Source organism: Manis javanica, chromosome 12, assembly GCF_040802235.1.
Source record: "Manis javanica isolate MJ-LG chromosome 12, MJ_LKY, whole genome shotgun sequence".
Taxonomy (NCBI): domain Eukaryota; kingdom Metazoa; phylum Chordata; class Mammalia; order Pholidota; family Manidae; genus Manis; species Manis javanica.
This window is the reverse complement of record NC_133167.1, coordinates 2780969-3006153: the sequence shown is the minus strand read 5'-3', so window position 1 is coordinate 3006153 and position 225185 is coordinate 2780969. Positions and strand designations below refer to the sequence as shown.

The 225185-nt window shown below is 46.7% G+C and overlaps 3 protein-coding genes and 2 long non-coding RNA genes across 60 annotated transcripts; 4 read left to right on the top strand and 1 right to left on the bottom strand.

Annotated features, from left to right (window-relative positions):
* Nucleotides 1–2720: 2720 nt before the first annotated feature.
* Nucleotides 2721–17112, bottom strand: RAB17 (RAB17, member RAS oncogene family). 2 transcript variants are annotated; one of them, XM_017661857.3, is made up of 6 exons: nucleotides 16988–17112; nucleotides 11640–11799; nucleotides 7307–7458; nucleotides 6199–6324; nucleotides 3581–3674; nucleotides 2721–3354 (listed from the first exon to the last, which is right to left on the bottom strand). In XM_017661857.3, exons 2-6 carry the CDS (start codon nucleotides 11794–11796, stop codon nucleotides 3242–3244), a joined length of 642 nt encoding a protein of 213 aa, XP_017517346.3. In that variant the 5' UTR covers nucleotides 11797–11799; nucleotides 16988–17112; the 3' UTR covers nucleotides 2721–3241. The 2 variants fall into 2 exon arrangements, with proteins under 2 accessions (XP_017517346.3, XP_017517345.3); XM_017661856.3 differs by lacking the exon at nucleotides 16988–17112 and adding an exon at nucleotides 15014–15257.
* A 96-nt stretch (nucleotides 17113–17208) lies between these two features.
* Nucleotides 17209–18159, top strand: LOC118970832 (uncharacterized). Its single transcript, XR_005058982.2, has 2 exons — nucleotides 17209–17597; nucleotides 17872–18159. It is a non-coding gene; the product is annotated as an uncharacterized lncRNA (long non-coding RNA).
* A 907-nt stretch (nucleotides 18160–19066) lies between these two features.
* On the top strand, nucleotides 19067–22821 carry LOC108398083 (uncharacterized). Of its 2 annotated transcripts, XR_001853325.3 has the most exons (3): nucleotides 19113–19630; nucleotides 20937–21245; nucleotides 22433–22821. It is a non-coding gene; the product is annotated as an uncharacterized lncRNA (long non-coding RNA). The 2 variants fall into 2 exon arrangements; XR_012123419.1 differs by lacking the exons at nucleotides 20937–21245; nucleotides 22433–22821 and adding an exon at nucleotides 19749–20094 and having other exon boundaries at nucleotides 19067–19630.
* An 8940-nt stretch (nucleotides 22822–31761) lies between these two features.
* LRRFIP1 (LRR binding FLII interacting protein 1) lies at nucleotides 31762–162851 on the top strand. Of its 50 annotated transcripts, none has more exons than XM_037009698.2 (25): nucleotides 31762–31932; nucleotides 98561–98647; nucleotides 104204–104221; nucleotides 107452–107499; nucleotides 109074–109118; nucleotides 109679–109729; nucleotides 112360–112392; nucleotides 116243–116302; nucleotides 118676–118738; nucleotides 121248–121325; nucleotides 124147–124212; nucleotides 130085–130162; nucleotides 136823–136858; nucleotides 137246–137371; nucleotides 138876–138947; nucleotides 140622–140792; nucleotides 142872–142964; nucleotides 143785–143877; nucleotides 145035–145127; nucleotides 146472–146613; nucleotides 156149–156198; nucleotides 157754–157871; nucleotides 158511–158590; nucleotides 160694–160798; nucleotides 162349–162851. In XM_037009698.2, the coding sequence occupies exons 1-25, from the start codon at nucleotides 31843–31845 to the stop codon at nucleotides 162457–162459; spliced, it is 2007 nt and encodes a 668-aa protein (XP_036865593.2). In that variant the 5' UTR covers nucleotides 31762–31842; the 3' UTR covers nucleotides 162460–162851. The 50 variants fall into 50 exon arrangements, with proteins under 50 accessions (XP_036865593.2, XP_036865551.2, XP_073074002.1 ...); XM_037009703.2 differs by lacking the exon at nucleotides 31762–31932 and adding an exon at nucleotides 84033–84275; XM_037009704.2 differs by lacking the exons at nucleotides 31762–31932; nucleotides 112360–112392 and adding an exon at nucleotides 84033–84275.
* A 26288-nt stretch (nucleotides 162852–189139) lies between these two features.
* Nucleotides 189140–221100, top strand: RBM44 (RNA binding motif protein 44). Of its 5 annotated transcripts, XR_012123412.1 has the most exons (16): nucleotides 189140–189228; nucleotides 191397–192994; nucleotides 193271–193326; nucleotides 194456–194632; nucleotides 195101–195284; nucleotides 195379–195401; nucleotides 195536–195620; nucleotides 197266–197380; nucleotides 198101–198229; nucleotides 200210–200289; nucleotides 200393–200466; nucleotides 202894–203179; nucleotides 208127–208272; nucleotides 208406–208548; nucleotides 217971–218070; nucleotides 220163–221100. XR_012123412.1 is itself a non-coding variant. In XM_073217897.1 (15 exons), the coding sequence occupies exons 1-14, from the start codon at nucleotides 189156–189158 to the stop codon at nucleotides 208527–208529; spliced, it is 2931 nt and encodes a 976-aa protein (XP_073073998.1). In that variant the 5' UTR covers nucleotides 189140–189155; the 3' UTR covers nucleotides 208530–208548; nucleotides 217971–221100. The 5 variants fall into 5 exon arrangements, 4 of the variants coding, with proteins under 4 accessions (XP_073073998.1, XP_073073995.1, XP_073073996.1 ...); XM_073217897.1 differs by having other exon boundaries at nucleotides 203113–203179; nucleotides 217971–221100; XM_073217894.1 differs by having other exon boundaries at nucleotides 217971–221099.
* The last annotated feature ends 4085 nt before the right edge of the window (nucleotides 221101–225185 follow it).

The window sequence follows — 225185 nt, the reverse complement described above, 5'->3', positions numbered from 1 at the left end:
AGGCCTGCGCCTGCTTGCAGGGTCTCCTGAGCCCTCCCTGGCAGCAGGACTCCATCTATCTGTCCACACTCAGAGGACCCAGTGGCCTGGCCCCAGGACAGACCTGCAGGACTCCAAACCCAAGCCTTCTCTGCTGCAGCTGCAGGGAGGCAGGGACCCCCGGCTGTCCACCAGCCAGCAGAGGACGCAGGGCTGGCCCAGGCCACCCACCTGGGGCTGTGCCAGGGGCTGCCTGCCTCCCCAGACACAGGGAGGCCACAGGGAGGGCAGAGCTGGTTTCCTCCTGGGGGGAGACCGTCACGTCGGCACCTCCCCAGGAGAGAGCTGCAGGCCAGAAAAGTGGTTTGGCAGTTTCCTCAGAAAGCTAGACATAGACTTACCATGTGGCCCATGGCCCCCTGGCTGCCCACCCAGGAGGACTGAGGACAGGTGTTCCAACAAATATTACTGCAGGAATGTTTAAGCAGCACAATTCACAGTAGTCAAAAAGGTGGAAACAACGTAAATACCTACCAACAGATGAAGGGATCAGCAAAAGCAGTTTATGCATCAATGGGCTGTTCAGCCGTAAAAGGCATGAAGGTCTGCCCGTTGCCGTAATAGGGGTGAACTTGAAAACATGCTGAAGGAAGAAACCAGACACAAAAGTCTACATATTGAAGGATTCCATTTTATGAAATGTCCAGAAGAGGGAGACCCACAGAGACAGAGAGGTCAGTGGTTGGGGGATTGGGGGGGGACCCAGGTCCAAACTCCGGCTAAGAACGCAGGACGGGGGCTCACGGGCCGCCTCCCCCTGGGCCAGCAGTGCCGTCTAGGAGCTTGCTGCCTGCCCACCACCCTGCTCCATGCCCACTGCCCCTGCTATCCCGAGGCAGGTTTGGGGATGGGACTGAGATGAGGTGGGTGGGTGCTGGCACAGAGAGAGCCTTCCACACACAGCCTTTTCCTTAGATCTCTGGGGAAAGAAGTTTTTCTCTTGTTGGACACACATTTTTGAGTGCCTGGCATGTGTCAGACACTGTACCAGGCACCGAGCAACCCACAAAAGGACAGACACAACCTCTGCCCTCAGGGCAGTTGTCCACCTTGCCTGAATATTAGTCCACCTGGGAGGGCTCAGCTCTCCCAGGGCCCAAAGCACCTGTGGACAATTTACTCAGAGCCCCTGGTGGGCGGGGTGTGGCGTGCTGCTTAAGGAAGCTCCCAGGTGATTCCACTGCAGTGTTGCGCCCCACCTGCCAGTGGGGGAGGAACCCGGGTTCCGGGAGACCCACACGTCATCCATCCTGGGGGCCATGAAAGATGCCTGGTGGAACTGAGTTCGAGTGTACGTTTTAATAAATTCTAGCACGACACTAGCTGACCAGACAGGAGGGAAATGGGCATAGATGTACCGCATCCTACAAATACCATCCTTATTTCCCCTCATCAATCAACGCGTCCGAAATGCCCGAGAGCCTCTGTTTAGCAGAGCTAATATTCAGGACCTGCGACCGGAGCCGCCGTTTGCCTTACATGAGGCTGGAGCGCCATCTAGTGTCCGTGGGCAACCTCGGCCTCCCACCACCTCCATGGCAGGTCCCACCGGGTGGGGTGCAGGGCTCACCCCTGCTGCAGCCCTGGGGGAACAAAGAGCACGAAGACAGAGCCGGCTCGCCAGGGACTCACACTTCAGGCATTTCATCTATGAGGGAAGAACCACAGAAAAACCTGCAGCTTTACTCCAGATAGAAGCGGCACCGCACACAGCTAGGTTGTCAGGTTTTCCCAATGAAATTGTCTAAGAAAACAGTGTGAGTGAAAACCAAGGTGGTGGTTTTCTCAGAAACTATTGTTTCCTTTAGGTTTTCTCGACAATCATGGCATAACAAGCCTTGTGATACCTGCTTTTGTGCAGAAAGACCACAGGAGACATTTTTTTTAGAATAAGCATCAGGAAAGTCTGGATACGAGGGACACCTGGGCTGTCTCCAGCTCCCCCGGCAGAACCGATCGCCAGGCACCCAGCTCCCTGCGATTATGATGAGCCTGAGGCCCAGGCCTGATGGACAAGGGAGGGACCAGTGGGCAGACGCGGACGGGGCCGCGCCTTCTGCAGGAGCCAGGCAGAGGCGACCTCGCTGAGACTACGCCCGGCCTCCACGCCCTGGTCACCCCTGCAGGGGCTCCTCACCGCCTGAACCCCACCTGAGGCAGGGCTGGGGGGCCGGGGTGAGTTCCCATGCAGGGTGGATGAGACCAGGGAGTGAGCCTGCGGGGGCGGACTGAGGGAGCCTCCGGAAATGCGAGTCACGCTCACGGGAGTGCGGGGTCACCAGGGCCAGGCCTCCACATTTGTCCTTCTGCAGATCCTCCCAGATCGAACGAACGAAGCTGCACTTTGTAATTATAAGGATACCCATGCCTTATTATGCAAATCTCCAGACCTGCTTCTCACAGTCGCAGAGGCCAGGGCGGAAATCAGCACCACCCCCACACCCATAGCCACCTGTGACTCACCTTGCCACTGGGGCTTACTTCCCAGAATGGCCGTCTGGGCCTCTATGAGTGTAGGCAGCGGTAACCAGGCGAACACATGACCTGCCACCACCAGAGAGATGCCTGTGCCCGCTTTCGTCCCAGCCTGCCTCGTGGGTCCACCTTACTTACTCACCGTGAGCCCTCCTAGAAAATGTGCCATAACAAACGCCCGCCTTGCAAACTCACCAGAGACCAGATCATAGACAGTGGTTTAATTTGGGGAGAAAAATGCATAAACAGTACAATTTACACCAAAGTTAAAAGTCTGAGTCCTGGGCTGGTGCCCCGCCCACCCCAGCTGCCCTCTGGGCAGTGCCTCCGTCTGTGCCTGCTCCCTCCTCTCCCACCCAGAACCCGGGGAGCCCAGCACGCAGGTGCACCCCGCCGCCCAGGAGGAAGGTTTGTTCCTATCCGTGTCTTCCTCCGGCCCGTTTCACTTCTCTGCACCTGGTGGGGAGACAGCTGAGGGACAGCACCCCAGGCGCCCGGGCATCAGCTGGTGTCTGCGGAGGCGAGGCTGACACCGTCTGGGGGCCATTCCACACGGGCTGCTCTCCTGTAAATCCCGGCAGGCTTTGGGGGATGCTTATCCTAGGACACACCAGATTCCGGAAGCGCCAGGAGCCAGCGTCAATGATGAGTCAGAGTCAGTACCACCAGCAGCGCGGAGTGACAGGGGCACCCTCAGGGCCAGTGGGGCCCTCCTGGAGGGCACTCTCTAGCGGGCGCAGCACCTGGCCTGCTGGGCCGGCCCCTCCTTCAGAGCCAGCCGCTCATCTCCCTTCGGCGCCGGGCCGCCCTGTGCCTCCTCTCTCCGCAGCAGCTCCCGGGCTGTGAGGGACAGGAGCAGGTCATCTGGGGAGGGTCGACCCCGGCCTGGCCCAGCCCTGCTCTCTCAGCATGGGCTCTATCAGCAGAGCCCTAAAGCCCAGACGCCAGGGCTCCTGCCCACTGCCCAGTCCCTAGGGACATCCTGGTGGGCCCCAGGATGGGGCGAGAGGACCCCGTGAGGCAGAGCCGGGATGAGACCCCCACCCCTGGCTGGGCCCCCACTCACCCACAGTGCTGAAGACCTCGGTCACCTGGTGGTTCAGCCTGGCGGAGGCCTCCATGAACAGCAAGCGCTTGCTCTCTGCAAACTCCTTCCCTTCCTGAGGGAAAATCCCATTAGTCATAGAAAGGGGAGCTCCCCAAGAACACTTAGTAGCCACCTGATGCTGAGACCCAAGACAGACAGACCCAGGCAACAGCTGCAGCCAGCGGAGAGCTGCTTCGGGGTGCTCCTGGCTGAGGGACATGCTGCGTGCCCAGCAGGGCCGTCCCACTATCACTGTTCTGCAGCTGCCCCAGTACCCTCACCCTAAATGCAGTGGGAGGCGGGTGCTGCTGCAACCAGAGCAGCTGGGGGGCTGCACATCTGCCCCCAGGAGGGTCCCCCTTACCCAGATGTGAGAAGGAAAAATCTGCAGCAGCCCCCCCACTGGTTCCTGAGTGGAAAGGGAGCCTGGCCGAAGGACCCACTCTCTCAGATGGACAGCCAACTTTCGAAGGGCCTGAGCAGCACAGCTGACCGGCATAGCTGACCAGCAGGACCAGTCACAGGGTGGCAGCTTTGGGTGGGAGGGGAGGGCTGAGCTGCTCTGCAGGGGGGAGACCCATTGGAAACAGGGGAGGGCAGGGCCAAGAGGACCCTGAGGCTGGAGGGAGGCTGGGGCCTCAGGAAGAAAATACAGTGGAGGCAGTGGCCAGGTGATTCACACACAGAAGCTTCTAGAAGCGCCTAATTTTCTTAAGTTGTTTGCTGGGCTGGGCTACACTACCCGGGGTGCACTCCTCCAAACATGCAGAGAAAGTCTGCCTGGTCCACATGGCCTTTCCTGGCTCAGTTGTTGCCGGAATCAAGGAGCTGGTCACTGGTCTGGGTTGGGGTGATGGGGTGAGATTAAAACAGCCACAGAGGCAGACATGAGTGGGGTGGACAATTATGCAACACTGGGTATCGGAGTCAGGGAACCTTAAGACGCAGTTACCTGCAAGTCCCCAGGGGAGTTGCTGGCAGCCTGTCCTACATGAGATATGGACGTTATTACTTGTACTTTAAAGGACAGGTGACATGGCATAGCTGGAAGTCTTGGTGACTTCAGGTAGTGTATATTGACCACATGAACGAAACCCATATGTCCCACTAGCTGGTGGGCTCCAGGTAGGGTCACTTTAATGGTTTGTCCTCAGGTCCAGGGAGCATCTAGTCCTAAATGGCAGGCCCCCAGAACTCCCCCTGCCAGTTTGTCCTTGAGGGCACCCAGGATGGAGTCCACGGTCGTCTCACCCCAGTAGAAGGAGCATATCCAGTGCATTGAACTTGGCTTGTAAATTCATTCTCTCATACCAGGAATCAGGCTCCTTGGGGAAATGACTGACTCCAGAGCTGGGGTAGAGAAAGGCTGAGATGAGCCTGCAACAACGTGGTGAGCCACAGAGTAAGGAAATGAGAGGGCCCGGCGGGGGACGAGGGGGAGCACCAGAGCCAGCCTGGAGGAGCTCCCCCAGTGGCCAGATCTGGGAGCAGATTTTCCTGAACCAGGAAAAGGGGGAAACCGGTAAGATCTGAACAAGCTCTGTAAAGTAGCTAACAGTCCTGTATGAATGTTCATTTCTGGACTTGATCACCGTCCCGCGCTTGCATAACACGTTACCATTTGCCAGAGACGGAGGAAGCGTGTATGGGAACTCTATGTACTATTTTTGCAACATATTTTATACTTCTGAAATCATTTTAAAATGAAAAGCCAAAAAATGAATTTAAAAAATGCACTGCTTGTGAGTCAGCCTCCCTGCCTTCCCCTGGGCACCTGGCAGCTCACAGTGCCGGAAGCCCGTGTCTGTGGCACTTTGCTCTCCAGACCACTGAGGCCCAGCTGTGCATTGTGGGAGTTCAGAATGAAGAAGAGGCCAGGGGGTGACCTGGGGCCTGGGGGACTTGGCCCCGGAAGGGGGTGCTGGGAAAGCTGACAGAGGCTGATGCTGCCCCAGGCCCCTCACACCCCAGCGCCTGGACTGCCTGCCTTCTGGTGGGCTCTCCACCTACGCACACCTATACACACGTCTACACACACCTGTACATACACACCACCTACACACACACACACACACACACCCCACTAGCACCACGCTTCCCACTGGGTTCTCATAGCACGTCGCCCAATCACAGCAGCATTATTCTGCCATTGGTCATTTTATAGAAATACGACTTTTTTATTTTCTATCCTTGGTCAGTTTCTAGCAGAGATTTGGGTTTATTTGTTTGTCCCTTCTTTCATAATTTTTTTAACACAAAGGAAAAGATCTGAAAACCCACATTACTCATAGCACGATGGTGGGTGGGGAGGGTTGGGGTTCCCCCTGACCCACGTAACCTGGCCAGGGGCCCCACATGGCCCCAGGCTGGACTCTGCCAGCTCTCGGGGCGGCTGATTTGAGTGGGACTCACAGCACTCCCACACCTGGGGACTGACCACCTCTAGGTCTGACCTTTCCAGGAAAGACCAGAAATCTTTGCCCAAAAAGGAATTTTAAGTGGGAATCATGTGTGAATGTTTAAGAATATGCATGCAAGTGTGGTGTGTGACACATGCATGTGTTGGGGGCCACGGAATGGCCCTGTCTCAGGCCCACCTGGAAGGTGACCTGCCGCTCCTCGTCGAGGTCCGTCTTGTTGCCCACAAGCATCACCACGGCATCTCCGGGGGGGATCTCCCTCTCCAGGTCCCTCAGCCACTGCTGAGCCTTGCAGAAGGAATCCTAAAAAGGGGAAAAATTGAAGTGGTCTTCATCAGCTGTCTGGGGAAGGAAAAGCAGGTGCGGACGGCCACATTGCGTATTGTGGCACAGGCCCCAACTACCACGTGACAGACCCTGCAGCTGTGCCGCCCCCAGAGGGGGGTCTTCTCCAGCTCCCGTGGTCTGGGCCGCACGGTCACTCCATCCCCACCCTGCCGGACCCAGGAGGCTAGAGGCTGTCGGGGGTTCCCAGTCAGACCTGGGGTTCCCGAGGTCCCCCAGCCCTGGTGCCCTCAAGGACCACACTGGGCAGGAGAGTTTGCGGGAGTGGCTATCCCCCAACCTCTGTTCCCAACTGCAGCACCCAAAGTCCAGGTAATAGGGGCTCCCACCCTGGGCCCCCAGGAGCCCTCTCCGCTCGCCTCCTGAATTCCTCCACACACAGCTCTCTAATACATGCTTCCCTTCCTGCTCGCATGCCCACCGCCACCTCCCCGCCCACCCCACCCCGACAGGGCTAATCCCTGCTTCTGCCTCCGCATCTCAGCTACAATCCTCCTGCAGGAAGCCCCCCGGCACGCTGGGCGGGGTTTGGTGCCTCCCTCCCAGCTCCCACTCTTCCCTTCTGCTCTCAGGATCTGCTCACTTGCACTAGGGTCTGCCCAGTGGTACTCTGTGTAGGGCATGTGTAGCCAGAGGCTGTACCCTATTTCTGTAACAGCCCCCTCCCCAACTCAGTGGGCACTCAAGGAATCTGTGCAGGGTACCCTGAGAGGACCACAGAGGGGCACAAACCCAACTCTGCAGAAGGAGGAAGGGTTGTCAGGGAGGGCTTCCTGGAGGAGGTGACCAACTTTCACTGACTGTGTTCTCTGTCTGCTACATGAAGCACCAGCACAGGCCAGTGACATAGTGCCCTCAGAAGGGAGTGTCCCTGTGCCCCAAGAACAGAAAGCAGATGCCTTGTGAAGGATGGTGGGGACCCCCCCAGGCTGAGCCTCACCCTTCTGGTGATGTCATACACTAGAAGTGCAGCATTGGCCCCCCTGAAGTAGAGGTGGCAGACGCTGTGGTACTTCTCTTGGCCAGCCGTGTCCCAGATCTCAAACTTCAGAGACACGGCACCCAGGTTCACCAGCTTTGTGAAGAATGCACCTGGAACGGAAGCCCAGAGGGAACCTCACTGACCATGACAGGCAGTCACAGGGAGGCCAGGGCTCTGGGTGGGCCAGCCCCAGCCCTGGCTCTGCTCTGCACACCGGTCAGGGACAGACAGCCATGCGCTTCCCATCGCATAGTCAGGAGGCCGAGCAAGGCCGTCTCCTGGATGATGGTGGTTTCCGTGGAAAGCAAAGCGTTTCCGTACTTTGCTGCAGACCCTTCGTGGATCCCACAGAGGCTGTGGGAAGACAAACTCCCAGGGCCCTAACTCAAAATCCTCTGGACTGCATGTGACACGGGGTCCGACACGTCCCTGTGGGCTTCCAGAGATGCAGCTGGGAGCCCCGAGGACCCTCCGCATCCTGCCGCAGGGGCCACTCAGCAGCCAGGCCACCGTGCCAGGGGCCGCTCGCCACCATGCCAGCTCCTCTCTGAATCCTTCCTGGCCGCCTCCTCACCTCTCGCTGCCAACCTCCCTCTCACCATCCCCTCTTCTTGGGACCCTTCCTCTGCCCTCCCACACGTCACAGGGGTCTCTGAGCACCAGCCTCTGGGGCCTCTTCCTGAGGGCGTCCATGACAGCTCTCTGTGCTCCCCACACACCCAGCAGCACAGGTGGCCTTCCGTGTTCTTGTCTGCTGCCCCAGGGGACAATGAGCACCTGGAGGCAGGGACTTTCATTCAGTAATGTCCCTGCCTAACAATTACCCACAATGAAAGACCTACCCCACACGCTTTCATCTGACATACTGAGCAATCCCCCTCCCACTGGAAGATTTGTTTCCCCGTAGCTTTACTTTCCAAAGTGATGTGATTTTGAAGTCGTTATTTAGTAGCACCCAGATGTTCTGCCCCATGGTGTCTGACCTACGTCATACAGACCCAGACCAGGGACGGCGGGGGTCGGGGGTGGCCTCCAGTCAAAGCCGCTGCCCTGCCCAGACCCTAGGCTGGGTATGGAGCCTGCTGGGAAATTCTGGCAAACATAGCCATATGTCTGAAATTAACGCTCGCTTTCCCTGCAAGGCCAGTGTTAGTGCCCTGGGGCTGCCCTAATAAAGGGCCACAAACTGAGGGGAGGGAGGGGCCTAAATCAAGGCGTCTGGAGGCTGGAGGTCCCAAATCAAGGTGTCCCCACAGCTGGTTCCTTCCAGAAGCTCTGGGAGAACCTGTTCTGAGCCTCCCTCCCAACTCCTGGTGGCTGCCGTCACCCACCGGTGCTCCTGGGCTTGGAGATACATCACCTGTCTCTGCCTCCATCTTCACACAGCCTCCCCCTGTGTCTCTGGGTCCCCTCCTGTCTTTATTAGGGACACGGACTGCTGCCTTCAGGGCCCACCCACAGTCCGGAATGACCTCATCTCAATACCCTTACTTAATCACGCCTGCAAAGACCCATTTTCCAAATAAGGCCACATTCACAGGCACTAGGATGTGGACATATCATTTGGGGACACAGTCCAACCCCTCTGAACTAGGGGTGAGTCTGGGCTGGGATTTCACTGCAGGCTGGGTGAGGGCAGGACTATCCCTCACCAGAATCTAGTCTGAGTAGCTCCTGAACGAAGTCACCAACCCCATTCCTCTGCGTGCCACTCCTGCATTCTCCTGCGTGTTGGTGAACCTGAAGCCAGGTCAACGTCTTGGGTGTTATGGACTGGATGTGTGCTTCCAACGTTCACGTGCTCAAGCCCTGCCCCTTGGTGTGATGGCTTTAGGAGCTGGGGCCTTTGGGAGGGAATAGGGTTGGATGAGGTCAGGAGGGTGGGGCCCCAGATGGAATTAGTGTCGTTATAAGAAGAGACAGAAAGCTTGAGCTCCCTCTCTCCTTCCATGCGAGCACAAAGATGAGGTCATGTGAGCACAAAGAATGACAGCCACCCACAGGTAAGGAAGAGGCCTCAGGGTGAAAGGTGCCTGGCTGGCACCTCAGTCTCAGACTTCTAGCTTCCTGATCTGTGAGAATAGACCTCTGTTGTCTGTTGTCTGTTGTCCAAGTCCCGTCCATGGTGACTTGTGATGGCACCGGAGCGACTGGGACACTAGGCCAAATGCAGCTGCAGTCGATCTCGACAGCAGGACTGATAGCTCCCAGCATACGGTCAGGGCTGAGCAGGGAGAAGCCACCTAACGCAGCAGGTGCCCCATTAGGACTGAGGCCCTGAGGGTGAAGGCCATGTGCAGGCCTGGCACAGAGGTCCATCAGCTGAACCAACCTCACCAACCTGCTCAAACCTTCCAAACTTCAGTTCCTCTTCTTTATCAGAAGCCAAAAGTGCCTCTCCCAGGGCAGCCGCCAAGCCCGTGAGAAGAGACGGGCGGTACAGGGTCGGACTCGGCGCCCCTTCCTCGGCCGCCCTCTCCACTCTCCCGGACTCGCTGGCTAGGCACACAGGCCCTGTGCCCACACCCTTTGTCTGTTCTCCATCTTGTCGGATCGTACTTCTGAATTTCATTTTGATTGTGTCCTAGAAGTCGCCGCTGCCAGGTAGTACATGGGCGTAAACAGGTTTGCCCCTGCCCTTAGCGATCTCTGCTGACATTTTCCTTTTCCACTTTGAAAATGAGAGCCAGAGGCTGAGTTTAAATCAAGGTAAAATCCCAACAAATTTCCCGAGAGTGCAGGGTTTGCAGTCCAGGCAATGAGGAGGCCCCGTGTGGATGCTTGCAGATCGCAGAACCTTGTCTTCCCCAGGGAGGCACGGGGCCCCCAGGGAGGTCCTGGGCTGGTGTCAGAAGCAGCCGCCCACCCAGCCCTGTGGGCTCCCCGGCTCCAGCCTGGCAAAGAGCCTGCATTTATTGTCTGCCTCGTTCCGATACCCACTGGCCACTTTCTCTGCATCTTCACAGCTCAAGTCAAAAGTGATTAAAAAACAAAATTCCAAGAAATCCAGGCTAACTTTGTGATTTTGCCAATGATATTGGCAATGAGGGTTTTTTTAGGGGGGAGAGAGGGGAACAAGGACGAGGACATTTTCACGTTTTAGAGTAACATTGGCATTTTTATTGGGCCTCAGACTGACTAAACCGGGGCACCTGGCCGCTGTTTCACTTCGTGGCCCCATCAAGGGGCTAGACTTGCCCACAGAGCAGGCCTCCCTCTCCCTCGGGTCCCCCGCAGACCTGAGCGCTGTGCCCTGGTGACGGGACCCTTCCCGCCCCTGCTCCTCCGCTCCGCCCTCACTAGGGGCGCCGGAAGTGAGGGACTTCCACTCGGTGAAGTGCAGCCCCCGACTGAGCCGGGAACGGACTGGGCGCTGCCCTCCAGCTGGCATTTTCCTGCCCCCAGCTAAAAAGTGTCTCTACTAAATGTTAACGTAATGAAAGTGATTTTGCATTTCTACCTTTTAGTCTTAATAAACAGCTGATTCTGCTCATTTAAGCCTTCTGGGGAGCATGTGTCTTTGTAAGCTACATGCTGAGGACCGGGTGAAGGTACATGAAGTGGGTTACTTCCCAGAGGCCACTGAGGCTTCAGCAAATTTAATTTAGCAGGAAAGCAGGATTGTAGCAAAGTTGAACCATGTTTGGTGCCTTTCTCTCCCCACACGAGGCCCCAGAGGTCCAGGATTCACCAGGGCTTCCATGAGCAAGCACACACACAGGCACCGGCTGCCACCCCCACCTCCACCCCACGGAAAGACATCACTAAGTGCAGCACAGAGAAATGAGCTGAAATTCCCCCTACTGCGGCCATTGGGATTCCAGGGTGAGGGGTCTGTGGGAGCTCTCGATGGTCCGGCCCACCCCACCCAACCCCAACCCCTAGCCACAGCGGTCACTCCTGAGAGCTGCCCACCTCCCCTGCTGGGCCCTCCCTGGTGCCACACCAGCAGTCAAGGCTTTTCTGGTCTCTGCCCAGCAGCCAGTCCCCAAAACGCTGCACTCCTTTGGGATTCCCACTCTGGCTCGGCTTGGGGGACACAATCGTCTGTCACAATTACAGCTCCTGAATCCCTGCAGACCCGCTGAGCTGAAATCTCACCTGTTCTGGATTCCACGGGTGCCTGACCAAGATCCCTCATCCCCTCCCTGCACCTGCTGCGCACAGCCCAAGGCTCCTAGAGAGTGTGGGAAATTCCCTGTCCCCATGTCCCCATGTGCCCCTGCAGGGCCCATCAGCCCTGGCCTGTCCACTAGGAGACCAACAGAGGTCACTCTGTCCCATCACTTACATCCCACAGTAGGCAGGATATTCCTGAAGTCATTCTTCACGAACCGAAGAGCCAAGCTAGACTTGCCCACAGAGCCGCTTCCCAGGAGGACCAGCTTGAACACACGGGGCTGGCCGGGGATGGCACCAGAGCAGGGGGCCCCAACTGCCTGCGCCATGCCCTGCAAAGAGACACAGTGTTTGAAGGAGGTTAACGTCTGACACCAAAGAACCTCCGTGAGTTCACCCCTGGGCTTCCCTGGTCAGACGCAGACAGCAATGCACAGAACAGAGCTCCAGGTCCGAGGCTGCCTGGGTTCATGCCCCTGTTCCACTGACGCAGGATGTGGGTGACTCGGGTGGGAGCAGCGTCTCAGCTGAGAACTGGTTGGGGGCACACTGTAGATCGAAACAGCTGCCCAGCCCTGCCAGCTCCTACTAGGGTGCCCTACCACAGACCCAACCCAGAGAGGGTCCTAGGAGCAGCCGTTCCCTCCAGAAACCCACCCATGGTGCAGGAATTCAAATAAGTTTGAAAAAGACAGATGCACCCCTATGTTTATCGCTGCACTATTTACAATAGCCAAGAAATGGAAGCAACCTAAGTGTCCATCGGTAGATGAATGGATAAAGAAGATGTGGTACATATATACAATGGAGTATTATTCAGCCATAAGAAGAAAACAAATCCTACTATTTGTAACAACATGGATGGAGCTAGAGGGTATTATGCTCAGTGAAATAAGCCAGGTGGAGAAAGACAAGTATCAAATGATTTCACTCATATGTGGAGTATAAGAACAGAGAAAAAACTGAAGGAACAAAACAGCAGCAGAATCACAGAACCCGAGAATGGACTAACAGTTACCAAAGGGAAAGGGACTGGGAAGGATGGGTGGGAAGGGAGGGATAAGGGCGGGGAAGAAGAAAGAGGGCATTACGATTAACATGTATAGTGTGTGGGGGGCACAGGGAGGGCTGTGCAACACAGAGAAGACAAGTAGTGATTCTATAGCGTCTCACTACACTGATGGACAGTGACTGTGAATGGGTATGTGGGGGGGACTTGGTGAAAGGGGGAGCCTAGTAAACATAATGTACTTCATGTAATTGTAGATTAATGATACCAAAATAAAAAAAATTTTTAAAAAAGAATTCAAATCAATTTCTTCCACAGATTCCTGACCCATTGGTAGAAAAATCAAACTCAAATCCAAAGTAAAATAAACAACTAGGAAAGCATCTGAAAAGTCAGCTGTTTCTCCAGAAATAAAATATGTGGTCTGGAGATTCAATTCCACAGGTCAAATGGCAAATCAAACCCAAAATTCTGAATGGAGGCACCAGGAAACATGACAAAAAGATGTGCCCATGTTCGGGTCCTACCAGAGGTCACCCACGAACTCCACAGTCACAGAAACTGGGGGTTTTGCCTCCCCTAAAGCTGCTGGATCTGCTCGCTGCCGTCTCTCCAAGCTGATGGTAAACTTCTGTCCTTCACAGTGTCGCCCGTGGCCCCCGGATCATGTGTCCGGCTCCCATCAATAACAGTTAATAAAATGGAAGCCTCTGCGATCACAGGGCCTACAGCTCGCGGTCCCTCTTCTTGAATGGAATAACCCCGTACGCCGTAGAATCATGTTGTGTTGACTCATCTCTTGCTGGGCTGTGACCTCCCCTGAGAGCAGGGGCTACGTGCATGGATCACACAGCAGGTGCTCAGTAAGTACCTCCTCGGCGCCCACAGGAATAGCTCCTCAGGAAGCCCCAGCTGGACAGTCATGCTGCGTCCACACACAGTTTCCAAGCTTTTCATGCCAGCCCAAGAGATTACTTGTTTCTTGCTGGAAGTACTTAAGGATCCTGCTTAGAAGCAGATATCCCACGGATTTTGTACCATGATTTCATTTAGAAAGTTCAAACACCTCACAACAATGCATTTGAAAATTGAAATATGAATAAAACTCTTGTTAAGTCAAAAAAAATCTTTAGCCCCAAAGCATGTCTGAATTAACCAAAATAGGGGGAATATGAATGAATATAGCATTACTGTGACACCATATACCAGCATCTTATTCTTCTGGCAATAATACCAAAGAGAAATAATGTCCGCTTAAAAATATTATTTTACCATCAGTATAAACGCATAATTGTCAATGTGAAAAAAATTATATTATCCATAATTCTACACGTTAATACAACCAGGAATGGTATTTTGCCTACTTTCTTCTAGTTTTTCCTGTAAATGTTAAAAACAAACCAAAGCCCATCACTTTAACTTAAAATTTTATGTATCCTACCTTTATATAAAAACAACATATACCAAAGGCAGTTTTCCACATTGCTGTATTTATTATATATGTATTCAACCTATACAGTCAACAGATATATGTTGAATGGCCATTTAACAGTCAGACAACTATTCCAATTTGCTGAACCATTTCCCTACTCCTGGATTTTTTTCTTGGTTTTAATTTCTTTCTCTGTAATAAATAAGACTGCAGTAAGCTTTCTCATGTATAATTTAGTGTAATAGCATGTTGTAAGCTTCCCATAATCAGAGGCTGGAGCCCTCTGTTTAGAGAGAAAATTGAAAATGTGACTCCTGACCTGGCCTCTCAAATTCAATCAAGATGGGGCTATTGAAGTTTTACTAAATACACAAATTTTCCCAAGAATGCAATATTCATGACCGGGCTTAATAGAGACCCCTCTCTACCCTCTTGATTCAGGGCTTTTCATTTCCCACAAGCTCCTGTCCCTTCCACTAAGACAAAAAAATGATTGCAATCCAAACGAGTGCTTTGTTGGGGGCATGGGAGTGGGCATCCCAGGGAAGGGTCTCGTCACTTAGCACAAAGAACCCCAAGATCACTGGGTAGTTGTTCATCCCCATGCCAATCTGTATTAAGTGAGCATCTGGACCCATTTGAAATGGATTCCTTAAAGGCTTCTGTTCATTATCCGGTTTACATTCAAGGCCTTTAACTAGCGTTTTCCCAAAGGCCACTATTTAAGCAGGAATCTCCTTCCGGAGAAACGGACCTGGCAAGTAATCAGGGATCCCAGCCAAGGCGCTCTGGCGCCCAGTAGGACAAACTCCTCACCCTCACTTTGCCCTTTTGATTATGCGCACACAGACACACGCGTAGACACACACAGAGACGCTCACACACAGACACAAACACATGGATACACACAGACACACTTAGACAAACACACGCATACACACACAGACACGAACACACACAGATACACACAAACACACACAGACACTCAGAAACAAACACAGACTCTGAGATATAAACATGTGCACAAGAACAAACACACCCCGATGAAGGCGCACACTCGCACAGACATTCTGCTCAGGGCACAGAGGTTTAAGCAATGACTCACCTGTTCCGCAGGCAGTCTGACCACCTGCCACCCGGGTCCTGCAGGGCCCCTCCTCAGTCCCCTTCCTCCCTCCTGGCCTGAGGCAAGGTCTGCCTCCCTGCGCAGGTGGGGGCCCTACAGGGACTGGCGGAGGCCCTGCTCACGCAGAAGCAGCAGCCCCCGGCCAAGGCAGTGCCCAGCCCCCAGACTCCTGCTTCCTGGGAGGCTCCTGGGCAAGGTCCACCGCAGGCATGCAGTCACCTGGGGCAGGGGCAGGGCGGGAGGCTGGCCCACAGAGCAGCAGTGCCGCAGCACCTGAGCGCCAGCGGAAGTCACACGGTCCTTCCCCAGGGTTGCCCGCCTGCCGAGGTTCTCAGCTTTGTTATGGGTCGCATTTCAATGTCTCCCTCGGCTCCTTCCTCATTTCTGAATGGATATTTGTTGCACTTGAAACCAGCAGCCCAGGAGAGAAGGAAGCCATAACAGTTGGGGGCCAGTTCTCCCAGGGCCCTCTGCCTGGAGCCAGAGGCCAGCAGGAGCGGCTAGTCCTGGTCAGATGTCTGGAGCCCAGCAGGATGCCACCGGAGGCTGCATCCCCCAGTGCCCTCCTCCAGCTTTGTCACCCTCCATCCCAGCAGTGCCTGCACGGGAGCGGGGGTCCGGGAGCGCGACAGAGGGAAGGCACTCCCATCCCCCCTGTCGCTGGGAGATATCTCCCTGGTCCCCCCGCACCCTGTGGGGTGCTGGGGTCTTATGCTAGATGGCGTTCTGCGTAGGTTCCCTCAGGGACTCCCACACCCTTCAGTCCCAGGTTCTCTCTGCTTCACCCCCACCTCCCCTGGGGCAGGTGGATCCTTCCTCCGTGCCACCATCTCCTCTGGGGTGTGGCTGCCTCCCTGGATGGTGCCAGGGTCACTCCGTCACTGTGCAGACCCAGAACCCCTCTCCCATCTTGAATGGCGTCCCCATCCCCCACCCGCCCCAGGCCGGGGACCGCAGGTCTGAGTGACAGTGCGTGCTGCTCTGCCTGTGACCCCGAGGGTGGAGGGTCCAAGCATGAAACAGATGAACATGCTTTTCTCTTTTAACATGGGTGGGCTTCTCGTTATTAAGAAGCATCAACCTTTCTGCAGGTTGCGCAGCAGAAGGGCACAAAACGGGAGGGAGTTGTAAATACCATTTTATGGCAGGAAAGCAAAGAGACAAAGTAGTTAATAACCAGTCTTACATCCAAAATGGGAGTTTTCACCTGCGCAGTCAGAAAATAGGTTTGAAAGCCAGGTCCTGTCCACAGGAAAGATTTCTGGGGTCCATTAAGCTCCCATAGATTACGTTAAGGAGGGACCTAAATGGAGGGCAGAGGAAGGGACTGGGCGAAGAATGGGGACTCGGGGTCACATGCTCACAGCCACACATATGCCTTTCCCACCAGGTCTCAAGGGTGAGGAGGCTTGCAAAGACTGAGGAGATCTCCGAGGAGCCCGGGAGCCCCGAGGCCAGCACCTCCACATATGCCCGAGGGGAAGGTGGAAACCCCTAGAAAAGCCCTCATCCCGTCCCAAACGTCCCATACGTCCCCTACCCCACTGCCCCGAGGCCACTGGCCACACTCCTGGGTCACCAGCATCCACCTCGGAGAGGAGCAGACGCAGGAAAAAGGCGTCCAAGAGGCCAGGCGTTCCCCCGCCTCCTCACATCACTGCGGGAGAGCAAGCCACTGGATCGCGCTGAAGGTGAGCATCTCCGCCTCAGCTTTCCGGTAGAGGAGGGCTCGCGGAGAGGTTCTCGTTTATTAACACGAAATAAAACTCCACTAAGAATCCTGTGACTTGTGGCCCCAGAGAGCTCAGGGATGGACAGAGGAAAGAGCCCAAGAGTCATGGTGCTCAACACCACACCTCCGTCAGCCCCCGAGTGGGCAGAGCCTCTGGGCCTGTGCACTGATCAGCAGGCGTGTAACAAGCTGCCACAGACAGGCTCACAACACACACTCACTATTTCACAGTTTCTGTGGGTCAGGGGTCTGGGCACAGCTCACGGGGTCCTCCGCTCAGGGTCTCACAAGGCTGCTGTCAAGGCGCTGTCCTTCCCGGAGCCCGAGGTCCTCTCCGAGCTTGCCGTGGCTGTGGGCAGAGTTAGCTCCTTACTGCTGTGGGACTGAGGCTCCATTTCCCTGCTGGCGGCCAGATCTGCGCGCAGCTCCTAGAGGCCACCTGCTGTTCCTGTCACATGGCCCCTGACAGCCCTCTCACACGGGGCAGGTTGCTTTGTCAAGGCCAGCAGGAGAGTCTCTGATTCTAGACCCTCTTTCAAATGGCTCGCCTGATTAGGTCAGGCCCCCAGGCACAATGTCCCTTTGCATTAACTCAAAGTCAGCTGATGAGGGAGGGACCTTTGCTACATCTGCAAACCCCCTTCACCTTTGCCATCACACAGCCTCATCTCGGGAGTGACGTCTGTCAGATCTACATCCCTGGGCACACGCAAGGGGAGGGGATTATATCCGGTGCAGACACTAGGAGCCGAGAGTCTTGGGAACCACCTAGAATCCTGCTTACACCAATGTCTGAACCAAAGTGCACACACGGAAGCCACGCCCACCCAGGTGACGTAAAGCAAAAGCTGCCCCTCAGCACACTGCTGCTGGATGGCAGGGAACCCAGCTGACCCCAGACAACAGGACCTCTTCCCACCTTGCAAGGCCCAGAGGCACTGTGAAGGTCTAGAAGCCAGACAGCAGGGAGGGCCTGGGGGGGCTCCCACTTCTCTGGTCCGTAGGGTTACCTGCACAGCCCATAACCTGTAACAGGCAGGATCCTCCCGCTGGGGCCTCAGCAAGTCACTCCCCTTCTTGACACCTGTGTCTCCTCACCTCCAAGGTGAGGGCCTGGACCAGATGGCCCCAGACCCCCCTTTCACCTCTGGCCTCTACATTAAGACCTCACCACAAAGCTCCACTGTGAGAGAGCCCCGGGCACTCACGTTCCAGTTGGAGGCGTGTTCCCACGGGGACATGTGGAGTCAGGCCGAGGCTCCCACCAATGCTCTGCAGGAGGATGGAGCCTTAGAGCACGCCGCCCTGCTGCACAGACCCACAGGAGCCTGGGACTGTGCATACCGGGCTCATCATTGCCGGAAATCAGTGGAAATAAAATGTAAGCGATTTACTTACATGACCTCAATATTGTCTTTATAGGGTGCACCAACTTTTAACTTTCTTCCTTGGCACTTCATCAACTTTTCTGAATTGGCATTAACAGGGGCAATGTCCCTCATGCCCCTTAATTGGGCCCATATACAAGCAAGCACACTCACATGCACATATTTCCCTTAATGCAAAATTATAGAATTTTGGAGCCAGAAGGGATCCTGGGGCTAATCTGGTCCAAGCCCCAGCCAGCGTCTGAGGAATCTCTGTAACCCCCCTGCCAAATGATTCAGTCTCTGCTCAAACACCTTCAGTGCTGGGGAATTTCCAGCCTGAGGCAACCAGGCAGGGGGTTCCTTTCCACCCAGATCAGCCTTTCATACCTTTCCACCCATTTGCCCCCCTGGGTCACTTGGCTAATTCCTGACCAGCTGCTGCATACACATTTCTGAGGTTTCTGCCAGCTGCCCGCCAGATCCTCAGCCCCTTGCTCCTGGTGAGGAGACCCTGGGCATGGCTCAGACTGTCCACGCGGCTCCCTTCAGTAGACGTGCCCTGCGACCCTCCTGTGGGAACTTCCAGAGGGCAGGAGGCCCCCCTTCCCCCTGGGGCTTCCCTGCCCCAACTCGTAGTATCACACCAAGCTGGTAGTTTGATAGGTATCTGAGGTACAGATCTTCCGGGATATTCTTATCTCCTCAGGCCTTGGAGATAAGCAGGAACGGTCACCTGCCTCACCTGGACAGCTTCACCCTTTCTTATCTCAATGGAACATTCCATCAGGGACTTCTGAACACCAGGTTACATTCCTCAGCTCAGCAATCAGGTTGGGGTTTGGCTGCCTACCAGGCTGGGCAGAGCAGAGGGCAGTCAAGACAAGTCCTGCCCAGAGGTGCCCAGCGGACTCCCAGTGACAGGCGGCCGCCCAGGGTTCCTACCCACTCCCACAGGGGCAGAGGGCGCAGGCCACAGGCAGGGCTCACCTGGCAGCACAGGAGGGGAGGGGCTGGGGCAGGCTCCTCCCAGGAGGGGGTAGGGGATGTGCCTGGCAGCCCGGGGAGGAGGGGCCTTCTGAGCCCCGGAAGCAGCGCTGTACAGAAAATCGCAAGCGGGAGGGGTGTGAGCTGCGGGTCTGAGTGAGATGGGAAACCAGACAGCTTTTGAGCAGAGGACGTTGTTGTCTGACTGGCATTCGCAGAGTCGCCTCACTGCAGCTTTGAGGGGAACAAGGCGGGTGCTGACAGGCTCATCAGAAGGCCCTGCGTCGCCCGGGCCACAGACGCCCCGGGTGTAGACCAAGGAGTAGTGCTGAGGAGTGGTCCGGGTCAGGATGCGCTCTGAGGGTGGGGCCAGGAGAACTCCCTGAGGGATGCAATGTGGGGTGTGAGAGGAGTGGAGATGCAGATGACCTGGGGTTTCGGCCTGAGCACAAGACAGATGGAGTGGCCATCAGCCGAGATTGGGAAGGCCCCAGCTGGAGTCTGGGCACGGTAAGCTGGGAAGCCCACGGGGCACTGAAGGGGAAATGTGCGGGGGGCTGTCTGGGGCAGGACGGGGTTTGCTAGATACCTGAGGTTCGGGTGTTCCAGGATGTTCTCATCTCCCCAGGGCAGCCAGGCCTGAACTGAGTGGAGAGCTGTCACCCCCGGAGTCTGCTCCGCATCTCCTGTCAGCGGCTCTGCGTCTCTGTGCTCAGAGCAGCCCATAGTTCTGGCCCTGACGAGGGACTAGCCCTGCACGGCTGTTGGCCGCATGAACGGAAGGGCAGCTGGCCAGTGTCTTGTTGAGCAGACCCTGTGTGTGCTGCCCCCTGATGTGGCTCGGTGATTCTAGACCCGTGTGGGGTGTTCCCAGAACACGGGTTCTATGCCCCGATGGGTTTGGAATGACCCCTCCTTGCCACCCCACTTGGAGAGTCACTGCACATTTGCAAATAAAAGACCTCAGGAAGTCCTACAGTGGTACAATCTGTTCAACTTTATTTAAACCAGCATTTCCCAAATTTACTGGAGCCTAATTGCATTTTTCGTGGGATGCTTGTCATTGTGCCCTGGAAATAGGGGGTCAGAACATGCACATGGGGGACCCCTGACCTGGTACCAGTCCCTCTCCTGGGGGCACTCTCTGACAGTGTGTCCTGCCCTGGGGCTCTTTGTGCCGCTTAGGAGCCAGTGCTGAGAAAGTCCTCCCTCCCACTGCACTAGGGACCCAGCACCAGGCCTGCTCCTGCGCCCTCCTAACCCTGAGGGTCCTTCTGCCATGCCAGTGCCCCTGACTTGCACTCTGCACACTTTATCGATGCCCCACTTAAATTTACTGCCAGAACTACACCAGACTCCCGGGAGCTGGCTGACCAAGAAAGGACGAATGGAGCTCACCTATCATTTCTCTTGCACCATAGATTTCAAAACTCCTTCATTAAGAAATTGCCAAAACCCTTCCCCAGACTGTGCCAGAGATCTCCAGGGCCCCCACATAGAAATACCTTCAGGGAGCTTACTGGGTATGGAGGCGGTCAAAGAAAATATCACAAAGTTAGATAATAATAGAAACATTGAATTATTCACACCAGCACTACAATAAATGTTGCATTAACAGTACCTGGACAAGCCCCTGGGAGTACAAAGGATAATTAGAATCATTAAAAGTGCTCGGCACCTGCCACCCTGGCCCCCGCAATGGCCCTGAAATGCCGTGGCCACATCGAAAGACGTGCCCATCCAGAAGTCAGGTAAGTGAAGGCAGGTATTCGATCTGCTTCCATTGACCTGTCTTCCTCCCGGGTTTGCTGTGAAGGATTCTTCTCCCTAACGTCTGCGGCCTGAGGAGACGGTACGTTCCCCAGAACACAGCAGGGCTCAGGACACACCTTCCCAGGAGGCTGAGCCAGGGGAAAGCCCCACAATGGAAGATTCTGGGCACCAGGACTACGGAAGCCCTAATAGCCACAGAGCTGCAATGGACGAGAGTGAGAAGTGGTCTTCCCAGTGTGCTGGGAAAGCTTCCGCTTCACCTCCAACAGCGCCAGAGGAGAGCCGCGCGCCTGTTCCCAGAGGACGTCCAGTGAATTCTCACTGAGCTGGTGAAGGAAGGAATGAATGGTGGGTAAGTGAAAAAAAAGTCAGGCTTCGCACCTGAAGCATGGCCTAGAGGAGGATTAAAGGGCCTTTGAACGATGGGTGGATGGTGCACTGCACGATCTGAGTGTGCTTCATTTTGGTGGTTTTCCCCACAATCCATTCATCGACCACCCAGGAAGACAAAAGCAAGATCTTGCCCAAGACTGGGAGGCAGAAGTTACTGATACACATGCACACAGCGTGCTCACGCCCACACAAGCATGCACACAGCACACCCAAGGATGGGGGCCTGGACCATCTCTTCCTTGCTGTCCTCTCAGCTGGGCACTGGCACGTCTCTCTCCCCTTATCTGGGCCGTCCCTCCTTCCTGGGATCAGCCGTGGCCCATCCTCAGCCCAGTCCCTGCCCATGCCCCCCAAGGCCGGAGGCCCTGCTCCTGGGAACTCTTGTCTCTGTACCATGGGCAGCCAGTGGCTTTGGTCAAGAACCAAGGTCTGGTGCCGAGCAAGGATCCCAAGGCCCCTCCTCAGAGTGACAGGACTGGAGTCCTGGGAAGGACACAGAGATGGTTGCAGGGGGGAAAAAAACATGTTCCCTCGACCCTTCTGAGTTCTTGGCTGAGACCCCTGTAATGAAAGACAGACGCAAGAGGAAAACGACAGTTCATTACACGCACGTGTGCCTACTGTATCGGGGGGTGCCCAGGACAAATGGAGAACTCCGCAGGTGGCCTAAGCCACCAGCTTAAACACCATCTTGGCTAAAGCCAAGAGGCAGAAAGGTGTGGGGGGTCCATCCCGGGAGGGGAGCCCCCAAGGCCCAGGCTGCCGGGCAGCCTCCAGCAGGGCCGCTCCCACGTGGGGCTTCTTCGATTTGGACTCGTCTAGTGCTGGGGCGGGGAGGGAGCCATCCAGCGCAGGGAGATTTCCCTTGTACCTCTTACAAAGGCAAGCTTCTCCTGTTTGCTGAGCTTTTCCTGTGTCTGCTGTTCCTCAGTCAGCTAGAGGAAGCCTCGTGGCACATCTTGCCGCCCTTCATGGTTTAATATCTGCGCCCTTCAGGCAGCGAAATCACGGCCGAGGGGCCCATGCAGAAGCAGTGCTGTGCGTGCCGTACAGCCCCCCCACCTTGGCTCGGCTCTGCCACAGCTGCTTCCCGTGGGAGTAAGTCGTATCCACCAATAAAGAAAGTGTCCTTCCTGATTTTCCCAGAGAAATGCTCTATTGGGACTGAGGAGGAACGTACTCAACTCACGACTGCTTTGCAGCCTTGGGACCCACTGGAGACGAGAACCAGCTCCTGGCACCTCCGTCTCCTGCCTGCACTCACTGCATGCAGCAGGCGCTCTCCTGTGCACTGACTGACAGGGTGCCACACTCTGCCAGGTACTCTACGGGGTTGTTATTTCATTTGACCATCCCAGGGATCCTGTCTTGAGCTGTGATTACATTTTTCTGTGAATAAGAAAAACACTTTATAGGAAGAAAACCATACAGTCTTTGTTCAGCTTGAGGCAAAGCCGAATTTTATAAACTGCTTGTAGCAAATTTATAAACTGTTCTTTGTCTGGGGATGTGGAAATAAAGAATTCAACTTGAGCACAGGATGCAAATGCGTAAGGGGCAAACTATTTTCCTATTATGTTCCTAAGATAGACTGGACGCTGGCACGGAGTGCTGCATCTTGGCCCAGAACCCTCGCACACTGTTAAAACTAAAAGTAAAGCCAGGCAAAGCATAGGGCCCTCTAGAATGTTTTCAATTGTTCGGTGCTATCATAACTCGGATACATTTCCAGCGATTTTCTCACAAAAGAACCCTCAGAGCATTATTCAGCATAACAAAATCTTGGTGAAATGTTTGTGCTATTTAAAATTGGCAAATTGAGGACACACAGTACTTTTTAAAGCCACTGCTAAAGATATGGCAAGCATCATCCTATAATAATGACAAATATCTGAAACATCGGAGCTAAATTTCTGCTTCGGAAGATTAGGATTAAGGAATTGATACGGTCGGTGTTTGCTCAGCGGTACAGCGACCCCTCCAGGGGAAAACTGTGTCAGTTAACGGCCCACATCGCAGTGGGGAAGCGCCCCGACTTCCCACTCAAAACCCCTCCCCAGCTGTAGGGGTACATGCAAACTGTTCAGGCTGCACAGGGACCAGTCCACAGCTAAGATCACTGGGCCATACCAAGAGGAAGACAGCAGTGAATCCAAACAGCCCCCAGTACCCCGGCTGTGCCCTCTAGGTTATAGATGTATAGGAAAAGTTATAGGGAGAAGGACCAGGGGACACAGGATTAACTGCGGGGATTGGGGAGGGAGTGAGCTCCATAACTCCTCCCCCACTGGCAAGATGAGCAGACCTGGGCTGTGGGCAAATCACCTCCTTATCCTGGTGTCCTGAGGTTACCTGTGGTCCTTCACAGGAAGACAACTGGGGCTTCTAAGACTGCACAGTAAATGGTAGGGGGACAGAGATGCAGCTGCTCCAGCTCCTAACTCACCCGGCAAGTGGGTATCAAATGTGCTGAACACCAACTATCCCTTCATGGCACCTATTTATCCAGCGTCTCCACATCCCAGAGGAAGTGACGTGTATAAGGGAAGTGCTAGGTGGTCCTTTAAATCCCAATCCTTTGAAAGTCACTACATTAGAACCACAAGTTTAACTGGATGCCTAAAGGGCAGATGCTTTCTTCTGCTTGTATTTTCATTGGCTTGGTTAGTTTCCCATCACCATTTTAAAAAATACTCCTTTTCCTTATTGAAGCATAATTTGCAGGAAAGATGCACACATCTTAAGTGTGCATGCACTTGTAGGTGCATGCAGGTATGCAGCGTGCACACATTCTATGAGCTGACAAATATGTATGTGCACATAACGTAGGTGACCCACTGGTCCCAGCCTTCTTGGGACTATCCCTGTTGTAACTGAAAGTCTGACGCCTCGGAAAGCCCCTTGTTCCCAGGTCAGCCTGGATGGCGGGTGACCCTACATAGCAACCACCTCACTAAAGATACAAAGCATCGCCATCACCCAAAACAGGCACCACATCCACCCTCCAAAGACATGCATTATGACTTCTATCACCAGCTTATTGTCACCTGTTCTAGAATTTTATATGTATGTTTTAGTGTTAGCTTCTTTCACGCAATGTAACTTTTGGAAGACTCATCCGTGTTGCTGCCTATCGCAGGGGTTTGTGAGCCCCTGTTACTGAGTGGTACTGCATCTCGTGATGGACATTGGGCTGTTTTCAGCTTTGGGCTATTATGAACATTCCTGCACATGTCTTTCTGGGGGCCTGTTCTTGCTTGCCTTGGGTAAATACCAAGGAGTTGACTGACTGGACCTAGGACAGGTTATATTTCAAGGAACCTCCCAAAGAGCATGCCCAAGTGGCTGCCCAATCCCGCCCTCCCACCAGCACTGCGCAAGAGGTCCAGTTGCTCAACACCCTCACCCACATGTGGTCTTGTCGGTCTTTCTGGTTGCACACCCCCGAGTGGGTGTGAAGTGGTATCTTACTGTGATTTTACTTTGTCTACCCCTGCCGATCAGGGGGCTGAGCACCCTTCCCTGTACTCTCGGGCCACCTGCGTGCTGTCTTACACAAGGTTCCTGTTCGTCTTCGAGTCTCTCGGCCGCTACCTAAACAATGTGTTTGTCTTCTTAGTCATCTGTCAGAGTCTTTTTATATTCTGGAGAGAAGAGATTCAGCACATCTACGTCTCATGGATATTTTCTCTCAGTCTGTGGCTTTGTTTTCATTTTCATAATGGAGATTTTACATAAGCAGAAATGCTTTATTCTTAATTTTGATGAAGTCCCATTTATCAGTTTTATATTTGGTGATTAGTGCTGTTTGTATACTAAGAAATCTTTGTCTACCCAAGGCCTCAAAGACATCCTTCTATATTTTCTTCTAGAAATTTTATAATTTTTGCTTTTAAGATCAGGTCTAAAATTTATGATTAAGTACTGTGTATGTTGTTAGGTAAAGGTCAAACTTTATTTTGTCTATGGAGATCCAGTTGTTCTGGCTACACTTATTAAAATAAAATACTTTCCTTTTTCCATTGAATTATCTTGGTGCCCTTGTCAACAATTAGTTGCCACTGTGGTAGCCTGAATCCCCAGAATCTGGATTTTGTCTGTCTGTCTTTTAATTGTTTTTTTTCTGTCTGTCTCTCAGTTTGGGTAATTTAATTGACTGCTCCTCCAGTTCACTGATCTTTTCTTCGGCATCACCCCAATCTATTCTTAGTCTTACCCAATGGATTTTTAATTGCAGATATTGTATTTTTCAGTTCTACAATTTCTGTTTGGTTCATTTTTAGAGTTCCCAAATTTTGCCTGAAATTCCCTGTCTCTTTACCTATTATATCTAGCTTTCTCATAGTTATTTTATACTACTCATCTACCTTCAACATCTAGGTCATCTGTGAATCTTTTCTGATTTTTTTTTCCTCCTATGAGTTTCATTTTGTTGATTCTTCTGATGTCTAGTAATCTTTATTGTATCCTGGACATAGAAGCCAATACACTCTATAGACTCTGGGTTCTAGCAGCATCTTTTGAGGTGTGCTGACTTTGGTTCTGGCAGGGAGTTAAGTTACCATGATCCTGCATGTATCACCTTGACCTTGACTTTGTTGAGACTTGGTTCTAGGTTTTGTTCCTATGTGTCTGTTTTGATTTTTCTGTCATAGCCCTTAGTCCTCAAGTGTGGTCTTCCTATTTAGGCCTGGTCCTTCCGGGGTTTCAGTGAAAGGCTCAAGGGGTCTGCAGCCCTCTAACTTGCTAGGACGCGAGTTCCTAACTCGATCTCCCCAACACTAGGCAGCTGCTGAAATCTGTGCTCGACTCTTTCAGCCTCCCGGCTCTTGACTTCTTCTGGCCTTCTTGGAGTCTCGCCCCACACGTGCACAGGACGCAGCCGTGGGTCCGGGATAAGCCGGTGTGCTCCCCCTCTTCTGGAATTTCCTTACTAACTTCCTAGCTACACTTGCAACCCAGGTGCTAACATCCCACTCCTTGGTCCAAGAAGTTGAGTTCTATTCCCAGTGCACATCGAAGGCTGGAGAATGTCCTCTGGGGAAGCGGATGCCGCCTATTTTACCTCCCTTGCTGGGGTATCCACCCCAGTCTCTCCCTCTTTTGGTTACTCTCCAGGGCCTGCAAATGGCTGTTGTTCATATTTAGTTTGTGATTTATAATTGTTACTGACAGGAAGGTTGGTTTGATATAAGCTTCATCTCTACTGGGACCCAAAAGTCCTCTGAATTAAAACCAACTGAATTAATAGGTAATAAATCCCATGCTAGGAGAAAATCTATTTCATTGCTACTCAGTAAGTATGTGTAGCATTCCTCTTCCACAAGTAAAAGGAAAATTGGCCTTCACATCCTATTTTATAAAGCACTTTATGAAAGGACTCTTTTATTCAATGAAGCCACAAACATTCCCTAAGCACCCATGGGGCCACAACGCTGAACAAGGCTTTGTGAACAAGGGGTGAAGGACAACCCTGGCCCCAGGCCTTGGGAGCGCTGGCTGAGGGGACCGCCAAGAGGGGCTGGCTGAGCTGCTGACACCGGGTGCAGCTTTTCTACCTAGAGACACACGTGGCATGTGATTGTCCCAGTGTCACATCCTCCTACCAAGGCACCTCGTTTGTGTCAGATTCCTGCCACTAGCTAGCACTCAGTGAAGGATGAAATTACTACTGTAATTACAGCAAACAATTTCACAAACTTCAGCCTTTTAACTGTCACTAGTCACAAATTACCATTTCACACCTACCGGGACTCTGCAGAAGGACGGCAAAGCCACTAGGGAGCACTTCTGAAGTTCGGGGTGTGCCTCGTAGCAACAGTGTATTTTAGAAGATGATTCTGGCTCTGGGAGGTAGAAAGGCTTGGACAGGGATGGTAGCATGGGGGTCAAATGGGCCACGGATGGACTTCAAAGAAACCCCTTTTAAGTTATACTCGAATGTCCTGTTCAAATGCCACCCCCCTTTTTTTAGAAAGAGGAATACAGCTTTCATCAGATCCTTAAGATTTCACAATCTCCCCTAAATTTAAGAATTACTGGCCTAGAACCCAGACCTTTTTTTTACCATGGATTCAATCACTACACATTTTTAAATAACCCCCAAATATTTACATATTTATTTATGCATAAATTATGTTCATAGTCTATCATTAGTTAATATATGTATCAAGGCACAATATCCATGGAAAAGATGGGAAATATAAATTCATATTTCAAATTGTTTTTGGCAATTACTAACTGTTCTCATTGTATCTAATAATCTTATATTAAGACCAATGAAGAGCTTTTATTTGGAGTTTTCCTGTTTTTTGGGGATTTGGGGGAAATTGTCTTTTCAAGAATCTTTTAAATCCTTTGAAGCCATTTGTCTACTCTTTGAGGTTTGGTGGAAGCTAGGTTATGTGATCCACAAATCCATTTAACCTTGTTCATGCAAATACATCAAAATATTGTGAAATGATCTGATCAGAGAAAACACTTCTACTGGCCCCTGGGACTACCTTGTATATCATGGTGACATGATATGTAGCCACTTAAAGTGAGGTCATATATCAAATATTAATGTTTCATGTGTAATTAAGTTTAAAATGCATATTAATAGAAGTTCTAGGATATCCTTCCTGTACCCCCTTGGATTGGTTCATATACCCTATGCTGGAGACCCCACGTCCAGAAGATGAGCAGTGCCAGTGATCCCCAGGGTGGTAAGGTGAGCAGGTACAGGCTGTTGTCATGGAAACAAGGATGCAAAAGGGGACCAGAAACGATCAGATAGAGATGAAGGAAAAGATAAATTTGGGCTTAGGGGAGCAGGAGGAGACCGAAATAATTCCAGAGTTTTAACTCCAGCAAGCATGAAAAAGTACTTTGGAGATCGGGGGGTTCAGGTCCAGACCACAGCAGGAAAGTGAGTATCACAGTAGAGTCAAATGAATTTTTTGGTTTCCCAGTGCCTATGAAAGTTGTGTTTACACTATGCTCTAGTTTGTTAAAGTGTGCAACACTATTACGTCAAAACAAACAACGTACATACTCTATTGCTAAAAAATGCTGACTATCACCGAGCTTTCAGTGAGTCATAATCACTGATCACAAATTACCGTAACACACGTCATGATGAAAAAGTTCAAAATACTGTGAGAATCACCGAAATGTGACACTGAGACACAAAGTGAACAAATGCTGTTGGAAGAAATGGTACCAACAGGCTTGCTTGACGCAGGACTGCCACAGCCTTCCATTTAAAAAAAAAATGCACTTCCTGCCGAGCTCAGCAATGCCTGTGCTGGGAAATGGTGGTGTCCGGGGAGCAGGAGGGCACTCAGGATGGCACGACTGGGCAGCAGTGGGGAGGAAGCCCAGTTCCTGTCTGAGTACGATTAGGACACCAGCCACGGCCAGCAGGCCACTGGGGACAAACCACTAGCCTCCCAGCGCAGGCAGGGCAGAAGCCAGCCCTCATTCTGGGCATGATGTGGGCTCCGTGTTCTGTCCACTGTCTTTCAAGCCACTCCTGTGAGGGGCGGCAGCCCTCCCAGCCTTTCTCCTGCTGTGATCCAAGGGCACTCCTGCCACCCTATGCCAGCTGGAAGGGCGAGGCAGTGGTATAAGCACAGACCCACCCGAAGGCTTTCTCCCTGGACCGAGGGAGTCACCCTCACGGCCCGCATGACCACCCTTCAGAGGGCCCATCAGAGGAGCTCTGAGTGGCCCTGCACACCGGATGCGTTCAGAGAGGCCCATGAACTGCTTTCCCGGCCAGCGCACCCTGGCCTAACAAGACCCAAAGGGAGCCCCGTGCTATAGAGGGCGATTCCACGTGGCTTCCACTGTGTGGCGCCCCTCACCATGGCTGCCTGGCTACCCCACTTCCTCGTGGACGCTTCCTGAAGGTGGCACCCTTGTCTTTGTGAAGGGCCTGGGTACCTGGCTGGGAGATGACCTCCTGATGCTCTAACCCTGGACATCAGTCCTGAGGAAGCTTCTCTGTCTCCTGCTCTGAAGTAGCCCCTGTGGGTGGTGTGATCGCCGGGGAGGGGACAGGAGTCACGGGAGGGGGCCGAGCAGTGTCAGCGGCACAATCCCAGGGACCAGTCTTCTCGGGGAAAATAGGCTCAAGACAACCACACGGGAGAGGATGAGGCCGGTGGGCAAAAAGCTGCAGCTTCTCAGAGAGCCCGTGGCTCGGCCAGATGGATGGGGTCTCAGAGGCCTCTACCTCCCTCCCAGTGTCTCCCCAAGAACAGGGCAGACTGCAAAGCTGCCTGATGTGTCTGCCCACGTCCCCCGATGCCCTGGCGGGGGCTGCTGCCACCACTCATTCCAGACCCAGGCCTTTAGGTTCAGGAGCTGGGGGACCCCTTATTGACTGCCTGCGTCAGCCCTGTAGTGCCCTTTTCCACAGACTGCCCTCTCCTTGGCAAAGCAGGCATTGGTACCCCATTTAAGTGCAAGAACTGATTCTAAAGTGAGAAGCAGCCAGTTTGAGAGCACATACTTGGACGGTGGCCTGGGAGGTCATGATGTCACAGGGACCTCCTGAGGGCCAGCAGCACAGATCCTGATCATTCCTGAAAGGGGGCTCTTTCCCAGGGGCGGGGGGATGACTGGGGAGAGATGGCAGTCGGAATTCACCTGTGTCAGAACACTATTCAGAAACCCCTCCGGCCAGTCCGTGAGGTAGTGAGCGCCCTGTCTCTGGACAAAACCCAACTGGGACAGTGAGGAGGAGGACTGAGAACCAGACCTAGTTCCCCAAGTTCAGCCATATGCTGTCAGCACGACTGAAGCCTTCAGTCCCCGGCGAGGGTGGGTGACAGAGCAAAGCAACGTGGGTTCCCCCTCTCCACCCGTCGGCCAGTCATCACAAAGGGTTTAAGCTCTGAACAGTGGCTCCAAGTGGATGAGAAGCAGTGAGGAGAGTAGGGCAGCCCTGGGGGCTGGGGGGATGCCTCCCAGGAGGGCGCCGCTGGAGCTTGAGGTGGCTTTGGGCGGGAGTTCAGGTATCTCAAGTGCGTCCTGAGAGGCAGCGGCCGAGTCTGTGTGCTTCACGGTTGTGCGCCAGCTGCCAGAAGGGCACCGGCCAGGTAGCAGGTGCAGGTGAATGAAGGAGTGAAGTGATGGGCACCGGCTGAGCAAAGACAGTCATCACAATGCATCGGGCGCTGGGGACGCTGCGAGGCGGAGAGAGGAGCAAGAGAGGGTCTCCTCCAACCAGGACTGCGTCACCGGGGGAGTACAGCATCCGGGGGTGCAGTACGGAGTAGGAGGGGCAGCAGACAGATCTCTCCAGGCCTGCACTGCGTCCGGCATCCTCAAGCTCTGGGAAGACAGTAAGGAACAAGGTCCCAGCCCAACACCCGCTGTCCCTGTCCTCCCCACCCCCTGCCATTTAAATCCGCTCAGGTGTCCTGGGCAGGCCCCTGGGTGTGGCCCCCAGTCCTCCCTCCCCGCCCCACCTTTTCTCTGCCAATAACCCTCCCCGCCACTGCAGCGCCTCGCCTTCCCTCCTCCATCCACCTCCCAGTTTGCTTCCCGAGAACCTAAACTAACCTGGCCACGTTGCTTGGCTAGAAACATCAACTATATTTCTAGAGGGAAGATGATCACAGGTGACTTGGGCACGGCCCCCTCCCTCCCACTCTTCCCCTGGCACCTTAAGGTGCACCCAGGCCCCAAATATCCCTGGAGCTTTTGGACCCCGAGCTCTGCCCAGTTACTCTCTTCTTCCCTAACTGAATACTGACAGCAGCAGTTACTCACTGTCATCCCTGGACAAAAGGCAATGGCTTTGCAAACCTTATCTGACCCTGTACTGCACAGAACAGTACAGAAGGTAAAACTCAGGTAAATTCATTCCTCATGCAACCACTTTTTATGAAGGGCAGCTAATGGCAGGCCTTTTGCTAGAAGCTGGCGACACAGAAGCGAAATGACAAGTCACAGAGGACGTGCATGTGAAGAAAGAAACACCCACCCACACAATGCTTCTGCCTGGTGCTGTGAGGCTCAGGAGGACGGCCAAGGTCACGCAGCCTGACGGCGGTGAGCGCGAGCTGACCGGCCCCTCTGTGACTCCTGGGCCCCAATTCACACGGGGCTCAGGTCTGAACCACGTCCCTGCACCCACCCCTGCGTGTAAAAGCCCTGTGCAACCCAATCCCCGCGGCCTTCGGGCGGCCCCCACGGAGGTCGCCGCTCAAAGGCCCCCCGCCGCCCAGGATGCGCCTGTGCCCGATTCACCAGCAGGGCCCCCCCTCCAGCGCCCCGGGCCTCTCGGCCCCAGCCTCCGGGCGCCTCTGAACCTTCCGTCCCTGGCACCCTAGCCCGTCACTCCCGTGCCCACACGCCAAGTCCCCGGCCATCCTGACAGCCAACCTGCCACCACTCCCACCCCGGCGCCGCCCGCGGGACCCGGCGCCCCTCGCCCCGCGCCCCCGCCCGCGCCGTGACGCCATGACGCCGGCGAAGGGCGGGGCGAGGGGCCGCGCGGCCCGAGGGGGGCGCGAGCGCGGAGCGGCCCCGCGGCAGCAGCGGGTGGCGCGCCGTTGGACATGGGCACCCAGGGCTCGGGGCGCAGGCGGCTCCCCAACCGGGAGCGGCTGAACGCGGAGGACGACGCGCTGAACCAGATCGCGCGCGAGGTGAGCGGCGGCGGCGGGGGGCGCGGGAGGCTGTTAGGGGGGCTGTCAGCCCGTCCGTCGGTCTGTCCGCTCCCGTCCGCGCGCGCGGGGGCGCGGGAACCCGCGGGGGTCTGGCGGGCCGGGCGACTGGCCTCGGGCGGCGACCCCGGCCGCACAGACCCCCGCGCCCCGCGGCCTCGGCGCTGCACCCGGGCCGGGAATGGGCTGCGGCGCCGCGCCAGGGGTCGGCCAGCCACGGGGAGCGCCCCGCTGTGCGGTGCCGCAGCGTGGGGGTGCCGGAGCCCGGCCCCGGAGACCCACGGACAGCCCCCGCAGGCCACGCGTTCCTGGCGGTGTGGCCCTGCTCATGGGGCGATCGTTTGTCGTCGGTTGTCACACAAGGGGCAGGTTGGGCACGGACTTGGGGTCCTGGTAGGTGCCTGAAACCGGGTGTCATCCAAGTTTCCTGGTCAGAATGTATGTGAAGGGTGTTGATGAACTTTGCGTGGCAAATGAAAGGGGTGCAGCGTGCATATCCGAACAGGGGTCTTTCTCCCCCACAAGGATTCAACTCGAAGGTCAAACAAATCGGTGACCTCTGGAACGAGGCATGGCAGATTGGGAGCAGTAGCCAGCCTCTTTGGGGAGGGGGGCCCATGGGCCCAGTGTGCACAAAGAGAACTTGATTTTTCACCATGCACCTTCTGGATTGTGTATGTGCGGGCGCCAACTCATAAGGAATGTATGTGCCGGTGAGTGCAACCCTCCTGCCCTCCTCCAGGTGTTTGGGTTTGAAGGGAGGGCGTGGTGGAGGTAGTCTGCATAAGGGTACTCCGGTACTCGCCTGTGAGAAAGCTTCCAGCCTCCAGGCACTGGCTGTGCTGTCTGGTTGCATCCATCAGTTATTTATTGAACTCTACTCTCTAAGCAGTTCTTAAGTGGTTTTACTTGTAAACACCTGATTTTGCTTTTATGGACATATGGCTGTCAATTAGCTTTCATTGAATATTGAATGAATAAAGACTTTGGGGTTTAAGGTGAAGAGCTTTCCATGCCAACTCCTATTCATCCTTTAAAGCCCACTGTAAATAGGTGTCCTCTGTGAGACCTCCTACATCACCCTCGACAGAAGTCTCCCTGCCTCCACTCAGCTCCTCCAGCTCTTGCTGTCTACTTCTGGTGTGGCGATCATGTTGCCTCAGCATTATTTGTTCATCTGTCTGTCCCCCTGTAGAAGGTGACAGGCAGGCAGTGTCTTACTTTGGTAACCCCATAGCTCAAAAGAGCCAGACTCATAGTAGGTGCTCCCAAGGGTCTGTTGCATTTAGTAAACAGAAGAAGAACAAGGCATTTAAAGCCCATTTGGCTAAATATAGACATTTGCTAGATGCAGTAACTTGAACGTAATCCCACCCTGTGAAGACTGTCATCTGTGAATGCATTTGACCATAAGCCCAAGCAGGTGTCCTCCAGGCCAAAGGGTCTGATGGTCTGTGGGCCTTGTCTTCCTGTGGGTGGTTACAGACAAAGGAATGAAAGCTTCCAAAGTCTACCTTGTGTCTGTTGGTTTTTATAGAAATAGAGTGAAAGGAGAGGCTGGGGACGCTCCCTGTGCTGACAGCCTTGAGGTCCTGAGTAACTGGAGTTGTTAACAGAAATTAACAAAATTGTCTTAGGTTCAGTACTTTCTTATTTGCCCATCGGCTCAGCAGATACGTGTCATGCTCTCCAGACCTCCATCCTGGGGGGACGGATTCAGAGACGGACTTCAGAGGATCTGCCCTTGAGGAGCAGGGTCCAAGGGGTCTGATCTACAGATCAATAACAATAACAGAACGAAGGAAAAGATCTGATTTCAAAGGGCCATGGACTTATGTCCTGAAGGTTTGGAAATCAAAGAGTTACAATTTATTGATGGGACTAGGAATGGCCATCAGAGGCAGCTTCCTGGAGGGAGCGGCATTTTGAGTTATTCTTGAAGTGATGAAACCCTGACCTGCACTGGCCTCCCCAGGGACCCACACAGGCTGGAGCACAGATTCCTGGCCTGCCTCACCAGTGCCCCTGGCCGCTCCTCTGCAGCTGGCCCTCCTGGGCTGTCTGCTGAGGGTGGCCTCGTCCCCAGGCTGACTTGCTTCTGGCCAAGTGGCTGCTGTGTTCCCAGGCCATCTCTCGTGGGCCCCACCAGTCTCTCTCCTTAGAACTAGAAGCATCTTCCATGACAGTGCATCTCCCCAGCCAGGCCCTGTGGCCAGAACAGTAGACTCAGTGGCCCACACCAGTCCGCATGGCAAGGGAGGGTGTGGGGCCTGCCCTGGAACCAGTCAGGCCCATCCTGGAAATGAGGAGGGGGGGCATAGGCCTCTGAAGCCCTTGGAGAGGTGTGGGGGCCTGAATTAAAACTGGGGAGCATTTGAGAAGGTGGCAGAGGTGCTATGTGTGGGGACAGATGTCCAAGAGTGTGCTCTGGAGAACAAGTGGAGCGTCCTGGGGGAGACATGGGAGGCCTAGCCTGCCAGGGCCTGGGGCAGGGTGAGGGAAGGACCTCCTGGGCAGGAGCCGGTGGCTACCTGCACGAATTGAAGGGACACATTCATATTCCTGCAGTTGCATTATATTTGCCTCAAGGCCCATTTACAGTAAATGGAGCTGTGACCGCACATCAAGAGGATGTGTCAGCACAGCGAGCATGCTTCTTACTGGCTCATCTGGGGTGGAATTCAGGCAGGATGTCAGGAGAAAGGTCCAGCAAGCACTCTGCAAAGCTCCTCACCACTGGCAGCATGAGCAGCGTTTCCACATCTTGGGGAGAAGCGTTTGGACACAGATCTATTTTTCTCTCCTACTGGGTTTAACATCCTGCTGGTAAGTTTTGGTGGCATCCCAACTCTTCATTCAGCGCTCTGCCACTGAGTAAAATGATATTGCTGTCACTGGGCCCAAAGCAATTCGAAGTGTCCCCCTTGCATGGAAAATGCCTTTCTTGAAAGGGAACACCTATTCCCCCCAAAAAGGAGTAATATATAAGTGCATTAGAAATGAATCTGTGGGTCCCTTAACCATCACAGTGAGCTTATCCCTCCGTGGCCACATGGGGGTCCCTCCCTCCCTGGCTAGGCAGTTCTCTTCCAATGGCGTCCCCATAGCCTCCTCTCCCAGAGTGCCCCATCATGCCACCGTCCTCTGGGCACACAGTGACACCCACCCAGACCCCCTTATTAGCAGTGCTGACTTCCTGGCCTGTGAGCCCTGGCTGTTCGGGATGGGTTCACAGCCACCAAGGGTACGATTTCTCCCACCCTTGGGGCAGCCTGCAGCTATTGACAGACGGATATGAGAACACGAAAAGTCCCCTCCCCTTGCCTCAGGGTGGAGCCAGCTGGGGCATCCGCAGGTTGGGACTGATGGCAGACTACGGCTGAGGCTGCCTCCTCCTCCACCCCTACTGCTCCCCTCACTCCTTTTCTGCTGACAATGCTCCCGCAATAGACCACGTCCAAACCCTTGCCTCAGGCTCTGCTCCTAGGGACACCAATTTAGGGCAACCCCATGCCTCATTCTGGGAAGTCCTATAAATATAGAACATTCTAATTCTAAGTCCCCCTTTAATTTTCTGTCTCCCCACCCCGTCCTGCTCAAATAGCCTTCATCCATCAGCCTATCTCCTTTGCTTCTCAAGCCTCAAGCCCATTGAAGGCCAAGTTGGGGGTTGGGTGCACAAGGTTTTTCAGATCGGCCTGGAAATCTGGTTCAGTCTGGAACTCCCACTCCACCTTCCTCCAGCTCTGGTGGGACCGGGTGGTGCAGGAGTGAGCCTGGTGGGCATGATACACACTTCTGCTCTCTCGGCCGAGGCCCCAGCCTGCAGGAGAGATGACACAGGGACCAACATTACCTGAACTTGGCCTTGTCCCTGCAGCCTGTTCACTTCATGTGGACTGTCATCCTCACCCGCTCTTCCTAGACAAAATTGCTTTTCTGAGGGGCCAGTGGGCAAAAACCTATTGGACACTTACTAGCTGTGTCCTCCAGTGTTGGCGGTGGTTTGGGACCAAGGACACTGTCACACCGCCTCCTTCCAGGAAGTGCAGGAGGTGAGGGGTGCTGACCGCCCCGCACGGTACCGGCTGTTCAGCAGGAAGACCTGTCCTGCCCCGAGTTCCAACACCACCGCCAGGGAGTACGCCCAGGCCCTGCCCTAGCTGGCCTGCCTAGACACACACACACACACGCCTTGGTGTGTGTGACAGGCACTAGGAATGTTCCAGGCAGGTTTTTATCAAAGTCTGGCCTATCAGAGGAATTGCAAACACCACGCCTGTGACCTTGGGCTGTTTCTGTGATTCCCGAGAAGATGGTTCGGCTGGAGGTGGAATCAGGAGCTCAGCTGTGGACAATCACTCTGGTCATGGATGGCTTGTGGGCCCCACCCCACAGCTGTTTCTATCAGAGAGCCAGCTGTCTCCATTTCCCATCTCTGGGCAAATCTGTCACAATTCACTGGTGGTGTGGTTAGGATGTCATTTGTATGTGGATGACATGAAGAGGTTGGACAGTGGGATGGAAATCGGGGAAACCTGGATTCTAGCTGAGCCTGTCACCCATGAGCCTTGGCAGGGTACAGCCCTGGAACGGGGAGGGATTGGAACTGAGGTTGCTTTTAGGGCCTACAATGTGCCAGGTGCTCCACTCTGTAGTGATACCGAGCCCCATGAGAGGAGGTTGGAGTGTCTGTCTGACACGGAGAAGCAGGCTCACAGCTAGGTGACTTCTGTAAGGTCACTGGGTAACCAAGACGTGCTGGTTCATCCTTCAGGCTAATTCCTGCATCGGTTTCTTGGCGCCGTCCAAGGCCCTGTTCCAGGCAGTGTCCTGCAGTCAGGGCGACGTGTCCCTGTCTCTGGGACCGCCCGGCCTCTGAGCCATCGGGCACACACTGTGGGGAGAGCACCGTGTTCTTCTCGGCCTTGCTCTCTCTCTTCTCTTGTCATCCTCTCATTTTTTAAGAGTTGATTTTTATCTAGAGTAATATTTGTTTTTTCCCCTGTCCCATATTCTCAGGCCACTGTCCACACAGTAGCTGGGTGATCCTTCTGAAATAGGTTAGACCACGTCACGCCTCTGATTCAGACTCTCCCATGGCTTCTCAGGCCTCTCAGTAAAAATGAAGTTCTCGGGGGCCTTACAAGACCCTAAAGAATCTGGTGATGATCTTCCATGTTTATAAATAATCCACATCTGCACTAACTGGTGATTTTACTGAATTTTAGACATCATCTGCAGTTTGGAGGATGAGATCTTGCTCAAGCCTTCTCCCCAGTTTCCTCTCATCTTTACTCCATAGCTATTGTCATTTCAGGTTAAATAAATAATCACTGGCAGAACAATAGACTGGAGAATATGATGGGGGCTGGCATCAGATTTCCTGGGTTCAAATCCTGATTCTGCCACTTTCTCCATGACCAAGTGCAAGTTACTTAGCCACCTTGTTCCTCAGTTTCCCCAAATGGTGGATGATAAAAATTTAAGAGTACATATCTGACAGGGTGCTTATGAGGCATTTCATGAAAAGTCCTCAGAGCAGCAACTGGAAATGCTCAGTAAACGCTAGTGGTGGCAGCAACATCACACCGTAGCGTCAACTGCAGAGCCAGGTGGTGTACTCTAATACTTCTTTCCTCCACAGGTTTCTGCATTTTCTGGAGTTATTTCTATGTTTTCCAAATCTATCATATCTAATTCTTCAAAAACTTTTCGGCAGAACCCCCCATGCTATTTTCTATTAATCTATTCATCAGGTAATCTATCTATTCCATTTTATTCCCTCCTGGAAATCTACCTTCTGAAGACCTCAGCCCTCTAGACCCAGTCTGCTCTGGGTGGTCTGGGGACTGGCTGCACCTGTCATTCCCTTTGTTGCCATCCTAAGAATACCTTTTGCCACTTTTCTGTTGTTGTTATTATTGCTGGATCCCATTTGCTGTCTTCTCTCTTGGACTACTCTCTCATTTGGCTGGAACACATCCTTCAGTAGCTTTCTGAGAGAGAATGCCTGTTCTAAGTGCATATCTGAAATCGTCTTTATCCCACCCTCATGCTTGATTGATAGTTTGGCTGAGTATAGAGTTGTAGGTTAAAAAATACTTTTCCAAAGAATGGCAAAGATTTCTATGTATTTTTTTAAACAATTACCAGCATGTATTGTTAACTGAGAAAAAGTAATGTGCAGAAAGTGAAAATAGCATGCTCTGAGAATGGCTGTAATTTGCCTGGATTTGCCTAAGAAAGCGCTGGCAGACACACAATAAAAGGAGGGTGGGATGTAAGTGGAAGCAGATTTTTTAACTGCAACTTTTTATACTCTTTTGATATTTGAACAATGTGACTGTATTTATTACCTATTCAATAACATATACTAAAAATATCAAAAAAGCAACATTGGAAACTATTCTCTACCACAATTTTTATTTTATTTTAGCTTTCAGGATTGCTTTGAGAATTTTGCTGCCTTGTATATTTTCAGTTTCTTGTATGATATCTGCCTTTACTCTCTAGAAGCTTTTAGGATTTTCCCTTCACCCTCAGTGTTTTGAATTTTTTTTTTCCATTAGTGAGTGTTTATTAGGTTACTTCAATCTGGAAACATGTACCCTAGAATTCTGAGAACTTTTCTGGATTTTTTTTCCCTTCCCCCCTTTTCTCAGTCCCTTTTACAGGAACTCCTGGTGTTGGAGTAACTTCCTTTTCATTCTCATGTTCTTACTTTTTGTCTTTTGGTGATACTTTTGGGGAGATAACTCAATTTCATCTTCCACTCCGTCTACTAAACTTATCCATCGCATATTTAATTTCTAAGAGGCTTTTTTGTTTGATTTTTGGTGGTGGTCTTTGTTCCTTTCCTACAGCATTCTTTCTTGATTCATTCATACAGTGCCTTCTCGTGTCATTCTGAGGATATTCATTTTGAGTTTTTTGTTTTTTCGGAACTTGTCTTTTGTTCCCTGTGTTACAGTCTGTTTCCTTTTGTGCTTTGCCTGTTTCGGCCTCTGTCTTTCACCTTGAAGGCTCTCCCAAATGTGTGGTGATCCCTGGCTATGCATCAGATACAAAACACAGTGAGAACAATTTGAGCAAAGGGCAGGAGGGGTGATGCCACGGGATGTGGGCAGGACACCACCAGGGGTGCAGAGGGGTGTCTGAAGTGTCGGCACCAGGCAGTAAGTACTTCCTCAGGGCACAGGCACACAGCCTGGGTCTGAGCCCAGGTCCCCCCTGCTGAAGGCCAGTGCCCTTGTCCACGTCAGTGTTGGAAGGAAATGTTTCTTAATGCTAACAAGCCAGACTTCTCAGATTTGGTGCCTGCAGGTAGTTTTCCTTTCTGTCTGGATTAAGAGAGGAGTAGGGATTAAGAAGAAAGTTGAAAATTAATCTAAGACTTATGCCAGGGAAGAATATTTCATTGCTAATGTGCCTACAGCCTAAACAAGTTAAGTGGCCATTACAGTACTCTTACTGAGAGCAGAATAAAATATCAAATTAGGTGAGCAAACAAAGGGTTACAACAAATAAAATTGGGGCATCAGGGATAACTCATTTATTTGTTTGGAAGATTCTCTAAAATCTGAGATATAAAACACCTGGGGAGTTTAGGTAGGCAGAATGTGATATGGTCTTGGCCATGGGTGAACTCTCGGACCAGCAAGTATGTAAGACCCAGACCGTTCACTGCCTCCACTGGTGGATTATATTGCAGTGTTTCCACACGCTTCCTGGCTCAGGGGAGTGAATGAAGAATCGCACGGTGGTCATGAAAATATTCAAACATAAAGAAACCAGGAGATCTAAAGTTGTTCATTATGCTTTTAATGTCCATCACATAAGGTTGCCCACTTTTTCTGCCCTTAAACTTGATTTATTTTTATTTTTCACCTTCTTTTATGACTACCCTTAGGCACAAGGAAAGATGTGGAATTTTCTGGGTTGACACTGAAGGAGTTGGGATTTCCATGTTGACATGACTCCACCCTGATGCCCTAACATACTGCTTTAAATTACCCCAGATACATTTTCAAACCATCCAGCGTAGTGGTGGCTAGTAAGGCTTTCTGAGATGGGGGAACTGCTCTATCCCTGCTGTGTTCCGTGGCAGCCACCAGCCCTGGGCAGCTGTTGAGCCTGAAATATGGCCAGTGCAACTGAGGAATAGCACTTTTAAATTGTATTTAATGTTAATTCATTTACATTTAAATAGCCATCGATGGCTAGTAGCCACAATATTGGACAACATATCTTTGTAGCAATGATGTATTCTTTGTGGAAATATGTCATCCTAGAGGTGTGCTCTATAATATGGGATGGTTATGGAGTCCCAGGGGGCTGTGTCTCAAGATCAGGCACAGAGAGGAGTGACACAGCAGTGCAGGTGGACAGGCTGACCTACTGCAGCCAGAGCTGCACCCGCATGGGGAGCGAGTGCATTGCTGCAAGGAACATGGCCAGCCTTTCTGAGTTGTGTGACTATAGCAAGTTAATGTACCTTGGTCTCCTGTCCTTTCCGAGTCATGTGACCATAGCAAGTTAACATACCCGGGTCTCCTGTCCTTTGTGAAGGAGGCGCGGTTGCGGTGGTGAGTGGGGCCCTGGACATGCAGACCAGCTGCCTGGTCCCTGGTGCGTGCCAGTTCAGCAGTGGCTTCTGCCTTTGGTGGCTGTGTTCGTCTCCAGAAAGAGACAGTGGCCCTGCTGGACTGCCTGGATGTGCCCAGGAATCCTGCGTCAGGGGCAAGCACGGACTCTCCCTCGTGAGGTGAAGGCTGAGGTGGGACGGGGGCACGTGTGTAGGAAGGACGTGAGGGGAACAGAGGACAGACCATCTCCTGTGCATGTGGGGCCGGCCGGCCCTGGGGGCTGGTCGGACGCTCTCAGTAAAAGCTCTCAGGGCTGCTGTGTCTTTATGCCCAGGACCCCATGGTATCTCATAGCTTAGAGTGCGGGTGCAGTTGAGCATGAGATCAAAAGGACCCTCCGTTTTCTAGTATTTTTGCTTCTTGGTCTTGAATTTAAGAATCAGCTGTAATCAGTCATCAGATTCTTCGAGCTGCTTCACCGTCAGGCAGCCGGGCCTTGGTGCTGGGCCGTCGGTTAACTCATGGAGATAATGGGCCCCTTCACCCAGGTCTTGTCCTGCGCCAGTTATCGTGGGGCTTAGCTGACCTCTCAGAGGCTCCTGGATCACCTGCCTATTTTTAGCCTGAGCCTGGAGCCAGCTCTGCAGTGAAACGACACATGCACTGTGATGAGGTGGTGGCCGCACGGTCTTCCAACTCCGTGTTGGTTTCTCAAGCTTTTCCTCCTCTTTTTCTTTTGTGTCAGAGTTTCTCAGCCTCAGAACTATTAACTCTCAGGCCAGAGAATTCACTGATGTGGGGGGTGTCCTGTACATTGGAACACATGCTGGCTTCTACCCACCAGTGACAACCAAAAATGTCCCCAGACACTGACAGGTGCCCCCAGGGCCCAGGGCCAACCACCGTTTCCCGTTTTCCACCACGATGCCTGCTCACACCTTGAGCTCTGAACCACTCGCCTCAGCCACAGAAACCTCGGCTCTTGTCAGGGGACGTGGCTGTTCTGCAGGAGAGTGAAGGCCCCGCTGCCCAAATCGTGTCCTCCTTGGACTTTCCCCCCCCCCCAGGCCTCCTGGGAATTAGGAGGAGGGGCCGGGGACCTGGAAGCTTGGCTGGGCAGCTGTGGAGCAGCTATGCAGGCTCAGGACAGTGGGGCGTCAGCGGCCAACATGATGACCCTCTCATGTGTTCCAGAAGGCGCTCGAGTGGACGGCGTGGGCAGGGGGGTGGGGAGAGGCTGAAAAGGGGGTGACAGAAGGGACTCTGAGATGCAGGGACAGCAGAGAGTTCTCACTGCCTCTGTGGAAGATAGGTTGGCCTGAAAGTCACTAGTAAGAGTAGGTGTTTTGAGTGACATCCTACGGGGTTGAGTGGCCCCTTTCTGTGGTCAGAGACACCCTTTCCCTGCTGATCTGGGGTGTGCCTGAGGAAGCTGGCTCAGCAGGGCCGTGATGTGGGGCGTCGGTCGGCCTGTGCTCGCTGCAGCTGAGCCTTGTCTGTCTCTTCGGGTCAAGGCCCCAGCCCGGAGAGCTCAGGGCAGGCCAGGTACGACACGGTGGCCAGTGGCATTGACATGGCCAGTGCTGGGACAAAAGTTAAAAGCCTGCTCTGCCCATAGGCCAAGCGGCCACAGGGTTAGCATCTGAGCCAGCGACAGTCGAGTCCCCACACTGCCCTGTGGCTCTGCCTGGTGTCTGCCAGCTTCATGCTGGGTTGCTGGCCAGAGACTGAGGGGAGAATGTGGGGGTCGCTGTCTGGACATGCAGCTAGGCACTTCCACCTGCGACCCCACTGTCTCTGGTTAACCCTAAGGGTGGCATTTCCATAGGTACCCAGAAGGGAACCTATGGGAGAAGGGAAGCAGCCTGGAAGCATCAGGTCAGTAAATGGCCAGGCCTGGAATGATGCCTCTGTCCAACTTGAACACCCCCAGGTGGGCAGGGAGCCCACAGTGCCACACTGTGGCAGGAGCCAGGAGGCCTCTGTGGCCGGGCATGGCCTCCACACACCTGCCTGCATCACTTGCTCACCCGAACCCCCAGGTGTGCTCAGCAGGAGGGACAGGGAAGACCCGCCGCTCAGCCTCACTAGTCGGGTGGTGCTGGCAGTGTGCCTGTACTCCAGACCCTCCTAAGGAGGGCCCCCAGATAAGAAGGGGGCTGGGTGTCAGACAACCAAAAGACCAGTGACAGCACATTGCCACAGGATTAGTCATCCCCACATCTTCTAGAAGGCATTCACAGCCTTTTGCCATTCACAGCTGAAATTCTTAAACTAGATCACTAGACCACGGGCCTCTGCAGGGCCCCCCCTGCACACCTGGGTCTTCACCCACAGACCACATGTGTACAGGGACCACCTGCCTGCTGCCCACATTAAAAGACATCCAGACGGAGACAGAGGCCTGGCTCTTGCCCTCAGCTCCAGGCTCTAGTCCAGGCTCCACCTCAGGCTCCAGACTCCAGCTCCAGGATCTAGATTCCAAGGACTAGGCTCTAGGCTCCAGCTTCATCTCCAGCTCCAGCTCCAGGCTCTAGACTCTACTCTAGGCTTCAATGCCAGCATCAGGCTCTAGGCTCTACCCAAGTCCCCTGCTAGAGCTCCAGGCTCCAGGCTCTAGGTCCTACTTCAGGCTCCAGCTGTAGCTTCAGGTTCCAGGTTCCCCACTCTAGGCTCTAGATCCAGTTCCAGCTCCCCCTGTAGGCTGTCTGACTGGATCAGGGTGCCCAGGAGCAAGTCCCACTCAGCTCTGGCCTCCGTAATTATAAGGAGGGACAATGCCCACCACCTGTGGCACACAGTTCATGTGAGGCCCAAATGAGGAAACATTTGACATAACGCACACAAACACTAAAGGCTTTGCAATATAAGGTGTAACATGGTGGTCGTATTATTGTCAGAAAAGTTCACAATAAACTCTTAACACCTAGATGTTTCAGGCAGGTTTGTAGTTGTTTCTGAACCTGGAGCAGAAACAGCCCATCACCTGGACCTCATTGGCCCCTAGAGCTGTGCATTCTTATTTTCTCAGAACAGTCTGGGTCTCTTTTAATGGAGATGCTGCTTTCTTCTAAAATTAGAGGAAGCTGGTGCAAGCCTAGCGTGTCTGTCAGGGAAGATGGAAGGCAGAGGCGTGAAGAGAAGTGCACAAGCCGCGGCCAAGAAGCTGTGCACAGGCGGCCCTTCTCTGGGCTTCCAGACCCTGGTCTTTTCAGGCCCACGGGGAAGTGATGGAGAAATAAACTGGAGTCACTGCCACCGTGACAGCCACAGACCCCCACCAGCCCCACGTGTCAGGGAGGGGCCCGGAGGGGGCTAGCCCGGGGGCTTTGGCAACCTTCTCCAGTCATCACTGACATCCCTTTATGCCTCAGACCCTCCAGTCTGCCTCCAGGTACAGTCTGCACAGCCTAGAAAGGGAGTGAGTGTTGGGAGACCCCGTCCCACGTAGGAGAGCAGCTTCTGTTCTCTGCACGCTGTCCCTTGCGACAGGGTGTTACTGAATCAAGCCTTTTCTCAAGGGCAAAGGATGGCCCTGGGCTCCTCAGCCTTTATTTGGACTTGGAGTAAATGGTATCTGTTTGGCTCTGTGCCTTCCCTTTCGTTTTGGGGGCTGTTAACTGTCCAGGAAACCTGCACAGACCGCTGGTGCCTCAGGGGAAGAGTCAGCTCAGCCCATCACCTAGATGGTTCTGGCCGCTCGGATGGGGAGCTCACAATGGCTTCTCTGAAACAGGAGCTGTGGAGTTGCTCCACCAACTTTGAGAAAGCAAAGCACATCCATTGGAATTTAGGGCACTTGATTTCACCCCGGCTCAGTGGTTCCCAGATTGCGGCCTCCAGGCACAGTACCCATGACTCTCGGAACTTGTGGAGATGCTGCTCATTGGGCCCCATGCATCCCACCGAGTCGGGACCTGGGCTGGACTGGCCCTCTGCAGGGCATCTGATACTCAGCAAAGTTTGGGAAGTGCTGCCTCACTTATGGGGATGCTGAGGTGAAGAGCAGGATATGCACTAACACCCCCGATTAGGGTAGTGCAGCTCTTTCCTACCCGCGTGCCTGCGGGGACAGGGGCTGGCTTCAGTAACAAATATGAACGCTACAGAAACCTTCAGCCCAGGCGGGGCACTCCGCCTCCCCGCCCACCGTCCCTGGGGCCCGCCCTCTGGTGCACAGCAGATGCCGGCCGCCGTGCTAATGTGAGTGACTGAGCGAGCCTCAGATGGATGAACGCATGGGTGGATTCCCAGTGACATTTGAAAGTTCAGATTCTTTTGATGCCAGAACAAGATTTCAAAGATGATCAATGGTCACTTGAGTGTGAATGAAGACCTACTGGAAACCTGCAGCAAACAGAATCTCATTGGGCAGGACGTTCTTTCTCCAGAAGGGGCGTTTTGACTCCAGCCTCACCATGGCCAGCATAACTAGCCACCTTGTCCACCTTCCTGCGACTGGATGTAGAAGGAGAGATAAAGCAGGGAACTTTTGATCGTTTTCCCTTTCACCCTTACAGTTGTTGCCCCATTCCAACCTCTCGTGTTTCTCCACCGACCTTTTTCGTAATGCATGCCCTTGGGAAAAGTCTCGGAATGATCCTAGTGGGGGGACCTTAGTTTCATTGGATGGCACGTGGCGGTCAGGTTGCTCCACACATTGCCAATACAATGAAGCCACCTTCCCTACAAAGGCATTTACTGTGTCCAGGAAAGTCCTCCCAGGGCTGATGGCCCTTTATCAGGGGCTGAAGCGCCTTGGACCATGTTTGTAGAACATTCTCCTGTGTGGCTTCCCTTTTGGGGTGCTTGGGCTGGAGGAAGTTAGGTGTATAAATATGACCTGCCAGGTGCAGTAAATGTCTGTCTTAGTGTGACTCTGGCCTCCCGTGGGTGCTGAGGCTCACTCCCCCAGGGGGCACCTGCAGCAGTCGAGACATTGGAGGAGAATGATATTGGTGTCATGTGTGAGAGGCAGCTGCAGGGCTGCAGATGGAAACAACGTGGAAATGTCCGAGCTGTGCCTCGTAGAGCTGGGACGCTCAGCTGAACGGGTCTTTAAGAGAAAACAGAACCTGTTCCAAGCAATGTTTTTTGTTAGATTACTACAGGCTTTATACAGATTTCCCAGTTTTTCAGTGACTCTTTGCCTTTCCAGGGTCCCACACTGCGTATGTCGCCATGTCGCCTTTGCCTCTCGTCTGTCATGGTTTCTGGGTCCTTCCCTTTCATTCCTGACTGGGCTCCCTTGAAGAGTAGCAACGAGGGCCTGTCTGGGACTGAGCTTATGGGTTTGCGGGAAGGATTCCGTGGAGGTGAAGTGCCCTTTTGCCCACATCACATCGGGGGCACGTGATGCCAGGACTTGTCACCGACAGTGTGACCCTGAGCCCTGGGCTCCATGGGGTCTGCTGGCTCCTCCGCTGTCAAGTCACTGTTTTTCCCTTTCCCCACTCTGTTCCCTGGAAGCAAGTCACCAAGTCCAGGCCACACTTGGGGGAGGGAACGTCAGCCTCATATCCTAGAGGAAGGAGTATCAAAGAATGCGCGATTCTACGCGAAAACCTTCACAATAATTAGTAGATTTGGAGAGAGATACTTTGTGGCTGGGCAGGAACCCTCTGCCACCCTGACGTTCATCAGTAGGTAAGTAATTCCTTTTTAAGTGTGAACAGCAAAAGCAGGTTATTGGGTATAACCAGCGGTCTTGAGAGCAGGGAGTGGGAAGCCCTCAAACGTGCTGTGGTGCCTGGCGGGCCTCCGCCTGGCCCAGCCCCAGGGCCTCTGCTGTTTCTCCTGCTGTCGCCACGCTGGCCGGGTCCCCCGGTCACCTTTAGTGTCCTGCTCAGTGCCGTGCGAATGGATGCACGGAATCTGCCGGCCCCATGCCTGGGCCCCTTCTCCCCTTTGCCCCAGAGCCACTCAAAGGGACGAGCTCTAAGCAGCATCCCATGCTCCGGTCTCCTCGGCGCCAGAGCGGCCGTGCGCCCTTCCTGCTGGGAAAGAGATACGCTCGGGAAAGTAATGCTATTAACTTCCTTTTATTTTTGAGAGAATGGGCCAGGCTAAATGTGGATCATTGTATGACTGGAGGTCTTATGTGCATAGTGACTCTCTTCATCTTAACTCATTGTCACTTTTTGTAATCTAGTCATTTACTGCCTCGGTTTGAGACGAGATCTCAATTTTTCAAGACACGAGTTTGGCTTGAATATGCTTTTTGATATACGGCATCGGCAAAGAAATCTAACAGCCAAAGCCAAACCAGGCAGTAAAGCCTGAATAACTGCTCTTCAGTGGACATATATTTTGTTTATTGTGTTTCCTGCTTTCTACTGTTAAAATGTGTAAAGAGGGAAAAAGTCTAAGGAAAGAAGGGAAAATATAATATCTTTTAGAAAAAATATCTTAAGTAATAGCTGCAGAATGTGAGGAAGACCAAAGAAAATTCAGACCAGGCTACTAAAGATGAAAAGTCCAGGTTGCAGAGAATTATGAATCTTTCTCTAGAAAATGTCAACTCTAAGTGTGCACAAGGGACCATCTGGCAGATTCCGGGGAGCCATCGGAGTCAGATAAGCTTTGGCCTCGCTCTTCCCTCCTCTGATCCAGTCACTTTTTTTCCTTCCTTAGCTTGTTCAGTCGCGGAGGGCACCCACAGTGGCAGTCAGCATTCGCTGAGCGCTGTGCGCCCTCTGATTCACTCACTGAATCTTCAGTGCTGCTGAGGTGGTGTGGGGACTGAATGTGTCCCAGCAGACGTGTATGTAGAAGCCCAAACCCCAGGGTGGCTGCCTTTGGAAATGGGGCCTCTAAGGAAGCAATTAGGTTTGAATGAGCTCATGAAGGTGGGGCCCTCATCCAATAGGATTAGTGTCCTAATCAGAAGCGACAGGAGGGAGCTCTGTCCCTGCGGGCATGCAGCAAGGTGGTGGCGTCCACGGGCCACGAGGAGAGTAGTTGCTATAACCCGCACGTGGTCCTGCGTCTCTGGGCTCCTAAACTTGTGCGGGCCACCCAGGCTGTCGTTTTACTATGGCTGCCAGAGCAGACGAAGACAGAAATGAAGAGGTGGCTTCCCTTACTGGTCTGTTGTTTTTCCCTTTTCTCCTAATAATCTGGCTTTATATGTTTAGTGAAATGCTCACAACAGCTCCTGGTGGTTCACTTTACTGTAAATCTACCCTCTGTCATGAGCATCAGGCTCCTTTTTCTGTTTGGCTTTTTTCACTTTGAATTCTCCTTCAGTGTTAGGACTGGTGTTAGTATTTGAAACCCTTGTCTCAACAGGATAGGTGGGGTTATGATGTAGTAACAAACACCCCAAATCTTGGAGGCCTCAAATGGCGAGCGTTTCTCTCTTGCCCACCCCAGATGCCCATCCTAGGTCGGCGTGGCCTCGGCTCCTCCCGGCCTCACAGGGACAGCCCCACTACCTTCTCAAGGACTTGCACTGTCACCTCACAGTGGGCAGAGGCCACGGTGACATGTTCACTGGCTCTGAACACCTCCACTCCAAAGTGGCATGTCATTTCTGGGCACAGACAGCAGGAAGGGTGCAGGCTGACTCCCTGAGGATGTGGAGGCCTTTGTAAGAAGTAGAAAAGGAAGGAAGAGCAGCCCCCAGGTGCAGGGCTGGGGCAAAAGGAGGTGCCCCTTCCCTGGATGGTGCCACCCCACAGCTGTGTGGCTGGGTGGTGAGCAGTTCTGGACTTGCCTTCACCCCCTCAGCCAGCCTGTGGCTGCGGGGGCTCCCAGATCCTGCCCTGGGCTATGCCTTAACTGCGCTGGGGTGAGCTTTGCCTTCTTTAAGCCATCATGGGTATTTCCATGGGAAGCTGGGGCTGCTGGTGAGGCTGCATTTCAGACTGTTAAAGTAGGAGCCACATCTGAATCTGGGGGAAAACTTACCCCTTCCTTTGATGCCCTGGGACACCAAGGGCTGTTCCTGACCAGCAGCATCTGCCCAGACCCTGAGCAGCCCCTGGGGACACTGTCCTTCTGCTTTGTTTTGCTCTCTGTTTGGGCTTTAATATCACGCCGAGGTTGCCCCCCTGTGGAACTTCTGTTCGAATGGCCCAGGACCTCTCACCCGGCTGTGGTGCCCCGTGCCATGCTTGTGTTTTAAGAATGCAGGGGGCTAGAAACAGCTACACTGCCCACCACGTCTTCCCAGCAAGCGCCTTTCTGACACCCCAGTGCCCCTCCTGTCCCTTTCTGTAGGGATTGTCTTTGTCTGAAATTACATGGCAACACATCAGAGTCGTTTTTCAAGTGTCCACCGTGTTCTCATAGATGCCGTCAGGTCAGCAATCTGATTTTAATTTCACTCGGACATTTGTTTTGTGAACTTGGCAAGTCACGGAGACTCCACTTTTCTTTGCCTCTCTCGTCTTCCTGTGAGCAGCGACTGAGACCCCTTTCCCTAGAAACCAGCTGTGCCCGGGTGTCCCGCCAGCCCAGCAGCCTGGACCCGGAGGGATGAGACCCTGCCAGGTGGCTCAGAGTGGGCCCCCGTGAAGCAGGGAGTGGTGTCGGGACCACAGCAAGGAAGGAAAAAACACTGAAATCAAGCAGTCTATTGCCCTTACCTCATTTTCTCAAATCCCTGAAAGATGTCTTTTCAGGATTTTGTCCCTTTTGCCCTCCTGGGGTGATGCTGCAGCGAGATGCGTCAGCTCCACCGTCCTGGCTTCCCCAGGTCTTCCCAGAGGCCCGGAACGGGTTCCTGAGGGGGGCCGTGGCCCGCAGCTGCTCTCAGGCTCCGCATGCGGCTGCCGGGCCGCCAGCTTCTGCAGGGGCAGGAGGAAGACTGGGCCGGGGCCCGGGCACCCAAGGCCCACTGTGGGCCTCCTGCCCGGCTCGGAGCAGGAGCCCCCGTGAAGTGGGCCCTACATAAGTAGCTGTGCCCTGCTGAGAACACGATGATGTCAGACGCAATCACAAGTCAACCAGAGGGCACTCTCAGTGTCTTTGGAGATTTCATTTTCTAAAAAGAAGATGTTTTTCAGGCCACTGTCAGTAGCTGACTGTGAAGGATCTTGACTTTTTTCTTCTTTTTTTTCCATTTTATTCCTCTGGTTGTCGCCTCCTCTCTGCCTCCCGTGGTTCAGAACAGCCCCGGAGACCAGCATCACCCTGGCTTCCAGAGTCCTGGATTGTGTTTGCATTCAATTGCCTGTTCATTTCTTTATTCATTCCTTCTCTGATTCAACAAATAAATGTTTGACTAGCGCCTACAGGTACTGATATGCTGGGGCCAGAGAAGGATAAGAGGTGGTCCTTGTCTCAGCAACTTTTCAAATGCAGGCAGACCTGCTTCATGGCCCTCGCCGTGCTTCGCAAGTAGTGTGTTTTTTACACATTGAAGACTGATGATGTCAGAGGAGGAAGTCGCTGCAGATGTGGTGGAAACAGCAGGAGAACGACAATCAGAAGCGGAGCCTGATGAAGGGGCTGAACTGCTGCATCTCCAGATCAGACTAACAGCTGAGGATCTGCTCCATATGTGAGCGAAGGAAGTGGGTGGGTTCTTGACAAGGAATCTCTTCCTGAGGAAGATGCCATGAAGATTGTTGAAATGACAACAGGATTGCGAGTATAACATGAACTTAGTTGATAAAGCAGCAGCAGGGTTGAAAGGATTAACTCTGGTTTTGAAAGAAATTCTGTGGGTAAAATCCTGTCAAACAGCATCAAATGCTATAAAGAAATCACTTCTGAAAGGAAGAGTCAATTGCTGCAGCCAGCTTCATTGTTTGTCTTATTTTTTTCAATGTCGGCGAGGATGTGGAGAAAGGGGAGCCCTCCTCCGCTGCTGGTGGGAATGTAAATTAGTTCAACCATTGTGACAAGCAATATAGAGGTTCCTAAAAAAACTAAAAATAGAAATACCATTTGACCCAGTAATTCCACTTCTAGGAATTTAGCCAAAGAAAACAAGATCCCAGATTCAAAAAAGACAGATGCACCCCTCTGTTTATCGCAGCACTATTTACAATAGCCAAGATATGGAAGCCACCTAAGTGTCCATCAGTAGATGAATGGATAGAGAAAGGTGGTACATATACACAATGGAATATTATTCAGCAATGGGAAGAAGACAAATCCTACTATTTGCAACATGGATGGAGCTGGAGGGTATTATGCTCAGGGAAATAAGCCAGGCGGAGAAAGACAAGTACCAAATGATTTTAGTCATTTGTGGAGTACAACAACCAAGCAAAACTGAAGGAAATAAACAGCAGCAGACTCCAGACTCCAAGAAGGGACTAGCGGTTACCAAAAGGAAGGGGGTGGGGAGGGTAGGTGGGGAGGGAGGGGGAAGGGGAGTAAGGGGCATTATGATTAGGACACATAATGTAGGGGGGTCACTGGCAAGGCAGTATAGTACAGAGAAAACAAGTAGTGACTCTATAGCGTCTTATTATGCTGATGGACAGTGACTGCAATGGGGTGTGTATGGGGGACTTGATAATATGGGTAAATGTAGTAACCACAATGTTGCTCATGTGAAATCTTCATAAAATTGTATATCAGTGATACCTTAATAAAAATTAATTAATTAATCAATTACAGCTTGCTGGAAGCTCAGGGGATGGTGAGCACTTTTCAGCAATAAAGTATTTTTGAATTAAGGTGTGCACACCTAGCCGTAATGCTGCTGCACGCATAACAGACTACAGTACCGTGTACACATCACTTTTCTATGCCCTGGGAAACCGAAAACTTCACCTGACTCACTGCAGCATTTACTTTATGGTGGAAGGCCGGAACTGAGCCTGCGCATCTCCGAGGTCCGCCTGTATCCACCTGTCCACTGGGCAGAGCTTTACTGATCATGGCTTCTGTGCCTCAGTCACAGCAGTGCGCGAGGCAGTCTCCACCCCCTGTGACTGTAATGATAACCTTTTGAATGGGCAGCTCTCTAACATGTAAGGTATATAAAGAGTTGCAAAGAAAAGCAGGGGGAAACATGGAAGGAGGCCAGAGGGGGTTGCTGTTATAATGGGGTGTCAGAGGACTGCTCCCTGATGAGGTGACATTCCAGGCAGAGAGAACAGCGGGTGCAAAGGATGCAGGTTGAGAGCAGGCCTAAGCGGGGAGGCTGCATAGCTGAGCGGAGTGAGTCCAAGGAAAGAGACAGCGGGGGGCTGCGTCCTCTGCAGCCGTCTAGACACCGTAAGGCCCGAGCGGCAGCTCCTAGTGAGACAGGTGCCTGTTGGATGGCTCCAGGGAAAGACTGGCCTGGTCTGGCCTGTGCTTTAAGAGGATTCTTTATGGTGCCACGTGCAGGAACACCGTGGATGACTGTGCGGGGTGTGCACTGCCGAACTCCAAGCCCACCGTTCGGTCTGGCTCCTGTATGAATGGCCATCACCTGGCCGTTCAGAACAAGACTGGCCCTGAATGAGAAGCAGAGCAGGGAGCCAGGCTGGATGCAGGAGCATGACCGTGGGGAGAGGCGGCGGTCACTGGGCCAGACGGAGCGTGGGGCGCTGAGAGGTGGTCAGGGTCCGTGTGCCTCCTGCCAGCAGAGCCCACAGGGCTAGTTGATGGAGTGGATGTGGGATAGGAGTGACAAAGAGACACCAAGATGCCCCCAGGGCTTTTGCCCTGAGCTGCTGGAAGAGTGGACCTTGAGGCTTGACAGAAGCTGGTTGAGAGGTAAGTAAATGTTGCTTTTAGAGGGAAAACTTTGCCGTCTCTCTTGGCAAATCTGTCCCGCCCCCGACACACTCCTCTGAAATGCTCATGGGGTTGCACTGGGGTGTGGAATTTTGATTAGAGAACTTCAGGGGCTATTTCATAGTCCCTAGGGTGTTAATTGCCATAAGGTTCGTTGCTCTTTTAAGTTGTAAGTTTTTAAAAATAAATTTTAACAACAAATAATTTAACAATAAATGTAAACAATTCCAAAAATACTTCCAAATTAGGGAGATGAGTACAATGAACACTCAAACATCCATTGCCCAGATTTAACAAGATTTTGCCATATCTGCTTCATCTAGCACTTTCCTTTTTCTTTGCGCTTAGTAAACCAATTCCAGACACGGTGTCTCTTCACTCTTACACACTTCAGTACACATGACTTAATATCAGGAACATTTTCTTTTATAACCACAATGCTTTCACGATGAGCAAAACTGACATTAATTCATTGTATCATCTAATACCCAAAATGTAATGACATTTCCTAATCATAATGTTACAGTTGGTTTCTTCAAATCCAGATCTACACAAAGGCCACACGTCACGGCTGGGTACTGTGCCTCCTCCGTGTCTTGTAATCTATGAAAGCGCCCCCTTCCCGGCCATGTTGTGGAACCCAGGTCACTCCACCACCAGGCTGTCCTACAGTCGGCCTCCTTCCGGTGTCCTTTTACTTATTCCTCTCTTCCCTGTATCTCCTGTCAATAAATGTTGGTCCTAGAACAGCACTGCCCAAGAGAAATGCAATGTGAGCCACCAATGTAGTTTTATTTTACCCACATTAAAAATAAAGTCAAAAGAAATAGGTGAAATTAATTTTAATAATATGTTTGATATAACCCAATATATTCCAAACAGTAGCATTTCAACATGTGATCAATGTAAAAATTATTAGTGATATTTTTACATTCTTTTTGCCACACTAAGCCTTGAAATCACTTTATTTTGCACTGTCAGCACGTCTCCGTTTGGAAGCTCACCTGCTCAATAGCCATAGGTGGCTGGTGTGATTGGGCAGTGCAACCCCAGGGCTTCTCCAAAGGCTGTGTGCTTCCCTTTCATGTCACGTCAAGACGTCCTCAGTGGTGGTGCTACCTTTAGTGTTCAGTGGGTGCAGGTGGTGAAAACCGATCCTTCCATGGGAAACTTGTCCACCCAAAAAGCAATGAGGCTTCCACTTTCTGAGATGGGAAGACTGGGAAAATCAGGGAGTCAGGAGCTGAGTTTCCACATGTAACTTCTGAAACTCCTGTTTGACATCCACGGGGACACATAAACAGGCAGTTGGATATGAGTCTGGAATTCAAGAATGAAATCTCAGCTGGGGATAAAAATTCTGGAGCCACCAACGTATTAATGGTGCAAGATTAGCTGAGATCAGCAAGGGGAAAAAAGACCAGTGTTGAGAGGTCGTTAAGGTGAAGAACCCGCAGGGTGGCTGCTGTCCCAGACGCCAAGTGAGGAGCGCGTTTAGAGAGGGCGAGGATTGCCTGTGTCAGGTAACACCCATGGGTCAGGGAAGGTGAGGGCTGAGAAGTGCCTGCTGGGTTCGGAGGTGACTTTGATGACAGCTGGTTCAGTGAGGAGTGGGTATTCAATGGCGTCCGTGGAGGTGGGTGCCTGACCAGAGAGAGCTCAAGGGGGAAGGGGATTCCTCAAAAATATAAACATGATCCAGCAATTCCACTTCTGGGCACACACCCAAAATAACTGAAATCAGGATCTAGAAAAGATACCTGTACACCTGTGTTTTTACAAGCTTTATTCACAACAACCGAGAGGTGGAAACAACCCAAGTATCCATCAAGAGAAGAACGGGTAAACACGATGTGGCCTGTCCATACCATGGGGTATTGCTCAGCCTCTAAAAAAGGAAATCCTGTCACATGCTTCAACATGGATGAGCCTTGAGGACATTAAGCTAACAAGCCAGTCACAAAAGGGTAAATACTGTATGATTCCACTTGTACAAGGTCCCTAGAGTGGTCAGTCATAGAGACAGAAAGTGGATGGAGTGGATGGTGGGGGCTGCTGGGAAGGGAGTCAGCGTTGAGTGGGTGCAGAGTGTCAGTCTGGGAGATGAAAAGGTTCTGGAGGTGACGGTGGTAACGTTTGGACCACAGCACGAATATGCTAATGCCACAGAACCATACATTTTTAAATGGTTAAATTTCATCTTATATATATTTTACCATAAAAGAAAAGGCAGGGGGCTGGGGGTGGGAAGCTGATGCAGGGCTGGAGGACAGGGGCAAGGCGGGCAGCAGGTGTGAGCCACGTGGGAGGTGGGGATGAGGACGTGGGCACCAGGATGAAAACAGAGCAAACGGAGTCACCTGGCAAAGGAGCATAGCCGTGCAGAAGGTCGAGGGCAATGCACACAGGTGGTGTGGGAGAGGAAGTGGTCGCTCGATGGCTCGGCTGCTTCTCCGTGACCACCTTGGAGGCAGCAAAAAACCCAGGAAGCTCTTGGTACAGTGTAACTTTGAGGCTGGAAATGCTTCCAGGGAGGCTTCTACACAACAGACCATACCAAACACATTGTATGAAGCAGATGCCTTTGGAGTGATGGAAATTTCTAAAATTAGATTGTGGTGACAGTCTCACTGCTCTGTAAAGGTACTAAACCCTTGAATTGTGCCCTTAATGCAGATGAATTTTATGGTGCAGATAATATACCTCACATAATAACTTAAAATACACACACAGATGATTGTGCTCGTCTTGGATCCCTGCTTGTTCTTACACAGAGGCACCGGCCCGTCACCCCATCTCACTGCGGGGTCACCGGGAGTCACCGTACCTCCCCCTCTCTGAGCCATCTGTCCAGTCCCTTCCCAGTTTTGGAACTGGAAAGCCTTCTAATCTAGACGTGGTGACCTCATCCGAGGCAACGCCCTGAGTGCCCAGCAGCAAGCCAGCTCCTGAGATTCAGACTCCCCGCAGCCAGGGGCCATCGGACGACTCCAGCAGGTGGCAGTGTGCTCGGCTGGCTGGCCCTTGGAATGGGCAGCCCTTGGGGAGATTTGGAGGGGGGGCGCCGGCTGCTCCACGCCCCACCTGTCACTTGGGGTGGCTTGCTGCCCCCATTTCCACCCAGCCAGCCAGCAGCCACTGGCTCAGCAGAGAGGAACTCAGCAATGCGGGCCTGCTGGCTGGGAGCTTAAACCTGCCTGAGACACTGTCTGAAAATAGTCCTGAGCCCAGCTTGTTTCCGAGCCCATCGTCACCTCATCGCCTTCCATCCTATCACTTAGCCCATGGATGCAGGGAAGGCTCGCCGGCCCATGGTGTTTATTAGAGAGGAGGATTTCGGGCCTCTTGGTGGCTGGGTGGAGAGCAGCTGTTACCACCAGGGTTCTGACTCTATAAAAGGTACATATTCAAAAAGCATGACTGAGGCTCCGTTCCGGACCACACAGGGACAGCTGCTCCGTGCTCGCCAAGGTGGAGGGCATGAAATCAAACAGCCAAGCACCTAGAGCTGGAAGCGCTCATCTCTACACCGACTCCTTTACTGGGAAAATGAGCTGCAGAGTGCCCTCTGACTTGCCCGACGTCATAAACGCTGTGGTATCAGGACACTCACAATTTTCCTACGAAATTGAATTCATGGTGGCAACATAGATGACACCAAAATCTCACTTTATTGGGTGCCGAATGGCATTCCCGTCGATCTGTAAGTTAGCTACAAATCTGCCACCTTTGCAACAGGTGAGAAAGCAGGTGGGGCGGGTTGACTAACTCCGCGAACTCACCAGAGGCCGATCTGCTTGCCTGGGTTGTAAGTCGATCAACAGAGCTCATCTTCTTAACTCTGAAGTGTGATTTAACCCAACCCTGTTCTGGGAAGTCACCATAGAAAATAGCACAATACGTCAGGGTTGACTGAAATCCAGTCATATCAACAAAAGAAAAAATAACCAAAGATATTCTTATATCTTTTGATATCTCCAAATAGCCATACCCTCAATTGAAATAATAAAAGACAAAACAAGAAAAAGAGTACGTTTTGTCTCATGAGATTGCTATTATTGAAAAAGACTGTAATTTCGTAAATGGGGTAGACTCCCTTTCTGCCCTCTTCTTACTTTCCAAAAGGGAAGTTATGGGCTCCCGGTCCGGGATGTATTCGTGCAGTAGGCTGTCAGTGTTGTGACTGAGGTTTTTCCTGTCTCATTCCCTTTTGTTTTGCCCTTAATTCTCTGGACCTGCAATTCGTGTTTAGGGATTGGAAGAATGGGGAAGTGGGAAGGTCTACCTGGTAAGAATGACATATGTAGCCTTTAAAAAAAATTTTGATTTGGGGGGGGCATGTTATATTACGTATGGAAAAACGAAAAGGAAACAAAAATTGCTTAAGCAGATCAGTGCCACCTCTGTGGTCCCCTGTCGGTCATTTGGGATGCAGACTTCTTTGGTGCGCACTCAAGGCTTACAGTGAGAAAAATTAATGAAGGGATAGCAGCTATTATATTGGCAAGGATGAGGCATGGATGTAAGATAATTGGATAAATTTACTCATGTTACATTAATAACCCCTTTTTTCGGCCAAGTTGAGATACATGATTTATGACCCCTACTGAAATACCTTATGGGGTCAGTAAATTCAACTAATATTTATTAAGCAACTATCTATGCAAGATTTGGCTGGATTTTGAAAGCATTTGCTCTTGACTGTGGGCCTCGGACCTGTCAAGGCCACAGGCCCAATACTCCTGTACACACACCAAGCATTGTCTAAGACAGACTCGCAGCCAGTTTCTGACGGAATGTCCATCTGACGCATGTATGGTTGCTTATTTGTAAACTATACATGTACCACCACAATAAAAATTAATTCATATCACAGTACAACTAAAAATTGAAACTAAAAAAGAAGACATATAATTAGAAGAGCATGCATTTCCCTTTATAAAAATAGGCCTATATAATAAGAATAAATATGCCTTGACTCTGTACATACTTTTACTTTTTAAGCATTTATAGATGCTGTTGTGATTAATAGGACAGGCAAAGGAGATTCAATATATGCAAAGTTGAAGTCTCCAAAGAAGAAAACCAAAATAAATGGAACAGAATGGATATTTCAAAATATAAATAAAACATTCCAGAAAGAAAAGAAGATTTGCATCTACACTGTGTCCCAGAAAGCATAGTCATAGTACCATTAATACTGAGCCATAGTCTAACAAAGTCTCTAGACAGACATAATAAAGATTTCCTTGGGAAGCTAGGCAAAAAGATCAAGTCCCATATAAGGGGAAAAATACCCACGCAGGCCTCAGACTTCTCTATGGCAACGCTGAAAGGAAAGGTAATTGGAGCGAAGCCTGCAAGGTCAGGGAAAGGACCAAGAGTGGCAAATCCCAAACTTAAAGGAGAAGGAAACTTGTATTTATTATATCTGCATAGGACTTCTCTGAAAGGATATGTAAGGAAATACAATTCCATTTCTGAAAAATGCAGGAATTCAGGAATATCACTCCCATAAGCCCTTCCAGAATAAACTATTGAAGACAATGTTTTCCATTTTTTATTGCCTGGTGGCATCACTTGGAGATCATTGTAAATTCCTATGCCCAGGCCACAGCCGACGCCAATTAAATCATGAGCTCTGGTGTTGTTTTTAAATACCCCAAGTTTGAGAATCAGTGCAACCCATATATAAGTTAAAAACTACACAAAAGGTCTCAGTGAGCATTGCTCCTACTGAACTGTAGGACTGAGATTGACACAGGCATAGAAGTGCTCTAACCAAGAGGACCAGCTGGAAAACTCTTCCAACAAGGCAGAATCCATTAAGGTGGCTGGGCATGAAGTAGTGCAGAGAAATCAGTAGCCTCCATACAGTCATGCAATAACCAGTTAAAAGATATAATAGAAGAAAAGGCTCCACTTTTAATAGCTGCCAAATATGTAAAATACCAAGGAATAAGGTTAACTTGAGAATGGTTGATGTGAAGGATTCTTTAAACACTGCTTAAAGGTGCCAGAGTTCTCAACAGTGGGAAAGGCATACCATATTCTTGGATAGGGTGACATGACATGAAAATATGAAGCTTCCCCATGTTCATCTACATAATGAAAGTCCCAATAGAAATAGCAATAGGTTTTCTTTTGGTACAAGATCACCTGATCCCAAAATTTATATGGAAAAGTCAACAAGTAATAACCAGAAAATTGCAAAGAAATTTAAATTAATATGGGGGATTAGCCTTAAATGGCTAAACACTTTATAAATCCATGAGAAATCTGTATGATACCAGAAAAACTCATGTAGAAGCAAGTCAGTGGAACAAAATAGAAAATGCAGCAATAGATCCAAATAAATAATCAATAAAGTTTTATATACGGCAAAAGGCACATTTCAAGCCAGTGGGAAAAGACAATTTATTCAATGATGGTTTGGAGCAAACCATATGGAATTAAAGTCAGGTAATGCTTCATAACTCACATTGAAAGCATTATAAGAAAATTCAGAATTTAAATATTAAAAGAATGAAACCAGATTTAAAAGAAGAAATAATAAGAATTTTTTAAAAGTTACCGGAGAGCTTTCAAAGTAAGATAAGAAAGCAGAAGTTACAGAAGAAAAGATGCTTAAATTTGTCTTAGGTAACATGGATGTGTTCATTATGAAGGAAGCCAACATCAAAAATGTCAAAAGACAGTCAATCAGCAGAAACATTTTGCAGCTTGTTTCACTAAGGCCAGTCTTCCAGGCACGGAAAGAACTCCTAAGAATCATTACGAAGACCAACAAGGCAAGAGAAAGCCGGGCCCTGCCCACCGCTCCGCCCTCTGGAAGCAGGGCCCCAGCCCCTGCTGCGGCCGCGCACTGCCCGGGCGCCGGGGGCAGGGGCTCCTGGACGTGGGCGCGCGCGCTGAGCCCGCGGAGCGCCGGTGCGCCGAGGGGCAGCTCTTGCATGTGGTTCCCGGGACGCCCGGCCTGGCAGCGGAGTAAACTAGCTCCTTCCCCAGATGGCTGCGGAGCCGCGTTTGCACCCAGCGCAGAGGCCGGGGAGCCGCCGGCAGGCCTGATGGCATAGCATCCACGTGGTCCCCAAAGAGTCGTCGGGGCGGAGTGGCTGGGGGGCACCACTTGTCAATGAAACTGGCCAGGACGTTGGGGTGGGGAGAGGAGCGGAGCCAGATGAATGGATTCAGGCCGCACAACCCCTCAAACCACAGCCAACCCCTGGGTTGGGCCCCCAGGCGCACGCAGACACCCACCCGGTTCTGCGCCCTCGTCGATTCAGGCCTTAGGCTCTCACGCCTGTGGCACGGCAGTGGACGGCCACCTGCGGGGACGTTTGCACAGGCGCTGTGTGGGAGGCTGGGTACCAGTGTCAGTGCCCCCCAGGGTGGGAGCCCCCCGCATGACTGCACCGCCTGAGAGCATTTGCAAGAGTGGGAGCCGGGCCCTCTCTCCCGCTGCCGCCTCTTTGGGAAATGCCTCGCCTCAAGGGCAGGCAGGCCCTGTGCCCCCCAGCCTGCCGAGCGCCCTCCCGCGGCTCCCTGGGCCGGGCCTGGACGCAGGCCCCACTGCAGCTCCCCTGGGGCTGGGAACCAAAGGCAAAGTGTCTCTGGGGCCCGCTGCGCGCCTTGGGGCTCCAGACAGGCGCCCCTGGAGTGGTGGCGCTGTTCCCAGGCCTTCCATGACTCTCCGGTATGAGGGAGGGTTGGCCGCCCCGAGTTCTGGGAACACAGTGGGCCAGCTAAGCCCTGAGGTTGGGCCACCCCTCCAGCCTGCCCAGGAACCACAAGTTCCCTGACACTCGGGGAAGAAACGCGTTTTTCCCCAAAGCCCCTGCAGCTAGCCATGCTGCCCTCCCAGCATCCCCCCCCCCTCCTTCCAGGTCACAGTTCAACCTGGGACTTGGTTCTCACTTGCTCTCCCCACCCTCCCAACCCCCCACCTCCGCAGCTCGCTCTTGCCCCATCCCTGCCCAGGGCAGGTAGCTCTGTGGGCATCTCTGTGTCCCTGTTGAACCTCTTGGGCAGAAGCGCAAGAGTGGTGGGGATGCTTCAGCCTCGTCAGGTCGGAGGAATTCCCCGACGCAGCTCGCCCGGCAGGGAGACGCACAAGTCGGGGCACTTCCCGGGAGCGGGTCTGTCCCAGGTGCATTGCAGCGGCGCCAGGCGTTCGGTGTGCTCTGCCCTGGGACAGCCCCGGAAAAAAACATGGCAATGATTTTCTGAATCCATCAGCGGCAGTTATGTGGCCAGAATGCATGGCGGAGGCTCTCCCCACCCAGGGACCTGTAAGTCCCCAGAAGAGGAGTCACCAAGATTGTTTGGGGCAAAGCGTAACCTCTGGTTGAGGACAGCGTGCCTGGGTGGCCTATGACAGCATGTGTGTGTTGGCTTCCTGAGGCTGCTGCCATCACAAGCTGCTGGAGTGGGTGGCTTAAAATGATAAAAACTCATTCTCTCACAGTTCTGGAGGCCAGAAGTTTGACATCAGGGTGTCGGCAGGGTTAATTCCTCTGGAGGCTCTGCGGAAGAGTCAGTGCCTGGCCGTTCTCCCAGCGTCCGGTGGTTGCCCGGAACCCTTGGCATGCCTGGGCTTGCGGACGCAAACCTCGTCTCTGCCTCTGCCCCCACGCAGTGTTCTCCCTGTGTGTCTGGGTCTCTGTGTCCAAAGTTCTGTCTTATAAGGACACCAGTCATTGGATGAGGGCCCACCCGGATCCAGTGTGACCTCATCTGAGCTTGATTGCATCTGCAAACAGCCCATTTCCAAACAAGGGCATATTAATAGGTTCTGGGTGGGCAGGAATTTTGGGGGGACAGTATTCAACCTGGTAGTGTTCCTAAGGATCACATGTATGATTTTGCTCTTCCCAGGTAGAATGTGTGGTGTGTGTCACGTGCTCTTAAACCCTCAGACAAGATAAGGAAAGCTATTTTTTCATGTCCAACCACAGAATGTATTTTTTTTCCTTTCTCTTGGAACTTGAAGAAGTATAACTTATAACAATATGTCATAAACTGACCTGAAATACTTGTTTGTTCTGCAGCAAAATCCATTAATAATACCTTATAACTAGGACAGTTTTATGCTCCCATTCTTGATCTGGCTATTTATAGTGAAACCTATTTTCTCTGAACTAAGATGCATTGGTTAGCATTAGCAACTAGAACTGGTTTACCTAAAATGACTAGAATTTTTGGTTTTAGAAATGATTGAGAAAGATTGTGGCCATTCTGCGGGGCAAGGAGGGGAGGTTTTCAGCCTGACTTCCAGGCCTGATGATGCCTGGGGAGGACGGTGCGATGTCTTGGTACCGTTTATGGAAACTGGGGAGCTAGTGGGTCAGTGGGCTGGTGTGGGGCACAGGGAGGAGCTAAGCTGGGGAGCCAAGAGGCAGAAAGCATCTCCCCGCCGAGGGAGGGAACGTGGCCGTGTCACGGCTGCAGAAGGATCCAAAGGGGCACACACAGGATGTCCCTGAACCTTGCAGTAGGGGGGTCCCTGGTGGCCTCAGCCTGAGAGAGGTCGTGGAGGTGGCAAGCTGCAGCAGGTTGGGATGAAACTGCAGCAGGTTGGGAATGAAAATGGAGGCACCCAAGATCAGGGGTCAGGTTTGTGGCTGAGGGACCCGTGGCTTTCCTGGCTTCCCTTTACCCTGGTTCCACTCACACCTCTGCCTGCTGAGTGGCTGCCCGAGGCCTTGGCTGATTGCTGCTTTTCAGTTCCTGATTCTGCTACTGGGTTCCAGGTCCTTCCCTGAGCATTGACACTGCCTGGTTTTTAGACCTGTTTGCTGCCTGGGGAGAGGGTCTCCTGCATCTCCTGTTGGGTGCCCAGGCCTGCCCATACAGGAGGAACCACTGCAAGGTGGAAGGCTGTTCTAGGGGCTGAAAACCTTGTGAAAGTCATGACTGGAGTTTCCTGAGGACTTGCTACATGCCAGGCCTTTCACCTTCATCTTCCCAACAGTGCTCCGAGATAGGTGTGGCCAGGGACAAAAGCAAGCAGAGACCAGAGGCCCCTGGCTGGCAAGTGGTGAGGCCATGCCAGAGGCCAGGGTCGGGATGCTCTTCTGCCATCTCACGGAAGCTGCAAGGAGGCAGGGCTTGATTCTGTATTAAAAGGAATTTTCCAGAAAGTAATGGTGCTCCAAAGCTGAATGGGTCTCTCGAAGTGGGGTTTTACTGCGTTTGCTGAACTTTTCTGTTTGAATTTCTTAATTTTGAGCAAGTAACATCTTATAAAATAATCATTCTAAATATACTTTTTCTGCCAATAGCCACATAATATTCCGTCTATATTTGCCACAAGTTATTGATTAAGCCCCTCTTTCCTCTGCTATAAATAATTTGGAGAGGAGTAGCCACATGGAATCATCTATTGTAAGCCTCTGATTGTCGCTGAAGGTGAAATTGCTAGGTCCGAAGGATGGGAGCCCTTGTGAGGACTTCGGAGCCTACTGATTTTCATGCCTCCTTAATTTAGTTTTCTGTCACACGGCAGAATTTCATGACAGCCAAGAATTTCCATTCATAGAACTGAGTGCAGGGTTTTTCTCTGGAAGCTGATAAAGGCCTGCAGCTTATCATCCACCCATCCCACGGTGCTGACTCAAAGATTTTTAAGCTCCTCACATATCTTAAAGAATACCCAGATTTTAATGATTCACAAAATATTTAAATAAGCTTCTTACTATTAAATAAGGCAGAGTTTCTTATTGTAGAAAAAACTATATTTTTTGAAGTTAACGAAACTAGTCAAAGGAGTCATATGAATGTTAAGGTAAAATTCAATAGCAATTTTGTTGAATAAATAGAAATACCAATTTTCTTATTTTCAGGAGTGAATTGTTCTGATGTTTTTTGTTTTTTGTTTTTTGTTGGTATCGTTAATGTACAGTTACTTGAACAACATTATGGTCACTAGACTCCCCCTAATATCAAGTCCCCCCCACATACCCATTACAGTTACTGTCCATCACTGTCCATCAAGACACTGTAGAATCATTACCTGTCTTCTCTGTATATACTGCCTTTCCCATGTTCCCCCACCCCCCGCTACATTATGTGTGCTAATGCTAATCGTGATGCCCCGTTTTCCCCCTTATCCCTCCCTTCCCACCCATCCTCCCCAGTCCCTTTCCCTTTGGTAACTGTTAGTCCATTCTTGGGTTCTGAGAGTCTGCTGCCGTTTTGTTCCTTCAGTTTTTCTTTATTGTTATGCTCCACATATGAGGGAAATCATTTGGCACTTGTCTTTCTCCACCTGGCTTATTTCACAGAGCATAATACCCTCCAGCTCCATCCATGTTGTTGCAAATGGTAGGATTTGTTTTCTTCTTATGGCTGAATAATATTCCTGACTTTTTTTTTTTAATTTAAGAGCCTGTGATTTTGAGGAAAACATGTATAAATGAAGTACTCTGTAATCTACAAGACTTTTCTCACTGGTTCCGATTACAGGCCAGGGTTGCCTCTACTCTTCACATAGAATGAGCTTGTTCACAGAGGTAGCGATAAACCAAGATGCCGTAACTTAACACCTTAGTTGTTATCAGAACAATATTTAAAGTCAGGGTTTTATTCTGAGTAATTTCATGCCATGAAACTGCCCAAAGGTACTATAAAAGTAAAACAAATATATGCTCTTTATAAACCACACGAACCTTAAGAGTGGTCGCTTTGTAAAAGTGCCAGTGTGAGTCTGTGAAGGGGGCTGGGGCACATTCTCAGCATGACTGAGCTGCCTGAGTAGCAGACAGAAGCCCCTGCAGTCTGTGGGGGTGATGCCTCCGCCCTGCAGCAAGAGGGGACACATGGTCTTCGCTGTCAGCAAGGACCTCAAACTGCAGTCCACACCAGGGTCCTTTGGGGCTGGGTCTTCCTTGCAGGCTGGATACACAGGACTGCCTCTGACAGTCTTTGGATGGTAAGTGCTAAGCGTTCCGTGACAACGCATGCCCTGCTCTCCAGTGAACCCTTCCTTACCCAGAGTGTCTTTGGTCTGAAGCACCATGGAGCTTGCAGCCTTCCTGCAAAGGCGCCCAGGGACCCTGGTGCACCACCAACTAGCCACACAACTTGGGCGCATTATTTCACCTTTTGCGCCTCAAGGTCCCTACTTGCAAGATGGCTCTGATTCTTGGGCTTGATATAAGAATTAAACAAGAGACTCCAGGTACAGTGCTGGGCGCAGAGCCTGGCACCTGGCAAGCTCTGGAATTGGGCTCCTTTCCCTGGATTGGGCACATGGGCTGTCTGTAATGGACTGTGGACCAATCTGTAAGGCAGTGCAAGCGCGCATGGCCGTTATTACTGGTTTTAGATGTAAGATTATGAGGCAGTCCCTACTAACAGGCAGTTTATGTCTTGCCTCCCTTCTTGGGCACTAGGAATTTCCTCTCCTCCTGGAGGGAGGGGAGGCCCTGAGAGCAGGCTGGGAGGGTCTTCCCCAGGGCAGATGTCTCCCTAATGTCATTAACTGCAGCACCTTCTCTTGTGTTTGGACAGCAGTATCTGCAGCGTGGCCTCCACGGTACCCATCTAGGGACTGACATGAATGGCCCAACCAGGTGCCAAGCAGAAGCCATGCCCCCACCAACTTCTTGGCCCCATTGGCTGGGGCCACTCGGTCTGCCCCACTGCCTATCTGCCATCCACTCCGCCCGAGGGGCCTCTCCCCTCTGTCACACCTGCAGATGTGCCAGCACCATCCCACCCACACCCACACACTCCATGTCCTCCCCAGGCCTGCTTTTGAGCTCTGTCTGACTGATGGCCCCAGCACTGAGCATCCTTGTCCCCTGCCAGCCCACAGTCCCCAGCCTCTGAGCCAGAGCACCCCACACCCGCCCTCTGGGACTCGCCATTGGGTCTTACCTGAGGCCTGCTCACCTCGTGTGGTTGCCTCGATAGCCTCCTGGTCTGTCTGCTTCCGAGACTGACCCCACCTCCAACCTGCCTTCATCCTGGTGTCCCAGTGATCCTTAGAAATGCAAACCTCATGCCACAATTCCCCTCTTTGCCTCTTTGCCATCCTTAGTGACTCTCAGCAGCTTCCAGGACAAACTAAAATTCTTATGATGCCTGAAGGCCTCTTAGCCACCTCCCGAACCTCATCTCTGGTCTCCCAGCAGCATACTGAGCTGCTGAACAGTGTCTCCCATCACTTTCCATCCTTCCAGATTCAGTTGCCCCTTCCTCCAGGAAGCCCTCCCTGACTTCCCTGGGCTGGGGTAGAATCATTTTATCCTCACAGCATTTATGTGGTGTTTTGTCCTAAAACAAGTTTTTTTGTTGTTGTTGAATAAATGGAGAAATTACCAACAAAGATTACTGATGATAAAAGGAAATGTTTATTATATTAGTTGTAGTACATGTTTATTGTAGAAAATAACAAGGAAAAGTCAGACAGTGATAGAAAATAAAAATTAGGCCCCATGCTGTGACCAAGCTTGAGAACTGTTAACATTTTATTTTCCTCTATTCTTTGATCTGTGGACAATTTTGAACTGGTCTCAATTATGTTTGGAAATACCACATTTATTTTACGGAAAGACATAAGTACCACCCTGTACTGAAAAACTCTGAGAAATGTTTTAATGGCCACAGAATATGACATGGAGGACGCAGCATCGTGTCTTCATTTTCCCGCTGTTGGGCATTTCTTCAGGGTTCGTGTCTCCTTGCTGTTGTGAGTAACACAGCAGTAACATCTCTACAAGCCAAATGATTTATTGTACTTTCCTTAAATTAGAATATTAGAAGCTGCAAATATAGATTTTAAAAGTATAAACATGTGCTAGATCCTGATACTTATTTCCAACTTGCTTTCCTGAAAGGTTGTATCAGTTTACACTTGCACCTGTGTTTCTGAAGGCGTCTTTGCACCACAGGATTAAGTGCTGTGATTATTTTTAGTCTCTGTAAATTTGATAGCTTAAAACTGGTGGCACTTTGATTCTTAGTGTTTTGTAGTTTCTTTTTAGGATGGTCAAAATCTGACTTGGAGTGTTAGGTTTGTGTGTGTGTTTTGTTTTGTCAATTTGTAGAATACCTATGAACCCTTTTCGTAGCTTTGCAAATATTTTTTTCTTGGTGGAAGTTAGGAGTTGCACATTTTCCTCATTGCCTGAAAGAAATATGCTTAACCAGGTGCTTGAAAACCTAAAATAGATTGTCCACCAAGCTTCACCTTAGATGTTGAAGCAGTCCTGGGATGTCTCACAGATGAATGAGAGCTAAGAAGTGAAGTTAAGTAGGATCAAAATGATGGCTCTCCCTGGGTAAAAGCTTCAGCACTCTCTTTAGAAATAGCACAATCTTGTGGAACACAGACTGGCTGTTCTTTCACATTGTTCCCTAGGAAACAGTTGCTGGTGAGCAGAAGCTACCAGGTCCCCTTAATTTCTACCCACACGTGAGCTGTGTTCACTTGACACAAAGCATCACACATCACTACCTAGAGAGTCGGCCTGAGTCAACTTCTGGCAGGAGACCAGGAGACTGGACAGTATTAGACACCAACTCATTTAACGAAAACCTGCAGGAAGGAGGTGGTTTTCCTCTGTTCTTAGACAATGGACAAATGGTAGTAGACAGCTGTAAAGCTAAAAGGGAAAAAGTAATGCATGCTATAAAGATTGGGTTTTTCACAGAGACTAAGAAGTCTAAAATGTCCCATGTAATGCTGTTTGCTGACGCTGTGACACAGCTGGCAGGGCGGAGAGCGTCATCACTGACATGGAGATCTCTCTGTTCTAGGAAGGCTGCGCCCTGACGCCTCAGTGTGTCTGCTTGGCAGTGCGGCCCGGGCCGGCCTCTTGTCAAGACAAGAATAATGACATCTCCTGCTGGGAGCAGCGGCCAGGCCAGATCATGTTTGGAGGCCCCTTCTGGCTGTAGTTTTAAGAAAGAGGGAAAAGCATTTGTGTGATGGAGGCAGGGATTGCGGAAGGAAGCGCCAAGACTTCTGAGTGAGAGTCCCGCACAGCTGGGCTCTGGGAATGGCTGCACAGGTTTGAACCTGTCAACTTAAATACCTTACTCAATCCCATGCTGTTTCCACAGTGGTGCCCCAAAAATAACAGTACTGACATTTCTGGGGTGTGGAGGCTTAAAGGAGAGAACCCATACAAAGTGCCAGCGCGGCGTGGGCACACAGCCCCTGGGTGACCATCTGAGAGCAGATTCTGCGTACCACGTACGACTGGCTTCGCTGCCCACTGCTGGCAGGACCCTGGCAGGTGGCTTACTCTGCCCTGGGGTCCTCGGCCTAAACTGTGTGATTTTCTCTTGATAGGCCTGATGTGAGAAAGAAACACAGAGCCTGTCAAGCGTTTAGATGCCTCTGGCACTGTACCAGCTCTCATTTTTCTCACCAGCCTCACATAAAAATGTCTTCCTGGAGCATCGGGCAGAGGGGGTGGGCACAGCACCGGAACGGAGAGGTGCTGACAGCTGCAGGGGGCAGCCCCAGGGCCTCCTCACCTTGGAGGGACCATCCCCCCCCCCCTCTTGTTTTGTCTTCAGAGAGCATAGGCAGGGCCGCGTCTGTAGCATAGCAAAGGGCGGAGGGAATCTGCAAGGGGAACCCCTCCCGTCCACGTGGTGGTTATTACTGTGGTACCGGTAGCCCCTTTGCAAGTGATGAGCAGTGAATTCATGTTGGCTCTAGACCCACGCAGCACCCTACACTACACACGTATCCCACCAGTGGCAGGGGGAGCTTAGGAGCTGCCACCGAGGGGCAAGTCTGAGAGCCAGAGGCTTCTCAAGTCAGTTAGGGCACTGAAACACTTAATCTCAACCTATGAAAACAAACCCAGGCACAGCCCAAGAGCTAGTTCACGTGTCAGAGACCCAGGACAGCCCAGAATAGGTTCTCACTGGCTTACAGGACTGCTGGACCCTTAAGTCGGACACTTTCCAATGAGAGGTTAACCATTACACCGACAAAATTTGCATTGAGTCTTTTATATTGTAGCAATGACTAAAGAGGAATGCTGTGGGAAGAGGCAGGACGCAGAGGGTATGGGGCTTGGATAAGGCACCAGGGCTTCTCCTGGCTCCTGCCCCACAAGCCTGCGGGCCCCTCTGGACAAGCTGGATAGGGGTTGGGGCTCACCACCAGCCCATTAGTCTGGTCAGGGCGACCAGCTTTATATGTGGGCAGCCCTGGGCGCGTGTGTGTGCACATGGCTGTTTTTTGTCCTTTGAAATCTGTTAGACCATCTCTCCAAGTTACATATCAATGATACAACTGACCCATCTGGCAAAATATCCCTTAATGCTTTTTCTGTTCACCAGGTTGAGTTTCTTTTCCTCATTTTGATTTCTGCATCTTTCACTAAAGGATACAAGTGAAATTGTGTTGATTCCTCACAGTTTCTAGAATCCTGGGGAAGCGCACAGCAAGCCATCTTGGTCTCAGGACCTGCAGTCACTGGCAGACCCTCTTTGTAGAGGGTCAGCAACCTCAGTTTCTTGTTTCATTAGCAACTTTTTAATACAGTAGACAATATAGAACTTCTTAAAATAGAGATGGAAAGTGTGGTTCCTGGGCAAGAGTTGGACTTTTGTGTCTGATGAGGATTTAATATTTGAAAAGGGGGAAAAAATTGAGTATAAACAACATATAACAATTCTTAGGTATCCTTTAAAATTATATCACTTGTTCAAAATGGAAAGCAGAGAATTTTCTGCACCCCTGTAACATAAATTTTATCTTGCCCTTAAAAAAACATTGACCTAAGTTTAATTCTTCTTTAAATTGGGTTTATTATTCTGGCTATTCTAAGAGAATAACTATTTTATTCTATACTGAACTAAGATCTTACAAATATCTAACAATGGATGATCTAATTTTAAAATACTATTTCCCTTAGCTTGAAGCTCTAAACAAAACCTCTCAATGTGGTTCATCTTTTATTTTCAAATATTGCTATAGATCCGCCACAAAGTACTTTTAGTGTCTTTAAAAAATGAAGTTGCAGTTTTTCAATTCAGAGCATGATACAATTCTTCTACAGTGGAAGTATTCTAGCTTTTAGATTAAGGGTAGGCTTGCAGTGCCTGTGTATTCACTCTGTGAAACATAAAAGAGAGATCTTACATCTACATTGAATAAAACCGGCACATACTAGGTTTCTAAATTCTTCAGCTGAGAGTTAGGCCCACACTGATTACACTGTTTTAGAGGGAAGAAAAGAAATGGGGATTCACTCTGAAAGGTTTAAAGTCACCACCAGGGGGCGTAACAGCCGGCTGTTGCTGGTCTGTGCGCTGAGGGGACAGTGGTAGCCTGTGTGGCAGGATGCCAGGGCCGCATCTAGAAGCACCTGGCAGACATCAGGGAGGAGTGTGGACTTTACCCTGTTCTCAAAGGGAGTCGTGCAAAGGCCTCCCAAGGAGGGCTCACCTCCTTCCCAACACCCCTGTGCTCACGGCTCATTTCTGCAGAGGGCAGAACTGTGTTCTCTGTCTGCGTCCCCCACGCCTGGCACGGTGTGGGGACATTTCCATGTAACATGATGACACATATCACAATTGTAAGTAATTACTTGTGCAGTAGTCAACATCAGCCTTCCCTCTAGAAGGTAGAATTGCCCCTTGTTCACTGTTACATCCACAGTGCCTTGGAATCCAGCACAGGGTGGGCATTCCACCCATTTGTAGTGAATGAATGACCCTGGCAGCAGGGTGGAGTGGGGCTCTGTGGGAGAATTCTCCTCATTCTGAGGACACACGCTGAGGCCTGAGTGATAGAAGGCAGCCCCAAGGGAGTGCCTGGAAGTGACGTTAGGACAGGAAGCTGACTTGATGAGCTGCGGTGGGGAGAGGAGAGAACACGGCCTTCGAGAAGAGTGCCAGCAGCAGCTTGTGTGGTGTGGACTGATACCACTTCCGTGGGCACACCCGGCAAGGGTCGTCTCATTCGGTCCTTATAACAGCTTTACAGGATTGTCACTGTTACTGTTACTGTCTGTCCTCTACAAATGAGGGACTACAGAAAGCCTCCTTGGAAGGCGTGGGCTCGTAGTGCTCCCCCAGGGGAAGTGCCAGGGAAAGCCTCCAGGCGACAGGAGTATCCGTTTTTGGACATGTCGAGTTTGAGATAACTTTGGGACACCCGGGTATAGCTATCCAGCTGGCAAGTGGGCCGAGGTCTGGAGAAGTCAGGATTAGAAGTATAGTCCTGGTGCTCAGGGACATCTGGGTCATAGCCAAAGACACGGGGCCAGTAGAGCCCAGGGAGCAAAAAGCATTAGGGGAAAGAGCTCTGCAGATCAGCCAGGAATCCTGAAATGATCCCTGAAAGAAGAGAGGGGATGCGAACTCAGCAGTCCCGGCAGGTTTATTGCTGAACCTGAGAGGCCCCCTCTGTCGTGGCCAGCAGAACAAAGGAAAGAGAGGGTCTCTAACAGGTCAAGAGGCCTCCCTGAGATGGTGGGTGGGCTTATTCAAAAGACAGTACTCAGGTCCGATTCTGTCAATCCCCACCAAGCGTGCAGGGTGAGGATGTCAGGGCAGTGCGCTCTCTGTCTTTATTTTCTGTGGCTTTCTGAAATAGGTATAAATGTGATCCATAAAGCACAAAATTACTATTTACTGTTTGCAGGAGTGGTTGGTGATATCAGTTAAATGAGAGAGCTGCACAAAGGCATGAATTTGCATTATTATTATTTTCTCTTTCAAAGCATAGAAAAAAAACCCCTGGTATCAATGATCATGTGATTTTTTTAAAGCAAAAATTAAAGGAGACAAAGAATTGGGTTTTACATCTCAAAAGACCCAGAAGGATTCTTAACCTTGAGTCCATGAAGACCCCAGGGCCCTGTGGTTGGATTTTGAGAGATCTCTGAAACTGGAGAGGCAAAAAAGAACAGCATTACCTCCAACATGAATCTAGACGAAAACATCAGTAATGTTGAGGGATGTGTGACCCGGTCATCAGTAGAAACCCAGATGTTTTATGTTGCTTCACATGGCAGGGACAGCTGGGGAAAACGCACGTCACCATGTAACGTGGCAGATATGAAGTCCTGCCATTGGATGCACTAAGCAAGGGGCCCACGCACATGCCAGGTCCCAGACCCTTCTTACACAGCTGGGTGCTGGGCTGGAGCGCAGCAGGCCTCGCCTCACCTGGGCTCGCCGACAGGACCTAGAGGGAGCCCGTGAGTTCAGAGGAAAGGGAAAGAAGCTGCCCCTCCCTGCCTGCTTCCTGTTTTCTGTGAGTGTCACCCAGCAACGCTCTGCACCCTGGCAGCCGCTCTCACTTCCGTTTCTAGTGTTTTCACACTCGCAGAAACCGCCTCCACGGGGCCCTGGCAGACTCTGAAGCACTCTGCTCGGAGGGCTGGGTCCCCCCTCCAGCCTTTGGGGTGCAATCGCCCAGCTGCACTGCTCCCAGAAGAGCACCTCTGTGTCTGCTGAGGCCCCTCTGCCTTCTCAGTCACCCAACACCTGCTCCATGGGGCCCCTGTGTTAAATTAACTGTTAGCGTGACTGGTGTCATTCCTCTTGTCCTGACAGGACTCAGTGATAGACTATATCACGATCTTAAAATATATTTGATAATGTGTTTCAGCATAATCCATTTCCTTTGTAATGCTATATGGACTTTGTTTCAAGCATTTAAGAATACTATTGTGAGGACGGCCGTGGGCTCCAGCAGCCTGCCGGGGCCTCCACTGCACAGACGTGGGAAGGGTTGCAAGTGGCAGCCGGCCTGATGAGCTGCCATCTCCTTGGGTAGGTTTAAAAGCCTCTAGGAACATAAAACATAAGGGCTTTTTTTTTCCCCATTCCTTCCTTTTTTTCAAATAAATTTACTAAGGAAAATGAACTTCGTGTGATTTTTTTCACCCCTTTAAAAGTAGTACATGCTCTCAAAAAAAACATCGGAAACTAGAAGGGAACAAAAGGTTAACCTTATCCTCATTACACAGAAGGCAACTATGGCTATTGTGATGATTTCCTTGGAGTCTTTGCTGTTGTTTATGTGTCGTGGATACTGCCGGGGAGGGAGGTGTGTACCCGGAGCTGCGGGCACTCACTCTGTCATAAGCATTTGCCCTCTATTACATACTTGTCATTAAATGCCACCTTACAGCTGGACAGGAGGCCGTAAGGCCCACATGCCAAGGCTGACGTGGCCATTTTCTTATGATGCAAAACTTTGAACAGATTATTTTTGTATCGCGGTAGAATTTATATAACATAAAATGTATCGTGTAGGTGTACAGTTGAGTGGCATTAAGCACATTCACATCCTTGCATCCTTGCACGACAATCAACTACCACGCAGCACCAGAACCCCGTTCATCTTCCATTTAACCACGACTTCCAGCCCTCCTTCCCCCAGCCTGTCTCTATGAATCTGATTAACTTAAATTTGTACCATTGTGTGTTGTTTCTCCAATAAGAGACCGTGGTAGAAAGGCTTAAATGTATATACTTAAAAGAACAGTATTTGCTTACCTTCCTTTCCTCCTTTTAAAAAAAAACAAAATTAAATTAGCAACTGTCAACACAGAACGCCACCTTGCCAGTCCCAGTTGTTCCTGTTTCGCTGACAATATTTGAAAATCCATGTAGGGTCATGATGACTGAAATCTTTACATGTCTGTGAATTTCTAATGTGGAAGGCTCATGGTGAGGAGATGGTTCTAAAACACAGATGTGCGCTGGAGGGATTCTCTGGAGATTTCTTCCCACCCAGACTTCCTGGTCTTTTGTTTGGCCAATATCATGTGGACACGGTTGGACATCACACCTTCTAACTTCTGTTTTCTGGGGAACACTGCATGCTGACTTTCCTCTTCCTCCTTTTTTTTGAAATTACAGAAACAGTAAATTTGATTTTTAAAAATTGCTCCGTTTTTTAGAATTATGGTAGAACACACATAAAATTTACCATTTTCAGCATTTTTCAGCATATAGTCCAGCTGCATCAAGCACACACACACACTGTCGCGCGCCATCCCCACCGGCACCTCTTCTTCCCGAACTGCAGCTCTGTCCTGAGCATTCACCAAGTCCCCATCGCTCACTCCCAGCCCCTCTCGACCCCCTCCCTATTTTCCATTTCTGTGACCTGGACAATTCTAGGGACCTCATGTAAGTGGAATCACACGGTACGTGTCCTTCTGTGTCTGGCTGATTTCACTTAGCATAACATCCTCAAGGTGCATCCGTGCTGGAGCACATGTCAGAATGTCCTTCCCTTTTTAAGGCCCCATAATGATCCATTGTATGGATGGACCGCATTGTGTTTATCCATTAATGGACACTGGTTTGCTCCCACCTATAAAAGAATAAATGGGTTTATATATTTAATATGAATTGTGGGAAATTTCAATGTGGATCAATATAATTATAAAATGGGTCCTAAGGGCCCTTTTTATCATTCTGTTACCTAGTATTATTAAGCCTACATGAACCCTTTACCACAGGCCCTTTGGAAATGCTTCCCTGTGGCCACCAGGAGACAGCCGCCGAGTGGGCCCACCCTGCCAAGCCCTGTCTGCTTCTCCCCTATTTTTCCTGTCCTTCACTGCATACACCCCTTTGCCTTCTTCTTGAGATAAAGATGCCAAAAGATATAGTCCTATTATACTGTTTTCCAAATGTAGGACATAGATCTTAAGTCATCACAGGATATTAAAGCTGAAAGCTTGGAACATTTGTCTTTTCAATACTCTCAGCTGTCTCAGCCCAGGAGCTGATTTCTCCTTTTCAAAAGCCTGCACTGCAGGAGAGTTTACACGAAAAGAGAAGTTCATGAGCTTCTACTGCCTAATGCCATTCTCTGGAGACATAGTCATGCCTCCTTATCTGGCCCATGAAGTTCAAGTCCAGCCATCTAGATCAAAACTCTTCACTAGGAAGTGCCCGGGTGCCTGAAAGAAAGTAACTGTCACAAAGTTCGGGCCTGTTGCTCTAGAAAAGGGATATGGCCGCTCCTCCCAGAGCCTCATGAGCTAGAATTTCAGTGAATACTTCAGTTTTGTGGGTTTAACAAGCTTCTGTATCCCCCTGCATCAGGCTGTAGGATGCGGGCGGTGCTCTGAGCCACAGAGACAGAGGGCTCAGGGAGAGGCCACGCTGGGGCCGGGTGGGAAGGCACGTGGGGTGGGGGGTGGTTGGTGTGGGGCCAAAGAACTCCCAAATCCCTTTGTAAATGGGGACTGGATACATTGCATTCAGATCCAATGTTTAAATACTAATTACAAGTAAGAACTCAATCAATCCTTATAAACTATGAACTAGGTACCACTATTACTCCTATTTTACAAAAGAGAAAACTGAGGCATAGAGAGAGGTCGCATAACTTGCCCAAGGCCGCCAGCAAGTTTTAGGCAGAGGGAAGCCCTCTTCACGTGGCCCTGGAATCTGGGCTCGAGCTGGGTGTCACTCTCTGGGTGTCACTCTCCCCGCAGAAAATACTCTAACGCCAACAATACTGACGTTTCGCTGACTTCAGTGCTGTTCCTTTTCCAGGGTGCTTTGCCTGTTTATCTTTTATTGGTCAAAATCAGATTCTAGTCTGAGGCAGGAGTGTCTCGTTCTGAGACTTGTCATTCATGTCCTTTCAGGTTCCTTATCAAGTGACAGACAAGATCCCCTGTTTACTTTATAGGCAATTTAATGCTATTTAAAGACTAACAAGCCTGCGGTTCTGTCCTATTGCAGTGCAACACTAAGTTACAAAGCTGCTCTGTCCTTGCTATTTCCTCAATTGTGGAGTATCCAGTTTAAACAGAGACCAGTAGCCCAGGGCTGCTGCAGCACTGTAATGACAGGAGTGCTGACATTCAGACAGGAAAAAGAAATCGGCAATTTAACTACTGAAAAGGAGCAGATAAAATGTGTATGTCTAATCCAAAAAAATCAGGCTGAAATTGAGAGTCGGTGGTGATTTAAACAAAGATCCATAACATTCCCATATCCTGCAATAATAACTTTTAAAAAAATGCCAAAAAATTCAGAGACCATTCAGATTTAGGAATAAGACTCTACAGGGCCTACAGGAAGAAACTAACAGTATACTCAAGGGCACATCCGATTAAAACTGGAGAGACCTTGTTTCTGGGTGACAAGACTCAAGATTAAAAAGCTGTTAATCTCTCCCCAAATAACTTACAATGTAATTCAAATAAAATCCCCGCCCAGGGGACAAGGTTGGTTTAAAGTGTAACAAGTGGACTCTAGAGTTAATTTGGGTGAATAAATAGTGAGGCCAGCCAAGAAATTTTGGGGAAAGAACAGTGAGGGTGATTTTCAACTTTTGTAGCTTACAGTTTCTTCATACAAAATCCTACCTCCCTGTTATACTTTCAGTGGGTCCTTTGCTGCTTCCTAAATAAAGTTCAAGTTCCTTAATGTATTAATTTTTTAAAAAGAGTGTTCTAACAACATCTAAGGGTATTCTGGAAAGCAATATAATTCCCACGATTCCATCACTTAAATAGAGCAGCTCTTTTGTTTATTCGGCTTCCTTCCAGTCTTTGTGTGTATGTATACATTTTTACATAGTCGCATTCATAATATGTTTGTCCAAGGACCTAGAACACTGAAAGGTTGGCTCTGGGAATAGTAATACAGCAGTGTCAAAATTCTGAAGTGGGGTAGCTGCCTGAAAGAGTGCTCCAAAAATGCTGGTTAAAGCTTTAAACCTAGTCCAAGTTAGTTGAGACTACTTACAGCCTCTCTACACCTGTATGTAAATGGGAATTCCAGGGTCCCTTATCTTGCGGGAAAGATAACCCGGGTACTGCAGAATAACAGACAGAATGTGCTGCCAGTTCTCAGGGATGGTACCTCTTCACACCAGACTGGGGTCCCACTGTTCACTGCCGCCCTGTCTGCCAGCCGCGTCGCTCCCATTTTACACAGGAAGCTGGGAGAGGTCACGGGAGTTGACCGGAACAACAAACTAATAAAAGCATTACAGGGATTCCAGCCAGATTTTCTCCCAGACCTCTGCTTTGGAGTTTGAGGGCCTTCTGCACAAATCCCACATCCTGTGGAGAGCAGAGGGTTGCCTGCGCCCACCCCAGCCTCACTCTTCAGCACACGCCCCTTTTCGGTCAGGCCTTCCCAGAGGGGCTTCCACCATCACACCCTCGGCCTTGGTGTGAGGGCGCCATCTCAAATGTCAGCTTCAAACTTTCCTCCTTGCAGCCCCCCCTCCTGTTCCCTAATGTCTGGGGCTGACTTTCCTGCTCCTCCTGACTACAGTGATGAGCCCTGCTTTTGAGTTCTTGCCTGGTGAAACAGGAGGGCCACAGATTTTAAATGGTATTTGGAAAGAGTTCTATCTGGACCATTATTTCCGTGCATCCTGAGCTAAGGATCTGTCGGGGCATGCCGTACCTGCGTAAGTTGACAAGGCAACGTGCTTCTGCCGTGTGGGTGCCTTGATGAAGGCACCAGCACCCCCAGATCAGGGGTTCTGATCTAACTAGGCACCATTTTGCCTCCCAGGAGACACTTGGCAACGTCCAGAGACATGAGCTACCGACGTCCAGTACAGAGAGGCCAGAGCTGATCCTCCGAGGATGCACAGGACAGCCCGCAACAGAATTGTTGGACCCAAAATGTCAATAGTGCTGAGGTTAAGAAACCCTGCTGTGTATTATAGGAGCGTTCCATAAAATCTGATTCAACATTTAATACAGACGCCCCCGTGGAAGTGGGGATAAAAGGTGGGGGCTTCGGTATAACCAGAGTGGCTAACATCAAACCCCTGGTCAAAAGAAACATTTCTAAAGTCTCCAGTGGGCTTAGAAGACCACGCCTTTCCATTATTCAAGGTGGGTCGAAGCTGCCGGGTGAGGCGTTGCGTGTAAATGCACCTTTAATTGACCTCCTTGCTGGTAGTCAGAGATGACGTGGTCAGGAGTGGCTATCTGATCTCCAGTTATTCCAGAATTTCCACTCCTGTGCCAAACATGTCTCTCCAGCCGCTGTTCTTTGCTCTTCCTTAAACTTCCCTTGAAGTTCATCTAAAATCTTCACTTTTGAAAGGTGAGGCTTTTATGTTCTATGTTGAAGTCTTCTGTAAAGATATCCAGTTCATACAAATTGATGATAAAGGAGCTGCCACGATCTGGGACTTTTCTGGACGCTAATAGTGGGTGGTTTTTCCTTGCACTCTATTTCAGGGGCCAGGGTGCAGAGGGGAAAACCCTTACATCGGGGCGTGAGCATGCGCTCTTAGTGGGATGCTGAGGGTGCTAGAGTCTTTATTTTCCTTTAGGAAAATTCCTTTTCTCAGAAGGGTTATTTTAGGGGTGCTGTTTTAGAAATTCCTGTATCCTTAGGTAGGAAGCTTTCTCACTTTTCCTGATGTTTTTTGCTGTCCTTATGTTGTCTCCAAGTCAAGCTGCTTAGTAGGAGTGACTGATTTTTAAACTTTTGAATTTATCATAGGTGCCCTTAAATTTCCTTGTTTGCTGTGGGTACTGTTTAAATCCAGATTGCAGAGTCCTGTGGCCCCCACACTTCCTGTCTGTGAATGACATTGTCAGCCACATCTGTAACCTGATTAATTTCTGTTTTTTTCAGCTACTAGGGTAAAGACTTATTTCATGGCTCTATTAGGAACATTCTATCTTTTCTGGACTATTCAATTCATATGCCAAAGCCAAATAAATGGATGAGTATCTAGAAAAAAAATATTGCTTTAATTTTTTATATCATCATTTTCTATTCCTAATTATGCATTTAAGCATACATATTGGTTTCTTTCTTCTCAGTGGGGTGTGCTGTCCACCAGTGAATATAAATATTGAGAGTAAAGCTTATTTTGTCATTATTCTGAGCAAAGGCATTTTGAATTAACTATTCTGAGAGCACATATAGATGGTTTTTCTTTGCATTCGGGCTGACTTAGGGGGATTTTCAGAATTATTTCTATATGACTGAGAAATGCATAATGAATTTTAGTTGTTCTGTTTTCAATATTTTTAGAAAATAATCAGTCGATATTTGCAGTGTGTTGTGTGATGAAAAACAGAGCTGGTTCTCTTAGGAGACACTTTATTGAAGGCATGCGTGGCCATCTCCTTGGAGGGCATATGGGAGAGGTTTGTGTGATCTCTCAGATCTCCGGTCTGGCCTTAGGGTCCCCAGTTCTGAGGGATGGAGTGGATAAATGGCTACTTGTTGTCGGGATTGCTATGGCCTATTCTTGGACACTCTTGGCAATGAGCTTAATTACAGAATAAAAGAGATTAGAAGTTGTCTTGAGTGCGGATCAGAGCTCACCCTGGGCTCAGGGGAAGAGCCCCTGCAGGTGCTGAGCGTCGCCACAAGGCCGCCGGAGGCTTTGCGACAGGCCCTCCCGTCTCTTTTCCTCCTGCCCTGCATCCTCCCTCAGCATCGTGGTCCGGCCCCTGCACCAAGTCTGGACTTCCTGTCATCTGCCCTCCCCTGGCCGCTCTGATGCTCTCGTCCGCATTCAGCCTAGCATCATGCAGATCCTGCACGTCCACCCCTCACCCTGCCCCCCTCTCAGGCCTCTTTCCCACCCCCACCTCACTTTTTCTCACTGTCCTCGGACTCCAGCCTTCCAGCCTCCACCCCTCCTTAAAATCAGAGGAACACATGAGAAAATCTTGATCCTCCCCTTGATCCTGCCTTCCTCGCAGATTGCAGAACACCATTTCTCATACATGCCCAAATCATTGTAAATGTTCACTGCAGAATTTCTGCAATAGTGTGCAATAGCCAATGTTTTTCTAGGTGAAAATTAAAGGCTTTCTCAAAGCCCTGTTCCCTTCACTCCATCTGCCTGGTTTAACACTGACATTCACACCAGACTTCTGGGAATTTCTGTGAATGGCTGCTTCCAGGAGACATCTCTGTTTTTTCCGCTTCTCATCCCCCGTTGTCTTGGCTCATCCCCGACAGGCCTTTTATTCATTACATGTGGGAGTCCCAAGATTCCTTCCTCTGCCTCTTCCCTTACATGAAGGCTGCTTTTTCCTCATCCCCTTGGACCACTTGGTACTTCTCATGCTGAACAGCTGCTGGGCATCCCACCAAGGCTTTCCGCCACCACTGCAAATCCAGCCTAAACTCAGACTCATCACCTTCCTTAGAAAATCCAAAGGGATTTTTAAAAAATCTATTATATGAAAAAGAAGTGTCGTGATCGCTGGGTTCTTCATTATGCAAAAAAAAAAAAGTCCTAAAGATATGCCATTTTTAAAAGAGTGTCTATTCCCAATTGCTATGAAAATATAAAATACTTAAGATCAGTGACAGACAATGATAACTCATGAAAGTCCTCATTTTATTAGGAAAGTCACCGACCCATCCATCATTCCTGATGAGAACCTCTTCCCATTCCGAAGTGCCCCTCATAGTCGGGGATGGGCGGAAAGTGAGTCCCAAGTCATGGGCAGCTGGGAGGGTGAAGGGCGCGGTGTCTGACCAGCCGGGGGGCGGGTGAGCCCGCGCAGAGCGCCTTGTCTGCTGGCAGCCAGATCCCTGCTGCTCCCCAGCCACTCTCTCCACCACATGCTCGGTGAGGATCCTGGCCTGTGAGCCAAGTTCACTGTGGGCCTGAGCTGGCGCAGCTGACTGGGTGCAGCTTCTACTGCAGGATCTGTCTCCCCCATGGGAGGCCCCTGCTAATGCCCAGCTCAAACTGGGGGAGCCAGCTGCGGCATCGACCTGGGTGTGTGCACTGTGTTGCCAGCGCCCCTGGAGTGGGAGAGGTTTGCTGTCTAGGCGAGTCCCAAGGAGACAGCTAGGGCCATTCACCTAGCCAGTCCTTTGACTGCCTGTTCCCAGTGAGGACCCCCACCAGGTTGGGAAGGTTGGGGAGGAGGACCCTGTGTCAGGCTGTGTGCTGGATGCTAAGGGCTCCAACTTTCAGTGGGCATTCGGGTTAAACACCTGCCTTCACCCTTCCCACATAAGGCAAGCTCTTCACCCTTTGTGGGCCTCAGGGAGTGGATTACGTGCTTTGTAAGCTGAATGGTGCTGTGCATCTGGGTAGTCATTTCATGAACCACCTAATAACAAGAAGTGCTTCTGTGATATTTGTCGAAAGTTTCCGTATAATATAACACCATAAATGTAAGCTCACTGAGAAGTATTTCAAGATGTTATTTTGCTGTAATCAATAAGGGTGGTGATTCATGTTCATGCAAAACGGCTGTTAATAGCTATGATTTAGAAAAATGGTTTCATGTCAGTCATCTGAACTGGGAAGGCCATTCCCCCTCCCCCATCTGCCCTGGCTCGGTCTCCAGGGCTCCAGCCCTCAGAACCAAACGGCGGTGGGAGGCGAGGCTAGCAAACCTAAAAACAGACCGACACCACAGAGACAAGCAAACCGAGTTTGGGTGTGGCCAGACTGGTTAAATGTTCTGGCATTTGCTGGTTAGCTATGATTCTGATGTTCCCAGAACAAAACCAGACCATTCTATTTGTCTTCTGTTCTTTCGTCAGGAGTCCCTTAGGAAATGAAGGTCCTGCATACAACCTGGTCATACATTGGAGAACTGCTTTTTAGGTTTTTGATATTTACCCTCTTTGGGGAAGGCCCAGAAGATCACAAGCATGGTGGCTTTTAGATGCTTGGTTCAGCATTTCCAGAAAACCTTAAGTGCCCTCTCAGTGCAGAGTCCCTGGGCTTCAATAGGGACTGCATACTTGCACGTCATTAACTGCCTGGCAGCTTGAAGGGGTGGGGAATTCAGAGCCAGCCCATTAGAAGTGGATCCTGATCAAAAGAGGGGCAAGACTGAACCTGGGTCATTAGCTTCACAGATCTTTATATAGAGACCCTGGCCCCGTGCTGGCCCAGTCCAGATGAATGGCCACCTCTTCCCGAGCATCCCTGGCTCTCCCTCCTGGCTGCTCAGACCATTTGAAGGCACCCTGGGTTTCTTCTGCTCCCAAGCATTCAAACCTGGAGCTTCCTGTCTCATTTATCCTCACCTGATCCTCCTCGGTGGTTTTAGCTGTCTTCTTCAGGGTAAAGGGTTTGTTACTGTGCCCAGCTGCCGCCCGAGCTCTGGATACTGGGGAGAAGACTGTTTCCCCTACTCCAGAATGTGACCTCCCACAGCCACACCCATCTTGGACTTCTTCGCGGACTTTCCAAAAGCCAATACGTAGGTTTGCATCACTCATTAATTAGCCTCCAGTGGCCTTGCTATGAATGTTAGAAAAAGGAGGAGCTGGGAAGGGAGCTTCAGTGAGGGGCCCTTTTCATTAGAGACCTACTTACATCAGAATTAAAGGAAGACAACTAGACTCTTTACTTTATTCTTGGGCCCTGGGATCTAAATCATAACACCAAGAAGCATGAATTCAGCACTCCACCTACAGCATAGATGTGGGCACTTGCCCCGCAGCCGAGAATGGTTCTGAGATTGGCAGTCTCACAGGACCAGCTGGGCTGAAACACACACCAGAAGGCAGCAGACTCCATCTAGATGGATGTTAGAAGAGCAGTTTTCTCTGATGTGCTCCTGTTTAGTGGAACAAGAATGTGCGTTTACTGTTATCATGTTATTGCTGGTATTGTTGGTTCATTCCTGAGACTAAAGGCAGTCAGCTAGCTGCTTCTCCATGACAATGTCCTGCCACCCAGGGCTTCTGTGGCCAGCTCCACCCACTGCCTCTCTGGGTATTCCCACCTCTTGGCCATTTTAGCCCATTGTTGCCCAGCTTCCTTCCTGCTGTGGCGAGGACAGGAAGGCCCCAGTGCCTTGGGTGGGGCCTCTCTGTGGGCAGAGGGGAGAGAGGGGGCTGAGAGGCCGCAAGGCAGGCTGGTGTTTCCATCAGGCTGGCAGGCAACCTCACTGCTTCACATGAGACTCAAGACACAGGGACCGAGGGACTTGCTCATGGTCCCATAGTAAGTGGTAGAACCAGGAATTGAACCAGATGGTTTAATTCGAGCCCACTTACTCTACCCTCTCCTGTGTGGTTTTTAAGAAGCAGATAACGGCATCCCCAGCAAGCAGGCTGGGGAAAATGCAGCTGTCTCCAGGAACTGCTCTGTGACAGACAGAGCAAGCGAGCCCGACTCCTTCGTCTGCTCTGGGAGATGTGGTCACAGGGCCTGGGGAGGCCTGTAGCTCTAGAATGTGAAGGGAACATTCAAACCGAAGTCTCGAAGAAAGCTATTTTATTAATTGGCTATCATTCCCATCTGTAAAGTTGTTGCTACTACCAAAATTTTAATTGCTTTCCATGATAATGCTAAGTCCCAGAATTGTTTTATGTAGTTTATTTTCTCCAACTCTTAACTTTACAGAATCAAGAATTTTAATACACTAACATGCAATAAGTGTTATAGCAAGAAAAGAGGTATAGCAAGAAAAAGGAAGGCATTTCAATCTCTTTATAAGTTATTTTTGCCAACCTAACGATAACTATCCATCAAAACCTGGACTGTGCACACCCATCAGAGTTGAAACCTGCTTAATGTCTACCACTGCGACCTCTGTTAGCCTACCCTCTTCCTGGGTCAGGCCCTCCTGCCCCTCAGAACCTCCTGCCCGCCTGTCCGCCTACCCTCCCGGGCAACCCTTTCATCCCGAGACCCCTCCCCCAAAGCGCGATGCGCAGGGGCCCTCTGGCCACAGTGGGAACGTGAGTGCACACAGGTCACGCGCCAACATGTTACGGAGAATTAAGTCCGGGTGGCACAGAGTTGGAATTTAGGGGACTGTAACATTTAAATGTGAATTTGTGGTCTCTCAATACTTTATGTTAACGTCTTGCGGAGAATTAGGCCGAGCGATTCTGTTCAAAGTTCCCGTTTTGGGGCGGGAAGGTGGTCCGATAAGAGCCTTCGAAAACGTGTCCCCAGGGCACGGGCAGGAGGAGGGGGCGCAGGAAGGCCCCAGGCGCCGCAGGCTTTGGGCCTGGCCAGGGCAGGTTAACATTCCGGTGAAAATGCGCGTCGCTTCCGCCCCGTGCTTCTGCCCCAGCCCGGCGAGGTCACGAACCGTTCCGCGCTCGGTGGAGGGCCTTAAACACCGAGCCACGCGCGTTCAGCGACCGGGAGAGGCGCGCGCCGGGAAGTGGGCTCCCTGTCCCCGAGCGGCCGCAGCCTCGCCCCGGGCCCGCGCCCCGCCAGCCCGTTTTCTGCCGCGCCTGCCGGCAGAGCGGAAAACGGCGCGGAGCGCGGCGCGCGCCGAAGCCGCGCCCCCTCCCGGGGTGGCGCGTTAACGGGGTGCCCCGGACGCAGGTGCTACTGTCCGCAGAAGCCCAATCTGGCCTCGGTCGGGGCACGTCGCCGCGCAGACTGCTGGGTTCGGCGAGTAGCCGGCCCCGCCCGCGCAGGCCGCGCCCCAGGCACCCGACCCGGCGAACCGTTCTCCCGCTGCCCCTCCAGGGCAGACCCCGGGCCCGCCTGGGCCCTTCCGCGAGCCCTTTCCTCCCAGAGGCTCCCCACGCCCCTCCCCTCGTCTGGGGGCGGGAGGCCGGGCAGGGCCGGCTGGGGTCTTTTCCCCCCGCCTTTCCGGTCCGGGCCGGAGGGGTGGCTGGTGATTGATACTCCCGCCCCTGGGGCGCGCGCGGGGGCGGGGTGGGCGGGGCTGAGCGGGGAGCCCGGGGACCGGGACCCTCGGGGGCAGCGCGCACGGAGAACGGGGGAGTCGTGGGTGGGGGGTCGCGGGAATGCGGGAGCGCCGAGGGCGGAGTTAGGGGAACCGGGGGCGGGGCGGGCACTAGGGGGCGGAGCCCGGCCTGTCTTCCCCGGGCTCCCCGCTCCCTGCGGGGCGGCCGCGGCCACCTGCGCCCCGCCCCTGCGGCCGCGCCCAGGCCCGGGAACCGCGGAGGCGCGCCTCCGCCTTGGGAAGGGCGAGTTCCCGTCTCGACCCGCGGGCAGGTCCCGGGATGCGGCTGCGCTGAGGGCCCTCCGCCCGCCCATCGACGAGCCCGGCCTCCCTGAGTGCCTTTCCCGGCGGTGAGAAGGTGGGCTTGTAGCCGGCCAAGATGACCAACCCTGCGGCCACGCAGAACAAGGAAATAGACTGTCTGAGCCCAGAAGCTCAGAGACTGGTAAGAGGAAAGCACGTTTTCGAAACTCGGGTCTGACTGCGAATGTACGGCCCTTGGTGTTCTAAGGCCAAGGGCAGTGGGCACCTTCTGCCGCAATCCTCTGGGGTATGGGTGGGCACCGCCTGGCCCAAGGACCCCCTAAATGGACGTCCCCACCCGAGATTGTGCCGTGGGAGCTGGTCCTGCCCCCCAGCTCCGTGTGCGTGGTTCCCCGGGGCTCTGGACAGCGCATTTTCCTGGACGACGCCCCTCAGGGCCGAGAGAAACATGCTCGCTTCCTCCCGCCGGTAGTGTCGGCCCTGGGCTCTGCTCCGCCTCGGGACGCGGCTGTGAATCCAGCCGAGGTCTGAGACCCGCGCGTAGCCTAGAGTTATTCGGAGCTGCTGATCGGGTATTGTACAAAACACAGCGCCTGGGAGCTGGTGCCCAGAGCTGGTGCCCCCAGTGGCTGGGGTGGTTTGGAGCGCTTGTCGGGCCCTAGACCTTAGGGCCAGTGAAGTTGAGCTCGATTTCTCCGGCTCCCCAAGGACCCCAGTCCCCAAATCCGACTTGGCTGGGCTCCCGGAATCGCCGAGTCTGGACAGGACCGTCCATGGGTGGGATCTCGCAGTGTTCCAACTCAACACCCAGTATTGGGGCCATGGATATGATGGTCGTTCGGTCTTAAAATTCGGCTGAGCGTGACGTGGGGAAGGTCTGTAATTCCCCGTTTTTCATGCAGCTTGTGGATGACCGTGAATAGGATTACTTAAAGATGAAAGGGTGCACTTTGGAAAAGAAACGTGTTTTCAAGTTAGTACTTGCAGAGAGAGACCGTAGATTTCCACTTTACCCGCCTTTCTGGGTTAAAGTGTGAGCCCCCAAACAACTACTCCTTCACCTAGTAGGAATCAGTTATCCACTGTTTTGTGGATAATTCAAGATGATTCAGACCGCCCTGACCCTGGGAGCTTACTGGGAAGTGAGAGCGGTATAGAAGCAGGTTCTGACTAATGCATACTTGGAAGTCACTTTCCTTGCTGAGGACTGTCAGGTGGTCTTTCATGCCTGTTTCAGCGTGCTGCTTCCGTGACCTCACTTAAAGTTTTGGGCGTGGGCCAGACCTTTGGAGCTGGTTTCTGTCTCTTACCCTGATTGGTTTCCAGAGGGGCGCCCACAGAGAGATCCTTGAATTGGCATCAGGGGAGGACCTGTGGAGGAAGGAGGGATGGGAAAGCTGTTGGGAGAGGCTGTGTTCCCAGGGAGCTGCCCGGGCAGCCACAGATGGCAAGAGCAGGGTGCTGCTGACCCTGGCAACAGCCTTCGAGCTCAGAGGGTGAAGTGCTGGGCGGGGAGGCCCGGAAGGAGGGAACGGGCGAAGGAGTGTGTGAGGAAGAGGCACACAGGCCATCAGAGGAAGGCTTAGAAATACCACCTGGAGGCCCAGCACTGGCCACAAGGTCCCTTAACCCTTAACTCAGCTGTGGATGGATCTGGTTGAGATGCCTGCTTCCCAGAAATGCACCGGCACAGGCTCACCGTCCCCTTCCCCCCAGCCCCGGATCCAGAACGCTCTGGAAACCAAAAGTGGTTTGTTTATTTTTGTTGTTAAGTCCACGACAGAATCCATTTGGCAATGAGACCCGTCCTGGCTGATGGGAGGCTGTTCTCAGTCTTAACCCTCTTGATGTGGATATTCAGACATTTCTTTGTGGCCCTCTGGGTGCCTGATTAAGGGCTGACCCCTGGCTTGATGCTAAGGGTAGGCCGTGTGCATCACCTTCCGAAATCCAAAAATGCTGAATTCCGAAACACATTTGGTCCCAGGGGTTTCCAGTAAGGAGTGAATCTTTCAGTGCTTTTCTAAGTAAATAGTAACAAGAAATTTTTTTAAGTTGGACATGGGGCACAGAAGTAAAACACAGCTCTTGTTTTATGAGGCTAATGGTTTGGTTGAAAGGAAACATGCTGAGTTGCTAGTCAATGGGGGGGCACGGCTGGAAGTGGTTGCGCCTTAGACGGGAGTCACACAAGCCACCTGGGAGGTACAGGGTTCCAGCTGGAGACTAGTGGGCATTTCAGACTGGTGCATGCCAGTGTGTGTTCTGCATTAAGTGGCCCTGTGTCCTGGAAACGGGGGTCTCCAGTCTCCGAAAAGAGGTCTGGGGGCCACATCCATGTGAGAGAGGAGCTGGGGTTGGCAGGAGGCGGATCTGTTGAGCTCTGCTGCGCCCAGCAGAGAAAACAGCCGGCTCTGAGCAGCAGTCCAGGCTCCTTGCACAACTTCCAGCAGGCCCTAGAGCTGCAGGGAAGGGCAGTGTAGAAACCATGCCCTTCTGTAACTTGTGTAACTTCCCCATGTTTGTGATGAGTTGTGTCACCTCTGGTCTCTCTCCACAAACAGATTATCACTAAGCCCTCCCAAACCGCCACTCCTGTCCCAAGGAGAGGCCGTCAGGGTAGGACGTGGCACAGTCTCCCACGTCCCACATCACTGGTACCTGTGCCAAGGTGTCCAAGTCTTGGTGAACGTGGGGGGTGAAGTCAGTGCTAATAAGGTGGTGGGCCCTGCCGAAGCTCAGTCTGAGATTTTGAGTTCTGGGATCATATGGCTTGTTTTAGTTAAATTGTTTCAACAAGCAGTTAAGATAAAAAAATTGTAAGTTAGGTTGTTTCTCATAGGATTAAGAGTGTCCCACTGGAGTAAAGATGGAGACTAAATTTCCCTTTTTCTTTAAGACTTTAGTTTCTGTTGGGCCTGAACTACTGTCACATAGCGGGAGACTCCTTAGCAAAAATGTTTCTAAAAACCTGTAGCCTAAACTGCCACTTACACTGAGCACAGGAAATCAAGTTATAGATGTCAAACAGTTTTCAGGCCACGTTGATTAGAGTATTACCTGATCAGAGGGAGGCCCTTATCTAGTTTCTGCAGACTTGGAAGGCTAAGGTTGGCATAATGTGTCTGCTCCTCAAAAAGCAATGTTCAGGAGAAATTTCTTATCCCTGAAAAATCAGGCTACATGACTCAGCAAAGGAATTGTTTATGACTAGTTACTCATATGCCAGAGTTTCCAAAATATCTGTTCGTGTTTAGAAGTATTAATCTTGGAGCCTCAGAGGCCGTAAAGTTTGAATTACTAACCAGTTATCAAAATAAGCCTGTTACACCCCACTGTATGTTAGACATGAGGTAGGGAGAAGAACAATTTTTATTACGTTACTGCTTTTACTCTGGGCCACCCAAATTTTGTTTTTTGTTTTTTGTTTTTAATACACTTTCATGGAATGGATTTATTAGAACTTTCATTATTGAAACTTCCTAGATAAAATTCAGTAAGTTAGCTTCTTTCTTCCAAGTTAAAGTATTATTTTGACTACATCCATAATTTAATAATTCAGAATTGTCATGCATTTGATTGCAGAACACTAACTACTGAAATCCCCTTCTTCCAGCCAATTCCAAACCAAACCAAAAAAAAACAGAAACTCAAAAACACAAATGTGTGTCTGAGAGTCACTCATTTCATTCTCTTGGGGGGCAAGGCCAGAGTTTCAAGTGGTTTTCTCCTTCATACTGTAACTTGACAACTTTAAAGCCATCATATGGTTTTGCCTTGAATCTAATGTACAGCTACTTAGTAGTAAAGAAGTAATTTAAATGACTGTGATGAAGATTTACTTTTAATCTTAACCAACGTGTTCCGTGTATATGTTTGTCTAATAGAGCTTATCTAAGCAGCATCGGTTCTGATCGTCACATCCGTTTTTCTGTGACACTGGGGGTGCAGTCTTTCTGGGGCAGAGAAATAAGAAGTGGGCCTTTGGTGTGGACTGGCATCGGTTCCTCCCTCCTGACCACCCCCTTGTGCTTGTTCTCCTGGTGGGGGCCTCAGCACACTTGTCTCCAGGTGTGCCCTAAAATCCGGAGCTGGATTCCCACAGCTGGGCCGGAGGCCATTAGGAGACCCATGAAAGCAGGGACAGAAGGTAGTGTCGCCCTGTTCAGCGTCTTCCAAAGGTCTTTCGTAGCCTTAAGCTCCGAGGTATTACGGTTATCTCCTCCGCTTACAGAGAAAGAGGAAACTGAAGCCCGGAAAGGTCAGGGGACTTTCCCAAGTCACACAGCTCACGGACACTGGGGCCCTGTGACTCACAGCTGGTGTGACCGCTGTCACCACTGAGTACAGTGCTTCAGGCAGGGTCTGGCCCGCAGTAAGCGTGCAGTGGGCTTCACAGTCCTGGGGTCTGAAGGATTTCTGTACTTTTAACCCTAGGACGAAGTTTTAGCTGCTGGATGCCTATTGAGAAAGACTCCTCCTTTCTATTTTATCATGTTATCAAACAATCCCTTTCTATTTCTGGCAATTTCCAGACAAAAGAACAGTCAGTGAACTATTTTTCTAAATAAGGAAAAGAATAGTAGAAATGAAAGAGCTGAAGACATTTGCTTTTCTGTTTTTCCCGAACTGCTCCGTGTGCCGGCAGTCAGCACACCCCAGGAACTGCTGGTCACAAGCGCTTTCCCTGTGTGTGGTGAGTTCCTCCCCCAAGGCATCCAGACGGGCTCCCTGGGGACAGGAGCCCGTGGTGTCTGTGTCTTTCCCGGCTGGTTCCAGGAGTAGCTCTCGAATATGGGAAAGTTGCCCATGGTGTGTAGGCCCTGGTGCTGCCGGAGCGTCCAGCTGTATTCTGGGAAGGAACAATTTCAGTGTTCGGTGACACCTTAATGGTGTGGGCTTTGCAGGGAAGACCCAGAGTGGGGCAGGTAAGGGGAAGGGAGGGGAGCCCAGGTGCGTTGGCCGGAGGGACCCCGTCCTGCAGAGCCCGCTGCTCTCACCTGTCAGTGACACACATGGCTACCTGTGGCTATCACGCTCCTGTTTGCAGTACCAGCATCCGGAGGCTGCCAAAGGGAATGTGAACATTCACTGACCTCAGAGGAAAATTTTTAAGTGATGAACAGCAATAGGAATAACGTGTTTGCATGGAGGATTCTGCGCAGCGTCCTTACCCATCAGCATCGGCGTAGGTAGTTGCTAAGATGGTTTGTGAAGTTTGAATAGGTAAATGTTGTTAGTCATTCTCTCGATAAACTAATATGCGTAATTTGTTCCTGATTAATAAGTTTGATATTTTGGTATATGAGGTACTTTTAAGAAGTATATTTATTCTTCTGAAAAACAAAGGAGAGTTCCAGTAGCAAAACCGGGAAAGAACTCTGTGGACAGTCTCAGTGTGCAAATATTTTACTTCCAGAGTAGAGACAGGATTTCAGAGGCCAAGGAAGCTCCTAGAGATGAGGTAGCCTGGCTTCGACGGCCCCTCCGATGAGGGCTGCGGTCAGAAGTGATGCAGTCTGTCACCGCCGAAACAGCTGGTAAGTGGTGGGGCCCACACTGGCAGCTGGGTCCGCAGGCCCCTCTGGACTCTCTCCACCTGGGAAAACTCAGAGCCCTGCTGAGAACGTGGCAGCTGTGGCCTCAAGGGAGTCGGTGCCCATTGCTTCTTGGGCTTTTGTGCCTGTTTCCCCAAAAGCTGAGGAGGGCGTGCCCGCTCCTCGGGGCCCGTGGACCCAGCCTTGCAAGGTGGAGCCTTCTCTGAAGGCTACTGTTTTATCACAGAGCTCCATGATAATTTCAGTCTACCCCATGACAAATTGCAGTTGAATTTCATGGAAACTTGGTGTTTTAAATAACCAGTTAAACTTTAATCTTTAACACTGTGTCCTTCAAACCTTCAATTAACATTGATTAAGTGTAGCATGTTTCTTCTGTGGCCTAAATGCCGGCCCCCAGACCTGTGCCTTTAACCTGTGGCCCAGCTGTTTCAACAGGTGTCCTTGGAGTAGAGAGGGTCAGCCCATGTGCCACTCCGCAGTTTTAAAACTGTGGTTCCCAGACCTGTGAGACCCCATACCCCTTTTTTACAACAAGCTTTTGCATCCTCATTACAAACCTGAAGTGAAATTCATAGGTGTAAAATCTACCAGCACACATAATTTCAAGACAGTATAATGTTTTAATTGTAGCATTAAAAATAAATGAAGGTAAATTGCAATAATAGAATATGAGTCTCAGTACAGAAATACTCAAGCCCAGGTGTTCCAGAAGGCAAACCTACAGTCAGACACATGCAAACCCAACACACAGCATCAGAGGTACAGATGCAGCCTGACACAGACATGTCGTACTGAGACCGAGACACCACACACAGTGTTGCTGTCAGTGATCTGACCTTCAGGAATGGTCTCTAACTCTTGGGGAAATTCTGAACAAAACCAACTATAATCTTCTTCAGTTTCCATGCTCATTGCATTCCTGGAATATTCAATGTGCATTAAAACTGCAAAACATATTTGGTGCTTATATATATAAAGTTTGGAATCAGTTTATAGATCTGAATTATAAAGTGATTTTCCTATCTGCCTGACTAGTCAGTGGGAAAGTTCTTCGTTATACAGGCCTGTCTGAATGTAGGATGGTTGGCATGCCATGATCCTACCCCCAGATGCCAGTAGTGCCCCCCTTCTATCACTGTGACATCTTAACACCCCCACAAAATGCCCTCTGAAGAGGTAGCACTGTCCCCCCATTGACCACTGTCATCCCAGAGAGCCTTCCCCTCCATGGTGACCATAATTAGGTGTGACCGGTTAGAGTAGGCCCCCTTCTTGGGGAGCTCACTGTAATTGCTTGTACAAGGGTTTTGGAAAGACGAGCATTTCTTTTGAGACTGGAGTTAAAATGCGCATGGCAGCCGAGGACCTAGGGCAGTGGGAGCAGGTGCAGAAGCCTGGTGTGCTCCCTCTTGTGCTGTGCAGACGGGACCCCCCCATTCCACTTCCACTTGGCTGCTTTGAATAGCAAACTATTTTTAGAACTGCATCTGAGCGATTGGTGTTTACCTGGAAAACACAGGTTGGTGGCTGTAGCTACTTCCTGTAGCAAAGGTGGCTCAGGAATGGGATGCTGTGTCACAGCCTCGTGGTCGCCCTGCACAGCCACTGTCTGCTCCAGACCAGAAACGTGCAATCAGATGGATGCAATCACACGGCACTTCCCACGGGCCCGTGTGCATCCACCAGCAAATCCAAGATGCCAAGCCTGTCCCTTCAGAAGCCTGTACCTTCATCACTCCGGGGTAGAGTCACATGGGGACACAGTCCCTCTGCTTGTTCCTAAATAAACTGGTTCTTTGTCATGACCTCAGGTCTCAGCTGCCTAGTATTCTTCTGACATTGACATGCATGAACTTTACATACATCCTTCAACTTTCCCCAAGAGGTTATAAACTATAGTTATATCATGTGGCCTGAAAAAAATGTAGTTTTTCAAAAACTGCTTGATTCTAAAACCTGGAGGCCAAAATTAATGCATATAATCAATATTAAAACATCCTCCTATGTGTGGAATCCTGTACAGCTGACAGATCTCTTGTCTCTCTGAACAGCCCCACATGGCATCATTTCCCCTTTACATCTCAGGAACAGACCAGGGAGGCGGCAGTCCCACGTCTCCACATCCCAGACCTCCCTCCACTGACCCAGGCCGTGTTCTCAATGTGGGTGACATTTCCCCCAAACAGCCGATCTAGAATGTGAGCACCCACCACCAGGGAGCCTTACGGTTACTCAGGTGCTAGTCGGCAATGCGCAGCAAGTGTCCCCCGGGGTCTGTGTTGTAGATGTGGGAGCCGGCTTCCCGGGCCTTTGCAGAGCCCAGAGCTCTCTGAGCCGAGGTGGAAGAAAGGATGAAAGTGCATCTCAGTCCCTCTTCCAAGAATGGCCCTGGAGATGAGCCTCATAAACTCCTTCTGGCTTCTGTGTAGGATTCTGGAACCCCTAGGGGGTAACTACAGCGTTTAAGAGCAGAGTAAGAACCTTTTCTAACTGCAGAATGAAAGGTCTTGGGATGTAGGATTCCACACGATGCTTGTATCCCAGGAGAGCTTCGAATCTCTGGGCATGTACAGAGCGAGCCCATCCCTGAAGTTCCGTGAGGCTCAGGCAGGTGACCGAACCCGCCCCCTGCAGCGCTCTCTCCTCTCCAGGCGGCAGGACTTCTGCTCCACCAACCTTCTGTTCTTTCAAGAGCACCGAGTGGGGACTTCCAAGTAGTTAAATGGGTGAGGGCCGCCCGAAGGATACAAATGCCAGTAGAGGCATAAGCGGCAGAACTGCCACCCTCTAGCGGTGGGAGCACAGTGTTGGTCTTGGGGGGCCCCTCATTTCCTTCCTTTAGGCCCCCAGATGTCACTGGAATCAGGGTTGAGGGTAGGCGGGGTGGTGTGTGGCTGCCCGCAGAACCTCCGGCACAGGCCCGAGGCCCGGTAAGGGTGGAAGCCACTGGGGTGGCTCTGGGCAGAGCTTGTGGGGAGGACTTTCCACTCCGGGGCCTCCCCAAGGCCTTTCTCCTCGTGTTTCTAGCTCTGCTTGGCCTCAGTCCCCAGGCAAGCGGGATTGTCTCTGAGCTCCCACGTTATCTTTAGAAGACTGCTTCATTGCAGCTGGGAATTCCTGCCGCTCCCAGGAGGACGCCTGCCTGTCTGGTCACAGTGGGCCAGGGGCGTCTGACCATTCACCCCGCTGCCTCCTGGGACCTGCCTCTGCCTGGTGGAGTCACATCTGCTCCAAGTCCGGACTAGAGGCAATCAAGTCTGAAGCAACTCCCGCATGCCTGGGACCTCACCTCACTCTCCAGCCTGGCCCAGGTCTGCGCTGCTCCGAGGGCATTTCAAGGAGTTAGGTGCCTCCCCAGCCTGCCTTTGCCCCCATCCTCTGTAGCCTGGACCCTGGGGGCCTGTAGACCGGCACCCAGCTGGGCGGAGACTGACTGTTTTAACCGCTTGTTAGGAGGCCCTGGAGGCAGACCTGTGCTGCTTTGTGTATTTCTAACTTGTAGTACCAGGCAGGGCCTCTGCATCAGAATACTGTAGTGTTTGTCTCTGGTGAGATAATGCAAACGTGGAACTTCAGAGTCAAGGGTTTTTTGAATTATTGTGAGGCAACCCTGGTGCTAAATAGTCTTCCCTTCCCAACCAGCTCCACGCCCGGGGTGCCGGCTCAGAAAGCCCAGTGCCTGCTAAGCTGTGTCTATGGGACTCCAGGCCCCGAGGAGGGCGGGCTGGGTCCCCAGGAGGGGAGCTGGCACTCACAGTCCAGACCAGGGAGCCCCGGATCTCATCACCAGAGGCCTGGCAGGATCAGCTCCCGGGCTTGCTCCAGCCTCACACCGCGGGGGAACAGAGGGCAGAGGGCTGGAGAGGGGCGATCCCGTAGCAGGTGTAAGCGGCAGAACTGCCACCCTCTAGCAATGGGAGCACAGTGTTGGTCTTGGGGGCCCCTCATTTCCTTCCCCTCACCCCCACTCCTTCTCTCTGCCTCCCTCCTGCTTCTTGCCTTTAAAAACTTCTGCTGTTTATTATGAAAAATGTCAAACATACCCAAAGGTAGATGTGAGGACAGAGAACAGAGGTCCCCACACCAGAGCCAGCGCGAGCACGAGGTTCTGCCTCGGGCCTGTGTTGGGGCCTCAGTTCTGCAGCCTGCTTGGAGCTCACAGGGTCCCAGGCAGTGCTGTGCGCCCAGGAGCACACCCGAGAGCCCGCGGCCCACCGTGGCCCAGCCCCAGCTGTCAGCTCAAACTGCCCCTCCAGGTTATTTTAAGGCCAGTCTGAGGGAGAGCATATCATTCCATCCTTAAACATTTTAGTGCACATCTGAACAGAAATGGTAGGGAAGGAGGAGGTGGGCGCAGCGCTCCGCCTTCCCCAGAGCCCCTCGGGGGGCGCTCGTCCCCACCTTTGCTTGTTGGCCCCTTGTGGGAAAGGTGGAGGACAGCCATGGACCCTGAGGGCCCTGCCGACGTGCCCCTTGAGTGGGAGCCGCTGCTGGAGGCACCCAGTGCCCTGAGGTCGCACAGAAACAAGCTTGTCCCAAGTCAATCAGTGGAGCACCCAGGGGACTCTAATAGGAGCCAAAGAATGATGTAAATCTGACAGCTCGTTAGGAAATGTACACAGCCGTGTGTTCCAAATTTTTTGTTCTTTAAGCCCTGTGCAGTTAATACTTTGTATCCCAAATTCCATAAATCCATGTACTTTTCTCCATCCCTTCCATCCTACCAGCTTCTTCTGACCGTCATCCCCCTTGAGGTTGGGGGCTTGGGGAGAATAATGTGGAGGCACACCCCAGCCTGACGCCTCCCGGACTCGCAGGTGTGCAGGTGTCAGTGAGAACACAGGGTGCTCAGGTGTGGGTGAGCGTCCTGCGTTCCACTGGCATCTGGGAGGTGGCCTGGTGGGGCGGTTCTTCAAGGTTTTCTGGCTTATAGGACCACCTGGGCCCCTGACGCTCCCTCCAGCACCCTCTGGCATCCCACACTGCTTCAGCCTTCCCGTTCATGGGCTCCCTGGCTCAGAAGCAGCCTCTGCTCACTTCTGAATCTCACAGTGCCCTCCCACCCCTGTTCCTGCGTCTCCCGTTTAAGCCAGAGCAGTATTTCTAAAACGAAAGTCACACCGTGCTCTGTTCCCTGTTAAACTCTTCGGTGGTTCTGCATTCCTTCAAGATAAGGCTTCAGAATCAGGGGGTGAGAGCAGGGGCCCGCACCCCAGGCCCTGCGGACTTCTCTGCCTTGTCGTGCCCGCCAGCACTGGCTCTCTCCTCTGTGCTTTTCAGGGTTTGGCTTAGGGCTTGCGTCCTTCAGAAAGCCTTTGCCACCTCCCAGGACTGGATTAAGTTCTCCTCCAAAGCAGCCCCGGCACGTTCTGACATCCGTGTAGCATTGTCACTTGTACGTGGTGATCGGTTGCTTTCTCTGCCTGCATCCTCTGCGATGGGACTCAAACTGCAGTTTGCATGCTCTCCTCCAGCTGTGTCATGCCGTGGCCCCGGGCAGGTGATGGCCCTTAAACTGCACAGAAAGTGAAAGTAAACAGTGGAAACAGTCACACGGCTGTGACCTCAAGCATATGAGTTTATGTTTCACAGAAGTGGCGGGTGGTGATGGGTTTGTCCTGCAGCACCGAGCATGGGCCTGGGGCACATGAGCCCCAGAACTCAGCTTCGACCATCTGTGGCTGGAGGGCAGGGCTGGCCTCCCAGCACTGGGTGGATGGGAGTGAATTCCTGCCTGCATATCGGTGTGTTGGGCCATAGCTATTTCATATTCCTTGTTCATTTAATGACGTAACATATCAGATACTTTCTCTGGTGCCTTTGCAGCAATCATCTGAGTGGTCACTGCCTCTCGTGCTGTGTGTTGGGCTGTGTACTGTTCTTCGCAGTGTCAGTGTTCTAGCACGAATCGTGTTGTCAAAATTGAGGTTTTCCTTTTAGGCATCTCAGGCTAGTGTCAGAGTTGTTCTGCTGGTAATTTATGTGCTCATCAGGTTGGCTGTACAGAGGCTTTGTACCAACTTAAATATTGGTCCATACATCCTATGGGTTTGTTAGCCAGATCACCCCGGAAGCAGGCACAATTGCTGCCACTTCCTGTGTCTGAGGTGTTTGCTCTCCATGCATGAGTCACATGAGAATCCTGAGACATACATGCTTCACAAGGTGGTGTTTTCAAGGATTGGAAATTATACCGACTCACAAATTTTATCTTTTATAAATTCTAATCATAGTGGAGATTGGCCACAGTCTTGGAGGTTGGCTGGCTTGTGTCCTCATAAGGAATTTATTCTGTAAAGTGGTTCCTTCATCACCCCAAACCCAGGTCCCCCATAGTGAGGGTTGTTAGTTTTTAGTTCGTTGGCACCATTATTCCATGGACAGAACAGATGTGGAGCTGGACGTGAGGGCCAGAGGGGAGGGTGGGTCCTGATGGAGCCCTTCACTGGGCGGAGGGAGGCCCCACAGGTAGCTGAGGTCTGGGGGGACAATATTTTGGAGGCCTGCCTGTGTGGTGGGGAGGCCACCCTGGGCAGCAGGGACTACATGCTCACGTAGGTGGTCTGTTCAAGGGTAGTTGCCCCAGGTCCAGCCAGAGCTACACCAAAGTAGGTGAGGGGCTGGACAGGCAGGCTGGGGAGTGGGTATGCAGGTGCTCAGAACCCCGTACAGGTCACAGAGATACTCTCGTGGAAAGAGCGGGGTCCCCTTGGACTTGTCTTGGTTACCTGTTACTGCGTAACAAACCTAGTCGCTCACAGCAGCACATTCCCTTGTCTCGGCGTCTGTGGGTCGGGGCTCTGGGCCCAGCTTACAGGGCCCTCTGCTCTCTCAAGGCTGCAGTCAAGCGGTCCGCCTGACTGCGTCCTTCCTGCAGCCTGAGGTCCTCTCTGAGCCCACGTGGCTGGCGGCAGAACTCAGTTTCTTGCTCTTGTGGGGCTGAGGTCCCGTTTTCTGGCTGGCTGTCAGCTGGGTCGCGCTCATCTCTTACAGGCCACCTGCAGTTCCCTGTTGTGTGGCCCCTCACAGCCCTCTCAGTGCGGCAGCTTGCTCTGTCAGTGCCTGCAGGGGGGTCTCTGACTTCCACAGCCTCTTGTAAATGGTTCACCTGATGAAGTCAGGCCCACCTGGAATGATCGGTATTTTGATTGACTCGAAGTTAACTTATGAGGGGCCTGAATTATTTGTGCATTTCTCTTTGCCAGATAATATAACCCTGTCACGGGAGTGACATCTGTCATACAGTTCTGCCCACACTCAAGGGAAGAGGATTATGTAGACATGTATGTGGGGGGTGGGGACCTTGGGACCCTGTGGGGCTCTGCCTGCCCGCTCCTCTGCCCCGTCCCGTCTGGCAGCCCCCACTGCCCCGACCCCCTTCCTCTCCTCACATTCTCATTGCTCTCCCCGCTTCCTCCCAGTGCCAGGACCCTGTTCCTCCCTCCCACCAGATGGGCTTCAGCTGCGTGGTCTGCGCAGGCTTAGACCCCGAGCCCCTGCCTCCCCCAGGAAGGGCCGGGGAGGCCAGCTGCCCTCCGGTGAGCAGGGACCTCCTGACAGCCCGTCAGGACTGACCTCAGCATGGCGAGATGTCCGTCCGAGGGACCTTCCCTTTCCCTTCCCTCCAGCCTGTGGGATCTTTTATAGAGTTGAGGGGCCCTTTGCACAATGTCACATGGTTTAGAAAATTGAAAATGGCATCAAGGTATCAAAGCTCTGATGCAGTTGTGATATTTGACACCCCTTGATTTGAAGGACACAGGCTGGGCTGCTGAAGGAACCACGTGAACGAACCAAGTTATGTATGGAGTGAATTCCTTACAAGGACACAAGCCAGCCCAGCTCTGACAGATCAGCTATGGTCAGTTTTTGACTTAGAAAGAAGATACTTTTGTAATTCAGTATGGCTCCGGGGGAGAGACCGGAGCCGAGGCGCTGGGCCACCTGGCTACTCCCTGGCCACCTGGCCGCACTGGAAGCACACGGGCCGGCTCTGACGGCCGCATTTTAAGGTCATCTAGGGAATAGTGGGGCACCTGAAAACTGTCTCCAGAATTCCTGGTGGAAGAACTGTAGGTGTATTCCCAAGGAAATTAATTCCGGTGCACAGGGGCCAGTTTCCTCACCGGACTGTGGGGTCATCTGAGATAGTCGTAGACACAGCATTTTAAATGCTTTCACATAGCACACAGCTCAACAGCTATAGGTTGGTGGTTAAATGGATGCAGATTTTTTTTTTTATGTGACGCTTCTAACAGCTTGAACTGCTCCACTCTGGTCTCAGTTGTCTTGAGAAAAATGGGCTTCCAGGCACTGCAGGTGTTGAGGGGGAAGCACAGCCCAGGGAATGGGAGGTGACCAGACAGGAGTTCCAGAAAGTGGCACCAGAATCCCAGCCCCATGCCCTTGGATGGGTCTGGGCGCCTGTCCAGGCCTCTGCTTCCTGCTCTGTAAAGGGCGGGGTTGAGCCACTGACCCGTGGTCATGTCCAGCTCCAGTGCTTTGCTCCATGCATTAGCCTGTCGCTCCAGAGGCAGGCAGACTGTCCAGGCCTGCCACTTACGGGCTTTGTGACCTTGGGCAAGTTTCTTACCCTCTCGTACCTTAGTGCCCTGGTCTACAGTCTGGAGATGGCATAGACTGGGAGGAGTACATGGCATAATATATATAAAGCCCTTAGAATGGTGCCCACTTGGCATTTGGTGAGCATTTGATCAATGCTGGCAATCAGTACTGAAATTCCTACAACTGTCACCCCTGACAACCTTTTTACCTCTTAAGAGTCTGTGATGCTGAAATTTATTAAACGCGGAGTAAGATTTTTCTTCAACAGCGTCGTTGTTAAATGTGTTCTCAGAAGTTGCCACTGGCCTGTCTCCTGATACAAATTCTGGGTCTGTTTCAGGCGGAGGCCCGGTTGGCAGCGAAGCGTGCAGCCCGCGCCGAGGCTCGAGAGATCCGCATGAAGGAGCTGGAGCGGCAGCAGAGGGAGGTAACACGTGGAGTCCTTCGTGGGTTCTTGGCACAAACGTTTTATTGTAGGTACACTGGCGGGCAGAGGCCCTGTTGTGGACACACCTGCTCGTTTGACATTGCTCATGACCGGAACCCACTTGAGCCTCTGACTCCCGTTCAAGGTCAGTCAGGGAGTGCGCATAGCACAGATACCAGGCGTGCCTGTCCCAGACACTCGACCTGTAGGGTCCTGAGAGGGGCCCCCTGCACAGAGCTGCTTGCCTGTGTAGACCTGCCCAGCCGCTTGCCTGCATAGACCCAGCCCAGCTTTCTGGCTGAAAGAAGCCACAAGGTACCGGCACTGAGCTTCCAGTTCCAGCTATTGAGCTAGAATCCAGTCCTCTGAAGTAAATGTGAAAAAAGAACAAATTATTTTTTTAAACTAACCAAACTGTCTTGTTTAAAAATATTTCCCCTGTGATTTTTTTATACTTTTTGATAGGTTTTATGATACCTGAAGCCCATATATGATATAGAGACTAGAATAAACACCATGGGTGAAATTGCCCCACCGGGAAATGAATAGAAATGTGTTTACACACCTGTTAGTGCTGTTGGCTACTCACATAATCTTGGGCTGGAGCCAGCGTGGCTCCATGGGAACAGCATGAGGACTCTTGAACCTGCCCTTGGAGCAGCGAGCATTTCCGTGGGAAATGAGGCATGACCCTGTGCATCAGGTCTGCTCTCCATGGGCCATGCCCGGAGGGAGCATCTACTAAGTGCCACCCAAGGGTTTCTCGTTCAGAGGATTTGAATTTATCAGGTTGGGGAGAGTCAGCCAACCCCCTTCCCAGGGCTGAGTTTCACGCACAGTCTTGTTTGATTCACATAGCTAAATTTAAAAAGTTGAGCCAGTATTTCAAAACTTGTGAGACTTTTCAAGTTTTTCGAAAACCATTCCAGATTCTGCCGCATTCCCAAGGTTGCATTCTGTGTAGGGTGAGGTCCCTGCCACCAGCCTGAGGTGCTCATTGTCATTACCAGCCCGAGGAGTCAGCCACTCCGTGCAGCAATTTGTAAGCAGGGAAGAGACATGGCCAGATTTGAATTTGGGGAAGAAAACACTTCAGTGGGGTTTAAAGAATGGGTTAAAGATTACTAGAAACCCAAGCCCTGATGTTAGGAGAGTCAGACCACAGTCCCCATGATGGGCAGGCAGGGGTCACCAAGGCAGCCCCACAGTGATGGAGACAGAAGGGGACATTGTTCCCAAGAGAGAGGCTACACTGCAGTCACTGGGAGGGACCTGAGCAGGTGAGAACAGCCACTCTTAAACCGGACTTTAGGAATTGCTTGCCTGGTGTTTACGTGGGAGTAAAGACTAAACAAATATTTGAAAATAGATCACCACTGTCTCCCTCGGTGTTGGAGATTCAAATATGGCTGTATGTATATTTTTATTATATTTTGCCTCTAGAATTAATTTAGTACTTTAATTTATTGTACTTTTTCCCTCTTAATTTATTCCAAGAAGCTTGGGTAAAGCATCTTCTCAGTGCCTTCCCCCCCAGAATCACATTTGTCATTGAAAAATTGGCAATAGTTATCTCTGAATTTTTGTGTTCAGTATCTGAACCTTACAATCTCAGTGACACTTATAAGTCCCAAGGATGAGCATGAAACACCTCCCCACCTCATTATGTCAGTAGAGGGTGATGTTTGGCTCTAATTGGGATGGAACCTGATGCACGCTTGGCCACAAACTCCGTCCGAGGAGGGATTGACAGTCATTCCAAGAAGCATTTGCAGGCAAGTCTCCAGAGGGAAGTGTTTAGACAGGGAGGTGAGAATAGGAATAGGTCTGCTTAGAGGTCTTTGTCACATACCTGTCTGAGACAGCGCACCCGTGTTTTAGGGGCCATCCTGACCCCAAGCAGCCTAGGCTTTTTTATATTAAGGTGGTAACAGATTTGTGAGAAGAATCTCCCCAAAATTTTCTTGGTTTGCCACAGCTGAATGAGTTTGAACTGCGCGTATTTCGGGGGGCCAGAGGCCATCCTCTCAGGCCTGGGGTTGGAGCTGAACCAGTGGACTCAGAGGAGAAAGGTGACAGTGACTCTGTGTAGGGCCCCACCTTCCATTCTCACCATGGTGTCAGTAATCATTGTATCATTTTTCTCTGTATAAGAGAAAGTTACTTTCACCAAGAACACAAATGTGAAATTTCTGTAAAATCAACACAAACACAAATTATATGGTATATACGTTCATATGTATTTTCCAAATCATACGCTTAGATAAAATCTGTCTTACCTGATTGTGCGTAGAACTGATTTAAATGCATACATGATAACATTCACAGCTTATAACTCACAAGGTGCTTTGGCAGAAGTTCTTGATTTAGAAAATAAAAGATGAAAGGAATTAAGCCAGGAAAACTATTTGAATGGCCTCATTTAAAAGCAGAGGGAATGGAAATCCTCTCCTCTCCTGCCTTAATGCTATGACTTAACAGAATCTGTTGCTGAACTCTTGTGTTTCAGTTGCAATATTTCAAGCTACCCAAAGACAAACTTGTGGTCTTTCAATTTTGGTATCATAAAACTGGGATGGATGTCAGCAGGGGGAGTGAGATATGTGGAGGGTCCCAACCACCTGCCACAGTGCCTAGTGAGGCTGAGGAAGCCTCCACTGCACCCTAGGGACAGGGGAGTCCCCTGGGGTTAAATAACCCGTGCCCACTGCAGGCGGTTAGGCGGCGGCGACATTCAAACCCTGACCTCTGACCAGCACCACGGACGCCCTGGGCATTTGCTGCCTGCTCAGGAGCTCCTGCTTTGCCGAGCAAGGCTGATGAAAACCTGGGAAACCCAGTTAAACCTGCCCCTGTTGCATTCCTGGGTTCCACATGCAAATGTCTTGGTTAGCAGACAGCACCGGGACTTTGAAATGCCCTGTTCTGACATTTGATGCACTGCCTCTGTAGACATCTAAGTGGTGCCCAGGGATCAGATGTGATGTTTTGTCATGAGGTGAGTTCCGTGGAGCATCTTACGGGTGGTTCGGTGATGTGGGTCCTCAGCAGACACTCCCCTGCAGCAGTGTCTTCAGAGGCCGTCTGAGCTGAGAGGGCCCCGTGGAGAGCCTGGCCTCCTGTGCAGACAGCTAAGTGTCGCGGGGGAAGCAGGGACGCTAACTCAGGTCTGCACAGCCTGTGGGGATGGCAGGAGTGGGGGTGAGAGCCAGGTGGGGAGGCTGAGGCATGGCCGAGGCGCCCAGCTCTGTCCTCTGTGTTGACCCCGTTCACCCAGCAGGAGCTCTGGCTCATACCAGTGAGTTTTCCTATCATAAATTTCGGGTCTTTGCAGTATGACAGCATTGCTATTTAAAGTTTGCTTCTTCAAAACAAGGGATTTGAAAGGTCTAAAAAAGTAGATGAATATTTTATTCCTAGTCAAAGAGGAACCCAGACGCTGGGGGACAGTCACTCTCAGTCCATGAGGGGATCTGCCCGAGTTTTATTTACAGGCGAGGAAAGCAGACCTGAGGGAGATCAGACCGTTTTCCCTGCAGCCAGGAAAATGCTGAGCTCAGATTCAGACTAGATCTGAAAAGGCTGCAAAGCTTATGGTCTTCCTGGTAGATCCTCTGCCTGAAAATCAAACATAGGATCAACCATGAAAACAGAAACAGGGCAGGGCGGTGTGTGAACAAGGGATTCAGGTCGGTGGTGAGCGTGCTGCACCCCCAGCAGGAGGGGAAATGGAGCGATCCACATGATCCTAGGCACTTTGAAAACTTGAAAAACAAGTTTTCCATTGGTGCTGAGGGCATACAGCTGGCAATTTTGTTAGCAAGAGGTTTCCTGGGAAGTGGTAGCTGTTTATGTGGCTGTGTCTCCCTTGGCCCACGTCAGGGGTTGGGGTGAACCTGTGAGTGCACGTGAGCCATGAGCGCTCGGGTCTACGTCAGAGAGAGGAGGGAGCCCAGCTCTCGGGTCTAAGCCTGTAGGTCCCCTGACGTGCTGAAGGACTGAGGAAGGTGGACAGACCGCACCTCTCTCAGCCTGGCCTTCGCATATCCTGTCTCTAGGCCTGACTGTTATCAGACGTAGCCAACGTAGCCAACGTAATTTGCAGTTATCCAGTCTGATAGCCTGAGGCACTGGCATTTTTAGTTGTTGATTAAGTGGAAATGAATATGCTCTGAAAGACCAGTGTTTAGTAGGGTTGATATTTTGGTGCAAAAGTTAAGAAACGTGATCCCTGTTTTCACGGGGTGTTGAGCCATCCCACCTCCACAGGTGTTTCTGAGCAAGGGTTTCCTTGAGAAGGAGGTCAGATCAGCTGGACGTGGACAGAACCTGTGAATGCCTGGAAGGGCAGTGACTGTTCCTGGGAGCTCAGGAGGCAGGAAGCTGCTGGCCCAGGTGGGGCTGTGGTTGAAGCGCATTAGTTCCTGGGATCCTCCACAGCAGTCATGGAGAGCGTGCGGACGGGAGAGGTGAGCAGAGGTGTCGGCATTGAGCGTCAGTCAGTCATCAAGCCCCGCAGCCGTGGGGACATGCGGACCCATGGCCTGGTTGGCTTCATCCCCCCGCCCGCCCAGCCCCAGCCCTCCCGCGGCCGCCTGCTGCTCTCCTAAGGTTCTTCCCGCCAGTGCGGGTGGTGAGACCGGAAGGCGGCCTGTGTGGGCTATGCTTTGGGGGCTCTAGGGGACTTAGTAGGGAAGACCAACATGTGAATACTCTTTGGGAAGCCCAGGTGAAGCTTTTATTTCGTATGAGGACCTGCATTAATTTAAACAATGGTGGTGTGATGGTGAGGTGCCCTGATGGCCTGCGTGCGTCCGTGTGGTGGCTGCTGGGCTTGGAGCCATCACGGCGATGGTCCTCCCTGCACTCACCTGTAAGGCTGGAAGCACCAGCTGCGGCAGTGCCTCCAACCATGCCTGAGTTGGTGAATGTTTGTTGACTGAATGAATGAAGCAGAGGTCTCGGTCTGCCTAGGGATTTCTCCAGATGAGGAGAAATCTCTGAAGCAAATTGATGTCAGTGTCTGACACGAAGCTTTCTCAGAAGTACATTTCCGTTCCAGTCTAGTGATCATTGTGTTACCTGGAATTCTCCTGGCATTGTTTGGATCTGCATGAATCAGAACGTGAAAGCATCTTTCTTCACTATTTGTAAATTTGACCAAACGACTTTCTAATTAAGTTTTCACAGTTTTTTTTAAAACTTTTATCGCCGTGAAAAGAAATTTTAAATAGAAGATGAAGTGCTCTTCTGCATTAATGGTAATAGTTTACACAGACTTCTGCATTAGAATGATAGAAGGATTTCTTTAGAAATTCATGTGGATCTGCCCAAGTCTCACCAACAAGTCTAAAATACAATGTAAAGTTAATTACTGATTCTTTCCACGAGATTTCACAAGTTAAGTTTAATTCATATTTTACCAGTAACCGCTGTTTTCTTTTTTTCAATGACTTTTATTCGTATTTCTAGGTACTCATAGAGCCTTTCTGATGTTTCTACTTCTGTAATTGGATGTTTTATTATTCTCCCTTTTTCTTCTGCCTTTTTCTATAGATCTATCAAGTTCAAAAGGTATGCTCTTCCTTCTTCCTTTTTTTTTTGCATGTACTGTGTTTTCCTTGCCAAGGGCCTGATCACCTTTCAGAAATAACCTTTCATTGAAAATACATAGAAGCCCTTACTTATTTCTTCAACTGCTTTGCTTATGAACTGGTTTGAATTAAGTGCTGAGGTTCCCCACTCCTGCCCCCACGGAAGCAATTGTCAGACACATTTCTGTGTACTGAGGGCTTTTCTCATTCATTTTTCTCAAGGAACTAGAAAATGGTTTCTTTGAGAAAAATCAAATTCAAAGACAAAATAAAATCACACTCCGGAATTTGGGAAACCTTTTGAAATCAGATATTCAAAGAGGAAGATTAACCTTCTATATATAATGGTATTTGAAAACCTTTAAAATACCATTGCAAATTACCATGTGTTGAGAGATTATTGCATAGTGATTTTAAAATCTAAATACAAAGGAAAATGATGATATAATGATGAAATCCAGTAGCTTAAAATTAACCTGCCCTCAATCCCTAATACCCAGAATGCTCCCGTACCTCTCTGTTTCCTCATGTTTTGTAGAAGCAGCCGAGGTTTAGAAATATATACGCTGAACAGTCCAGACACAAAAGTTAAGAGAAAAGCAGTCAAGTCAGTGACTCCTGATTCAACAATAAGGAAGGAAGGAGTGAGTGGCTTCTTGAGAATTTAGAGGATGTGTATACAGTGAGTCGTTCCCATCAATGAAATTAGTTTGCTACTTATAACATCTATAATAGTTGCTTTATATAATCTATTTCATTTATAGATAAGGAAGAATGATATTTTTCTGTTACAACAGCTAAGAAAGTCAAAATAAGGTGACCATTTCAGAGGTTAGAACATGCAGGCCCTTTAAACCACTAGCAGTAAATTTAGAAGTGTGCCCGGGATTCCTCTGCCGTCCATAAATCTCACTGCCTTTCCTTCCTGCCCCACCCCTCACCCTGCATAACCACTACCCCCCAAGAGCCCAAAGAAATCAGTTAAGTAGGTGCCAGAATCTGTTTGTACGTTATTAGTGTTTTGGGTCCAAGTACTGAAATGTATTTTGAAGCTAGATCCAAACCAGACTTAGAGTCTCAGTAAGACTTCAACAGACAGAAGGCTCGGCTGGCAAGACTGGGGACCCCTCGCTGTAACGTGGTTGTCCAAAACCGAAGGGGGACTCTGTCTGGTCGTTTCCACTTGGATTCATTCTTTTCTGAATCTGGTTCCCTATTATTTTCTTTTTACGAATACACCAGGGATGCATTGTTAGAAGTTTGTCAGAATGTTGATTTATATACAAAGTAAAACCGGAGGGAGCTCAGGAGGTCCTCAGTGGAAAAGCAGATACAGACTCTTATAATAAAGAAGTACCCGTGGGAAGGGACGGCTTTCCTCAGCCCTGAGATCTGAGAACGGTGTGCATTGTCTCCCAGGCCATTTGGCTGTTTGGGGAAATGGTTTCTCTTCTCGAATCAAGCTATTTCTGAAAGTCAAGCACCTTTTGCTTTAGTCTGGCTTCTCTCTGCATGACTCACTGGCTAATCGTAGTAGTTTTCATCTGAAATACTGGGTGCTTTCTGGAGTTTGCTGTGCTTGCCTGCTAGCTGACATCAGAACTACTGGTTGATTGCACTTACTGTTTCTAGGGGTTTTTTCTCCTCCCTGCAGTGACAGAAAAGAACCAGAGTTACAGCAGCTATTTATAAGGCCACCGGGAGATAGATGAAAGATTTCGAATATTGGTTCTTATTTTTATCACAAAAGGAGCAACAGTTAGTTTCCAGTATTTGATATAGGTATAGAACTGGCAGAAGGGAAACAGAAAAACTGATTATACAGACTTCTTTTGGGATTTAAATAAATGTGTGTGAATTTTATATAGGCCCCCCTCCTTTTTAGAAACATGGTTTCTTTCTGTCTTTGTAATTTGACCATGAGACGGGGAACCAACATAAACCGAATACAAGAAGCTTTAAGCTGTTTGTTGCACTTAAATTAAGTCTCACTTTCGTTAAAGCGAGACATTGGGAAGTGTTACTTTTTATTCCCTTTCTTAATTTATGTTCTAAGGAAAGTCACAGGAAAAGATTTGGCTCACGTACTTTTGATACTGCAACTCAGTATTTGTTGAATTCTTAGAGCCTTGTCAAATTCTTCCTCTTTTTCCCCCTTCTAATTTTCCCCTTGCCTCCATCTCCACGAGAAAGGGCAAGACCGTCAGAGAGAGAGCCATCTATTTAAAACCTGGCTGCCCTTCAAATTAAGCCGAAACTAAACGAAACGTAGCCGTAGCATGTTCTGGAAATCATAAAACAGTTTCAAAAACTGTCTTGAACTTCCCACATCCAGTGTGACTTTTCTTCTCACTGCAACATTTTCCCGTGTAGGAGGAAAATCATGCCTGTGTCACAGGATGTGAAGGTTTGGTCGTTCCTTACTTTTCTTACGGAAAATCGAAGGAAAAGTGAGAAGAGCAAAACCCCATTGCTTGAGGCTGTACCTGGGTTCCCTCTGAACTTCGGTATTTCTGTTTAGTGACAGTAAGAAGCCATTTGGAATCCGCTTTTCTAAATTTAACTTGGACTGCTGTGGTTTAGACAAGCAAGGCGAAAACATGGCGGCATCAGCTAAGGCGTCGCGAGCAGCTTCTCCTGCACGGGGACCCCCTTCCTCTGCAGGCCCACAGGCGTCTGTGCTCAGGGGCCTGCTCTGAAGACGGACCAGGGGGACATGCCCCTGGACCTGCATCAGCATAGACGTTAGGTAGCTGAGCAGCTTCCCAGCTTCCAGGGGCCATGGAGCAGTTTTTCCCCGTTTCTGCTACATTTTCTTCCCATCGTCGCGACACAGGGGTGGTTCTCAGCCTTCGCTTCTCTTCAACAGCCTTTATTCCTGGAGTGCATCTGCCCTCAAGCATGATCACAACGGGGGCTTGAAATGCCACTGGGCTAAGTCGCGATCCCTGGTCTCTGCAGAGGCGCCCCCTCGCCCAGGAACGCCGGTCCTGGGCTCTCCTGGCCTCTGGGTGTCTCTGCACCAGCTCACCAGCTGCACCCATCGCCCAGTGGCGCTTCCCGGGGAGCCCGAGCGTGTTGCTGAGTGCCTTGCCTGGGCGTGGACCTTCCCCGAGTGGCTGAGCAGCAACTTGGAAATGCATGTCGGGATATTTTCTTACCTGTTACCATTTCACTTCTTGCCTAATTTTATTTCCTTTCTGCCTCTAGAAATATTATGGGCTGGATACAAAATGGGGTGACATCGAGCAGTGGATGGTAGGCCTTGAATACAATTTTAAGAAACTTAAATGGTTTATAATTTGATTCCTTATACAGTTTAGTTATATTGATAGCCAAATTTAATACTATAATAATGGGAGATTTTCTTCCCAGGGCTTGGGCATCTGGCCTGATTGTTTACATCTGCTGGAAGCCTGGTTAGAAATGGACCAGGCTGGGCATTTTTGTCCGGTCTGCTCAGTGGCCACTGACTCGGAAGTCTCCAGGCTTTCGGTTTGTGGGCGTCTCCAGTGCCCCTGCCTCCCTGACCTCCTCTAGCTAACAAGGCACCGCAGGCTGGCGTGTGCCCCTCCCCGTGGGGGCACTTGCCTGTTTCCACCCTGTCTCACTGAGCTCTAGCTGGAATAGAGTCCATGTCCTGCTCCATCTCCTTCCTTCTCGACCAGTCAGCTGCCCCGTCACCCTCGTTCCAGCCTTTATCTGGCTTTGCTGTCGGGTCCCCTCCTTACCTCTTCTGCTCTGCCTGCTGAAACCGCTGTTCTTTGGTGAGAAAATCCCGTCGCCCTCTCAACCAGCTTCCCAGAACAGCTCCTCCGTTTCTAAGCCGGTGGAGAGCCGCTCTCCCCTAAGGCCCCATCTTCCTGACCCTCTCAGGAGGAGACGGTGCCCCTCGGCGTGGCCTCTGGAGGGGCAGCTTCCTGCTTGCTGCCCAGTGTTCCCAGGAGAACATGGCTTCACTGCTTTCTTTGTTAACTTACCCACGTTCTTCCCACCACCTCCTGTCCCTGACGTCGTACTGACTGACCTCATGGACATCGTCACATGCTTTGAGCATTGAGGACCTGCCCAGTATGGAAATGTTCTATTAACGAACTTTCCTTTCTACCTAAAAGGATCCAAAGGAAATGTAGGGTTGCCTCCTAGAATCTTAGATACCTGTGACGATATAAAAGAGACTAGTTCTTGAAATACAAAAGAGCATCCACGTCCTCTATTGAAAAAAGTTATTAACCTCAGACTATATTATGGGTAAACCATCAATTTGGGGCTTATATGACCCAGACAGATGTATTTTTTCAAATCTTAAGACACAGTTGAAAGATGCACCATTGTTTCATATACTACCGAGAAAGGAAAAGTGCTGCTAATTATAATGTGAGCAGCTTTGATTATAAGATACACCAACTCTAGAGCTGTCCAGAGGTGAAAAGCAGAATGCACAGAATACAGAAGGGTGATGTCCTTATTGGATCTTTTATGGAAACAATTTATCCTCTGATTCCCAAAGAGAGTAAGGTTCAGAATGTAAGGAAAAAAAGTAGGTTAAATGGACCACATTATAAAGGTAAAAAAGACCCAGCTGTCCCCCAACACACACTTCAAAGCCAAAATGAAAAATGCCAGTTACTTGTCTGCTTAAGTTACCCACCCACCCCAAAAGAAAACCGTTTCCTCAGTGGTTTAACCTTATAACAAAACCTTATAACAAAAGCAAAGAAAATGTTGACTTGCCATTTGTATCAGAAATACCTGTATGTGTCACAACTGGATCATCTAAGCTTATGTCTGCCTCTAACCTGTTCCTACTGTTTCTGCTGTTGCTTTGGTAGGAAGACAGTGAGCGATACTCACGTAGATCCAGAAGAAACACCTCGGTCAGTACCGTGTTCATTCACTACTTAGGCATTTTGAGTGAAGTCTGATTTGTAGTTTCAGTGGCTGAAGTACATACATTCTGTATATGCATATATATACATATGATGCTTTTGAAAGAATTACTATTCTGATGTTATACCCAAACAAAGACTGTGAACTCAGCTTTGAGCATTTTGACCTCACTTTGGTGAGGGGATGGTGTTTAAAGAATGTCTGAGTGTCAATATATTCATGACCGCCTTGTCCTTTGTTTGCTATTCAATATCCATGAAAAATTTGGAGGTAATATGCCCTGAGGCTAGGAATTCGTTTGTTACGGGGGAAGTAAATAACCACTTTAATGAAATCAGTTTAAAGGTGTTACCCAGAAACAGTCCTCCGTGAGGGAGGTGCACAAACATTGTGTGCCAGGACCTGGGTGCGTGTGCGCTGGGATTTTCCAGTGCCCGCCCCCGTTCTGCGGGCAGGTACTGGTCAGCCCGCCCCTTTGCAGGCAGGCCTCGGTTTCCTTCTGTACCTGTGATCACCCCATGACTGTTCTCACCCTTTCTCTCACTAGGCTTCTGATGAAGATGAGCGCGTGTCAGTGGGCAGCCGCGGCAGCCTGAGGGTCAGTACCCAGACTGACTGTTGCACGGTACAGTGTGTGCTCAGAATGCTTTGCTCTTTCATCTCTGCACCCTCATTTCTGGTTCATTATCCCTAAAGTCTGGTAGTCGATAGCTAACGGACAAGATGCTCATTTAAAATCTAATCTCTGGTGCGATGTTTCTCTGTTATTGCAGAGAGATTATTAATAAGCGCAGGTGTCTTGTCGAGCCTTTCTCCCAAGAGAGGAAGTCGTGATGTTCTTATCACAGCCCTGCCGCTCCCTCATCAAGTCGCCCCAGCACTGCTAATGCGAGGAGGGGATGTGAAGGCGCGTATTCTGGCCTTGAGGGAGTCCGCTGGCCTGTTTGCAGACGTCCCTCCCTCCCGATCGGTGTGGTCACCCAGTTAAGGTGACTATAATCGCAGTAGTTACTGCTCAGCGGTATTTCTGTGTAGCTGCCTGATAGCTGCTGTGAGCAGCCTGGTGGAAGGTTGGAGCAAACTAGATCCATCAGGCCCCCGTCTGCTCGCCTTCACCATCTGTCCTTCCATCAACTATGATCAAATCCTTCAGCACTGACAGCTCGACAGTGGATAAACACAAACACTTATTTTTCCTTTAACATCCAAAAATCTTCATAATTATACTTGAAAAATGCTGCGTGCTTTGGGAAGTGAAGTTGAGAAACTGCGTTCTGCTTAGTGCTTTAAGTCATTAAATTAATCTGAGCTTGTCAGTTTAATTTACCAGAGGGCTGAAACTGCATGTGGCTGCTGGAACTAATTAGGTCTCAAAGCAGCCACTCTGTTTTGCCTGAGGACTGTATGCAGTGGAAGTCTTGTTTGTAATCATGACAATTAAACCATGATATCACTCCCAGACTCATTATGTACACACTCAGTGTGCCTTTGATTTGGCTGTTTCTAACAATAAACTGTAAGGTGATGCGCTTGCTGTACAGTTAAGCAGTTGTCATTTCCCTGGCAGTGCCCAAAGCCCATCCAAAGTGAGTTTGCCAGAAAGTCAGGGCTTAGATGGGAGGACAGTTGAAGAGCTTCTTTGCTCTCTGAAACTTAGCCATACAGCGGTAACTTCCTCATAGACCTGCTGACATGACTCACCCTGGAGGAAGTAGGGGTTATGCAACCAAAATATTACAAGTGCAAAACTCGGTTTGCAGAGTCTGTAGACAAGGCACAGAAATGATGGCTGTTGAGCCAGCTAGTAAAAGGTAGAGGCCTTGAAACCAAGTGAGGAAGATACTGTGTGAAGAGGGAGGGTTATGAGCAGGTGAGCATAGACCACGAACTGACCTTTGGCCTCAGCACCATGGAGGACATTCGTGACCTTGACAAGGGCACTTTTGATGGAAATGGTGGGAGCAAAACCTGATTAATAGCAAGAGAGACTAGGAGAGATACTGGAGACAGAATCCAAATCTACCAAAATACTGTTTCAGATCTATGGTCCTCCTGAAATTGTATTCAGGGTTTTGTGTGTACTTGAATCTTTCTGGGAAAAGAATTTGTCACTTCCTTAAGATTCAAGGAGCGTTTCCTAACCCCAAAGAGTTTAAAACTGTTGTAATCCTAGTGCATATTAGTATGTTTGTAGCATTCATTTCATTTTTTAATTATTTTAACCAGAAATGAGTTACTTTTTTTGCCGGCACCATTCTTTGCCAGCATATTGGGTATATTTGTTTTAAGGTAAACAAGTTTATGGAGGGGATATGAAATTTGGATGTTAAATAAGAGACTTGGAGAAAGTGGAAAACCAGCGCCAGGTGGGATTTCCATTTTTGGCTGTGTGGTTTGCACACTACTCTTTCCTTAAGTACTTGATCTAAAGAAATAATCCTCTTTAAATGCCAGAGACCTTGAGAACTTGGACCCTGGAGATGAGTCAAACCCCATAATTCTTACAGGTGCAAAACAAGCCCAGAGCAATTAAAAGGTTTCTCGGGACCACGGCCCTCTGTGACAGTGTCAGTCCCCAGGCTCCTCGGGGGCCGGGAACTCTGGCCTCCCCTGTTGGTGGGCCCAGCAGGGCGACCCCACTGCCCTGCTGAGAGGAACTTCATCTCATTCCATCTCTGTAGTGCCCACTTGTGCATATTTTGTACATTTTAATGTTTGGAAATCTTTAGTGGGCAAGGTTCATAGACCACATATTTTATTTCTTGGCTTTCCCAAAACACAGGCTTTCTGCATTCAACTGACAGTGATGATAAACCCTTAAAAAATGGGGGAAACTTTACTTTCTTAGTGTTTATATGGATATTCCTCTCAGAAAAATCTAGATTTTAGATATCATTTTTCATTTTCCTTATTGGGAAATTGATAATGATGCACCTTTCACCCGATTTTTACAGAGGAGGAAATAAGATTTGCTCAGAGTGCTTCATGAGTCACAGCCACATTGGCCACAGAAGTTTTATTTAATGTGGTTGGGCTTTATGGTAGCTGTCATTCTAATGTAATTCCTTTTGTAAATACACATGAGATCCTGAAGGTCATGAAGAAATGTAATTTTGTTAAGATTTTCGAGATTGCCTGTGCTTTATGTTTTGTTATGTTTTACTCAGCTTCTCAATTGATTTGTGGCCACCCTTTTTTCCTCCTCCATCCTTGCTCGGACGGTCGCAGCCTGATTTGGAGTATGGGGCCCCCTACACCTGGGTGAGATGGTTGGCTAGACCTTGCAGTGTGATCCTAAGAGTTTGTTGTGTGACAAATAATAGCCTGTGTGGTGTTTACTAATCTCATGGGTGTCTAAACAGCCAAGCACGTCTTTGTCCAAAAAGAGGCACATATCACCCGCCAGCGTCCCTGGGGGACTGAAGCCGGCAGGGCACGTGCTCCCACCAGAGTGAGCACTCTTCTTCCCAGGGCCCAGATGTAGCTCTTGTCGGACTCAGGAACCCAAGCCTGGGGCTCACAGGGCTGGAATCCACTCGGCAGCCATTTCTGAGCACCGGCTGTTTGCCGTGCACTGGGCCAGCAGCTGTGGGTACAAATGGAAAAAGCGTGCTTTCAAAAAATGCAAATCAAATCAAAGCTTCTACATTTCCTTTGAAAGACTTTTGAAAGTCACTTTATCTAGCGAGAGATCCATTATTTTCTCATCTGGATCCATTCAAATGTGAATGTGCAATCGGACGCTTTGGCCAGAAAGTATTCCGTGAGAAAGACAACAGTGCCAGTAACAGCAGTGAATGCTTTAGATTTAAACTTGTATTTCCCTTCTCACATCTGTCTGGAAGAGTTCGGCGCCTTCTGAAAACCCATAAGCTTAAAACTACACAAAAAAGAGGAAAAATTTAATGGCACCAGAAAGTACACTCAGGGTTAAAGTAATGCAGAATGAAGTTGTCCTAGCAGATTACACCCTTCTTCACTCTAAGGACTTCTTCTAAAAGCATTTTGAGCTTCATTCATTGCCCTGCATTTCAAAATTATGTGGCAAATTACCGCTTTGAGAATGTACTTGTACCTTTAAGCTGCTAATTAAGAGTGCTAAGCATCTGCACAGCACAGTTGACCCCCGCGCCTCCTGGTGGGGCTTCTGTTCTCCACTTAGCAGTCTGGAGGCCTGAGGACGGAGGGAGGGGAGGGGCTGGGGGCCCGCCAGGCCGGCAGGAAGCACGGACACGTGGCCCAAGTGAGGAAGTGCCCTTCCTGGGCTCTGCCTCAGCACTGTGGGGACCCCGAGGCTCTGGCTGCCCTTCCACCCTTTGAGCCATGAACTGTGCTAGTCGTGTGTTTCCAGATTTTTAGCCTCCTTATTTTAAACTCTAAGTTATATTTAAGGGCCAGTCCCCAGAGGAACACATGATATCTGCATTCCCAATAGTCAGGGACACTTTTTGGATTTCCTTTTTATTTTCAGTTTTCATTCTTTTTTAAAACTAAATTGAAAGCATCAAGTATTGCAGTTAAGAGTTTTGATTTTGCCTTTCTTTCTTTGTTTCCCAACTCTAACGCCCTTGAAAGCGGTCTGTCTGCTGAGTCAGTAGGGAGAGAATCTAACACCGTTAACCCAAGAAACTCGCAGCTGACTTAACGCCTGCCTGGTCTCGGGTGCTTTGACAGCCCTGCACAGCAGTTGGCGTTCTGACTGACCGCAAGTTGCCGGTTGGATGGGACACTTATCCTGGCATGTTACTATCCTCTTCTACAAAGTGCAAAATCGTGACCGCCTTCTTCCTTTTCTTTTCTCTTAGAGCAGCACATCTCAGCGTTACCGTGTTTAAGATGCACCTGGGACACTTTTTAAAATGCACATTTCTTGGCCCCAACTCCAAGTATTCTGATTTCCTAGGTCCGAGAACCATGGTCTTAATAAGACTCCAGGCCACTCTGATGCACGGAGTCTCACGTTAGGTTGATGGTAACAAACTTCTGTAGAGCAGAGCTAGTTGGACATCAGAGATGTGACTTAAGATGCAGCTGATATGCTGTTAAGGGACTTTTTATTCTGTCAGTACAGTTAAAATCTCCTTACCTGCTTATGCCACATATAAACAGCTTCACCCACCTACATGCCACACATAAAAACCATCCCAGGAGAGAAAGTTGGTGGTGGTCTTTAAGATCAAAGTACTTTCCACCAGAGAGATGCCAGTGAGATCCTATAGATTGGGGAATTTGTTCTAGAATTCCATTACAACTGAAAAGGGTGGGTGACCCAGAGAACCTTGGAAGTCAGAGCAGGGAAGGCTAGGGGAGAGACAGTGATGAGTGAGGGCGTGCCTCTGCCCTCCCATCCTTCACCCCACTCTGCTCTATGCTGCAGGCTGTCTTAGGAAGTAACTGAGAGTCCCAAAAGGAAGAGTACATCTAAAGCAGAATGTATTTTATAAGCACCAAAGGAAAGCCAGAGGGTTCATGTACGTAACATAGTTTACTCCCTCACTTATTACTCAAGTGAAGGTCATCTGAAGTTGACTGATGTTAGCCTTCATTATTATATTCATTTTTTCCAAAACTAGTTTCTAAACAGGTATCTAGGGAATAAGATTGGAGTCTGAAACATACAAGTCCTTGACATGTATTTCCATATCAAATAATGTTGTCAAGAGAAGAAAGGAAATTAGATTGAATAAAAATTCCCACCCATCTCTAAAGGTATTTTTACTATCAAATTTATTTCAGGCATGCTTCAATGTTACTCACAGTCTTCAGATCTACTGTTGAGAAATTTCCATGTGCTCCTCGGTTTCATTTAGAAACTCAAACTGACTGACTTGTTTTTGAGTTGTAACAAGATACAAAGTCAAGGTTTTATGAATTTGGATTAATAATCCGTCTGGAAATTCATTTATTTATTCATTAATATCATAGCTGCAAAGTATGTGCTGACCAGTCTCCCCTCGCCCAGCCCTTTGCACAAGGCCAGGATCCCGGGTCTCCTGGGTGTTGGGCACCTTCCACAGGTGGTCACTCACCCACCGGTCAGCACCTGCCTCCCCAGGGCGCTGGCATAGGCACTTGGGATGCCCTCAGATCCAGTCCTCACAGTGGGGTATATACCACAATGTGCACATTTTCACAGCCAAGGAAGTGGAGGTTCCAGTGGATTAAGTAACTTGCTAAGGTCATATGACAGAATTTCCGTTTGGAATCTGTACTCGTGTCCATGAGCCCTGGCATCTCCTTTCATTTTACCAGTTGTATGGACTGCTCCTATTTCTGTCTCGAAAGTCAGTTGTGTCCCTGACACTTGACAGCTGTCACTTTGAAAGCAGGAATTTTCTTACAGACGAACAAGGGCAGATCTAGAAAGCTCGAGCTTTGGCCTGGGGGAACTTGGTCTGGGACTTGAGAGGAGAAGGCAGAAGGTCATTCACTTAATTTAATCATTCTTTTTCCTAGAGGACAAATTATGAAGCCATGAAAGATATCCTCAGATTTCATTTTGGAAAATAAAGTAGGGAGACTGGATGAATGAAAAACTAACCCAGAGGACGCACCCCATGAGAAACATTTTTCCCAGGATGAACTTTCGCATTCAGTTAGAGATTGGATAGAAGCTATTTCTGAAACTTATGAATATGGCTTCACAATGGACCATAATTGTCAAGGACTTACCTTAACCAAAAACTGAAAACTGATTGACTCAGGCCGAGTCCTTACCCCTTTGCCTGGCATCGAGGCTTCACTCAAGCTGGCGCTGCCACAGCACTTCCATAAAGGGAAACAGGGGAACTTCTAGGAAAGCAGGTGCACCCACACCCACAGGCTTCACTCCTCGGGAGGGACTCGGCCATGCCTGAAGTCCGAGAGTGACCCGTAGGTACAGACAACACTGAGCGGGCTGATGTGATGTCTCCTGAGCTGCCCTGGAGCAGGGCACAAGCCTGGAGGCATTGGGGGCCTGCTGAGATGTGTGCTCCTGGGGGCTGTCACTCATTCCCCCCCACCACCAAGAAAGCTCTATTTATACCCGACTAATCCTTACTTGCTGTTGTATATCTGTGTCTTCATCTGGGTACTAATGTAAGTTTTCTTCTTTTCTTCATTGAAACAGACAAATGGTTATGAAGGAGAATTATGTGGATCGCAATCCCTGAGTAGAAGATCTGGCAGGGTTAGTAGAGTCAATTTGCATGACACAAAATTCAGACAGGTTGCTGCAAAGCTTTAAAAAAATATTGCTAAATTTAGCTTCTCTGTTTTGTTTTGTTTTTTCTGTGTTATAATGGCTTTTTTTTTCCCTCGAGCACAACAAAAGCTAATGTTTTCAACTGGTAAATGTTTTTAGAATACAGCATTCTAAGTGTTAGTGTAAGAGATTGATATTGAAAAGAATTTCTCAAGTTTAGGAAGATCTAGAATTAACTATTAGCTCTTTCATCGTATGTGTATAATGTACATAATAAGTATATTCAGCTTTTAAAAACACTTACATTTGACATTTTCACAGCTGTGCATCCACACCTCTCATTTGTAATTTTGAAGACACATGTACTAGAGCCTGTGTTTTCCCGGATACAAATAAATGCTCAGAGTGCTGACAGATGAGGGGTGGGAGGCAGAGGAAGGGCAGGCGGGCAGGCTCTGCAGTAAAGGGTGAAGAAGGACGCGACCAACAGTGGGAGGGTGAGAGAGGCGGGGAAGCCTTTGGACTTCCCAAGGAGGTGGTTGGGGATTTCAAAAAGTTAAAGTGGATACATTTTAATTAAGTTTCATGACCTGCTGCAGATCTGTTATACATTATATTATCTAAAATCTTCCTATTATATTTTCATCATTTTTTTTTTCTGGCAGTAAATTTTACTAGTTGTCCAAAACAGTATTTCTTTAATTTGTCTTCAGTATATTATATCAAGATGTATCATATATACACTTAAATTATATTTTCAGCTTTCTGAAACAGGCTGATGAGGTGTTCACCCTCATCCCTGTGAAGGACTGCACACACTTCTATTCTGTTTCATCTAAGCTTTTCTCATTCCAGACCAAAAATTCTTTCCGGTTTAAAGGCTGTGTCTTCCTAGTTAGGTTGCATTTCATACTGGCAGCCTTTGGACTTCCTCCAGTTCCGTTGTTTTTCTTTGAGGCAATACAGCACCCCGAGGACAGAAGCAAGCAACACACCATTCTGTCCTCGTGGGGTGCTGGGAGTTCTGCCCCCTGTGCTCAGTGTTGCTGCTGACTGTTGTTGCTGGCAGACCAGGGCAAAGGCTGCATGCAGTGTTCTGTGCGCCCCTAGACTGCTTGTTGGGGTTACACTGAGTAGCAACCAAGTTTTCACTCTAAGGCTAGAGTTTTGCCTTAGTTGATCACAAAAAATCATCCTTTAGAGCTGCATGTTACCTTACAAGTTCTTTAGTCCCATTCCACCCAACATAACATTCTTCTCTAGAATATCCCAAGCAAGGAGTGCCAGCATGATTGTGACAGTACAAGGCGATATCTATGTTGTACCTATAGCCATATGTTTTATTCTTTGATTTTTTTTATGTTAAAACAGTAAAAGTGTGTCTTTCAGTTTAATTTAAGTAATGCCTCTAGAAATCAAACACAAAAGAACTTGATTATAAAACTGGTTACCATGGAGTGAAACCAGATATAAGACTGATTTAATAAATAATGAGGAAATACAGTGATTGAAGAACCAAATAATCTACATCTAATGCAGCATCTGATACAGGAAGATCCCAGAGCAGAAAACTCCAGGAACAGGGTGAGGATGGACTTGGAGAAAAGATTGGATGGGAATGAGGGATTTTATAGACATCAGAAATACCAGTCTGTGGGAGGGAATAAAATGACCGGACTGATGATAACGGTCTGGAGATACCTGTTTCCTCTAGGGGGAACCCACAGTCTCCATGAGAGGGGAAGTGTTCGATCGTTTAGATCACTGTTTTATACGTCCATCTGCAGCGTTTACATGTATCACCTCCCCATCCAGATTCTTGGTTGGATCTGGTCTTTATTAAGTATGTAGTAACACACCATGCAGACAGCTGTGGGACATTCCCTCCTGGGGACGGTTCACAGCTGGATGGGGTCTGCGCTCTAAGGCTCCACTCACCTCCTGGAGCTTGGGCCGAGCCACAGCCCTCGGAGGGGCTGGGCTGAGGCAACACTGACAATTTTGCATTAAGTGCAGCCTTTTGAAGGTATATGATATGTGAAGTCCAGAAGAGGAGGCTACAGAATTTAGCAATTCAAGTAATGCAAGAGATGCAAAATTGTGAGAAACAGTGCTAATTAAACCATACAACATCCCTGAGACCTAAACCCTGACACAAAATATAGTTCAGAGCCTCTAGTTGTCGAGAATCTCTGCTGTAGCGGAGTGCCTCGATTGATGAGCTGCATCCGCATTTGCACAATACTGATACAGCTCTCGTTGCGTTATTTTATCTGTGCCTTTTAGCTGGGGCAGATGGTGCTTTGGGGATAACAAGGAAGCGCTCACGTCACTGACAGTGTCTTCTTTGGTGCTCAGAATTCCAGCTACAGTGGGGACAGCAGATTCTCTTCTTGGTCAACATCCAGAGAGGACAAGTTGGTTGGTTTCCATTTAAATCTTTCACATCCCATCTTCAGAAAACACAGGTTTTGTGGCATGCAATCTTGTGTGTGTGAATGCAACCCTTTTTCTCTTTTAATATCTGTTTTATGAATTTTCATTTGGATAGATGTTAAAGTCAGTTTCTGAGCAGTAATTAACTTGGCATACTTAGTTCAGACTTACCCACTGTCTTGCATTTGAATTCATATCCAAATGCTTGAATTTGGGTACAATGAAAGAATTTTTGTATACTTTGTAGTTAGAAGTCATGAGAAGGAGAAGAAAAGAAAAAAGCCTTGAAATTCTTTACTTGATAGTCCTTGACAAGAGAATTGCTTTATAGGGTATGTGCAAACTTGGTGGCAATTTCTCAGGCATGGACTAGACTTGGAATGAAATCCAGTGACACCCAGAATGTCTGCACAATAGAGTTCCTTTCATTCTTTAAGAACTTGCATCAATCTTGATAGACAAGTATTTCTAAACTACTTAAGAACCCTGTTAGGTAAGGCTCATTTGTCCTAGGTAATTCACTTAGTCACCCAGCAGACATTAGGGAACTAGTTAGGTAGGAAGATCTCAAAGCTCAGCAGGTGAGGTAGGTACTCTGGAAGCATTTACTTCTGCAACAGAGAACAGACCCACCTGCCAGAGATACCGGCCCAAGGGAAAATAGGAGGATGGGGAGAAACTCATTTAGCCAGCAAGATGCAGACTGAACCTTAAAGAACACACAGGAGGAAAAAAAAGAATAAATAGGAAAATAAATAGAAGCTAAGCAAGTCGAGCCAGAGAAGTCTTAACTCCTGGCCCTTCCTTGCTTCCCCACCTGCCAGTCCCTCTGCGGGGGCTCCAGCCCTTGCTACTCCAACCTGAATTACTCACCAAAGCTCAGCATGTGTCTGACCCATTTAAATTCATTTAAGAGAGATAACCTCCATCCACAGTGTTCAGGTCAAAATTAGAGCTGGTGCATTCAAAACACGAAGCCCTTCGTGTCCCCACCAGTATACTGGCTGACGGCTTGTTTTGCTCACCAAGCCACAGGTTCTTCCTGCTAACCGCTGTGCTCCAAGGGGCCTTGCCTGTTCCTGCACAGCACACCAACTGGTTTAACTATTTAAATCTAGCAGTGGGAAGGTATCAGTGTGGTGTGTAGTACTGAAGACTCTTCTGAATAAGTCCTGCATCCCTCAGATTTGTCAGAAGCCCCCCAGGACATGCCGCTGCAGTGTTAGGTGGAGGCAGGGGCCACTTGTCCCACCCGGGCCTTTGCTCTTCGGTCCCACAGGGGGGTTGACAAAATGGTTCCATACAGGGCATTCTCCCAACTGTTGGAACAAGTTTCAGTGTTTGTGTTAAATATTGAAAGTTTCTCCCTGTCCACCCCAGAATGCCATTGGCCTGCCGCTCAGGTCATTTTGGTATTGCTTATTCTGGGCACAGGAATTCCGAGCACAAGTTAGGCGACCTTGAAGGGATGGCAGAATGAACATTGTAAGGTGCACCAAGTTACCAGAATGGAACCACATCCTCCCCATGGACCGTTCCGTGCTGGCGTGATGAGTAGAATACTGCCAGCAGAGAGATCTGGAGCAACTAGCTTCTCTAAGGGTCCTTTAATTAGGAGAGAACATTTTATTCAGGATTAACTATTAATTTATATCATAGTATCCCCCAGAAACGCATAGACTATTTGTCTCAGAGTTATACCACTGAATTTATCATGTCTTCACTGACTCCTGAACACATGTGCATCATATAAATTCCTTACCAAGGTGTTGGGGAGGAAGAAACGTCCTCTGCCCCTCGCTGCTCTTCTCACTGGTCTAAGGATCAAACTGACGTGAGACAGGTTAGCAGGAGACAAAAGTCAAAGCTGAACTACCTACATATGGGGAAGCCATAGACCTGGGTTCCAAAGACAGGGAGAGGGAGGCATATATGCCATCCCGAGCCGAGAAGGAGAAGGAGTCTGAGACTTCAAAGGAAAAGGCAAGTAATTCAGTCCACCACACCTAGGTCACAGTATAATTCAGCCACTGGCCTTGATTGTTCTCAGCTCTGAAATCTGCATGTCACAATCGCATGTCTTGGGGCGGCCTGCCCTTGGTCCCTACCGATCATCTCCAATGAAATACTTTATTACATAAAGGTTATCTGTAAATTCTTGGTTTTGAGTTTTCCACCAAAAAAGAAAAAACTTAAAAATTTAGAACTCAGATTACAAAGACCTTTAAAACCCTGTGGTCTTGCTAGCAATTAAAATTATCGAAATCTGTTTCTGCCTGGGTAGGACTCAAAAGTCCCAGTTTGGTCCCAGGTGGTAGTTTGTGGGTTGACTGGACTGTCGCTGCCTCCTGACCTCCCTCCGCCCCCGTTGCATGCTCTCCACCGGTTTTGCTGTAGGAGACAGTTTTGTGTGAATTTACAGTCCTGAGGTACCTTTGAGGTGACACGAAGCTGTGAGCCTTTCTCTCCTCCCGCCCGTTTTGTCTGATTACAGGGACTGTCCGGCTCTGACCTCGGGCTTCCCAGTAGCAGCCTGGCTCCCAGACCCCTGTCTGCCCAGAATGGAAACCGGGTCTGTCGTGTTTTCACATCACTTTCCCCCCCCCCTTCTCTTCTCTGTATCACTTTAATTGCTGATTAAATGCATGCGGATCCTTCAACCTCTTCTATCTGAAGGCCAGACGGCAAACGCATGTGTTTCAGTTGGCTTGATTAACTTGCTAAGGCTTTTCTCAGCCTTTTAAAACACACAAAATAATTTAGATCCTTATATAGAAGAAAAGGAGTTTAGGAAAAAGGGGGCTCTCATTTATATTTCCACAAGCACAAGTCCAAAAAATTGGTCCCTTGGGTCTCTCCTCCTTTTCCAGCAATTGTTCCCCATTTGGGGTTTCATTTGTTTTCTTAAAAATATTTTTCTCTTGTAAATGTGTCCAGGAAGCAATTTGGAAGGCTTTTGTGCATAATCCGACTCCTCTGCCTTTGGGAAGTGGGGAGAACAGCGCTCCTTCTTTGGCCAGCACTGCCGTTTCCTGTTTTTACAAGCCCAGCCTGGCGGTGCGAAGCCTTTCAGCTGCAAGTGTCCGGGTCTCGTGTAGGGAAGTCAGGACCAGAGCTCTGAGTGCAGATCATGTTGTGGAGGCTGAGTGGTCATCTCCTTGCTGGGTGACTCATTCCTGGTCACGCACACTCCCTGCCCGGCGCTGCGGCCTTCACAGCCTCTGTCTGTAAATGAATCATGCTCCTGTAATGAGCTCAGCCCCGGGCCGCACCGGGGAGCTGCCTTTAAGTTCCAGCACACCCTGCACAGGCACTGGCTGGCTGGGTTGTGTTCCGGGTGAGGATTGCCTTGTGACAGGGAGGCACCCGCCCCGGCCAGTTGAAGCGGCCTCACACTCCTTTTGTATCTTTAAGGCTAAGGCTGGGGTCCTTGGGGGGAAATAACAGTACTGTTTCTGTGCATGCTTCCTGTGTGGGAATGTCCGTGCTTCATTAACCTGGGGTTTCGAGTTGTGGCCGGCTTGCTCTTGGTGGCGGTGGTCACCTTGTCACCAGTCTTTCTCACCTGGCCTTTTCTTCCAGGAGCGCCTGAAAAGAAATGACTAGAATATAGCTGCATTTCAGGGGTTCTGGGGAAGTTCACTGTTTTGAAAGTTAAAAATCATCTTATATTCATCTTTCTTGTAAATTTGGACTTGCATGTATCAGCTCGACTGCAAACACGGCGCACACACACTCGTTTCTTCCGACGGCCGCACCGTGACTGGCCTCCGTGATGACCGCCACACGCGTGCCTTGTCACTGTTGCTTGTCGCTGTTGTTTCCAGGCCTTTAAAACCTGCCGTTCCCTCTCATCCTCCTGCCCTGTCTGCACAGCGCCACCTGGCCGGCTCGGAATTACCGGGTGCGTCTGCTCCCCAGCGGCCCCCGCACCCCCTCTTCTGTCCCCTGGCCACATCACCGCGCCTGCGCACCCGCCGCCTGCATGCCCCTCTGGGGTGGGGATCCCCCTGTTTGCAGCCCTGAAACGGGTGAATCACTTGTTCACGTGGAGCTTATACGTGCAGTGTCTGCCAGTCCCCTTTGGCCAGGTCTGGGTTTTATTTCTCCAGATGGCCGACAATAGCTGTCCCACCACTTAAGCCGCTAGGAGAGTCATAGGATTGTTGGGTAGGAATGGAGCAACACTGATGACTCACTTTTTCCCTTTGGATATTAATCCATTGTACTATATTATTTAGGTCATTTCTAGTTTTAAATAAAAGGTACTTACACTGTGCAGGAAACCTAAATATTCAAAGTTGGTATATTATGCTGTTAGTAAGTGTCTTGCCAATGGGTTTCAGCTCTTCACAAGTTCACTATGGATTCACTGTGACCAAAGAAATGACAGTAGAACTTTCTTGGGGTAAAAGGGGTTATACCCAACTTTATTTACACGGTAGCAGGTCAGTCACTAGAATCCTGTCCACTCAGAGCGAGTCTGCAGGCAGCAAGCCGGTCTCTGCCTGCACAGCCGTCCTCTGAGCCTCTGTCCTCGGCGCTGCCACCACTCCAGCCTCTGCTCTGCTCTCCTGCAGCCTTGCAGCCATGCCACCATGTCACCCAGAGCACTGGGCAGGACTCTTTATAGAGTCAATGATGCTGCATTGCCTACACGTGTGTAGTGAGCTAGCCAACCAGGGCCAGATGAGCATCCTGGCCACAGGAACCTTCATTTAATCCACAATAAGTTTCTGAACTTCCATGAGGTTGCACACTTATGAATTAGATATATAACTGGCTGGGCAAACCAGCTGTGTCCTCAAGGCGAAATAGAGAAAATTGAAGTTCCTTTTTGCTGGGCAAAATTTGACAAGGCCATTCATGGTATTGTAAACTCCTGTTTACCCTCAGTGATTAGTTACAGAGGATTTTCAAGTTAATCACATACTCTGTTTTCTATTTAGAAATTTTCAAAGAATTATAAGATATTAAGCTGTAATTAACCTCTGGTTTATTCCAAAGTCACTTCATGTTAGGATAATTTTCTACACATGAAGTATGAAAATGGCATGACAAAAGTCAAGATGTTTGAAATACCTGCTTGTTTTCAATCTGAATTGACAAGTTTTTACTTAGAAAGGACTGTTTTTCAGAATAGTGGATTTAAAGGATCTGCCAGAGATCATGCTGCATGCCAGCAACTGAAACCTCTCCGAATTTAGCACGTCCTTGTTTGGCCGCACAGCCTGTGAAGGCGGTTTTGAGCTTTCCCTGCATGCTTTACATTGGGTTGAGTTCAGGACCTGTTCCTGGCACGTGTCGATCTTCCTGCGCTTACGTTTTAACGGTTTCCGGGTGCCGACGGAGAGAGGAAGGCGCATTGTGCTGACAGTCTGTTTTCCTCGCAGGCGTCTGTGTTCGATGACAGCAGTCTCGGTGGGGCTCGATGGGGCCGTGCCTGCGGTTCCCACACTGTGAGGCACTTCCTGTGGTTCCCAGATTTTCTCCCTCTGCTGCATGATTCTGGGGTGGCTCGCTGGGCACGGTTCCAGTGTGGAAGATAACTAACCGGAGTGACAGGGAGGAAGCACTGTCTCATCTCGGTTTTCCACCTAAATGTTGTGGAGAGTGTGATTTACAAAGCCTTTCGTTGTTAGTTTAATGAGCGCACTCACGGGCTTGCTGTGAGGTCAGAGGGAGACTAACCTTAACTGAGTTGCATCGGCTCTTTCCCTGCAGTGTGCTGACAATACTAACCAGTAACAACATGGTCTTGAAATAACAAAAGGAAGAAAAAGAATTCAACAGCCCAGAAATTATTTTCACTTCTGGATAAGAGAGGAAGATGAGCACATTTAAAGACTCAGAATATCACCCATATGTAATTTTTTTTTTTTTATAACTAGCACAGTTTATTTAATCTGTCTTTTGGAAATTTGAAATTTTTTTCCATGTTTCACTTCCTTCAAAAGTGCCTTTTAACTTTTTTTGGGGGGGGGGCATCATTAATATACAATCACATGAGCAACATTGTGGTTACTAAATTCCCCCCATTATCAAGTCCCCCCCACATAGCCCATTACAGTCACTGTCCATCAGCGTGGTAAGATGCTGTAGAGTCACTACCTGTCTTCTCTGTGCTGTGCTGCCTTCCCTGTGCCCCCCCTACATTATATGTGTTAATCATACTGCCCCTTATTCCCCTTCTCCCTCTCTTCCTGCCCACCCTTACCTTTCCCTTTGGTAACTGTTAGTCCATTCTTGGGTTCTGTGACTCTGTTGCTGTTTTGTTCCTTCCATTTTTGCTCCACAGCTGAGTGAAATCATTTGGTATTTGTCTTTCTCCTTCCTTGGCTTATTTCACTGAGCATAATACCCTCTAGCTCCATCCATGTTGTTGCAAATGGTAGGACCTGCTTTTTTCTTATGGCTGAATAATACTCCATTGTGTATATGTACCACATCGTCTTTATCCATTCACCTACTGATGGACACTTAGGTTGCTTCCATTTCTTGGCTATTGTAAATAGTGCTGCAATAAACATAGGGATGCATGTATCTTTTTGAAACTGGGCTCCTGCATTCTTGAGGTGAATCCTAGGAGTGGAATTCCTGGGTCAAATGTATTTCTATTTTTAGTTTTTTGAGGACCCACCATACTGCTTTCCACAGTGGTTGAACTAATTTACATTCCCACCAGCAGTGTAGGAGGGCTCCCCTTACTCCACATCCTTGCCAACATTTGTTGTTTGTCTTTTGGATATTGGCCATCCTAATTGGTGTGAGGTGATATCTCATTGTGGTTTTAATTTATATTTCTCTGATGATTAGTGATGTGGAGCATCTTTTCATGTGTCTGATGGCCATCTGAATTTTTTCTTTGGAGAAGTGTCTTTTCGGGTCCTCTGCCCATTTTTCAATTGGATTATTTGCTTTTTGTTTGTTGAGGCATGTGAACTCTTTATATATTTTGGATGTCAGCCCCTTATCGGATCTGTCATTTATGAATATATTCTCCCATACTGTAGGATGCCTTTTAGTTCTACTGATGGTGTCCTTTGCTATGCAGAAGGTTTTTAGTTTGATATAGTCCCACTTGTTCATTTTTGCTTTTGTTTCCCTTGCTCAGGGAGATATGTTCATGAAGAAGTTGCTCGTGTTTATATTCAAGAGAGTTTTGCCTATGTTTTCATCTAAGAGTTTTATGGTTTCATGACTTACATTCAGGTCTTTGATCCATTTTGAGTTTACTTTCATGTGTGGAGTTAGACAGTGATCCAGTTTCATTCTCTTACATGTAGCTGTCCAGTTTTGCCAACAGCAGCTGTTGAAGAGGCTGTCATTTCCCCATTGTATATCCATAGCTCCTTTATCCTATATTAATTGACCATATATGCTTGAGTTAATATCTGGACTCTCTATTCTGTTCCACTGGTCTATGGGTCTGTTCTTATGACAGTACCAAATTGTCTTGATTACTGTGGCTTTGTAGTAGAGCTTGAAGTTAGGAAGCGAGATCCCCCCTGCTTTATTCTTCCTTCTCAGGATTGCTTTGGCTATTTGGGGTCTTTTGTGGTTCCATATGAATTATAGGACTATTTGTTCCAGTTCATTGAAGAATGCTGCCGATATTTTGATAGGGATTGCATTGAATGTGTAGATTGCTTTAGACAGGATGGCCCTTTCAACAATATTAATTCTTCCTACCCAAGAGCATGGGATGAATTTCCATTAGTGTCCTCTTTAATTTCTCATAAGAGTGTCCTGTAGTTTTCAGGGTATAGGTCTTTCACTTCCTTGGTTAGGTTTATTCCTAGGTATTTTATTCTTTTTGATACAATTGTGAATGGAATTGTTTTCCTGATTTCTCTTTCTGCTAGCTCATCGTTAGTATATAGGAATGCAACAGATTTCTGTGTATTAATTTTGTATCCTGTAACTTTGCTGAATTCAGATATTAGTTCTAGTAGTTTGGAGTGGATTCTTTAGGGTTTTTTATGTATAATATCATGTCATCTGCAAACAGGGACAGTTTGACTTCTTCCTTACCAATCTAGATGGTAATTTCCCTTTTTAAATTCTATTGTCTTTCCACCTCTTCAAAGGATTTGAAATGGTAGGCTCAGCTCTCACCACAGAAGTATAGTAGCTGCACAAAAAATACTTGTTGAATGAGAAAATGAGTGAGCAAATGAGCGATAAAGGTGGACAGGATGGAAACGTGGGTCCGTATATGAAAGTGAGGAAGCTAATCTGCATGTTCTGCAGACCAGTTGAAAGACTGTCAGTCCAACTGAGTACTTGCCGGTGGCTGATGCGTCTGCATGCCTAGGATCCCCCACAAATCCTATAAAAACTCTTCCAACGCCCACATGAAATATGATGGTTGGCTAAGAAATAGTTTAAAGTGCTTTTATAATTTTGCTTTTAAATTAATAGTTCTGGTCTATATGTGGCAGATAAAAGCAACTAATTAAGTTTCTTTGATCGTAGAAGAGACAGCATACTAATTCATTAAGAGAACAAGTGTTTCCCCAGCACTAGGTGGTTTTCTGGGTGGCTGAAGTGGGAGTTCCAAAGCCCTGTGGGATGTATGTCTCAGATTCCCTGAATGTCACCTTGGTGGGCGGACTTGGAGTAGCTGCTCATCCGAGCTTGACCCTCAGGAGGCAGCCAGTGGGCACTGCTGATGGCTCCCCCTTCCCCACCCCCGGCCGCGATGGCTGCTCTTTCTGTGTCTGCAGCCTCCTGTAGGACTAGCCTGCAAGTCATGGCTTTAGGGGAGTTAAGAAAATGAAAGGTCTTCCCTTCCTGGCAGCACAGATGCCTGGAACAGGGCCGCAGGTCCCTGATGGCAAGCCACGCAGGGGGAGGGAAAGAATTCTCCCCACCTGACACCATGCTCCCACGCAGGAGCTCAGCCTGTGTTTGTCGAATTAAATTGAACAAATTGAACCAAGATAAAATCCTTCAAAAGACATATTTGGCAGCAAATTAGCAGGCGGAGTGGGAGGGAAGGTTCACCGAGCTCCGTTGTTTGCCATCTTTCCCAGCCTTGACGTTGCCTCTGTGTCTGCACCAGGTTTCCCCCGCTCACCAGTGTGGCTGTGTCAGGCTCTCCCTCCAGCTTTTGCTCGCGACCACTGACAAATGGGCAGGCCGGTTGTGAGGAGGCTGCGGCTCGGGTCCTGTCCTGTCCCTCAGTGTAGGACACAGCCAGAGGGACCCTCTGCCGCGATCTCCGAGTCCAGGCTGCAGGGGCAGGCCTGGTCCCTGGTCCCTCTCAGGAAAACTCATCCCCATCTCCAGCGCACCCAGCCTCTGAAACCTCCCGACTCTCCCAAGAAGTTAGCCTCAACTACAGTGTGTTTACTATTAAGCAGCTTAATTACAAATAAGTGGTTAAGTGAGATTAAACAGTTAGGTATAACTATTTTGATTTTGAAAACTTTTGATTTTATATGCTCCATCCCATTATTTAGTTAAGTGACCTCCTCAGTTGTTGATCACGCTGGGAAGCGGTTGTCACCCCCAGTGACGGCTGGTCCAGGAGGCAGGGAAGTTGTTTCTAGCAGAAAGTGAAAGCAGGGACGAGCCCAGCCAGTGGGCATCCTCTGGTGTAACCCTCCGCACCCCTGCATGGCCAGTGTCCTTCATTCCAGTCACAGATGACGAGCTCGGTGACTTGGCCAAGATCTCACAGTCATAGGATTGGGGCCTGGGCAGGGACTCCAACCTCTCCACCCAGCGTCAGCCCCAAAAAAACCATGCTAACTCCCAAGCTGAAGCTCCCCCAAAGGTGGACCTGGGTAATACAGACTTCAGACTTGCTGTTTTCTGCGTGGTCAGGTCGGGTGGTCAGAGCCGTTTTTGACAAGGAATTGGGAAACTTGGGCCGGCGAGGAGCTCCACTCTCAACCGCCCATTGTGTCGCTCGCTGCACTGAAAGCCAGACAGTGAATGGCCTAGAAAACAGTAGGGTTTGTCTACAGGATGCAGTTCACCTCTCTCTTGTATCAGTGAACCAAGAGGTGAAATTCTTCTGCCATAAAATGCTGGCATTAGGTATTTTGTGTTTTATTTTGGACAGTAAAGCTAAACGGTGAGACTCGTAATTTCCTGTATATGCCATATGTGGCAGTGATTCCTGTGTGCCTTGTATGAGCAGCTGGGTCATCTGTGCATCAGAAACAGCGTCTTACAGGGAAGTGTGAATGTTCAGCGACTATCAAGAACAGGGATGAGTACAGATAGGAGACTTGCTCATCTTGACAAGGCTATTTATAGTCTAAAGCTGGAGTCACTCATTCAACAAGTATTTCTTGAGTGTGCACTGTGTACATGAGGTGTCCCTTCCTCTGGTCACAGGGAATTCAGCAAGGAACAAAATAGACACGGACCCTGCCCTCGGGGGAATCCTGTTGTAGAAAAACAGGCAAACTTGGCCACAGTGTTCAAAGCGAGAGTCATGAGCGCCCTTGAAGCCCCGTGGCCTCCATGCTTCCCGTGCGGCCCCGCAGGCCCCTCGGAGAACAGTCCTCAGGCCGTGCCGTAGTCTGCTCAAGGCCTGTGATCCTGAACAGGGTTCAAATCCTGCCTCCCTTCCTCCCTTCCTGCACACTGCCTGCCTCAAGAGAGAAGTAAGATGATTTAAAAAGAAAAAAAAAAAAGGCCTGAAAATGTATCTGGGACCAGAACAAAACAACTGAATACAAACCAAAGTTCGGAGGGCGTACTTCCAGATAAATCGGTTGCTGGAGTTTTCCTTTACCAGAAGAGAGAAGGTTTACATAGATGGATAGACCCGATGGATGCAACTGTACATGCAGCCAGACGAGGTCATCTCACACTTAAAAAGAGCCGTGCCTGACTTTGTTTCCACTTGGAAAAATAGTAGAGAAAGCAGGCTCTTCCATTGCCAAAAAGCCATGCGACTTGATGGGCTCTTCACATTCTGCGCTGGATTGGAGGGCAGCTCGTGTTCTCACAAGCAGTCATCTCCACACGATGAGGTGGTTTCTGTACATAGCCAGCCATGGCCGCACACCCAACCTGAGGAGATGCTCTCTGTTCCTTTGCTCCTACTAACCAAAAATTCTGTGTTCTTTGGATGTTATGTTCAATCTCTAAAAATTCTTAGTGGGCGTTTCTTTGCAGCTGTGAAAGGCATGGTCCGCCTTTCCCAGGGGCACCTGTGCTCCACGCTGACCTCCCTCCTCTGCCTTGCACGTGGCTGACCTCTCCGTCTCCCTGGAGCGCGGTTGGGTGGCTCTGCCCCATCGCACCTTTGCTGACCCTGTCCCTTTGTTTCTGTCTGCGCGTCCTGGCGGCGGGCTGTGCGGGCAGCCCTCGGAGCCCAGCGGCCACCCGAACTCCAGCTCGCGCGCCTCCTCCAGAGCCAGCTCGGCGCGGGCCAGCCCAGTGGTGAGTGTGCCCCTGCCCGCGCCGCTCGCCTGTCCTTCTGCCACCTCCCAATAGAATAGCACTAATTGGGGATGTCAGACCTGCACTGTGGAATTTCTGAAGGGCCCTATAAGGAACTGTTAATGGCACTTGGAGTTGGGGTCTTACCAGGAAGACGGAAACTCAGTATGGGAGGCGGAGGACAGGGTGGCCGTGCCTACTGGGTGTGGGTTTGTAGTGATGAAAGATCAGAAGGATTGACCTCTGCCATTTTGTAAATGCCATGGGGCTCCCCAGTCCCCCACTGCTTCTTGAATTGTTCAGTATGTGTGTTTGTTTCACTCCTGCTTGTCCCTCAGCATGACGACGCAACTTTTGCTTTGGAAAATCAATGGCCCTACCATCTGTCTAGTCCCCGTCCTTTAGGTCTTGGTATTCTGTGTTTTTGCCATTTCAGTAGGAAACTTGAGGCTTGCGTAAGGATGCCTTCTACACATTCTTTTAACAGCAGAGGTTTTGCAGGTCAGGGCTGCCCAGGTTATGAGGATGGGGTGGTGACAGGGGACAGGTACAGTGGCAGGGAAGGGTGCAGGAGGGGGCTGTGTCCGGCGATGCGCACGTGCCCTGAAGGAGGGAGGGTGGCCCCAAGGCCAGCGGTGCCCCTGGGCTCAGGAAAGCAGAGCAGGGCCGGTAGGGGTCTTGCCTCCATCCCCAGCTGCAGAGAAGCTCGAGTGTGCTTTGTGACTTAGGTACCCGGCGCCACTGTTAGACGCGTTGGTGCTCAGGATGTGGCACGTGTTCTGGTAATCAAGTAGGAGGCAGTGGAGCTGAGATTTCCCGCGTGTACGGGTGCCTGTGTTAGGTGCTAGTGATGTTTGTTTTTTAAATTCCATACTGTCTTTTAAAGCCGTGGGGTTTCATGCCAAAAGCAAGTATCATCCTTTTCTAAGGAAGCAAATGAAGGGATCCCTGGACCCGGAGCCTGTATTGCTGAGTAGAGCAGCCTCAGTGCCCCTGCCCAGACTCCGAGGCCAGGGCCGGAGCCACTCATCCCTGGGCTTGCACTGGTGTTCTGCTGACAGGAGGAACATGTTGCTGTCCGTCATTTACACTTTGCGGGGGCAGGAAGCCAGAGATAGATGGTGGTGTGCGTGTACTAGAACAGGAGAGCTGGTCTCTGTGCAGATGAGACTGCCCCCTCCTCGTAAGGTGCAGACACTTGCTGGTGCACTTCTGAGGCGCCCACCCACCCTCAGCCCATGTGAGCCCCCCAGCTGGGAGACCAACAGTAAAGAGGATGGAAGAGCCGTGTCCTGAGCTGTCCCAGGCGTGTGCAGCGGACCTTGGTGACAGATTCCCTGCAAGGGCCGGGGCTCACCGCTCCATGCAGGACCAGCAGCAAGAATATTAAGATGTTCCGTTCAGTGTCACGTGACTTTGGTTTTCAACAAGTTGCTTCTTAAGGGTGTCACGTAAAGGACCAGAGCGCAGAGTCTGTGAACGAATGAATGCCTTTCAGGGCGGTCAGCCCCCGGCCTAGCCATGCCTCCCTTTCAGTCTGGGCTGTTGATCGCATGTCCCCTGCAGTGTGGTAGTCCTGAGTTCAGCGGCTAATCTCCGTGAAACCTTAGGACCAGGAATAAAGCTTTTCCTTCATAAAGCTTTTCCATAAATCAATTTATGTCACTCTTCCTTACAAATAACACTCACACTCACTTTCTGGAGAGAAATACAAGTATCCACAACTGACGGAAGGCCTGACTCTCAGAGGCTCCCAAACCCCCTAGTCGCCTGCCCGCATGGCTCAAGTGAAGCGTGGAATTGTGAGGCCCGTGGTTGTTGGGCATCTTTGGGTTTATTCATGCACATGATGAAGTCACAGAGGGACAAGGCTCAGGCTAGTCACTTAGACTGAAGAGGTTGAAATGAGATACATATTTCCTTGTCATGTGCCTCTAAATTTGTGAAAACTTTACTTCCATCCCATGGCTTAGGGATGACTACAGCCAGAGGCATGCCTAAGGGCACCCAGTGTGCCTGGGGTCTCATGACAGTAGGCGGAGCCTGGCGAGGTCTGGGGCCCAGGTGCCTCCAGACCCAGAGCTCCCCCACCCTCAAGGATACCACTTTTCTCCAGGTGCCATTGTGGGAAAAATGCACTGGGTGGAGGACTTGGAGCTTTGCCAGCTCTAAAGCTCTCTTTTAATTCTCTGAGTTTATAGCTGAAGAGACTTACCACTGTGCTCACATATTAACTTCCTGCTGAGTTCTGAATGGAAGGTGGGCAAAGAGCCCAGTGTACAAGACAAGCAGGTATTTGAACTGATTTTCAATTTATTATGGATAATCAGTTTCAATCGTGTCTTCCCTGTGTCACCTGCTCTTTGACAAAGGTCAGTTGGTTGTGCTGTTGACACATGTAGTGAGTAAAGGTCGGCATTCCTCAGGCTGTGTGACACAGGCCGTCTTCCCACCCATCGGGACACCTTGTATGAGTGGGGTCCTCAAAGCTGAAGATGCCTGTATGTGGTCCCCAGAACAGCAGAGGCATCTCTGTGACACACAGGGCAGTTCCCCAGGACACGATTAGTGGCTGTTGAGCATCTCGAGTGGAACACAAGCAGCGATCCGGGTACCTTCAGAGTTTCCGGAGGATGGGGCTGAGCCAGCCCTGTTCTGCGAGCTCCAGAACTCACCGTCGTCTTACATGGAGTCTGCACCATTTCTGTTTCTGCCTCCGGGGTGGCTGCTGTGGGTGCTGTGCTTGGGGCTTGCTAGGCCAGCAGAGTGTTGATGGCCATATTGGGCCTTGTTGACCAGAAAAGAGTCAGGAAAGTTGTGCTGGGACCCCTGGTCCTCCTGCATGGGGGGGAGGGGAGGGGCAGAGCCAGGGAGAGGCCATGGGGGCCAGTGACCCAGCAGCCTGGCCCCTCAGCAGCACAGAGCAGGAAGGGAACAGGGAGTTACAAGCCCAGGTCAGACGTCCCAGCTCCGGCTCCAGGCTGGGGATCTCTGGCCAGGCACGTAAACTTCCTGAGCTTTACCTGGAGAGCTGGGGTGATGACACCCTTAAGAAATAAGACAACTGAAGAAGCAGGCACTGTTAAGTTCTCCTCTGTGAGTTATCCGGGCATCGTGGCATGTGGGAAGTGCCCCCTAGCCTGGTGGTTCATCAGGGAGCAGTATGAGAGAGGATAGGGAGGGACATGTGCTGTGGGGTGGGGGCAGCCCTGGAGGGCTCTGGATGTGGAGGGAAGGCTGAGCTCAGAGCAGCCTCAGCTGCCAAAGGCCCCAGCCCTGGGGGAAAGCAGAGAAATGCCTGCCCATCTCAGTGGGACGGGGCTTTCTGGCTCTCACTCCGTGGGTGAGCTTCATGCTCTCAAGTCCAGGGTGCCCTTGAGGAAGTTGTAGTCCATTCATTCAGCCAGTGCTAATTGAGCATCTAGAGTGTTCTGGGCCACAGTGATGAGCAAATGGACCTGTTCCAGCCCTCACAGACACACATGGGGAGATGGACACTCAGCAAATGGGTGCCCATGCGATTTAAAGGTCAGCAACACAGGCTCCAGGGGAGAGGCAGGAGGCTCCCAGAGAGCTGGAGTCGGGAGGGCTGGCCATGCAGGCCTGAAGCGCACAGCCAGGCGGGGGCCCCACCGGGAAAGCCCACGCCCGTGGGTCACCACCAGGAAACCAGGGAGGCTGCTGTGTTTCTGAGACGTCCGTCAGGAGCATCCGGAGTGGAGGCAGCACATGTTGCCTGTGTGTACGCAGAGGGAACGTGAGTGATGGACCGTGCATCCGGCCCATTTGAGCTGGAAAAATAAGAGGCTGTAGTGAACCATGGTTTATGTTGCCTGAGGACGTGGGGGCTGGCAGGGACCAGGTGGGAAAACAGGTCTTGAATTATGAATACGAGAACTCAAGGACAAGTCTTTCAGGATAATGTCAGTAGTATTTAAAACCAAAATTTTCCACTCAAATCGTAGACTCCGCTGCAATTTATATATTTGAAGGAAAATTACCTTTAAAATGGGTGTTTTCTGAGCATTGTTCACTGTTGTCACTTTGTTTCCTGAGAGGGACCGTGCAGTGACTGCCTCTGATCCCATTTCCCACCCAGGGCCTGGGGCTGTGTGGCTGGGGGTGAGGGACACAGCAGGGTAAAGTTTCTTTGTGCCCAGCCCCTCTGCGGGGGAGGTGGGGAGGGGTCTCCATACCCACAGGGTGTATCCTGTCTCTAGGAAGGTGGGCAAGCCTCTGGCGATACAGGAAATCTGGGATTTGAAGCTTGGCATCACATTCAGTGAGCTGAGACAGTAAACTCATCTAGACATGATGTTAGAAGATTGGAAGTAATAAAATATTTAATATTTTACTTGTAAGCATTTTTTTTTAAAGGAAGAGTTGCCATAACACAAAATTTCACAGACAAGTTTTTAGAATTGATCGTTTTCAGTAGATTTTAAAAGATGTCTTTGCATATACTCAATTGTGCTTATAAAATACTGGCATATTTCATAAACCTGTTACTACTGCGTTTTCACATTGACCTAAAATGTTTAGTATTGCTCAGGAAGTAAGAGTAATAAAGCCAACAAGCTGCTTAATGTGGCACACTTGTCCTGTCACAGATGAGGAGGCTGACGTTCACAGAGGTCCAGTGGCTGGGGCGGGTCCCGTGCTGGTGGGCCAGAGCCTCGGGAGCACATGTGCCTCACGCTGCTCTGTGTCCACGCCACGGGGTTCTCAACCGTGTCCTTCAGCAGCCACAGTGGTGTTCAAACATCCTTCCATCTATCCCGTTCCTCGTATGTTATTTTCGGAGAGAAAGTGCTATGCTTTTTGTCAAAGTTAAACACACCGTCCGGGTTACCTGTTCCTTTGTTTAGGTGACGGGGTGGGGCTTGATTTAAAGTGGGTGCAGTGCCTGGTGCCGCCCTGAGCTCGCACAGGCCGCCATCTAGTGGGAGCTCGGGGACTGCGACCGCTCTGTGCCCCTGTGTTGCTTTCCACGGGCTCCTAGCTGGTGCCCGAAGGACTGGCGAGTCAAGTATCCATTGCAGTCGGGCACACATGCGATGTGGCGGCCCTGGGAGCCAGACCTCAGGGCTAACCTCGGATCGGTGGAGCAGAAGATCTTTGAGTGTGGCTCTCCTGAGTTAAGAGCTGGTTTTGCATTTGCCTTCCATGGGATTAATGGAGTGTTTTGTAGGGTTCCATCGGGCCTCTGGGTTGGCTGATTGGCTGTCACACTGCTGTAATTTTAGAAATTGCTTCAGGGATCCTGCCCTTGGAGAGAAAGTTGAAGGTGTGAGGAGTTTGGAGGAGAGAGAGAGAGTGGCCGTTAGTGAGCTTCCTGGTTAGGGACAGGATTGTGAGGGCAGGGGCATCCAGCCAGCGAGGGCCTGGGTGGGCACAAGACAGGAGTGGCCATCCTTACAGATCACCTGCACCTGTGCTCTCCTGCACACAGCACTGTGCTGGCAGCGTACGCATTGCGAGCCGCCCCGCCGTGGCCTTGGACCCTGCCACGCACATCTCCCAGCCTGTAATCTGGACCATCTGTGATACCTGCACGCACAGTGGCCGCAGGGCACCCACCAGGTCTGCTGCGGCAGAGACGTGATCTTCACTTGTCACACGCATCTGCAGGGGACCCCCTGGCGAGGAGATTAAAGAATTCCCAAGCTACCGGAGGTGGGATTGGCGACACGAAGGGAAAAGCGTTAGGAGCGGCCAGCTTTCCCAGAGTCGGGACCACCGAGCATGGGTTTTTCCTGCGGCCCATGACCTTCCTAGTGGGCCGGTGGAAAGGAGCCCTCACTGTGCCGGAAAAAGGAAGAGGGAGCTGACCTCTGCTGGATGCTGAGCAAAGAAACAACTAGAACTCGTGCCAGCCGCAGCCTCTCGACCCCAAGACACCCGCATAGTGCAGGGTCTCTCGGAGCCAACACTGGTGCACCCTCTGTGGCCCCGTCGGCTGCTCTGGGGGCCTCAGGGACACGCCCAAACAGGAAAGATGTATAAAGCCAAGTCCTTGGGGTCCCACTTCTCACCTGGCAGATTCTCCTGTACCTTCACCGGCCTGCACGCACCGGCTTCCCCCGTCTAAGCGTCAGTCCCAGGATGCTGAAACCAGAATGCTCACATTGGCCCCGTGACGCGTGAGGAACGGAAACAGTTGCAGTCGGCCCCACGCTCTCCCTTTCTCACAGACCGAGCCAGCGGCAGCCGGTGCCGAGGCCCTGGGCTGCCCGCACACTTTAACTGCAGTGACTGGCGGGTGGGTTCATGTGATGCACTTTGGCCTCTGCTGCATTGAGACCTACCCACAGAACTGTAGAGGCCTATAAATAAACCCCTTCACATGCAGTTCATTGGCACATCCCTTATTAAGGGTCTTTCCGTGCATGGTCAGTGTGTATTTTGCTTAGATGTCATTATGTTCCTGCGGAAATTGTCCAAGTTGGAAATCCACACAGCCAAGTTCTGCCTGGCACACTGAGCTGCCCGTGGGTCATGGCTGTGTCCCCTCTGCCTGGCAGAAGCATATCGGAGAATCTCATTGGCAAAGCAGTTTTTAAGCTAACAAAAGAGGCTAATGTTTTATTATTTTCTTAACCCTCTAAATCCATGTTATCTATCTGATGCTTTTCAATATCTGTCCATTTTCCTCTATAGGTTGAAGAGAGACCAGAAAAAGACTTCACTGAGAAGGTAAGGAATTTCTGGGAGACTATATTGTATAAACCACAGGGGGCCTACTTTCTGGGTGAAACTGACAAGAGAACGTGCTACACAATCTCTAATAAAGATGTTCACCTCCGTGTGGCCCACCAGTTGGTGTGGCATCCTTTAGGGACTTCCCCAGGAGTCACTTCCAGTATGTGTGTGCAATTCTGCAGAACAAAGGAATTTACAACGGGCCCAGCTGTGGAGCTTAAGGTTAATCCAGACAAATTCCCAGGCATCATCCACAGGCCCCCACAGTGGGCTTCCTCCCCGTAATCCCACTGAAGATTTTCCAACTTGGAAACTGAATTCAAGGAAGGGTACAGTCACTTCAGTCTGTCTGAGGTCATTCTGGTCCTTGGCACCTTCTAGGGGTCCCGGAGCCTGTCCGGCCTGTCTGCAGCCACGCTGGCTTCCCTGGGTGGGACGTCCTCTCGGAGGGGAAGTGGGGACACCTCCATCTCCATTGACACCGAGGCATCCATTAGGGAAATCAAGGTAAGGCTCTCTACCAACTGATGACCTAGAGGAACTTTGATGAAAATAAGCCTTCAATATAAAAAGACTTAATCCATAAAGTTCCTGATTTTTCTTCTTTGTCCAGTCTCCCCTGCCTCCCATAAATACACTGTTCTTAAAACACCAAGACCCAGCTCAGCTGCGGTCTCCTGCGGGAAGCCGACCCTGCCCACCCCCCCCAGAACAGGCAGACCCGCGCTGGCCCTCTGCGGCCCCTCTGCTCTCTGGGCACACTGTGGTGAGCGTCCCTGCTGTGCTGCCCTGCGGCTCTTGGCCCTCTGCATGCCTAGCGTGTGTGGACATCCAGTGTCCGTACTTAGAACGTGTTGGGCCCCGGTCGCCCACTGCTCTCTCCCCACCACCTTGCCCTGGAGAATCCCCACCTCTGGTGGAGGTGCCCTTTCCCTTCTGTTTGTGGGAAGCCTGAGGAGACCTCAGCCTTGTATTTTGGAGATTCTTTCTTCTTGCACTGGAATGTAGACATGACACATTGTTACATCCTAACAGGCGGCACAGGGCCAGGCAGGTGGGAGTGCTCGGGGTGTGAGAGGTGCGGTATTGTTTGTTAGAGTAACTGGGAGCCTTGCATCTCGAGAAGAGACACCAAAGGAAGGCTAAGCTACTAAAAATTTGAGTCTCTAGTGAGCAGAGCCGAGGTCAGAGGGGGACGTAAATGTTTGGATTTGGCTTCATTTGTGGAGGAGCTTTCCAATAATTAAAACTGGTTAAGAGGGGAGGCTGCCACTGGTGTCTGAACAGCTGGGTGACCGTGTGCCGGGAGGCCAGGGAAGGGATTTAGGCATCGGCGGGAGTGGGTCCCCTGCAGATGCCGCCTGACTCCTGCACTATGTGAGAATGATTTTTGGCCCTTCCTGGATGTGCCCCGTGCCTCCCCCAGCCTCCTGCAGCTCCTTGTTGATTCCTTTGGTACGTCAAAGTAGACTTGCTGCAACCATAATTCGTCTCTGCTCTTAGGTGTGAGCACCATTCATTTGTTCAGCAAGCACTTACTGAGTCTGTCTCATGCCAGACACCAGAGCGAGGCGGTGAGCGGGGCAGCAGAGACTCAGAGCTCTGTAGACACAGGAACAACGCTCTGCGGCTTCTGTCTTTAGGATCGAACTGTATCTAGCGCAGAGTACAAGCCCAGAGAGCTCGAATGAACTGGTGAAGATGAGTAAAACAACTTGTTCCATTTCCAGAAGCTCTTTGCCTATTTTATAAAACGATGCAAAATCATGAGGTATATACCTCAACGTATAAAATTGTGTGAAATTATGAGACACACCCAAATTTTAATCTTTGTAATACTGAAATTTATCTTTTTCTTTTAGCACTTAAAAACGTGAAAAGAAAACTGCTGCTCAGGTTGTCCAAATAAGGGAAAACTACCCAAAAGTGGAAAAGCTTTAGGGAATCCCTCTTTGTGGTCTTGGTTAGCTTTTCCCCTTGACATCATTTGCCTTTTTTGCCATTTCTCCAGGAACTCAATGAGTTAAAGGACCAGATTCAGGATGTAGAAGGCAAATACATGCGGGGGTTGAAAGAGCTGAAGGTACCAGTTTATGGGCTCAATGATATTAACCCAGCTTAACTTTCAAAACCCCTAAAGAGGACATTAAAACTGCATGCTCGCTCCAAAGAGGCCCCCAGGCTGGAGAAGAGCTCACCACGGCAGGAATGTCTGCACGGGTGTGTGCACACGTCCCATCCCCCGGTGCCGCTCTGGAGCCAAGACTTGGAAACTAGTCCTCAGCAGGAGAAGTTACTAACGTGTTTTCTGATGCATGTCTCATACTCACCCTCCCTCCCTCCCTGTCTCTCACTTCTCACAGAAGCACACCATACATTTGAAGGATTTTGTTTTCTGAGCTTTCTGTAGCAGTTGCATACACATGATGCTTCAGTTAATTTACCTCTCAGAATATCTCCTGTCTACCAATAAATTAGTTCTTATTGCTATGCCTGTGAAATAGCCAAATTGTTTGCAGACTGTAAAATTTTACTAATTGAAGCAGTGTCTGAATGTACAGTGCATCATCTCAGATTTATTTGAGTAAACACACAGTACTTAGAGAATATGGAACGGACCATATTCCTTGTGCCAGCCAGGAAGTGTAGTTGCTGCATCCCTTGAAGGTAAAGTGAACAGTCAGGGACTCTGTTCTCTGTCTTTGCTTAGGCACTTACGGCAGATCGTGGATCTAGCAATAGATGCCAAACTTGTTATTTTCTTTTCAGTTCCCGGGAAAGTACCCAAAAAATAATCTGAGTTCAGTATCAGATGATGTGTTTGTTGTAACATGACTAATCACTTTAATATTTGTCACCTGTCTTTAGAAAAGGGGGGAATTATGACTGGCTTTCAGCTCACATGTAAAGGGAGCCACTGAACCAGCCCGGGAATCACTGGCCCCAGGTTTTAGTACAGGCTAGACCAGCAGGTGTCCGTGAAGCCTCCTTCCTCGTGACCCCTGCCACCCCTGGCCACGCAGTGCCCCCCTCCCCTTAGCTTTGGATGGCTCACACCCCAGAGATTCTCTTCTCTCCATTCGCCCAGAGTCACCGTCCCCTGAGCCAAAGCGCTGCTGTACTGACTGCAGGACTGTGAGCCGTGGGAAGGCCGAGTTTACTCTGCAAGCCTCCCCTGGGCTGTGCTTTAAAAGGAATGACCTTTGTCTTCCCAGCACCTACCCAGCAAGACTTTAATTTTCCTGTGGGTTGAAAATCTGATATTCCACTTACTGCTCGCCTGTTCACAGGCACAGACAGGAGTGAGCGGCAGCTTGTGCTGGGCTCTCCTGCCATCACGTCCTGGCTCTTTCCCAAGTCCTGGGCACAGACCTTAAGTGGTGACTTCAGAGACCTGTCAAACAGCGCAACCCACTACAGCAGGTTCCTGAACCGTGCGGTCAGGACTCTGCTGCCCCGTGACCTGAACCTTTTCCCTCCCTCCATCGACCTGTCCCAATGACTGTGTGAATTGTTTTCATCCCTGGACACAGTTCATAACTAATTTTCTGAGCAATGAGAATCTGATCAAATTGAAAATGGGGAATTTCTGTGCATTTGAAATTGCCATGTGTTTCTTATTCTGGTTTACTTGTTCTAAGAAAAAAAGTCAAAATTTAGGCTGAGTTTCTTGTTTTGTTTTATTTTAAGGAATACTAAACTAATCTTTGTTTTTGTTTTCTTACTACAAATAAAAACTACGCCCTGATTTCTGCAGGACTCACTAGCAGAAGTTGAAGAGAAATATAAGAAGGCTATGGTTTCCAACGCTCAGCTAGACAACGAAAAGACAAATTTCATGTACCAGGTCGATACCCTGAAAGACACGCTGCTAGGGCTCGAAGAACAGCTGGCCGAATCCAGGCGACAGTATGAAGAGAAAAACAAAGTGAGCTTTAGTATGAGAAAGGATGGTGGATGTATATCACATATCATATATATGCATATATACATAGTGGTTTGTGTATATATACACACACATACACATATATACACACATACAGTTGACGCTTGAACAGCACAGGTTTGAACTACGCAGGTCCACTTGACGTGGATTTTTTTTCCATGAATATATTGGAAAATGTTTAGGAGATTTGTGACAATTCGGTGAAACGTTTTATTTTTTCTAGCTTATTTTGTTGTAAGAATGTATTACATAATATGTATAACATACAAGATGTGTTAATCTACCGTTTATGTTACAGTAAAGCTTCTGGTCAACCGTAGGCAATGAGTAGTTAAGTTTTGGGGGTGTCAGAGCTTACACATGGATTTTCGACTTCACAGGGTTTGGCGTCTCTGACCCCCTCGTTGTTTAAGGTCAGCTGTATAATGGTTCCTTTCAACAATGGTCCTCTGCTTGTCCAGGAAGCCCAAATGTCTGGAAATAAGAAAATCTTGCTCTCTGCTAAGGAACTTGAAATGTTGATACGTACAATTTAAATGTTGACTAGAGACGTTTTACAAGGAGAACATTTGTGTCTGGCATGTAAGGTACAGTCATGCCCATGGGCAAACACACCTACGGAAAGCCACCATGTTTGGGCAGGCATGATTGGGCACGTCCACACTTCCCAGTGATACACAGCCCCTGATTTTTGTTTTGTTGTCACTTAACACTGTAGAGAAAGAGTTGGAAGTAGCAAAGATTTAAGAAAATTCATTTATTTTCCACCAATTGGGAAAAGAAACACTCCATTTAACAGTTCAATACCTTCATTAAGCTCAGAGAAGTATAGAGTGTTATTGAGCTTTCTTTAAAAACACCTGAAATTAACGTGTAAATTTATGGTATCAGCAAAGAGCATAAGCATATGTTGAAATGAATGATAGGGGCTGTTTGGTGAAGGCTGGGTTTAGACATTCTTTGTGAGATACAGAGCAAGGGATACTTTTCATATTTCTGAGAATTAGCTTATCAAACCCTAGAATATTGTCCGATTTTTCAGAATTGCTGAGATAAACTGAAAATTTAATTTGTAAGTTTCATTATCTTTTTATTTTTAAAATAGTTATATCCTCTAAATTGCAAGGGTTAAAAACCAAGGTACCAGTAAGTACATAAAGGCCTCCTGTGACTGCTATGGTGGGCTTGACTTGGAAGCTAAAGAAGTATTTATTCATGAAGCTCCTGAGAGCTGAACTCTGAAACAAAGGAGAAGCTTACCAAGAACTCCCAGGTCTGAGCCCGGAGAAGCTGGGCCATCTGCAATATTGTCCCAAGCTGGGGCCCACGAACCCACCAAAGCCCAATAGGGCCTTGTCCCAGCTAGGGGGTACCAGTCATCCCCAATCTTCAGAAAGTAGATGAGCAGACAAGAGAAACTCCCATCAGCTCCCTCCTGAAATAACCAAGCCCACACATGTAGGGAAGGTGTGCCCGCTGCCCCCTGAGCTAGTGGCAGGTAGTGGGGTACCAAACCGCCGTTAGGGACTGTGTGCTGCTGTGACCGGGCAGGGTGGGGCTGGGAGACCTGCTCTGTGTTGGCAAGTGACTTTGCTTCCCCAACCTCCTCCTGTTTAGGCCCTGGAGTCCAGGGTCAGCCGTCCCCTGTTATGAGCTAGGCTTGCCAGGGTAGACAATATTTATCCCCCTTTTCATCCCGAAGAGTATTCCTTGTCATACTTGAATGTAGTCCTCTGCATAGCTGCCTCTGGCCCTCAGCACACAGCCCTGTGGACACGGCAGGCACCCTGGAGGGGGACCTCCCTCAGCCACTGTTCACCTGGAAAGAAATCAGAAACCTGTCAAGTGCATCAGCTCCTCAGGTTCATTTTACAGTAAATTATAGGGGTGTCTTCTAGAAACTGCAGAGAAATGGGTTTGTGTTGTTAAAAAGGCCTTGGAAATGCTGACGGCCTGGTGACAGGAGCTGTGTTCCGAGGTGAGTGTGAGTCACGGGAACATGAACCGGCGGGACCGGAAGCCGTGGCCGCGGCTGCATCGTGCTCCTCTCCTCCTCCGCAGGAATTCGAGAGGGAGCAGCACGCGCACAGTGTCCTGCGGTTCCAGTTTGCTGAGGTGAAAGAGGCCCTGAAGCAAAGGGAAGAGATGCTCGAGGTGGGTGGTGGTCCGTTTTTCTTTTTCTTTTGTGCCTTGGAAGCATTTTGTTGGTTCCTTACTGAAGTGACTGGAAAACTGAGAGTTGAGGCAGATGCCCCAGGCTTCGGGAACTGTGAGGAGTCCCGCTCTTCGCTGACGTTGTTTGTCTTGGGAGATACAGCAGCCCCCCAGAGCCATCCACATCCTGGTCCTGGAGCCTGTGGACGTGCCACCTTACACGGCAGAAGGGACTCCACAGATGGGACGAAGACGGGAAGATCGTCCCGGGTCATCCCAAGTCATCTCAGGGTCCTCACAAGAGGGAGGCAGGGGGGTCTCAGGCAGAAACAGGTGGAAACAAAGGCCAGAGCAGTGTGAGGAAGGGGCCCCGAGCCAAGGGATGTGGGCAGCCTCTAGAAACCAAAAGAGGGGAGGAAATAGATTCCCCCGAACCTCCCAAAAAGAACCCAGCCCTGCCCACACCTGATATTCGCCCATAAGGCTCACGTTGGACTTGTGACCTTTACCCAGAACTGCAAGAGAACAGATGGGTGGTCATTTGCCACAGCAGCAAAGAGGACTGGTTTCGATTTGATGATGACTTCAGTGCCTGCAAGTCAGACTCTCACCTAGGCAGGGTTTCCTCCGGCCCGTCTTGCAGCTGTGGAGGAGAGGGAGACCAAGTGAGCACAGGATTCATGAGAAAAGAAAGGGCTGGTTCTCCACGTGTTGTCTGTTGGCCCCTTGACGGCCAGAACTCTCAGGTTATCTAGCCCCGGAGTTTTCCTTCCTGTTTAATCCTTTATCTGCTTTCTTTCTATCTGTTCGTATTCTTCAGGAAATCCGACAGCTGCAGCAGAAACAGGCGGGTTATATCAGGGAGATTTCTGATCTTCAGGAAACGATAGAGTGGAAAGACAAAAAGATAGGGGTAGGACTCTCCAGTGTTTGAAAACCCGTTCACCTGGGCAGTCTGTTTAGCAAATTTCGTGCTTCTAGAATCTTTGGTTCGCGCAAATGCTTGTATGAGTATGCATGCAACCCCCATGTGACACAGAAATAATAAATGCAGTGAATACAGTCACTTACCCATGTTGATATTAACTGCTGTTGAAGCTGACATGTGCCGTGGAGATTCTCATTTGTCCACAGTAACCGGGCTCCCCACCTCCACTGGGAGTGGCCTGGTGGCACAGGGAGGGGCCGGGAAGGCTCTCCGTGGCAGGCCTTACATGCACAGGCTCAGCCCTCTTGTGGGTCCCTGTCTGGCCTTGCCTGGACTCAGAGGGGTTTGAGGAGGCTGCAGATGGCAGGTGTGTGCCCCACGTATTCCCACCTTGAAATCTTCCTGGGGAGGCCTTGGGCCCTTCTCCCACCACAGGAAAGGAAGGGGCAGCCCAGCTGCCTTTGGGAGTGATGAGTGGGAAGAAAGGCCCCCCATTCACAGGCACAGCCGTGTTTCCTCAGGACAGATGGCTCCAAGCTGCAGCGCTCACACTGCTGGCCCTGGCACCACATGTACCTCTGCTCACGGTCTCCACACGTTTGCGCACGTCATCAGTGCATGCACATCGTGCCTTCTTTGACTTTGATGTTCTTATCAACACTGACTTAGGATTTTGTGGGAGTGTGTGTGTGTGTGCTTTAGGACCACTTTATGTTTATCTGTGACAAACCCCAAGAGTCAATGTAGAAAAATAGTCAAAGTTGCTAAAATAGTTGTTGCTTGGGGATTCTTAAGCATTCTTCATATTCTGCATTTACACTTCATTTAAGTGGGTCCATCCCTTCTGTCCATCCTCCCTCAATGCTGCGAAGCCGCAGACAAGCTAGAAAATGATGCAAATGAAATAGCCTCCTTCACACAGTTCATGCCTTTCAGGGAGCACGAACTGTGACATTTCTTGGCTGGCGTGAGCTAACTGAGGGGCTTGTCACCTGCGTTCTGTTTGTGTCTTCAGCATGTTCTGTCTAACGCCTTGACTCTTCAGTGTTTTACGTAGTAGCCACCGCCGCCTTGTTCCTGCTCCTTAAGCTGTCTGCTTACCTGGGTGAATCTTCTCTCTCTTTGCTCTGCTGCACACTCAGGCTTTAGAGAGACAGAAAGAGTTCTTTGATTCCGTAAGGAGTGAACGAGATGATCTCAGAGAAGAAGTAGTCAAGCTGAAAGAGGAATTAAAGGTATGAAGCCGAAGTACAGTAAAAAAAAATCTAGGGGACAGCAGCAAATGCCGGGATTCTCAAGAATGGACATGTTTTGTATTGGCATGAATTTTACGCCCCTGATTTTAGTTCTGTTAATTAAGTAAATCCTAGGTTAACTGACACTGAAGTGGCCTGTAAAGTGAATGTAGATCCAGGGGGGTGTACCCCTTGCCTTGAGATGTTTATTAGCCTATTTGATCTTGAAAGCAGCTCTGATTTCCAAGAATTTTTTTTAATAGACCGTTAAAATTTTTTCTCATATTTGTTAGTAAGCTCTCTGGGACATTAACTCAGAGTTAGAGGATGTATTTGTTTCTTTGTATTAAAGGCTAATTTAAGGACTTGTTTAGCTGGGCGGTGGTATGCATAAGGCTTGCTGATTAGCCTTGAGACCCGCTGGATTGTAGGAAAGTCTCACGCACCGTCTGGGCCATGTCAAGGGGTCTTTGCTGCTGGCTAGACACGGAGTAAAAAAAAAAACCCGCGGGCAGCAGTAGCGGGGTCAGAGCTCTGGGTGGGCAGTCGGCACTGTGGGAGGCAGGGTGCAGAGAGGGTACAGCCTTGGGCAAATTCTTGCCTGTCAATGGAAACAAGTCAGTGTGGGCTGCTTTTATTCAGGGGCGAAGGCCAGAGCAGCAGACCAGAGGGAGCCAGCTTAGAGCTCAGGTTCATGATGCTGTCCTCACCAAGGCTGTGAGGACAGCACTGGGGAACCCCTCCAGCCAAAAGGGGGCGCTGAGGGCAGCAGGGGTCATGAGGACATGAGGGAGGGCTGGTAAGGAGGGTTCCTGCAGTGGGCTAGTGTAGCTGGCATTGAAGTGTCTCACTGTGCGGTGAGCAGGGGTTGTGTTTCTTTTGAACATTCCAAGCATTCTAGCCACTTCTTAATTCTTCCTGTAACGTCAATGTCATTCATTCCTTTCAGAACATGTGCATATTTCTTTCTTTATCTCTGTCTCCTCTCTCTTTAAAGAATGCAACCAGGGTTTCTAAAGTAGAGGCCACTTTACAGTGGTTTGTCCATGCCCCACTCTGTGGCAGCCTGCAGGCCATTTGCTGCGGTCACAGACACGCCCGCTGAAAGTGTCGCCAGCAGCCCGAGGCCCTGCTCACAGCGTGTCAGGGGGCCCGTCAGAGTCAGACGTCCCGGTTTGCATGTCTTGATAGAGTGCTTACAAGTGTGGGGCCTGGCACTTCTTTACCCTGTAGAATTTTCCTCTACTCCAGGACAAATAGTTTCTTTTTTATCATTCTTACTAAAATAGAGTTTGACCTAGTATCACTCAGCAAGCACTACGATGGGCCTGTTTTTGTTCCCAGAAACACGGAATAATCCTAAATTCAGAAATAGCTACCAACGGAGAGACTTCAGATACTCTAAGTAGTTTTGGATACCAAGGTCCAACCAAGATGGGGAAAGAAGAGCTGAATGCCCTCCAGACACCAGGGGACGAGATGCCAGGTAAGTACTTGCTTTCCTGGGGTCCAGGCAGCATTGGTTCACCTTCCATGCGTAATTAAATTTGAAGTAATCATCACTGATCAATTAACAATCACACCGCATGCCATTTGTTCTGTCACCTCACGGGGACTTCCTCGCCAGCCATGTGACCACCCGCACGTGTTGTCTGGCGTGCCTCTCTGTTTAGAGCTCACCACCTGGGGCTGAAGAATACGTTTCTCTTGCTTCTCAAAGCTGCCAAGTGAGACTGTGGATGCAAGGAAAACGGTCTGAACACTAGGTGACAGCTGGGACAGCACTGTTCGGTTTCCTGAGACCTGTGCTGCCAAGAGTGACTGACTTAATCTGTGCAGAACCGTCTGAGGGTCAGGCAGAAGAGCAGAGGCTGTAGAGTAACTTAGTGGACGTATTTGCAAGCCCACAACATGCACCCACACACCACTCAGCATGTTGGGGGCACAAGGGGCCTGGACAGCAGACCATGTCCTGGTTACCACAAGCTACCGCTCGGGAGGGACAGGCAGCCCTGGGCGCAGAGCGCGGTCAGTGCGAAGTGTGCTCCTTACCGGCAGGAATCTAAACACACTTGCCCTTTGTCAGAGGTCAGGGCTTTGGACATCATGCTTTTGTTTCTGGAAGAATATAAATTGGGGGATCCAGTAGATTGTAGGAATATTTTATACAGTTTGCAAATATCTGAGAAGATTCACCAATCAACATCTGTCATAATATTTGGCAGTGGGATCCACCCTCAGAATCTGGGGTGCAGCCTGAAGTGACCCCCCCCCCAGATGTGGCCTCACTTTCCTCTGGCTTCAGTTGGGGTCCAGCTCTTTACAGTGAGGCTGGAATAAGGTCAGAGTCCTTGACTTTAATTTCCATTTAAATGATTTCATCCTGTTTATTTTTAGTTATGGAAATGCAGACGGCTGTAGGCCCCGGATTCTCAGGACAGGCTTCCTCAGGCAGTACCCTATTACCTCTAGGACTGTTAAAGGGTTACAGCTCTTTTAATGGGTTAAAGTTGTGAAGGAAGATAAAATAAATCCATTAATTCCCACCATACCTTTCTGTTAGGTACCTGAGCAGCTAGGAATTTGACCAGGCTGCTCTTGTTCAAATATACATTTTATAAATCTTTGATAACCACTGTGAAATGAACCTTAAAAAAAATAGCAATACCAGTTTTGAAAGTGATCTCCAAATGTTTTTGATCACAAATCCTTGTCTGTAAAGAATTTTGGAAACTTTCCAATATATATGCTTATTGCTCATTTATATATGTCTACTATTTTGTTGATATAAAAATAGACATTATAAGACATATATACCTATAGAAATTTGTAAAGGGTGAAGCAAAACTAACTAAACACAGGTGCTACTACTTTCCCCATTTTTCCTGGGGTGTGTGCACCCCCCCTATGGGGAGACCACTGGGTTATAAAAGTATCAAGCTTTGACTTTCAGTAATATGGTAGCTATGATGCTGGGGTTATGTTTGGAGAATCTAAAATACAACTGTTCATTCCAAAGCCGTAACATGTTCTTTAATTCATGATTCTTCAGTTGGTGAATGATTGAATGGCCCAGTGGTCATCCTGACCTTAGTGTCTGCTCCTGCTGGGAAGCCCCCCACCCCCCGGGAAGAGAGCAGAGGCACAGACTGTGTTCCTAGGAAGACAGTGACCAGCTGGTGCGGGTGGACTTCTTTTTACTGAACTGATCCCAAAGTATCTTCCTTGAGGTTGGCCTTGAGGCTGAGTTTCTTAATGTGAACTGAATGTCTACTTTATAAATTCTTTGAAAGCCGCTTTTCGGGCTGTGTGATGTGCAGTAAGTGTGACAGCTGGAGGAGTGAGTAGCCCAGATGTGTGTTTGGAAATGAGAATGGGGAGCAGAACCTTAAGTCGTTCTTAAACCCATCATTTCGGATTGTTCGGCTGCCTGATCCAGAGCTCTTCCTGTTAAAACTTAACTTCACCTCTGAAATCAGCCCACACACAGTGGCCCCTCTTGCCTCTGAGACGGGCAGTGGCCTGCACTGATCGAACATTGCTAATGCGATGGCTGCACAGACCTGGCAGGGGCTTCTGTTTGCGTGGTTCTGTGATGACTCTCTCTCCTTAGGAATGGGGTCGGGGGGATGAGAACGTGTGTTTACGCTGTGATATATGTTGAGTGGTCACCACATCATGGGGTCCCTTCAATTTTCTCAATGGTCTTTTAGGAAGAGCCAATGAAGTGGAGGTGAAAAATGAAATTGTGGAGAATGAGGGGAAAAGAGAAATCTTGCAGCATACTGAGCAAGAACAGCACAAAGAGGACCCAGTAAAGGATCGTATGGACACAGAGGTGTCCCATCCTGGTGAGGATGCCGAGGACCAGAAAACCTCCGAAGACAGTGCCTCCTCCCTAGGGCTGTTAGCAGGTGCTGCGCACAAGGAGCAGGTTCAAGACCAAGTTCTAGAGAACACCCCCTTCCTGGAAGAAACACAGCAGGCTCAGTCACGCGAGGGCACAAACACGCCCCACGACAGGATAGGAGCTCCCCTTGAGCTGTCCAAATGTCTGAGTGAATTAGATGGTGAAATCCAGGGTCCTATGAGTGGGCAGGAGAGTTGTAATGCCTCGGATAGCAAAAACCGAAGTGAAGAACCTGCAGAAAAACAGGAAAAAGACAAAGACGATTTTAAAACCAACTTGGGAGAGGCCGGCACAAAACCATATCAGGACCCTGCTCCTTTACAAACAGCTGAAGCTGGCAGTGCAGACACTGGGGGGCAGAATGTGAGCCCCATGGGGGTTGTGGGGGGGGCAGGGCTAACTGGATATGGGGAGCAAGTGGGCACAGTAGCCTCAAGCCCTCCCAGGTATGGCGATGGCACCGAAGGTCACGATGGAACGTGTGCAGTCGGTGGCCCCCGAGCGTGGGACCCGAGCACGGGGCACGGCCTAGAGAAAGAACTTGCCGTCCAGGAAGTGGCTGAGCCCAAGGGGGTCCCAAGTCAGAGCACAGAAGTGGGCGGGGAAAACGCCGAGCAAGAGGACAAAGAAAGGGAACCGAGGGGTGAGAAACTGACGCAGACCGAAGTCCCAGGCACGCCCTGTTCTGCAGCGGCCCAAAGCAGTCCTCAGAGGACAGGTCCCAGCGCGGTGGATGCTGGAAGTGAGCCCACAGATACAAGAGGACCTGATGAAGAAAAGAGTGACCAGCAGGCGGACGCACTGGATTCGTCACAAAAGAAGACAAAAAACAAGAAAAAGAAAAACAAGAAGAAAAAAATACCAGCAGCGGCCGGAACCCTTAACGAGGTTAAGAAAGAGTTAACTTTTCAGGACCCAGATTTAAGTGAAGTCAAGGAGGAAGAGCAGGTAGGACTTACTGACAGAAGTCCGGCCGTAGAAGCGCCAAGTGAGGCCGCCGAAAAGCCCCAACAGGTTGTAGCAGGAGGCAGTGGAGATGTTGACTGTCCAGAAAATCCTAAAATTGAGTTGGATGGAAAATTTAACCAAGACGATGATGTAAACACTCAGGCTGAAGGAGACACGTTACATTTTGAAGATGCTGCAGTTCCGTCATCAGGCACTCTTGCCAGTGATAAAGAATTAGATGAAGGTGTGACAAAGGATAATGGTGAAGAAGATGCCACCGCTCAGAGCAATCCTCCGGGACCGGAGAATGAAGAGGCGCCTCGCAGGGCCCTGCCCGAACGTCCCTCAGGGGACGTGAATGATGCCTCCCAAACAGAAGGTACAGAAGGGCATGAGATGTCAGAATATCCGAGTCAGGTAGTCAGGGGGGCTCCCGATGGCACCGGTCCAGAGGATGACGACCTGGCACCAGCCGGGGAGTCGGACAGCAGAGGGACACAAGGCAGGGGCGAGAAGGGCAAAAGCAGAGAAGATTGCTCCCTGTCCTAGGCCGGGGCGGCGTGTTCGAGGGGGCCGAGGACTACCCAGTAAGTCCCAGCCGAGAGGCTCGTGTCCGTCACCCCCGCTGGGGAGGTTCACGTATGTTCTAGATTGAGAGAGATGCACCGTATGACACTTGACCACAGCACTAGCTACTACTTTCAGTTAGAGATCATTACTCATAGATTGTATTTCATCATTAAGGTTTCACCCCAGAGTGGAAAGACACAGCTGTCATCGGTTGAAGTTCCTGATTGAGAGCGTACTAAAAGGTGGTATCAGACACCTGTTTGAGTAATGCTGTTGGCATTTCTGCTTAAAATGGGAATCAAAATATTTAGCATTTGCCTTAAACTGATAGGAATGTGGGTATTCTCGTCCAGAACGGCATCTAATTGAAATGACCAAATAGCATTCTGAGATTTCCACATTATGAGTGTAGTTGATAATTAATGAGTCTCATTCAAATATGTGTATTTTCTTATTGGATTTTGTTGTGCACATTATAATCTACATGTTATTTTATTTTTGAAAGTAAATTTTGAAGGAGATAAATGGCCAAATAGCATATAGGTCACTGAGTGATAGGATTTTCACCTTAGAACAATAACTAATCATGGCAGGGATACCAAGTAAATGTCTGCCAGCACTTGAGGGATCTCAGCTGCCTTTACCTCGCCCAGGTTTAGTTTATCTCAGACCAGTACTTTCAAATCTCACTGGTGATGATACCTGAATTTACTTTGTAGGAAATTCAACTTCACTTCATGTCAAGTGGGTACCAAAGTTATTTTTATACAAAGATTTTTTTTAATCCTTTTTTGTGAAAGAGATACACATTGCAATTGCATTTCCTACTGCAGTATTTGGGTGGGGGAATCATTTCTAAAATAGATTTTTTTTTACCTTAAAATCACTTCTCTTTGTAGTTGTCTGATCATATTCAGAGGAGCAGTACAAAAGGCTACTATTCTTTTGCAAACTGCTGATTAGGCTATAACAGGATGTTTTAAAAGAGTTAAGTTACTTTTGGTATTTTGGCATAAATAGTCTCCTTGGTTGTTTCTCAGTATATTCTTATAACAAAAATCTTGTTTTGATTTTCCTTAAGAAAATTTATATTTTCTGTATAAAGAAGCATGTAAAAAAACCCATTGTCAAGTTAAATTAAAAAGTAATTGTAAAATACTAACATCACAAGGGAATGTTCATTGGGTGTGCTGTTGACACTTTATGAGATTATATGAATTCATATTACTGTTACAGGATATAACTGAGTGCAAAAGAGCAAAACCTCAATGGAATTTGAGGCAAACATAAGTGTTATTATGCAATTGAAATAAAAACATTTTATAATTTTACAAACCTGTGATTCCACTTTTTGGGTTATTTGAATTCTGACTGTGGCTGCTGTTGCACATAATCCCATCTTCAAAGTAGTATCTCTTTCTGGGACGCCAGTTGCCAGTTGGAGGTCTGTATTGCCAGTAATGAATGACTGTCTTCTCCTGGCGTCTAGACCCGGCCTCGTGTTGGGCCAAACTTGGGAGAACTGAGAGGATCTTCCCCTCCTGTGAGACTGTCGAGGTTCTGATGAAGAGCCCCAGTGGGAGGGACCTCCATCCTGTGGCTCTGCTCACCAGTGCCAAGACGTGGATGTTTTAGAGAGTGCGATGAAAATAAATATTGACTCTTTCTGCATAAGTGTCCTAAAGTAGAGACCAATGGGACTGAGACGTCCTCTCCACTTGTGCCTTATAAATAGAAAATATGAGGCTTGCTAGGGGATCGGGGCCAGGGCTGCAAAGGACTTTAAAGGGTTTAGCCCATGTCCCTAATGTTAGCAAAGCTGCATTCCTACTGGAATGCTCAACTGAGAAATGGCTCTCCTTACTGCTTTAAAGGCCTCTGGGGGAGTGATTCAACAGGCAAGCTCACTGAACGGCAAGGTTACCAAACCATTTTAAGTTTTTTCCTTTCCTTCCCGTTACTCAACAGCATATGTAAAAATAAGCTAGCCAGCGAATAAATATTTTTGATCACTTCATAAATATATGGAAGGCACTGGGCCAGTGAACAAACAGACAGGGCCCAGCATCTAGTGGGAGTGGACAGCCGAGAATTAGGCAGTTGGCAACAAAGAAGCAAACAAGAATCAGCGCCACCAACGCCATCTCTGATAATCTAAGGACCTGCATGGTGCACACCAATTACTCTGCTCCAAGGGATGACATCATAGCCCAGCACGGTAACTGATGTTCATAGGAACTGGTTACCTGTTCCCTATGTATATTCTGTTTAAGGCAAAGAGGTATATAAGGCAATTTGGAAAGATTTCAAAGTCAGAAGATTCAGACTCAGATCTAAGGATTGAAAAGTTAGCTGCCAACCACATCCCCAGAGACTGTTGAGGTTTCCCCTTCATGCAGAACAGAGGAATTGGTTGCTGGCACTTTAAATCAGAAAGCTGGGCTCTGTTTCAGCCCCAAACCAGAACATGCCTACTGGATGTAAAATGTGTGTGTTCCATTATAATGAAGTGTAATTCACAGAATTTTGAATTATAGTTTGTTGTGTTGCAATATACAAAGGTTGGGAAGCAGTAAAGATTTTTAAAAGAGTTTGTAGGGATGTGATGTGCTCTGAGTACTTTGACGTTTGGTATTTACAGTTAACAGGAAATCTAATGACGTGAATGTTTAAATTTCCACTGTCACTAGGATCCTAGAATACTCCTGTGAGTTACATGGTTTTGGGTCCCTGTTTTCTATGGGTAGACTCCTTTCCTAGGAGAACGCCTTACACAGGATGCCACCATGGCCATCGAGACAGGAACACAGCACTAAGATTAATTCCAAATGTCCAGGTTCCAGGAGGAAAGGAAGGGGTGGGTGTGCATGCATCATGTGAGACGACATGCTTATTCAGTAGGGCAATCATACACAGAGAAAAACCCCTCACTCTCTCCCTCCTCCCACCCACCGCCTCTGTTACATCCAGACTTACATATTTTTCAAGATGTTAATGGCCTCAGCATGGCTGATGTAGATAGTTCTCATCTGTGCAGACCTCGTGGACCCGTAAACAGGAGAAAAACAAGTCATCTTCAGCACCCATCCCAGCTCTGCCTTCTGCAGGAAGGAGATGCTGGGGAGCTGGCCCCAGCCAGAACGAAGACTGCCCTTGTGAATTACAGTCACCCCGAGGTAGCTCGAGGAGGGAGTGGATTTCTTGAGACCTCAGTCTCCCCCGCATTACCTTTGGGAATTTGGAGGGGAGAAAAGAGCTCATGATGGCTGAAATTAACCCACAGAACGAAATTTACCCTCCTGGTGGCATAGGATAAGCTACCTCCTCTCACTGTGCTTTACTTTGCTCCCTGGAAATGGGGTTCAAACCTGTCCTTAAGAGTTGTGAGGATCAGATCCAGGCAGAGCACTAGAAAGTGAGTGCTTAGTGACTGTGGTCATCGCTGGGGGTTGACCTTGCTGTCCCCTGGGCAGACAAGGTAATGACGAGCGAGCCCAAAGCATGCCGGAGGACAGGCTCGGAGAACCCCAACACCTGCTCCCACTGGCTGCCTCAAGGGGTCCCGTGAGGCTTTACCTCCTTGTTTCTCCTTTTGCAGGCCTCTAGGATGCATACCAGGAAATCGGTTGGAATTTAATATCCAAAACCTAGATTTTGTTTAAAAACGTAATCCTTTAACAATATTACTGAAATTTCTTTAATAGGCAGCTCATTTTAACTTCCCAGTGTAAAAGAAAATTTAATCTGAGACATTGTGACTTCATTTCTTTGAGCCTTGCTTCTAAAAACTGCAGCCATGGTTGTTTACATCTATTTATAAAGTGGAACCAATGATGAGCAATGCCACTTAGTAAATATAGGGGAATAATAAGCTTGCAATATGCTTACTAAGTGTGAGCAAGCATCTCAATGATGTACCACTATTCACTCAACAAATTAAGCTTGATTTTTTAAAGCTATGAAAAAGCAGTTATTCATTTTCTCATCAAATTTCCTTTCTCTATTTTCTTAAAACTAGTTTTAATCTGCAATTCTGCTGTAAAATTTCCTTAAAAATTCCACTTCTCTCCGTTTTTCAGTAAGACTAAGGTCAGATTACCCTTATTTCTCATTTTTCTGCTAGCCCTATTATGACATGTTAGCACTGATTTTTTCACTTGCTATCTGGGATATTTGAAGTTGTCTACTGAAAAAGTGTAAAATTGTACTATAGATATAAAAGCTTCAAGATCACTCATATATTCAGTGTTTCTTATGATGCATATGTTTTTTTGTATATAAGAACATAAAATAGTGTTGAATAAAAGCTGGATTTATAACTAAAAAATTTTTTTGCTTCAGTCGGGTTTATAGAAGAGAAAGAATAAAACACCTGTCAGAAGCAGTTTGGCTGTATGTAAATTAACAGGCAACTCGAAGAATCATAAGTTAATCCTATATCATGCTCAACATTTTCTGGTTTCCTGTATTTTGTAATTGTGCCTTTCAAAATAACAACTTAGGTGTTTGGAAGAATCAGAGAAGCACGTAACTTGGATTAGGATGTGGTTGGTGATTTTTTATATGGAAACACATGCATTTTATATGAATTACTCCCACTTTCCACGGCTAGTCAAAAGCTGGGCTCGAGAGAGCGCCGTCCCCTCAGAAGAGCAAGCCCAGAACTGGGAGCCCGGGTCTGATGGGCTCTGGGTCTAGATCTGGAAAAGTGGTGGGCGCCGTGGCTGGGGGCAGCCCTGAGGCCCCAGGAAAGCTCCGTGGTGGCGCTGGGCGTTGCTCTCTCACCCGTAGAAGAGGTACACGGTGGCGGTGCTGCCTTAGGGCCTCTAGAACAACACCTGACCTGACGCAGAGGGAAGAAGACACAGTACATGCTGGCAGCCTGCCGCCATCACAGCCTCCTGGCTGTGCCCTGACACTGGTGTGAACCCCTAAGCCCTCAGCCCTCCCCAGGCCTTGGTGTTGCTCTTTGTACTCCTTCAGGGAGATGTTTGTGGGACTTCTAGATGCTCATGTGTGTGCACACTTACATATCTGGGGTGGGAGGGATGACGGGTCCTAAACTATTCCTGCCTTCTTCCTCAGAGGAGTAACAGCCCTTGACAAGTGGGTTAGTGGGTATGTTGTCAGCAGACATACAATCCCTAAATATATAGTCAGAACCCTGATGTGGGTGAGTCTATGAAAGAAATGAGAAAGAAACACCTCCGTGATGTAAACTTGGGAATTCAAGGCTAACGAAAATGCTGCTATTTGAGGCGACTCTCAGTGTGTGGGTACCTTGCTGATGACGTCACACTGTGAAGCCTGTGAGGTCTTGTGTTGCAGTGCGGTCTGGTCCTAGTGCCCTTGCATGCTAACCCCACGTAGAAGATTAGCCTGTTTGCATGCGGTCGGATGCTGCCCTTGACGAGACAAGCATGTGAGGGAGGCTGACTTCTTTCCCGTCCTGTCTGTGACCTCATCACTGTGGTACGTGTGTAATGCCTTCATCACCACTCACTAACCCAAATGCTCATTCTCCAGGTTAGTGATCTACTGAAACGGCAGTGCACAGACTCACCTAAACCTCTTATCTTTCTGATTCCTTCAGATACTAGGTTGAAAAAGCTTGTTGATGAACGGGAATGCTTGTTGGAACAGGTAACAATCTTTTTATTATTTGACAAGTTCTCCAATGGGGCGCCTGAAACCATGAGCCGGAGCCCCGCCCTTGCTTCCGTCATCAGGGATCCCTGACGCATCCTGCCGGGAAGCTGTCCCCACGCGGGAAGCTGTCCCCACGCGGCAGGGGCTCTGAGTGTCTTTATCCAACTAGAACACTGGATGGCTTATGAGGCTCAGGGACGATGTCTGTAAGACTCAAGGCCGTGGAATTGAATTCAAATCACTCTACATCAATTGCTGCTTAAAATAAATATTTACGTGGAAGGCCTAGATTCGCCCCTGGGAGGCAGGGACATGGCTGGGGCGGTGCAGCACCAGCTCTCTGTTCCATGGAAGTCCGTCTTAGAATCTGTGAGCAGCACCCCTGTCCGGCAGGTATGTCTTTGTCGAACATGATCCGAGTTATTTTAATGGTTTACTTCCATTACTCTCTTCTACCTCAAGAAATGCGAAACAGTTGCCCCATTTGGTCTTTTTTGTATGTGAAATAGTTATTAAATCACTCTACAGCCTCTTTCTAAGGAAACTCAGTCCCTCTCATTTTCCTTCACAATCCTAATCAAAGGTATTTGCCTAACTTTTTACAATTCTGTTGAAGATTTCTCTCAAAATTGGGGAAATGAACTAAATATTGTAGGAGGATTTCTTGAAGCGCCTGTGATCTTTCAAAGACATGTGTCCATCGAAATTCTGTACTTACAAAAGCAGTGTGCCCCGGTGACCGGGATGTGCTTGGGGCTGGTCTCTGCTCGTGTCACTGTATGTTGGGACTCCCAAGTCCACAGCGATTGGACGTTAATAGGACATGGGCTGGGAGAATACCCATCGGACACCAGAGAATCCTGCAGGCATGCTCTTACTGCAGTTCCAACTATATGTGTCTCTCTTAGAAGAAAGCTTTGTGGAGGCCAACCCCCAGAAGGTGGCAACTGCAACTTGATCAGGTTCTGGGAAATACCCTGTTCTGCTGGGGACTCAGTGACAGTAGTTCTGTGCCCAGAAGGCTCCAGGTGGCCCTTCCTGGCTTCTTAGCGAGTGAAGCAAAGGCGAATAGTGCGCTGACTTGATAGCTCTTCCATAAATATTCTAAGTATTTTATGTACACTCTCCTAAATTCAAGAGGAATTTCAACCTTAGAAATAACATTTTCCCCAATGTTACAAAATAATTCATGCCTGTTACTGTAAATTATAATTCCTTTTCATTATACAATTACTTTCTGAGAAGAATACTAACTGGCAAAAGGTTTTCCATGTATTTATTTGGGTTGGTTTCTTTATTAAAGGCTCCCTATGTGGCTGGGGGTTGTAGAGTGTAACCTTTTATTCCATTTCTCAACGGCTTACCTGTGTAACCCTGTCTCTTTGGCATTAGAGGCACATGAAATAACTTTAAAGGCAGTGTCTGATTGTATTTAGGGGAGTTGGTGTTTCCTTTACTCACTGCTTCCTTTCTGGTAGGCTCTAAACTCAGCATTTCAGTCTTGTTCAGGCTACAGAAATTAACATCTTTTATTGGTGGGTGTTTCCAGATTAAGAAACTCAGAGGACAGCTGGAAGAGAGACAGAGGAACAGCAAACCGGACTATCTACGCCCTGAAGATGATGTCTTAGAAAATGGGACGGACGTGCATGTGATGGACCTACAAAGTAAATGTCAACCCTGTGTAGAAGAAACCCTTTTACGTGTGTACTTGTGCTAGAGGAGAAAAACTCATGCAGAGAGTGCGTGGTGTTCCCCATACTCCCACAAAAGCCCTGAGTACGAAAGCATGAAGAGGTTTGTTTGCATGAGAGAACAAGGTTGGGCCAGTGGGCAGGGCACAGATGTTTCTGTCTGAGCCTAAGAAATAGTCCAGGTGGTCAAAAACACACACCAAGATACCAACATATGACACACGGCAAGAAACCGCGTTTACCACGCTGGGTACAGTTGTTTTTTGATCTGCTGATTATATGGAAAAAAACGGAAGGTGTTTTTCTATGGTAGAAAACTAGAAAGAAGGTTAATGGAGGTAACATTAGGCCCGGCTGCTCCCCGCTTTCCCCTACCCCCTCCATTTCTTCATCTTTGTTCTCATGCGCTCTCACCTGGGTACTACCCTAGCCTGCGTACGCGGGGAGAGAGCAACTGCTTCTGTCTCTGCTCGGAGAGTTGCAGGACCACAGGCCAGAACTTAGAAGTTTGCAAGACAATTACAAAATATAGGCTTGCCTCCCAGTAACTATTGTTTTCACATTTTAAAAGCCCAAGAGCTTAACAAATTTTCCTTTTCTGTCAACCTTTAGGGGATGCCAACAGACAGATCAGCGACCTCAAATTCAAACTTGCAAAATCTGAGCAAGAGATAACTGCATTAGAACAAAATGTACGTGCACACTTGTAAGCAGTGACAAATGGCTAAATTGATGATTAACTGAAGTTTTCTTGCTGGAACTCGTCCCTGAAAGGCTGAGGACAAAAAGAGGCAGAGATTTATAGAACCAACAAAGGTCCTTAATATATTTCTTACAGAGAGAAAATGTTAAGAAGGAAAGGTCATTATCAGGATTTAGGTTGATAGAGTCAATCCTAATCCTTCATAAACTGCTGGAGTCCTGCTCCAGTGGGTCCAGGCATCCCCGAAGGTGAACGGCATCGGCGAGTAAGTGAGGACACAGACACTAGCAGAAATGCCAAGCTGGCCGTTTATTGACAGAAACTTCAAGCATTATATAGGGATTGGTTACATAAAGTTACCATAAAATCATCAAAAAGCATGCATCATTAGGTATTTATGGCATAATCTACTTCCCGGAATGTTCCCTGCTCTTCCAACAATGAGAGATCATCCTGGTCTTTTCCTCAAGATTTTTCTGTTGCTCTTTTACTTTTAGATTTTAATCTCAGGTTAAATTTCTACAAGACAACACAATGTCTTCTAAATGTGTCTTAAAACTTGTTTAATCTAGGAAAGTTCATCTTAAAATCGGTCTCCCACCTAGACTTGCTGCGGGGCGTGTTTTTTCTATAGTTCCCCGAAACCACTTAGAGTAGAATGAGCAGCAGTCGTTCCGGTGATCTTGGCTGTAACAGCGCCTCCCATGATCCCTACAGGAATGGCTCCTAAGGAGACTCCGCCAAGATGTTTGGCCCCTCCAAACAAGGCTCCCGTCTGCTCTCTTGACCCATACCTTATCATGGTCATCTCTTATTTCTCCTGAGGGCCAAGTTTTTCTACGAGTTGTACCCTGAATTCACCTGAACCTTCTTTTATTTCCCAACCCAGGTATAATAACCCACCGGCCTGGGGGGAATGTGTAGGGTTTAATTTTCTCTTAGATGAGGGACAATCTTGACACAAGCCAGGTTTTTATGATCGCTCTACAGTTCCCAGCAGTCCTTCCCCGGGGGCTTCCTTCATTGGCTCATTCTGAGGCCCTTTCTTAGGAATGGCCCCCAGGGGCATTTTCTGATTCTTGGGGGCTGTTTGGACTAGGGAAATAGTCAAATTAAGCAACAGAAGAGATATCAGTAGCCTCCCCTTTGGTGGCCCGGGTGCAGCATCTATCCATTAGCCTCCTGGGCTGTGCCATCAGGCAGGTGGTGTAGGTTGGCTCCCGGCAATAAGCAATGGTCAGTTGTAGAAAGTAGCTGATGTGGCCAGGCAGTTTTTCCAAATTCTGTGTTTTTTAAATAATTTATTTAATTAAAAAGCACTTCATGTGCGGACATTCCTCACCCGGACTGTTTGTCTGCTTCTCCCAGCCAGGCAGCTCCCTCTGCTATCTAGATTTGCGTTACTTATGTCTTTGGCATGCTGAGCAAATTGAGGGCCCAGTGTGTTCTAACCAAAGGGAGAGAGAAAAACAGGTACTTTTTCCCACCTCAGTTGTGGGTATTCTTGGCTGGAACTTCTGTAGAAATAAAAATGAGAACAGCACACCTAGAAAGTGACAAGTTCCAGAGCACGCTTTGGGGCCAGCAGAGTGTCCAGGAGGCCGTGGCTGCACCCGTCTCCACAGCAGGCCTGGCTGGGAAGTGCCAGCCCAGAGCTGCCTCCCCTCACTGCCGTCTGTCAGCGCCTGGCCTTTCCTCCTCCCTACCCACTTCCCACCCGCCTCCCCAGGAGGATGAGACTGCAGCCGAGGTCCTGGGGGAACCTTTGCAGGGCCCTACCCTTCCCCAGCAGAACAGCCCCGCAGAGAGGGGAGACAGCATCACGGAGTCAGTGCTGTGGGGACCGCGCTTTTGGACCAGGGTCAGAGAACAAGCAGGTCCCTGGGAGGTGTCAGCACCAGGCTGCTCAGAAAAATATGAACAGAGAGTCGGCTTGGCTAGACCTTACCTAGCCTAGATTGCTAGATCATAATTATTTGCTTGGTCTATTGTCCCATTTTACTGAATCATACCCTTTGATCCCAAATATGGGAAAGCAATTGGAAAATGAAAATAAGCCTATTAATGTATAAATATTGTCTCTTCCTTATAGGTGATAAGGTTAGAAAGTCAAGTATCACGTTATAAATCAGCTGCTGAAAATGCCGAAAAAATAGAAGATGAACTTAAGGCTGAGAAACGGAAACTCCAAAGAGAGGTACATTTTCTAGGCTATTTTCAGGAAAAGAATGGGTAATGACATTCTTGTTGTGCCAGCAGAGGGAGGATTTCCCACGGGAACGCCTGCCCCTGGGTTACTGATTGTCACGTCACGCCACACTGCTCTGAGGGCCACGTTGATGTCATAAAGGAGACCGTGGGCCTGCCACGTGGGAGCTGAGGGCCAGGATCGCCGGCAGTCCTTCTCCCGTGGCTGTTATGCCGCCAGCATGCCGTTCTTACTCTGGGCCCTTTGTAAACGATCTTTTTTTTCCCAAGCTTCTCTCAAGTTCCTTTTGTCTTTTGTTTTCTGCAGTTTCACTCTAATGTGGTGTAAACGCATTTGTTGCTCTTTGTTCTGCTTGAGATGTGTTGTGTTTCTTGGATCTATGAAGTCTTTTTTTCTAATTCCATTTTGGAAGAACTTCCACCACGATCTCCCTAAGTAATTCCTCCTCCCTGGTTCTTCTTCTGTGCCTCTAATCAGGGCGTCAGACCCCCTCATTGCTACCCCCTCACCCTTAACACCTGCCATTCTATTTCCCATCTCTTCTCCCTCTGTTGCACAAAGCATTATTTTTGCAAAGTTCTTCCAGTTCACTAACTTTAGTTTTTTTACACTGTATTCATGCCTCTTGTTCTGTAGACATGTATGTGTCTTTGTTAACCGTATGCCCATTTCTTTAAAGATGTAGTGCACAGCTGTCGTGTTTTTCAGGCAGCTCTTTGGGGGTCTGATTCTGTTGTTTATTGCTCCCGCTGCCTCAAACAACCTGTCCCTGTGTGTGTTTGGTGTTTAGTGAGGCTATACTTGATTTTAATTTGTGGAAAGACTACAGGCATGACTTGGGGAAGTTTCCTGCAAAGAGGGCTTGCTTCTGCCTCTGGCCCTGTCTGCTGGTGAGAGGCAAGCGGGGGTTTAACCTGTCCCAGAATGCCAGCCACCCTCCGTGAGGGTCTTAGATCAGCAGCAGAGGCACAGACCCTGTTCTAATGAGGGCTGTCTCCACAGCCACAGCTCGATAGCCACCGCTATTTTACCCCTGCCTCAGGCTCCTGCACTAGCCCTCTGCCTGCTGGTTCAGGCGGCTGCCTGCTGATGAGCCTTCTGCTCCGACCCCCAGGCTCTGTGGCCCTGGCTCCCAGGGGTGACCATCTGGAGCTCAGGCTTCCCTGCTTTGGTTTCTGGCCCCAGAATCCTTGCTCCCCACTGTCCAGGGCTGCGAGGACCACCTCTAGCCGGTCCAGGCTCAGCTCTGTTTGTCTCACTTAACCCTTTATGATCAGGATCCCAAGACTGTGCCATATCTGGGTCTAGTTGTTTCAGAGGAGGAAGGTCGCCTAGTTACTCATGAGGCCAGAATCTTGTGTCTTGTTTTACTTTTTAAGTTAAGAAGTACACACACACACACACACACACATATGTATTCAGGATCTCCATGGGTGCAGGCTGTAATTGCATTTTTCAGTGGGATTGGAGTTTTGGTGATCCTGTTCTGGAGGAAACAGGTTCCTCAAAGCTGCCTTTATTTCCTTCTTTGTTCCCAGCTTCGCTCTGCACTGGACAAAACAGAAGAGCTTGAGGTGAGCAACGGCCACTTAGTGAAGCGTCTGGAAAAAATGAAAGCAAATCGGAGTGCACTCTTGTCCCAGCAGTAAGCACCAGCCCACCCAGGACCCTGGTCGGCACTTGGGAAGTGCGGACTTGTGGGCTCTACTGTTACCGTCTGGGAGCGCTGCTGCATCCCCTGCTTGAGAGAGCGCCCAGCCCAGTGAGCACATGGCCCGAGCACAGGGCTCCTCTGGGCTCCTGGCTGGCCCACCCGGGAGCCCCAGCAGCCGCCCGTGCCTCTGTCTGCAGAGCCCGACCCCGGGCTGGGCTGTCACTCTGAACCTGCAGGTCATTGAATAAGCACATTGGGCCCTGGGAGCCCCGGGTCCCGCGGCACAGCAGCCTCCCATTGCCGTTCAAAACGATCAGAGTAAAGGTTCAAGGGGGATTTGAGTTTTATTTTCATGTGTCTTGCTGAAAATTAAAGGGAAGTGTTACAGTGTTGGGACTTCCTTTCATGGCAGAATCTACAGTTTGAGCAATCTCAGTAGTGTCTCTTAGTCTAAGCTTTTCATACAAAAAACACTGTGGAACCACAAGCCATTACCAAGCAAAACTCTAACTAGAACAAGGGGATGGTCTAGAAGTAAAAGTGACCTTAAGAAGACTCTTTACAGGCAACAAATGAAGCTTTTCTAAGAGTTTTTTGCATCTGTTCAATAAGAATACTTTTTTCCAGGGGTGTTAGGCAGTAGCTTCACTGAAAATGACAGCTTTTCATTTGCATTATTTAATCCTTATATTTGGAATTGAAGTTGTTAACTTCTTTTAAAGAATGTACTGCTAAAAATATTAAAAAATGAAATGTCAAATGTGGTTTTTATTTTTTCTCACTGAGAAAGAAGACCTTCATTTAACTATTTCATATTAATTGTTCTTTATATTTTAGATCATCTTTTTTATGTTTTAAGCATATCAAATCAATATATTTTTCTTCCCCGTTTAAAAAAAAAAGTATATTCACAGGGAATGAGGCTACTGCTCTTAGAAGAATCAGTGCTCTTAGAAAAAAGTAAAGTTAAGGAGTAGGAGAGACAACTGCAGTGTCTTAGGACGAAAGGAGAAAAATTGGGCAACCTGCTGATTTTTAGTCACTCTTTGTATATGTTATGTTTCAAATAAGGTTGGTTAAGCAGCATATTGGTCAACTTTGTAGGATATTAACCAGTGGAAACCAAGATAATATCTGAAACTCCCCCAGTGTTGACACTTGAAGGATGCAGATGTAGAGGACATGAGTGGGTGTACATAATTAAGAAAGTGTCCCCCACATAGAGCTAGACGTCATGAGGGTCTGTCCCCAGCACTGTCTGGATCTGGGAAGCACGAGATCTGGTCAGTTGGTTAGGTATGAGAGAGTCCATGTCTCCTCATTCAGAGGACAGTTTGCAGTTCATATCTTGCTGAGTTTCTGTAGGTAAAATCATCCAGTCCCCAATCCACCCAACAGTGCCCAGAGACCTATAGCTGCTGCATATTCAACCCCAGTGCTTTTATGCAAAAACCTACTCAGCCCTGACTGCATAGAGCTCCAACTCTTCCCAGCAATGTGGGTTTATATGTTCTAACAAGTCTTAGGATGGTTGCTTTCAAAAGATTTCTAGGTTTGAAATTTGACTTAACAAGCATTATGTGTTCCAAGTCCTTTGGAGAATGACCCAGCAGCCATGCCTCAGCCAGGGGCTGGTCCAAACCAGAAACCACCCAGGAATTCGAACAGGGAGAATGTTATGTCGAGGATGGTTAACCTGTAATCAGAGAGTAACGAGTAAGGATGGAAGAAAACTAAAGGACGCCTTGGAGCTGAGGGATTGTGCCCAAGAAAGGGCCAACTGGGATTGAGGCCACTGCTCACGGGATGGGGTTGAGACAGGTCGCAGTGTGCAGGGGGCTGGCTCCAGCAGGCAGGAAACCAGGGCTGGGACTGGCCTGCAAACTGCAGGAGGAGGGACACCACTGGGTGACATGCATTGCACACCCAGGCACTGTGAACAGGAAGGAAGGAAGCACAGCAGGAGGAATGAGGAGGCGGACCCGGCTTCCTGCAGTGTCCCCCCAGCACACTCCCATCTAACCAGTAAGATGTCCAGCCAGCTCGCAAGTAATACTAATAATGGCAAACACTTCTACAATGCTTGGACATGCCTGTCAGACAGCTGCTGTTGCATATTTTCACTCATCTGATTTTCACGAGAGCCCTGTGAAGTCACAGATAAGGAAACCGGGACCCAGGGAGGCTGACTGGCCTGGAGCCTCACAGCTGCTTAGCAGAGGGCTGCGCGTCTCACCAGCCCTGGGAAGAGGTGGCATCTCCCAGATCATGGCTCGGAGGAAGTCCAACCTTTAGTCCTAGCCACTTACGCCAATCTTTACAGAAACACAAATCCACATTACACACACTATTCTAGAGGAAGATAGAATGTGATTTTTAAATTTCTTTCATAGAATACAGCTTTTCCTGCGGATGTAGCTGTTGGGAATTTGTTGCCTGCTTTTTCTTCCCTGCATTTCTCACCTTGACCTACTGACATTCTGGGCCAGAATCCTTGGTCGCGAGGGCAGCTGACCTGTGCGTCCCAGGATGTGGCAGAGCATCCCTGACCTGCACCCAGGAGATGCCAGTAGCCTTCACCCGCAGTCGTGACAACGTGTCCAGACGTTGCCGATGTCTGCTGGGGGCGGGCTGTGCAAAAGCACCCACATTGAAGACCGCTGCTTTAACCTGAATTAGAAGATTGCAAGAAGAAAAGTGGCTGAAAATGGGACCAGGATCCTTCTTGTAAGTTTCCTACAAATCGGTTTCATTTTTAGAAACGGCATTTAGGACATAGAATAGCCCATTTGGAAGGTATCACACATGGATAACATAAATCAAATGCTGTTCAGAATTGCAGTGAGGTGTTGGTTCCCACAGTGTTTTGGATTTTGTTCTAACAGTCCAAAATGTAAGCTAAGCATCAAAAGTTACTGTTGATATTTTCAAAATTTGTTATGCAGCAAATACGGATTCCTGCTTTGTACAACACTGAGCTCTAGAGCTATACCAGACAAATGCCCACCTTAAGGAGGCTGTGCTCCTGTGAGGAGGATGGCCATGGACACAGATGCCACAGAAGGCAGTGTGGACAGGGGAAAGGTGCCAGGTGGAGGCAGCCAGGCTCAAGTTTTCAAAATGAGGTACGGACATCTGGGGTGTTTCTCCAGATGGCCAGGCCAAGAGAGGCACCCATGCATATGCCTGTCTGGATATGTGGAAGTGACAGAGCTGCTGTCTACAGGGCCACCCAGCTCCCTGCACCTGCACCCTGCCCCCTGCCCTGGTGTGGGGCTACTTGGGGGGTTTAGAGGACTCCAGCTCAGAGGCTGGGGCTCTGCTCTGTGCCCAAAAGCCTCCCACACTAGGTTCCCACCCAGCTTTCAGTCCCTCAGGGACTAAACAGGTGTCCCTGAGCCCCAGCCCCACCCATCACCACACCCCTGGACGCCACTCTGTCCACTGGCTGGCATGGATGTCAGTATATGGCCAGTCCCCAGCACCTCTGTGTGCTTGGCTCTCCCGTCTGCCAGAACAGCCCCCATCACCCCTTGCCAGATGGCCCCTGTGAGTCCCCAAGCACCCTAAATGTTAAGCAGGTGCCACTCACCCTGGGAGGTGTGGTGCTGACCGCGGCTCGGTTTGCCTCCCTTTGCAGTCACCCTTCCCCTTGGCTGGCAAGTAGCAAGGACACCACAGGCTTGGGGAAACGTCCTGAACTAGAAATACTTGTTTTATATTAACACTCTCTAAACCCCAAGGGGTTCCTATCCCGTATGTAGATGTGGGTGACAAGGACAATGAGGGAGAGGGTTCTGTAGGTCTGTTTATCCACCACTGCTGGCCTTCGGGGCCGCCGCCCCACCATGGACCCTTGTGGAGTCCAGCGAGCTCTGCCCTCTGCGGACACCATGCACGTCTGGCTCTGCACTGCTCTAAGCAAACCACTGGCCCACCCAGTTCAGGTGAGCCCAGGCCTCCTGCTGCCCAGGCTACTCTCCTTGCAATGAGTCCCACTATGCACACATTGGCCCCAGGACAAGGCCTCCTTTGCTTTGTGGCTCTGGCCTGTTTGGATTTTTCCAGCCTCGGCCAGCCTGGGATTGCACGGCTACCAAGAGCAGTATTCTTCACTCACCACAATTTTCCAAAATGTGATTTTAAGATAATATTTCCTTATCAAAAAATTTTAATTTGCTATCTTAAAAATCTAGTTCTAATTTGATTCAGATGCTACTAAAGAACAAAACAATTATTGCTCCCCCTTCCCATGAACTATTTGTGCAATCTGAGGAATATGGTTAAAAAAAGATGTCTGCCTTCTATGTACCCAGTATAAATACAAGATCAGACCCAGAAACAATTGCCCAAGATTTGGCACAGTTGAGATTTAGCAAATTAAAACAGCCGTATACAAGGACAAATACATTAATATTACCGCAGTAAGGGCAAGTGGGGAAACAAAGTGGGAAAATCTGACTTAGATCTGCTAACCCTGTGAAGTCCCATCTCAGAAAACACAATGAGAGCCCAAGGACACATCAGGGCAAGAACTAGTTAATACCTAGGTGTCTCCTCTGTGTCAGAAGCACATGTCTTTACTGTAATTTTTAAAATATAATTTTGCTTTTGCCTAAACCTATTTATTTGTGTTTGTGTGTTTCCACAATTTTATCAAGAATGACAGTAAATTTTCTGGGAGATGATCTCTCTGGAGTTTATATAATTCACTGAATTTTATTTAACCCAGGATAACCAAAATATTATTCCACCATGTAATAAAATTTTTGAAATTATTAAGATATTGTACATTATTTTTTCATAATAAATCTTCAAATTCAATATATTTTATATTTACAGCACACTTCAACTCTGGTGTTAAGTTTTCATTGTGAATACTTGATCTGTGTTTGGATTTCATAAAATTTACAGTTGAAAAAGTGTATTTACATACACGAGTATTCAAAATGTATTTTAAAATTTCTCAGTAGTCAAGTCGAATACCTGAAAATCATGTTCCTTTAATAATGGCATCCACATCAACAAAATTGATTTGTCTTTTTTGAAAGAACTTAATTTGACTTTAAAGCAAAAACGTTTTTAGTTTCAAAACTACAGCCATCCAAATTAAATAAATTAATCAACTCTTGTGTTAGTTTAGGATTATTAATATTAAATTCAAAGAGGTATTGACAAGCAACTGTAAATTTATCAATATCAAAAGTGGTCTTCAAATTTTTCTTGTAGTTTTTGCAGTCTACAGAATTCTGTTGATAACAATTAGAATCTTATGCATATTGATTCATATATAAAAATAATTACATAAGTTTATAATTTGAAAAGTTTCCATTTCAACATAAATCCTCAATACCTGTTAGATCACAAACATTTTCTTGGAGCTTCAAATTTAGCTCATTCATATGCAATGTAACATTGGTGGGAAAACATGAATCACAATGCTCATTTTTTAAATTTTGTTGAATATTTGGCAATAATTTCTTTTGTTTCAAGAAAATCTTGAAGCTAACAATAAGCAAATCTTTGTTAAGCTCTTTCATGACTCAACCAATGAACACTGGCAAAGAGCACAAGATAGTAAATTCAAGGTCTTCTATTTCCCAACAGTTTTTCATAAGGTGGTGATTCATCACATTTGCATCTGTATTCTGGATGATTTTAACTATATCCGTGACCCTTTTTATGGAGACTGCTTCAGAAAACCGAGTACAAGTCCTTCCAAGATGCATCATAAGTAACATGAAACAATAAAAGAAAAATCTGGTTTTTAAATGCTAGAAAATCTGGATTTGACCTCATCTATTTGGAGAACCATCCATCATGATAGAAACTAGTGTTTTCATGTCTAATTTCATACCTAGTTGAAATTCTTTGACAGGTGTAAACGATTTAAAAAATATCCATATCACAAGTTCAATTCTTTTAGGGCATAAATTGATGTTTCTTTATAAGTTTGAAAATCCTTTGAAACAAAATATGCCCAGAGTATTAATCAGGTTGTCCTTCTTATATAAAATGACTCATTTAAAACTAAAGCAAAGTACCTGCAATTTTTAAATTTTTGAATCAAGATTTTTTATGTTTAAAAGGTCTTGCATTATACAAGCAATTGTTTGGTGGCTTAACTGAAGATTTTCACTTTTTGTGAAATATTTTTCATCTTGTCTCATAATTTGCTAACAAAATTTCTGTACCCAAAATGCTATCAATGCCATCTCTTCATCTAAAAATGAGATTCCTTTCTGAGCAAGAATCCAAACCATATTATTGCTGGTGAAAGTCACAAGCTCAGATCCTGTAAAACATCACTTAAAATTTTTCTTATTGGACTTGTAATTCTGAACTCTTGAGACTAATTTTGTCAATTTTACTTGGACTACTGAGAAGAAACTTATTTAATTCACAGTGTACTAGTTGTTTCTTGCTGTATAAGCAGTTAACCCAGAACTTAGTAGCTTAAAACAACAAATATTTCTTGTCTCACACAGCTTCTGTGGGCCGGGGAGTGATATAGTGGCTGTTAGTGGCCAGTCAAGCTGCCGGCCGTGGAAACAGTTCTGAAGGTTCCGCCGGGGTGGGAGAGTCTTTGCCTAAGCCCATTCACGGGGTTACTGCCAGGCCTCGCGTCCTTGCTGACAGCTGGTGGGACAGTTCCTCCGCGTAGGCACCTGTCCATAGGGCTGCTCCTGACATGGCAGCCTGCTTCTCCCAGAGACGGGGAGGACTGAAAGAGAGAAAAAGGTTCTTTCCAAGGAGAAAGCCACAGGTTTTTAAAAACTTAATCCTGGGAGATGCTTCCCATAACATCTGACATTCAGGGGGAGGAAATCTTGTAACTCTTGAAAGAGTATAAAAGAATTTATGGACATACTTTTGAAACCACCGCACCATGTATTTGCTGAAAATGTCTCAATATTTTCCACTTCATTATCTTTGAATATATCTTTTTATATAACAAACTTGAATTTCATTTGCTCTTCCCAGAAAACTGCATTTGCTGTCCACCATGAAATTTACAGTAGACCTTCTCCCAGTCTCTTTTTTCTTTACTGTTTCAGTCACAGTACTCGCTTCTGTATCTCCACTTGATTCTACATCAGTGGTGTCTTCATTTTAAATTAAAAAATTTGTCTGTAGTTATTTTTGAACCAGAAAAATAATTTAAGTATAATTAAAATAAACTTAAGCACTTCAATTTACTTAGAAAATATGATTTAATGTGTATCAACGTCCCTTGTGCTGTCTCATGCAACATTCAAATAAACACCTTGAGATGTGATATGAATACAAGAAAAAAATCATTCAAGCAAATCAATCTGTTGACACCAACCAGATGTGTTTATGTGTAATAATAGAAATGACACATACCCCCGCCATGCACACTACAGCAAAGCAGTAAAATCTTAGGTGATGCAACAGCGAGAGTGAAATGTTGTCCTACCGAAACAATAAAGCCAAAGAGGAGGGCTAAAGAGCTTGGTTCAGGCCACATTAAGTTTGGGAAGCTAATGGAACATGAAAAGTGGCTGTGCCAGTAGCGCAAGTGCCTCCCTGACCACCCTACTCAAAGTGGCCAGTCCCTCAATAATCCCTGTTCCCCTTTCCTGCTTCACTTTTCTCAATTTATCACCATCTAACAAACAAGAGATTGGATTTTACGTACTGGCTGTCATACCCACTGCAATGGAAGCTCCCTGGTGGCAGGGAACTAAGTGTGCAACTCAGGGAAGAGACCCAGGTTGGTGACGCAGACTTTGGGGTCACTAGCAAAGATGGGATTTTCAGAGTTTGGGACTGGACTTGCCTCAGAGGGAGAGTAAATAATTAGAGGGCGTAGGAAGAGTGGAGAACAATGAACGGGCTAAGCAGAGGAGGAGGGACCAGCAAAGAGCTGAGGAGGATCAGCAAAGAGTTACTTAGAGGTGACAAAAGGCAGCAAACAACATCAAAATACAAAACCCAGGTCCGTTTCCAGAGCCGAGGTTTCTGATATAAGCTGAAATCCTTGCCCCCCTCCAGCCTCCCACCCCTTCCCACACGCTCCTCTTCCCTAGATCCTCGCCCTACAAAGGCGCCAGCCACACACCGCCACCATCAGAAGCCCAAGTGTTATTTTCGACCCCTTCCTCCCCCTCACCCTTCCGCACTCACCCCAAGCACACGTCTACCCACTCTGCTAGCAAAGAGCTCTCCTTCACCCATCCTTCTTCCCATCACCATGGCTACTGCTCTGGACTAGGCCATCGTCCCTGGCAACCGACCCTTCCCTGGCCTCCCCGTTCCAGGCTTCTTCACACCTCCAATCCATTAGGCTAAACATTTTTTTTTAATCTGATTATGTCACTACCTCTTCCACATCTCTAATCATATTTAATCTTTGCAGTAACCCACTGAGGTGGGTACTCTACCTCCATTTTATAAGCAAAGAAACTGAGGCACAGAGAAACTAGGCAACCTGCCTAAAGGGACACAGCTACGAAATGGAGGGCTCTGGATTAGAACTAGAGCAATGATTCCAGCCCCTCCATGTAACCACTCTGAGGTCAAGGGGCAGGTCTGCCTTGTTCAGCTCCAGGAGCCCAGTGCTTAGAATGTGGTGTCTGCTGCACTCAAGAAATGGTAGCTCGTGTTGCCGCTTCATTATCATGACTAAGACTATTACTATGATTCTAGTGTCTCTCAAAGTGCATTTTCATGAATCATTACTTCCTAGAAATGTAGTAAGGGTTCTAAGTAAAAAGAATTCAAGTAAAAATAAACAAATATTCCTTGGTCACAGTGAACCAGTGAATGGGTTTGCTCACTGAGGAACATTTACATGTGAATATCATTGGGATTCCTTAAGAGGGCCATGGACTAGGTACCATTTCCCAAACCATTTGATCATGGAACCTGTATTTTCACAGAGCCTCCTAAGATCAGGGCTCTGCAGAGAACAATTTAGAAAATACTGCTCTAGCCACAAGGCCAGGCACAAGCGTGTTGGTTCCTAGCCTGAGTCCCTGCTCCCAAACCTGCCTCAGACGCACCCAGCATCCCTCCCCCATAATGCTGTTCAATGAACTTGACCCTTCAGTCCAGAGAACAAGATTCCATTCTTCTTCCACTGTAGAAAGCCCCGGAAGTTGCAGATGTAGGCGTTCAAGGGACACATTCGGGAGGAGATGGCAATCATGTGTCTCTACATACAGCTTCCCCCACACATCCCAAGTGACGCTCTGTGAGAAGCAGGGCACTAGGTACCAACTGAAATCCACACAGCTGCTGATTGAAGGAAGATAGAGTTTGTTCAGAGTCCTACTGAGGTCGTGACCCAGGATAACAGTGGATCAGAGTTCCAATCAGCCTGCTCCTTAGCTGTTTATGTGAAGATAGTTTATAAGCGGTTTACAGCAGGGCACACAACAAAGAAGTTATATTAATTAATGCATCAGAGCGGTGTGTCAAGGATACATTCAGTTAGTGTGCTAAAAGCAGACTGTGCACTCCTGGGGCTGTCTGTGGGAGCAGACGAGGATCGGGGTGCTCATTTCCCTAAAGAATTATCTCAAGGACATGAGAATCTGACTCCCATTCTGTTCCATTTGCTTTGATCATTCTAGGAGGCTTTTTTCTTCTTGGTCCTGGGCGAGGAGCTGCAGCAATCTTGATCACACAGGCGAGAATCGCACGGCATGCCCACAAAACAGAATGAGCTGTCCTGGCTGATTCAGGGCCTCTGCAGCCTGCAAGGCTCTCCTTTCCACGGGGCCACCGTGGGGTCCATAAAAATATTCCTTTCTCATAGGGGATTTCTATTTTGCTCTTAATATTTTTCTGCATTTTCTACATTATACACGTGTAACTTTAAAATTTTCAAAATATAAGCAGTATGTTAAATGTAGGAAATCCATAAAAGGCAAGTAAAAACTATTGTGTAAATACCTTTATTCTGAACTCAGAATAGGCTAAAATCATGGCAATAAATCACAGAGATTAACAGATTTCATAAAATGTAAAACTTCACACCGACACACTACAAGCCCCAAATCAATCATGCAAGTGCGGCCCCGCGGAGCTGGGAAGGCGGTGCCACAGGCCGCACCCGCGTGGAGAGAACCAGGGGCCCTCGGGCTCAGGGCGAGCGGGGCATACGGAGCCGGTGTCCAAAAGCTACGATTTTTAAGTGATCTTACGCACTTTTAAACAATTTTTAATGAAATGATTTAAGCAAAAATCAAACTTAAAGCAAAACAGTATGCGCATGCCTTGCGGGGCTGCGCCAGAGCCTGAGACAGAAGGGAAAACGAAGAGGGCTGATGTGGCTGCTTTGTCGGCGCGGTCTCCGCGGGGCGCCAACCAGGGGGCAAGTGTGGCCTCGGCCGGCGCGGGCAGCACCGCCCAGCTTTCTCATCCGGGCGATCTGCACAGCCGCACCGTCCAGAGGGTCGCACGCAGCCGGGCCGGAGAGGCCTCCGTCCGCGCCCTGCGGCCTGCCGCGCGCCAGCCTGAGCGCCCCGTCCCGCCCCCTGCCTGTGCTCAGTCCTAGCCGGCGACCTCTTTCCCGCTTTTGCACCCACACACCCGGCCAATCGCAGGCCGCCCCTGTTGGCGCTGACCAATGGGAGCGCCCCGTCAGGCGGTGGGCGGGCCGCCAGGGGCTGTTACCCGACGGGCCCCGCGACTGCACGAGGAGGATCGGCACTCGCTCAGAGGCGGCGGGGAGACCAGGCACCTTACGCGTGGCGGTGGCGGCGGCGGCGCTGCGGCTTCGAGGTGCGACGGAATGGGCGACCGCGGTCGGGTGGGGGCCAAGGCCCGGGGCTGGAGAGGGACGGGCAGCAAAGCGCCGCCGAGGCCGCGCGGGAGGCGAGGGCACGTCCGGGCTGAGAGCCGAGGCGTGTGAAGGCGGCGGTCGAGGGCTCCCCGGCGGGTCGGAGAGGGAGGCGGGTGGGGGCGGGCAGCGGGTCCCCAGGGTTCGCGCGCCCGTCAGATGGCCCCGGCGTTCCGCGGCCCCCACCCCCCGTCTGGTGGCCAACATTTGGTGTGAGTGGCGCCCAGCCTCGCTGCCTCGCGCCGCCGCGGCCTTGTACCCCAGAGGCTCGTTGAGAGACGCGTGCAGGGCCCGCCGTTTAGGCGCCGGCCGTTCCCCAGGAACGGGTGTGTGGATCGTGGGGACAGGTATTTGGGGGGCCCTGCAGCGGGCGGGGAGCGAGAAATGGGCCAAGGGCGTTGGTTACCCACGTCTGCGCGGTGGGCCGCGGCTGCGGCACGTCTCCCACTCCAACAGAGGTTTGTGGCTAGTGTGAAGGGCCAGGTTTCCCTGAAGAAAGAAAGGGTATCTGGGGTGGGAGTGGAGGTCGAGCAGGCAGGCCTCCCGTGGCCCGACTTGCTCATGAGGAAGTGCAGAGGCCGGTGTGTCTGGAACAAGCGAAGTGCCCAGGTGAGCAGAGCCCAGGCCCCGGGAGAGTCTGGTGCGCCGTGCTGCGACCCCATCGTTATCCAGAGAACAGTGATAATGTGTTGCTGAGTTGTAAGCAGTAGAGTGAACTGATCAGACTGCATTTTGGAAAGGTTATTCCGGCCAGGTTATTGCCGTGATCTGTGTGAGAGTCAGTGGTCTCTTGACAGATTTGTCAGGAGTTAAAATTGACAAAACCTGGTGGGGATGAGGGCGGTGTCAAGAGAGGGCCCTGTGGGTTCTAGCTTGTTTCTGGGATTGAAACACAGGGAGAGAAGTTTAGGAAGTGAGAACTAGAAGAACGGAATAAAAATGGGTACATATCTAGAAGTGGAATTGCTTGATCATATGGTTATTTTTATATTTAACTTTTTGAGGAACTGCCAGATTGTTTTCCAAAGTGACTCCGCTCTTTACATTCCTATCAGCAATGTATAAGTGTTCCAGTTTCTTCATATCCTTGCCAACACTTATTTTCCATGTTTGTTTTTTATAACCATGCTGGTGGGTGTAAAGCGATATGTCATCATGGTTCCCTAATGAATAATGATGTATTTGAGAATCTTTTCCTATATTGACTGGCCATTTGTCTGTCTTTGGAGAAATGCTTATTCAAGTTCTTTGCTCATTTAAAAAATTGGGTTGTCTTTCTGTTGAGTTGTAAGAGGTCTTAATATATTCTGAAAAATAGGCCATTATCAAATATATGATTTGCAAGTGTTTTTATTGTACTAAAATTTAAGTTTTTGATCTTGGGTGTGTTCATATTTAAGAATGAAGCTTGCCAACACACTCACTAAATGCAGATTTGAAAGCAGAATTAGATATGAATGAGTATTCAGCTTATTAAAACAGATATTAAAGAGATTTGCAAAATGTAAATGCTCTTCTCACTAACTTTTTGAACATATGCTCTTTAAATTTAAAATGTTACTTATGTTAAGTAATGGGTTCATTAGTCATGAATAAATATTTTTAAGCTTTCTATTTCAATTTCTAGTATGATAGTCATTAATAGCATTACCCACATAAATATCCCTTGGGGTTCTCAGTAGCTTTTAAAAATGTGAAGTTTCTAACCAAAAAATAAGAAAACCACTGATCTAGTGTTAGTTTATTAATAAACTAGCTTTTTTTAAGTTTTTTTATTGAAGTATAGTTGATACACAATATTATATTGATTTGAAGTATACAGCATAGTGATTCAGCAGCTACCTACATTCCTAAATGCTCACCCCAGCTAGTGTCCTTATGATCAACATAGAAAGATGTTACAGACTACTGACTATATTCTCTATGCAGTACTTTCATCCCTGTAACTAATTTACATTATTGAGATTTTGTGCCTCTATCCCCTTCACTATCCTCTATCCACTTTTTCACACACACACCCCAACCCCTCCCCCATGTCCCTTCTCAGTGTCTATGAGTCTACTGCTGTTTTGTTTTGTTTTGTTTTGTTAGATTCCACATGTAAGTGAAGCCATATGGCATTTGTCTTTCTCTGCCTGGCTTATTTCACTGAGCATAATATCCTCTGGGTCCATCCATGTTGCAAATGGCAGGATTTCTTTCTTTTTTATGGCTGAGTAATATTCCATTGTGTGTGTGACACGCACACACACACACATCTTCTTTATTCATCTATTCATGGACACTTTGGTTGCTTCCATATCTTAGCTATTTAAATAATGTGGCAATAAACTGTACATATATCTTTTCTTCAGGTAAATTCCTAGATGTGAATTACTGGATCGGTTGGTATCTCTATTTTTAGTTCTTTGAGGAACCTCCAAAATGCTTTCCACAGTGGCTGCACCAACTGACATTCCCACCAACAGTGCAGGAGGCTCCCATTTCTCCACATCCTTGCCAACACTTATTATTTCTTGTCTTTTGGATAGTGGCCATTCTGACTTCTGTGAGGTGATACCTCATTGTGGTTTTGATTTGCATTTCCCTGATTAAGATTAGAGATGTGGAGTATCTTTTCATGTGCCTGTTGGCCATCTGTATGTCTTCTTTGGAAAAATGTCTATTCAGGTCCTCTGCCCATTTTTTAATTGGGTTATTTGCTTTTTTGGTGTTTAGTTGTATGAGTTCTTTATATGTTTTGGCTGTTAGCCCCATAATGGACGTATCATTTATAAATATATTCTCCCATATAGTAGGTTGCCTTTTTGTTTTGTTGATGATTTTCCTTCCTGTATAGAAACTTTCTATACACTAGTTCTTTTCATTTATCTGGCAGTCCTAGGGTAGGATCTTTAATGACTTAAAATCCCTTTGCCAGGGCTTACTAACTTGAAATTTTTAAATGTAGTGTAAAAGTCCATAAATCCTTTGAATTATATGTATGTGTTACGTGCATTTTCTCAGGGAAGTGAATATGATTTTTAATCAAATCTTCAAAAAGTCCATAATCCCAAAGGTTAACAATCACTAGCCAGTCTTATGATAGGAAAAATATTAAAAGGCCATTAAGCTCTTGCTTTTAGGCCAAATTTTTTCCATTATTAGCTAAAAAGAATTTCTGAAACATTAAATACATTGAATACTTCCAGTTCAGATAATTCCTAAATTTCACAACTATATATCTATTTCAATATATAGGTGTTATAGCCACTTATTATAAAAATGAACTCCCCATCTCCCTTGCTTCCCACTCAAAAGCAAAGAACTAGAACTCCTCCTCCTAGGTCCCTAGTTCAGTGAGTGTGCCATAGATAATAATGAGTTCACTTTTATACATGATTCAGTCTAGTTATCCTGTCTTCTCTCCTTACCCTTATTTTACCTAGGGGCAATCCCATTATTTGTCCTTAATTTGATGTGCTTCTAATCTGGTTAGTCATTACACCACCTTCATGGTTTAGCTTAGATGTCACTGTCTTACAACTTTCCCTTACCTTTACCAGTGCAACCATGCTATGGTATTGTTCAGTACAATCCAAAGTAGGTATGGGTTATATTTCTCTTCCTTGGTTTGAAATTTAGTTTTTAATTGTTTCTTCATTACAACTCTCTGTTTTAAAAACTCCAAATATATTTTTTGTGTAACATTATGTCCTTTATATCAAAATCAGTAATTGGTTTAGTAATCAGTACTACAGGTATCTCCTCTTGCTCATCCTTCAGATCTCAGGCTAAATGACGCTTCTTCAGGAAGCCCTTCCCAAACCCTTAAACTAGGTTAGGTCTTTTATATTTCCCATAGCACCTTGTGTTTCCCCAGATCTTCAGATTATAGGAATTTTGTTTCTAGGCCCCAAATTAGGCTGTGGAATCTGTAAAAAGTGTCTCAGGTGTTCTTACATCAGGCAAGCTTGAGAAAAGGTACTCATTAAATAAGATTCATGTGCTGCCTCCCCATTCTTCCATCCTACTTTTGGATATTACTTTGTGTGCCTACCATGCTTCATAAGGGCAGAGCCTGATCGCTTCTGCATCCTCAACACTTAGCATATGACTTAGCAAATAGAGAGGTTCAGTCATTATTGAATAATTTATTAAAGAATGATTCTCTAATGAATGAATAAAGATGATATGGCACATATACACAATGGAATATTATTCAGCCATAAGAAGAAGAAAAATCCTACCATTTGCAATAACATGAATGGAGCTAGAGGGTATTATGCTCAGTGAAATAAGCCAGGTGGAGAAAGGCAAGTACCAAATGATTTCACTCATCTGTGGAGCATAAGAACAAAGCAAAAACTGAAGGAACAGAACAGCAGCAGAGTCACAGAACCCAAGAATGGACTAACAGTTACCAAAGAGAAAGGGACTGGGAAGGGTGGGTGGGAAGGGAGGGAGGGAGATGGGTAATAAGGGACATTACGATTAGCACACATAACATGGTGGTTGGGGGGTGCATGGGGAAGGCAGTATAGCACAGAGAAGACAAGTAGTGACTCTAGCATCTTACTATGCTGATGGACAGTGACTGTAAATCAATTCATTATTGATTTTGATATTAAGGATATAATGTTACACAAAAAATGTATTTGGAGTTCTTAAAACAGTTGTATTTAAGAAACAATTAAAAACTAAATTTCAAGGTATGTGGTGGGGACTTGATAATGGGGAGAAATCTAGTAACCACATGTTGCTTATGTTATTGTATATTAATGATATCAAAATAAAAAAAAAGAATGATTCTCTAGAGAAGGGAATTCATTTCTGAAACTGGAATGTAAATTCTTGGTAATAGCGTAGGCATATGTTTGGTGTCATTGGAAACCGTCACACGGTTCTCCAGAATGGTTTTAACAATTTGTATTCCCTCTAGCAGCATGTGAATTCTAGTTTGCTCACATCCTCACCAGTAGTTGGTGTGATGTATCCCTCCTTCCCTCTCTCTCTCTCTCTGCCATGCCACTGAGTGTGAAGTGGTAGTTTCTAGGCTTAAATTTGCATATCTCTGATGCTAATGATGTTGAGCACTTCCTCATACACTTAAGAGCAATTTGTATGCCTTGTATTATGTGTGCATGAAGTAAATGTCCCCCTTTTATCTAGCTTTCTCAGAAATTCTATTTGTGTGAGTTCTTTACGTAATCTGGATAAGAGGCCTCTGGTGGATATATATTTGTGAATATTTTTCTCCCAGCCTTTGGCTTGTCTTTTAGTTTTTTTTTTTGTGGTGTCTTTTGATAAAGCAGAAGTTTTAAAATTTTGCTGAAATTCAAATTAACAACTTTTTTATTAACATCTTTGTATTCTGTCCAAGAAATCGTTGCCTACCCCAAAGCCATGAATATATTTTCCAATGTTTTCTCTATACAGAAATATGGTCCATCTAACTTTTGTTATAGTGTATGATGTGAGGTAGAGCCTGGGCATTTTTTCCCCCTTGCAGAAACCTGCTGGTGCTAGCACCACTTGTTGAATATGTTTTAGACCTTCTTTTCCACATTGAATTCAATTAGTGCTTTCCTAAAAAATCAAGTGGCTTTCTTCCTGGAATCTCATAATGTGTTCTTAACCTATTAGTCTTCATACTGTACTGTCAATACTGTAGCTTTATAATAAATGTTGAAGTATATATAATCTAGCTTTCTTCCTTTAGATTGTTTTGGCTATTCCAGGTTTATTGCATTTACGTATAAGTTTATAATCAACTTGTCAACTTCTACCAAAAAATTCTCCTGCAATTTTGATTGAAACAGTGTTGAATCTATAGTTCAATTTGTAGAGAGTAGTTCTTAACAGTATAGTCTCTTGATCAATGAACATGGCATATCTCTCCATTTATTTAGTTTCTCCTTAATTTTGCCAGCATTGTTTTGTAGTTTTCAGTATAAGTTGTGTACATATTTCATTACATTTAACCACCTAGTATTTCATGTTTTTGATGCTTTTGTGAATGGTACTGTTTTTTAAATTTTCGAAATACTTGTTGCTAGCATATAGAAATACACATTTGAGTTTTGTATATTGACTTTGTGTTTTTCAGCCAGGCTAACTTATTTCTAGTAGTAGTAAAATTCTCAGTTCTAGTAGTTTCTTTGTGTATCCTCTTGGTTTTTCTCTGCGCATTATCATGTGGTCTGAATAAAGACAGTTTTACTTCTTTTCTTCCAATCTGTATGCCTTTTTTTTCTTTATTGCTCTGACTAGGACCTTTACTACATCAAATATAAGTGGTAAGAAAACCAATGTCTTGTTTTTGATGGAAATTATTCAGTTTTTTACCATCAAATATGATGTTAGCTATAGGGTCTTTAAAATTTTTTTTGGTTTTTTTGTAGTAACCCCATTATTCCTTTGAAGAAGTTCCTTACTATTTCTGGCTTGTAGAGAGTGTTTACCATGAACAGGTTGAATTTTACAAGTGTTACCAAATTCTTTTTTTTGTATCTATTGAGATGATCAGGGACTTTTCTTCATTGTTACTGATTTTCAAATGTTAAACCTGTTCTTCCTGAGATAAACCCCACTTGATCTGGATACATCATTCTTTTTATATGTTGCAGGATTTGCTCTGCAAAAATTTATCTAAGGATATATGAATCTGCATGAAAGGCATTGGTCTTTTTTTTTTTTTTCTTGCAGTGTTCTCAAATTTTGGTATCAAGATTATGCTGGATCTTTATAACACCTCAGGAAGTCTTCCCTCTTCCTCACTTCTCTAAAGAACTTTAGTTAAGACTGAATTCTGGCTTTATTACCACCTTAATTGGTTGGTAGAATTCATCAGTGAAACCATCTGCATCTGGGATTTCCTTTGAGGAAAATTTTTAATTACAGATTTAATTTCCCTAAGAGATCTGGGCTATTCAGAGCCTTTGTTTATTCTTGTATCTGTTTTGAAAGGTTGTGGTTTTCAAGGAAGTGTGTCCAAGTTGTAGAATTTATCAGATGATACTGTTCACTACATCCCCTGTTATCATTTTAATGTCTACAGATTCTTTAGATGTCCCTTTTATCATATGTAATATTAGTAATTTGTGTTTTTTCTTTTCCTTAGATAAATTTAAATAAATTTAATAAAGGGCTTATAAAGTTTATTAATCTTTAAAGAAAACCTTTCGGATGTGTTCATTTTTTTCATCTGTTTTTGTTTTATTTACCTCTATTATTAACATCCTATTTGGGTTTAATTTGTTGTAATTTTTCTAGTTTCTTAAGATCATTGATTTTAAACCTTTTGTATTCTCTAATATAAGCACTTAAAGCTATGCATTTCTCTCTAAATACTAATTTAGTTGCAACTCACAATTTTTGATGTGTTCTATTTCAACAGTCATTTAGTTGAAAATATTTTCCAATTTCCATTGCAATATATTTTACCTGTGAATTACTTAGAAATGTTTTGTATAATTTCCAAATATTTGGGAAGTGATTATCCTTTTCATTATTCTTAATCATACCATAGTAACAAACATACTCTCAAACATGGAGGCTTCTGGTGATGAGGGAGTTACAGAGACTGGACTTCCCATGTTGCCATAAAACAACTTGAAAACTCCTTCACAGGTGTGAAATGAACAGTGGGCAGTACAGGACTATGATTTCTGAAAGAAAGAAAAAAATTCAGCATAAGCCCTATGGTAGCCTGGCTTCCTGCTGTATTGCAGACCATGGAGCAAGGAGCTTGAAATTCCAAGGGAGGGGAAAATGGAGTTCCTGTGGCCGGGATCCTCACCTGACCCTAAGCTACTTGATGATGCAATTAGCTGCTAGGCTACGGCTCCCACACCTTAAGCAATGACCTGTCACTGACTGAGTCACTATATAAAGAGCTCTGCCCAGTGCTCTGGACAGTGGCAGACAGAGGAGGATCACAGACCTGCACACTGCTGGGTGCAGACATGATTCTAGTGCTCCACCTACCACCCTGAGAATAAAGCCAAGTACAAACCCTTTTACCCCAAGAATGTTCCGTTGTCATATCTTGGTGTCACCAAATCCATAGTGAACCTGCCCGGGGCTGAAACCCTCAGGTGAGAGACCCCAAGCAAAGCAGAGGTCTTGTGGGGTTTAGACAGAGACGAGTTCAGAAAAGCTAAGGCAATGATAAATTATACAGGGCAGTTACTGAAAGAAGGGAGCCTTGCAGAAAAAGCTCCAGAATACAGAGGCATACCCTTGAGACTTGTCAAATATGTATCTAGTTCAAGCTCCATGAGGCTATTCTGCGCTATAACCTTAAAATAATACATATTTTATTCTTCTCAGAGCATTCTTCCCAGAAGTAGTCATGTTGCAAGAAGCTTTGAAAACTGTGATGGGGGATATAGGGAGCAGGAAAAAGTTTTGTGAATTCCACTTATCTCTGCTACAATATCTACTTTTTAATAGTTCTCAATTTGGTAAGATTGTATATTTTTTCTTAAGTTCCCAAAAACTGCTTATTTTCATTTGTAAGTAAAGAAACTAAGTAAATGTTCTAAAACAAATCATTTCAATAGTTTTCCCATAAATCAAAATTTTTACTCTGTCACATAAGAGCTACATTAAAAATTTTTTAATTAAGAATAATGTCAGACTAGGTAATTTAGGCTTCCTGCCCATTGAAGGCAATTTAAAAACCTAAGTGTTTTTTTTTTTATCTTAAAAGTATCTAAGAACTAACTAGATAAGGAAGAATTAGCAGACCATAAATTTTGGAAACCCCAAGAATTATGCCTAGTATTAGGAACATTTGCTAATTTAGATGACATAACTGAGAGTCTAAACTTTGCTATTAATAACCTATGGTAGTATAAGGACAAACGTCAGAGTCCTTGGTTCATCGTGGATGGGGGCCAGATAAACTATTCCTTAATGTGCTTAGAATTCCAAAGGGCTGTAGCATAGAATTAGAAGTAAAGCAGCTTTCCCCCAGACTGTAGTCATCTGGGTAGCCCAGAAAATCTCAAATTCTGTTTGGAGCAAAGGGACTCCAGACTGCTAATTTCCTATCGCACCTGGCAGAAGCAAACAAAAGTTCTCCCTGAAGGAAGACAACATCCTTGGCTTCAAATTGTTTACGTACACAATTTAGCAAGTACAGTGTCCAGAACACAATCAAAACATAACCAGGCACCCTGGATAACAGCATCATAAGCCAGAAAACAATAGATAATAGAAACAGATCCACAGGATTTCCAGTTACTAGAATTATCAAATACAAACTATAAAACTATATTTACCAGCTGTAGGAGAGGACAGCCAAAATTAAACATTTTATCACAAACTAGACATTAGAAATGGCATAACAATTGAAAAGAACTGGATGAAAATTCTAGGACTGAAAAATTAAACACACATAAGAACTCAGTAGATAACTTTCACATCAGAGTTAATTACAACTGTAGAGAGAATTTGTGAAATGGAAGGTAGGTTAAAAGGAACTATCCAGACTGAAGCATGAGGACGCAAAAGGAAAATACAGAAGCAAGTAAGAGATGTGACGGAGAAAGTACTTACTAGAGTTCTTCAGAAATACAGAGCCCATAGGAGATAGATGATAGATAGATAGATAGATAGATAGATAGATAGATAGATAGATAGATAGATAGATAGATAGATAGATAGATAGATGATTGATAGATAGATAGATAGATAGATAGATAGATAGATAGATAGATAGATAGAAGAGGAGATTTATTAAAGGTATTGTCTCATGCAATTATGGGCATTGAGAAGTCTCATGATCTGCCACCTACAAGCTGGAGAACCAGGAAAGCCAGTGATGTAATTCAGTCTAAGTTCAAAGGCCTAAAACTAGGGGAGACAGTGGTCTAAGTACAAGTCCAAAAGTCTAAGAGTTTGGGAGTGCGGGGGGCAGTGGTGTAAGTCCTGGTCTAAGTCCAAATGTCCAAGAACCACCAGCACCAATATCCAAGGTCAGGAGAAGATAGATACCGCACTTCAAGCAAATTTACCCTTACTCTACCTTTTAGTTCAGTTCAGGCCCTCAACCAATTGGATGATATACACTTGTAGCGATGAGGACAATCTTTACTCAGTTTACCAATTCAAGTGCTAATCTCTTCCAGAAACCTTCACAGACACACCCAGAAATAATGTTTTAAGCTGTCAGGGTATCTCTTAGCCCAGTCAAGTTGACACATTAAGTTAATCATTACAAGTTCACCCCTTGTCGACTTGGTACCCACACACATCCCCTTGAATTATACTTAATCTCAAATAGAGACAATTACAAGGTCGTAATTCCATCTAACATGATACAGCCATCCTGCATGCAACTGAAGACATGCTATCCCTTCCTCAGAAGAGAAGGTAAAACCTTGAGTGATGTTTACTCTTTTCTTCATATACTGTAACTTAAATACTATCATGTAAAATCAATCCTACTGAAATAAAGTCAATACATCTTGTGTTACACAATGAGGGGATAAGGAAAGAAAACAGGGATGTTTGTTTAAATGTATGTGTAAGCATAAATATAACAAAATAAGGAAATACTCATGACAATTACAGCCCTTGCTTTTGTAACTGGTCACATAGCTGTACTGTATTTATGACCACCTTCTACCCGTTGTATGTTCCTTTTGCCTTCGGTAAGCTCTTCAGCGGGTCATGGCTCTTGGTGGTGTGAAGCCTTCAGAGTCCTAACTGGATTGGGCTTTTGCAGTTTTCCACTGACCATAATCAAGGCATGAGAATACAGACAGACTCCCTAGGGAATCTCTTATATTCCAGAGATACTCGTTCTTACCCTCATTGTGGAGTATTAGTCCAGTTTCCCCTTGGTAATCAGGATCATTAACCCCAGCCAACAGTCTTAACTCCCTTCTTTGTCCGTTGATTTGAGGAGCCCAAACTGCCAGTGGAGTCGTGTCACCTGGTGGAAGCATTCCTTCCTCTGAAACTAAGACCTTTGGGCCAGCAGAGCGTAATGTTGGGGGAGCAGGAAGCAAAAGATTTGCTAGTAGATTATTAGGGGTGATTGAGTAGTGCCACTCCTGTTACCACACCTTGATTCTTGGGCGTGTGAATCCTGACTGTGGGAGGAACAGCGCTGTGTATTGGATGCTGATTTAGAGCATATGCAACCTTCTGAAGAAGCTTAGCCCAGTCCTGCAAGGTGGTGTCCCCTAGTTGGCACTGTAACTGAGCCTTCAAAATGCCATCCACTCTCCTATCAACCCAGGTGCTTCAGGATGGGGAGAACGTGGTAAGGCCAATGAATTCCTTGAATATTGGCCCATTGTCCCACTTTTTGCTATGGAATGAGTTCCTTGATCAGAAGCAATACTGTGTGGAATACCACGATGGTGGATGAAGCATTCTCTAAGTCCACGAGTAACGGTCTTGGCAGACATACTATGGGTAGGGAAGCAAATCTGTATCCAGAGGAAGGAGAGAGCACCGCCCCTTCTATGATGGAAGCTGTCCAGTGTAATCACCCTGCCACCAGGTAGCTGGCATGGTGGGGAATATTGGGGACTCGGTATTGGTCCCCTCTGCTGGCAGTGTGCCAGGTTGGCCTTGGTGAGTGGAAGTTCATACTCCTAAGCATATGCATAACCTCCGTCCCTGGCACCAATTCCCCTTTGTTCATGAGCCCATTGGGTGATGACAGGTTGGCTGGGGAAAGAGGCTGAGTGGTATGGACAGAGTGGATCATCCTGTCCACTTGATTAAAATCCTCCTCCGCTGACACCCTTTGGTAAATGTCCACATGGGACACAAATATTTTCACATCTTACGATAATTCAGAGAGGTCTATATCCACATACCTCTTCCCCCAATTTCTTTGTCACCATTTTTCCAATCATGTTCCCTCCAGGTTCCTGACCATCCAGCAAACCACTGGCCACATCCCATGTATATAATCACATCTGGCCATTTCTTCTTCCAAGCCAAGTAAACAGCCAGGTGTACTGCCCAAAACTCTGCCCACTGGAGAATTTCCCTCCATCACTGACCTTCAGGGATGTCCCAGAGAGGCTGGTAGTCCTGCATCTGTCTGCTTTCAGGTAGTGCCTGCATATTGTGCAGAACCATCTGTAAAACCAGGCCCAAGTTTTCTCATCCTCTGTTAACTAATCACAGGGACTCCCCATGAGTCCATAGGTTGCAGCCTAGGAGCGGGAAGTCAGTGTAGCAGGAGTGGTGACTGTTAACTTATTTATGCCTTCAGGGTCTGCTTGGGCCTGGTCATGTATATACCAGATCCATCTGATGGAATGTTGCTGTGCCCACCCAAAAGTACGGCTTGGTGACTCAGATAACACCCAGTTCATAATGGGCAGGTCAGATTGCATGATGACTTGGTGGCCCATGGCCAAGTGTTCTGTCCCAACTAAGGCCCAGTAGCAGGCCAAGAGTTATATCTCAAAAGTAGACTAGTTATCTTCAGGTGGTGGCAGGGCTTTGTGCCAAATCCTAGCAGGCCTGCATTGTGACTCACCTGTGCGGCCTTCCAGAGACTCAAACAGCACCATCTGCTCCGCCGCTTCAAGGACCATTGGATACGCTGCATGCTCACAAGGGGCAGAGCAGCTTGCACAGCAGCCTGGACCTGTTGCAGAGCCTTCTCTTATTCTGGACCCCACTCTAAAACCACAACCACCCAATCCAGGGTTAGTAAGTGGGCCGGAATAACACAACCAAATGAAATGTGTTGCCTCCAGAATCCAAAGAGGTCCACTAGGCGTTGTGCCTCCTTCTTGTAGGAGGGGCCAGATGCAACGACTTAACTTTTACATGAGAAGGGATCTCTCACCATGCGCCCCTCTCCACTGGACTCCTAGAGAGTTCACTGAGTAGAAAGCCCCTGAATTTTAGTTGGATTTATTTCCCACCTTCTGGCACAAATGTCTTACTAGTAAGTAAGAATAGTTGTGGCTTCTCACTCACTAGTGCAGTGGACAGTGTTGTATCAGATGGAAGGGAGGAGTGCTCAAGACCCCGGCCGACTGAATCGTGACCTAGAGCTGAAGAGCTGGCAGGCCCCTGAGGCGGGACAGCCAAGACGTGCTGCTGGCCTTGCCGCTGGTGGGTAAGGATGGGCATGGAGAAAACGGCGTTTGTTGGACCAGTAGCTGTACACAGGTACCAGGGGATGTACTAATTGTCTCAAGCAGCGAAGCCACACTGGTACAGCAGCTGCAGCTGGAGTCATCACCTTGTTCGGCTTCTGTGACCCACTGCCATTGTCCAGGCTCCATCTGTCCTCTGCAGAGGCCTAATAAGAGTGCTGAATGGGGTTGAGGGAGTTACTGCCCCTGCATCTTTCAAGTCCCTGGGGGTGGTAGCAATCTCTGCAGTCCCTCAGGGGATGTGGTGTTGCTTTGTCTTACTGTGTTCCAAGGTTGGCCTTTCCTATCAGGTAGACCTCACTCAACAGGTCAGGGAACTAATGTGGGGATCCTGCCAGCTGTGAAGTATGCCTTTTCCAATTACACATTCTGGAACTGGGGAAATGACTGCAGGGCGGGTTCAGGGACCCACTGGACCCACTGTGAGGTGGACCTGAGCTAAAAGCCCATTGACCACCTGGCCTCTGTAAACCTGTACTTTAACTGGAGGGCCACAGTGACGTTTTGGGTCTCCTAAAATCAGTGTCAGTTCAGAACCTGTACAGTAGTCCCTGAAAGGTCTGGCTATTTCCTTTTGCCCAGTAAACAATTATTCTCGTGTAAGGCTAAGGTCCCTTTGGGGAAGGCTTGGAGAAAGACTAAGTATACATTTTTAGCAGTGTTTTTGGGGTCCTTCCTCAAGAGGACTTGGCCTTCCCTTCATTCAAGGGGTTCTAGGTCTGTAAATTGGCAGAAATCTGAGAGTCAGTTGAGGAGCCATGATTCTATTTTTATTGATTCAGGGTTTTTACACTTGACCTAGAACTTTTCTGCTTTATACAGGTTACAATTTAGTGGGCTTGATAGGAATTGGTATAGGATAGATCTTTAATCATGTTTTCAATTTTTTCTATGCTTGGTTCTCTGTTCAGCTTTTTCTCTTCTATTTTCTTAGAAAATTGCCTATTTTGGTTGAATATTTAAATTATTCATCAGAGGAATATATAGCAACTTAGTTTTTAAAAGGACCTTTTCATTTCTTGTTAAAATGCTCCTTATTTGCATTGCTAACTTTTCAGTCCTCTCTCTTAGTGAGATTTGTCTGGTATTTATCTACTTCATTTTTTCAAAGAATAGCTCTTGGTTTTAGTTATCATTTTTATTGTTTTAAATTGATCACTTCTGCTTTTGTCTTAATTCTGTCCTCAACTTTTTGATTTAAAGACTTTAATTTTCTACATTCTTGAGTTGACTGCTTATTAATTCATTTATTTTAGTTTTATGTAAAAAAAATATCTGAAGCTGTGACTTCTTTTGTTTCTGACTTTGACTAGGTGCCATATATTTGAAAATCTCACTGTCAAAGTCTTCATTGTTCTCATTGTCATTAATATCTTTCCAGTTGTCAAAGTTCACACCGTTTACTAAGTAGCTAAGTCAGAATTCAAAGCTAGACAGGCTGACTTCTGCTTTGTTACGTCGTCTTCATTGTAGAACAGGGAGAGTGAAGTTAAATGATTTGGTCAGGATGGTTGATTGAAATAGGACATTGAGAATTAATTCTTTTTTTTCCCCAAACTCATCAGGAACTTTCTGATACCTAATCAACAGAATCCCACTGAAGAGAGCCTAGCTTTGTAGGCGTGTGCACAGTGAAGATAACTAGGAGCCATAAGGCTCAAAGTGGTTCTGTGGGTTAGTTAGACATGTCTTCTGCTGGTGTTCTCTGGGGTCACTCAGGTCCCCTTTGGGATGCCTTGTTTTTTTCCTACAGCTGGATTCAAAGAGCCATTGCATTGACTTAAAATAAACAGCTTTAGTGAGGTATTTTTTACTCATTTCAAATGTAAGATTGAATTTTAGTAACAGTATCAAGTGGTGCAATCATGACTCCATAAAATCAGTTTTAGAACATTTTAATCTCTTCAGTAAGATCCCTTATGCCCATTTACTGTTAACCCCTTTTCCTATCCCCTGCTCCAGGCAGCCACTAATCTATTTCTATATACTTGCTTTTTTTGTATATTTCATTTAAATGGAATCATACAATATGTGATCTCTTCTCTGGCTTCTTTCATGCAGCATAATGTTTTTGACATTAATCCACAGGGGGTTACATGTATCAATAATTTGTTCTTTTTTTGTTGTTGAAAGATACTCAGTTGTATGGCCATACCATGTCATTGGTTTTTAATAAGCCTATAATTTGTTTTGGAAACATTTTTGATCCAGTTTTGATATAAATAGGGTCACATTATAGCCTTTAATACTCTATTTTTGGGATTAAGACTTTTCGTGGTAACCTAATACATCAGGGTTTTTTTTTTAATGTTCTTTAGAAGTTTTAAAAATATGTTTTGTCTGTTTAAATAATACAGTCTTTTATGTGGCTGTCAATTTATACTTTTTTAAAAAGCTATTGAAATATTCTACCAGTTTTGTTTATTAGTCCTCTTATATTAGAATCTTTATTATAATTAGCACTTTGCCGAATTCTTGTTTTCTAATAGTTTTTTAAAATATAATGCCAAGTACACCTTCCTACACTGATGGACAGTGACTGCATTGGGGTAGGGGTGGGGACTTGATAATATGGGTAAATGTAGTAACCACATTGTTTTTTCATGTGAAACCTTCATAAGAGTGTATATCAATCATACCTTAATAAAAAATTTTTAAAAAATTCATGTGTATATATATATATATATAATGCCAAGTATACTAATAGTTCAATATTTATACCTCTTCTAGAATATACATCCTTGAGAGATGCAGGCCCCTGCAGTGGTGGAGACAGCTTCCGGTAAAAGCTACCACAAAAATGGAGGAAACATCCAGAAAGGTGAGGGGCCAGACCAGTTGGTTTTATTCTAGGTGGAGAGAGTACGAAATGCAATTGGGCTAGAAAGTTCCCCTCCAGTGTCACTACCATTTAACCTTTCCTCCCAATAAGGTGGTAAGATTCAGCATATTTTTAACTTGGCAGATTCACTCAGATGATTTTTGATGAATAAGGGCAGCCTACACAGGACCTCTTAGGTAGAAGATTTAGGGAAGAGAATGGTGAACCCAAAGAAAGGGTTTCTCCCCAGCCAGGCTTGGAGGAACTGCCTGCATGTACAGCTGCCTTCAGGGTAATAAATGGGAAGTAGGCAGGTTGATTTCTGCTACCCAAGGTATATATGTTTTGTCTTGACACAAATCTGGTATTTCTTTTTCTGTGGTAATGTAGAAAAGAAAATAAGAAGTAACAAGAGCATAAAAAAGATGATCGAACTAATTAACTCTATGTGCTTATAACTATATGTAATGAAAAAGTCAGTAATATAAGTATGAAAAACAAAGAATTAGTATCCAGAATATATAATGAGCTCCTATACAAATCTTTAAGAAAATCACAGTCAGCCCAGGAGTTTATCATGAAAGCTGGCACTGTTCTCCTTAGCTCCAACCCCATACCTATGGCACATTATTAGACATTTGCATCCGGGTGTTTTATCACTAACCTCAAAATCCACTTGCCTAGAATTCATCTTCTGTCTCCTGCCCTTGCTTTTCGTCTTCTGAATCTACTCTTCTTCAGAAAGTCCCTATCTCTTTAGCTCCAAATATTCCTATTCAACTGTAATACCATTATAAACCTTATCTTAGAGCAATGTTTAAATAGGTGGTAGCCAATTGGTGAGCCCTGAAATAGCTTAGCTGATTGTGATCAGTTTTTTTAAATAAAATAGGCTAGAAAATACCAGAGTACATTGGAAGAGTAGTTGCTGTTTTGTAAAATATTTGTTTACACACATACATATGTATGTGTATACTGGATGTTCATACAAAACATGTTTTTGCTTGTGTTTTAGTCAAATATTGAAAGCAACTAAGTCTCTCCTTTATCTCCCATTCCTGATCAACCTTTGTACCGGTTCTTTCTCCTCCAGTCCCACTCCAGCTCTCCTGGTCTGTCTGCCTCCAGTCTCCTCTGTCGAGCCTTCATTCTCACTGTCGCCAGAGGTGTCTGAACTCAATCCCACTCACATGGCTCCCCTTTTAAGAGGCCCAGTAGTCCTCCATTGCCTGAGAACGAGAGCCAGACTCCCTGTTAGCGTGTCACAAAAGGCCTCTTTCCGTTCACAGCTCCTGTCATTCCTGTAGAACTATTTGCACTCCAAACAAGCTGACCTACAATTCTGAAAATGCCATGTTCTTTCACGTAACTAACTTTGTAACTCTGTTTTGTTTAAAAACCCCTTATAGGTATAAAATCTCTCTGATATCTGCTTCTCCTTTCTTCTCAAGCATTTCCCTGTGCATCAACACTACTCCATCCGCACTCTGTGACTGTACTATACTTACGTGTGCTCTTCAAATCTGTGACCTTTAAGAAAGCCCTAAGTATTAGGGTGCAGCACCCATGGCTTATTCCCTTTGTTTCTACAGTGCCCAAGGCTGTCACCTAGAGGCACCCAGAGATTACAAATGGACTGCCTTACATAGTAATGCCTTGCCTTTAACAGAGTTCACAGACGTTAGCTACTATGTTAGCCAGCTACGGCTACCATAACAAAATATCACTGACTGGGTATCATAAACAACAGGTATTTTTTCACAGTTCTGGAGCTGGAAGTCCCCATGAGGGTACTGGTCCGGCCAGGTTCTGGTCAGGGCTCTCTTTCTGAGTTGTAGATGAAAACTTTACATTGTCTCACAGGGTGGAGAGAAAGAGGAAACCACCCCATCTTGAGGGTCCCACCCTCATGACCTCATCCAGCCCTGATTAACTCCCAAAGGCCCCACCTCCAATTACCCTCATATTGGGAGTTAGGGTTTCAACAGATGAATTTTGAGGGGAACACAGGTCAGGCTGATCAGGAACCATAAGGGATTTTTGTCATGGACAATATAAAAAGTGTCCCTACATCAGGAGAGCTTGGACCAGATCACATCCAAGATCTTTTCTAGTGTTTAGATTCTGTAATACTGCTAACATTTTATTCTTGTGTTTTTTTAAATCAGATGAGCCTTCTAATCCTAAGAAAGAAAATTTATCATTATCTTCCAATGGTTATAATGAAGCCAAATCGACTTTTCTTGATGATGACTGGAATTACTTGCCACTAGGACAGATCGCTAATGACAAAGCAATCAGCAATATTGACAAAACAGATACACTGGAGCCAACTTTTACTGCAAGTCCAGATACCAGCATAGGAAGTAGTCGCTCACAGTCAAGTGAGTGTGAAGACAGTATCGAGTACGCTTTCTTCAATGAGACATACTCTATACATTATTCAGAGTCAAAACTAAAGAATGAAAGTCTTATTTATTTAAATTCGGAATTAAATTCTGAAATGCAGAAAAGAGAGGAGGTATTTTTTGAGACTTTGGAATGTCAAGGTAGTAAGATTATTGGCTTAGAAAGAAACTACAGGAGTTCAGATAATGATGATAAAGAAACTGCTGAAGATGTGCAAAAGCATGATATAGATGAAGATTCACAGCGGGAATATCACAGTGCAGAAGAGCAAGAATATATAAGTTACCATTTATCTTTTGACCAAATGAAAACACTAAGCATACCTAATCTGGAAATGGTTGAATTAAGAAATTCAGGTTATGAAGTTAAATATGATAGCAATACAGAAGATAATCATGTTAAGTTGGAGAGTAGTTCTAGCATCTCTGTAGAGTCAACTGATGTTAATGGACAAAAAAATTCACCTCATATCTCCAAATTTCCGAACTCTGTTACATTAAGACAGTATTGTGGACTGAAGCATGACAGATGTGAGGAACAGGAGACTAGTTCAGTGTACCACACGTTATTTGATGAAGTTGTACTAAGGAGTAGTCCTCTGGAAAATCGGGAATCTCAGTCTAAAAGTGGTTTCTTGAACCCACAAAGTGCATTAAAAACTAAAATTTATGCTGGCAGAATGAAATCTCACATAACTGAAAGGAAAAATTTTTGTGGAGATCCAATTATTGAGAACAAAATATTACAGGACACTGAAAATCCTAGCACATTACCACAGGACAAAGCTTTAGAGTCGTTACTCCAACCCTGTAAAGATTGTCAAACTTCCTTTGTGTCTGATGATTCGGTAATTTCTGCCTGTGGATGTTCACATTATGAAAGCCTACAAAATACCCCTGACCCAGCCATAGATGTTTCTGTTCCTCTCCCAAAGATTCCAGGCAAAGATAATCAGGCAATAGAAGGAAATAGCTCCCTAAGAGTTCCTGGTAGCACCGCAAATAAAACGTGCTTCCACCATATGAAAAGAACCTGCCCAGAATCGGGGGCAGACACTGCAGGGCACGCGGTCACAGTTAAGCCGGTGGGTGTTAGTGCTGATTTCAGGGCTTGTTCCACAACCAGCAGGGCAGCAAGTGCCAGACCTGCAAGGTCTGCATCAAGCAGCACAGAGACAGTGATGGACAAAGGGCCACCTGGCAAGTGGCAAAGCAAGAAACCCAGAAGCGTGGCCTGTAACACAGACGGGACATCCAGTCAAGATGACGGAGATGCGCAGGCGGCTACAACGAAAGGACTGCTGGGAAAATCTCTCTCAGATAGCAGCTTAAAACCTGATGGGAATTTCAGAAATAAGGTAAAACCAGTGTGATTGATAAGAACATTGTATTTGACTGTATGAAGAGGCGGGGTGTGCTACTATGGAGCACATACAGCGCGGGTTCCTGAGGCTTTTGGGAGGAAATGCTGGAGGAAGGGAAAACATGAATTCGATTGCTACCAAGCCTCTCCTTCTCTGGAGGCTATTGCCACCCAGTCAGTCAGAAATTGGATTTTACATTTGACCAGTTTGGAACTCCAGATACTGTGTCCTTTGTCATATTTTTAATTTGATTTTAAATCATGTTTTCAGGATTCACTGGAATTGAAAACATTTGATATCACAGACTTAAAAAAACATCCTGAGAGGTAAGTCAGATGTAGAAACTTGTAGGTACCCATAAGGAAAAAAATAAAAATAGTAATTTGCTTTTTTGTAGAGTATTTAACTGTGTAGAATACTAGCTGAAAGGGACTTTAAGAGTTACCTTCTTCAGCCATTTGCCTTAAGACACATTAATATTAGGATGATATCAAATGTTAAAGCTTTTCACTTCAATGAGATTTCAGTCTGACTATTCACAGACAGCATTTTACCTTTGTTCAGTCCAAACCCATACTGATTTAATTGCTCCGTTGTCTTTCATTTGACCCCACCCCTACCCTTCCAGGCCAAAACAAAATAGCACCTTTGGAAAATGTCATATGTTTGAAGAAGAAAATAGCTACTTTCCTGGGGGTTTTAATCCTGATTTTAATTCATTGTATAGTTTACTTTGCATCCATGTAGAACCAGGAGGTGGGGGAGGAGAGAGAAAAGGGGAAAATCTCCGAGAAGCCAAATTAGCTTTCACGCTCTGAGGTCACTTACTTTTACCTTCCTTCACTCTTCATTGTTCCAGTGAGTTTACTGCAATGTCTCAGCCTGTAAATTTAAATAGAAGAGTTGGTTTCCAGAGGCAGAAGCATTGAGAACAGCTGGAAGTGGCAGCTACTCGCACAGGAAGAACTGTTAGCATTCAAAAAACGTACAATTTGGGACTTTTTGATAAAACACAGCAAAATATTTGCTTAGAATGACCCTTAATTACTAAAAAACATGTAAATTATGTCTTATTTCCTATTAAAAGATAACATTTTAGAACAATTTCCATCCAGAATGCTTATCACTTCTAAAAAAGTTGGCAGAATCTTAATTTAGGTTGAAAATCTGTTGATTGTGGATAAAGTCAATACTTTACTTTGGAATCCTTTTTTGGTAAAAGAAAATATGAATTTGAGAACTACTTGGCTTCCTTGACTTCTAGAAAGAATATATTTAGCTTTGACTCTTGACATCCTTGTTTTCAGCTGTAATGTGTTCCTAAACCTTTCCATCCTTAGGGAGAAATTATTTAAACTTGACAGGGAAATGTAAGAAATTTTAAATTTGTTTCTAGAGGCATGTCATTAACAGAAAAATACTTGGACTCTTACCTAATCCAATCTTTTATTTTAGGGAATCTCGGCTTTCTAAAGAGATGGAGAAAAATTTGCCATCAGAATGCTGTCAGAAAATAATGCAGAGAGCCATCAAAGCAGAGTTGCACCTATTAAATGTTCACTACCAAATGTGTCATCGCTACTGCAGTGATATTTACAGACTCGTAATGGGACACAGAGAAGGAGTAAATAGGTGACTGTTAATTCTAAATGTATCTTTTTAGAAATCTGTCAGTAGCTTTAAATTTGTTCTAGAAAATGTCTTTAATTTTAATTTTTGAAGGGCAGAATGAGGGGTAGATTATAGAGGTTCTGTCAGCTGGCCTAGGAGTGGTGGACTTTAAAAAATAATATTTCGATTTCATGAAGAGGCAGCAGTGCGCGAGGCTGTGACGGGTCCGGTCAGAGGACGGGGCCGATGTTCTCTGAAGCCCTAGTACGGATGAAGTCAGGGGCATTCTGCCACATTTTTCTGGCTTATATGTTGAGGGTTGCTTATAATGCCCCTAGAAAAACATCTGTGGTTTATTTTCTTTTATTAAACAGTTAAAATAAAAACTTTTAAAGATCTAGTAGAGTTAGAACTAAGTATATAATATTGGTGCTAAATGGACGACTGGGACCTGAATAATTTCGTTTTGTAAACTTAACTTTTGAACAGGAACTTATCAAATAGTTCTACCAAAAAAGAATTGGGAGCATCACTACTGTCTGTTCTGGGAGACTTAAAAGTTAGATATGAGAAACTGAAAGAAAAAATAAACAAAGGTGTACCACTGGAAGAGCTGCCCCCGCTGTCATTAGAGTCAAAATTATTATCTACCTTTTCTACGTTTGCTGCCAGGGTACGTATTATGTTTTAGGAAGAAAATTTTTGCTTCGTTTAGACAGAAAGCATTTTAAACTAAACGATTTTTCTTCCCTTCTCTCTCTTTCCAGCTGATGAAAGAAGAATCACATATGTAAGTTTTGGTTTCATCTAATTAACAATTCATTAGATCTTAAAAATTGTTTAACTCAGTTAACTTTAAGTTTTCTATTTTGGTCCTTATTCAGAACATTGATAAATTCTTTAATGAAATGTTTATTCGTTTAGCTTTGCAGGAGCAGATTCTGAATTAGATAATCAAAGTACACATGATGTTGACATTTCTTCAAGCCGAAAGAAGACGCTCTCTCAAGTGAGATTTTTTTTAAAGTAGTTCATCAGTATAAACCTTTAATTTTATGGCTTGTAAAGTAAACTCTTAATTTTCAGAAGCTCTCACGTCCTTGTTTTCACCCAACCGGCTTACTTTGCATACTACTGTTTGAGGGATGTAACTGATGAGAAGGAACCTAACAGGTGTCAGTAGTTAAGCAGGATGACCATATAATTTATCATCAAACCACGAGGTTTTGAGGATGAAAGCTAGTGATGATAACAATTCACCATAACAATACGTATAAACCTGGACTGTATCAGGCAAACTGGTGGCCACCATCATGTTGATCCAGTGTAGTTAAAACTAATATTTTCTACCTTCATTTATGAAGTAAAGTAAAATAATATGCTATTCATTTTTGACAGGGTAAAGTTTTATTTCCCCCTTTATTGAAATGATTAAAATAGTTTTAAAGTGCCTTTCATAGGTTTTCTTGATCTCTTTTGTTCCCCTAAGGAATTGTGACATGATGTAGAAACATAAGTTATATTCCATTATCAAGTGAGGCAATGGGGTAGGAAAGCTGGAGTTTATATCTACTTTCTAACTTTTGTCTTAATCCAGAGGTTCTATTATTTGGGTAGTATTAAATAATAAGATGCATTCCAAAGCCAACAGTGAAATACCTGATTGATTTATATTCTTTTCAATTAACATTAATGGTTAAAAGTAAATTACTTTAGCCAAATATTTATTACATTGCTGTACTCTTTTTTCCCTTTAAATCTCAGTTATCCACAAAGATTTTAAAAATTTTAAATCAGATATTTAAAGCCTTAAATTTCTTAACATAGTTTGCTTAAGCCAACTTGTCCATTTCATGAAATACAATGTTCTGGAGGGTTTGGATTTTTTTTATCATTGTAATGGGAACGTGGTATAACTTACTTAATTGGGAAGAACAATAAACTTTTTTTAAGATACAAGATGCAGATATATAACAATTTTTATAATCTTAGTTTGGACTATAAAACACTATCTGTTTTAAGTTAGAATTACATTTTAATATCTCTCATGAAATTAACAGGTTATACATGAAAGCCCAAATAGTGTTGTATAGTGTTTTTAAATTTTAACTATTTATGTACCATCTTCACAATCCATAGCCATGTATTAATTACTTAAAATGTTATTTGCTCTGTATTTTTCTTTAAATGATTTGCATTTTTAAATAAATTTATGTGTAAGACTAACTTACTATTACATATGGGAAAGAAATATTACTTCCCATTAACTAGAATATATACATAAGTACACATTAAATAAATGTTAGTTGTTAACACAAAAAATACTTATATGTTTACCTCCAAAAATCAGTTCAAATACTCCTAGTGTGTATGGCCACACTTTGCTATATGCTAAATAGTAATGTTCACATACAGCCACTATAAACAGACTGGGTTCAAATCCTAATCACTGTTAACCATTTGAGAGACGTATAAAGCAACAAACTAGATTCAGTCTGCTCACCTGTAAATTCGGATTAATGATGATTTTGCTCTTGTAGCCTTCATCATTGGGGGGCTAACTAATGCCAGTGAGGAGTGCCCCCCACATAGTAAGAATGACAAAACTGTTAGTCTTTACTTATTATTATTGTTTTTATTATTTCAATCCTCAGACATCTTTATTATCTGACAATAGTCATCCTAAAGAGGATAAATCACCCAAGGAAGATGGTTTAAAAAATGGTGATATAGATATAGACTTTAGTCAACTGAAACTTGATGATAAAGGTGAGTATTAAAATGTATTGACTTGTATTATTGCCAAAAAACAATAAGGTTTAAGATATCCCTAGTGCCCATTCATTAAATGAAAATAAATATTTTAAATTGCATCATTCTGATTATGAATATTGAGTATGTTATTACATCTGTTTAATATCTTTAAGGTTTCTTAGTATATCTGATAATGCAAATTATAATAATACAGACTTTTATTCTTCTGGTTTTTGTTTTCCAGTCTGAAATTTCTTCTGCCCAATTTGTATCTCTGTAAATTGTGTGTAATTTTTTTAGTTTTGTCATGTATGAAAAGATTCTAAAAAGATCATGAATTCAATTTTTAATGAACAAAAAGGGCTGCAGCACTGCTTAATCCCTTTTTAAAGATGCTTACTATTGCTTTGCATATAAAATGATGTAAGTCTCTTCTTTTGATTACTTTAAATAAAAGATTTAAAAATCAGAAAAGTAAGATTTTTAATAAGCTAGGAATCATTGTTAATTAAAGGAATACTGAGAAGCAGGTCACTGAGACTGAAAAGGGCTTTACTCAGGGACTGCCGAAAACCCCTTCTCAGAGTCTTTATGCTTGGTTCTCTTATTTTGCTAATATTTATTTTTAATTTATACATCAAATAGTAATTGTCATCATGTTTATTCACTCTGAGGAGCTTTTAGATAACTACTCAGAGGGTTAAACATTATAGCTACTTGTGTTCGATTTCTCAGGCTGCAAAAATTACCAAGACATAAGTGAAGACTGGTTTGATGCTAAAGAGAACCTGACAGGAGTTGACATCTCAGGAATACAGGAAAATCAGTTAGGACAAGGCAGAGGGGATCCGAAGCTTACACCGGGTTGGTTCTTAACAATTTACTTAAAAATCCTGAGTGACTCATTTGTGAAATAATGTTTACCGTCTTCTGTGTTATAAGCTGTTTTATTGTTTTATTCCTCTTTGTAACTTTCCTTTATAAATAGAAAAAAGTGAGGAAATTGGTAATTTGGAGGTCAGTTTTTTAAAAAGTAAATCAGTTTTGGGAAACTAAATGCTTAGTTAAGCTAAATGCTTAAGTCCAAGACTTAGTTGGCAGGTAGAGGTCCACCATCCCCCCCACTGCTTGGCTGGTGTCAGTGTTGCTCAGGGTATCCTTTCCTGTGTGTCACTGGGCACTTCGCCCTATGGGGCACCAGCGAATAGAACAAGCTTCCTGTCTCCCGCAGGCAACAGGGACTATCTGTCACATTGGCATGAGATGAAAATTATTTGCATTCTCTCACTTTAATAAATCTTTTTCACGAATGTTTTCATCTTTAGATGGTTCCTAATGGTTTATAACAGTTGGAATGTCCTCAGTCGTCTGTGATCACTACTCCGCAGTATTTTCTAGTGATCTACTACCTTTCTCTATTGTTTCCTATATACTCCTGTGGAGTTTTAAAAAATTTTACATGATAGTAACAGTTCTATTGAGTTATTCCTACATATATAAACAGTGCTTACTAGGATTTTTTTGTTTTGCCCACTGCCTATCCCCAGTGCAAGGTACAGCATCCCATCTTAGGGTGTTTAGTAGATATATTGTACTAAATTAGTGAAAGGTGAGTTGATAGGGCGAATGTATGTCTCCTGATTGTTTAGTCACTGCCCTTGTCTACTAGACTGTAGCTCCTTGCTCCCTCCCCAGCCCAATGAAGAAATCTAAATTATGTAGTTTCACTATTTTCTCTATATAGTACATTATAAACCAGAGATTAATGAGTTAAATGAAGTCAATTAATGAAGAAAGGTATTGCCTGAGGTGAAGGATTTTACCTCAGTTGCAGCACCACCACTTACTAGATTTGTAACCTGAGTTCCTAAGGCCTCAGAATCCTCATCTGGAATGTAAATAACAATTGCTCCCTCATGGGGTGGTTGTGACCATTACAGGATAAGATGACACAAAGTGCTTGGAATGATGCATAGAAAATGAGAAGCGCTCAGTAAGTGTTAGATTATTATTGAGTAAGAAAACAAAATTTACAAATATCCCATTATTATATAAAAATAGAAAACATATAAAAAAGTGCTACTTTAAGAATTCATTCAACAATTATCATGTACCTCCTATGTGCCAGGTATAGGTTTTGACAGTAACTTTATAAAGAATCCCAGTTTAGTGAGTCCTTTTTGATTCAGAACAGTTTCTCTTCAAAATAGAGAGCATGAAAGTACAGTTAAGAGTTTTGAATTTTTTTATCTAACAAGAAAATAAAAGATATCTATAATCCTAATATTTCTGGTTCCCAAAATAGTGCTGTCTAAATCAAGTTATTAATCCCACCCCCTTTTTTATGTGCCTCAGCTACTACCACAAACTATATACCTGCTATTGAGATTTGTCTGATTTAAAGATTTTCTTGGTATGATGTTTCCCCAGCAAAGAAAGAGAACCCTCGGTAGCATCAACATGGCGGGGGTGGGGAATGTTAGGATCCTATGTTTATCCAGCATGTTGGATAGCACGTCTATAAACCACAAATGAAAGGCACTTTTCTTAGTCATGATATAATGGATTAGACTGTCTAGATATTACTGATCCATTTTTGAGCTACAAGAGACTTAGTATCATCCACTCCACTCTCTCTGTTTTGAAGATGCTATAATTAAAGCCTAGAAATCTTACACCTGTACTCCATGCTGCTCGTCTTCAGTCTAGTGCTGATATTTACTAATAACTTTATAATAAGCTTTGTGATAATAAAAAATGAAATATTTAACAGTTCTCATATTTTCTCTTTAAAATATCGATACAATAATTGTTATCTTCTGTTGTGTGTTTCTCTACAAGCAGAAATGAAGAATGTTGAGCCCTTACGGAGAGAGAAAGGTTATTTGATACATGTTGGTGGTCTCTGCCCTTCAGTATCTGAGGTCTGCCAGGAGTTTTTTGCTTCATTTCCAAGTCTATTTATTGTTCACAGTTAATCTGTTGTTTTTTCCTACCTTTCACAAACTTTTATTTCTCTTCTTTTAGGCTGACTTAAGGTCTCATTTCCAGAAATACCATGTTTCTGAAATTTCAATTTATGATGATTCTTCTACTTACAGGTATGTTTCCCAAACTCAATGAACGTGCATTTACTGGGTGCCTGCCCTGCCCCAGAGGTTCTGTACTGGACATCAGCCACAGTGATGTCTAAGTCATCTTCACAGGTTTCCCAGTCTAGTAGAGGGAGACGCACCAACGAGTAACTACAGTAATTAATTAATTGGTGCTGTTTCTAATCAAATAGTTCTTTCATTGTACCTTTAATTTTTAACTTATTAATAATATTTGAGTTACTGATTTTTGTGCACCTTATCTTGTTTGTTGATACTATGTCATGAGGCGGTCAAGGGCACTTAAGACAGTGGGCCCCACAGCCCGACGGCTTGGGTTTGGTTCCCAGCTCCATCAGTAACTTACTGCATAAATTTGGACAAGTTACCTAACTTTTGGGTACCTCAGGCTCTTTATCTGTAAAGTGAGGATAATAATAGTGCCTTCACAGCATTGCTGGAAAACTATTATTATTTAAGTAAATAAAGCAGTAGGAATAAAGCCTGGCATGTCGTAGGTGCTCAGAAAATTGTGTTTTATTATTTTTTTATTTTAATTACTTTCTAGCTGATGCTTTCATACTTTTTATAGACACCTATATCATCTACATATAGTCATTTCCAGTATGTATATTGTGCCTACTGTTTTGTGACAATGCCAAACATTCAAAAATATCAAATAATATTGGTGATAGCTTAATGGATATGCCTTTCCTGTTGCATCACTCAAATTGATACGTGTTTCAGATATGAAAATCTTAAGAAAGGATCCTGTTTGTAGTTGGAATTGAAATTAAAGTGTAATTTTTGTCTTGAATGGAGTCAGTTAAGATTATATGCTTTTTTATTAGACCTATTGATATGCTGTTAATACATTTCAGTTGAAGTAGTGTTGCAGCCTAGGAGTATTTAATGTGAAGTACTCTTAGTATTGTCTTGCCAGTGGGTTCCAGCCCCAGGCAAGTTTATTATGAATTTGGTGAGACCGAAAAATAACAATGGAACGCTCTTGGGGTGACAGGGCTTATACCTAACTTTATTCTCATGGTGGCAGGTCAGTCACTCAGAATCCCATGCACTCAGAGCGAGTCTGCAGGCAGCAAGCCAGTCTCTGCCCCTGGGCCTCTCTGCCTGCACATCCATCTCAGTCTCTGTCCTCAGTGCTGCCACCTCTCCAGTCTCTGCCCTCCTGCAGCCGTGCAGCCATACCACCGTGTCGCCCAGAGCACTGGGCGGAGCTCTTTATATAGAGTCAATAGCAACGCATTGCCCACATGTGTGTAGTGAGCTAGCCAACCAGAGCCAGGTGAGAATCCTGGCCATAGGAACCTTCACTTTATACACAAGTATTTTGCTGAATCCTTAAAAAAAAAAAATCTTTGTGCTTTTTATTACCTGAAGTATTATATATTCTGTATGGAAATTTAGAAAATATTGTTAAAAAAGAAAAATACGAAAAGTTGTAAAAATTTATCTGTTTGAAAACAAGTCCTCTTCAGATTTGGTATATATCCTGCTGACACTATCTAGGGCTGGCTTTGTCAAGGGGATGAAGAGCCTAACTTTTTCAGTTATATGGTTAAAATTCTGGTTAGATTTTCCAGCTCCATTTTTGGTCTACATATTTTTCTACTGTAAGGTCATAAGGTCATTCCTTTATGTAGTCTGCTAAATGTTGTTAAATTTTGTCTTTCAAATGCCATTGATCCATCTGGAGGTTGTTTTTGTGTATTGGGATTAAATTTTTAATTTTTTTAGTGTGGATAACCAATTATCCCAAGTGTAGGGAAAATGGAAGTGGGTGCCATGGCAGGATGCTCACCTGACCGATCTGCCCGCCCACCCGCAGTGTCGTCTCGCGCTTGTGGACTGCTCGGCCTCGTGCTCAGGCGCAGGCTTGCGCACATGTCGGCAGCGAGCTGGGATCGTCCCTCTTGCTGTATAACGACCCCCACCCAGCGCTCTGCACAGATGAGGACTGTAGATTGCACACTTGCGGCGCGCTGATTCGGGTGCACGGGTGTGGACATGATCATACTAGCAAGAGTAAAATATGAGCCCTTTTTCCAACGTTCTGTTACCGTTTTTTGGTCTCACTGAATCCAGAGTGAACTTGCCTGGAGCTGAAATCCAGCATTGCACCTGCTATTCTGTCCTTTATCAGCTTTGCCATTGTTTTATATGAAATTTTAATATAAAATCCATAGGAGCTAATTCATAGGAAATGCTTACTTTTTTTCCATTTTTAATTTGTTTTTTATTTAGTTATCCTAAATAAATATTCTTCCTAACCCAAAGAAAGTATAGCAACTTTTACATTTTAAGAGCCGTTTTCTTGTGGGAAAGGTATATTTTAGCCAGTAGTTACAAAATGAAGTTTAAACAATTTTAAGTCATTAACAAAGGATCTTTTGGTTTTCTGCTTTTATACTTTAGATATGCCTCTCTTGCTTTTAAGAAAAACAGTGATTCAAAGATGGCTGTGAAAGAAATGAATGGGGTAGAAATAAATGGAAAGTCAGTAAATGTGCGACTTGTTAAAATTCCTGGAGAATATATATCACCACCTTCTTCCAAAAATGGAAATCGAGTTACTTTGAATAATTTGGAAAAAGGCACCAGCAAAGAAATTAATTCCGCCTCCTGTGTTTCTAGATTTCCCAGAACCAGGCCAAGGCAGCCCGGGGCTGAGCAAGACAGTGAATTTTTCCCTTTCAGCCAGGTTAGTTTTCTTGATCCTTTTAAAGGGTCTTTGTATATGCTGTATGTAGAACTAATAATTCTAGAATCAACAATTTTGAAGTGTTAATGAGAATATTAATCTGGGTCATCGTTAACCTTGAATCTACCCTAATCTGCTTTTGTACAATTCCATTTGTTCCTGGGAGAAAAGTAGATCTTTGTAGACCTAACTACAGGGACTAGTTTCTTCTCACCTCTAATTAGGCTCCTTGCCATCGCTTTGCAGTCTGTTGTCTCTATTTTTGGGCAGCAATACTCTAAGTATCAAGCTACACTTCCACTCATTCTTTTTTCACAGCTAATCTTTTTATTTATTTTTATTTTTTTTTGAGAGGACATCTCTCATATTTATTGATAAAATGGTTGTTAACAACAATAAAATTCTGTATAGGGGACTCAATGCACAGTCATTAATCAACCCCAAGTCCAATCTTCTGAACATAACAAACAAGTTCTTACATAGTGAATAAGTTCTTACATGGTGAGCAGTGCAAGGGCAGTCATCAGAAGCTTCTGGTTTTGATCACATATCATGAACTATAAACAGTCAGGTCAGATATGATTATTCATTTGATTTTTATACTTGATTTATATGTGAGTCCCACATTTCTCCCTTATTATTATTATTATTATTATTATTATTATTATTATTATTATTTTAATAAAATGCTGAAGTGGTAGGTAGATGCAAGATAAAGGTAGAAAACATAATTTAGTGCTCTAAGAGGGCAAATGTAGATGATCAGCTGTGTGCCTGTAGACTAAGTATTAATCCAAGCTAGACAAGGGCAACAAAACATCCACAGATGCAGAAGATTTCTCTCAAAACAGGGGGGTGAGGTTCTAAGCCTCACCTCTGTTGATCCCCAATTTCTCACCTGATGGCCCCCCTGCGACTGTGCCTGTCTTAGGTTGTTCCTCCCTTGAGGAATCATACCCGTCTCTGGCTAACCAGTCATCTTCCGGGGCCATACAGGGAAATGTAAAGTTGGTAAGTGAGAGAGAAGCCATATTCTTTGAAAAGGTTAGCTTTTTACTTCTTTGCAGATTTATGCCCTGTGGCTTCTATGCCCAGCATTTGTCATGAGGTATCTTTACCACTTGGCAGAATTGTGATACTCGGTAATTTTCGATATGAGGCACTAATTCTTCTAAAGGGTTGTAATTAGGAAGGAAGAAGAAAAGCTATAGAAGTAGCAGACGAAAGAAAACATGGGAAGATTGATTATTTCTTTGACATATCTTCTTGTAGAGTAACATAAGCATGTATAGGTTTTAAACTACTAATTAAATTGCACACATACATTAACATAATAGGAATACAGCCACATAACAAAAGCAGACCTACAATTACCAGCCATATCCAGTGAAACCAAGAAAACTAGTTAGGTACCCTAGGTATTTGTGAAAACTTATCAATGATATGATGGATATTGTCTAACTGAATTTGAATAGTTTGAGAAAAATCAGACAAATTAAAACAACACATTCCTGGGAACTGTTCACATCCTATGTGTTCTTTTAACAGTAGATAGTCTTGTCACACGATTTTGGACTGCAACTTGCACTTCTCCTAATTCTTGGTTGAGTTCCAACAGTATAGATCCAGGCAGATTTGTTGTTTTACTGTGTGCACAGGCCAGCTTAGATATCTCCTTCTTCATTCCCATGGCAAGTCCAGGAACCGGTGGGATGAGTGCAGCTATAACTGCAAGAGCGCCAGGATCTTTGTTGAAGTTTTTTGATGATCATCTGGAATGACTCTTCCAGAGGATGTTGATGTTGGAAGTTCTTCTTCATATCGTATCTTAATTCGTTTTCTTGTAGCCAAATTAGGCTTTGATCCTCTGTATAAACACAAACAAACCCTTTGCCCACACTTTGATATGACCTTTATACCATTGTGAAGAACCTATTGGAGATCACCACACAGTAACTGCTTTTTTTTTCTTTTTTTTTTTTAAGAGAAAGGAATATTATCAGAAAAATGTACTTCCATAGCTGATCATCTGACACCCTTTAAAAGATCAAAATTAAGGATATGTAAAGCATGCATTAATCATTGATTTGCAGTTACTTTTATCCTATCAGGGAGTAATCCCCCTTTTCTTTCTCTTTTTTTTATCATCATTAATCTACAATTACATGAAGAATATTATGTTTACTAGGCTCTCCCCTATACCAAGTCTCCCCCACAAACCCCATTACAGTCACTGTCCATCAGCATAGCAAAATGTTGTAGAATCACTACTTGTCTTCTCTGTGTTGCACAGCCCTCCCCTTTCTCCCACCCCCCACATTATGCATGCTAATCATAATACCCCCTTTCTTCCTCCCCCCTCCTTATCCTTCCCTTCCCACCCCTCCTCCCCAGTCCCTTTCCCTTTGGTACCTGGTAGTCCATTCTTGGGTTCTGTGATTCTGCTGCTGTTTTGTTCCTTCAGTTTTTCCTTTGTTCTTATACTCCACAGATGAGTGAAATCATTTGGTATTTGTCTTTCTCCGCTTGGCTTATTTCACTGAGCATAATGCCCTCTAGCTCTATCCATGTTGTTGCAAATGGTAGGATTTGTTTTCTTCTTATGGCTGAATAATATTCCATTGTGTATATGTACCACATCGTCTTTATCCATTCATCTACTGATGGACATTTAGGTTGCTTCCATTTCTTGGCTATTGTAAATAGTGCTGCAATAAACATAGGGGTGCATCTGTCTTTTTCAAACTGGAGTGCTGCATCCTTAAGGTAAATTCCCCCTTCGCGAGGCACTGGGTTCTCGCAGGTGTGGATGTGGTCTGGCTGTTGTCCTGTGTCTTCTGGTCTCTCTTTTAGGAAGAGTTTTCTTTGTTGTATTTTCAAAAATATATGTGGTTTTGGGAGGAGATTTCTGCTGCTCTACTCACGCCGCCATCTTGGCTCCGCCTTCACAGCCAATCTTAGTCCATAATTTTAAAACCATAAGCTATAGTCACTTTGATGATACATGCCCTCATTTTTACATTATTGAGGTTTTAAGTACCATGTGGGAGGTGATGAAGTTGTCTTGTTCGCTCTTCTCTTTCCACTGCTGTTAAAATGTTTGACATCCTACAGGCATTCCACAGATTTTTAAAAAAATATACATAACAGTAAAATGCAGTCTTTAGTGTCTGTGGTTAGACAGCTGCATAAAGGTATGTAACTACCACCACAATCAGGATACAGAACAGTTCCATCATTCCAAAACATTCTTTTGTGCTTTGCTGTTTCCTTCCGTAATTTTTCCTTTTGTAGAATGTATGCAGACAAATAATATGCAACCTTATGAGCCTGGCTTCTTTCACTTAGCTTGGTGCGTTTGAGATTGATCTGTGTGTGTATCAGCAGTTCATTCATGTTTATGTTTTGACTATTTTTATTGGGTGGTTTACTTTCTTATGAGTTTTTAGAGTTTTTTATATTCTGAATATAAATCCTTTATCAGACATGTGATCTACAAATACTTTTTCATAGCCTCTACTTAGTCTTTACATTTTTTAATACTGTGTTTCTCAGAGCAGGACTTTTTTTATTTTGATGAAGTATAGTTTACCAGCTTTTTCTTGTTTTAACTTGTGCTTTTATTGTATCTAAGAAATCTTTGCATACCCCATGGTCACAAAGATTGTAAGTTAATTTTTATATAATGTGTGAGGTCACCTTTTTCTCAGATTCTCCACATTTATTCATTATATTCATTTAGAAAAAATTTATTGTCTATGAGAGGCTCTGCCCATCTGCTCATCGTGTGACTCGGCAAGTTACCTAACCTGTGTGTCTGAGTTGCTTATTGTAAAATGGGGATAATGATAATATTTCGCATCTCATAAATGTTGTGAGATTTGAGTGACTTTAACACAGGAAAATTCTTAGAACAGTACCTGGCACAGTGAATGTACTCAATAAATAGTAGCTGTTGTTATTTACCAGTAATTGGGCTCAAGCTTGGAAATCTCATCCTGTCTGTGGTTTCAACTGTCACTTGAACTACTGTATCCCCAGCTTTTATTTATTCAACAGTCATTGCCTACCAGCTCTGTAATTATCCCAGGCACTGGGAAATGTGTAGCAGTGAACTAACAGACCATCACCTGCCCTTGCAGAGATTAAGTCTAGTGAAGGAGATAAGGCAATAAGCAAAAAAGTTAAAAATAGGATATTCTGATGTGACAGACACAATATTTTACTCATTTCTTGTGACTTTTCATCTAGGCTTTAAAGTGTCACTGCTTCCTTGTATTATTATGGAGCTTACAGTGGTTTCAACCAATTTATAGTCTACTTCAATAGTTAATAGTAATTAATCAATCATTTTAGTTTATCTCTTCAGTTGGATTATACTGTCCATAAGTGGAGAAATTCTATTTTTATATCACTAGTTTAACCCCCACAGCACATTCATAAGTACTTTGTATTCATTACATTTTAGTAAGTAAAATGTAGACTATTTATAATTACTGTGTAGACCAGCCTGTTTCTGTCAGCGTGGGTAAGAGAATTAAGCCTTCATGCCCTAAACCTAACATATCGTGTATGTAATGAATTAACCTTTCTCCTGTGCATCTAAAATGGAACTACTTTTGTCCTATATTTGGGAAAATTGAGAAAATAGTTAGCATCAGTTTCTGTGTTCTGTGGTTCAGATGAGGAATCCCAGTTGAGAAGGGCTGATTTAGACATACCCTCTTGTACTCTATCACTTCTGTAAGAAAACATGTATGGCATTGTCAATTCATGACCCTGAACACAACTCAAGTAAATCTATTTCGTTTTAATAATCCCAAATAAGGTAAGTTTCTTAGGAATTTTGATTTTACTATTTGTAATTTTAAAATTTAATTGAGGAAGCTGGGTTGTCTCTATGTAATGGTTACTGATTTTTACAAAGCTTTCAAAATGCTTATTTAGAGTGTCAAGAAGACTTGTAAACAGATTGAATCTCCTAAATTATTACCTGAGACACCTGTTCGATTCATACCTACAAATACATTGAACCTGCGTAGCTTTACCAAGATCATGAAGAGACTGGCTGAACTACATCCAGAAGTTAGCAGGTAATGATGACAGTTACGTTTTAACTGGTTTTAAAATTGGTGTGTCAAGGACAGCTCTGTTCAATAACTCAGCCATGTTAGAACACGCCACTTTGGAAAGGGCAGTGCTCACGCATGCTTTCCTTCTGCATAGAGACCGTGTCATAGACGCTCTTCAGAAAGTAAGAGGGAGTCATAAAGGCTTTCTGAATGGCTTGCCTATCAATACTATTGTGGAAATGACTTCATCTGTTTTGAAAGACTCTGCTTCCAGTTAGGAATAAAAAAAGTAATAAAGTAAGTAATCAAATCTTTTCTATTTAAATACTACTTAAAGGTTTTCAGCTATTAATTTAAATTTCTTTTCAAATAAAAAGAATATTACATTTAAAGTAATAGAATAAGAATATAAAATTTAAAAATAATCATACTCTATTAACTATTAATGCAAAACTATTAACCAAAAATTAAGCGGCTTAAACAGCATTTATCATCTCAGTTTGTAGGTCAGGATTCAAGGGTGGCTCAGCTGGGTGGTTTTAGCTTAGGGACTGTCCTGATGCTGCAGTAAGATATCGGCCTGGGCCGCAGTCATAGGAAGGCTTGCCTGAGGCCGGAGGGTCTGCCTTGAGATGGCTCTCTCATGTGGGTGCCTGTCACTCACCGCATGGGTCTTCATAGGGCTGCTCAAGTGTCTTTACATCACGGCAGCTAGAGAGCTAGATGGAAGCTGCGTATGTTTTGTGACCTAGTCATACTCCATTGTTTCTGTCACATTCTATAAGATGCAAGTCAATTAGATGCAAGCCCAGGCCGATATCTTACTGCAGCATCAGGACAGTCCCTAAGCTAAAACCACCCAGCTAGGAAAGAAAGCTGAGGAAATGTAGAGAATATCATCTTGAGGCACCGGTGAAGGCACGGTGGGGTGACTCAAGGGTCAGAGCGAGAGGTGCACCTCAGGAAAGCGTGCCCAGTGTTTGGGTCATGTTCTCCTTGGTATTACTTGCAAAGGGGCAGCCAGGTGTTTAAGGGACCTTTCTAATAGCATTGAATCAGGGAGATGTGGCCTTGGTGAACTCTCAGCAATGGGGTTGGGACCCCAACTCGCTACACTCTAGGAGTAAAGTTGAATCAGAAATAGTTCATCCCTCATATGGACTGTGTAACTCAGCTTCAGAATTTATTCCCTACATTGGATTGAGATGATCTAGGCCTGCCGTGTAGCTAGAGGAAGTGAAGGTAAAAATTTTCTAGGATAAAGTAATATCATTTCAGTCTTCAGAATATTCTAGCAACAATTTTGCCATACTACTTATTTTGGAAATAAAAGTACACAATCAGAAATAACTGATCATAAATGAAATAAGACCATATGAATGAAACTAGCATAAACACTAGGTAATAGAAACTACCCACAGGGACTCCAGACATTTAAGTTATCAGATACCCTTTTAAAAAACATATGCTGATGTGTGATAGATTATTTGCATAAATGGCCATAATTATTCCCCTTCCTATATTTGTGCCTCTTTGTAATGTACCTTTGAAGCTTTTCCCATCAAGATGAAGCCGTCTGTTTTCTAACCCCCTTGAATCTGGACTGGCTTTTGACTTGTTTTGACAAGTTGTGCCATTTACAACCTAGTCCACAAGAGGTTTTGATCACTCTGCTCTTGGAAATTTGCTTCAGCCATGTGAAGAAGCTCAGCCAGCCAGATGACAAGAGACTACGTGGAGGACAGCCAAGGCATTCCATCCTACAGCCAGGTGCCCCTAGACGTGTGACAGAACTAGCAGAGATCAGCGGACCAGCCAGCCCGACTTGGAAGCTGTCTGGAGCAGCATGAGTGAGCCCAGCCAGGATGAGAAAAATCACCCAGATGAGCCCAGCCCAGTGCCAACCGGCAGAATTTTATAAGCTAAATAGATGGCCATTGTTTGAAGCTCTAAGTTTTTTTTTAAGGTATTATTGATATACACTCATATAAGGGTTCCACGTGAAAAAACAATGTGGTTACTACACTTACGCATATTATCAAGTCCCCACCCACACCCCATTGCAGTCACTGTCCATCAGTGTAGGAAGATGCCACAGAGTCACTGTGTGCCTTCTCTGTGCTACACTGTTTTCCCCGTGATCCCCCCCACACCATGTGTACTAAACATCATGCCCCTCAATCCCCTTCTCCCTCCCGCCCCACCCACCCTCCGCCACTCCTCCCCTTTGCTAACCGCTAGTCCCTTGGAGTCTGTGAGTCTGCTGCTGTTTTGTTCCTTCAGTTTTGCTTCGTTATTATACTTCACAGATGAGGGAAATCATTTGGCACTTGTCTTTCTCCACCTGGCTTATTTCACTGAGCATGATATCCTCCAGCTCCGTCCATGTTGTTGCAGATGGTAGGATTTGTTTGTTTCTTAGGTTAAGCTCTAAGTTTTGAGGGTGATTTGTTACATAGCAAAAACGAACTGATTTAGATATAATACTTTCATGGAGATAACAGGATTGAGAATTTTAGTATAGAACTGAAAATATTTAAAAATGGAAATTCCATTAATGAAAAATAGAATAAATTAGTACTCAGTTAATATGTTCTGTACTGAGTTGGAGTGAGAATTAGAGATAGGTCAAAAAAAATCTGAAATGAAGCACAGAGATAGAAAAGGATGAAAACACAAAAGAGAAGTTAAGAGAGAAAGATATAGGGAGAAGGCCTAATTATTTGTGCAACTAGAGTTTCAACAAAAAGAGAAGAGAAAGTAGAACAGACACAATACTGTGAAAAAAAATTATCGCTGAAATATTTTTTAAATGACAAAAAACATCAAGCCACAAGTTCACTGAAGTCCTTTTAAAACCCAAGCGGGGAAAAATAAAAGACAGTGCATCACAAAGAAAACTGCTTGAAAAATCAGAGCTGAGAAGACAAATCCATAAAGCAGCTAGAGGGAAAAGAATTAAAGAGTGCAGTTGGACTGACATTCTCAAACAGAAGCCATCAAATAATTCTGTAAACCTAGGATTCTATACCAGAAAAAAGAACCACCAAGAATAAATGTGCAAGGGTGCCAACATCAAGAATATATAAAGAACTCCTCATATGCTTCAACACCAAAAAAAACAAACCCCATTAAAAAATGGGCAGAGGACCTGAACATTTTTCCACAGAAGAAATACAGATGGCCAACAGGCACATGAAAAGATGCTCCACATCACTAATCAGCAGAGAAATGCAAATCAAAACCGCAGTGAGATACACTCTCACAGAAGTCAGAATGACCACTGTCCAAAGACAAGAAATAACAAGTGTTGGCAAGGATGTGGAGAAGTGGGAACCCTTTTTACACTGTTGGTGTGAATACCAATCTGTGCAGCCACTATGGAAAGCAGTATGGAGGGGCCTCAAAACACTAAAAATAGAAATACCGTACAACACAATAATTCCACTTGTAAGGAATCTACCCAAAGAAAACAAAATCCAATTCAAAAAGATACATGCACTCCTGTGTTTATTGCTGCCTTATTTATAATAGCCAAGATATGGAAGCAATCACAGTGTCCATCAGTAGATGGAGATGATAGATTAATAGACCTATATAATTGGAAAAAAAAGTACATATATACAATTCAATATTATTCAACCATTAAAGAAAAGAAATCTTGCCATTTGCAACAATATGAATGGACCTAGAGGGTATATGCTAAATGAAATAAGCCAGACAGAGAAAAAAAAATACCATATGATTTCACTTATTTGTAGAATCTAAAAACAAAACAAAGTGAACAAAACAGCAATAGACTCGTAACACTGAGAAGTGACTGGTGGTTACCATGGGGGACGGGTTGGGGTAGATGGTTGAGGGGAATAAAGGGGTACAAAAGTTCTCAATCATAATAGAAGTTGGTCACAGGAATAGTAGTACAGCTTGGAGAATAAAGCCAGCAATTCTGTAATATCTTCCTGTGTTGACAGATAGATGAGGTGAGGGTTTAGTAATATGGATAACTGCTGAACCACTGTGTTGTATATTTGAAACCAATATAAAATTGTATATCAACTATACTTCAATTTAAATAAATAAAAATAGAATAAATATATTTTTACTCAAAAACTAAGATAATTTGTTTCTTAGAAGACTCACTATAGTAAAGAAGATACTAAAAGAGCATTCTTTGGGAAGAAGGAAAGTGATTTTAGATGAAAGGTCAGAGATGCAGGGGAAATGAAGATCAATTGTGATATATCACTATTGACTATAAAATAATAATGATATCTTATAGCACCTAATATATTAAAATATATGATAATAAAAGTATACAAGAAAGGATTAAGTACTGTTACAATCCTAAGCTCCTTATAGGTTAGGATGAGATGAGTGAAAGGTACTATGTTGGGGGTCCTCAGTTTGCCCTCCCTCCCTCTCCCCCCAGGCTTGGTGGTTCACTAGAAGTTAGTGACTCAGTGTATAGTTGTACCCATGGTCATGATTCATGACAACAACATGATGCAAAGCCACATTAGCAAAGGGACAAGGCCCACAAGGTGATGTCTGGAGGAAACCACGCACAAGCGTCCAAGAGTCCTCCTCTCTCTGGGCATGTTTATTTCCTTCAGTAATGAGTTCTGGCAACCCCTATGAAATGTCATCTATCAGGGAAGCTCCTTAGAGACTCAGTACCCAGTGCCTTCACAGGGGCCTGTCACTTAGGTCTGACTGCCTCCCACATACCAAAGTTTGACTCTCAGAAGGAAAACTTTGAAGGTTCTTCATACTGCTGTCCAAACTTTGACTCTCAGAAGGTTCACCATAAACCACATTGTTTATACAGTTTGGCACAGTGAGCTACTCTTCTCACTTCTGGGATTGCTGGGAACCCTCCTGAAATTCCAGTTCCTAGACAACAACCAAGGGCCAAGCTTACAAGCAGGTGTTGGTCTGCAAGCTCCTTGAGAGCTTCCCAGGTATGATCTGAAATCAGAGGGCGGGGAGAGACCAAAGAAAAAGGCAGACCCCCTCCGGGTTGGTAGGTAGCAGGTTTAATCAGCAGAAGAATTCATTTATGAGGCTTGGCTTGGGCAGCCGCAAGATGAGTAGATCTCTGCACCCACCCCAAGTCTTAAAAGGTTTTATAGCCCAGGGAAGGCAGTATAACACAGAGAAGACAAGTAGTGATTCTATAGCATCTTACTACACTGATGGACAGTGACTATAATGGGGTATGTGGTGGGGACTTGATGATGGAGGGAGTCTAGTAACCATAATGTTGCTCATGTAATTGTACATTAACGATAACAAAATAAAAAAAATAAACAAAATAAAAAAGCACAAGTAACCAAGGTAAATAATTTTTTTCAGAAAGGAAATATCACTACAAATCTTACAGACATTGAAAAGAGCACATTTTGAATAACTAATACATTTAAATTTTTTATTAAATGGGCAACTTCCTAGAAAAAATCAGATACTAGAAGATACAGAAAATCTTACTAATCTTGTATTTATTAAAGAAATTGAATTATAAGTAAAACTCTTCCCACAAAGTAAAACCCAGCCCAAGATGGCTATCTCGATGAATTTCCCCAAACATTTAAAGAGGAAAGAATGTGAGCCTTCAACTCTTCGGACAGATCAGCATAGTCATCACACCAAAACCCAATACAAGAATGGAAGATTAAGAGACCAATCTCATGAAAATGAGTGCAAAAATTCCTTCAAAAATGTTAGCAAACTGAATCCAGCAATTTGTAACAGGAGAATACTTTTATGGCCAAACTGACTTTGTTCCAGGACTGCAAGGTTCATTTAACATTTGAAAATGAATTGCAATTTACCATACAACTAGAATAAAAGAGAAAAATCATCTGATTATTTCAGTAGACGCAGAAGTAGTTGATAAAATTCACCACCCATACATGATAAAATTCTTAAAACTAGAAATAAACCATGAGATCTCTTCTTGTATCAGGATCCTTGAGATTTCATTCTACTTGCCAACTTGCAAGTTAATGTTGTAATTTCATTAATGCTGGCAAAAGACGGACTCCTGGGACAAAGAACAATTTTTTCACACAGCAATAGAAATAGCCAGAATATCGTTTTCTTACCTGGTTCCCTGAGCCTCAGTTCCCGCAGGACAACCCAATGAGGGCCAGGTGACGCCTGCACATACAGTGGGTTGCATTACGAGAGAAACTCCAAGCTCCGGGAACCTGAATATTTTACAATGGGCTTCAGACAAACCTACCAGGCTTATGTCATGGAGGGAAACACTTATACTAGACAGGAAATAAACCTGCCCTTTATTCCTGAGGAAGGTAGTTTCTCTGTCTTCCAATGCTGTTTGTTGCACATTCTTAAAAGGAAAAGAACAAAGACCATCTATGGGAATTTGTCCCCCAACAAAAGCATCATACTTTATGGTGAAATGTATAATTTTTTCCCTTAAAAACAGGAATTGGGCATGGATGCATCTGCTGTCATCTATTCATCATTGTACTAGAGCTTCCAACCAGGACAGTAAGAAAGAAAAATAAAAGTTATACATATTTGAATGGAAGAAATGCCACTCTCATTACAGTGAGAGTCTAATTTTATACATAGATAATTCCAAAGATTTATATACGTAACCTATCGGAATTAAAAAGGGTTACTAAGTACAACAACAGTACACAGAAAACAATTGCTGTTCTGCGCACTATCCATAATGCTAGAAAACAAGCATTTTTTAAAAAGATTTTATAGTAGCATTAAAAATATCAAATACTTAAGAATATGTCTAACAAAAGATATTCAGGACCTCTAACTGAAAACTATAAACCATTGAGAGAAATTAAATTCTAAATAATGAGGGCAATAGCCTCTGTATGGATTCAAAGTCTGAGTAATATTAAAGATGTTTATTCTCCCCATCCTATCCAGTACATTCAGTGCCATCCTAATAAAATCCCAGTATGATATTTTTGTGGAACTTGGCAAGCATATTCTCAAAGTTATATGTAAATATAAAAGATCAAGAATAGCTAAGACAATTTTTAAGAAAATAAGGTAGAAAGACTTTATCACATATTAAGATTTGTTATAAAGTGACAGATTGTATAATAGTGGCACAAGGATAAATAGATCAACAAAATAGAAAAGAAAATGCAGAAACAAGCCTGTTAATATGTATTCACTTGATTGGGGCAAAGGTGGCATTGTGAAGCAGTGGGAATAGAACAGTCCTCAGTAAATAATAATGCTGGGTTAGATATCTACCTGAAAGGAAAATTTCACCTATCAGACTGGCAGGCGCTCTGACACGTTGCCATTGGTACAACCAGTGCAAATGGAGTGAGAGTCATCAGTAGCTATAAAGATGGCACATGCATTTACTTTGACCCCCAAACCCACTTCACCAGCCTATGTCATAGATACACTTGACAGATACAAAATTACTTAATGCACAAGGTTATTTTTGTAGCATTGTGTGACTGCAAAAGATTGGAATCATCTACTTTTGGTTTTTCAGTCATAAAATGAGAAAGATCTATACACCGATGAGGCAATCTTTAGTAAATACTGTTAAGTGACAAAAGCAGAAAGATGTTCTATGATCTGCCTTTGTATAAGAAAGGAGAAGATACTAATATACCATTTATATTTGTGAGAAGAAACTCTGGAAGGAAATTCTGGTAAAATATGTATGTAGGTGGGGGTAAGGATGGAAGGGAAATGTTTCTGAATATACTTAGTTTTGGCTTTGGAAACAAATTGATTTGCATATGCAAATATAAAATTAAAATTCAAAAGGAAAAGAGAAATACATCCTAAAAAATGGAAACAATGAAATTAACAAAACTAATGGTATGCATTAGCACAGCCTTTTGAATATATACATCTTAGGATCATATATTCTAAGCAACTGGAGCTGCCCAGATATCATAATTTGTATAGTAGTAATATTAGTATTATGAAATTTTATATGGAGAAGATAATTGTTAATGTTAAAAACCAAGATCTTTAGCATGCAACAAAAAAGATACAGGTATAAAATCATTAGTTGAATTTTAAATTCTTCTACTATTACATTTCAATTGGAAATAATATAAATCATGATTCTGCTTTTCAAAAATACGTGTTTTTAGCTCTATCCACGGAAAACACCGAGGAGCAGTGCAACTCAATGACATTGGGTGTATCTAGCATCCAGATTGTCATCTCTGAACACCATTGTCTACTGTTTAGTCCTCTATACACCCATACTTAAATAGACCACATTATGTTTACTTTCTTAGCCATCTTCTTAACTGTCATCATCTTTCCACCCCCAGTAATCTGTTTAACCAATGTAATCTTGATATTTCCAGGTTAGCTCCCAAATAATCAGCTAAGTGCTTTCCTCATTCTTCATCCTCCTAATACAAACTAAAGCTCAGTGAATTTTTACATTTCCATGCCCAGGTGTACATACCAGGTCAAGATATACAAGGTTTCCAGCACCCCAGAAGTTTCTCTGTGCGTCTTCTCAGTTATTACACAGCACCCCTAACTAGAGAGGTAACCTTCTAAATGCGCAGAACTCAGCAATGAATAAAGTTTCTACCCTCCAGGAGCTTACATTCAAGAGGAGAAGGAAGTAAAGTAAATGAAGTAGATAATTTCAGATAGTGATAAACTTGGCAATGAGAATAAGGCAGAGCTTTTAACTAGAAAATAATGGGGAGAAACTGTACGTAGACTAAGGCAGCTTCTAGGGGAGGCAGTTTACGTGGCCACAAAACTTCCTCAAGGATATGTGTCAGTTTCCTTTTTTAGATTCATTTCCCATGATCCTGTCTTAAAATTAATAATTTCATATAATAGCTATTTATTAGTAAGCCAGTTTGTGAGTCGGCCTTTGTGATCCTAGTTTAGCTGCTTCATAGTGAAAGAAAGAGATGTAACACCTCATTTAGGTGGCTTGCTGTTGAGGACACTGCCCCCTTTTTACCATGATGACGATTCAGTTTTCTCTCTTAAAACAGAATCTGAATAGTTGTCTGTATATATAACATCTGGTGGCCTATTTCTGTTTTAATCTAGTAGTAGAGTTCACTGATTCGCTTAGCCAAGGGATAGAATTTAATGGTGAATGAATATTGATGGTATTCACATATAAGATAAATGAGTTTAGTGACGGACTGGCTGAGTGGTAGGGTGCATGGTGACTAACCGCAGTCGTCCTCCCTTATCCGTGGGGGAGACCTTCCAAGCCTCCCAGTGGGTGTCTGAAGCTGTGGATAGTACCAAACCCTATATATACTATGGTTTTTTCCTATAAATACAAACCTATAATAGAGTTAAATTTGTAAACTAGGCATGGTAAGAGATTATCAATAACCACAAAATAGAATAATATACTGTAATAAAAATTATGTGGATGTGGTCTCTCTCAGAATATTTTACTGTGCTCACCTCGCCCTTGTGGTAATGTGAGGTGATACATGCCTGTGTGATGACATGAAGTGAGATGAGTGACGTAGGCACTGTGACATAGTGAGGCTACTACTGTTGACCTTACTATATTTACATCAGCAGGAGGATTATCTGCCTCTGGGCTGAGGTTGACCCAGGTAACTGAAACCACAGAGAGTGTAAACGTGGGTAACGCAAGACACTACATGTACTTTTCATGACTTGAATTTAGCATAATCAGCATATTTTACTGTTGGTTTTTCCCTTCTTTTCTCCACTTACAGAATTTCCTTGGAAAGCACAAGTTCCCTTCTACAGAGAATGTTCTACAACACTTAGGAAAAAATTGTGGTAATAGCAAAATGATACAATTAAATAGGCTCTGTAAGTGGATTTAGGTATCTATAAAACTCTATATATAGTCCTCCCTTAAAATCTAGCAACTATCGTTTCTACATTAAGATCTTTATATATAAGGTTAAAAGATAATTTTAATGTTTGTAAACTTTATATTTAAAATTTTTTTGCTTAGAGACTTCAAGTTGCATATTTTGGATCAGAAAAAATGGTTGTGTCCATTTAAGAAAATTTTGTTAAATCAGTTTTTTTTTTAAGCCAAGAGGTTTATTATTGCTTCAGTTTGTTTTTATGATTTCCATACATGAAAAATGTAGCTTACCTGAAACTCTTAGTTTCAGTTTTCAGTTGCCTTAAGACTCTTATATTAGACCATAGGATAGCAGATAAGTAAACTGAGTCTATAGATACACAGCATCTTGGAATGTGTATATTTTTAAACTTCCAGGATAATTACTGCTGTGATACAGTTAATGAGTTTCATGGCTTCAGTATAAATTTTTAGAGGTATTTTTCTCTGTTTTTACTAGGAAGAGTAAACTCAAGCATGCTTTGATACAAAATACTTAAATTTAAGTGGTTACCATATTGCTTATGTTCATTCTGTAATAAGTTGTGTTATGTCAGGTGATAGCATAAGTTGGAACAACTTTCAAAGCCTAATTTTATGCCTTATCTGATAACATATACATTTCTTTAACTGCTTCCATTCTCAAAGTAACATAGTGTTTAATGTGTAGTTTTACTATTAGTAAAATGAACGTTTAAATGTGCATTTTCTTCTGCAAATGTTTAAAAAATTTTAGAGCATTGAGCAGTTGGTATCACTTGATTAAAAGTTACCCATTTAATTTGATGCACTCATTTAATAAAGGCGGAATCTGTAGTACTGTTGTAAACGTAATACTTTCTGCAGGTTCTATGACATTTCCTGAGTGTAAATTAACCTGTCAGTGTTTATGTGGAATGCATATGGATGGGATGGCTACAAAGCAAAGAACTGGATTTCAAAATTTTCCTCTTTTATGGGATTTTTGGATTTACTTCATATGTTAATTTGTCTCTAGTTACACTCCAGAGGTCTACCAAGAGTTGAATTCCAGGATGTAAAAGAATAATTTAAAAGGACTCTATTAAGTGAAACTTGAGAATCATTGGTTTTGGCCATATTTTAATTTAGTAGAATTAGGAAAGTATGGAGATTTCTTCCTATATGTTAACTCATGATTATTAATATTAAAAGGCTACCTTCAGAGTTAGCATTGAATAAAGTTAAAAAATGGACTAGATGTTATTTTCAACATACTAGCCACAATACAAAGCCTACCTCTAGTCATTTGTTTCCAAAAGGACTTGATGAAGTGGAATTAGAATACGGAGACCAAACCACTGCGTTCGATTTGGGGGAAATATAAAGGATCACTTGAAATGACTACTTTCAGGTTGTTGTTGTTGTTTTTTTTATGAAGATGTCCTCTTCAAAAACTAAACGTAAAAAAAGATCAGGCAACTTTTGTAGATCGGAAAGACTTTTAGCCATGACAGTAAGTCGATTACTGTTACTCAGTTTATTAAGTTAGATGTAAAAATGAGAGTTAATTCATAAATCTTTCGAAACTACAAGGAAAAAATCAGTATCTCATTCTCTAAAATCTCTAATTTGACATAAATTATATAAAATTTTTGTGTAATTTAGAATTTAGAAGACTGGTCAAAATAGCCATGTTTCCAACTATCTTCAAACAGCAAAGTTTCAGATAATTTAACATATTTACATTATTGCTCAGAATTACCTTTTTTTCATACTGTATTACTGGGATACCAAACAGCACTTTAGCACTGTCAACTAGAATATACAAATAATTATGTTTGGAAATAACCAGAGACCTGAAATGTTGTAAATACCCTAAGAATATCACCAAAGAAAAAAAAATGGAACTAAAAATTCCCAATTGGCTCTGCCTGGTACCAATGTTAATTCTGGTCAAGGGAGATAATATGTGTGACTAAGAAGCCAATATAATAAGCAGTTTATTTTTAACGAAATAGTTCCCCAGCCAGTGTTCTGTATATGTTGACTTAACTGTTTTCTCTGTGGATCATTGTTATGCACTATCAGGTATCTACCTGGCGTGTAGTGTTAGCCCTTGTTGCAGAATAACAGCCCTCCAGGCTGTCCTGTCCGCCCACAGACCTGAATAGCTCACAGGAATTAAGGTTGCAGGAGCCAGCAAGGTGCTCAGTTGACCTTGGCAAAGGAAGATGATCCTGGATTATCTGGGTGGGCAGAAGAAACAACCAGAGAAATGGCATTTTGAGAAAATCACCCGCTGTTGCTGGCTTTGAAGATGGAGGAAGGGGACCAAGCGCCAAGAATATGGGTGGCCTGCAGAAGCTGGGAAAGACAAGGAAACAGATTGTCCCTTAGAGTCACCAGAAGAACAGCCCTGCCGACATCTTGATTTGAGCCTAGTAAGACCTGTGTCAGGTTGCTGACCTCCAGAAGTGTAAGATAATAAGTTTGTATTGTTTAAGCCTCCAAGTTTGTGGTAATGTGTTACGTCAGCAGTAGAAAACTAATAGAGCTATAACTGTTACCTGTAACCTCCAGAAAACTGCCAGGAACATTATACGATTACTTACAGGTTCTGTGCATCTTGCTTGAATTTTGACTTTTGGGAAAAATAATTATGTATGAGTGACATACAGCCTCAGTGACTGGGATTTATATAGAATTTAAATCTTAATAATAGCATGATAGGGTTGATAGTAATAGTCTCCTGATAGATCAGAGAATGTCATTATTATTTACATTATGGACATTGTTATAAATGACTCTTTGACTCCCAGGAGGCTGAGAGCCAAGCTTGCAGTTCATTTCTAACAGTGTATTGTTTAAGAATGCAGGCTCTGAAGCCATAGTTTCTGGGTTTAAATTTCTCCAACTTTGTGGTTAGCCTTGGACAAGCTGTATAATTTCTCTGTGCCTCAGTTGTCTGGTGTATAAAGGGGAGATGAGGGAAGTATCTGCCTTTCTGGGAAAGAGTGAAGGAAGACATTGGCCATGGTACTTGTTCCAATAAAAGCGTCTGTCAAGATTGGCCACTTCCGGAGCTGCCATCACCCCGCAGTGAACAGTGACGCTTGTCTCTGTGTGGGGACTTCACCCTGATGTTATCACAGCATCCTGCTGTTTAGTTTCCCTCTACTTTCTTGATTTTCTTTTTATTCTCCTCTATGAATGTGTATAACCTGCCTCAATATTAGAATGAACAGGCCTTAAGTTAGTACACTAGTTATACTAGTTGGAGTTCATATATTAGAGTGTATTTGTTACTTGATTACATGATAGAAACAGAGCTCAAACTAGCCAAAGCACAACGAAAGGCAAGTCAACTTAGGTAACAGAATTCCATCGATGAATCCAAGAGCGGCTGATCGGGACGCTTCTGCTTGCTTTCCTCTCTCCCCATCTCCCTCTCTTTCTCTCCCTCCCCGCCCCTCTCCCTCCTTTCTCACACACAATCTTGAGTAACTAGAAACGCATACATTGTGCGCTAAGAACTGGGAAATAGGCACATAGGTAGTGTTTTTAGACTTACAGGACGTTGCAAAAATAGTACAGAGAGTTCATGTATAACCTTCACCCATCTTCCCCTAATAACAGTTTATATCACATAGTGAAATTACCACAACCAGGAAATTAACATTGGTGCATAACATTGGTACTATAACCACAAATCTTACCCACATTTCACTAGTTTTTTCCCTAGTGTTCTTTTTCTGTTTTACGATCCAGTTCAGTATTCCACATTTCACTTACTTTGTTCTCTTCATTCCCTTCAGTCTAACAATTTTTAAGTACTTTCCTCTCCTTCAGGACCTTGACATTTTTGATGGGTCTTGATTGGCTGTTTTGTAGAATGCTTTCTTTAAAAATTCCTTATTATAAAGTAATTCATGTTTATTGTGGAAATTTTGGAAAATTCAGGGAACTTAATAAGTATCGCCTTTGAATCTGGTCACCAGAAATGACCACTTCTAATATTTTAGTACATATATATTCCTTTCCAATGTTTTGTGTATGCATATTAATCTTTATATTATTAGGATTGGATCATATATAGTTTCTTTTTTTTTTTTGAGAGGGCATCTCTCATATTTATTGATAAAATGGTTCTTAACAACAATAAAATTCTGTATAGGGGGGTCAATGCTCAATGCACAATCATTAATCCACCCCAAGCCTAATTCTCGTCAGTCTCCAATCTTCTGAAGCACAACGAACAAGTTCTTACATGGTGAACGAATTCTTACATAGTGAATAAGTTCTTACATGGTGAACAGTACAAGGGCAGTCATCACAGAAACTTCCGGTTTTGATCACGCATTATGAATTACAAACAATCAGGTCAAATATGAATATTTGTTTCATTTTTATACTTGATTTTTATGTGGATCCCACATTTCTCCCTTTATTATTATTATTTTTTTTATTTTTAATAAAATGCTGAAGTGGTAGGTAGATGCAAGATAAAGTTAGAAAACATAGTTTAGTGTTGTAAGAGAGCAATTGTAGATGATCAGGTGTGTGCCTGTAGACTAAGTGTTAATCCAAGCTAGACAAGGGCCTTAAAACATCCACGGATACCAATTTCTCTCAAAACAGGGGGGCTGGGGTGAGGTTCTAAGCCTCACCTCTGTTGATCGCCAATTTCTCACCTGATGGCCCCCCTGCGACTGTGCCTGTCTTAGTTTCTTTTTTTATATATTTTTTAATTGAAGTATAGTAAGTATACAATGTTGTATTGGTTTTAACTATACAGCGTAATGATTCAACAGTTAATCTACGTTATTAAATGCTCACCCCAACTAGTGTAGTCACTATCTGTCAACATAGAAGCATGTTACAGAACTATTGACTGTATTCTCTATGCTGTACTTTCATCACCATGACTAATTTATATTATGATTGAGATTTTGTACCTCTTTATTCCCTTCAATCCCCTTCATCTATTTCACCCATTCCCCCAACACCTGCCCCAAAGTAACCACTAGTCCCTTCTCAGTATCTGAGTCTATTGGTGTTTTGTTTGTTTTGTTTTGTTTTTTTAGATTCCACATATATGTGAAATCATATGGTATTTGTCTTTGTCCACCTGGCTTATTTCTCTGCCTGTAGAATGCTTCTCAGTTATGGTTTATCAGCTGTTTTCTCCTGATTATATCAAGGTTATACATTTTTTTTATAAGAATACCACAGAAGTGATGTGCCCTCAGTACCTCTTATTTGGGGTCTGTGATTTTACAGGTGGTATTACCCTTCGTCACTTAGTTATGGTGGCCTCTGTTGGGTTCCTCCAATAGAAAGCTAATGTTTTTCCTTTGTAATTGAGGGTGATCTGTAATACTATGCAAATATTATCAATTTCTCCTAAAACTTTTGCTCACTGGTTGTAGCATCTACCAGTAAATTTCCCCTGAAACAGTTTTTCTTGCAATGTTTTTCTAATAATTTTGTATCTTTTTCATTCCTTCTATATTTAGTATTTGGAATTTTCCTGTAAGGAAACTTTCCCACTGCTTATGAATTCAAATATTTGTATCAGTATGGACTCACTGGCATTTACTTTGTCCTGTGAGTTAGAGTGCAGTGCTATCTTTGCTGATTCTGCTCAGATGATTCCAGCTTTAGCCTTTGGGAGCTTCTCCAGGTTGGGGTCTGTGTCTTTTTAAACTTTCATCCTTTCCTATTTGCTGGCACCACAAGGACATTTTAGGCTCCTCTTGTACATTCGCTGCCCCAGCCCTGGATCAACCACTTCTCGAACGAGCCCATTTTCCTTTCAGTGGAGAGTTAAGATCTGGTCAGTAGTTGTGCTCATTGCTGTTGGAGTTGGTCTTCAGCCCTCTCAGCAGAAAGAGCTAGAAATATGTGTGTGTCTGTTCATCCACAGAGCCAGACACGCTTGCTTGTCCAGTCCTAGTAGGTGCACAAAGTCAACAGATTTGCTTACTGGAGTGCAGCATTTATATACAGTTCTTTCTGTCTTTAGTCTGGGCAGTAAATCATTATTTTCTGAATGCACGCAGGTTGTGTCTTATTCCTGATCCTCAGCGTGGCTGCCTTACACATTTGGAATGGTCTCTTAGAGGGTAGAGGGCTCTTAAGATTGTATGTGTGAAATCTGGTTTTGTGTAGCTCTGGATAGACTTGACCTTTAATAATTTTTATATTATTCGGGTAATTTTTTAAAATTATTTTCATGCCTAGGATGTTAAGATTTGATCTTCCTGGTGACTGTTCAAATCACCCTCACGTGCCCTCACCACAGCCTCCCTCTTCTGTGCCCCCCGCCCCGTTTGCACACCACTAAGGTAGGCTCTCTGCAGGTGGGGCTGAGTGTAGGAGACTATGCACTGGTGTTTGGTGAGTCTTCTCTTTTACTTTGTGTCATAGTTCTAAAGTCCTCCAAGGGACGCCAGCAGTGTAGTTTTGTGTAGAATTTACTTTTCACTTCCTGCGTTTTGCTTGTTTGATTTTGGAGAGGGCTTTGGGGGAAATAGGAAAATATGCAAGCTATATGTGGTTTTAACAGCAGAACTCCCTTGGGGGATTTGAAAAGCTGAAGCCTGATGCAGCCGCCGGGTGCTGAGATAGGGCTGCTTCTGTCTGGTGTAAATCTAACAATCGTAGTGTGCAGCCAAGTCGCAGAACTGAGTTGTTACTGCTTTTAAACAAGTTTTCTGTGGAACTGCCAATTTGTCTCAGGTAAGGACTAAAGTTTAAACTCTAAACTTCCAGCCTTAAGGACAAAATCTTCCCTTTTATGTCACAAATTGTTGAAAACCTGTACAGGGAGCCCTTGATTTTTTCTTTCCCTGCTCAGTGATGCTGCTCCATGGTCGCCTGTCGGCGCTGTTCCCACGAGAGCTCCTCCGGCTCATTCGTTCGTCTCTGTGCCTTTGCCGCGTGCTCCTCTCTGGCGGCTTTTAAGGTCTTTCTCTTTAGTACTGGCTTTAAGCAATTTGATGGTCACTTGCCTTTGTGTGTTTTTCTTCACGCACAGTTCTTGTGGTTGGAATTTGTTGATATTCTTGAATTTACTGGTCCATAGAACAGTTTTACACATTAGTTCACC

Excerpts from the sequence above, each read along its gene's own strand:
- RAB17 (XM_017661857.3), bottom strand. The coding sequence starts at position 11,796 with ATGGCGCAGGCAGTTGGGGCCCCCTGCTCTGGTGCCATCCCCGGCCAG. Across the intron at positions 7,459-11,639 it reads TATCCTGCCTACTGTGGGAT|GTGCATTCTTCACAAAGCTG; the intron begins GTAAGTGATGGG and ends CTTCCGTTCCAG. Across the intron at positions 3,675-6,198 it reads AGCGGCAGGTCACCTTCCAG|GAAGGGAAGGAGTTTGCAGA; the intron begins GTGGGCCTGAGA and ends ATTTTCCCTCAG.
- LRRFIP1 (XM_037009656.2), top strand. The coding sequence starts at position 31,843 with ATGGGCACCCAGGGCTCGGGGCGCAGGCGGCTCCCCAACCGGGAGCGG. Across the intron at positions 130,163-136,822 it reads CGGCGCGGGCCAGCCCAGTG|GTTGAAGAGAGACCAGAAAA; the intron begins GTGAGTGTGCCC and ends TTTCCTCTATAG. Across the intron at positions 145,128-146,471 it reads AGCTGAAAGAGGAATTAAAG|AAACACGGAATAATCCTAAA; the intron begins GTATGAAGCCGA and ends TTTTGTTCCCAG.
- RBM44 (XM_073217894.1), top strand. The coding sequence starts at position 189,156 with ATGCAGGCCCCTGCAGTGGTGGAGACAGCTTCCGGTAAAAGCTACCAC. Across the intron at positions 195,285-195,378 it reads TTTCTACGTTTGCTGCCAGG|CTGATGAAAGAAGAATCACA; the intron begins GTACGTATTATG and ends CTCTCTTTCCAG. Across the intron at positions 203,180-208,126 it reads AATTTTTCCCTTTCAGCCAG|AGTGTCAAGAAGACTTGTAA; the intron begins GTTAGTTTTCTT and ends ATGCTTATTTAG.